Source organism: Thamnophis sirtalis, unplaced genomic scaffold, assembly GCF_051295495.1.
Source record: "Thamnophis sirtalis isolate CommonGarterSnake01/CBP01778 unplaced genomic scaffold, rThaSir2_p1.2 scaffold_3, whole genome shotgun sequence".
Lineage (NCBI taxonomy): Eukaryota > Metazoa > Chordata > Lepidosauria > Squamata > Natricidae > Thamnophis > Thamnophis sirtalis.
Window position 1 is genome coordinate 92,748,774 of NW_028261383.1, and position 288,358 is coordinate 93,037,131.

At 37.4% G+C, this 288,358-nt stretch overlaps 3 protein-coding genes across 3 annotated transcripts in view; 2 read left to right on the forward strand and 1 right to left on the reverse strand.

Moving 5' to 3' along the window:
• The first annotated feature begins 43,026 nt into the window (after positions 1–43,026).
• Positions 43,027–182,025, forward strand: TRPC7 (transient receptor potential cation channel subfamily C member 7). The gene is made up of 12 exons (XM_087709513.1): positions 43,027–43,779; positions 99,206–99,388; positions 121,750–121,914; positions 128,382–128,598; positions 132,234–132,467; positions 148,432–148,696; positions 163,138–163,333; positions 164,210–164,431; positions 170,983–171,060; positions 177,380–177,436; positions 180,734–180,809; positions 181,569–182,025. Exons 1-12 carry the CDS (start codon positions 43,027–43,029, stop codon positions 181,709–181,711), a joined length of 2,589 nt encoding a protein of 862 aa, XP_087565639.1. The 3' UTR covers positions 181,712–182,025.
• Positions 182,026–265,018: 82,993 nt separating this feature from the next.
• Positions 265,019–266,716, forward strand: SMIM32 (small integral membrane protein 32). Its single transcript, XM_087707826.1, has one exon. The coding sequence runs from the start codon at positions 266,076–266,078 to the stop codon at positions 266,454–266,456; it is 381 nt and encodes a 126-aa protein (XP_087563952.1). The 5' UTR covers positions 265,019–266,075; the 3' UTR covers positions 266,457–266,716.
• Positions 266,717–281,225: 14,509 nt separating this feature from the next.
• SMAD5 (SMAD family member 5) overlaps positions 281,226–288,358 on the reverse strand; it is a 13,764-nt gene continuing 6,631 nt past the window's right edge. The window contains exons 7-8 of the mRNA XM_014063253.2: positions 287,590–287,846; positions 281,226–286,899 (exon numbers count right to left, since the gene is read on the reverse strand). Of these exons, the coding sequence (XP_013918728.1) occupies positions 286,756–286,899; positions 287,590–287,846 (401 nt within the window). The 3' untranslated portion in view covers positions 281,226–286,755. The remainder of the gene's footprint in view (positions 286,900–287,589; positions 287,847–288,358) is intronic.

Below are 288,358 nucleotides of genomic sequence, written 5' to 3' on the forward strand. Positions count from 1 at the left end.
AGAATCATATTTCCCTTTGTAAACACAATATCATCGGGTCTTGTGATAAAAGTCTGATATGGCCTTTGGGCACCTAATTTCCTCCTAGCTATTTCATCTTGTGGCAAACAACCCATAAAGCTTTCATTGCTGTAATAATGCCAGCTGCCTCATATTTCTGGGTCACATGGTGTGCTGGAATATAGCAGCATAAACTACCCAGAACCTTTCATTTTCCACTGAGTCTCTGGAACTCATCAAACGATTCATGTATGTCTTCCAGGGGAGACATGGTTTTCGAACAATTCTACTTCTGAACAGTAAAGAAGCTTTGCTATTCCTCCAGATGTTTCCCAACACTCATCCCATCAAGCCATAGCAGAAACATGAGCTCAGATGGAAAATTGGGAGTTTTTCACTTGTCCTCCTTTTGAGGTCCCATTTCAACTAATTGTGAGAAGAAAGCAATAATGTCCAGTCAAGGTGAAGCTACATTACAGTTGGGTGCTGTAAGACCTATGTAGCATAGGAAGGGATTCTGAGTTTCTTCCTTTCCTTTTTCTCTCCTTTTCTCTTTTGCTCAAGTTGACTATCAAAAGGTAAGGAAAAATTACTTTTTATTATTGTGTAAGCCACTTTGGGCTTTTTTTCTCCTGAAGTATAAATGCTATAATAAATAATTGAATAATTGGACACAAGTGCTCAGATTTACCTGAATAATTGTATTGGAGATTTTATAGTAATATACAATGTAATTTGTATTCAGGTAGACTTGTGAAACAAGAGCTTACATTTCAGCACTATTGTATTTGTGTTACATATGTTTATAAGCTGTGCTTGCTGCAAATAAGGTGAAGGGGGATTGTATTAGTGGGTGTTTTTTTAAAAAAAAAAACCTAAGTAATGGCTTATACTAAAAGATATGTTTAAAAATAACCTGCGCATTATGAATAAAATAGTTGACGAGTAGAATACCAAATAGACTGTGGAATAATATTTATTCCAAACCTTTCCATTATAATGATAGGCCAATCAGTTCTTTTTGCAATTTGAAGTCTTTGTTAGAAAACCTGGCTCTTGTATAACATAAAATGATCAGTGTTATTTGTTGCTTTCTGTTTGCACTCATTTTCATTGTATATTAGCTATTATCATCACAACCTGCAAACTACATGTTTCACTTGTTGCACTTCTTTGGAGTAATATGCAGAAACTCACATGAGTGGATGCTTTTCCATCCAAGAAATTAACATCTAGGAAAAGCATAGGGATACTCCATCTTTAAGTGGGGAATTCATTATAATAAGGTAAGGTGATGGTTAGATACTTAAATGGGGTTTTAAAAGGGATTGAAGACATTCCTGGAAAACAAGAATATCAAGAACTTTTCATCTTGAGGTTCAAATATTATCCTGAAATTTGGAAACACAAGTCTCCAAATTGCAAGATAAGCTGTTTAGAAGAGGGCCCACGTATCCGTCTACTGCCGTGCACATTCAGAGGTATCTCATTAGCCACAATGAGAAAGAAAAAGCTGGGTTGTAAACCTTGGTCTGAGCCAAGGTGACTATCTAGATTCATTGCCTCAGACCAAGCTAGTTTTCTATGGGCAGGAAATTCTCTGTGCACATGCAGCTGAAGTGATACAATTAAGATCAATGTGCTACTTAGATCTCTGCAGGCATTGCCCTGTAATATATTTAATTTAATTTATAACAGAGTTGGAAGGGACTTTGGAGGTCTTCTAGTCCAACCTCCTGCCTAGACAGGAAACCCCACACTGTTTCAGACAAATAGCTATCCAACATCTTCTTAAAGACTCCCAGTGTTGGGGCATTCACAATTTCTGGAGACAAGCTGTTCCACTGATTAATTGTTCTAACTGTCAGGAAATTTCTCCTTAGTTCTAAGTTGCTTCTCTCCAACCATTAGTTTCCACCCATTGCTTCTTGTTCTACCCTCAGGTGCATTGGAGAATAGCTTGACTCCCTCTGTTTTGTGGCAACCCCTGAGATATTGGAACACTGCTATCATGTCTCCCCTAGTCCTTCTTTTCATTAAACTAGACATACCAAGTTCCTGCAACCGTTCTTCATATGTTTTAGTCTCCAGTCCCCTAATCATCTTTGTTGCTCTCCTCTGCACTCTTTCTAGAGTTTCCACATCTTTTTTACATCATGGTGACCAAATATTAAGACACTTAGGGATTCACACAAACTCTGGGACACAATTTGAAAAGGACAGTTTTGCAGCCCTAAATACCTTCAGCGATAGTCTAACAATCTTGGAACATGACCCAGTTGCTTTCTTCAGTTAATAAACTGCATTAGTGTTACAAGTTGCTTTAGTTGAATAAATCCATTTCCCATGTATGACAATGGCTCATGTTCTTCATATACATGAACACTAGATTATAAATTAATCATGTTTAAGTAGTTTAAGGTAATCTGATATTACCCGTGAACTCCAGTTTCTCCAGAATGATTCTTTTCATAGTGCATCCAAAGAAAATGATTTGTGATAAGAAAAATTGAAAAAAAGCAAAAAATGCAATGAGGAATGATTAATAGCACTATTAGCATATGGACTTCAGTTGGTTGGTCTTGCTAATATAGTGGCAATATGAGCAATAAGAGCCATTGCATTCTGACATCATTCCAACAGAAATATATATGCTGTAAAAATTCTTCAGAATAGGTAAAGGTTCCCCTTGCACATATGTGCTAATCGTTCCCAACTGTAGGGAGCGGTGCTCATCTCCGTTTCAAAGCCTAAGAGCCAGCGCTGTCCAAAGACATCTCTGTGGTTATGTGGCTGGCATGACTAAATACCAAAGGTGCATAGAATGTGGTTACTTTCCAAAGGTGGTTCCCTATTTTTCAATTTGCATTTTTACATGGTTTCGAACGGCTACGTTGGTAGAAGCTGGAACATGTAACAGGATCTCACACCATTATGCGGCACTAGGTGTTCGAACCATTGAACTGCTGACCTTTCTGATTGAAGCTTAACGTCTTAGCCACTGACCCATTGTGTCCCCTAATTCTTCAGTATAGGGTTTCTTTAAAAAAAAATCCCTAGCACACAGAATAAAAATGTTGTTTTAAGGATTTCTCCCAGTGTTTGGGGACTGTTGGAAACATTTGGACTTTTGAAAGCATATTGTGGATACTTTCACAAAAGGCTGCCATGGGGGAGCTTCTTCACTCAGTTACAATCATAAAAGATCATTGTCTCAAAAGGCTGACTGATGAATCTGCTCAAGACTCCCCGCGTATTCTCTATCATTCCAATTTACCTTTGATCTATTTTTCCCCCTCCACAGACAGAAACACTTCTACTAAAAGCACTGAACTGCAGCGATCCAACATTGGGGTCTAGAGATATTGTTGTAAATAAAAATACTGCTTGGAGCTGGCATTGATCTACAACATTAACTTCCCATTTAATATGAATTATTATTTAGAAGGTCCCTTCCAAATAAAAACCCATCAGAAAAAGACTGGCAGACATCAAGGGAAGACAGCCTTTATTCAGTGTGGAGTGCAGGTCTCCTATTGCCTCTCCTTCCATAACAACATTACGAGAATCACCTTTCACATTCATCTTAATGTAATCAGTCCAACTTTACATTCAGTTGGGAAAAATATTTGCTAAGGCTGAAATAATGAGGTGCATATTTTAGTTATAATTTGGCATATTTTGCTTATGAACGCATTGACATTTATGTTTAAATGAATATTTGCTTCATCTTTGGATTGCTCTTTGGAATAGAATTTTTGAGTTAGTTGATTCAGAGGCCTTTCCTCCATCTCCCCACCTGCATTTATCCTTCTGTCATATCTATACACCATTTTATACATTACCATTAAAAAAACCTTTCCCAGTTTTAAAGAATTCATCAGGTCCATCCAATCGCAATTTTCTCAGGATTCACCCCTTTCAACTTACTCATTTTTCCTTTATATATTTCTTTTGCAAGTTAATCTTTATTCATTTTTCCTACATGACAAAGCATTGCAATGCACTTATTGGCACTGGTTACTCATTTTATACTCATCCACAATGATCTGCAATGATATGCAAAATTCATTCATGAATTTTGTTGTTTTACTATATACAGTTTTCAAGAACCACATTCCCACTGCATTCAGTTCATCTTTTATACATCCCCTGATGTATCCAGCGATTACTTCCACATAAATTGGACAACATAAGTCCTGTTACTATTCTATTCATATTTGTACATCTTAAAATTCTTCAACTATATTCTCAAATATACTTGACATGTACTTGTATAGAGCCGAGGTGGCACAGTGGTTAAATGCAGCACTGCAGGCTACTTCAGCTGACTGCAGTTCTGCAGTTCGGCTGTTCAAATCTCACCGGCTCAGGGTTGATTCAGCCTTCCATCGTTCCGAGGTGGGTAAAATCAGGACCGGAGTGTTGGGGGCAATATGCTGACTCTGTAAACCGCTTAGAGAGGGCTGAAAGCCCTATGAAGTGGTATATATGTCTAACTGCTATTGCTATTGCTATTTTACTGATTTGTTTTGTTTTGTTTTGTTTTTGTTTGTGCCTTTAAGTCAGAGCTAACTCCTGGAAGCCCCCTGAACAAGCCTCTGTAGTTTTCTTGGCAAGATTTCAGAAATGGTTTGCCATTGCCTGTTTTCTAGTGCTGAGAGAAAGTCAGTGGAGTCCTAGTGGACAGTCAATTAAATATGAGCCAGCGATATGTGGCAACAGCCAAAAAAGCCAATGCAATCTAGGTTGGATAAAATCAAGATCATGTGAGATACTAGTGCTGCTCTATAGAGTCTTAGTAAGGTTATACCTAGAATATTGCATCCAGTTTTGGTCACCACACCTATTAAAAAATGTTGAGACTCTAGAAAGAGTGCAGAGAAGTGCAACGAAGATGATTAGGCAACTGGAGATTGCAGGAATTGGCCATGGCTATTCTAGTGAAGAGAAGGACCAGGGATGACATGATAGCAGGGTCCCAATATTTAAAGGTCTGTCACAGACAGGAGGGGGTGGTTTCAAACTATTTTCCAAAGCACTCAAAGGACAGACAAGGAACAATGGATGGAAACTGAACAAGAAGAGATTCAACCTAGAAATAAGGAGAAATTTTGACAGTGAGAACAATTAAGCAATAAAACAGCTTGCCTTCAGAAGTTTTGTGGGTGCTTCATCACTGGAGGCTTTCAAGAAGAAACTAGATACCCCCTTGTCAGAAATGATATAGGGTCTCCTGCTTGAGCTGGGGGTTGAATTAGATGACCTACAAAGTCCCTTCCAACTCTATTCTGTTATCACTATACAGCCGGTGTAGTGCCTAACACAGAACCAGAACTCATGGTTTACCTCATTTCTAGCCGGATCTTTAACTACACTGGTTTATAGCCAACTATAAGCACCACCTGTATACAAAATTACAGAAGCTTTCCTATTCTCAACTTTCTTCATAAGCATTCCTTATACATTTAACCATAAATATGTTGAGCAACCAATGGGACACAGTAGAGCGTTATGTTGCTCCCTACTCAACATTGGACCATTCCATTCATTCATTTTGCTTTCATTCTTATCATATCTAATAGCCAATTTTCAACTACATATCTGTGCAAAATATTCCATAATTCAAGAATATTCACTTCATCATAAGCTTCTTCTAAATTGTCAAACACACCATACAATTTCTTTTTAAACATTTTTTGGATACCTCATTTAACAGTATCTCTTGTATAACATTAAATCTTTTCAACTGGGATTATGCTAATCCCTCTGTAGATTTTGCATTCATTCTTGCTATTCTTTTTGTATTAGAGAATAATGGCATTCTATTATTCTCTTATTCTGCTAATTGTCATGCACAGATCACCACAAATCAAATAAGATGCAGCCTCTGCATAATCAAGCTCCATCCACATTTGAACATTTCTACAATTGCACCATCTGCAGCTGTAGTCCTACCATTTTTCAACATTCAGCATTCACATTTATGAATTCTATCTTATTACTTGTTGGAGACACTAACCTTTAAAACATTCATTTAATTTCATACTTGGGGATTTATCTACAGTCCTATACAAAATTCTAAATAAACTTTCTAGCATTCAATCATTCATTCATTTCAATTTCAACCCAAATTATTGATTAATTTCTAATTTTTAATTGAATAAACTCTGCTAGAAGGTCTTATTTTCCCTTCTTCAATCATTCTGGAAGCCTTTAAAAACTCATCAAAATTGTTCTGTATTAATGATTCTTTTAATGACATATGCATATGTACATACCAGGGGTGAAATCGACTTACCTTTGCTACTGGTTCGGTAGCAATGTGAGCACATGCGTGCATGCGTGCATACATTCGCAGATGTGCTCACTTAACTCACATGTGCCACCTCCGTACATGTGTAGGACATTCCATGCATGCGCAAAGAATCAAAATGAAATCCGGGGGGTGGGGGTGTTGGAGCCTGCTACCGAGCACACCTGCAAAGGTACGTGAACAGTGAGGGGCAGGAATCTGCTATGCCACGTGATTTAGATTAGCTCAAAAAAAGGAAATCCTGCTTTCCAGCTAATATAAATTGTGTGGCACAGTTGATCATCCAAAACATCGGTTTGCCCGAGCCAGTATCATTTTTTTTACTAATGGTTCAGGCAAACCAGTGGTGGGTTTCAAAAAAATTTGAAACCTCTTCTGTAGGTGTGGCTTGTTTTGTAAGAGTGGTTTACCAGCCATGTGACCGGGTGGGAGTGGCTTGCCAGCCATGTGACCAGGTGGGAGTGGCTTGGCAGTCATGTGACTGGATGGGAGTGGCCAAGACGATGTCACTGAATTCTTTGCCCCAATGGATGATCTACACAAAGATATAAAAAAGGAAATTTATTATTTTGTGTACTTACTACTTAAATAAGATTAAAATAAGTACAAAAAAAATAAAAGAGCTACTTACAGAAGGAAGATGACTGTCCTTGCCAGTCTTCAATATCACTGACTCCAATGAATGGCCTGCACAAAGAAGAGACACAGAAATGAACTCTTTCGTTGCATGCACTGCATTAGGATGAAACCAGTACACAAAATAATAGAAAAGGAAGATTACTGTCCTTTTGTGTGTTGAAGTCACCCACTGACCACCTTGCTCCAATGAATCGCCTGCACGCTTTTCTCCAGAAGTGCCGAGAACCTTTCTGCCTCCGCTGGACTTTGTCTTGATGACTTTGCTGCAGCTGCCGGGCACGGAAAGATGGAGGTAGCCAGAGCTGCGCCGAGGCAGCCTGGCGGGCGAGCGAGCAAGTGAGCAAGGATCACGCAGCCTGATCCTTCCTTCCTTGCTCGCCGGGAAGCACGGAGAAGAGCGTGAAGTCCAGCAGAGGCAGGAAGGTTCTCAGCACTACCCAGTCACTTTTGCGGCTTCCCAGAGCACAGAGGAGCACGTAGGGAAGAGCACGGCACTCTGGGAATTCATGAAAGTGACTTGGTAGTGCCGAGAACCTTCCTGAGTCCGCTGAACTTCACACGCTCCTTGCGACTGCAATAGACGTCGAGAAGCAGTGGGGGCTGTCGGGCTGGAAGCCCAAACCCCATTAGCCACAAAAGCTGCTTCTGGACATCTATTGCAATCGCGAGGAGGTGACAGGGCGGGGATGCCCTGGAACGCCCCTATGCTTTGCTGGCAGCCATGCCTCCTAGACAAGTTTGGGGAGGTCCTAGGAGGCCGCACTGCACAAGCGGCAATGTAACGGGTGGGACAAGTGAGCGAGGGGTGGAGCAGGCGTTCCATGACGAACCTCTTCTAACTGGTATGGTATATTTCAGGAAGCTCTTCTGCCGAACTGGTTAGAACTGGCAGAAACCCACCCCTAAGGCAAACAGATGGCATTTTTACTACTGGTTCAGGCGAGCCGGTCTGAACCGATAGCATTTCACCCCTGTACACATATACACAGAGCACAATACTTTTCTTGTCCTGATTTTTTATAGCAGCCATTTTCATATATACATTTTTCTTCATCCAAAGCCATATTCTCTTCATCATTCTACCACACTTTCCATTAGTATAACTCCTCATACTCCCATAGTTCTCTGTCCCCAGCAGCTTCTGTATTCTCTTTGTTAATGTCTATTTCCATTTATTCTAGTTCTTTTTTCATACAGGCCATACATTTTTACTTCCTAAAACCATTCTACTTGGACTGTGGTTCCTATCATAACTTATCTTTTTTGGTCACCTCTCCCAGTTAAACCAGACATGAAATGTAACCATATGAGCTAATTCTACTTTATGGTAAGGTTACATTAACAGAATCTTGCAAGTCTAAAGGTACAAATTTCCCTGGCCCCTCACAACCATCTTATCAGTTAGGTTGGGTCTTTCTTAAATTTTTTTCTCTGACCACTATAAGCCATTCTGATCCACCAGAGTAGAGAGGTGGGCAATGCTATGGGTCCTCTCTCCAAAAGAGGTACATCTAACAGGACCAAGAAATAGGGCCTTCTCTATGGTGGTTTCCTCCCTATGGAACATGCGGAGATAAGATTGGACCCCACTTTGACATTATTTTGAAAGGACCAGACATTTGGTCAAAGGGGCTGTGAAACCCAGAATGGGATGGAGCCCGTAATGCGGTTTATTTGACAGCCTGGTAGCTGTCACCCAGGAAGTAAGGGGAATTATTGATCTTCATTGTTCTTTATATTGGGCTTTTATCTTTGTAAGCTGCCAAGAGTCATTGAAAGTGAATTGGGCGGCCATATAAATTTCCTTAAATAAATAAATCAGGGATCCTGCCTTTCTTTTCTGATCATTCCCTTAAAGGTATCTCATTCTCTTGTCCTTCAAAGTCATTTCCTTATACCATTACATTTTTTTCCTAGCCACTGCTTCCAAAGATCCACTTTTGACACAACAAAATAATAGTCTCTGTCACATTCAATTTCTTTTTTAATTGAGGGTGTTTTTTTTCTTTTAATTTCTTGTTAGCTACATGGTGTTGCAGTAGGAAAATAGGTAATTATATAAATTGTTCAAATAAATACATACATTCCAAACCTCTTACTTTTGTTTCTATCACCAATAGTCTCACAGTTTAATCTTGTGTCAAATCAATTATGCTTTTAGATTTGTATTTCCACTGACATGTGTATGCATGAATAGATGATGATTATGATGATGATAATAATGTGCCATCAAGTCAGTGTTGTTGCTTAGCAACCACATAGATAGATGTTCTCCATGATGATCTGTCTATAACTGGTCCTTTGGGTCTTCCAGCAGTGTACCCACCACAATTGTGATTGAGTACATCCACCTTGCTGTGAACATCCTCTTTTTCCTTTCACTTTCCCCGGCATTATAGTCTCTAGGTCTTTGCATAATGGTTGAAAAAATGATAATTTAAGCTTGATTACTTCTGCTTTTAATGAGAATTTTGGTTTCATTTTTTTCTATGAAATAAATGTAAATAAATTTCTTGGCTATCCATGATATTCTCAAGAGTTGTCTTTAACAGAAAGTTCAAAAGTATCAGCATTCTTTCTATGGAACTTTTGATTCCATAGAATATCACAGAGAAACTATTCCAAGCATGATTCTAACTTTTGCATGTAAAGATATGTCAAGGCATTAGCACTTAATGTCAGGGTTCCAAGTAAAACCTGCAACGAAGGAAGACTTAGATTTATATACTGCTTCATAGTGCTTTACAGCTCTCTGTAAGCACTTTACAGAGCTAGCATATTGCACCCAACAATCTGGGTCCCATTTTACCAACCTTGGAAGGATGGAAGGATGACTCAAACTTGAGTCACTCAGAATCAAACTCCTGGAATGAGCAGTGAATTAATATGCTTTCCAAGGCTTTTATTGCTACTTCATAAAGTGCTAGCCTGTGTCATGTTCCCTGTTCCATGTAGTGTTGGAGGATCGTAGTATTATGTTACTAGCATGTGAAATTATGGTTGTTCTTGTTATGGTTTTCACACAGACATTTTCTTCTTTAGTATTAATATGTATTCTGACGTCTTCCAATTTGTTGACTGGTGTGTTATTTTGCTACAATAGCTTAGTTGGAACTTTTACCAATTCCTCTTCTTAATAAGAGAATAATAACAAAATAACACAGTTGGAAGGGATCTTGGAGGTCTTTTAGTCCAACCGGCTGCTCAAACATGAGACCCTATACCATTTCAGACAAATGGCTGTCCATTATCTTTTTAAAATTGTCCTGTGTTGGACCACCAACAATCTCTGGAGGCAGAGATTGTTGGTGGTCCAACAATCTCTGTTTGGACTGATTGTTTGCCATATTTATGTAGATAGTAGATAGTTCATCAATTCCTGTAGTCGTCTGACTTGGTAATGATCTAACTTTTTCTTCTAGGATTAATATCCCAATCCAAGTACTAATGAAGCCTAACTTAGCATAATCCACAAGCGTAAGCAAAATTGATCAGGTGCTGTTACCTGAAAAAGAAATCATACTTTTAATAGAAAAATGAATACCAAATAAAATCCCCAGAGATAGTTTTGAGTTAGGATGATTTTATGAATCAAACATATAAATGAATAATATAAATAATTATCTTCCGGAGCTCCAACTGTATTTATAGCTCTCAATGATGGGCATAAATGTATTTACTTTTTCCAGGAAGATTGTGGTGAATGGAGGGTGTCAATAGATGAATTATTTTGTTACACCAAGTGAAAAAAAAATGAAAATCAAGGGTGAAAAGGAATTGCCCATCTTTGTTATCTTCGAATAAGGTTTCTTTTTGTCATGTTCATTTTATTAAAAAGTGTCATATGCCAAGCTTTTGCAAGCCAAGCTAGAAGAGAAAAAATATTATTATTTTCCATCAACACAGTATATTCCCCTGGACTCTGTAGATATTGACTTCTGCTCAGTTTTGTTATCTGTCAAATGTGGATAAAAGAACCAACAAAGAATTGGGTTAAAAATACTAATCATATTGTGCCAAAAGCATAAAAAAGGAAGGGGATTATTTTCTCCCCTTAATGGCCTGTACATTTTATATAGTCTTCATTATGTCTCTGACTTGTTTCCTATCATTATCATTAAGGACAGGAGAATATACATTGTTTTTGACAATAACATAGTGTTTTACTTTGCTTTGCTTTGCTTGTGCTTAGTAACTGCATTTACTATCAATCAAACTATCATGTTATTTGGATCCTGTCTATCTTGCTAAATAAACTTTTAAACAGAAAGTTTAGTAGCCATCTGAAAGAGTGGTTTTCCTTTAACAATTTGAGGGATATTTTTTTTCTCTAAGTGAGTTTTGGCTGCTCAGAAATGGCAGGTTCAAAGTATATAACTGAAAATATTTTTACATACAAGAGTCACAAAATAAGATACAATTGATGTTATAATACTGATGCTTAAAAGAATCTTCCCCAAACTGTTATGAACTACAGTAGTCATAATTTTCAGCCACCGAGAACTGTTTAAATACTATTCCACTTCTAACTATTATTTCAATACCATTGATTTCATTAATGTGAGAGAAAACATGCTTTAAAAGCATTCAGAATGTATGGCAATGTCAAGAAGCACTTCTCATCAGTGGTGGGATTCAATTTTTTTTACTACTGGTTCTGTGGGCGTGGCTTGGTGGGTGTGGCATGGATTGGTGGGTAAGGGAAGGATACTGTAAAATCTCCATTCCCTCCTGATCAGCTAGGACTCAGGAGGCAGAGAATAGATAGGGGTGGGTGGGCGGTGAGGCCAGTCAGAGGTGGTATTTACTGGTTCTACAAACTACTCAAAATTTCTGTTACTGGTTCTCCAGAACTGGTCAGAACCTGCTGAATACCACCTCAGCTTATCATGTTATTTGAAAGAAGAGAAGTTCAGAAAATCCATTCCCTTTTACGGAGGGAAACACCAATTACTAGATTGTATTCATTATTTTACGATTGATGGCTTATATGCTTTCCTTAAAGAAGAAATTTCCTCAAACTACATTGGCACATTAAATTTTTGAATTTACTGAAAAGGGTGTGCATAACTGGGTCTTAGTTATTATGTGGATAGTCACTGCAATTCTGTCCCCTCCCATCTTTTGTCTTAGAGCAGGGCTATAAAACTCCTGGCTGAATGTGTCACATGCAGGCCATGCCCACGCCCAGTTTAGTGAAGGGGAAAAAGTCATGTGATAACAATGCGAGTTTGACACCCCTGTCTTAGAGGCTTGGAATTTTCATGCATACAACAAGCCAAATTCAAACAAACCAAATCATGTTCAGTGTAATATGTGAAATCAACCACTTGTAGTTTATTCAGTAAAACATATTTAAGTATGTTGTATGAGCCGAGCCTCAACCTGTCTCTTTTGTTTTACAGAAAATCACTGCAGGGTCTCAACTTCCTAAATTCAGTATTACCTAGACAAGGGCTAAAAAGGCTTCAGATACTTTGCATGACATTTTCCACCAGCTCCAAATAACATGACCATTGACATTGTTACAGTTGCTGTCCAAAATACTTAGAATCTTTAACATCTGAAGAACATTGGCTTATACAGTATATTGGACAGATTTTGTCTTCTTTTTCCAGACCATTCAAGTATTCACTATCAATTCTCACTCTAGAGTAAAAAATCTTCACTTTACTCCTAGAGTAATACTTGAGCCTCTGTTGGTTTTCTTCTAAAATGTTGAGTTTGTCTTTTTCTGGGCATACATATTTCTTTTTTTATTATTTTTGTATTTTTCCTATCTTGGAAATGTAAATTATATCTGGGAATTGTATTGCCTCTAAATCCAATGAAATATCTCTCTGTGTGTCTCTCTCTCAATGTGTGTGTATGTCTATGTGTGGAGACAGAGAGAGAAAGAGAGGGAGAATTCAGAATACAGAATAATGGACTAGAGTTACAGGAAGAGAGATTTTGGTGTTTAAAAATACTTTCCAACAAGTAACAACTGTTTGTTTATCTATCAAACTCTTTTGCTGCTTGATTCCTAGTAACTCTGGACAGCTGTGAGCTTTGCAAGATAGACCAGTCTGAATATCCAGCCAAATGGGCTAAATTCTATTTCATTGTAAAGTTACAGGAATCTTGCAAATCTGAAAGCTCATTTGTTTCCCCCCCCCATTCCTTTACAGCCCAAGAAAATAAGGATAGCCTCTTCTGAGCCTTTTGCCCCATCAATATTACTACTGTGAGCTAGGTTGCCTTTCATCTGACCCTTCCCTTGGCTGTTTTATTTTTTGGCCCAGTCTCCCAAGGTCATTCTAACAATCAGCTCATCACAACAAAATCAAGAGAATTGCAATAAAACCAATTTTAAAAGACGAGAGATAAAAAGATGTTAAGAAGGAGATAAAAGATGTTAAGAATAATAGATTGAATGAAAATGAAGCAAAGGGCCTTCAAAGACCTGGGTGAACAGCTGGGCCTTCATGGCAGAACGAGTATAGAGATGACAAGCCTGAGGAGTGGTGAAATCCATCATCAATTTTGAGTCCCTTTGCATTGAGAAGGGATTTAAGTTCAGCCCACCTTGAATTCCTTACATACTGTAAATTTGCTTTGACCGTAAGTAGTTCAGATTCTTGTAGAGAGAATTAACAATAAACCTATATTCAATTGAACGGCCTGGAACTCCTGCGCTTGATGGTGTGTGTGTGTGTGTGGGGGGGGGGGTTATCTAGTTTTTATTGGGAATCTTATTCCATACAGCAGGTGCTGCTACAGAGAATGTAAAATTTTGGGGTCCTAATATGTTTAATCAAAAGAACCCAAAGTGTGCCAACACTGCAAGATTGAATCAGCCATGCTGATATTTTGGGATGCAAAAATCTCTCAAATAAACAAACTTTAGGGCATTACAAGTGGCTTTACAAGTGATAACTAGTATCTTGAACCACACCCAGAACAGAGTTTTTCAGTGGAACAGTTACAGGGAGAGGTAGCAGTTTCCCTTAATTTTCCAGAGGAGGCTAGAGAATAATGGATTATTTAATCAGGGATCCTGCATTGATCAGTATATTCAAGTCAATAGCTGCATCCAATTTTATGATTCTGCCAGTGTATATTCATGCACTGGAATAAGCCTTAGTAATAAGATCAGCCAATAGGAGCTGAAACAGCAAGGAGCCTTGGTGTGGCTTAGCTCTGTAGGTCTGAGTCTGTGCTGAGCTCTAAACTAATCTGCTGCTCTGAACTGAAACTGAAATTGATCTCATCTCTGCCTGTGTTTGCTTGTATTTACTACCACGTTGGAAAACCTGTTTTTAGTATTGTATATTTACTTCATGTGTTATATTATATATAAAGAGAAGTTATTGAATCCTGCTGAATCAGTTACCTGTTTGTGCTTTCTGGATGTAATTTCTGCAACAAACTCTAATAGATTCTAAGCAGCTTTACAGCATATTACATTAATAGAAGAAAGATGCTTCTTTCCAGCCTGACCTTGTTCCCTGTAAAAGCAAATTAGTGTCAACACAATACAGGTATAATTGTAGCTGACTTGGTGATATAGCAGGTTATAAAATATAACCACTGGGGTTGTTTGCTGTTTTACTTCTGCAGCATCCAAAGTAGATGTACCTGATTTTTAACATTGCAAGGTTATTCATTATATAAAAGAAGTTCACCTTTCATGCCATCTCACTTAATTGATAATACTGGCATCACCCTGGGAATGCATACATGAAATTACTTCTAATAAATTGATTCTTGTTAAAGATTTTTACAGTAAATTCTGCTGTGGTCACAAGAAATCTTTAGAGCCCATCACAATTATTATTATTATTACTACTACTACTACTACTACTACTACTACTAATAATAATAATAATAACAACAACAACAACAAGAACAACAATAATAATAACTATAATAACAACAATAATAATAACCCCTCCAAGGAGCTTTACCTTGTCGTGGTGGAGGGGCTTGTGAGCTCTAATGATCCTAAGAGCTATGCTGAACAGGTGCAACCATATCAGACAGGTCTCAGGTGAAGGGCCAGACAAAATTTGCTCCACAACCCATTCAAATATGGTGAATACGAAAAAAAAATGAAATTTATGCTGGTTGAACCGTCGCCTGGATTAACAAGACTTCCGTTGGATGCTGTGGCTCCTGGGCATTCTGCGCAAAATGAGCTGCTGGGCTCAGCTCCCTCTGCTAGGCAACCAGGGCATGGAGCTGACAAGCTACTGGAAGAAAAAGCAAAAAAGCAAAAAATCTGGACTAGGGAAGAAAACATCTCTATTATCAAAGCTTACTATCAGTCTGAGCCATCAAAATATGGATTTCAAAAACGAATGTATCAGATTTGGAAGGTGAACCACACAGATTGTCATATCAGTGAACAAAGGCTAATGGGCCAATGACATGTAATTCTAAGCCACAATTTTTTCACTACAGCAGAATTAATAGGAATCAAAGAGAAAACAATGAATGGTCTAAATATACCAATAAAGAAGAATAACATCAAGAATGATGTGCAAACTCAAAAGCAAACTGAGGAAGAAAGGGAGGAAGAGGATGCTGAAATGGATGAAGATAAAGAACAAGGAAACACTAAAGAACAAACACCAACAGATATTGCTCAATTAGCTGAGAAAATAAAGCATCAAATGGAAACAACACATTTGCCAAAGCTGAACAAGTGAACCGGAAAGAATTGAGAAAGGTACTAAAAAAGGTCAATGAGGCTGTGCAAACCATTCAAACCACTACATTAGCTGAAACAAACCAGCTGATGTATGCAGCAGCCTTCATAACCACCAAAGTATTGGGTTTGAAAATGCAAAAGAACCAAAGAGGCAAGAAGAGGAAGCCTAAGTGGAAAATTCGGTTGGAATTGAAGATCAAAAAATTTCATGGAGACTTGAGCATCTTGAAGAACCTAAGGCAAGGTCAGCTAAAGAACAAGCAGGTCAAAAGCAGCCTGGAAGTAAGATATGATTTGGAGAATAAGGAGATTGCAGTAATAATTGAAGAGCTGAAGCAGAGGGTTGTTGCCGTTGCTGAAAAGATTAAAAGGTATGAAAACTGAGTAACTCAGTTCAAGGAAAACTCACAGTTCAGAGGAAATCAGCACCAGTTTAATAAAAGCTTAGAAAGTGGAGATGGAGTAACAACAAATGAAAAGCCTGATAAAGAGAAAGCTCTGAAATTCTGGAAGAATTTGTGGGAAAACAACAAGAAGCACAACAGAAATGCAAAATGGATCAAACAGAGTAAGGATTCTATTAAAGTGCATAAAATGGAAGATGTGAAAATAACAAAAGAAATGGTGCAAAGACAGTCAAGAAATGTGAAGAACTGGAGTGCACCAGATGAGTTACGTGGCTTCTGGTTAAAGGCACTTACAAGTGTGCACAAAATTTTGGCAGCCCAAATGAGCCAGATCTTTAAAATACCTGAAAATGATGAATGGATGACATCTGGAAGGACATTTTTGATCCAAAAAGATAAAGAAAAAGAAAAGGACCCTGGAAAGTATAGATCAATCACCTGTTTAGCAGCAACATACAAGCTCCTTACTGGTATCATTGTAAACCAAATGTATGGATACTTGGAAAGAAATAACTTCCTTCTTGTAGAACAGAAAGGATGCTGCAAAAATTCAAGAGGAACAAAGAACCAACTGCTGATTGACAAGCTAATCCTAAAGAATTCAAAGAAAAGACAAACCAACCTGTTCATGTCTTGGATAGGCTACAAGAAAGCTTTTGATTCAGTTCCCCATAGCTGGATCAAGAAATGCCTGAAAATCTTTGGCATCAGCAGCAACATACAAAAATTCATGGAAACTTCAATGAACCTCTGGAATACGAAGCTTATAGCTAATGAAGAAGTACTGGGTGAAGTTGAAATTCAACGAGACATTTTCCATGGTGATTCCCTTTCACTCCTACTTTTTATTCTCTCAATGCTACCACTGACAATCATTTTGAAGAAAATGAACTATGGATACAAAGTTGCAAAGAAAGGACTGAAAATTTCACGCTTGGTGTACATGGATGATTTGAAGCTGTTTGGTAAAACAAAAGCTGAACTGAATTTATTAATTGAAAGCACAAAAGAATTTAGCCAAGACATTGGTATGCAGTTTGGAATTGACAAATGTCAATTGCAGGCAAGGTCATAGAAGATGATGCAATAGAACTTGAGAATGAAGAAATGATAAAGGCAGTAAAACCAGAAGAAGGCTACAAGTACTTGGGGATTTTAGAGGCCTCTGACTTAATGCATAATAAAGTCAAGGAATTAACTTCAGCCAAGTACATTCAATGAATTTGCAAGATATTAAAGTCCAAATTGAATGGAGGAAACATCATAAAAGCCATAAATACCTGGGCTATACCTGTGATTCGATACTCTGAAGGAATAATTGAATGGACCCAGATGGAATTGGACAATTTAGACAGAAAAACAAGGAAGCTTATGACAATGAATCATGCTTTGCACCCTAAAAGTGATGTTGACCAATTATACCTACCAAGAGCAAAGGGTGGTCGAGGATTCCTACAAGTAAAACAGACTGTGGAAGAAGAAAAACACAGCTTGAATGATTACATCCAGAAAAGTGAAGAACCAATGATTAAGGAAGTAAATAAAGGAGGCCTTTTAAAGACAACTAAGTCAAAAGCTGAATATAAGAAAGAAGTAATTGAGAAGCAAGCTGAAAATTAGAAAAACAAACTATGCATAGCCAATACTTGAAAAGTATTGAAGGCAAAGCTGACCAAAAGCTAACTTGGAACTGGTTAAGATCAGGAGCACTGAAAAAAGAAACAGAAGGCTTTATTTTGGCAGCTCAAGAACAAGCCTTAGCCACAAACTACACGAAAGCAAAAGTTCAACATGTTACCACCAAATGTTGCCTCTGTAAAGAGAAAGATGAGACAGTTGACAATTTGATCAATGGGTGCAGCAAAATTTCACAAACTGACTACCTACAATGCCATGACCACGTTGCTAAGATCATTCACTGGAAATTGTGCCAAAAGTTTGGATTTGAGTACAGCAAAAACAACTGGGACCATTAGGTTGAGAAGGTTTTAGAGAATGAGAAAGTCAAGATCTGTGGGATGTCAGAATCCAAACTGACAGGCACTTGACCCACAACACACCTGACATAACAATAGTTGAAAAGAAAGAAGTATAGTTCATTGACATTGCAATACCTGGAGATGCATGAATTGAAGATAAACAGCAAGAAAAAAATCACAAAGTACCGGGATTTGCAAATTGAAGTTGAGCCACTGTGGAAAAAGAAATTGTGTGTTGTCCCGATTGTAATTGGAGTCCTTGGAGCAATACCTAAAGGGCTACCTCGCTATTTGGAAATTTTAAATTTATCAGACTTGAACATTCTGATTCTACAAAAAACCACCCTACTTGGAACAGCTTATATCCTCCGATGTTACCTTAACAGTTCCTAGGTCCTTGGTTAGGACTTGAGCTGTTGAGCTACCAACCAACCCCAAAGGCTGCAAATCTCACCAAAGATTAAAATAATAATAATGGTACAGCTATGTTAAGGAATTCTTTTTTCTGTACCATTCCTTTCCTTTTTTTTCTGTCTCTTTCGTCCTTGTGTGTTTCTTTTTCCCTAACTCTTGATTTTTGCACCATTTCCTTTAAGTTGTTTGTTCTTCTATTCAGGCTTTTATGCCCTAGCATATTTTGCAGATGCTTCTACAAGAAAGAGAAAAACTAATGGATGTACACTCAGCATCCCTGACAGAAGAGAATCCAGCCTCTGGTTGAGGATTGCTCAAAATAAGAACATTTTGTGTAGTATCCTGTTCCACTGTTGCTGGCAGCTTGTAAAGTCAGAAAGTTTCTCCTGGGATTTAGTCTGAACCTCACTGGCAGCGGGCTTCCTTCTGTGGAAATAGAAAGTATATCCATTCCATCTTTGTGCAACAAACTTTCAGATATGTGAAGATGATTATAAAGGCTAGTTATTTATTTTTATAAAAACTCAAGGTGGCAAAACATATCCAATATGCAGTCATTCTCCTACTTTCCTCACAACAAACCTGTGGGGTGAGGTGAGGTGAGCTGAGAGAAAATGACTGGCCCAAAGTCACCCAGCTTCTTTCATGCCTTAGGCAGGACAAGAAATCAGGCTCCTAGTTTCTAGCCTGGCATCTTAATCACTAGAACTAGCTGGATAAGGATAATTCTTAATTATTTTTTCTGTAGACCAATCTTATCCATATCCTTTAGCCTTTCCTCATAGGGCTTGTAACCAGACGTATTACCTTTTTCTCTGAAATTGCTCCAATACTAAAAACTGTTATTTTGAGTTGTGATGCTTTGAACTGAACAGAGGATTTCAGATCGGATGTGACCAGAAGAGAGATTGTTGTTAGTTGCAAAGTTGTGTCCCACCCATCATGATCCCATGCACAATGTTCCTCTAGGCCAGTGGTTCCCAAACTTGGCAACTTTAAGACTTGTGGACTTCAACTCCCAGAATTCTCCAGCTAGCTCTTCTGGCTGGAGAACTCTGGGAGTTGAAGTCCACAAGTCTTAAAGTTGCCAAGTTTGGGAACCACTGCTCTAGGCCTTCCTGTCCTCTACCATCCTCTGGAGTCCATTTAATCTCACACCTACTGCTTCGGTGACTCCATCCAGTCACCTCATTCTCTGTTGTTCCCTTCTTATTTTGCCCTCAATCTTTCCCAGCATTAGACTCTTCTCCAGTGAGTCCTTCCTTTTCATTGGGTGGGAGATTATCTAAAATTAATTCTAATATTCTGGATTTATGTTTCTGTTAACACACCCCAATATTGCATTTGTCTTTTCAGCAGCTGCATCACTTGTCTCTGATTACAGATTGTTTCCGTATCCCTGTAATCTTTCTGAATTTCAGACCATTCTGCTAAAAAAACCTAAAAACAGATTAGAATATGACATGCTAATCAATGGGAAGCTTCCAGTTTCAGAATTCTCATTCACTTCTGGAACTCAAGCTTCATTAAAGTCAAATTTATTTTCTTTCTTTCAATTATGATTTACCAATACACTGGACAAATTATGATCCAGCTGAATACTGATGGCTCTGGAGAGCCAATGACATCAGCATTCAAGGCAGCCAATGATGCCATTGACATCGAGATGCAGTTGGTATATCTTGCTAACATAGTTTCTCATGGATTCATTCATTTTTTTATATCCATTTATTTAATATATAAATAGAAATTATATAAATTGAAGATCAGAAAATAGTGAATGTAGCCAATGCAGAGATTTGGAATTTTTCCACTTGACTCAGGGATATTTTTTTTAAATTATAAAGTTATTAATAAGACCCCATAAGGTTGACACATACATGAGATCTAAAACTAGAAGACGAACATTCTTCTGTTCCAATCAATGTTTTAATAATTCCCACTCTCTGATCTTTATTGTTTTTCAAACTACTTTCAACAACCCTGGCTCCTCTAAGCAGTTGTCTAAGCATTTGAAAATGAAGCTAATCCACTCCAACAAAGCAGGGGAAAGCTATAAAGAGATCTCTAATCACTTTCAAGTAGCAATTTTAAGGTTTCAGCTGTGAGAAACATTATTAAGAAATTATAGTTATGTAGAACAGTTGAAAGAAAAGACAGGGAAAATCCGGAGTTCCATGATAAATCTCTGCTAGAACTCTCTAAAAATTTATCAAATGGGCAAAACAGAACCCACAGATCTGCTAACGATCTGCTAAAACATTTGGTTGCTCATAGGTCTAAAGTTGCTTATAAAGTAATCATCTCCAAAGAGATGGGAACCATTTATTTGATCACATCCATAAATAAATGATGGATAGATGGAAAGAGGGAGGGGGAATAGATTTCTAGGTGGAGGGGGGAAGAGAGAGAGAGAGAGATCAGTATTTAAAGTAAGTAAAAAGAAAACTTTGCCAACCTTGAACTAAGAAGTGCTTTGGCCTGATGAAACACAAATTGATCTCAACCACACAAAAACCACTTCAAGAAAAAAAAGGTGAATTATTTGATCAATATACTATCTTGACAACTGTTAATCAGAGAAAAGATTCTATTATAATTTGGGATTATATGATAGCTAGTAGTCCAAGGATATTGGGTAAATGGAAAGAAAAACTAAATTCAATTAAATAATATATCCAGAAGGTAACATCTTCTGACTGAAACTGGAAAGAGATTATTATTTGAGCAGCAAAATATTAGGAAACATACCTTCGGAGCAAAAAAAAGTACAGGAAAGAAAGATAAAGAGCTTGGAATGGCCCTTACTTTATCCTAACTTGAATATTATCTGCGGGGAGATCTCAAAAATGCAATGCTTGCAAAGAAATAGAATATTTCTAAGCTAGAAGAGTTATGCAAAAAAAGCTAAAAGCTGATGAACTTGTATTTGACTTCTATGGGAGATATCCCAGTCACAGTGCAGAGTCGGATCCTGACATATCTGACAATGAAATCTCATGCATTTATTTCAGCAAATCAGGACTCTCTAGGACAACCAGAGAATACTGTGTTGATAAGCAAAAGAAAAAAAGAAAGCCAGTTTGGTATAATAAATAGTTCAATCATCAGGTTAAAAACCAGGAAAACTATGAATTCTGGTCTTGCCTTAAACACAAGGACATGGGTGATCTTGGGCCAGTCTCTCTCCCTAAGCCCTTGGAAGCAGGCAATGGCAAACCATTTCCAAAAATCTTCCCAAGAAAACGGCTGGGACCTGTCCAGGCACTTGTCAGGAATCAAAAAGTGAGTCAAAGGCGCAAATACAAATACAAATAAAAGCAAAGCAGAATATAATACCAAAACTAAGGTAACTACAGAAAAAGATAATCAGCTAAACTAGGCGGGCAGAACATTGTCCTGTGTATAGTCCTAGTTAGATATTCCATCTGTCGTTCCTTCTGTTAGCACCCAGTGTAAGGTAGCAACATAAGTGAGAGCAGAAGTTATCAACTATACATTTATTGATACTAATAAAGCAGCGTTCAAGTTTTTTACAATCTATGAATTAAAGGTACATGGAATGAGAACTGACAAATATACTATCTGAATTTGAAATTTGGACAAAGGTATCAAGATCCTAATGCTCACAATGGATCAATAATGGCGAAGACAAGGGAATTCCAAGAATGATGTTTGTTTTTTCTTTATTTGATTATACAATGATTTTTGTCTTTTCAGAATGCCATTTTAAACAAAAAAAACTTAAAAGATGAATGCACAGGTAGCCCCTCAACTTACAACAGTTCACTTAGCGACCATTCAAAATTATAATGGCACTGAAATAAGTGACTTATCATTTTTAAGACTTATGACCATTGCAACATCCCCATGGTCATGTAATTTACATTTAGATGCTTGACCACTGACTCATATTTATGAAGGTTGCCTGTCCCTGGCTCATGGGATCCCCTTTTGCCACCTTCTGTCAAGCAAAGTCAATAGGGAAACTGGAATCACTTAACAACTGGGTTACAATTTAACAATTGCAGTGATTCACTTAACAAATGTGGCCAGAAAAGTCACAAAATGTAGCAAAACTCAATTAACAAATTCTTCACTTAGCAATATAAATTTTGGGCTCAATTGTGATCATAAGTGGAGGACTACCTGCATTGGGGTCCCTCACTTGCCACTGAAATACAATTATTTGAAAACAGTGGTACAGAAAACGAAGCAACTATATGATTCAAAATTGGAGAAGTACACCAAGATTGCATCTTATTTATGTAATAGCACAGGGGTGTCAAACTGAGGCTATCATGCCATCATCATGTGATGTATCATGACCTTTCCTCCCCTTCGCTAAACCGGGTGTGGCTGTGGCCAGTGCATGACACATCCAGCCTATGGGCCATGAGTTTGACACCCCTGCTTTAGCAGAATGAGAAATGCTATAAAATTAAAGACTAAAATTGGAATTAAATTTGCTGAGAGAAACAACGACAGTCTTAGATATGCTGTTAATAACATTTTGACAACTGGAGGTAAAGGAGATTTAATGAATTTCTCACTGATGATGAAAGAACAAAATGCAAACTTGATCATCTGGTTAGTATGAAAAATAATCCAAAACTGATGTTAATGAGTAATGCCAGTTTAAGTGTGATTCACTTAATAACTATCTTGCTTATCAATGGAAATTCTGATTCCAGTTGTTGTCATAAGTTGAGGAATACCTGTAAGTGGAGGCAAAGCTGAAATGTATTCAAAAATTCACAAGGATGGTGTTTGTAGCCATAAAATAAGCAGACATTTACCAGTTGTTAAAGAGAATAGGCAAAATATTAAAGTGCAGAGATATCACACTGAGAACAAAGTTGTGTGTGTGTGTGTGTGTGTGTGTGTGTGTGTGTGTGTGTGTACTGGTATATATAACCTATTGTCAGCAATTTATTACTAAACCCACAATTCAGAGGGAAACATGTTTCTTTCCAGAAAATATGGCTGTGAAAGCTGAATCATCAGAAAGGCTAAATGAAGAAAAATGGATTCTTCTGAATTGTGGGTTTTGTAATAAGTTGCTGACAATCATTTGGGTCTCAGGAAGAACTTTCAATATTTGAGGAATTTTTAAAAATTGTCATAGAAAACACTAGCTAAGCAATTAAAATTGAAACACGTTGGACATGTAACGTGAAAGAAAAGGTCAATGGTGTTCTAATCAGGGGTGGGTACTACCAGTTCTCTCAGGGATGTGCTTCAGGCGTGCGTGCTTGATGTGTGCTGTGAGCACTTAATGCATGTTATGCGCGTAAGTGCAGTAGTAAAAAAATTGCTTCTGCACATGCGCAGAAGCAAAAAAAAAAAGATAGAACCAGTTTTGGGGCATGGCTGGCCGAGTTACTACTTACTCGATTGAACCTGTCTGAACCAGTAGAACCCACCTCTAGTTCTAATGATTAGAAAGATGGGTTATTGGAATTACTGCAAACAATGACTAGATACTGTCACCGTTGAGTCAAGCATGAGTTTACAATAACTCAGAAAGTAGTTGCAGGCAGACACTTCTAGCAAATGGTGTCCATGGGATCACAAAGAGTGACTGAACAATTGAACAAAACAAAACCAAAAAACCATCTGAATTTTATGGCTAAACTGAACAGTCAAAATGTGAGAAAATGTATGGGATCCATTCTAGCAATACTGAATCGAATCTTGCATTGCTCATGCTTACCGTTGCTCTGCAGTCATAGTTAACTTGTCCCCTAAATAGTAGTATGTGTATTCTAAGCATGCGCATACGCTTTTGACTATTCTGTATTTCTACCAATGTGTGAAATAACAATTGAAATTTGAGCCCCACTTTCCTTGTTTCCTAGATGTTTCATGGCTACTATTATTAGCATTAATTAAACATCTAAACTAACCCTAACCTTCAAAATCGGCTGCAGTGATTAAATTTAAAAGTAAGCATACATTGAAAATGGAAAGAATAGTTTTCCACAGTTCTAGTGCAAGAGCAATTATTCATCTGTATCCTACGTCAGAGACCATCTTTCTTTCAAGTAATTATATCTTCTACTTAAGCAGCAAAGAAGGATGTGTGTATGAGGGGTTGTTTTCGGGAGGCCTGAATGAACAGTGACTGGAACCGACTCACTTCCTTTAAACTCTGGTGAACGGGCTTCAAAGGACAAAACGAATGCATGAAAGATAAAACAGATGAGAAAGATCAGTACAAGGAATAAAACAGAGAAGAACAGCACTTCTGTAAAGGGGGTAAAACCGGGAATTCTATTTCTTAAAGGTCAAGATGCCTTCAAACTAAGTTTAACCCTTGGTAGCCCCAAGGCTTTCTTGGCAGCATTATTATTGTGTTGTGCTGGGATCACTTCCTACTTCCCGGTCTCTATTGATTATTCAAGTTTAGTTCAGCAAATATCCTCTGGTTGCTCATTGGTGGGTGAGGGCCTTGCTATTAGTTAAACCAGGCCAAACCCATCCCCTCCTGCAGAGGATGAATTTTTCATGGATAAATGTGAGAAACACCTACTTGTTCTGCTTTACTGGATTATTACCGTAACATTTGAGATGAACTTGAAGAAGAATACCTCGCGTTTATTGTTCCTTGTTTTATAAGTGCACAAAATGGCAAAAGCTTATTGCACGTGATACTAAACCAAGCTGTTTCAACCAAGTTAGCAATTTTGCATTAAGTCAGGCAGTGGGGTGTTATGACTGAAGCAAATGGAAACATATAATATAATGAATATTTTAATAAATGTTTTCAATTGATTTCACTAACCCAGCAGAGATGAATGTGTCAACACAAACCATAGCTTCGAAACTCATATACTATTATGGCAAAGCTATATACTATTATGGCAAAGCTATTCCACTATTGCAGTAAAGTAAGATGATCTAAATTTGTAAATGTGCTATATATTGTTTTAAAAAGAAAATTGGGGGGGGGGGGTTTAATATATTTGGAAGTAGTTAGAAGCGGGTAACCGGAATTCTATTTCTTAAAGGTTAGAAGTTGGAAATACAGGTAGTCCTCAACTTACAACCACAACTGAGTCCAACATTTCTGCTGCTAAGCAAAAAAATTGTTAAGTGAATTTGCCCTGTTTTATGACCATTCCTGTTATGGCTGTTAAGTGAATCATTACAGCTGTTAAGTTAGTAAAATTATTGTTAAGTGAATCTGACTTGTCCATTGACTTTCTCATCAGAAAGTTGAAAAAGGTGATCACATGATCCCGAAAACTGGTGATAAATATGACCCAGTTGCCAAGCACCTGAATTTTGATCATGGGGATGCTGCAATGGTTGTAAGTGTGAAAATTGGTGATAAGTCACTTTTTTCTGTGCCATTGTCACTTTGAATGGTCACTAAATAAATGGTTGTAAATTGAGGATTTCCTGTATTACGTAAAATCTGATGACCAAACAGCATTGGAAAAAAGGACACAGAAAGGTAATGAAAAAATGTTCAATGTTAAATTAATATAAGTATATGAACAAGAACCAGGTGGTGATATATGCAATATATCTGTTCTTTTCTTTTAGGTAGGAACTGAATAGAACAAGGAAAATGTTCCTGGTTCATAAAGAAAAAGAGGGAATGAATATTTACATAGAAATGAAAAGCCAACAAATGGCTATGAGAGCAAATAAAAGTAAACAGACTGTAATCTGATCTTAGTCAAATATTTGAAAGAGATTTGCCATTTTTATGAGTTCAAACTATGAGCTCATTTTAAATTATCAGTGGTCACAATAACAATGCAAGGGGCTGCAGGGGGAATGCATGGTAAAAGGACATCAAACTTTGGTCCTGATAATAACACTGGATCACATAAATGCATAATTATTTGGTAATACTGAGAAGTGAAATACAGATGCAATTGCTAAGTGGGTAATGCTACATTCATATGATCTTTCTTAGGCAATATGAAGATTACAATAGCCTACAATCTAGTCTGTGGTTAGTGTTGCTTATAGCTGGACAGATGTATATTAATATATCCATTTATTTCACAACAGAGACTTGCCACTTGTAATCCAACAATCGTCTTTGTAATAAATGGCAAACACAGTTATAGTTCATTGCATATAATGACCAAATGCCACATTTTCACAGTAGAGGAAAGGCCTGGTTATTGATAACTGGGACAGGACACAATGATCATATTATAACTTTTGAATTCAGTGACATACCAAGCTGAATAAATAACTGATGTCTTTCTGTGTTATCTTCCAGTTGTTTCTTCAAACAGGTGAAAGTGTAGATATATGGTTCCATTTTTAAAGTCTCAATTTTAAAGTAGTAAGGGGATTCAAAAAAAATTACTACTGGTTCTGTGGGTGTTGCATGGTGGGTGTGGTCTGGTTTGGTGGGCGTGGCTTGGTGGGCATGGCAGGGGAAGGATACTGTAAAATCTTCATTACCTCCCCACTCCAGGGGAAGGTTACTGCAAAATCCCCATTCCCTCCCCATCAGCTGGGACTTGGGAGGCAGAGAATAGATGGGGGTGAGGCTAGTCAGAGGTGATATTTACTAGTTCTCCGAACTTCTCAAAATTTCCGCTACCGGTTCTCCAGAACTGGTCAGAACCTGCTGAATACCATTTCTGCTTTAGAGATATTTTACCATTTGCAGAGTGAATTTGAAACTATTCTCTGAATAAGCCTTTCACTGTTGATTCCTTAGTCACAGAAAGGTTTTACTTGAGATTATCTCATAGCCTCTCTGCTGCTTCTATTTTCTAAGAAGATTAAACTTTTTTTTTCTTTCTCCCACCCATTCTGTATTGTTGCATTATATTTGTTTTATATTCTTGCAGCTATTTCATTGCTGCAATTAGAGTTTAAGGATTTATGATTTTATCCATTAAATACCAGTTAATTTTTAGTGTAAGTTGCCCTGAGAACTTCTGAATGCCATATAAATGTTGCTAACAAGCTTTTGTTTGTCTGTTGAATGTTCAAGTCATTTCTTATTCCCCTTAGATGCTATTTAAGAAAGTGCTGGTTTTTGTTGTATTGCATATGTTTTAATTAGGAGATTGGTTTGATTGCTTTCTTAGAACTAAAACAATGACTACCTAAGATAAGTAAATACATATAAATTTGATCTTACAGTATACTTCAAATTTTCTCCTTTCTCATTTACTTTGTTGCAAATTTTAAATATTACACATTGTGGAAAGGGAACCGGCTCCTTGCATTTGAAAGGGGCTATTTTCTACCCAAAGTCTTTCTATCCAATTCTGCTGCATTGAATAAAAAAATAGTTGCATTGACCATTAGATATGGAAGACTTTTTTCATATGTAGTACTGCTATATTTACTTTGATTGTTCTGGAGAATAGCAGCAAAACCAAAAAGTTATTCATCATAAACCAGCAGTTAGGATTATTGGTTTTTCTTTGGATATTTTGACATATAGTTATATAGACATACAGTAAGATTTCGAACTCATTTTACATCTTACATTGCTACAAAGTGTCCAGACAGTAAAAACACTACTGGGAAATACAAGATTCAATGTTACATGAACCAATTTCTTCCCTTCCTTCCAGATATCTTTGGAGGAATTTTACAGAAATATCTTAGAAATGTACTGTATAAAGAATGGAGACAGTCTTGGAGACTGACTTCCTTCCTCAGAATGAAGTTAATTGCACAAAATCATATCCCAGTTAATTTTTACCCATTTGCTTTTTTATTAACTAGTCAATTAATAAACATAAATAATGGAGTGTTTAGTAAAATGTGCCATATAAATATAATAGTTATATCAATCAGCAGTGTTTGTGAATTGAGGGCATTTTGTAATCAAATTCATTATAATAATCTGACTTTATTAGAAAGAATCTTTGGGGAGATTTCAGCTATCTTGCCTATTGCTATGCCTAGAAAGCAGGGGTGGGTTTCAAAAATTGTTCGAACCTACTCTGTGGGCATGGCCTCTTTTGTGGGAGTGGCTTGCCACCCATGTGACCAGATGGGAGTGGCTTGCCGCCCATGTGACCTGGTGGGAGTGGCCAAAATGATGTTATTACTAGATATTATTAATATTACTAGATCATTATTAATGCATAGATAACTGTGGGACATTACACACCCACCCACACACAAACTATGACAGTGCCAGGAAAACACCCAAAAATAAGAATCCCCTCCCCCCAAAAAAGACTGCCAATGAAACCAGTTTTTTTTCCTAAGCCTAAGGACAGGAAAGACAAAGTCACTGGAATAAAAACCATCAAGGCAAGGTGGAAAATTATAAAGGATAGGTGCTCACAGAACTATCAACCACCTCAGAATTACCTAAACAACGAGGGTGAAACACACTAAATCTGGCAAAGCTGCCTTGCAAGAAACCTGGCCTACCCATAGAAAAACAGCCACTTTGAGACACATAAACCTGGGCTGAACACTTAAAAGCAACATATTGCATCACAAATAAAACATTTGCAGAAAGGAATAGCATATCTTGTAATAAACATTCTATAAACAATAAATAAATAAAATTTCCCTAAACTAATTAAAAACCACCATGTTCAGAGAACACCAAAGGACCCCACAGTCCTTTCCCTCCTTATCTTTTTCTTTTTTGTCCTAACTTTCTCCTCTTTCCCCCCCAACCCCACTTCCTTCTAGCACTGATGATGTTACCTAGTTTGGTAATGAAATACCTGTAAGAAAACCACCAAGTTCAGAAAGTAGCAAGGATCCCACTATCCCCCACCTCCTCTTTCTACCTCTCTTTCTCCTGTTTGTCCTTTCTCTTTCTTCTCCCCCAGCCCCACTCCCTTCTAGCACTGATGATATTACCAAACTAGGAGTGCTGGAGAGGAGCTCCCACATGGCGAAGAGCTTCCCGCTACAGGTGCAATCTATCTGCAGCCATAAATGACTGCAAGCAGCAACTTCAGGCACCTGCTCAGAGCTGACAGTTGCATTTGGGAGCGGAGGTTGTGGCAGTGGAAGCAGGCACAGCACGAGATATCCCAGAGCCCAGGCACTTTTGGAACCTTCGCAGGGCCAGGAACAACTGGAACACCAGCCCACCGCCGCTTCCAAGTGCCACATCTTCACTCCGCAAGTGGCAGATGTGCCTGTTGCGAGGCCGTCCCATGCTCCAGCCTGGCCAGGGAAGACATGAGCCCTTCATGCCCGCCAAGTCTCCACACGACATGCCACCTCGGTCGCGCCAGGGAAACCTTCTGTCCACCCACCACCGTGCCCACTGAGTGGTGGCTGGGTGGGTGCCAGTTAGCCCCGCTGCCCTGACCACGTGGTGCTCACTGCTCACCTTGAAGGCAACATTGTGGGACTCACCACTGCTGCTGAGTGAGGACTGGCTGGGCAGCGCCCCCGTTAACCACCCTCTCCTGGACCATGCCTGCGCCCCTACCTGGCCTGCCTGTTGAGTAGAAGTGGGGGCGGGGATGCGTTGCTAGGTGGCTGGCAGGGCGGAGGTGGGTGCGGCACTGCCGCATTTGCCCTTGGGGCTTTTCTTATGGACATGTTGGCTGGCGCTGGTTCAGGGCACCCCGGGCGCCAGCTCCTCTGATTGCAGCCCATTCCCCCTCCCAAGAAGACCATTTTCTTTTAAAAAACGCCTCTGCAGATGATCTTGAAAACCTGTGAGGTTGCTTTGGGAGGGAGAATACAGGCAGCAGTCCCCCCCACCCCATCCTTGGTTGCCTGCAGCCTCAGAGCCTGCAGCAACTTGCATAGTAAAGGCAATTAAGAACTTCTCTCGCTCGTGAGATTTTCTTTATTGTGCAAAGGCTTGCTTTAAGGCTGCAGGCTCCAAGGATGCAGGAACCCAGGGAGGGGGGCAGGGGGAAATGCTGCCCATCTGTCCCCTTCCAAAGCAACCTTGCAGGTTTTCAAGATCACCCGGAGAGGCGTTTTTTTAAAAAAAGAAAATCCCGAAAAGCTCTGGAGAGACGGGCAGCCGGTCTTTTTTGAGGGGGGGAATCCCCAGAACCAGAGCGCAACCCGCATGGCTTGTTCAAAGAGCAAAAGAAAGGGACAGGAGAGGAGTTTGGCTGTTTCAAAAGCCCGGCTTGGAACTCCTCTCCTGTTCCTTCTTTTGCTGTCTGTACATGCAGTGCAGGTAGCACTCCCTTTTCTTTCATAGCCAGCTCGTTTCCAATTGGGGGAGGGGGGAAGAAATCGATTTTCTCCATCCCTCTCCATGGATCCCCACCCCAATTGGAAACGAGCTGGTTATGAAAGACAAGGGAGCACAACCTGCATGGCTTGTTCAAACAGCAAAAGTAGGGACAGGAGAGGAGTTTGGCTGTTTGAAAAGCCCTGCTTGGAACTCCTCCCCTGTTCCTTCTTTTGCTGTTTCTACATGCCGAGCGGGTCATGCTGCCTTTTCGGCAAGGGAGCTTTGCAGTGACAGGGGCCAGGAGCAGTACCGGCGTTCCCGGAAGTTAATTACTTCTGGGTTCACCGACCATCCAGTCTGTGCAAACCGGGGTGATCTGGGAGGAACCCACCCCTGATAGAAAGCCAAAGTGCTTGGCCATCCTCTAGATCTGGAAGCTACACAGGCTCAAGTGTGGTTGAAATTTGAACAGGAAGTAGTCAGATAATATCACTATGTGTCATTCTGAATGCCTAAAACAACTGGAAAGTATGGCAAACTAATTTACTATTGTTGCTAGAAAACTCACATGATTTCTCCCATGTAGTAAGCAGAAGTAGCTTACTATTTGTAAATAGTTTGTAAAGGAATATGTTTTAAGAAAAAAATTAAAAATAAACTGCTCTCTATAAATTGGTTCCCCATTTTTTTTAAAAAAAGAAAAGTATTAACTTTTTTTTAAAAAAAGCATTAGAAGTTAAAATTATAAGATTTAAACATATACTGACTAGCTGCTCAATTGGAAGGAACACATACTTTAAAAGGGGGGGCATTGTGCAAAGCCACCCCATGCCTTGAGCCTAGAGAATCAGAAACCATTTAAATTCTAAAGAGCTTTTATGCCTAAATACAAACTTAGTGTGGAACAGTCATTGGACAAGAAGACTCCTTCAATAAATCAATTTTAATGAATAATAGGCTTGCAGCTTTATTTTGCAAGTGAACTAAAAAGAGAGATTAGGAATCTCTAGTCAGTTAGTTTACTAAGAAAGAAAGGGGCACACATTCATTTATAATTATATATATATCACACTTTTTGACAATTGGACATCAACTGTTGCACATCATAACCAGTAAGCAGCAATGTGACTCCTGACTGGGACTTTGCACAAAGCATTTCTTTCTGGACACCTCTTTTGAGATTGTTTTGCTTTAGATACTTCAAGATGAATGACATGAAATGTTTTATCTCACTGATACTTTTATTACTGTATCATGAATTGTCCCATTGGTCAAAGAAGAAAAGGGGGGGGGGGAGAGACTATCACAAAAGATAATTAATGAGGGATATTTGTGCAATGCAACCTATGTGAGAGATGAACAATGAAGTTATTCCTCGTTTTGTACTCTCTAATAGATATGTTCCCAGAAATCATGTGTATATTTCAGCCCTGCCAGGAAAAATAAATCACTGAATGGGATCTTACTGAATTAGATAAAGAAGATGAAGGGGGTCTCCTCCTCCTCCTCCCTTTCCTCCTCCTCCTTCTAATATATTATAATTGAAAACAAGAAAAAAGTAGAGGGGTATTACACTGAATTCCCAAGCACACATAGAGGAAATATAAGTCAGGAGCCCAGAGTGGGAGGGAGGATGAGATACCTCATTACTAAAGCAGCAAGCAAAAGAGCAAGGCGTGAAGGAAATCACACAAGAGTCATGCATGATTTAATCCTTTAGATTCCCGAAGAATTTTTCTTTAGTCAGTGAAGGTGAGAACAATGTTGCTGTATATCCATAGCTCGGTATACTATTGCAGCAAGAGGGATAAAAGCGCTCAACCTTGTCCTTTCTGCCACTGAAAATGAAAACTGTCCAGATGCAATCACATTTTCAGCACCACGGACAGCAATTCACCAACCTGAGCGACAAGAATGGAGCTCGCCGATCCTGCAGTTAAACCTTGGATTCCAGGCATCTAGAAAGGAAGGGATTCTACATCTTTCATGATAAAAGTAAGCGAGTCTTTGATAGCCAGGCATGTTTCATAAAGAGCTGGGGGTGTCTTGTGTTTTGTTGCCTCTAAATGTAGTGTTGTATTCAAGTTGGGACTTCTGTTTTTGTTTTAAATCTCATTTGCAATTGTGCCAAGGGGCGGGGGGGAAGCACATTTTCCTTCATACAGAAGCCTTCTAAAAGAGTATGTTTTATTTCACTAGGAAACTGGTGTTTTCTTTGTCTGAAATGAAAGAAGCCATGCTAACTTTGTGTGGATGGGAAGAAACAGAATTGTGTGTTATCTATACACAGAAAATAAAGCCAAAAGTAATTTGATACTTTTTTGTGATGCCTGGAAGTTTTCATGTTTCTTCTATGTGGCTTTTTACTTTTAAAATAAAATGATGTGAGGTACATTGGCTAAAGAGAGGAAGTACAGTTATATCCATAGTCATATTTTGCCAGCATTCTTCTTATACAGTACTGATTTTTTTCTTCTCAGATAAGAAAAGATCATTGTTAGCTAGTTATAGTAGTATAACTGGTTAAAAAGGAAGAAAGAAAATGATTTATAGAACTATCTAACCTTTATTTTGAATGTTTGGACTATGTAGAGAGCCTGGTGCAATGTCAAAATTATGCTGCCATCTACTGGAGATGTTATGTGCTTAGTAGTTCTGTATATGTGTTGTGTATATGTGTGCTCTGTGTGTGTGTGTGTGTGTGTGTTTGTGTGTGTGTGTGTAGTATATACATGTGAGATATCTATAATATACCATCTAAATAGTAGATATTAAGCCAAGATGTTGATTTTTAAGGACAATATTTATGTAGATCTCAATTTGAAGAATTTCAGCTTTACTTGTATTAACATTATGGTTTAGAACTTACTTAGTTTGAAGAAGAAAGGATATTTTGTTTTTGCATTAACTTTCATGTGATATCCCACCTGAAACACCAACAACTGCACAATCCTCTAAATTTTCAACAGGATATTTACATTTAAGCTATGCTTGGAAAACAATGTATTTAGATTTTTTTTTTATTCTGTGTTTTACATAATCCTGAGAAAATGTGGAGTGAATGAAATTCAGAATGACAATGTCATTAAAATCAATTCTTCCTGTCAATCCTTTATAAAGTCTTATTTTAAAATAAAAATTAATTTAATTGTTTATTAAAACAAAAATTGGAGACAGGTTCCAGTTGACTTTATATAAAATGAATAGAAGCTTGAAAGATTTATGACAATGTATATAGGGTTAGTTTTAAAGTAATTATTCAAATATCATTTACTTACTGCTTCTGAATGGTGTGTTAATATGGAATAAAGACCTACTGCTACTTCTGTTTATTTCAGAAGGATATGAAGGATATTCTTGAAAAGTGGTGAACATTCTCAGTAAAAAAGAAAAGGAAATTATGAAAGTTTAAGAAAAGACAATTCATTCCTGGTAATACCATGACTGTAATCACTTATTACTAGTATATTAAGTACTTAGTACAGTCAGACTGCAATCCTACCCTCATTTGTCTGGAGCAGGTTACTCTGAATTCAATGGGACATATCTGAATAAGCTTTAAAATTAGAAGGATTAAGTTATAAATTATTTTGACATAAATCAGATAGAAGTGGAACATAAAAGTTATGACTAAATAGTAGTTGACAGACTCATCAGTAGATTTAAAGTTCACATGAATCCTCATATGATTTGTGAGCATTAGGTCTTTTTGGAAGACATACATCATGCAATAGTAGAGTTGGAAAAGAAAAAAGAAGATTAAAGAAGCAAAGGCTTCATAAAGCTATGAGTCCATCCTAAGTCTCTAGACTGCTACTCATTCGCACCCTCTCCACCGTCCAGGCCTTCCGCACAGCCCTTAAGAACTGGCTCTCCCGTCAGGCCTGGGGACAAGGATAGTTCCCCTCCCGAATGATGAATGTATGTTGTTTACTATTTTATTATATGTCTTATCTTAATGTTTGTATTCCCCCTCCCCGATTTTATGTGAGCCGCCCTGAGTCCCCTCAGGGAAAAGGGCGGCCTACAAATATTAATAAAATCTATAAAAAAATCTATAAAATCTATTCAAGAATCTTTCTTTCTTTCTACATATACTTGGAAGTAAAGGGACTACTTTGATGTTTAGTCTGACTCCTTGGAAAACCTTGGTTTCATGTGAAATCTAAGCAATGAATATAGTTAGCATAATGTGCAAATTGTACATTGGAAGGAATGATAGAAGACTTATGGTGTACATTTTTTGAAGCCAAATATCTCTCCAAATGTTTTGAGCTATCAATATTTTCAAAATAATGTTTGAAATCAACCAGACATGGGGCCTGGTTACTTGAGAGGCTGCCTGTTTCCCATAATATCTGTCGACCCATCCCATAGTAACTGTTCAATTGGAACTGGCAAATTGGTGTGTTCCAGGTTCCATTGATTAAAGAAACCTATTGGTTCCCTGGAAGCATGCCTTCCCTGTACCAGTTTTTCCCTCTGGAACAAGATTCCTCATGAAATTCGAACGGCTATTATATTATGAAGGCCCTTAAAGACCTGGCTCTTTGTCCATGCCTTTGGGGAGAATGTTTGATAACACTTTTCCCCTTCTGTTCCCTTCTTGGTTTATTTTCTTAGCCATTACTTTTTTTTTTTTTTTAGTTTTGAGCTCTTTTTATGGATTTTTTTTCACCTATTGTTCTTTGTTTATAACTCTTTTTTTCACCATAATAAGCTAATTGGAGATCAGATGGAACATGGCACATGTATTTCATAAATTCTTACTGTTGTTATTATTGTTGTTGTTAGTATTATTATAGTATTCAACATTTTGCACTGCTCCCATCAAAAGTAGTTTGAATTTGAAATGAGTCTTTCACTTTTTTCTTCCATTCTTTACGAAACAGCTCAAAATGAAGTTTTATTTTACTTGAACAGAGTAAATCAAGTTTGCATACTTCTATTATAGTAGGAAGAGAGGAAAGTTACTTAAAATAATATAGTTTCAGAAGGCAAAAGTATTCTGAATTAGAAATGCTTAACCAAACTTTCTAGAAGAATGGAATATAGTTCAACATTAAGAATTTATCTAAATAAGCAGGAATATTCAGATACTGAAAAGTCTATATTGCATAATTCATTGCATTGTATAATCCTATAACATAATTGGATATATGAACTACTATACTAGTTAGGAGATTGGTATCTAAACAGTAAGGATTAATATGAATACAACAACAATTATGATAACACAACATGCATAGTAATCATGCATGCAGTTTTCAAGCAAAATATGTTTAATGTCTATAAGTAACATTGGGAAAGTTTTCTTTTTGAATCTTGATTATTGTTGTAAGCATATTGTAAGCAATATTGGTAAGCTTGCTGGATTCAGTGAACAAATATTAAATTCAGTATTGATATACAATAAGTAAAATATTTTAGTACTGTGTAAGAGACAGTCCAGGCATTGGTAAGCATTAAAAAAAACCTAATGGTTTTATTCTGATGAATATATTAATGTGTGGGAGGATTATTAAAGAATTAGTAATATGTGGTTTTACAAATTACTTCACTTTCCTTTTAATCCTCATATGTATGCATTGAATTTAATTGCACTCTTCATAGTTACTGTAAATTTGGGGGAAAGAAAAAAATGTTTGGCCAACTGCAATCCTTTAATTGGTATGCTGCCTAATGGTTGTGATTGAAGCATAAATTTATTCCTTCTAATGTAATTCTTTTTTTTAAAAAAAGGCTTCAATTTCTCAAAAATACATGTGGATAAAACATATGCAGAACTAAACAATGTTCAGTTCAATGCTTATATTCTTTGTATTTATTTATTTTTCACATTTTTAAACAGAGAGGGTGGTGTATAGTCAAGTGCTAGCTTTAAATCTAAAAAAACCCAATGTATTTAACTTAATCATATTTTGGTATATTAAATCTGGAAAGGGATGGAACTATCCCAAGATAATCTGATACACATATTCTCCTCTTAATCACATAACTGAGGTAATAAAGTAAAAATGTGACTATGGGTACAACCTTTTCATTTTACTTTATTTAATCCCAATCTCTCCCACCTCCCATTTTTGTTAATGGAAATTTATGGTCTCATTTTGGATATGTATTTATTATTTTAGTCTCTGTTCAATGTTAAAAGTGCTAAAGAGGAAAGAAGTTTTATTTTTCATTCAACTATAACATGGGCCCTCAAACTCTTCTGCTCATTTACCTCTTCATGAAGTTTCTGATTGTTCATTGACTCCAAATATTTATTATATGAAAATAACTGAATAAATACTACTTTATCTAATAATGTTACAAATTATAATAACAGCAACAGCAACCATTCTGGATGGACAGACAAACATACAGATTGATAGATAATAGATGATAGATAGACAGAAGCCACACAGGCAGAGAGGAGACAGACTATCTGATTCCAAAATAAATACCATTAAAATTGTTGTACAGTATAAATAACCCAGATGGTATCTAACCAATCCATAAGCAACATATACAAAATCTCATCCATCCATCCTTACATAGTCTGTCTCTCAAACACACATATATTGTGTGTATACACAGATAAAAATAAGGTATGCTTGTATGTGATTTCTGGAAATAAGCATCCCTGCATGTTTATGAATACCAGACAAATGAAATTGGGTAATGTGATATATATTCAATGGGAAAAAATGTTCATAAAGTTACAGAATTTCAAGGCCAAGGAGATTCATGGTTTTAAACTAGATTTTTACTGTTCTAGGCTTCTTATTCTCTTGGTAGATACTGAAGTCGTTTGGGTTTGGTTTAAAGAAAGTTCACACCAAAGTCAAAACTTGATTGATGGTTATATGGACATAAGTCCATATAAGGAACAATCATGATTGATAGGTATTATATGAATACATAGGTTGGAATCCTCCAAAGTTATCTATCTCATCTGGTTCCTTTAACAACAAAAGACAACCAAAAGCAGGATTGACAAGCTAATTCTTAATCAAAATATTGTTCTCCGATGCCACCAAATGTCAACACGTTATTCCCAGAAAAGCACCCTTTCTTAAATGCTTGCCTAACGAGATTGATCACTAGCAGTCTTCATAAGATATGCAAATACAGAGTAATTGAAATGCAAAGCATCATTAAACAAAAATGTTAAGATGGGTGCAATCAAGGCTCATAATTAGACTTTAAAAAGAATGCATCACTTTCACTGTCTGCACATGGGATTAATTCCCAAAGCAAAAGAGAAGAAGAAGAAGAACTGCAATATAAGGATCTGCTGTTACTGTTTGTAATAACTATCCCTGCAGCGATAGCTAAATATTATTCTTGGAAATATTTGAAGTTGAGAAAAACATTTTCTACTGAAGATTTATTATTGTAGAGTAGGAATGAGGACACCATTCTTGGTCAAGTTAGGATATTTCTTGGTCAAGGTAAGGCCATTTAGCTGAAATTAATCTCTAAATATTCCATTTATATGACCCTTGCACTTAATTTTCCAAACAATATTCTCTTTGGTGTAATTTAATATTTAAGTATTAAACTCAATATCAAAATATTGAATTTAATAATTAAACATTTGATTTCATTTTCAATGATACATTTTTTTTACTACAGAAGTGTAAGCACTTTGGGTATATCAACCTCTAAGAATTAATATTTGCCCTTTTAATAATTTCAATATCCCAAGGCTGTGGATGACCAGAAAAAACTGGTGTCTGGCATCCCCAAATTTATAAATTCTGAGAAAATGATTCTTTTTGGATTATCTGCTTAAATCTTAGAAATGTAAGGAAACACAGTACAGAACTCAATCTATAAAAAGTGTTACATAATAAAACTGCTATGTAGACTTCTTCATAAAGTCGGTATCTACAAGTATTAAGCTGTTTTATCATGGGAATAGGGCATTTTTTCCTCTATAGCTTTACAAATTGTCATAAGAAAGTGTATTACAAAGAACAATCTTTTAAGATTTAAGGTGGCATAGAATGGTACCATAATTATCACATAAAAAAAGAACATCTGCATAGCAATTATCATTATGGAATTATATTCTGTGCCATGGTGCAAAATATATTTTTCTGAAATCCTATCTCATTCAAATGCATTGCTGATTTAATTAATTAAGTGCATTTAGTACTTGCATTTTATTTGAAACCTCAAGGCAGCATTCATTCATTCATTCATTCATTCATTCATAATTTCATTCACACAATCACCTCTCAAGAAAGTAGAGTGGGCTGAGTGAAAAGGGGTATCTACAGCACAGACACTGATTTCAAAATGGTGCCCTGCCTGATGATGAAAACTTTGCGCCTTTTAAATATTACACGTACATAATCTTAATTTTTGATTGTTAAGGATGTCCCTCTGAAAGAATAATTGATTCAAAGTTGCACAGTTAGTTCCGGTGGTTGAACCAATTTTGAACCAATATCCAAGACATTAATATTGAAGATATTAACTGGTACATCTTAGCGGCCATGCAACACCAGCTATTAGACCATTCTCTATTGTAGATTGTGCACTGTATAGAAGATTGGACTAATTGACCTTGATGACTCTTCCAAGCCTATCATGATTTTTTTTACAGGAGTTTCCATACTTCTGTTGTGATTGTTTATATCAACATTCTTATTGTATCCATTTTTCACTCAATGGAAAAGCATCATTTTATTTCTTCCATTCGAGTCCATCCAAAAAGACTACTAATATGTTTCCCTACATCTGTTGATTTGCAAGATATCTTTGTTATCAGATATCTTTAACATGAATAAATATTTGGATTTTTCATGTGCGTGTTTAATAAATCTCTTTATTTGATTTTAAAATATTGTTACAAGATAAAGGAATTGAATTAAATTAAATACAATTAAAAATTAAAAGATGTGGTTGGAATCAATTCTGAATTCTATGAAGTATACTCCCAAATCATACTCTTACATGATAAGAGATTGTGAAACTGTTGATAATTTTGGACAATTGGACAACAAGCCAATGATTTTGTTCATTCTTTTTTTGACCCCAGAGTATCAAAGGAAACAATAAGTTTGTTTCTCAGCACTGAAGGACACATAGAATTGGCAAAAGAAAACAATTGTTTATGAAGCAGCCTCTTAATCTCAATTATTATGCTTGTTATTCTGATACTGCCAAGAGATAATGTATCAGCTCTTGAGAAGCTTTGATTTTGGCAAATATCCATATTCTACAGTATTCTACAACATTTCCATGATTTTCATTAATGTTATGCATGTCTTTAATCGTGTGCTTTAAAAATAACATTAGACAAAAGAATATATATATATATATATATATATATATATATATATATATATATATATATATATATATATATATATATATATATATATATATATATACACACACATACACATATATATACATATATATATATATACACACACATACACATATATATACATATATATATATATATATATATATATATATATATATATATATATATATATATATATATATATACCTTAATTGTTCACATAAATGAAGAAGTGTGCACATATCTGTATTAATATCATTAAAGTGGTAAAATCTGAGCTTTCATTTTTCAAAGGTTTTCTTCATCTACAGAAAAAGAGTTTCTACCTTTCTGTCTTACTCGCGGGTGATTTAACTTTTGCTTGCTTGTTTGTTTTTCTGGGGATTTGTTTTAAGTTCCATTATTTAAGATTTTATTGGTTTCATTTTACAACTTTAATAGCCCTCTGCAGTCTTCATAAACTCTGGATAGAGTACAATAAAGTCCGAAGGATGTAATAAAAACATAGACATCATAGAAAAAGAACCATTTACCTAACTAAAATCTCAATGCCCATTGGGGTCTGTCTGGTTATCCACCTCCTCCTCCTCCTCCTCCTCCTCCTCCTCCTCCTCATCATCATCATCATCATCATCATCATCATATCAATCTATTATATTTTTGTTTGTCTATCTATCATCTCAACTTAAGATCCTGCACACTCCTAATGCTGGTTGCTCTAGTTAATGCTGATTTTTTTTTATTTATACATCTTTCTGACACTTTGCACTGCTATGGCTGTCCTTGCTTTTCAAAGTTAAAAGGTTCTTTTCATGGAATTTAGAGTTTAAATAAGGCATGAGATAGCAGAGGTCCCTGGAGAAATTATTTACTCTGGATGCTGTACTTCTACCATTTGTCCAACATAGTTCAGTAACTTATTCTTCCTTTGGTCAAGAAATGGAAAGCAATTTTTCTTCTGTCAGATTGAGAATTGGAAACATACTGAAGAAAATGTCACTGCTGTCATGCATGTGGATGAGCATTTGTGTGTTCAGTTGCTGAACAAGCATTTCTATTGATTAGAAGCACAGTTGTATTTGATTCCGATGGTAAATATCATAACCTCACAACTTGATCATTCAACAGCAGCAACAGCAAAAGAATGTACATTGGTAAAATGATATGAAATTTTGGAGTTCCCCTGAATTGTGAATTGTTCATCAAATATTTATATTTACATTGGCATTTTAATGTACATTTGTGTGTATGACATCTCTGTTTTTAAAAGGAAGCATGACATTTCTGCAGAGAAAATATGATCAAATTTAGGAATCCATAACTCAGATTAATGACTTCAAAGAGACAGTGTGGTTTATAAATTATTTTACATTTTTAGGTTTCCAACAATATTTTGTAAGCTTGCTGAGGATCTGGAAAAAATAATGTCATTATAAATGGTTATGTCTTGTGTTTTTCCATCAGCATTTAATTTCTGCTGAGATTATTCCAAGTGGTAGTAGTGTGCTTACTAAAACCATTCAATTTCTTGTAAGAGCTGCAACATTGTGTGTAGATTTCAAGACTTCACTCAAAATTCAAACCTGATTTGATAGCTTTGACTGTGCAGTTAGGAGTCACACAATACTAAACATAAACAATAAAGTATAATTTCTTTTGAAGATGTTATAAAATGAAAACAAAGTCTAGTGGAACAAATCATAGCAAATATCATTCAAATTATGGTATCGGTCAGAACCAGTGGTGGGTTTCAAAAATTTTTAGAACCTCTTCTGTAGGTATGGCATGCTTTGTGGGAGTGGCTTGCCAGCCATGTGACCGAGTGGGAGTGGCTTGGCAGTCATGTGACTGGGTGGGCATGGCCAACTTCTAAAATGTGGTGAAACTCACTTAACAACGCTCTTGCTTAGCAACCAAAATGTTAGCTCAGAAACTCTGGCATTGAAGTGTGCAAGTCTTAAAGCTGTCAAGTTACAAGACCTTTGCACCCCTAACTCTTAATAAAAAAAACCAAGGGTGTTCAAGCTTGACAGCTTTAAGACTTGTGGACTTCAACTCCCAGAATTCTTCCTCCAGTCATGTTGGCTCAGGAACTCTGACATTGAAGTGTGCAAGTCTTAAAGCTGTCAAGTTACAAGACCCTTGCACCCCTAACCCTTTAGAAAAAAAATCCAGGGATGTTCAAACTTGACAGCTTTAAGACTTTAAGGTTTAGATAGGACTCTTAGAGGCAGGCGGGACGATAGGTGAGCCAGCCAATCAGTGAGCGGTGGGTGGGGCAAGCGTGGTGTGGACGGGCGGTGGGAGGGAGCTGGAACCGGTTCTAAACAGCACAGTAGATTTGTGAAACCTCTTCTATAGAAGAGGTTAGAACTGGCAGGAACCCACCCCTGGTCAGAACCATTCTCTTATAGCCTTTGGCATGACTGTTCTCACCATTGTTCCATTGGTCCCTTCATCCAAAACTCAGACATACAGTCCAGTACAAAATAGGCATATTTGTCTTTATATACTCCATACAGCTTTAATAAATTATTTTGGCTTATTGTGTCTTGTCATCCTATTTTTTGCAATTTAGAAATATGCTAAACCATATTCTCCTGAGAAAGATCATATGAGCACTTGGAGGTGTGTCATCTCCTTGGATTTTATTTCTTTAAGGAAGGTTACTTATTGAACTATTAACTTAGAAATGAGAGGCCATTACACATTCAGAGAATAATTACTTACTTTGAAACTACTTGGTTTGGAACAAAACGTACAAATGTGGATCTCATAAAAAATACAGACGGGTGGGCTTTATGACTTACTAGCTTTATTTTTATTTTTAGTGGTTTTATTAAGGCTTATATTAATTAACAACATTCCATTTATTCTCAAATTTAGCTGAAAATTATAATAGGTATACTGGAATCATGCAGATTTCTATATAACATGCTCTATTTGACTATTGCTGTTTAAGAGACCTAATTTAGTCAAGCACCTATCCATTTCAATTGAACAGTAAATTCCTTCAAACGCTCTTCAACACTTTATGTGGAAAATCTGTGGATTTAATATTTGGCCGACCAAATTATTATAAACTATCTCTGTCTTACTGTGTTCTCTTATTTCCATTCAGGCTTGAACACCTCATCCCACAAACATGCATCGGCGACACACCACCCTCCGGGAGAAAGGGAGGAGGCAGGCCATCCGAGGCCCAGCCTACATGTTCAATGAGAAAGGCACCAATTTGACATCCGAAGAAGAACGTTTCTTGGACTCAGCAGAATATGGCAACATCCCAGTGGTACGGAAAATGCTAGAGGAATCCAAAACATTGAATTTCAATTGTGTTGATTACATGGGACAAAATGCCTTGCAATTGGCAGTTGGCAATGAACATCTGGAAGTCACCGAACTTCTTTTAAAGAAAGACAATTTAGCAAGGGTTGGAGATGCCCTTTTGTTAGCCATCAGTAAAGGATATGTACGAATTGTGGAAGCAATATTGAACCATCCAGCCTTTGCACAAGGGCAGCGTCTCACTCTAAGCCCACTCGAGCAAGAATTACGAGACGATGATTTTTATGCTTATGATGAAGATGGAACACGCTTTTCCCATGATATTACACCTATTATACTTGCTGCACATTGCCAAGAATATGAAATTGTTCACATATTGTTACTGAAAGGGGCACGGATAGAAAGACCTCATGACTACTTCTGTAAATGCAATGAGTGCAATGAGAAGCAAAGAAAAGACTCATTCAGTCATTCTCGATCAAGAATGAATGCCTACAAAGGATTAGCAAGTGCGGCTTATTTGTCTCTATCTAGTGAAGACCCTGTCCTTACAGCTTTAGAGTTAAGCAATGAGCTGGCAAGACTAGCCAACATTGAGACAGAATTCAAGGTAATGTAGAAAACTTCTATATTTATATCTTTATTTTGTCCAATTGCTTTTGTGCTCTCACAATACTCCTTGGTCTAGATTAGATTATATGTTGGAATATGGAAGTGAAGTCTATTGGTATGCAGTATGAACAAAGAAGTATATTAGATTTTCTTATCTGCATTCTTTAGTTGTGACCTTGACTTGAGCCAGCCATCTGAAATACATATGCAATATATTCTTCCTATAAAGGAAACATGTCTGTATAAAATAAGTCAGTAACAGGAAATCTGATTTCAATCTTGTTTTCTTCTACATCTTTATGCTGAGAAAAGAATTTCCACTTGACAGGTTGACAGAATATAATGTTTTTATATTTTCCAGTTGTAAAAAGATGCATATTTTACAGACTGTTTAAAAAAAAAACTTGCTGTAAAAAATCACTGTGGCTGTCTGTATTTTATTAAAAAGTAAAGAGTTGAAGAGAGACTGCAAGGTTCATTCTTTAAAAAAAATGTAAAGTCTTCTTTTGATGTTTAGTCACTATCAGTTTATTATCCAGTCTTAAAATGACTTAAGGCACAGGACTGTTATGAGAAAGACAATGAGAACAGAATATTACCAATTTTGCTTGAAAGATTGCAAGTATTGAAATTAAAGCATGAACACTCCTATTTATGTGACTGCTTCCTTAATTTTGGGTATTCTTTGATATTAGTGGCTTTTAGGTCCCTGATTCATTTTGTTTTGGGATTGTGAGAATTGCATCTTGCCTATTGCTTCTGTTTATTGTGTACCTTTTTTGTGTGCTATTTGGAGCCAGGTACCATTCTGATGCTAGTGAAATGTGATTCATATAACCTAGAAGCTAGAGATGTCACACTTACTTAATGTCTAAGGATAACTTTTAGCTTGGTACTTGGATGGAGAGCATAGCACGACAATGAGATGTTGTTGTTGTTGCCTTGGGATACATTTGTTCAGACTACAACCTCAGTTTATAACCATAAAGGCCTTTCATTAGTACCCAGATAGTTTAAATGTGTTCAGATGGGCTTAAAATCATGCTTTCCTAAGGTTTAACTACCCCAGGTTAAACCAGGCATGAAATGCTCTAATCTTCGCTACCAGTTCGGAACTGGGAACTCACGCGTGGCGCTTCTGTGCATGCACAGTGTGTCTGTGATGATGTCTGGGTGGGTGGGCATCACTGCCACTACTGGTTCACCCAAATCAGGGCAAACTGGCAGAATACCACCTCTAAACCCTAAAATAGAAATGAGAAGGAGATATCAATCGTATTTAAAATGAAATGAGAGAGTCAGAATTGAGTGATAGGACACAAATACTGGAATATTTTGCCTATTTTACCTTTGATGGAGAAATCACTGACACGAGAAAGTCATGGCTGTTGGCACAAAGTAATCAAGAAGCCTGATTTCTGCTAGATTAAAGAGAAAGTGAAGTAAGTTTCATGCAATGAAAATGACTTCAGGCAGGACTGTTATGAGAAAGACAATGATAAGGGTATATTGCCAATTTTATTCGAAAGATTGCATGGAAATATTGGAATTAAAGCATGAAATCAAGGAGTGCAGGTCGTCCTTGTTTATCGACTGCCCCATATAGCGACTGTTCATTACAATAATGATGAAAAAGTAACTTTGTGACCAATCCTCACATTGCAAGGTCTGTAAAGCAAAAGAAAGCCAGGGTTAAGATTGTAAACATAAGTATAGTTTCTTTTAACAACTGCTTCGCTTTAAAATCAAGTTCCTGGTCCCAATTGTAGTCAATAAATAAGGATTATCGGTAGTTTATATTTATTTAATTAAACTGGAACCCTCCTTTATTGTTTTTACATATAACTCAAGGTAGGGAACATATCCAACATGCCTTCTTCCTCCTATTTCCCCCACAATAACAATCCTGTGAGGTAGATTGGGTGAGAGAGAGTGACTAGGCCAAATTTACCTTGGCTTTCAGGCTAAGGCAGGATTTGAAGTCATGGTCTCCCTCTTACTAGTCTTGTGCCTTACCCATTACACCAAACTTACTCTCTCTGCTTTATATCCTCACATTTAAGAAAAGTAGCATGGAACGTTCCAGTTGAAAAATTGGTTTTGAACAAGTTAGTAGCATTTGCAAACTTGATCAAATTATATTAAAATTAGCTGGTCATTGACTTACAACCATTCATTTAGTGAATGTTCAAAGTTATAATGTCATTGGAAAAAGTGACCTGGCCATTTTTCACGCATGCAGATCCCCATGATCACATGATCAAAATTTGGATACTTGGCAACTGGTTCATATTTATGATGTTTGCAGTCTCCCGGGGTCATTGATCACTTTTTGTGACCTTCTGACAAGCAAAGTCAATGGAGAAGCCAGATTCACTTAACAACCATGTTACCAACTTAACAACTGCAGTGATTCACTTAACAATTATAGCAAGACAAATCCTAATATGGGGCAAAGTTCCCTGAACAACTTTCTTGCTTAGTAATGGAAATGGTGGGCTCAATTGTAGTCAGACGTCAAGGACTACTTGTATAGTATCTTTTGTAAATATTCAGAATTAGGAGTAAAACTGACTTTAAGGAGAAGAAGTGAGGTAAATGATGATACAGATAAATGCAATGATGCTGTTTAATATTACACCATTTGGATTCATATTTTTCAGGGTAATGTAAGCAAAGACTTGTAAGTCCTGTCAAATATTTTACATTTGGGCGATGTCATTTTTAAGTGTGTGTGTGTGCGCGTGTGTGCATGTGTGTGTGTATGTGTGTACTTTCAAATTTTGACTCCTGGTGACTGGTCCATGCTGTTTCCTTGTCAAGCTTGTTTGTAAGCCATTTGCCATTGCAACCATCCTAGAGCTTAAAGCCATATTGGTGAACCTATGGAACGTGTGCCAGAAGCACCATGCAGACCCATCCTGCATGGGATGCATGGCATTGCAGGCTCCTCTTCTGTGTTCCTGTGGCTACCTGTGCTCTGGCCAGTTGTCCTTCACATGCACAGGAGCGCCGAAACCCAGAAGGTCAACGTTCCATTGCGTATGCACATGCCGGCACCTGAACGTATGGGTGTCCGACATGTGCATGCGTGATGGCCAACTGTTTGTTGGATGTGCACACATGCTGGAACATGGAAGTTTAGGTGCCGACATGGACATGTGTGATGGAATGCTGCTTTTCTGGATTTCGGTGCTGCCGCGTGGCTACGTATGAGGCTACACATTCCTTGCAGTGTGGACAGTAAGGCTACCCATTCCTTGCAGGATGGTTTTGCGTGCCATTTCCGGCATGCAGATCAGCACATGGTGACCAAAAAGTTTAGCCTTCACTGGCTTAGAGAAAATGTGACTGGCCCAAGGTCACCAAACTTACTTTGTAACTAAGGCAGGATTGCTGGTTCTCCTGATTTTTAAGTACCATTAACCACTGCACCAAACTGGTACCTATAAAAATATTATAGTTTTTTAAAAACATCTTTTTTAAAGAGTCTTTTTTTTAATCTTCCTGAATTGCACCTGGGTAAGATTGGAAGGATCTGCTTTGCAATGAATTATTACAGATTATTTTTGAAGATCAGTTAAGAAGGTGCTTCTGTATTCTTGTTGATGCCATAAATGTTCCCTTGCAATGGTCTGTTGACCCAAATTCTATGTGATATGCAAGTCGTCTTTGACTTACAACCTTTTGTTGAGCCACCATTTAAATTTACAATGGCCCTGGAAAAAAGTGGCTTACAACTGGTCCTTGCATTTACTAACCATTGCAATATCCCCACAGTCACGTGATCAAAATTCAGGCACTTGGCAACCAGCAGTGCATTTACAATGGTTGCAGGATCCCAGGGCCATATGATCACCATTGGAGACCTGCCCAGCCAGTTTCTGACAAGCAGAGTCAGTGGGGAAAGCAGAATTAATTTAACAACTGCAGTAATTTGATTAACAACTACGGCCAAAAAAAATAGTTGTAAAAATCAAGTGTGACTATTGCCTACCTAGCAACAGAAATTCTGGTTCCAATTGTGATTGTAAGTAGGGCTACCTGTATAAATCACCAATGGGAAAGAAAGTTGTGAAAGTTTTTGGTATGATGGCTAAGGGTGCTAAGGATACCTAATTCTATTTCTTGTTTCCATCCAAACCTAAGGAAACTACTGAAATTTAGAATCAGTGTTTGATAATGATGCTTGATTGGGGGTGTTGGTTAAACAAATGAATCTCTATTCTATTCCCAAAGATCTAACTCGTAGATTCAGTGTAAGCAACTTTCTGCTTATTTTCAGTGTAAGCAACTTTTTGTTCAGAAAGAGTAAGCATAATAAGCCAAAGAAATTAAAAAGCATAAGATGAAAAGGGAAAGATAATAAAGATAAAAAAGAGTTTACATAAAATCATTCATTAAAATGCTCTACACCTTTTAATCCTTGAAAACCATCCAAGCTTCTACCTCATTTGTACACTAATTCATATATTCCTTTTGAGTTTTGTTTTGTTTTGAAATTTCCCCTCTTTCTTTTTCAGGCTGCCATTAATTTATCCAATCATGACTTTATTGGTCTCTCCTTTTTTTCTCTTGACCTTCATTTTTCCATTATAAACTTATTTTTTTCATTCAGTCATCATTCATTGTCTTAATATGACCAAAGCATTTATTCACATTTGCATTTAATTCATGTTCATTCAGCACTTCTCAAACTCATTTCTTCTTGCTTTACAATACCTACCTCTTAAGTAATCCCTTGACACTATATTTAATGTGCTTTTATGTTTCTCTTGACTTATTCAATTCTCATTTTCTTATAACAAAAAGGGCAGAAGAAAGCTCTTATACAATGGGTCTGGCACCAGCATTGATAGCTTCCATTTTCATGTCACTCTTCAACATATCACTGAGATAAATCTGTAAAAAAAAAAAAACTTCTTCCAGTATTCTCTGATGTCAGTTCCATCCCAAATAATTTCCTTTAAATTTCATTCACTCTCCCGATGGTTGTTTAGTTAGAACTTTTTACTGATTCTGAAAAGATTTTTTAAAAATATGTAATGTTGTTCATTTGTTTATTGGTTTTATATGCCGCCCAATCCCGAAGGACTCCGGGCGGCTCACAATAAAATGGGGGAGGAGATAAATAAGACAATACAAACAATATTAAAATACACAACAGTCACAAATGGAGCGGGGCTGGCTATTTCAACAGCCCCCAGCCTGCCGGAACAGCCAGGACTTAGTAGCTTTATGGAAGGCCGGGAGGGTAGTAAGGGTCCGGATCTCCACGGGGAGCTCGTTCCAGAGGGCCGGAGCAGAAACAGAGAAGACTCTCCCCCTCCCCCGGGGGGTCGCCAGCCGACATTGGATGGCAGATGGGACCTAGAGCCTTCTCTGGCCGAGCCTGTGTGATTGAATCAGTCTTTGGGAGATAATCGGCAGGAGGCGATCTCTCAGGTACCCAGGTCCGATGCCATGCAGGGCTTTATAAGTAACAACTAGCACCTTGAAGCGAGTCCGGAGACGGATGGGCACCCAGTGCAGCTCGCGGAGGATAGGTATAACGTGGGTGTACCTAGGTGCACCCACAATCGCTCATGCGGCTGCATTCTGGACTGCATTCTGGACTAGCTGAAGTCTTCGAACACTTTTCAAGGGCAGCCCCATGTAGAGCGATGTCAAAATACTTCTGCAGTTTCTCTGCTTGATTTTATTTGAATTGTTCTGTGATCTCTTTGATTGCATTCTTTGCAACTACAAATTTCACTATATAGAATAGAATAACAGAGTTGGAAGGGACCTTGAAGATCTTCTAGTCCAACCCCCTGCTTAGGCAGGAAACCCTACACTACTTCAAATGGTTATCCAACAACTTCTTAAAAACTTCCAATGTTGGAGCATTTATAACTTCTGGAGGCAAGTTGTTCCACTGATTAATTGTTCTAACTGTCAGGAAATTTCTCCTTAGTTCTAAGTTCCTTCTCTCCTTGATTAGTTTTTACCCAATGCTTCTTGTCCTCCCTCAGGTGCTTTGGAAATTAGCTTGACTCCCTCTTCTTTCTGGGAGCCCTGAGATTTTGGAACACTGCTATCATGTCACTCCTAGTCCTTCTTTTCATTAGACTAGACATACCCAGTTCCAGCAACCATTCTTTATATGTTTTTATATACCGATTATATGTTTCTCTCACTCTAATTTTTGGCAGTACTCATTCTGATATTATTTTGACTTCAACCCACAACCTCATTCACTCCATCATTCTGTAGAGTATTCTTTTTTGTACTTCTCATTAGCATAACTCCAGACATTTCTCTGGCACCGTGTAACATAATTATTTTCATTCTGTTCCAAACAGCTTCTACATCCTCTTTCCTAATGTCAATTTCCGATTCATTCTGTGGGAGATAATTTACCTTTGAATGCTTTTTTAATTCAAGCATACGTTCTTTTCTTGCAGATATTCTATTTTTCTTCTCATTTCTTTCACTTTATTCCTCTTCTTCAATGCCTATCTTTTCCCAAGAGCCTCTCTCACCGCTAGAAAAAAATGGTATTCTTCATTAATTCTGTCAACCTTTTATCATAAGCCACTAATCAATGGTGCACTTAGATGTATATTAATTCCTTTTCCATATATGCATGTGGATAGATTTATTCTGGATTGCATTCAATCAAAGTATTACCCAATTTTTCTCAAAACCCATCTCTAGTTTTTCCATTATCATCATTCGCTGCAGCTTGATGATGATGATGCTATCCATTCAATCATGTCTGATTGATTCTATGGAGCAGCTCTGTCCACATTTTTCAATCTTGTACAGCTCCTTTCAGTTGCTTTATGGTTTGGCTGGTGTCGGATTGGATGGTGTCTGGCCATTGTGTATTTGGTGGCCTCGTTTCCTTTTACCACTGACCATTCCAAGCAGAATTGCCTTTTCCAGTGGGTTTGATTTCATGACATGGTTGAAATAAGTAAGGTAGAATCAATCATCAATTATTTAGATGAGATGATAGATGGGGAACTCATCAAATTTGCAGATGACACCAAGCTAGCAGGAATATCCAACACTCCAGAAGATAGGTTTAAGATACTGAAGGATCTTGATAGACTTGAACATTGGGCGCTATCTAACAAAATGGAATTCAATGGTGAAAAAAGTAAGGTTCTACATTTAGGCAAGAAAAAACAAATGCATAGGTACAGTATAGGTTGTACCTCATTCAATAGTAGTAACTGTGAGAGGGATCTTGGAGTCCTAGTGGACAATCATTTAAATATGAGCCAGCAGCGTCCTACAGCTGCCAAAAAAGCCAACACAGTTCTAGGATGCATTAACAGAGGGATAGAATCAAGATCACATGAACTGTTAATGCAACCTTATAATGCTTTGATAAGACCATACTTAATCAGTGGAATAACCTGCCTCCAGAAGTTGTGAATGCTCCAACACTGGAAGTTTTTAAAAAGAGATTGGACAACCATTTGTCTGAAATGGTATAGGGTTTCCTGCCTGAGCAGGGAGTTGGACTAGAAGACCTCCAAGGTCACTTCCAATTCTGTTATTCTATTCTATTCTATTCTACTCTACTCTACTCTACTCTACTCTACTCTACTCTACTCTACTCTACTCTACTCTACTCTACTCTACTCTACTCTACTCTACTCTACTCTACTCTACTCTACTCTAGTCCATTCCAGTCCAGTCCAGTCCAGTCCAGTCCAGTCTAGAATGTTCTGATTTTGCCTTCCAGCAATATACACTCCACCCCTAGCTTGTTTGTCACCTTTGCTATACTGACGCACAACATGTAGCTAACATCAACCTATGGATTGTGTCGTGGAAAAATCCAATCAAAGAAATAGAAGACAGTAACACAAACCAATAATTCTTATTTTGAGATTCAGAGATTTATTTCACAAATAATTTGGAACATGAACAGCCATCATAACATCACTTACATAACATCATAACATCACTTACATTAATAACACACTGCAATGCGGTCCACTGACATAGCAGGTCCAGCAGGGACAGCTATAGGCCACTGGCTCTGAACTCATCTCAAGCCACACTTTTTATACTTTTCTGCACACATTTCAGAACTTACTTCCTTGTTCTTTCTTACTGACAGTCAGTTTCCACTTATACCCATGTACATCTAAAACCTTCATCTATCTGCTACTTTCAGTTCCTTATTTCTCATGATTTCATCCTTCTTATTCCAAATATACTCATGAAACTATCTACTTTGCACAAATTGCAATTGTTCAGCTGTTTACAAATATTTCTGCTACATTATGAAATCATCGTAGCTAAAGATAAATAGGCTATATTTTCATCTCCCACAGTTGCTACTTTTATATGCATTGATAACAATTTATATAATATCAGTGTATACTTTATGATGTTTATACTTTCAAATTTTAGCTCTTTATTCAAAATTATACATTCTTGTATTTAATCATCAGAATATATGTCATGGTAATGATTTAAGAGGTGAGAAGCTGCTGCAACGATGTAATGCTGGGAATGAGTCAGCAAGTTTTTTGGGCTAATATCACTTTAAGAGCCTGTAATAAGAAGAGATCCTGTTGGGGTGTATCTCTCTCTCCTGTGTGCTTTCATGCAGTAATTGCTGATTGCTGTTTGTTTGAGGTCTGACTAAAGTACATGTATGTATATATTCTTTGTAGCTAAAATCACTATTTAAATACAAACCTCTGTTTACTGTAATTACTCCTGAATTGTTTCACACAGTCACACTGTGCACACTCTGACAATATAACCCTCAAAATCTAACCATTTTAATTCAGTTCAATAACATATTTCCTTTTTCTGCTATACAGACAATACATTTTTGTACATTACTTTCCATTTGTTAATTCATTTTCTTTACCATTTATTCACACACACATGGATACACACACACACACACACACACACACACACACACACGTATATATACACACACTACTGGTATCCATTATGAATTTGGTCAATCAAGGCTTTCCCATAACGTATTTTAGTAACATTTTAGATTAGGCATTCAACTGTTTTTGTATCCACGCCACACACAACAGAACCTGTGCGTACCAGTGAGGATAGAAGCCCATAGTTTGGGGACATTATGGCCAATATGTCAGAAGTCAGTCGAAACTCCAGTTTTATCTCAAGCAAGTTCCCATTATTTAAAATAAAGAAGGCTTTGTACTCTAGAGGCATCCTGCAAGCCAACATAACTATTGCCTGTGTAGGAGGTATATACAGTTAACTGAAATACATCCAGGATGTACAGAGATAAAAGATATGGAATAAAAGATATTTAAAAAGAGCACAGCAGCAGGTAAAAGATTTTTTTAGTGAAAAAAAATAACAAGAATGGGAAGTCTGTTAAGACTGCTTTTTATTGTTCTTACTCCTCTCCCCAGGTGGGTTGTTATTTTTGAAAAAAAATACAGGTTGGTGAGGCATTTCAGCTTGGCACACTGTATTATTTTCTCTCTCTTTGCTAGGTCTAAGGAGGCCATGTGTATTATTTCATCAAAATAATTGCATGGAAAAAGAAAGCAGGTAGAAATCAAGTTCCTAGAATGTAAAAGGAGGAACAAACCAACTGATAAATTGTGAAAGAACTCAGGGACTGTTAATAGGCTCTTTATTGTGCATATGAGAAATTGTTTTTTTTTTCATCAGCAGAGTTTGCCATGCTCATTGAGATCAAGTGAAAGAGAAGATCGAGCAGTAGCAAGCAAATGAAATGTTGTTCTCTGTAGAGAATTGCTGCATGAATATTGAGAAAATATGAAGTCAAAAGATGGGAAAGAAATAGAAGAGATAGACACCAGCAGGTTTACAAAGGTGTCATATCTACTTGTCCATTCAGCTATTTGGCATGACTCAGTAGTGTTCAAATGCTACTTTTATTCTTTTTTGCAAATCAGTTTAGATTTCTTTTCATGATAGTCACTTGTGGGAAAATATACCATGCTCCTCAAAAAATAAGAAAGGATCTTATTTTCTTTTTAACCACCACCACCACCACCACCCGAAATAACTTGGCCTTATTTTTGGGGAGGTCTTATTAATTTTGAGGTCCAGGAGGTGGCGAGCGTGGTCACCTCATAGCTGCTGCTGTGTTGCAATATTTTTGGGGAGGGCTTATTTTTGGGGAAGGATATATTTTAGCACGTGTGTTCAAAAGCCCGATTGGGCTTATTATCTGGGGAGGTCTTATTTTCAGGAAAACAGGGTATATTACTTTTTAAATAATTTCTTTTTTTTAATCCCTATATTTATTTGTTGCATTAAGGTTCTACCATTCCTCCAATAGCTCAGAATGTATATATAGTACATCCCCTATCTTACCCCCACAGCATTTCAAAAATAAATAAAAGGATGATGATTGGCTCAAGGTCAGATGCTTGCCTGGGTCTAGATTACCTGACTCAAGAAGATCATCTGATTCCCCCTATCTAAGCCTGTGCTGTGTAACTATTATGCTACATGATTCACCAGTGAATTGATTATATCTTATAGTAGCTTTCAACTCCTCAGATGAATCTTTTCACTCCTTTCAATGCAGCTATTGCATTTTTTTCTCAATGAAAGTTGGAATAGCCTTTTTGGCCATCAAACATATTAAGGAACCATGGTTAATGATTCTGAGTCTCTAAAGAATTTGGTTCATTGACAGATTGAACATTGGTTAAGTGTCACTGTTTTTAATACCTGAGGAGAATAAAATGGAGTTGCCCTTATTCATATATAGACAAATACTCTATTAGATTTGGATGTCTCAGACAAAGGTCTTTATAAGTGCAATGAGAGATAATTACCTCTGAAATAGAATCAGAAAATGTATGGTTAACATCATTATTTTTTTAAATAGCCTGTGTGGAATTCCATCTCTATTTCTTTTTACTTAGCTCTAGCTTTACAAAGAATTGCCCCCAAGGAAACTAATATAAAAAGGCTATAAAGAATGCTGAGAGCCAATTTTTGTAGGGTGAACTTGGTGGCTGGATATAATTCTGAAAAATATCATGTAATAGCAATCCACCTCAAATTCAGGGATATTGATTTAATGTCCATTTTTATCCTTCTGAGGATAGATGTTAATCCTAGTCAATATTTAACTGAGGGAAAAGTATCTACTCCTAGATGAAAGCATGTCAATATGTTCAGTTAGAAAGCTGGTAACTTTCCATCAGAAAATTGAAATAATAATCATGGAAAGTTTAAAATTGTAGCAGTGAGAGAGGGTCATACATTGAGGTATCAAAGATAAATCAACAAACAGTGGAATGGGGAAACTAAAAAAGGTACCATTAAGAATAGGTAGACTAATATACAGCCAACCTATCTTATTGTATTTATTCCTCTATTGGTACTTAGACCAGTTCCCATTTATTTACTTTTTAAAAATGTTTTTCAAAGATTTCCCCTCGATTGATGTTAATTTTCCCAGATACAGGCTTTTTATCATAAATTCAACTAATGTAAGCTATCTTTGTAAATAAAACTATCCCCCTTAGAAACATACACGATTGCATATCCCATAACAAGTGTGTGTGTTGGGGGAAATGGTCATATGTGGATTTTTGATCAGATAACGACTGGACACTATGTATTATTTCAATTCCTTCATGGTATTGGACCTGGGTACTTCATGGTATTGGACCTGGGTACTTGAGAGACCGCCTGCTGCCAATTACCTCCACTAGACCAATCAGATCCCACAGATTAGGCCTCCTCCAAATTCCATCTGCCGGCCAGTGTCGACTGGTGACTACCCGGAGGAGAGCCTTCTCTGTGGCTGCTCCGACCCTCTGGAACGAACTCCCCATGGAGATTCGAACCCTCACCACCCTCCAGGCCTTCCGCAAAGCCCTTAAAACCTGGCTGTCCCGACAGGCCTGGGGCTAAAGAACTGTTGCCCCCGTCTCGAATTGGTATGACTGCTGTGTGTTTTAATTATGTATTGTTTTGTGTTGTTTTTAATTTTTTGTTTGTATCCCCCTTCCCTGGTTGAGTTGTGAGCCGCCCTGAGTCCCCTTTGGGGAAAAAGGGCGGCATATAAATAAAATCAACATTCAATTTCTATAGCTGCCTAGCCATACAAACTTATGGATTTACAAGGGTGGACTTTGGGAAAATTTATTGAAGAAGGCAGATGCAGCAACAAAGAAAGAATGTTTCTTGATCCAGTAAAATGACATTGTTTAATAGATAGGACCCAAAGCATGCCAAGCCTGTTGTATCTTCCCAGACAGGCAGAGATAATTGGAGACAGATGGTCCTGCAAACAAGAACTCTATGTCATATACTTCATAAAACTTGAGTTGCATTGTACAGATAACCAATACAAACAGACACAGGTACAGGGTGGTTCACTGATGTGGCTCAGTCAAACTATTGGTGGATCTTATAAGTTTCTTCTTTATAAACACAGAGGAAATTTCTTGTATATTCATAATTATGACTTTCTTCATAGAACCTACAGTTGGCATGAGCTTAAATAAACAATGACAACAATTTGCTGCAGGGTTTTTTTGACAGAAGGACTAAGTTTAAAGTATTTGGAGATGCTCCACTTCATGCATAAAAAAACCAACAAAAATTTGACAAACAAATAGATAGAATGAGAGTCTCCAACATATACTTTGTTAAAGGGAAATGATTGTCTAAATCTATAGGCTTTGAAGAAAAAGATAGCATCTATTTTTCACATCAATGCCCCAAATAGTTAGAAAAGCAATGTTCCTGGTGAATTGCACTGCCATTCCTAAAACATTGGCAGTTATTCACAATCACAATAGTTTGGGATAATCCTGGGATGAAATGCTACTGGTTCGTCTGAACCGGCAGCATTTTTTAACATTCTGGTGATCAGCTGTGCAACAATCAGCTGTGCCAAACAATTTATATTCAATAGAAAGCAGTAAATCCTTCTTCCTAGCAAATCTAAATCATACAGCACAGCTGTTTCCCCTTCACTGTTCTAATTACCTTTGCAGACTCAGCAAAGGCTTCTTAATCCTCCTTTTCAGCACTGTGTAGTAACATCTATGATGCGCATGCACGCATGAAGCGAACCCGTAGCAAAACGAACTGGTAACAGACTTCAGAGCATTTCACCCCTGGCATAATCTAATTAATAATCTAATTTTGCAACGTGTTTCTGAAAAAGGAAGAAGCTACATTGCATTATGTCACACCTTGGAGTTGTAGAATTTGATTTGTAAATTATGTATTTCAGTTGGTTACATTCTTTGCTTTGCAGATATAATTAATGGTTTGCAAATTGTCACATAACACATTTTATGGTGGAAGAAATAATACTTTAAAGCATTGTTTCACACGATCTAGCATGGTTACAAAATATATTAAAGTTATTCATACTGTAAATGTCCTATTGTTTGACCATGATAACCACTGTTATGAATACTTTCTATGGATTGCACAGATTTAGTATAATATCACTCAAAATACCCTGGAGAAGGGCCATGGCATCCAAAATCTTGCCCAGTTCTAATTTAAGGCTTAGCACGAGGAAACAACAACATTCATTACAATACGATAAAGTTTTCATCTGATCTGAATGCTCTTTTAGGCTTTAAAATAATAGTTTGGTGTTTATTTGATATTAGGAGGAGGACTTTTTTATATATATCAAAACCCATTTGCACTTTTTTTCAAACTCAGTGGCAAGTTGCTGTAAGATAATTATTTTATTATTATGTCATGAGGTTCCAATTGCAGCTTTACAGATTCAAGTAAACATATTTTCAAAGACACGAAGATCACATGATCCATGTCAGGCTATTCTTGCACTGAAATTAATTAAGTTCTGATTCTGAATGGGTTGAACACCCTTGACACAACACTTGGAAATAGTTAATTACTTTGACCCGCATGTCACCAAATCATTTGGTAGATTATTTCAGAGCAGCTGCTGTTAAAAACAAATCTGACTTATATAGGAACTTGTAAAGGAAACAGGAGTTTGTTCTCCAACTCAGGACACTATGTGCCCTGCTCTGTTTAATTAAAAACAGAAAAGGTTCACCTAAATGGGCCACTCACAAATGTATCTCCCAAATGCAACCCTCTTTGTCTTCATATTTATCAGGCAGTGCCACCAAAGATGTTTCTCGCATGAATAAGTCAATTACTTTTCTCTAATAGCTTGGAAGTACACCTATGAGGATTAAAAGGTACTATTTAACTCCATGCAGGAGGTTTTAAAAAACCCACCTGCATTTGAAAGAAACAGCAGTTTGCAGGTACCACCTGCAAGGAAGCAGGTGTCCCATTTCTTAAATTAGGAGGTGAAATAAAGAAGAGCAGTCAGTATAAAAATGGTTAGGTGCTCATGGTTCATTTCTTCAAGAGATCACCTTTTAGTAGAGAATTTGACAGTGTCCTTCTTCACACCCTTCTCTAAAAGTTGTACTTAAATAAAATCCTTGAAATAAACCATGGAAAGGTTGGCCAAGATTAAACCTTCATTGCTTCCTTTTCACAGGTAGACTATTCTATTCATTATCTAGTTACTATTATTCATATAACACAGCAAAAGATCTTTTTCATTCTTTAAATGGAATTCACTCCTCACATATCAATATCATTTTTAGTCCTTGAGACAGAGAGCAATACTCAGATCATTTCATGAAGTAATCTAAGCAAATTAAATTATAGCATGGCGTAGGAGGACAAGGTTTGTTTTTATCAGTCAGAAAAATCTATAAGCCTTCAAATCACACTCATTGCATACACTTGCAACTCTGCTTAAATCCAAAATTTCTTGATGTTTAAAAAGTGCTAAGGTTCCACTTTTCTTTTAAATTAGTTCACAGTCACCTGTGTACAATTGTATATTTCTAAGGGCTGAGGGAATCAATGCAAAACAAGTCTGTGTTACTGTAAACTGAACTGTACAGAATTATATCTGTTTTTTTCTTTACCACCTTTCTTAAGATGTAAAAGAGTCTAACCTCTTATGGAAATAGCCACCCAGAGTTACCCGGAGGTAAGATGGGCAGGGGTTGGTTCTGACAGGCACTGCTGCCAGTTCGCTCGTTTGCACGCTTTGTGCAGGCATGAGCTTGATGTGTGCTGCGCGTGCATGCACGGTGCAATAAAATTGTACTTGTGTATTTGTATGGGTTTTTTAATTGGAAAAAGATGGATCTCAGCAAGCCCATTCAATGCTCATGACTGCCCTGTGGTAGAGTCCACATCAGCGGATGTCACAAATCTGTTCTGACATAAATCCTTAGCACATTTTTATATCTTTAAAAACATGCTCAGGTTATACTCGCATGACCTTCTAAGCAATTCTTTTCCATAAGCAGACTGAAACAAAACAAAACAACTTGCACCGATTTGGCCAGCCATATCATTTCTATCTCAACATCCAGTGTGAAAATTTCAAACTTCTTTGTGGCACATATAATATCCTTGCCTACAAGAATTTCACCATGCTTTTCAGCAGAGGAGAAACTCAGTGAAAGAGTGCAGTTTTAAAAAGGCAAATCTGTTGAGCAAATTACACTGATGGCAGAATGATGTAATCATTTTCTTATATTTTTGGACAGTTCTATTTTCAGAGACTAAGGAAAAACAATATGATTAATTGTACAATGACATATAGGCCAATGGAAGTTATTTTCAAACAAATCTCTAAGCAGTACACTCTTACCTGCAAGTAAGTCCCCTGAAATCAATGGGGTTTAGTGGATTTAAAATAGGCATGTGTGCTAAAGTGAACAAGCAAAAAGATAAAACTTTTTTCTTTTTTTCTTTTTTTTTCTTTTGGCTTGGGGAAATCAATGTTGCAACTAGATTCCTAAAAATATTATTAAAAAGGCTTTACAAAGAGATGGACAGAAAATAATTACCCTAAATAAATCAGTCAGATGGCAATACCCAGTTAATTTTCCATATATATTCATTCTAGTTCCTGTTTTGAATAGCTTTTGATTTTTCCATTATTGCCAATCCACTTTCTCTTTCTGATACTTAACAAACTTTTTTTTTAATGCATTTTTCGGCTAAGCTGAAAAGTCAGAAGGACATAACTATTTGTCAGTTTTAGTTTATGTCCTCATTTGTTTTTTATTTTTATTCCATTTTTAAAAAGCTTTCTTTTCATTTGTTGTATGTATGGTCAGAACTGTTTCTCAGTAGAGAGATTTCCATTACACCTAATAGTAATATAATTCCGGGTCTGAAAAAAGCAAGAAAAGGAAAGGGAGGGAGGGAGAAAGTGGGGGAGAAAGGAAGGGAGGGGGAAGGAAGAAAGGAAAGAAGGGAGGAATGAATGTTGGTAAAAGAAGTCCGGGATTTAAACTGCAATAGGTAGAGGAGACTGCACTCTCCTCTTGACAATCAACTATTTATGATGGCTTTATTTTAATACAATATAAAATTCTTATCTAGATTTGCTAGGTCAAGTGTCTGGGAAGTTTCTGCTGATTTTAAAGCAGGGAGTCTGACTACTGTTATCACTGAGTTGCCTTTACAATATGCAAAGAATCTTACCATCTTTAGCAATGAATAGGAGGACATCAGAAACTCAAATGATGTCAGCCAGCTCCCTTGAATATGAGTAATAGTAAAACTTTGTCTATGTGCATATGTTCTTCTTCAAGGTTGGACAATGATAATTGCTTATGGATATAAAAAATTTAAATTTATATCATGGCTGGCGGTCATTAGCAGACCAAAGTGGGACCACTATTAGGCTAAAGGAAGCTATTTCAAGTGACAAACTGGAACAGACTTAAAGTTCCCATACTTACATTCTGTCCAGAACAATCAATACACAGAACAGAAAGAACATGGCATTATGGAACAATGTTCTGTACCAGCTGGCTACTTCAGATATGAAGATATGAAAAGCTTGTAGCATTCCCCAGTCCAGGCAGTATTCAGGAGCCTGTGGCTGCTTCACAATATGAGAAAACCAGGACCTCCTTAAAGTAATTATTAAAGGCCAGCCTGTGTCGCTTGTTGGTTAGTGATGATTGCACTGGGGTCAGAGAGAAGCATGTAAGAAGAACAAGCAGGAAGATCCTCACATACTTCAAATCATGGGTCTTTTTGGACCAATTTGATAACAGAATCTGGGGAGCAGGAAAATTGCTACTTCGAAAATGGTTCTTGACTTCAAGCCCTGCGTTACTATAGATTATTGACACTGTTATGATTTAGCTTTATGCTCCACCTTCTCTCCAGATACTTCTTTTTCAGATTCATTCCTTACATCAACAACAACAACAACAACAATAATAGATTGAATGAAAAACCAGGACATTTCAAAGTCACCCTATGATATCTCTGTTCTAATTCTCTTGTTAGCCTGGGCGATGTCATACCATTACTCAATTCTCCTAGCATCCCAGACTCTTAACTGAAATAATGAAAAGGATTGTTCACCGACTGGATTAACTGACATTTTTGCTAGATGGCTGCCAAATAAGAGTGATGAATTGTACTTGATATGGTTTTGAAAGCATCTCTGAAAAGCTGTTTATGCACCCTAGTTAGAAGTAGCATTCATCCAAATGCTTGAAATATTCAAAATGTGGAGAAAAGAGGTACATTCATTCCTGTGTTGCCTGCCTCTAGTTTCCAGGCATCTAATCAATGTAAATGTGATAAATAAATCAGGAGTATTTGCATTGGCTTGAAGACAAGCTCTATTGATGCATATCTCCCTTTCCAACCTGATAACATGAAAAAGAAACAGAATTAGGGGCAGAGCAGTGCTTATCTTTACTTTATTAATATAATATAGCACTATAATACAGGTAGAGGAATGATAGGTAGGTAGGTAGGTAGGTAGGTAGGTAGGTAGGTAGGTAGATAGATAGATAGATAGATAGATAGATAGATAGATAGATAGATAGATAGATAGATAGATAGATAGATAGGCAGGCAGGCAGGCAGGCAGGCAGGCAGGCAGGCAGGCAGGCAGGCAGGCAGGCAGGCAGGCAGGCAGGCAGGCAGGCAGAGTGAGTGGGTAGATAAGAGAGGTGAAATGGTTAAAGCATCAGGCTAGGCAACAGAAGACTTGAGCTCTTATCCTGCCTTGGGCACGAACCCTGTTGCAGGACTTTGGGCCAGTAATTCTCTATAAGCCCTAGGAAGGAGGCAATGGCAAACCACTCCTGAAAAACCTTATCAAGAAAACTGCAGTCCAAGCAGTCTCTGAGGATGAGACACTATTGAATGGAAGGAAAAAGAGAGAGAGAGATGCAGAGATAGAGAGATCAGTTGAGGCCAGCACTTGTCTTCTCTCCCTTTTGAACACTGAAAGATCAGCGTCTAGGAAATTGTTAGCCTCAGAGGTTGCCTGATCCCTATTTTAAAAAGCCATTTGGGCAGATGGACAACCTGATCTTGAAATATCCTCTAATTTTTAAATCATTAAAGACCTTAGTTCCCAGTGGGCAGAGAGTGAATCTGCATGAGTTTCTCTTTCATTTTTTTTTTAAATTCTTGGGTTCTGGTCATGACAAGAACAAAAACAACATTTGAGCAGGGCAGGTAGAGATTATGCCTTGGCCTTGAAAGCTTTATCTCTAGAAAAAAAAACTTATTCAAAACATTTTGAGTGAATTTTTTTTGAGTGGGATATTAAATAGTTGCAAATTTCTTGTGAGTATTATGTACATAATGTGTTATTAATTTTTTATTCTCTTGCTGTTAAGTGAACCTAGAAAGAAGATAAAGCTGAAGTTTAAAAACACTCCCACTCATGTCACCTTGCACTTCTGTTTCTTTTGGCTACTGACCAGGGGTGGGTTTCAAAAATTGTTCAAACCTACTCTGTGGCCGTGGCCTCCTTTGTGGGAGTGGCTTGCTGCCCATGTGACCGGATGGGAGTGGCTTGCCACCCATGCAACTGGATGGGAGTGACCTGTCACCCATGTGACCTGGTGGGAGTGGCCAAGACGATGTTATTACTAGATATTACTAATTACTAGATATTATTAATATTACTAGATCATTATTAATGCATTGATAATTGCGGGACATTACACACCCACCCACACCCACACCCACAAACTATGACAGTGCTAGGAAAACACCAAAAAAATAAAAATCCCCCCCCCCCCAAAAAAAAAGACTGCCAATGAAACCAGTTTCTTTTTCCTAAGCCTAAGAACAGGAAAGACAAAGTCACTGGAATAAAAACCATCAAGGCAATGTGGAAAATTATAAAGGACAGGCACTCACAGAACCATCAACCACCTCAGAATTACCTAAACAAGGAGGGTGAAACACACTGCCTTGCAACAAACCTGGCCTGCCCATAGAAAAGCAGCCACTTTGAGACACATAAACCTGGTCTAAACACTTAAAAGCAACATATTGCATCACAAATAAAACATTTGCAAAAAGGAATAACATTTCTTGTAATAAACATTCTATAAACAATAAATAAATAAAAATTCCCTAAACTAATTAAAAACTACCACGTTCAGAGAACACCAAAGGACCCCACAGTCCTCTCCCTCCTTATCTTTTTCTTTTTTGTCCTAACTTTCTCCTCCTCCCCCCCCCAACCCCACTCCCTTCTAGCACTGATGATGTTACCAAACTAGGAGTGCTGGAGAGGAGCTCTCACAGGGCGAAGAGCTTCCCGCTACAGGGACAATCTATCTGCAGCCGTAAATGACTGCAAGCAGCAGCTTCAGTCACCTGCTCGCAGCTGACAGTTGCGTTTGGGAGCGGAGGTGGTGGCAGCAGAAGTGGGCACAGACGGGATGTCCCTGCTTGCTGAGTAGAACGAGGCGGCGTGGATGCGTTGTTTCAGGGCGCCCCAAGCGCCGGCTCCTCTGAGTGTAGCCCATTCCCCCTCCCAAGAAGACCATTTTCTTTTTAAAAACGCCTCTGCAGACGATCTTGAAAACCTGCGAGGTTGCTTTGGAAGGAGGAAGACAGGCAACAGTCCCCCACCCCATCTCTGGTTGCCTGCAGCCTCGGAAGCTTCCGCAACTTCACAGTAAAAGCAATTAAGAACTTCTCTCGCTCGTGAGATTTTCTTTACTGTGCAAACGCTTGCTTTAAGGCTGCAGGCACCCAGGGAGGGGGGAAGGGGGAAATGCTGCCCATCTGTCCCCTTCCAAAGCAACCTTGCAGGTTTTCAAGATCATCCGGAGAGGCGTTTTTTAACGCCATTCCCCCTCCCAAGAAGACCATTTTCTTTTTAAAAACGCCTCTGCAGACGATCTTGAAAACCTGCGAGGCATTCCCCCACCCCATTCCTGGTTGCCTGTAGCCTTGGAAGCTTCCCCAGAGAAGCTTCTGCAGAGGCCTTTTTAAAAAGAAAACGGTCTTCTTGGGAGGGGGAATGGGCTGCGCTCCTGGTTCTGGGGATTCCCCCCACCAAAGACCAGTTGCCCATCTCTCCTAATCCTTTTCAGGATTTTCTTTTTAAAAAACACCTCTCTGCAGACGATCTTGAAAACCTGCAAGGCATTCCCCCACCCCATCTCTGGTTGCCTGCAGCCTCGGAAGCTTCCGCAACTTCACAGTAAAAGCAATTAAGAACTTCTCTCACTCGTGAGATTTTCTTTACTGTGCAAAGGCTTGCTTTAAAACTGCAGGCTCCCGGGGAGGGGGGCAGGGGGAAATGCTGCCCATATGTCCCCTTCCAAAGCAACCTTGCAGGTTTTCAAGATCATCCGGAGAGGCGTTTTTTAAAAAGAAAAACCCTGCAGGCACCCAGCGACAGGGGCTAGGAGCTAGGAACCTGGAAGTTAATTACTTCCGGGTTCACTGACGAACCAGTTCGTATGAACCAGTGCAAACCGGGAGGAACCCACCCCTGCTACTGACCTAATTTCATTATGGGTTAACCCTTAGAAATTCAGAATAAATGAGGAGCCCCTCAACTGAATTATGGTTATCAAAGTCATAAAATGCCTGATAGGTTTTTTTTTTACAGTCCAACAAATTTTATAAGATGCACATTTTGTGAATTACTGTGTATTTTGTCAGATGATTGGTGAGCATTATTAAAGCTAATAACTTCAGTAAATGTTGTTAGATTGAAAAAGTGCTACCAGACACTAATAAACTCTCCTCCTACCTGATCTCTTATTGTAGGAAGATTATGAAATAGTGCAACTATGGAGATTTTTTTTAAAGTCAGTACTCAGGGAAAGAAAACATAAAAGTTAAAAATGTTTCTAGGCATTTCAAGCCATTAACTTTCTGCTTGCAGTGTTAAACCTAAGTGTTAAAATCACTGAGCTATTGTAGCATTGCACAGTAAAGCTGTCTGCAAAAATATTTAAGACCAAAAAAGCAGTAGTAAAAGAATTTTTATTTTAAAGTTGGCTGTTGTGCCTTTATGTTTGTGTATTTCATGTCTTTAACTTCACATATATAAAATACCTACGTCCAGACAGAGTGATCATAGAAAAGGAGAGCATGTCTATTCTCAATTCTCCTCAACTGAGGAAGCTTCTTGGAGAGAAGTGAAATGTTTTCAAGGAAAATGCCATGAAAGTCCAGTTGCCTTTTGGAAAAACACCTTTGGGACAGAAAGGAGAATAATTAACAATTGCTTTCCTAAGATTTAAAAAAAATATAAAGGAGAACTTCTCCAGTTGGATAGATTGTTGGTCAGCTGTCTAGACTGAGTATCTTCCCAGTTGTTGCCAAATATCTAGCCCAACAGGATTTATTAAAGTAGTTTGGAACCAAATAGCAGGAACTGTTTAAGAATTTAGGTCAAATGTTAGTCTAGTCTCATGCTGTCTATGCTGATTGGACGATGCTTTCCAAAGTTAGGAGCTCTTCCCCCCCCCCCCAGGCCTGTTGCGTGAAAGCCTTTTAGCTGAAGATATCTAAGAATTATCTGGGATACATCCAATCATGTGCTTAGCTATTAGGTTATGATATGAGGATCCATTCACACCATCATCAGCTGAGATGATGAGATATTAAGTTGAAACCAAAAATAAATAAACCTTGTTTAGGGAGTTAATTCAAATTCTGATATTGCATGTTCTCGTATTGATCAGTGTCTGTAGAAACCAATTTTCTGTTTCTTCTTGGAAACCACTTTCTGCTGAATTTCTAGTTCAAAAAGAAGAATTCTTACCCTAGTATAGTTACTAATATAGTGGCTTACTTGTATCTAACATTTTCCACCAACTGGCTCTCCATCCAGGTTTGATGACCATTGGTTTGGTTGACTGGTAATGATGGAAAGTGTCCAACATCTGAGACTGGGAAATTATACTTTAGACAGTGTTCTTTCTTGAGCTTAGTGTCAGCCCCGGAGGCCATCTTTTTCTTTGGATTTTCAGGACTGCCACACTTAGTGCTGTGGGAAACTGGGAGGAAAGATTTCATTAAGTGGTAGAGATATATAGCCATGACAACATTATTTTCTCAGGAAGTCAAGGACGTTCAGCCTGCACTTGGAATGGCATGACTGGGAAGCATCTCCAGTTGGGACAGTGCTTTGATTGGACCATGTGATGGACATGTGGGTGCTGGGTAGGGGCTTGGACTTTCTTTTGGGTGGGGAAAACCTGGAAGCTTTCAGATTAGGGTTTTCCCAGATGTGCCAATATGACATCTCTAATAAAATGGAACTTTGAGGAACTTCAAGTCTCGGAGTCTTCTTTTGTTGGGGTTGTTACTTGGAACCCTGCCACTTAGTAATAAGAACAAATGAAATATATTGCTTGGAAATGATTTTTGGCAATGCTACTAAGCGGCAAAAGAATGGATTAATGATATTTCAAAACTGGAGTGATTTCTTGGCACAGCCTTTTACTCATTTCTCTAAAGATATTACTCATTGCTATGAGAAAAGTTGTCGTTTTCTTCTGGATTTAAATATATATATATATGGGGGTGTGCCGTTTGCTATGTGCATGTGAAACATTTTCCAAGACTTTTAATATTACGCTGTTAAATAAACAGCACTTTTTAAAAATAATGAAATAGGAAAATATGGTTGCAACCTTGTGTTTTATTTACCTTGTTAATTGGGAAAGGAAGATACAACTATATACTCCTGAGTCACAGAAAGAACTTGCAGTTGGGAATAGTAATTTCTGAAGAGTTTGGAAATACATTTGCATCAGAGTGTATGGTATTATCATCAGCCTGGTGAGAGGTTAAGAACTCTGAATTATACAGATACTTCCAGAAAACTCATAACAACAGCTATAGAAAGCACTTTACCATTTCTTTAATATAGCCTCCCTACCTCAGAAAAAAACAACAAGTACAAGAGGAAAGAAAATGAAAAATATCTGCAAAAACAGCAGTATAGAGGAAACAATATAGATATATAGTATTACCAATCAGCCTAGTTTTTAAACACAATAGTTTTTTTTTAATTATATTAATGGAGATGATGCTGTTAAACAGAAAGAGAATATACAATCCAGGTTGGTGAATTGGGGGTTGCACTGTTTTTACCAATATTTATTTATTTATGTATATTAGATTCATATAAGAGGTGATATTCAGCAGGTTCTGACCAGTTCTGGAGAACCGGTAGTGGAAATTATGGGTAGTTCAGAGAACCGGTAAATACCACCTCTTCCTGGCTCCAACCCCATCTATTCTCTGCCTCCCAAGTCCCAGCTGATCGGGAGGAAATGGGGATTTTGCAGTAACCTTCCCCTGGAGTGGGGTGGGAATGTAGATTTTACAGTATCCTTCCTCTGCCATGCCCACCAATCCACACCCACCAAGCCATGCCACTTTCACCAAACCACGCCCACAGAACCGGTAGTAAAAAAAATGAATCCCACCACTAATTCATATACATTTTTATCATGGCTGGATATCATGTCCATTATGGATATTATGTCCATAATTCTTCAAATAGGATTAAATTTGAAGTGTGGAGTATATAATTTAAATCCACAACCACATATTTAAACTGCATTAATCTTATGGATATTAAAACTGCCCAGAGACACTTAATGGTGAAAAGGATGGCAAACAAATTTAATCAATCAGTCAATAAAATAAATTAAGCCAAACTTTGGCCAATCTATATCATTATTTTTAAAAAAATTAAATGTATTCTTTATTTTAACAACAGCACAATATATTGTATAGGTACACATTAATGACAAAATGAAACAATCAGTAAAAAAAAGTAAAGGAAAAAATAAGAGCAAGAGAAAAAGGAAGATCAAACACAAAATCTAGCTTATATTTTTTTATTTATAAGTATTCACTGGTTTGCAAAAAATATATAATTAGATACAAAACATTATTGTAAACTATAAAATCTATGCTAAGAAAGAACATATTTCTTCATCCTTATATGCAGACAAGAACAGATAAATGACACATAAATCCTTAATATTTGAAATAATTATTACTGAATATTTATTATTTTAAGCAGCCCACATGTACAATTAAAACATAATTCCCCACAGTTAGATTCCAGAGCTTTGGTATATAATTCAAAAGCAGCAATAGATTAACAGTTTTAACATTTAAATATTTTTCTCATAAATCTACTTAAAAACATTCAAGTCCTATGCCAAAAAAGTGTCAACCTATATTATATGAGTGCCACCTCACTCATTTTACACTTCCAACATGATAGGGGTTGTTAATTAATCCTTTTTAAACATTCTCAATAAACTTTAAAAGAGTTTCTGATTGAATTAGTCTCAAATTATAAAAATCATATTTAATATTCTTTAAGATCTTAAATACACATTGCTATGAGATACTGCAACTCTGCATTCCAAAGTTCCTTCAAAAAATGTAATGATGATTTCACTATTTATATTTTTAAAAAGAACAGCAAGCTTAGAATAACCTAAAATGCATTCCAATACTGATGGTAGGAGTTTTAGGAACTGCTAATAGTTCCTAAAGGAACTATGAGGATCGCACTGACAAATCAATAGAAGTTTTTACTGAATGTGCAGCCAATTCACAATTTTACAGAATCAAATTTCTGCTCCAGTATCTCAAATGGTTCAAAACCTTGATTGCTGATAAGCTACTTCAAAGTATTAATACCTAGTTCACCACAATTAAACAAAAATAAAATGTACTATTGTTTTTAATTGGAATGATACCAAAATGTAAAATTATTATATGAATAGTAATGCATTATACTTCCATCTCAACGTCTTCCAGTTATGTCTTGTAGTCTTTAATGCAGGCAACACAATAGAATTGTGGTTAAAAATCACAATTTTAAAAATCTTTCTGCTATCTTGTTCATTTCGCTGGTACACAAATGTGTATGTGGACCCATTTGCAAATAGATACTCTCTCTCTCTCTCTCTCTCTCTCTCTCTCTCTCTCTCTCTCTCTCTCTCTCTCTCTCTCTCTCCCTCCCTCCCTCCCTCTCCCTCTCTCTCTCTATCACACACACACAAAACACACATTTGCATGTTTAAATAAATAAATAAATAAAATAAAGAAAGATAAATAAATAACATAAAGATAGAAATCTCTCCTGATCATATTCTGATTCAACTGATCACTCCCATTTCAAAATTCCAAATCCATCCTTGAAAATAGTAAATAATGCTTGATCCTGGTACTTTGTTTCACAACATATTTGTTTCATTTATGTTCTTTTAATATAAATTAAACATAATAAATGGGACAGCCCTTCTGTGCCCAGGGCATTGCACTGTGGACCAGGATTTTGAAAATGTTATTTACTGTTGCTTTGGTTTGTCTTTATATATAGTATCTTTTCTCTACTTTGTCTAGTTTTAGCTGCAGTTAGGTTTCATTCTGAAACGAGTTCTATGTTTGATGTTTAGTGTTGTTTTTCTCTCGGCATAAATTAATGCAGTTTACCTCCTTTGCTTTCCTACCTGTGAATCTCTTCTGATCCCTGATTGGCCACAAGGGAATGTGTAGAGGTGCTTAGTCTGATCCAGCAGGTTTCTTCCTAGGTGTAATTTAGCTCTTAAAGAAGACAAGGTAAAGTGTGGGAAATGAAAAGGGGAGAGTGGGTGAAAGTAAATCAAATTAAATTGAAACAGTTCCCAGGTTGTTAGGTTTTTTCATTAGAAATCACTTCACTGTGTTTTCTTTCCTAAAGTCCATGTTTATTAGAAAAGAATTCAAGGGTGTGTGTGTGTGTGTGTGTGTGTGTGTGTGTGTGTGTGTGTGTGTGTGTGTGTGTGAGAGAGAGAGAGAGAGAGAGAGAGAGAGAGAGAGAGAGAGAGAGAGAGATTGAGAGAGAGAGACTCTCTGGAAACAAATATTGTGGGGGTAAGACACCCCTAGCACTCCTCGGTGTGTGTGTTCTGTTATGATACAGCCTGTTATGCCTTCAAATGGCTTCTACTGTTCTGCCATAAAATGACTCAGTGCAGTGGAGCTGCCATGGTAAAGGCTTCACAGTACTCCACAAGGGTGCTCCCCCTGGTAAGGGGGAGAATCCAACATTAGAAATTACATTTGGTTCAGACATTTCCCCCCTATAAATAAGTACCTGGACAACGCCGGGTTATCAGTTAGTATAAGATAAGTAAGAATTCCTTCAATAATACTGCAGAACATAGAATAGGCAAGTTATAAGAAGCATTATGAAAGTTACGACATTCTTTAAACAACAATAACAACAAAACATAACAGTCTTCTAATTAACTAATTCAACTGGCAAGATTTTCATAAATTCAAAATGTTTTGGGAACATATTCCAAATTGATTCAACATTTTAATCATTGGAAAGGTTTTTAAAGATTCTCCCACATGAAAAAGAAAAGAAAATGTGCTTTTCCCCCATACAATGCCAAAGACTCATTCTCAAATAAAATGCTATCATTGAAAACCATTTGACTTTAATGGAAGGTTTTATGTTAGAAATAGCGCACTCTTAAAATAATGCTAGAGAGCTGAATATTGGCACAAATGATTTAGATGGGCCCAGCAAGTGATTGCTGGCAGCTTTACCATTTATCTTTCTGAGTTCCTAGGCAGCTGATGGGTGTCCATTTGCTCTCAATTTGTTCACCAAGTTTGAAGACCTCTTTCCACACTTCTGCTTGAATAAAACTTAATGCTGCAGCTTAATGGGACCCAATTTCATTTCATTCCAGATCCTAGCAGCTCTGAGTTGAGCTCTTATTGTCAAGTAATCATTTGCAATATAAAGCTTTACTTGAAAGTCTGGAATTAGTCTTGGGCTTCAGGGCCTTGAAAGTCTAAACTAGTTTGGGATGCTGCCTTATCTAGTAGATACAGAGCAATAATGAATGAATGGGGAGGCGGAGGTTCATTTCACTTTGATCCTACTATCACTCAGAAGCTGATTCAGGCAAGAGAAGAAATATATTTGCCAGAAGGTTCGTAAGATTTAGAATAAAGTATAGAAAAGATAGGGCTAGTTCATAATTATTTACATCAAATGATTTCTCCTAACTTGGGTTCTGTACTTAATAACTTGGATTTGGACAAGCCTTTGGACACTATAGGCAAGGCTGAACAATTTGGATTCCATTTCATCAAAGCTTAACAAGGAGCTACAGCTTGGGAGGTGGAGATGGAAATGCCCTAAGTGATACCTAAGCTGATTTATTTTATTTTATTCATATCTCTTAGATGACATTCATTATTTGTCCTTAAATCTATCTCTGAAATGCTCATGGGCTATCTTTTGATGGTGAATGTTTTTGTTGGTTGGTTGGTTTGTTCAGTTTTTATTCCTGGAAGAAGTCTGCTCAGAAAACTCTTGTTAGCATAAATAGAAAATTCTTCTTTGACCTACCTAACCTTTTTCCTTATTATGAAGTTTCAGCATGGAATGCTCTTCCTGTTCCTCATCTGATTCAGATCATGCTGTTTCAGCACTGACCCATCTATTTTTTAAAGGCCAGTGATTGTGTGGAGGTAGATGGTTTCACATAAAACTGAAATGATGATCTAAGTATAATATGGGTGCCACTTACGGGGACATCATTGTTGCCAAACATGGTCACTTCAACATAGCCAAAACCTCATATTGAGTTGAATATTAGGTAAGGAATTTGGGATTCTGTAATTGATGTCTTCTTAAACTTACCAATGGGATTTATAAAGCCTCTGGTATGAGTACATTTATTGTCCCCTCCTAAATGTAATTTGCAATGATATATCAGTGTTTAATTAAAAATGGCTTCCATGTGGATTTAGATATTTGATAAAGTCTTAGTTGGCTTTGACTGAATATGACTTGGGGACTACTATTGCCCAATCATTAAAAATGCTCTTCTTTTAAAAATAGATAAAAGCTGCATATGCTGGCAGAGGGCAAATTTTGCAAATAAACAAAAAATGTTTACAGAAAGTATGAAGGCTGTTTCAGTGTATAAAGGTCTCACTTTTGATCAAGATAGCAAATGCGTCTCAGGGATCAGAAGTGGAGAATATATATATATTCACACACATATATACATACATACATACACACATACATATACATATGTATATATGTGTGTGTGTGTGTGTATGTATGTATATACATACACACTATATATATGTGTGTGTGTGTATGTGCATATGTGCATATGTGCATATGTGCATATGTGCATATGTGCATATGTGCATATGTGCATATGTGCATATGTGCATATGTGCATATGTGCATATGTGCATATGTGCATATGTGCATATGTGCATATGTGCATATGTGCATATGTGCATATGTATATATGTATATATGTATATATGTATATATGTATATATGTATATATGTATATATGTATATATGTATATATGTATATATGTATATATGTATATATGTATATATGTATATATGTATTTAGAGACACAACCCCTGGTATGCCCAAATATGGGAGGAAGCTTACTGCTTCCTTTCTCTGTCTATCGGCTTGTCACAAGAGACCATCCAGACAGAAACCCAATATTTTTACTGTTGCCTTTGTTACATTATTTATCAGTACAAATACAACATATACAAATAGATGCAAACACAAAAGTCCATGAAGCATGTAATTCTTTGATATGCCTTCTTTAAAAAAAATCTCATAGCCCCCTTCTTACTCCCCCACCCTTCTTATTCCCTTCTTAATTTTGATAACTCTTTGCTCATTTCCAAATAGCACCCTCTGTAGTAGGGAGAGGTGTCCCATATCACAGATGTGAGGACTTGCACAGAAGGTGCTTTGGATAAAGCAATCACAACATATCCAGAAATGATTTCCAAGAAAGGGAGGGTGAAAGCCCTATAGTGAGTACAAACTTTCTTAAAAATAAATGTTTATAGGAGCATACACTGGATAACAGATATGTATGTTGTGTTCTGCCATGACACATCTATACTTGCATGGTTTATAAGCTTTATAGCCATCATGCTGAGTGTTCATTAATTCTATGTATAAAACAAGTTGTCAATTAAAACATGTGAGGAACCAGATTATCAGTGAAATATCCTTCTTGTGAATTCCATGGTGTCTCTGTACCACTCTTACCACATCATGAATATCTGAATCCAGCCTGGTACTTGCTGTACATTTGGTATTTTTTATACTAAATTTTGTGCAGGCTTTAAAAATGGTGTCAGCCAGGGTATTCAACAGGGCTTACAAAATTTGGCTGTGGGCAGTGTACAATTAGGTGAAAGTCATATGAGCTTCCTGAGTCACAAGTTGTCCAACTCCATTTTAAAGTAATACACAGCTGGAACACCAGCAGCTGAACCTGTCTGGACTCAGACATTAAGGAGGGTCAGTCCTGGTCAATACTTTAATGGAAAAATATCAGATAACACTATAGCTGTAAGTTGGACTAGAAAGCTGAAGAAAATATAGAATATATAAAAGAGCCGAGGTGGCACAGTAATTAGGGTGCAGTACTGCAGGACACTTCAGCTGACTGTTATCTGAAGTTCAGCGGTTCTAATCTCACCGACTCAAGGTTGACTCAGCTTTCCATTCTTCCGAGGTGGGTGAAATGAGGACCCAGACTGTGGGGGCGATATGCTGACTCTGTAAACCGCTTAGAGCAGGCTGAAAGCCCTATGAAGCGGTATATAAGTCTAACTGCTATTGCTATTGCTAAGAAGGGATTGGTAAATCACTTCATACTGTCCCCAAGAAAATGGATTGGATACGCCCATGAAATTTGCAGGGATTGAGGTGAACCCAAAGGAACCTTGAACATTAATCAAGATTAGAATGAATTATAGGGAGACAGCACTATCAAAGCATTATTCAAAGCATTAAACAGTTTAGCCCTGAATGGCATTCTCAATCATTCTCAATTAACATTTGCTGGATTTTAGGCAAAATTCTCATAATAAAAATGCCATGCAATTAAAGAAAACAATCTACAGTATATGGGAATCGGGGATAGGGGGTTATATAAAAACTTTTACAAAGAGCATAAGATGTACATAAAGTAATACAGAATAAAAAGGCAAAGAAGAAAGAAAGGAAAAAAGGGAAAAATACTAAAAGAAAGAAGAAGAAAAAATAGAAAGAAGTTTCCAATTTTTTGTAGCAAATATAATTACAAAATTATCTGTTACACTGTAATTACAAATAAAAAGGCTTATTTTCTTCTATTATCCAGTTGTTGTTGTTGTTGTTGTTGTTGTTTGATAATCAAAACTATATATCATAAGTGCATGTTTTTCTGTTTCATGCAAAAAGTCTATAAGGAGTTTCCAGTTAGCATAAATGTAGATTATTTTTCCCTTTGATCAAACAAGTTAATTTAGCTATCCCTGCAAGTTCCATCATCTTCACCATCCATTCTTCCAATGTGGATAGTGCAAACCCCTAACAGTGTAAGGTTTAGAATGTAAAAGTAAAGGGTTTTTTTTTTCCATTGTTGTGCATGGAAGCTTTCTTAGCAAGCAATAAAAGCAAAGCATCTTATTAAGGGTGGTATCATAAGTACTGAAAATTAATGGGTTAATTTTGAACTTCATTCCATGAGAAAGGCCATTATGTTGTGTGCAGAGTTTAATGAAAAAAAGACTTAGAAGAGCAGCTTTAATGGTGGAAACAACTTTCCTGTTTGGAAAGTTACTAGCAAAGTATCATCAATCAAGAGTGAAATACATTTTTTTTTATTCCAGTGCTGTTAAAAAGGTAGGAAATTCAAGAGTTTAATCTCTGTTTAATTGTGATATTCCAAATTCCTTCCCTGTGCCTAATCCTTCTTAATGATTTACAGTCATTCAATAAATTGTTTTCTTTTAAGATTAAAGCAATTCCCTTGATAGTTTTCCTATGCTAATTTTTCCAGGCATGATACAATATATGAAAGAAAAAGTGCACAAGGGGAAGTTTAGTTCAAGGGCTCCTGAGCATTTGCCCATGAACACCATATGGATTACTATTCAATTCTTGCCAAATCTCACCACAATCAGAACAAAAGGAAAAAAGAAAAGTATGAGAGATGGTACTTTAATTCTAAATGGATGGAAATATTTTGCTAAGATGTGGGCTTCTTCATTGTTAGGTAGGCCTCAAAAAGCAAAAATAGGCCAAATAAGAATATAGGCTACAAATGTTGCTGCTATGGGGACAGTTATTGCATTTCTAATTAAATAGTTTTGGATTTAAATTAGTAAAGTAGCAATTCCTTCTAAATGCTCACTGTATATAAATCCAATGGAATGTTGAAATAGTATGTAAATTGGCTTCTCGCTTTTGGAAATCAATTCTTGTTCTCTTAATTCCTAGACTTGACATATAGTAGTTTATGAATTCTTTGAAATGAATTATGTAATACAGGAAAATCACAAACGCTTTGTAAAATAAAAAGCCATTGATTTAATTCTTAAAGAAAACTCTAGAATTCGATCTGATACTGTACTGAATTCCCTCCACCCCTCTGTACCTTCCTATATTATCTGTCAGGCCTGGAAGCCATCTTTTGCATTGGACCTTCAGGACTGGCACATTTAATGCTGTGGGAAATTGGAAGGTGGGGGGACTATATGGAGTGGGGTAGATAGTCAAAATAACATTCTTTTTTCAGAGAGTCAAGGACATCTTGTCCTGCAGTTGTGATGGTGTGACTGGGAGGCATGTTCAGTTTTGGGTGGTGCCTGATTGGACCATGTGATGGACATGTGGGTGCAGGGCAGAGACTTGAATTTTCATTTGGGTGGGGAAAACCTGGAAACTTTCAGATTCAGGTTTTCCCATGTGTGACAATATGACATCTCTAATAAAATGGAACTTTGAGGAACCTCATGCCTCGAAGTCTTTTTTGGTTGGAACCCTGACATTATCTTTCTCAGATAACAAAAATATCTGAAACATTCCAGCATGCATACTTGTTCATTCATTATCCTGCCTTTATTATGATTGCACAAGCCTATAGATCCAAATGATGAATGGAGTACATTATACTTAATGCTTAAACTACTTTCCAGACAGAATGACTAAATACATGGCATTGCTGAATTTTGGCTCAGAGACGGTATCTTTCAGAAAAGGATGTTCAACGCAAACAACAATAAACAATTACTCTGTCTAAAATGAAGGATATCTCTTTTCTTGAAAGCCATCTTGCTTTTTTCCCCTCAGACTATTCACTAAACAATGTCAATAGGTTTAAATACAGAACTATTGATCGGTATTTTTGGAACACTTCTCCAAGGTTCAGCTTCGGAAGACTCTAAGCTTCCTTTTTTGTCAGCTCTTAAGGAATAGAGCTGGATTGCCTTCATAGCAACCAGCAGCTGCAATACTGTAAATGCCTAAGACAATACTCAGATATCTATTCTTGTTATGGTCAGGTATGCTGCTACCCATTATTGCTTTTAAGAAATTTTGTCAAAGATGTCTCCATCCAATCTCACCTGCAACATTTCCTCCTCCAAATTTCCCTTTATGTAAGAAATATATATGAGCCCTTATAAAGAAAATCCGATCCCCAAACCAGTTCTTATAGTGACACTATATGAAAGATATTTGTAAACTGAACTTCATTTATAGATAGCCATGAAATACTTGATGCCCCTGAGAGATCAGCCTCTCCATGGGTATGTTCAGCTGTTATTCAGCTTTCCAACTTTACTTTCATATGTACACCAGAAGGATTCCTCAGCTGAGCACTAATGCATAAAATGATCCCCTTTGATGATCCCTTCACTCTATGACAGAGAGAAAATCAATGTCTGTATGACTCAGCAAAATATTTTGAAGTGTTGTCTCAGTCAAAGAGACAGATGTTGGTTGAGTTCATGGCACAGCATTTAACTCAAAATATTTACTTTGCTTGGTTGAAATCTAATAAAGGCCAATAGAGAGTACTAAGTTTCCTACTGATTATTTCTCCCCCTTAGAGTTCTAGTGATGAAATTTCCATGAAAAATTCCTATACATTGTATTATTATTATTACTACGTCATGAATTTTTGTAGAGATATTACAGGTTTTACAAATGAAACATAAATATTATGGTACAGTTCTATGTATATAGATAAGGGAGGGACCTGTTGCAATGAAACTATAAAATCCAGGTGCTTTAATAAAAATTGATTTGAACAATCGTTGCTGAAAATATGCATGATTTAGAAAAACATTACAAATGCTTCCAAATGCCATGGATGTCACTTTTATCTACTCTAAGTGAAAAACCATACTGGATTTATACTGGTGGATTTATTCCAGGTTAGAAAAAATATATAATTATAGCCATGGTTTCTTTCAGAATACTGACTTTCTGGAAGAGATGAAGGTCTGAATCTAGAAATCCAAATGTCTAAATTATGGTGCTCTTAATCCTCTTTTCTCTACAACTGAAGCTCCCACATCAATTGACAGGGGTAATTTTATGAGCAGATAGTATTATTTACAAATATTTTTGGAACTGAAAAACTCATATGTGGTTGAGTTTATCCAGGACCTTAAATATGCCTTTTAGATTATTTAATTCTCATGTGTCCATGAAATACTTAGAACCAGAGCCTCAAAGACATCTTCCTCTGTATAAGACTTATATATGTCTCAAAATTAAGATTGCTGTAACTCTTTCAATACCTTTTCAAAAATTAATAATAATAAACATTAATCAGCCATGCTGAAATGTGCCTGTTTAAAATCTCTTTTAAAAATTCAAATTCACTCTCAATATTCTTTAATTTAGAACAAGCTAAGGAATTTTAAAAAATAATTGTTCAATTTATTTTAGTGTTTTTCTACTCATATGTGAAATATCTGAAGTTGTAGGGATCTTGTTAATCCTTAATTTCCAACCAAATCTCCACCCATCATATATAGCCATCACATCCCTTTAGACCTAAAAGTATAAATTAATTTTCACCTATTGGGAATTAAGCAGATTTATATATAATAAGGCAAATATGTAGTTGAGGTAATATACATACACAGGAACCACAAAACCCTATCAAATAAATTTATAGTATTTGTGCTAAACCAAATTGCTATTCAACCTTTGAGTCCAACTCAGATGTGGAGAATAGTATCTCAATTTTTGAAATTGCTAGTGTGATATGATGAAATTTATGGCAAAAGAACTAAGCTACATCCTTTTTCCTCTGATGGACAGGCAGACTGAAATTGAAGCTCTTATCACATTGTCGAAGAATCAATTATTTGTTGTATTCCGAGATCTGAAGTGACTTGACTGCCATTTTCTATTATAACTATTGGTTACTCATTTATCTCAGTGGTATATTCACTAACAGTCTATTTTCACATTGCACAATATATTTTGCTCAGAGCAATCCCACTAAACACTTCCCACCCCCACCATCAGTGTCACTCAAATGGCATTAGATTTTCTTTAGGGTTTTTTTGTTTAAGCATAAATGGCCACAGAAATAAAATCTTATGAGGTGCTCCATCGATGCAGATTTTCCCCCACATACAGCCAGACTGGATGCTGACACCATTAGATGACATTGGTGGTTGATGGCATAATGTTCTTGGGCTGAACGTTCCTCATTTATAAAACCTATAAATTGTGAATCCCCCAAATGAAGGCTCACATGTATGGATGAATATCATAATTCAGATACTACAGGCAATTTATATTCTGTACATCTTCATAAACATAAGCACTACAGCTCAGAATCATTTATGAATTATGGTGTAGAAAATGAACTCAGTGGATATACTGTATACAGTAAATCAAACCATCAGCAGTAGCTGGGATTCGTCCAAATATTTAAGTGACAAATCCTGTAATAACTAACTACAATAAAGTTGTAGCAAGTTCAACCATAAATCATGTTAAACCTGGATTAAAAAGACTCCTTAGCATTTTACCCAGCTACAAGTATATATGAAAGAAGATGAAATTGCTGAAAATTTGTTTTTGAAAAAAAATAAGTGATCTTGTTAGTAATTTTGATGAAAGGACCTCAGGAAGTTTGAGAAATAAAGGCTACACTGGAAAATCAAAAAGACATGCTGAAAACTGAATGTCAAATCATTATTTTTGGTGCCAAGAAGACTTTATCAAATTATTCAGATAGTTATTAAAAAAAATACCTGAATTTCTTTTAATATTTAATTTTATACTTTTTTCCAGTGTTTGTATGTATATCAGTGGTGGGATTCATATTTTTTTTTGCTACCGGTTGGGTGGGCATGGCTTGATGGGGATGGCATGGCTTGGTGGGGACTCGGGAGGCAGAGAATAGATGGGAGTGGGGCCAATCAGAGGTGATATTTACCAGTTCACCAAACTACTCAAAATTTCCTCTACCAGTTCTCCAGAACTGGTCAGAACCTGCTGAATACCACCTCCGGTGTGCATTAATAATTCCATTCTCACCCCTAGGAGTGGTGGTGAGTGCCTTCCTTAATCTCAGGTCCCTTACTAGAGACCTGGAAGTTTGATGGTTCTGCACATTAACCTAGCCCTTCCTAACACTGCATTTTTCTGGATGAGTGCTCTAAGCTTTTTCATGGGATCTGTTGGAGCCATTCTCCCAGCTTAAAGAGTCGCAGCCTTAAGTGTCCCTACCACCATTGGACCATTTTGGCCAGTGTTTTCTACAACCTTTATAGTTCCTTTGTCAAGCCTGCAATTATATTCCTTTTAGAATTTTGGCCTGCTACACTTTCTCTTATTTCATTATGCTGTTTCTTTAGTATAGTTGATGGGAGGGGGGGAATAGACAGGAGTGAGATTGTGGAATGTATTGTTTTCATACTTTACTAGAAGCCAAGGTCATCCTTTGTCTCCGCACCAGTACCCCTGACCAGAAGCAGCTGGGTGTGGATGCCAGCATGGAAGAAGAAGATTGGACCATGTGATGGATTGTGGGTGTGGGGACAAGATCATGATCTTTTAACTGGGTGGAATTCTGATGTCACTTCCAGTATTGGGATTAATACAGAAGTGCTAAAATATCTGATTTATTAAATTGGAACTTTAAGGATTGTTTTGGCTTTGATTCTGATTTAATTCTACATGATACTTGGAATGCTGACATCCGTTTTCAGACCCTGATACTTCTCCAGCTTCTCATACTCCTTCTTCCTGATGTTGCTGTCACTTGGCACCACTACATCTATCATCACTGCTGTCTTCTGGCCCTTGTATACTACCATGATTGGCCATTACCTGCCTGACAGTTTTGATCTGAAAGTCCTACAGAATTTTAGCCCTGTTATTCTCCACAATGCTCTGCAGAATCTTCCATCTGAACTTCAGAGTTCTATCCTATACACTGTGCAGATTGTCCTATACACAATGCCAGCTATTAGATTGTACTATTCAGTACAATTCAGGTTGTGCAGTACCACCCCCTCCTCCCACTAAAGTGGTTCTCACATACATGTGTATGGATAGATAAATATATGGATGGAAAATGCATGAGATGATTTTCAATGAATGATCGGATTTGCATTTAGCTCTAGTATTGCATTCCTCTATTGAAAGACCCATTTATCTACCAGGAAGAGGTGCTTTATTTTAATTCTACATATATGCTTAGAGATATCAGTCAGGAAGAAAAACATTTTAATTAACCTGAGAATCAAAGCATTGTGGGTTAGTTGTGATGGGAAGTTGAAAGCCAGTTGAGATCAGAATGGTGTGAAATACTGGAGCCATCAAGAAGCAAATTTTCCTGGTAAAATTGCTTCATAAAACTTTAAATTGAGATGGAGGCCATTTAATATATTTTAAAAAACAGGGGAAGTTTACTACATGGAAGTCTCTCACAGAATTAATAAGCTTTAGTGTTTATTTTTGCTTTATATATGATTATTTCCAGCATGTGCTAAAATGAACAAAACAAACTCCTTCGTTTTATTTTATCTAATACATTGTTTACCTGAAATCTGCACAAGAAAAGTTCTCCGGATAATGAGAACTTGTATGTATGCAAGGATGCTTCTATACTTAATACCTCCAAGATTCTGATAATTCAGAATCTTGGAGCTGTTATAATTTAGAATCTTGGAGCTGTTAAGTATAGAAGCATTCTTTCCTTTTCTCTATAAATGCCAATGAACAGGTATACCTGAAGCAACTTCATTCACATCCCAGCAGGAATAACCTGTTAAGAGAAGGATGAAACCTAAGCTCAGAATGGGCACCACCGCATTCTACCTCTTTTTCAAACTCCACATTTTTCTTTCTTTTTCTAGCATTTTGCTTCTTTTTCTTTCATTCAGGCATCTCCTTCTGATACTCTGCTCTCTTTTCTATTAACACATCTAACCACCAGTAAAAACCAGAGTGGAATTTTTTTCCCAGTGGTCAGATCTCCATTCTTTCAAAGTACTTCTGAAGTTACAATGAGGACCATACAAAATTTGGACAGGAGCTTCTTGTGATTCAAGGGTCATAGACTACCCACTTCTGGTTTACAAAGCTCTGTTCAGGCAAATCACCTTTGCCGGAAATATTATAGCTGCATTCATATATCTCAGTTAGAAGTGATCTGCTGAAGAAAGTAGAAACAGAGACATTCTCCTTTTAAACTTTTATATTTCTATGTTGTTCATCACTGGAGAGACAGAGAGAGAGAGAGAAGAGAGATATTTTGAATTTCAAATGTTCTTAAGTATTGCCTGCAATATTGAGGAATATTATTAAAATGCAAATGAAGGATAGAGTGGGAAAAAGGAAAACGTTAAATTTGCTTTTTCAGTGACTGGTCTTTAACCTAGAAGAACCTATCTGCTTATATAGTTCAGCATTTTCTGAAGATTTTTTTTCATTTATTTGTAACATTTTTACCTCACTTTTGTTTCTTAAAAACAAAGGCAAAGAAGGAATGTTACTAAATCCAAGTGACTGCTTGACACAAATGGACACACAAACATGTTTAAGCTTGACTGTTTCTATGTATATAATTTGTTTTATTAATAGCTCATCTTTCTTTCCTTTCAGAATTTTAAAATAGTGTATAATGGTCCTCTAATTTTATCCTTATAACAACAATTCTGTGAAATGCTGGGAAATAGTCATTCAGCCTAATGTGACTGAAAATTGTCTTAAGTCTCCTTCTCCCATTCAGTTCATAACTTAATATTTATACTTACTGACTCATGTTCAACTAATTGACTAAGTATGTGTTATCAAATTAATGGCACCTCATAATAACCAGCGAGACTTTTCTCGGAACTATCTGGAGACCAAACTGGTCCTTCAGGTCTTCTAAGAGTGCAGTCATTACTACTATAATCCATCTACCTTTTGCAGGTCATGATCTTCTTCTCCACCTTTTTTCCACCTTATCTGGTAACATAGACTTCCCAAGAAACAAGTTATTTCTTTTCATAATGTGTCGAAAGTATGATAATGACTTGAGGTCATTCGTGCCTCAAGTTAGAATTTTCAATATTATCATCTGTTAGTGGGTTTCTTGGCCATGCATGGCAATCTCAGGGATCTTCTCCAAAACCAAAGATCAAAAGCATCAACACTCTTTCTATCTTACTGTTTCAAAGTACAACTCTTACTTCTACAGAGCATCATGAGGAAAATAACTACCTGCGCAATTCTGATCTTTGTAGGTACAGCTACATCACAACATCTGAATATCTCTTCCAAAGGTTTTCATACTCTAACAAGTGCTAATCAGTGTCATATTTCTTGACTGCCAATTAGTTTATCATTTGATACATGATTCTAAAAGGCAAATGGCATCATCCTAAATGCTAAGTCTGGTTGCTGTACCTGTTAATATTTACTTGGACTTCTTTATATACACTGTGGGCACAATTTTTAGGCAAGTGAGTATTTTGACCATATAATCATTTTATGCATATTTTCCACCTCCAGGCTGTATAAACTTGAATGTTTAGTGGATATACGAATGTCAGGTGTTTTTGTGTAATGAGGGAGGGTGTGACCTAAGGAGATCAACCCCCTATATCAAGGTATGCATAATTATTAGGCAGCTTCCTTTCCTCAGGCAAAATAGGTCAAAAAAGAGATTTAAGTGACTCTTAAAAGTCAAAAATTGTTTTAAAAAAGTCCCTCATAGGGATGCAGCACTTTTGAAATTGCTAAATTATTGGGGCGTGATCACAGAACCATCAAACGTTTTGTTGCAAATAGGCAACAGGGTCGCAAGAAAAGTGTTGAGAAAAAAGATGCACATTAACTGCCAAGATTTGATAAGAATCAAATGTGAAGCTACCAGGAATCCATTATCCTGCAGTGCTGTCATATTCCAGAGCTGCAACCTATCTGGAGTGTCCAGAAGTACAGGGTGTTCAGTGCTCAGAGACATGGCCAAGGTAAGGAAGGCTAAAACCTGACCATCACTGAACAAAACACATATGTTGAAATGGCAAGATTAAGCCAGGAAATATCTGAAGACAGCTTTTTCAAAGATTTTATGGACTGATGAGATGAGAGTGACTCTTGATGGACCAGATGGATGGGTTCATAGCTGGATCAGTAATGGGCACAGTGTTCCACTTTGACTCAGATGCCATCAAGGCAGAGGTGGAGTACTGATATGGGCTGATATTATGAAAGATGATCTAATTGGACCTTTTGAGGTTGAAGATGGACTCACAATCAACTCCCAAACTTACTTCCAGTTTTTAGAAAACATTTTCTTCAAGCAGTGGTACAGGAAAAAGTCTGCATCTTTCAAGACCACCATTTTTATGCAGGGCAATGTTCCACCGCATGCATCAAAGTATTCCACAGTGTGGCTAGCCAGTAAAGGCCTTAAAGATGAAAGAATAATGACATGGGCCCCTTCCTCGCCAGACCTAAACCCTATTGAGAACTTGTGGGCTCTTCTTAAATGAGAGATTTACAGTGAAGGAAAACAGTTACTGTTACTGAAAAAAAGGGTGGCTATATTGGTCACTGATTTTGAATGAAATGTCAGAGATATTTATGTGTACATTTCGAGTTATTTGTTTATTATTCTCTTTGACAGATGCAAATAAATTAGTGAGATGGGCAAATGTTCATTTTTCATTTAGTTGCATAATAATTGTGCACATTTGTAATTGCCCAATAATTGTGCACACATAGATATTCTCCTAAGAAAGCCAAAACCTCATTTTTACTTTCTTAAATATTCAGGTTTGAGGTTTATTAACATTTTGGGTTCACCGAGAGCACTGCAGCTGTTCCATAATGATATTACTCCTCCAAAATACAACTTGCTGAATAATTCTGCACACAGTGTAGTTGAACATCTTTTTTTTCACTGTGCTGTTTGACTTTCAGTATTAGAACTTGTACATTTTTTGTATTTTCAGCTATCAAAGTAGTGTCAACTGTAGCTTATTGAGCAATTCCTCAGTGGCATGTTGAGTGGCATCTGACCTGAGGATCCCATCATTTGAATGCTATAAACAGGAAATGTATATTTTAGTCAAATACATTTTGTAGGCTTCTTTAGCACTGACAAATGTTTCAACATGGATGATAGCAGTTTCTGTGAATTATGTTCCTGTCCATGCAACAATGAAGGAAAGGTTTTGTTCTATGTCTAAATCACATAATTAATAATGTAACCTATGCCTGACACCCTCCCCTTCCAGTTGTTTAATTTGGGAAGGGATTAAAGCTTTATTTAGGCATCACTCTTTGTTTATCACATTTAAGGCAGAAGTGGGGACATTGTTTTTCTCTATTCCTTGAAATATAATTAGAAGACTGAAATGCAAAGCATTGTGGGGGAGTTCTATAAGATTCAGGCTACTGAGTTCTGGGATATGTAAAATGAAACTTAGTCATTTACGTGTGAAAAAGTAAATTTCTGGCCAATTGAAAACCCTGAGAAACAGGGAAAATCTTCAGAACAAATCCTGAATGCAAGAATTGTTCTTATTATTCTTATTAGAAATATTAAGGTTATGCAGTCAGCACCAATCCAATTCAGGACACTGATATAATCTAATTTCATGATTCAAAACAATTTGGAAAAGTAAGCTAATTCAATTTTATGATAATTTAGAAAATATAGTACTGTGCATGCACAAAGGTCCCCCCAGAACTTCAAAAATTGATTCTGCTACATCCTACTTGATTGGATGATTCAGTACAACTTTTTAATTTGTTCAGAAATTTCATGTGGTGATGTATTAAATAAGCTTCTAATTGAATCTCCAAGCTGAATCTGATCATAGGCTGCAGAAACAATAAATCTAACATTGGATTACTTATGGACCATTTGCTATATATAAATAAAAAGTTATGGATGACAGAACATTGTCTTTCATTTTCTGCTTCAGATAAAATCATAATTACTATCCCATCCAAAGGATTTCATTCCAAAGTGCTTATCTAAATGTCTATGGAGATTTTCAGTCATCCAGATCAAGGTTGTCCCAAAGATGCTTTTTCCAAAGGCAGAACTGAAGAAGCTTCTTGGATGAGAAGCAAAATGTCTTCAAGGGAAAACCAAGAAAGTCCAGTTGCCTTTGAACAAAGCATCTTTGGGTCACCCAAGGCAAGTAGCCACGTTATTTTGTGAAACCCCTTCAACACAAACTCAAGAACTTTGTGGCATCTTGGAGACTAACCTTCACATAGACCTTTATGGATTCCCATCTTTCTTCATCAGATATCTGGAATAAACTCCCAAGGAAGATTTGGAATAAACTCCCAAGGAAGATTTTATCTATATCTACATCTAAGGTGGCGCAGTGGTTAAATGCAGCACTGCAGGCTACTGCTAGATCAGCAGTTCAGCAGTTCAAATCTCACCGGCTCAGGGTTGACTCAGCCTTCCATCCTTCCGAGGTGGGTAAAATGAGGACCCAGATTGTTGGGGGCAATATGCTGACTCTCTGTAAAACCGCTTAGAGAGGCCTGAAAGGCCTATGAAGCGGTATATAAGTCTACTGCTATTGCTATTGCTATCTACATCTACATCTACATCTACATCTACATCTACATCTACATCTACATCTACATCTACATCTACATCTACATCTACATCTACATCTACATCTACATCTATATCTATATCTATATCTATATCTATATCTATATCATCTATATCTATATCATAGCATTCCTCCCTCCCTCCCTCCCTCCCCCCCCCTCTCTCTCTGTGAAAAATGCATATAACAACTAATTTTTACCTTCAAGGTCCAATCTTTGGCAAGAATGTGCTCTCTCCCATAGCCTCTGATTCTTTCAAGGGGAAGAGACATTTTGTTCTTATAATAACTCCCAAACTGACACTGAGATTACCTTGCCACCCTTGGGAAGGTGTACACAGCTGCCTTGATTTTTTGATGGAAGACAGGCAAATCCCAGAGGGGGCAAAGAAAAGGGAAAAGGTTTTTTTTTGTTTAGGTGTCCAATCAAATGTTTTACTACTAGTTGCTCTTTGAAAACTGATAGAATTGAAAAGCAGAATAGAAAGTTGTGAAATGGAAACAAATAACATAACAATTTAAATGACAACACAGAGCAGATTCTCTATTGTTCTATATCTTAGGCTTACTAATGCTCAACCTGCCATGGGGCTGATCTTTACTTACTTTTCACAACGCCTTTTGAACATTTAAACAGTCTTAGACAATTACCTCTACAAGTCTAAAAAGCTGCTTAAATGCATTGCTCCCTGATGCCCTGCAAGCTGTTTGTTCACTGTTTCAATGGATGATATTTTAAAAAAATGAAAACAGCTTTGGATAATTCCGAAGAGCCACCTAATAATGTTTAAATATAAAACAAATGAATCAGTATTGCAAAATCAAACCATAATTAGAGATACCTATGTAAGAAATATTGTATTACATGTAAGACAGAGTGTACATTAATATTACAAAAAGGATCAGTGTTATTCTAATTTGACTTTCTTGGCTGATGTGTTTCTTCTCTCATGCATTTTCCACTAGGCACAGTCAGTATTTGACTGCTTTCCAAACATATGGGAGCCCGCAGAAACAATAAATAAGTAGAAGGAAATCCAATTTGGCAAAATGCATATTATGCACATTTTTCTTAGGGTTGTTTTGTAAATATTTATAAGCACTCGAGGTATTTGAAGTGTGCAGTTCTTTGAAAACTGGCACTGGAATTAAGGCACGTTTCCTCCTGCTCTGTGTCAAATCCTTTGGTTGCTTGTTTCTCACTCTCTCTTTATTGGATCTGAATTAGAAGGCTGACACCACAGTTTCACACCTTTGGAAACCCAATGGATTTTTAATGAATGAAAATGTGGGTATAAAAATTGATCTCAAGCTCAACCATTTGAATCTATGTTGATGGAGGCAGTTAGAAATACTCAAGATGGTAGCTGCAACTGTGCAATTAACCCCCCCCCCGTATCACATCTGGCATGTGCACAATTCATGCCAAAGGAGTGGGACATTGATCCCATTATCATGATTGCCAGTTTGACATTTTTGTCCGACTTGAGAATGGGCTTCTGTAAATACTGCAGAGCTTGCTATGGTATGGTATTTTTATTTGGTAATGATCTGGATCTATGTCTCTTCCCTCTCCTGATGCTAATGCCTTAGTGCAGAGATGGCTAACCTTTTACATCACCACATGCAGACTGGCATGCGGGAATTGGCACACAAAATCATCCCACCTGGACTGTGTGTCCTTCCTGGCCTTTGCGCATACAGGAGTGCCGAAACCCAGAAGAGCAGCGTTCCAGTGTGTATGTGTAAGCCAGCACCGAAACTTCTGGTTTCCGGGCAGGTGCACCCCTGACAAACAGCTGACCATCATGCATGCATGTAATGTAAATCTGGATGCATGCGCACCGGAATGATGGTCTTCCAGGTTTCAGCACTTCCGCACATGCGAAGGCCAGCTGACTGATATGCATGTGTGCACTGGAGTGCAGAAGAGGAGCCAGAGAGGATGTGCATCCTGTGTAGGAAGGCTCTGGGTGCCGCTTCTGGCATGCATGCCATAGGTTCACCACCACGGCCTTAGTGGGTCTTTGGAACAAAAGATAGACCAAGAAACAAGCAATTAGGTCTTTTATATAAAGGACAGGGAATAAATTGGGAGTTTTCTTTCTTTTGAGGCTATGATATATGTACCTGCTTTAAAGCCGTGGCACGACAAAACCGCGCTCGTCAAAATAGCGGTGATAAAATCGCGTCGCTAAAGCCGCGACATCATCACCGCACGTCATCACCGCGCGGCAACAGAAGGGCGCTTTAAAACGGCACCGCAGCAGAAAGCCGATTTCAATTAAGGTAAGGGTTAGGATTAGGTTTGGGGTTTGTTTTAGGGTTTGTTTTAGGGTTAGGTTTAGGGATAGGGTTAGGGTTAGGGTTAGGGTTAGCGTTAGGTTTAGCGTTAGGTTTAGGGTTAGGTTTAGGGTTAGGTTTAGGGTTAGGTTTAGGTTTAGGTTTAGGGTTAGGTTTAGGATTAGGTTTAGGGTACTGAGTGCTTGGGAATGCGCGGATTTGCCCTCCGCGATTATGTCATCGCGGTAGGGTCGCGTTTTTCCTTAGCGCTTTGAATGGCGCGAATTAGTCTTTGTGCTTATGTCTCCGCGGATAAGGGCTTCACGGATTTGTGGTGGAACCCTTTAAAGCATAGACCCAGCCTTGAAAACCAAAGAGAATCTATGAAGGAGATTTTCTGGGTGGGGCCAAAGAAACATCTCAGACATCTCCTAAACTACAAGTGGAAGGGCTGGAACAAGAGAATTGGAATGCCTAAACCATAGTCCTAAACCATATTTTAAAAGCTATTGAGCTCTTAGTGTCTTTCTGATCTTGGATATTGCACTGCAAACATTTCATTATCAGGTTAAGTAATATATTCAGTGTATGGAGTAGTGAACTTTGCTGTTTGTTTACATGTGGTGGGTTGCCCTGCCAGTCTTGGTTGGGGTGTGGTTGCTTCCTGGATGGTTCCTTGGTCATGGTATTGTTTTTTTCTTCCCAAGCTGTTTTCTGCTTATCAGGAAGAAGTTATTTAAAATTAAAATTATGTTTTTAAAAAACACCAGTGTATCACCAATTAATAATTCCTACTAGCACTACACATGTGCAAGGAGCTTCTGGGTTGAGAGGATTAGCTGATGACATCACCATTGTCCATGGGACACCCGAGGGGGCTTCTTTCATGTCCCTGTTATTTTTTTCCACCAAAGTGGTACCTATTTATCTATTTGCATGCTTTCAAACTGCTAGGTTGGCAGTTGGCTAATATATTGATTGATTGATTTATATTTCATATTTCTTAACCACCCATCTCCTTTGGAGATTGCTCCTGGGTTAAGTAAACCCAAAGTAGAGGATGCATAGTTGAACAGTATAAATAATTTAAATTTATCAAGTCAACCAATTTATGATTCTCATAGAAATATCTTTGTTGTATCTCAGAAGAGAGCAGTTGTTAAGAAGAGAGGTGTCCCCCCCAAAAAAACTGTTTCTGAAAATAACTGTTCAAGCCACCAACTTGCTTAATTTTTAAGTTGTTATCCTTTTATCAATTAGTTGTAGTACCTTGATTGTTCTATTCTAACAAATATTCAGAAACATACTTCCTTTAGTTCCTTCTGAATTGAGAATATGTGTGGATTTGAACAGCTATAATGGTATTAGAGAATTCATTTAGAATATAATCAGCATATAATTACAGAGCACCCAGTTAAATTGCAATGAATGGCAAGTGCTAGTAGCTCTCTCAAACAAGCAAAAATTACACATTTTTATCTCCACGGGGACGCTAAGAAGCAGGAAAGTCAAATTTGAAAATCTTGTATTATGAATGAGTTTGAAAAATTGTCATTGTAAATTTTAGAAGGAAATGATGTTCTGATTATTTCTTCAGATGGACATCATCGGTACAACAATCAAAATACGTAATTTCTCAAACTAGTCCTAACCTGCACCTCCAGGTATCCTGCAGCATCTGAAACTAGTCCCAAAATCATGATGCTCAGACTGCTATCTAGTTCTCTAACATAGATTACCAGTGCTGTAGTTGGACAATTAAATGTCCTTTACAGGTCTTTGAGTTAATATGAGAATGTGGTAGATAGAAGGGGTCAAAATGTTGGGTTGAAATCACAGACCTATTTTCCCTTCTTGTATATTTAGGCCACGGGAATATCTACACAGAGCTACCCAAGATTCTCCCAGTTTGCATTGGTATTTCATTCATGTTTTTACATTCCTAGACTATTTCAAGGGGTTATCAGTTATTGTATTAACAGGTACTACATTTGTTTTGGCTTTGGCAATTGCTGAAACCCGGGTTTAAATGGGATGTGTCTAGGTTTTATATTATATTTTCAGACAACAACAAATTAGAGTTTGAAGCCCGACCATTATGATGCTTTTCAAATTCCAGAAATTGTCTTGAAGGAAATTTTGCATAAAGCTCTTAAAGGACAAAAAAAAATGTGCATGCCCTTGATACAGTGATACAATTCTTTACTTATACATTTGTGTACCCCTTCTGAATGCTTATACATTTGTGTACCCCTTCTGAATGCTTATACATTTGTGTACCCCTTCTGAATGTGTTAACTTAGTTCATATTGTGGGATCTTTTTGGATTGCCAAACCTGTACCTCCATATACTTATCATACTTCCGAATTGAGAAAAGCATCTGAAAAGACAATTGTTTTATTCATTGTCTTTTTTCCCTGAATAACTGATAAACTCAACATTTTGCTGCAATTTATAGTTCTAATAGTAGTATGGTAGTGGGTTTTTTTTCTTTTTATGTTGTCCTTCCCAAAAAAGAAAACCCCAGGTGAACATATTCCTTAGTTTTATATTTGTAACAGTGATTGTTATATTGATATTAATCCCAGATGGTATCCATGTAAACTTTCATCTGATTTTCTCTAACTTTTATTTTTAGTATTGCTCAATAAACTAAAGGATTGAATGACACCTACTGCCTCTTCATTTGGCTGATCTCGGGTCACAAAATAACACTTTATCCCTTGGAAGTTTTCTTTATATCCAAGGTGCCATATCTTCTCCTTTCATGATCTTTATCGTAATTCTCTACAGCAAACTCTCAGATGTAATAAACTGTGTTTGCCAATATTTACTGAGCACAGTGTCCTAAGAAATGTAGTAAAATAAGGGGCTTTGGGGCTGCAGAATATTGCAAGTAGTCAGTTGATATAAGCATGAGATTCAATATGATATTTTGGCAAAGCACTTGTGAGTTCAGAAGTACAGAAAAACTGTATTTTTTCAGTGTTTTCACACTCTGCTTTTTGCAATTGCTAATAAAGGACTAGCTCAAATTAATGCATAGAATTGGGAACAATTCCTATGCTTCAAAAACCCTACCCTTATACCAACGCACCAATCAATTCAGAATATTGTGCTGATGGAATGCTATCCATCTATCCTCTATCTATCTATATTTATCTATCTATAATTTATCTATCCATTCATCATCCATCCATCCATCTATCCATCAATCCGTATATTTGTCTAGCTCAATCTCATAGAGAATAAAGAGAATAAAGAAGGAAAGAGAGAAAGAAGAGAAATTAAAAGTGCAGAAAGGATAAAATAAATAGAAAGAAGAATCTTCCAATTTCCTTTACAGCAAATGCAAGTATAAACATATCTCTAATTCTATGATTACAAAAAAGTTATTTTTATTAACCTTTTTTTTCCCTAATCATCAAAACCACAACTTACAAATCCATTTTTTCCAATTCATGCAAAATGTCTTTCAGAAGTTTCCAATCAGTAATGAAATACTATGTATCAACACAAAACCAACCAGAATCCTGATAGGCTGCAAGAAAACTTCAGTGTTATTAAAATTCATGTTTCCCCTTCAAAAGTTAACCTCGCTGTCTCTATTACACTAGAATTTAGCTTGGGATCTCCCAATTACAGGGGTAATACTGTAGCTTCTGCCTAGCCAACAGCTAGGACATCTGCCTCCCAAAGAGTAAACCCATCTTTTCCTATGATAAAAATGAAGATACACAAACTTTGATACCACACATAGAATAAATCATTTTTTACTCCAAAAAATTCATACATAATTTGCACTCTTAGGCTGGTTAACCTGTAGCATGGCTTTCACCATGTATCACGTCACAACATTTTTATCCTCAAGTGGAAACTTGCATTAATCAAAACTTTTTTTCTAATAATATCTTGTCCAACTCCACAAAACTCATCACATCAACTCTCTTTTTGGTTATACAAAATGCTGTACTACAAACCGTACTATGGAGTCACTTGGGCCTATTTTATCTTAATCAGCCCAAATATTAGTACAATCCAGGGGTGAGTTGCTAATCCCGTTCCAACCGGTTCGGTTGGAAAGGGGCCGGCGGTGTCCTCGTGCACGCACGCAGTTCACACATGTGTCTTATCGCCTGCGCGATGCTCCAGCTGCTCGCGGAGACTCACGCAGGCGCTGTATGTGCCATCCAGCTGCTCGCGGAGAATTGCATAGGCGCTGTATGTGCCATGCGCCTGCGTGGAAGCACAGAAGCCTTCAAAGACCGGTAAGGAGTGCGGGCGGGCGGGTGGACCCTTCGCCATTCCCGGAAGTTACTTACTTCCGGGTTCGCCGACCAACCGGTTCGCGGGGACTGCCGCGAACCGGTTGAAACCCACCCCTGGTACAATCCCAAGGTGTAAGGGGTAAAAATAAGCACCTTTGTACTTGCAGAAAATTCCATGTTCAATCCATGTGATTTCTAAGCAAGGCTAGAAAAACCATTGCCAAAAAGTCCTGAAGAGTTACTGCCAGTTATTGTTGATAATGCTGGGCTAAATAAAGTAACGTAGTGATTCGTTATAAGTCAGATTTCTATATTGTTGAGCCTTTATGCAAGAGTATTGAGAAAGATTTGCCTGCTTGCAACATTCCACCTAGCTGGGATACCACACACATATTATTGTTGTATAGGATCCTACAGGATGTCATATTCCATCAAGGCTTCAGTAATGGTAGTCAGTATTAGTTTAGGATGAGAAGAGATTATGTAGCATAAAATATATCTTTGCACTGGGAATGTGATCATTTTTATAAGTATGATCAATAGGTTCGGAATTTCAAGAGGAATACTAAGGTTATTAGGTTAGGGGGTTCAATTTTCATAATTATATGTCTTCTTTCAGTACATAGATTAACCATCTATATACCAACAGCAGTGTTAAAATTATGTTCAGTTTGTATACTAGAACACTTGCATGTCTGCTCTTGTTAATAATTATTGCTCCTCAAACCAAATATTGATAAAGGAAATTCCTGTTAACTATGTCCTATTAATAACATAATTAATAGGAGATAGTTAACCAAAACTTCCTTTATCAGTGTTTATTGATTATTTATTATACCTTCCACAGAGGTTTAGGCCAATATCCTTCTGTGAGGTAAGTAAAAGACTCGAAGAAGTCAGGGGTTTTTTTTTTTATGCCTACAGGATAAGGATTTCAATCTAAGTCCCCAGTAGTATGTTTCTGTAATTAATACACGTTAGGGACAATTTTAACTGCCATTCCTCATTTATAGCAATAGCAATAGCAGTGGACTTATATACCACTTCATAGGCCTTTCAGGCCTCTCTAAGCGGTTTACAGAGAGTCAGCATATTGCCCCCAACAATCTGGGTCCTCATTTTACCCACCTCGGAAGGATGGAAGGCTGAGTCAACCCTGAGCCGGTGAGATTTGAACCGCTGACCTGCTGATCTAGCAGTAGCCTGCAGTGCTGCATTTAACCACTGCGCCACCTTGGCTCTTAACACATAACATACTAATTAAGTGCAACAAGCATTAGAAAGCAATTTATTTACTTGTGAACATTGCTATACTATATTTTAAATAGACATTGGGGTTAAATTCAGCCCAAGGAAAATTCAAAATAAAGCAGAGTAGTAAGTTTTAAAATGATGTTGGCCCATCATTTATAGAGATATCTTGAGACTGGGAGAGCTTATCCTATAACTACCATTTGTATTTATTGGTTTGGTTCCATCTATTAACTTCATATTACTTGAGTATGTAATATGCTCTTATGGAGTCCATAGAGAGCTTCTGTATGCTTAGCAGCTGGTGTCTGTAGAAGTAGGTGATACTAATGGCTAATTTCTGCCTGAGTAAGCAGACCTAGGAGAGCTGCTAATATCCAGGAATGCACTCATACTGGTATATTTGAGTAGGCACAAGTCACAAATTTATGTGACAACTACTTAGACATCTGACTGCTTTTGGTATCTTTTGTAAAATAATTTATTTGCCCAAAGAAGTAAAAATTAAATAAAAAAGAAACTAAAACTAAAGGAAAACATGGCACATGTGCATGAAATATAATTACACCAGAGAGGATTTACATTTTGAACAAACAATGCAAAGTTGACTATAAGAGGTCATACTGATCAGCCTTTCTGTTTCTTCTGTAAAGAGCCAGTTCAAATGCTGAAGATCAACATATTTTTTTCAATGTGCATTTTGGCATTTGGGGTTATAGTTTCGTTCCTTCATCACCTCCTTTCTTATGCTCCACTGCAATTCTAATAAACTGAAAGGATCTCAGAGATCAGCAAATTTGGAATCTTCAGTGAGAAGATTCAACATTACATACATATTTTAAATTTTTAATTCTGTTTTCAGTATAAATGCCTTATCTCTACTTCTATATTTACCCCTATATTTATTTGTGATTATTATTGTTGTTATTATACTTTATTCATTAAACATGAAACTCAGCCAACTGAACATTCAAAAATGTATTACAAATACCATTGACTGGTGCTAATGGTTGATACGGTTTGCTGCCAGTGTCCGAGTTATCAACCAAGTACCTTTTTAAAATATAAGATGTTCCGAGTAGCACAGTTTTTTTGCAGTTCCGCTGGTGTTATTGCAGGAAGCTGCAATTTGTTGATGTATCTTGTAAAATTCTTGGACATAGTACCAAGTGCCCCAATGATAATGGGTATCACTGTTAAATGCTTCATCCATAGCCGTGTAGTTTCAATGGCCAGGTCGTAATATTTCATTATTTTTTCCAGTTATTTTTCTTCGACTCTGGCATCTCCTGGAACAGCGATATCAATAAACTGTACACTTCGGCCCTCTACAACTGTGATATCTGACGTGTTGTGCTCCAAATAACAATCTGTTTTTATTCGAAAGTCCCACAAGATCTTCATTTTCTCATTTTCCATAACCTTTTCCATGACTTTCTGGATACAGGCAAATCATATTTTTTACATAATGACCAGTGGGTTAATTTAGCAACTCGGTCATGTCTAGCTTTGTAATCAGTTTGCGCAATTTTGCTGCATTCAAATATTAAATGTGAAACAGTTTTGACTTTGTTACTGGAAAGTCAGCAGTTTGGGTTGTCAGTGGATTTTTGTATCTTCGCTTTCATGGCATTAGTTTGTAGTGCTTGTTCTTGAGCAGCCAGTATTAAACCTTCCATTTCTTTCTTGATAGTTCACATCTTAAGCCATGTCAATGTCAAGTTGTCATCACATTTTCCTTCAATGTTTTTCAAGTGCTGTCCATCATCATCATCGTTGTTGTTGTTGTTGTTGTTATGTGGTTAATCTTTGGTGAAATTCACAGCCTTTGGGGCTGGTTAGTAGCTCAACAGTTCAAGTCCTAACCAAGGACCTAGGAACGTTAAGGTGACGTCAAAGGATGTAAGTTGTTCCAAGTTTTTTGTTAAATCAGAATTTTCAAGTCAGGTAAATTTAGAATTTCCAAATAGTGAGGTAGCCCTTTAGGTATTGCTCCAAGGGTTCCAATTACAATTGGGACAACACACGATTTCTTTTTCCACAGTGGCTCAACTTTAATTTGCAAATCCCGTTACTTTGTGATTTTTTCTTGCTGTTTATCTTCAATTCGTGCATCTCCAGGTATTGCAATGTCAATGAACCATACTTCTTTCTTTTCAACTATTGTTATGTCAGGTGTGTTGTGGGCCAAGTGCCTACATGGCACTTGTGCAAAGCATGATTCATTGTCATAAGCTTCCTTGTTTTTCTGTCCAAATTGTCCAACTCCATTATTATTATTTGCCTTCAAGTTATTATTGATTCCTGGTGAGTACCTGGAAATCTCTGCAGTTTTCTTGGCAAGATTTAAGCATCTGTGATGACATCTGGGCAGGTGGGCAGAGTCTCCTGCTACCGCCACTACCGGTTCACCTGAACTGTGGTGAACTGGCAGAATACCACCTCTGCATCACAGGATGTAAGCTGTTCCAAGTAAAACTACCTTTCGCAATTAACTGATGGTAATTTTTTCACTGCTGATAATGTTCAAATGGTGCTCCATATGTTTTGGGGTTGCACCCAAGGCACCCATAACTTTTGGCACTATCTTTGTTTACTTTTTCCAAGGTCATTCCATTTTCAGGTCTTTATATTTTTGTGATTTACCCCAGTTTTCTCTTTTTTCTGCTTTCTCCAGGTATCCCAATGTCCACTGCCCAACTTTTTTGTCTTGCTTATTAACAATTGTTAAGGCTGAGGTGTTGTGGAGAGATTATTAGTACTACAGTAATTTTGACAGCTAAAGTCAGTGATACAAATGAAATCATGGATTTGTAATGTGGCAGTGATGTGATGAAATCACTAAATAAAATGATTTTGGGAGATCTCAAGCACTGTAAACATAATGTTTGAGAACTGTGTATGATTTGGTAGACTGGCAACTTCTGTTTCTGAGCTCACAGGCAAAAAAAAGGGTTGAATCCTCATGTTTGTTTATTATTGTCCGTCCTTTGATGTAGATCAGACTCAAACATCAAAGTCAAGAAGACTGAAACTACCTTTGCAACAGTGGTGAATATCTGTAGTTTGGGTGTAGGATAAGGGTGAAGGTTCATTCTTTGACTTTGTGGGTTGGTTTCCAACTGTTTCATTGCCAGGCTATGTAACATCTCCAGTGGACTTTAAGGAATGTCAGTGTCAGTGCTTGTCTGTGGGTCTATCAAGTGAAGGTCTTGTGATGGTCAGCTTTGAGTCATCAGTGAGTCTTGTGGTGGGTCTTGTGATGGGTCTTGTGATAAGGAGAATACATCAGGTCAGGGTCATTGGGAGGTGCTAGTGGGGGTGTTGCGTAGGTTGGTCGAGGATCGGTACTGTCTCTGGTTGGCCGTGTGGTTGATTTGGATTCTGGGGGATTTGTAGACTGGCTGTAGGTCAATGTGTCTGTTGATGGAATTGCTTGTGCAGTGCCAGGCTTTGATGAACTCATGAGTGTGGCAGGTGGTAGTGTGACCAGTGATTTTTGTGTTGCTGCAATCGAACTGGTCCTGTTTGGTGCCAGCGAAGGGTAAAGATTAAGTATTTGGCTTCATGGTGTTTGATTGCCAGCCGGTGTTTCTGGATCCTGGTTTTTCATGAAGTTATAGTAACAAAATCTTGCAACTTTGATATTTTTTTTCTACATTTCTTTCTATGCAGCACTTGACCAGATTATATCCTGTTTGCCAGCTTCTCCTAACAGATTAAATTTGGTTGTGTCCTGGCCTTTTTTCAGAGAATCATCCTGGTGACAGGCAGGCAAATGGCTAGCCAGCATCTCAAATCTTTTAGATGTAGTCTAATACTGGGCTGAAAGCAATAATCTGGCATTAACCCTTTGTCTCCACTACAGTCTCCACTCCAGACCTGATCTAAATCTAGCTACATGAATCTGCTTGTATTCAAAGGAGCAAAAAAAATGGTTGATATAAAGGAAGTTTTTTACAGTACAAATAGCAGATATGAGAAAGGGTTAAACTCATTGTTCCCTACATCAAAACCTCATGCCATTAGTTTTTAAAACCCATTCAGGTATTGCATTTGATTTGGTCCTAAGATTTTGGAAGGATTTTGAGATTCATTGCACACTGCCTCGCTACTGTGATAATGAAAATTCCGCAAATATGCTTTTCCAGGTTTTTTTTGTTTTGTTTCATCTTTTCTTTTGATAAGAGTTTTTCTTCCCTTCAAAGTGCTCACTGCATTGTCCAAACGCTGATATCCCTATGTATCCATTCTTTGATTTCCATTATAGTCTCTATTCTTCTTTGAAGGATGATCCCCATAAGAATTGTGGGTTCTTCTTCTGAATAACTGAATATAGGCATCATAACTGGAAGAGCTGCTTCATTTTGCATCCTTCACCTTCTCTTACAATAAAGCGGTGACTTAAAAGCATCAAACTGTTTGTCTACTGGATATAACTTTTTTTTCTTTAATAATCCCAATACAACTGTTGGTGAGATTAAAAAAGAAAGATAAAGTCATGCAATGGTTCATGAAGGAAATCTGGCCATCAATTTGAGTAGTGACTTTAAATTTCAGGTATCGTTTACATAAATTGCAGATAAAATTCCAAGCATCCTTAGCAGGCTTTAGCACTTCCACATCATTGGATAGCAACATAGCAATTCTTAATATATTCACAACTATAGACAATAAACTTCACTGAAAATGTTAAATTTGCTATGTCCCAAAGATGATGCATTAGTTGGTATTTTCATATATATATATATATATATATATATATATATATATATATATATATATATATATATATATATATATATATATATATATATATATATATATATATATATATATATATATATATATATATATATATATATATATATATTCATGGCAGGGCAATAGCACCTTTGACAGTCACATGATCAGGAACAAGTCAAAAGATGAAATATAGGAGTGGAAAAAATTATATATAACACAGTTCTGTTTATTGTTGAAGTTTTTGTATCTCCTAGGGGGAGCGGGAAAGCATGTAGAGAAAGCATAGAGAAACATAGATATCATGAATTTTCAAAGCATGCAAACATTCGAAGATTGTATCCAATGCTCTCTGTTTATGCAGAAAAGGTTTATCATTGCCCGCTGCATTTCTCTGCAGTTTTCTATGGTTCTGGAACCCCTCCAAATGTCTTCCAGTCTGCAGTAGAAGCTTAGGGACTGCAGTGGAGGGATTTGGCTATTGCACTCGGTACAACATATGCTCACACACCAGTCTATCACAGCCTTCAAGTTTGTAGCCAGTTCCATGCTGTAATTGTTAAAACATTGTTTGTCTCTGTTTCACTAGAATGATTATAGGAAGTTATCTATGCAATGCAAAGACTTTGTGGTGGGCGTCCTGGATCTCTGCAGAGACACGGAGGAAGTGGAGGCTATTCTGAATGGTGATGCGAGTGTAGAAGTATGGCCTGAACATCCCCGTCCAAGTTTGAGCAGAATCAAGCTATCCATTAAATATGAAGTCAAAAAAGTGAGTATTCTCTTGCCTGTTTCCTTGTTGCATGTTGAAAGTCAGATTAAAAATTGGATTTCTGCATGGATTGCCTGCTCAAAGGATTGTGTGTAGGCAAAACACATAGAGCTTAAAGTCATGGCAGAGAGTAAGGGTGAAAGATGGTAGCAATCGCAAGACAGGAGGAGATTGTGGGTTGTAGTGAAAGATGGGGACGCTTAACTGTGGAACCTACTTTGAAAATAGTTCAATGACTCACGTCCTAAAGGACTGAATCAGCATGACATTTTAGGGATAGATGCATTTTGCAAAGTTTCTCTCCACTTTTCTTGAAATAAGGCTTACTTGAGTAGTTGGATAAGGCAGGAAAGGACCTATAGATAAATCTGTGAGGCATTTTTATCTAACTCCTGGTGATTCTTGTGAGTTTCTATTAAGCTCCAGTAATCCATTCAACTTAGACTGAAAAGAAAACAGTACTGAGCTGTAAAATAGAGTTTACTGTGTGGTGAAAAATCTTGATAGTATTCCAATACAGTATGACTTTACATTCACTGTGAAAAATATGTTTCCTATTTGCAATGTTAAAGACCCAAAGGAAAATAGCATATATTAAAAAGTTACTTAAATTGGAAGTAATGCTAATCAGTTGCCTACAACCTGCAATCTCCAAATATATTTGACTATTAATTTTTGAGGATAATAAAAGTGGTAATCAAACTCATTTGGAAGTTGCCAGGGTGGGTTCACATTGCCCAGACAGATTTTTTTTTTAAAGACCAACTTTGTTTATTATGGAAGTTTATGTTATACTTTCTTCTTTGATGATATTTAGGATCTGGAAGAGAAAGGATGTTTTTGGTATTTTTATATTACAGTATGTCTTTCTTTTATTTTCTGCCATCACACATCAACAAATATACCTCTATATAAAGGAAGGATGCAATCTTTGTCTATGCCATTTCATAAATAAGTCTCTGGGGCCCAGTGCAGCACAAAAGCAGTGGATCTTGATTAAAATAGGCAGGCTTAGAATAGCGCTTCAGAGACTCAAACAGAAAACTGTAACATCATCATTGAAAAAATTCATTAGAATTGTTGCACAGGAAAGCTCTAGAGTCCTCTCCCACTTCATCCACTGTAGCCAAAGAAGCAAGCAATCATTGTCTTTCTCATTGCTGATAAATTTTGGCCAAATCTATATCTCCCAGATTAATGTGCAAATGTATCTATACCAGTGTTTGCCTTTTCATTTCCAGAATATTCTGATGCCCCTTTCTTCTAAAAAATAAACAAGTAAATGATTTTTGAACTGTGGCTTTTAAGAGGAAAAAAATATTTTAAAATGTATAATTAATTGGGGATTTTACTAGTGAAGTCTTTAGAACAGTGGTTCCCAAAGTGGGCAGTACAGCCCCCTGGGGGCGGTGGGATTGCTTAGGGGGGTGCTAAGAGGCAAGGGGGTGGCAGGGGGGCACTAAGAGGCAAGGGCGGTGGCAGAGGAGTGCTAGTGGTGGCCCCCTCTAGCAAGCCATTTAGAACCAGTTCGCTCACTCACCCCCACCCATATGGAAGTTGCTCGATCGCTCCCCCCGCCCATCCGCACTATGCTAGTCTGGCCCACCACTCACTGATTGACTGGCTCACCAATCGACCTGCCCACCTCTAAGAGCCCTATCTAAACCCATTTACCTTTTTTTCTGCTTGGCTTTCTATAGATAAGGCTCTTAGAGGTGGGCAGATTGGTGAACCAGCCAATCAGTGAGCGGTGGGCAGGGCTAGTATAGTGCAGGTGGGCAGGGGGAGCAAGTGATCAAATGGAGGCCCCTTCACTTCCCTTCACTCCCACTTTGTCTTGATGAGGTCACCGCAGCTGCCAGGCGCGGAGAGACAGAGGTAGCCAAAGCAGCGGGGAAGCCCGGGCGGGTGAGCGAGCGATCTGCCTGATCCTCCATCGCTCGCCTGCCCGGGCCACTCTGGCTACCTCCGTCTGTCTGCACCTGGCAGCTGCAGCGACCTCATCAAGACAAAGTAGGAGCGAAGGGAGGCGAAGGGGCCTCAGTGCCTGCCTGATCCTCCTTCGCTTGCTTGCTATTTTGCCTACAAAGGTTTTTAAATTGGATTTTGAATAAATGTGCAATTAATTGTTACAGTTTTGAATTTTACTGTTACTATCTTCCTTCTGTTGTGCAAACCGCCCAGTCACATGACTCCCACAGCCATGCCCACCAAGCCACATCCACAGAACCGGTCATAAAAACATTGGAATTCCACCACTGGGTGGGAGGCACTGAGGATCAGTTTGTAGCACCAAGGGGGCGGTGGACTGAAAAAGTTTGGGAACCACTGCTTTAGAAGGGAAACAAATGAATGCAGAAATAATCCTAAATGGTTTTATGGCTAAATAGAAGAGAAATTCAGAGATTTACTTTGGGCTGAAAAAGCCACTTTGGTCTCTAAAAAAACCTGCTGGAGATTATGAATGGAATGGTGATGCTTATGGGAGCTAGGTGTCATCAGCTATTATAAGTCCTAATCATTAGCTTTAACGTGGCTTCTTTATGTGACAAAATTATGGACTAGGAACCAATAACAACATTCTTAACTTTTAGTCCATAAACCTTTGCTTTAGTTCATAAACTGTTGGAAATGTAAGTCATTTTCTAATTTAAGTCAAGGTCTGGCAAATAATTTCCTATGCTGGAAAACGATGATAGAAAAGGAAAATAAAGATGACAATGGTAATATTCAACAATGGTCAAACTCAATGTGGTTTTCCACATCATAGACAATTGTAATGGGACTTTAGGTTACCTATTGTGTGTAATCTATTGTGGCTCATAAACCATGGTTTGGGCTTAGGGTGATATCTAGAGCACTGTAGGTATTTTTAACAGGTTATTGTTAAAATAATTGTGACTTAGCATGATGTGTAAAACCATGAGCAATTAACAAAACAGGTTATGGCCATTTTTAAAGCAAAAACAGATGCCTTATAGTCAGAGTTAGGGATAGAGCTCAGGGGAGAATATGAGAGCCGCAGTGGCTCAGTGGTTAGAATGCAGGCTACTTCTGCTGACTGCTGGCTGACTGTAATTTGACAGTTTGAATGTCATCAGGCTCAAGGTTGATTCATCCTTCCAAGGTGGGTAAAATGAGAACCCAGATTGTTGGGGACAATATGCTGACTCTGTAAACCACTTAGAGACGGCTGTAACAGATTGTGAAGTGGTATATGTCTAAGTGCTACTGCTATTTATATTTAGTCCTTTGTTTGGCAAGAAATAGCATTTGGAAGTGACTTGAACAAGAAACCAGCTTGGAGACTAAAAACATACACTTTTCTCCTACTGTAACTACATTATGATCTCAAACCTCACAATATGGAACTTCTTTTTCTGAAAAAACAATAGGGCTACCAAAGCCAACAGAAAATTGCATTTTTATGTTGTTACAAAAGGTTACCTGGATTTATGCAACCAAAATCTGATAGTTCTAAACCAGGGGTGTCAAACCTGCGGGATCATGGCAGCATTATTTGACATATCATGCCTTTTTTTCCCTTTCGCTGAACCGGGCATGGGTATGGTTAGATCCGGCCCGCGGGCTGTGAGTTTGACAGCCCTGCTCTAAACAAAGTGCATGGTGCTGGGCATATTTCTTAAAGTTTGGTGCTTATCCAGTTAGTGATTAACTATTGTTCATGATGGGAAATCTCTGTATAAATAGAATCCTGCATTTTTCACCAGGCCAAGTATCTTCAGTGGACTGTGGAGTTGAGGGGAAGGTTGCAACTTATCCTTTACCATGCAAGGGCCTGCAACAGCTGGTAGACCTGTGGGTTCCAACAGAGCAAACTGAATCCAAGAAGGGGAGGCTGCCAATTGAAATAACTAAACAGAGGAAAATAATAAATTGATTGCTTCAAAGTAGGAAAAGCTTGTCAGAGCACTTTAAACAGTTTAATCATGGATACATGATTTGCAAATTGGTCACTTCTTTTTCTGAGCCTGTTTTCTTTCTTCTGATTAATTATTTGTACAATATACTATGATTATGGATATTGGTTTACTGGAAGCGAACTTGGAAAGTGCTCCCAATTTTATAGTCAACAGCTGTTCCCTCCTTTCCTTCTAACTCTCCCCACCTGCTTATTGCTGCCTTAGCAGCTGTGCCCAGACTTTCTCTTCCAATTAGCAAAGCAATTCATTCCAACTCTTACACTGCAAGCTCCTTCATTTTAATTATCCTTTGGAGACCCTGGATAGATCCAACGGCAATGTTTTAAAATAGGCCAGGCAGGAGAATTATATTCCTGGTTTCTAACAGTATTTATTTCACTAACATCCCAGTGTATTTTTTTTTGCAAAAAGAATTGTAGCTCAGCAATCAAGCCCCTGCTTTAAATACCAAACTTTCCTTTAGCATTTCCAATTAAAGGAACTGAAGTGAAGTATTTGTGGTCCTCCTGGGTCAGCTTCTTTTTAAAGGAAGTATGGTAGCTTGCAGTTTCAGAGCTTCTGGTGGCTCATAAATCCTTATGTTATGTCCACCAGGCTCCTTTCAGAATACTGAATGCAGAGTCAGTCCTCATGTGCTATTCCAATCTGCTACCAAAATTATGGGTTGCCTTTGACTTATGACTGCAACTGAGCCTGGAATTACAGTTATAAATCATTGTGATTGTAAATCAAGGCATCACATGACCAGATCCAATTTTTCAACATTAGTATCGGAAGTCATTAAGCAAACACTGCAGTCATTAAATGAATTAATTTTCCCCGATGGGTGTTTTTTGTTTGAAACTGGATGTGAATGCCAAAAAACAGCAAAAAGTGTTGCAAATTGCAGTTGTGTGACTGTGGGACATTGCAAATGAGGCCAAGCCTCCAAAATATAACCATGTGACCATGCAGTGTATGTGAAAATGGGTCATAATCAGGGGTAAAATTCAACAGGTTCTGAAGAACCAGTAGCAGAGATTTTGAGTAGTTCAGAGAAGTCACAAATGTCACGTCTGGCTGACCCCAGAGTGGGGAAGGAATGAATATTTTGCAATATCCTTTCGCTGCCACACCCACCAATCTACGCCCACAGAACCAGTAGTAAAAATAATAATAATGAATTTCACCACTGGTCATAAGTAGATTTTGGGTGGGTAGTCATAACTTTGAATGATTGCTAACTGACCAAGTTGTAAGTAAAGGATTTGCAGTACAATTATACAGCTTTTTCTGATGATTGTTTAGTTGGTATATTTTGTTGGCTCGGCTAAAGCTAATGCATTCAGACTAACAAAGGAATGTTAAGACAGTGCAGAGAATAAAACAGATTCAAATAGAAAATGTGAGCTATGCATACCATTTCTTATAGCTGAAAACAACTATGCAACGTTCTGAGTTGAAGGGGTGATGCAGTCTTATTTGCATATCGCTGAAGGGTGAGTTACTCTTTTTAAAACTCCCTCCCCAACATTTTTGCCTGAGTTAGCATTGCCATTTAAAAACACCAGGGATTGCTACGGTTCATTAGACATCAAAACTAGCTTCTTCAAAAGCTCATTGGCAGGCCAACATAGAAAAAAAATACAAATTAGAAGCTTAAGTATAATCTTCTGCCCATGTTATCCATGCTGTCCTCCACAGTATAACAAGATTGGAACTGTCTCCAAATATTTTTCCACACACAAAAGGAGGTTTAAACTGATGGTGGCTCAACAGGTTAAGATTCTGAGATTGATATCGCTCATTGTGGTGAACAACATGAATACGCGCACCATGGAGAAGTGTGCATTTTCTACTGAATTCATGTTTATGAAAATAGTAGGCTTGGTAAGCTTTTCAAAGAGATGAAGAATGAAGCAGAATATTGCTTTCCAGCTTCTGGCAATCTGTATATTTCTTATCAATTTCTTTCAGATAGGGGCTAGGTCAAAGGTTGTTTCTGTATAATTTGAAGACTAAGATAAAAAGTATATGTATCTAAACCACATTACCCTATCCATTTTCTACCTGTCCACATTCTAATTCATTTATACCTTTTAATGCATAGGCTTGGAAAGTGAGTGGTGAGAAATTACTTGTGAGAAATATAATGGAAGGGAAAATCTATGGATAGAATCGGGCCCTACATCTCAAAGATTTCTTAGGCTACAACAGAAATAAAAACAGTAAGATGAACAGCAAAACATAGGCTGCAACTCTGCTCTTTGTCCCATTTTTTAAAAAAAACACACTAAATGTAGATAAATTATATGTCATCCCATGAAACATTGTTTGACTTCACACATTGCACTATATCAATGTTCATGTTCTACAAACAGCAACTGCTAAGTTCCCACATGTCTTATTCTAGATTGAGTGGCAATGAGCACATTTCCAAAAGTTTTATTTTGCTGTAAATCAGATAATAATAATTGAATGGAATGGCTTTTTCTTCAGAAGTTATGGGTGCTCCATCACAGAGATGGTATTCAGCCAGTTCTGACAGGTTCTGGAGAACCGGTAGCGGAAATTTTGAGAGTGGGGATTTTGCAGTATCTTTCCCTTGCCGCGCCCACAAAGCCACGCCCACAGAACTGGTAGTAAAAAAAAATTGAATCTCACCACTGCTCCATCAATGGAGGATTTCAAAAAGAGATTGAACAACCATTTTTTCTGAAATGGTTTAGGGCCTCCTGCTTGAGCAGGGGTTGGACTAGAAGACCTCCAAGCTCTCTTCAAATGCTGTTATTCTATGTTCTGTGTTCTACATTCTAGAACATGGGTGTCAAACTCACGGCATCACATTGCCATCACATGATGTTTCACATTGTTTTTTCCCTTTGCGGAGCTGGGGTGGGCGTGGCCTGCATGCATCCAGCCCATGTGCCGCTAGTTTGACACCCCTGGTCTAGAAGAGAGGAAGTGTAAATTAGGGAGAGAAAGATCAGCAAAGAAGAATCTCTTCTCTTATTTTTGTGGCTTAAATATAGCCCAGAAGAGCAGATTGGTTGAAGTCCAAAAGCTTAGTGTCAAAAGTATCCTACAGTATTCATTCCAGAGTTTGTAAGCTGAAGATCTGAAGATAAAGAAGCCAGGAAACCAGGAATGACAGAAGCAGAGTTTGGGGGTGAGGAGGATTTAAATATAACCCACAAGATGATGGTCATGGCAGCATATCAATATTTTTTTCCTTTTATACATACATTTGTCCCTTGGATCTATCAAACTTCCAACTGATATGCGCCAACAAGCTAGTTTTCCATAATCCATTCATGTGCCCTAATCATGCAATTTTGGAATTACATTTTTTTTAAAAGCCTCCATCTATGCTGAAATAACCATTATAGCAACAAAATAATAATCTCTAAAAGGTTTTAATGGGCTAAAAAACAATGGCTGCAGATGAGCTGTTTGCAACTGTAGATGCTACTTTTACTGATTTAATCACCCTGCTTTCTTCACCTCCTGCTTGAAACTGATGAAGTGGTTTCTTGAATATGGAGCACTTTATGGATATCTCTAAATATAGAGAAAAAGGTGAATCGGACTTCATTCATCTTTTTGCAGTTTATTTGCCTCAACGGGAGTTTATCAGGATTGTCATTAAAGATGAGTTGCTAGTGGAAGTAATCCTTCAGAAAAATTGTCATCTGTACTTGTTTTGTTTTTGAGGAGCTGTTATCACTAAATGAAACTTAGAAAAGATGTTTTATTTGATGAACTCACAAGGATAACATTCATCTTCTGACAGCCATATGCCATGGCTTTAAATTGTAATACCGTGTATGTCTGGCTAGGTTTCACATGATCTAAGGGTTTCACTCAGATTGACCAAGCTCTTTTTTTTAAATGAATGATGTTATTTCATCTGCTTGGAAGTGGGAAAAGCCAATTGAATAGCTAAACTGTTCACATGGAGTCTGCTCATCTACCATCATTGCTTTGTAATGGTTCTGTGTGACTACAAGGTAATAAACTCCTATGTAACAAAGACCTGAAAGTTAGGGGCAGATCATCATGGAGAAGATCTGTCTATGTGGTCTGGGTGTGAAGAGTCAACAATGACTTCATTACATAATCAAAATAACATGCCAGTGGTTTTTTTAAATGATTTTTTAAAATAAAAAATCAAACATGCTAGTTGTACAAACAGAATAGCAAAAATATGGATCTGTATCTATACTATTATGGACCTCTAACAAGATGCCCAGCAATTTTCTCTCTGTCTGCCTCTCTGTCTGCCTGTCTGTCTGTCTCTCTTCTCTCTTTCTCTCTCTCTCTTTCTGTCTCTTTCTTTCTATTTCTATTTCTCTGTGTCTCTGTCTTTCTTCTCTCTTTCTTTCTTTCTCTCTCTCTCTCTCTCTCTCTGTCTGTCTGTCTCTCTTTCTCTTTCTCTTTCTTTTTCTCTGTCTCTCTGTCTTGTTCTCTTCTCTCTTCTCTCTTCTCTCTTTCTATTTCTCTGTCTATCTGTCTCTCTTCACTATTTCTCTCTGTCTTTCTCTGTCTGTCTGTCTCTCTCTTTCTGTTTCTCTGTCTGTCTTTCTCTCTTCTCTCTCACACACTTTCTTGCTTTCTCTTTCTCTTTCTGTCTCTCTGTCTCACTGTCTGTCTCGCTTCTCTCTTTCTTTCTTTCTCTCTCTCTCTCTCTCTTTCTGTCTCTCTGTCTGTTTCTCTGTCTCGCTCTCCCCTTTCCCACCCATGTATTTGTTTCTCTAAAATTACTTTGGGACAAGATTTTTTTCAAGCTTTTAAATCTGCAATAGTATTAAAACGAGTGGTATTTCTTGTATGTAGTCGTTTATTAGGCTCTGCAGTGTAAGCAGATCTTGCCAATAAAGAGTTTCTCGATGAGCTTTGCAGGTAGCCTTCATTATTGACTGGTTACTTAATGATTGTTCAGAATCACAGCAGTCTCAAAAAGGGAGCTTTATATAAGGCATTTCTGACCATTGTAAAATGTTGTGCTGTTCCCTCCTGTGATCACATGAGCATACTTGGGATGCTTGGCAACTGGCATGCATTTATGACTAGTTACAGCATTGCATGGGCACATGACTCTGATTTGTTGCATTTTGTGCCATTTTTCCAGGAGAAAACAACAAAAAATACCCATTGGATATGCTGAATTTGGTTAAATTCCACATGGTTTGCATAACAGCTGTGGTGACTCACTTTGCAACAAGAATAAAATTGTCATAAAATAGAGTTAGGTCACCTGGTGATATCTTCAATGACCACCCCAACTTACAACTAAAATTCCAATCTGTTTATTAGTGATTTTTTAAAAAAACTGTTTGATCTAGTTGTTTAAACTTTACTATTGTGCAATTCACACTCACAGAATTGTTGTTGACTTCAAGGTTCTACCCTATTTTTAAAAAAATTGTATTTTGTAAATTGTGCAGCTATAATTTTATCATTTTGTAATAGAATGCAGGAACCCTTTCAGTGAAAGGAAGATTCACTGTGTTAAAATAACAAATCCCATGTTAGCACTTTCTGGTCAGGTGAAAACTTCATTTCTTTTGAAAATGCAACTGTGCTCACAGATTGTAGCTAAAAGCTACCTAACCATTTTTCTAGCTGTTAGAAACCTGTCATTCTGAATTTCCATGGAAACAGACCTGTTTAATATTCTAGCCAAGTCTATATCGATTCATATCCTGTACTGTCCCATTCTTTTCAGGGTTTTCTTTGATAATTTTTCTTATGGACCTCAGAGGCTTTTCAGTTTATCAAAAAATATTAATTAAAAATACTATAAGTGTAATTTTAACCTACTCTTCTGCCTAGTTTGATGGATATAATCTCAATCCAATATAGATTAACCACACACTGAAGCCAACCTTTTAACATTATGTGAGAGTGGATTGGAACTGCATCACGTATCTTCCATGCTGGGTGAAAATGATGTAATCATTTGACTCCACCATCAATGTTGATTTTCAATATTGAGGGAAAGTAAGCTGTCTACCTCATGTTCCCATGTCTACCTAGTGATGTCTAGCACTGAACTTACTCCATTCAAAAACATCTGGAAGGGATGGTTATCATTTGGGGCCATAAAGGTATTCATAGAAAATATGCCTCCTTTCCACACAGACCAAGTCATCCGCAAGCGTTAAGAAAGTCCATGAAAACCTGGCTTTTTCAGAAAGCTTTAAATTGATAGGTGATTGAAAATTGCATGTTTCTCTGGAGTCACTTTTATGACTGAAGCAACCTCTGAGCCTGAGAAAATGATTAATAAATCTGGGAGTTGAATACCAAGTCTTTTTCTAGCTTCTTTATTACCTGTCTCTAGAGCATGATGAGCTAAGGATCAGAGAGCAAATATCATTTTAGTTCTTCTTTGTCATTATTATTTTAAAATAAATCTGTTGTATAAAGCTCCTTAAAGTCTCTTTTATTGGTGATTTACAATTCACAGGTATGCTTCTATAACACCTTTAAACTCTTAGAAATGGTCCACACCAGGGATTTGTGTACTCCCTTCCAGGCCCCATGTTGGGCCTTTGTGTTGGGGAATAAGATATAGTTGTCCTCAAAAAAAGGGGCAACATCTGTTGCTTGTCTTACTGGTTAAGACCTATCTTCAGCAGCCCTCTTAATTCTTTTTGACAACTCTTCTTTATGATGGAAGACAAAAAAATTGGCTAGCTGACATTTCTGAAGCTACCCCACCCAGTTTCTGTTGTCTTTAGGTTTAGAGAAACCAGAGCAGAATTCTACCAATGTATTATGATGTAGTATGGCAGATGGATCTGGAGATTGTTAGTGAGTCTCAGGGATGGTTTTAGAAAAAAAACACTTGTTCCTACTAATCCTAATCTCAGCTCTGTCGTGCTGTGCAATGTTTGTTTGTTTTTTTGCTTTGGTCCATGTTGACATCTTTCCTGCAGTGATATTGGAGGGTAGATACCAGAAAAGCACTTTTTTAAAGAGAGTCTGTCCTTGGGATTCAGTAAGCCTGAACCTCTTGTCCATATGTTCGTTTTTGTCTCTCCCAAAACACCATATGTTCTATCTTCTAAAATTTCTTGTTAGTAAAAGTCAGTACCATTGTAAGGTAAAGATGTATGCCTTCTCTTGCAGAATCACAAGCAATTTGTTACAGTGTGCCTTAAGTTCTTGTTGGTTGCTCTCTCAACCAGAATGAAAAGACTGGTTTCACCTAGATGCTGTTGATAACTTGGTACCAGTTTCTTCTTCTTCCTCCTCCTCCTCCTCCTCCTCTTCCTCCTCTTCTTCTTCTTCTTCTTCTTCTCCTCCTCCTCCTTCTCCTTCTCCTTCTCCTTCTCCTTGTTTGTTTAGAATGTTTAGAATGTTTATTATAATTTATAGGCCGCCCTTTTCCCTGAGGGGACTCAGGGCGGCTTACAAAACACAGGGAAGGGGGTAAAAAGACAAAAGACATGAGACAATACATAATATTAAAAATAGAGCACAACATTCATTCATCATTCAGGAGGGGACAAACTAACATTTTTCATCCCCAGGCCTGACGGGATAGCCAGATCTTAAGGGCCGTGCGGAAGGCCTGGGCGGTGGTGAGGGTGCGGATCTCCACGGGGAGATTGTTCCATAGCGTCGGAGCTGCAACTGAGAAGGCTCTCCTCCGCGTAGTCGCCAGTCGGCACTGACTGGCGGATGGAATTCGGAGGAGGCCTACCCTGTGCGATCTGATGGGACGCAGGGAGGTAATTGGCAGAAGGCGGTCTCTCTCCTCCTCCTCCTCCTCCTCCTCCTCCTCCTCCTCCTCCTCCTCCTCCTCCTCCTTCTTCTTCTCCTCCTCCTCCTTCTCCTTCTTCTTCTTCTTTTGCATTATACTTCATGGTATTTTACTTTTGTTGTTGTTGTTTTCCTGTGGGGTAATTGGCCATATTTTCCAATTTTTTAAAAAGAAGTATCTACTTCATGCATTAATGCTTTTTGCCTTGTATTAATGATTCTGGTAAAAGAAAAGGAGTAGGGTGTGTTAGTAGCAAATCTATTTACACAGAGGAAGATTAGTCAGTGAACATATAGATGAAGTAGCATTCATCCAGTGGACATCAAATTTCATTTCCTACCAGAAACCATTAAGGAGAAAGAATAATAGAGACTGAGTAAGCAGCTAACCATTTCTTTCCCAGATTTCAGTACAGCTTTCCCAATCAGAATGAATAATTTGTGTCTATAATAACTGCTGACATTTGGAATTCTAATTTGAATGGCTCATACTAAATTTCTTTTTGCTATTATGCTTCTCATATGCATAATGAGTTTGTTTTATTAGTCCCTCTGAGGACCTGTGCATACAAAACTACTGCCTGCGAGATGACCTTTCCTCCAAGAATGTGTGATTGATTCGGCAGGCCCACTTCAAATTATTTACTAAGACAATCACCTTCAAACTTTTCTTGACCTAAGGACCTATGTCCAAACTTTCAATGACCTTTTCGACAGGGAAAGAGTGATTGTATAGTTGCTTACTTTTCACACATTGGTTTTTCCACCCTAATCTAGTGTCATATGATCTCTATGGTCAGAATATAACTATTACACTTCAGGAGCCTGACCAAAAAAACCATGACCTGTTGAATAACAGTGTCCCTTCAAGTCAGCAGGAGCTTCAATGAGTGGAGTTTCTTCTTCTTTCTGCAACCTCCCTTGGCTCCCTGAAAATTTATTTCAAAAGATTAGAGAACAGTGTCTCAAGCAGCGTGGAGAATGGGGGAATTGACACAGTCACTACCCAACCATTTTTAGTCACAGAAGATTCACCAGATCAAAGACTTTCCACTTTGCTTTATTCCGATAAAGACTCTAGCTTTTGGGGGGGGGGGGGTAACAAGGGCTGGTTCTGAAAGGAAACCCTGCCAAGAAAGGTCTTTAAGTACATGGGAATGTTAGTTACTAATTGAATTAATAAGAGAATTATAAGAAGTTCTTACATTCTCTCCTCTTTGGGACTCAGTACAATTTGGAACAGCTAGGTTTCATTTTCAAGGGAGTCCCTGTAACCACTTGCACTCAAAAGCTGCATGCTGGGCAGAAGAAATGGTAGTGGATGATCAAAAACCTACTCAGCATGATGCTCTAGAATGAATTAAGGCAGGAGTTGGGAAGGAAAACTGCTGTTTTTAATGCACTTATATATTAAATTATGATAGATACAGAGGTGTATCTTCCCATCTACTTGAAGTCACTCATCCATCTGTCCAGATAAAATAAAAGCATAGCAACAGTGGCCATGAAATCAGTGAAAGTTAACTGAGCTTGTCATGAAGCTAAAAGTATGTATAAGAAAATGTTTATGGGAACTTGAAGGATAGCACCAGATCCAGTACATAATTCATGCTGTGTGCCAAAGCTGAAAGTCACCTGCTTAATTTGGAAGGCAGAGACACGCTGTTATGTTCTGGATTCAGGCAGCCTTGGATGATTCTCTAATAGTTGAGTCCTATGTAGAGTTTTACAAGCAACAACCTACATCTTGTTGTATGATTGAAATCCCATGATGAATGTTTTCTCAAATAGGTTAGAGTGGTAGTCATCGTCATTTACCCAACTAAAATAGCTTGAAGTTTTGGTTAAGGATCTGAATGTTAGATGCATTAGTAATGACAGGAACATCCAGCAGTTTAAAGAAGTCCTTCCAGAAACTGAGCATATTGTCTGGCTATGTTAATTTTCTATTGTCATAAAACATAAAGATAAAAGCTATTTTGGAGAAGAGGAGGACATTTTGGTGACCAGTATGGGATAGTGACAAAAATGTTTGACTCTGAAAACCAAAGTTCAAGGACAACCTCAGCTATAGTTCACTAATAACTTTGGGCCAATCACTATGTCTCAGCTTAAATTACTTCACAGACTTGTGATGGGGATAAAATTGCAGGTGGGGTACTATATTTAACATAAATGTAACAACTACAAAGACACTGGAGAAAGCAAGCATTCTAGACAACCTGAGAAACTCAACTCCCCCACAAAAAGCATTTCAGGCCTTAAGACAGCCATAGAACAAAATGAATTGAAGGCTGCAGGGCATTGTTATCTCCTAGAGCATAGTTTGTCAACTTTCACTCAATCAAATCCGAAATGAGCATGATTGCTGGTGATCATTATGCACATCGCAACTTGATGCCACCAAGTTGGCACAGATAATTGCTCACTGCTCCACACCTGCTCCACCTCCATGGCCCAAAGGGAGCTCACCAACAAATGAATAAAAGTGGAAAAGTAGTTGTCACTGTCTTCCCATTCATACTTCATCTTGGGTAGATGGTATGGATGGATTTGGAGCCAGGAGGAAAATAGCTAATTGACAGAAAGGTATGTATCACTGCAGTCACCTTGACTGAGTCAAGCCTGCCTTCTCCAAACCTAAAAGCAACAAATAAGACATAAACATGCTCAACTATATTTAGATGGTGTCCTTGATTTTATTTTGAGAAATGTATGACATGTAAGTTGCAACTGAGTGATAAATGGAATGGATTTTTCTTTCTCTGTTTTAGTTTGAAGCCAGTAGATTCCCAATGGCAGCGTCCATTCATCACCTCCACCTCCACTATAGATGTCAAGTGCATCTTTTTCTATGCTAACTAATTGGCGCTCTCAAGAGTCTGACTCCAGCTTTCTCCAGCTGGCCATATAGTTCTTAATTCATCATAAAAGACAGCACTTCCCTGAGTCACAGATCTCAGTTTAATTAATAGCAAAGGTGTAAATTTGGTTTAAGATGAAAAAAATTGATAACTTTTCTATATATTTCAGTACACAGTTAGTCCAGAAACACCTCCCTCCCCCTTCCCCCATTCTCATGATTCCAAAGCGGTTCCAAACAGATTTATGTCTGCCCCATTAAATTGAAAATTTCACTACATTGGTCATGGAGTGATAATGATTGTAAGAACTACCAGAAAGCTTTCACCCTCTTCCCTTGTCTTCCTAATCCCCTGAAGATTGCCCCATTTATTAGAATAGGTTTGTTTATCCTTATTTTCATGAAAGAATGACAGGAGCAGGTAGCTCAAAAGTGGAAGAAATGACAAGCATACTGAAGTAATGCAGCTCACCATTCTGTACCTTTATGGTACAGAAGCGCCATAACGCTGACCAGATAGTAATATGTGCTTTTTTAAAAAAAGTCAATGTGTTGTTCAAATATAATTCAAGAATATTATTTATATACTGAAAACATACATACATAAATACTAATGATAATGGTATAAAAGATGAATGTGGGAAAAAGAGGTCACTCCATCTATTTTGTTCAAGCACAAGAGATCTGGTCTGCAATCAGAGTTCTGTACCATAAAGTTATGTTCCTTCACATTTGCTTTTTTTTTTACAGCAGAACAAATAGCAATGTTGTTAAAAAAAAAAACCAAACCCCGAACACCCATATTCAATCAGAAGCTCTATCTCTTTATCTCAGCATTGATTCTCCTTGTAGAATGTAGAGCTGTCTCGAACCACGAGATGGGTGGAAATAAATTTAATAATAATAAAAAATAAAAATAGAAAAATTGCATAAAAGAAGATTTTACAATCCTTCTAGTACAGCCACCCATTAAGTGGAAAGAAATCACCAGCTACTAAAAGGTGTGGAGTAAAAAAGAGACTAGTCCTTGAAGAACTGGTTCCTCTGAATTTGTAGTTTAGAATATTATTGGAAACCTAAAAAAAAAAGTCAATGTCCAAAAGTTGATCCTCATGTTCATGGCATGGATGAATGCTTGGCCCAAGCTCATTTTAGATTTAGCTCTTTCTTTCTTTCCAATGTTTTTAAGCACAATTTATAGAGCTTAAAAACATATTCTGTGCCATTGTCACATTGTAAAAGTAGAAGTGTCAAGGAGACTTCTAATGTAACCTTCCTTCAGAGTTAATGTATACAAGAGAATACACAGTCACTTTGGTATTCAATTTAAAGTATGCTTTTTAGACAAATATTTAGTATGACGAATAGTGTTGGGACAGGGTTATAATCAATAATACAATAATAAAATGGCAGAGTTGGAAGGGACCTTGGAGGTCTTCTAGTCCAACCCCCTGCCTAGGCAGGAAACCTTATACCATTTCAGACAAATGGCAATCCAACATCTTCTTAAAGACTTCCTGTGTTGCGGCATTCGCAACTTCTGGGGGCAAGCAGTTCCACTGATTAATTGTTCTAACTGTCAGGAAATTTCTCCTCAGTTCTAAGTTGCTTCTCTCCTTGATTAGTTTCCACTCATTGCTTCTTGTTCAACCCTCAGGTGCCTTGGAAAATAGTTTGACTCCCTCTTCTTTGTGGCAACCCCTGAGATATTGGAACACTGCTATCATGTCTCCCCTAGTCCTTCTTTCTATTAAACTAGACATCCCCAGTTCCTGCAACTGCTCTTCATATGTTTTAGTCTCCAGTCCCCTAATCATCTTTGTTGCTCTTCTCTGCACTCTTTCTAGAGTCTCCACATCTTTTCTACACTGTGGCAACCAAAACTGAATGCAGTATTCCAAGTGTGGCCTTACCAAGGCATTATAAAGTGGTATTAACACTTCACGTGATCTTGATTCTATCCCTCTGTTTATGCAGCCTAGAAGTGTGTTGCTTTTTGGCAGCTGCTGCACACTGCTGGCTCAGATTTAAATGGTTGTCCACTAGGACTCCAAGATCCCTTTCACAGTTACTACTATTGAGCAAGGTACCACCTATACTGTACCTGTGTATTTCGTTTTTGTTGCCTAAATGTAGAACCTTACTCTTTTCACCATTGAATTTCATTTTATTAGATAGTGCCCAATGTTCAAGTTTGTCAAGATCCTTCTGTATCTTGAGCCTATCTTCTGGAGTGTTGGCTATTCCTGCCAGCTTGGTGTCAAATTTGATGAGTTCCCCATTTATTCCCTCATCCAAATTATTGATGAAGATGTTGAAGAGTACTGGGCCTAAAACAGAGCCTTGGGGTACTCCACTGCATACTTCACTCCATGAAGATGCAGTTCCATTGAGGATTACACATTGAGTGCGGTTGGTCAGCCAGTTACAAATCCATCTGGTGGTGATGCTGTCTAACCTACATTCTTCTACTTTATCTAGTAATAGGTTATGGTCTACCTTATCAAATGCCTTACTGAAGTCCAAGTAAACTATATTGACGGCATTCCTCTGGTCCACTAATTCTGTCACATTATCAAAGAATGCAATAAGATTAGTCTGGCATGATCTGTTTTGACAAACCCATGTTGACTTTTGGCTATTACTTTGTTTGCTTCTAGGTATTCGCTAATTCGTTGCTTGATTATCTTTTCCAGAATCTTTCAGGCTGATAGGTCAGTAGTTTCCTGGATCTGTTTTTTTCCCTTTTTTGAAGATGGGAACCACATCAGCTCTTTTCCAGTTCTCTGGTAGTTCCCCGGTGCTCCAGGATCTCTGAAATATATAGTTCAGTGGTTCTGAGATTTTGTCTGCCAGTTCCTTCAGAACCCTGGGGTGTAATCCATCCGGTCCTGGTGATTTAAACTCGTCTAGGGTAGACAGGTGCTCACTTACCATTTTCTTCCCTATTTCAATTTGTGTTCCTAATCTGATTTTTGTGGTGCTGTTTTTGATAGGTTGGACTGTTTTATCCCTTTGTGTAAAGACAGATGCAAAACATGAGTTAAATAGTTCTGCTTTCTCCCTGTTGCTTGTCACCTTCTTGCCACTTTCTCCCAGCAATGGACCAATTGTTTCCTTAACTTTTTTCTTGTTTTTAACATGATGGAAGAAGCTTTTTTTGTTATTTTTTACTTTTGTGGCAAGCCTTTCTTCATTGTGAGCCTTAGCTTTCCTCACTTCATCTTTACATGCTCAGGCTATTAGTAGCACAGCGTTATAGTTCAGAGCTATTCAAGTCACAATCCTTATATAGCAAAGAAGGTGGCACCTCTACAGCTAACACAAGATATCAGATATCAATATCATCTGATATCAATATCAGAGGCAACTCAGAACTACCCATCCTAGATATCCTCAGAGCACAGGATAATATATGTGCATGGCAAGAGGAAAGAAGCCTCTTCAGATATAACATCCTCTTGGCACTGTCTTTCCACTAAGTCAAGGGTGGGTTCTGGCAGGCACTACTGCTAGTTCGCTCATATGAATGCCACGCATGCGCAGAACCAAAAAACAAGATGGTGGTGCCTATGGTGCTGCTGGGAGAACAGGTTTAGGGGCATGGCAGGCCTGGGTTGCTGCCGGTTCCAGTGACCCAGGCCACCAAACCACTACCGGTTCGGCTGAACCAGTCCGAACCTATAGGAACCCACCACTGCACTAAGCCATATATCATTACAACTGCACATACCTTCTTAGCATATCTGATGCTAAATTTCATGGCGAAGGAACATGCTGACTTTTATGGTCCATCTTAAGTCGTAGATTGAGGGGGAGAATGATCAGAAGGATCAAATACTAGGGATTGAAAGTAAACGCTGTCAGCGACTTGATATTTCTTAAAATACTGTATTGCCTTGGACTCTAAAGTCAGTGTCATAAATCTGTCAGGCAAAAATACTGTTGTAAATAATGTTTGAGTTCAGATGAAATAAAATTCTTACTGGTAATTTATAGAGCAGAACAATGTTTGATATCACAATTTAGCAAGGTCTCAGGTTTGGGGGAAAACTTCATAGCAAAGACTTAATATGAAGTGCTTACATTTTAGGTCAAAGGCCAAGGCTTGCAATATTGGAAGGTTAACCCTGTCCAAAAATGCATTTCTTGGGGCCATAAATATTGGAAGTTGTCAACCTCAGCCAAATACAATTATCACCAATCAGTCCAACTTTCCAGTACAATGTTGTTATTTAAATAGACCTGGTTATGCCAGGTGTTTCTCACATATGAGTGTGGAGGTGGCATTACTGATGTCTGTGTTTGTGTGTGTATGTGTGTGCATGTCTGTCTATCTGTCTTGTCTGTTTCAAAAGTGCTTTCTCAAGAGGCGACTGGAATTTCTGGTTTTTCTTTTGAAGACGTTTTGCTTCTCATCCAAGAAGCTGAAGAAGAAGAACCATGGCCTGGATGACTGAGACATAGTCATCTGTCTGTCTGACTGTCTGTCTATAATACATCTTTTATTCAATATTTTGTTTCTGGTCTCAGGGCTGTAATAAAATTTGATCTGAATTTCATCTAATCTGTGTAACAGAAACATTTCTACTCACAGTCCTATCCTAGGCTGTCTGGTTCTCTACCTGGGTAATGGTGGTCTTTGTGCAGAATGGGTGGACATTCTCCAATTTAAAGTCTGAGTCACAATGTCTAAGGTCAAGATTGGTGGACTTTGATTACCTCTCCATTGTTTTTTGGACCAGGGCTCTTTGGGATTCCTATAGTGACATACTTTGATGATCATCCTTGCCTGAGGATGAGTTCTCAGCCAGAAGTATCTCTTCACATTTTAAGCTTAGAGTTAAACACAGTCAGCTGTGGGAAAAGCCACTATCTACCCTTTTGCTGTGCAATTATAATTATACCTACTTCTAAGATAACTTATCATTGTGACTTTGAGATCAATATCCAAAACTCCCTTGGTGGTCAAGCAGTGAAAAAAATACATAAATATTATTGTTTTATTATTAACAATGGATTTACTATAAACACCCCTGCAATCAATTCAAAGCACCAAACTGCTTTTCTCCTGAATATCCTGAATCCTTTATATCATTTATATGGTGGTGTATCATACCACCCCAGGGGCTTTTGTCTCTAGACATTTTCCTTTCAACTTTTCTTTTTATTTTATTTTCTCTTGAAGAGCCTTAATCTCTTTTCTTTTCCCACACATACAATACACTATGATAATAACACTTCCTTTATCTCTACTTTTCATTATCTTTATCTTTAATCATGTTGAAAGATGATTAACAATCAGATGAACATTATATGCTGTGTTGGGAAGCAGACACTTCATGGGAAATCATGCAAAGAGAGATGCTTTTATCTTAGGGAATAAAATTCCTTTGTGAAGCTGCTGTAATTTTATCATTAGGAAGCCATAGGTCGATACCAAGCAATTAAGAATGTGAGAACACAAGCAGATCAAACCGAAAGCCTTTCTGTTCTAGCATTCCATTCTCAAATTGGCCAGCCATATGTCTTGTGTCAGTGAAAGCTCAAGTGCAGGACATAAATTAACTAGCACTTCTGAATCCCTTTCTCTAAAATTACTGTTGGCAGGCAGATATTACCGAACATTGTGTGACAGGTGAGAACCTGTCTTTGCTTATTCCTGCCTACTTAGCAGTTCAAAACCACACAAATGCAAGTAGATAAATAGGTACCACTACAGTGGGGAGGAAACAACACTCCCGCATGCTGGTCTCATGACCATGGAAATATCTTTGGACAGTGCTGCTTCATGGCCTCGAAATGGAGATGAGTGCCACCCCCTATAATCAGTAATGACTAGTAGAGTAAAATCCACAGGGACTCATTCACCAAAATTACTATTGGCAGACAGATATTACACACACTACATAATCCAGAAATCATTGGCTTTGTCAGACTTCAGCTGGGAATGTCACAAATGGCAATCACATGACCCCAGGATGCTGCAAACATCATAAATATATGCCAGTCACCAAGAGCCCGAATCCTGATCACATGTCTGTAAAGATATTGCAATGGTTGTAAGTATAAAAACCAGTTGTAAATCACTTTTTTAAATGCTGTTGTAACTTTGAATGGTCACTAAGTGAATGGTTGTAAGTCAAGGTTTAACTACAGGTGTTTTTCTTTAAAAATGCTAAATATCTCTTCTATATGTTTTACTGTCTGATCTTTTTGTGGGGCATCAGATTTCTCTGATGGTCTGTTTACACTTGACAATTAACTGCGCAATCCAAAACACTGCTATCTCTATCTCGTAAGGATAATTCAATCAACAAGTAGCTCCCACCTATTATTTGTCAATATGTATTTGTTTTTGTATTAATTTAACACATTTGAAGGCCACCCACTTGGAATGACTGCAGATGGTGTACAGATTCAAAACATAAAAATTCGATCAAAATCAAAAACATATGGATATTGAACCCATAACTTCTCTTAACCCAACTACTAGGCAAAAAGGGTTCAGCTAAAATGAAGAGTGGTAAAGACTGCTCATATCTCTGGGAAGATGCTATTCCAGTAGCAGGTAATACAATGTATCAGATGACATTGCTTGATAGATGTGATCTGAACCATGCTGACTCTACCTATCACAGGATGGCCGGAGATCATAGGAGCAAGATAGTCCTACAGATAACAGACCTTTATGCCATAGAAGTCTTTAGAGGTGACAAGCAGCATCTTGAATTATAATTAGAAGCCTTATGGTACACACTGTGAAGCAGCGATGGTACATGAACACATAGTGGCATGCCCATAATGGTTCAAACAATCACATTCTGGACCACATAAAACTGCTAAAGGGTCTTCATAGGCAGCCTCCATGTTACTAAGACATATCGGCACTAGAGCAATGCCATTTTTAATTCTTTCAAGCATTTAAAAAAAAATTCAGTGCTTTACCTATGTTGCACTATATTTTCTTATTATGGTTATTATCACTAATATTGCTTATTTTACATTTACATCACCATTTTTCTCTATTGTACTCTTTTGACTTTGTTGTTGTTGCTGGTGTGTGTGTGTGTGTGTGTGTGTATTTGGCAGTATTTATCTAAATCTAAAAGTTTGAATCAAGAATAGGCAGCAAAGCTGCATTTGGGAATAGAATCTATAGAAAATCCTACTCTACTTAATATTTTAGATGGGAACATGGTAAGAGATGGCAATTTAAAATGCTCAGGTTATTGATACATAACTGTATGAAGCTGAAGAAGTAACTCTCCTATGACAGCAGGATTGGAAGATTAGAATTATTGCTTCCTTCCTGTATATGGAGATTTTCAGTCATCAAAGTTCTGGTTGTCCCAAAGGTGTTTTTTCAGAAGGCAACTGGACTTTCTTGTTTTTTCTTTGAAGACATTTCACTTCTTATCCCTACCATCCAGTCAGAGCTGAAGAAGCTTATTGGATGAGAAGTAAAATGCCTTCAAAGAAAAGACAAGAATGTCCAGTTGCCTCCTGAAAAAACACCATGGGTATTCCTTCCTTCCTTCCTTCCTTCCTTCCTTCCTTCCTTCCTTCCTTCCTTCCTTCCTATCTTCCTTCTCCCCAAAGATTGCTAAGCTTACATATCAGTTTTGTTTACTCACTTTGGAGACTCTTAATGTTTTTCATGAAGTCTGTTTCTTCATCTGTCATTTTGTCATCAACCATTTGTCTTATCTCTATTCCAGAGGCTGTGGGAGAGGGGCACTGCTTACTTTCACAATTATTCTCCTTTTCAAGCAATTCTTACCTTTATTTTCCTCTTGCAGTTTGTTGCCCATCCCAACTGTCAGCAACAATTACTCACCATGTGGTATGAGAACCTCTCAGGCTTACGCCAGCAGTCAATTGCTGTGAAATTCTTGGCTGTCTTCGGAGTTTCCATAGGCCTTCCATTCCTCGCCATAGCGTACTGGATAGCTCCCTGCAGTAAGGTACAGATTGGTTAAGGTGCATGTTTGTTTATCATTATTTATCTATATCCCTGGCTTGATGCAAATGACAAGATCTTCAGTTCAATCAAAAATAAACGTTGTTGTATTAAGGTGCAACAGGCTTTTCAGTGGGTGAGCACAGTTTAGGCACAAATTAAGGAACCGCAAAATAGTTTTTAAAAGATAGGTAGAAAGACAAAAATAGAAAAAGTAAAGGGGGGTGCTATTTCTAGTTTTATTATTTATTAAGCATCATATGTGTAAGCAAATGTCTTTACAGGATTGAGAAGTATTAACTGGGAAACCTTTAATTTAGTTCAATTCAGTTGAAAGTTTTAAACAGGATTTGAAGATTGAGAATTTCTCATTTAATTTCTGATTGTTTTCAGAGGGACTACAGTCAAATTTGTAAAGAAGCCAAATCTTACAGTCAGAGCTTACTGTGTCAAATAGCTTGAACAATTGTTATGAAGTGGGAAGAGCTGATTGAAACAACTAGTATAGTAGAACCTCCAGTCATGGCCATAATTTATTCCATAACTTTGGTCGCAAACCGATTTGGTCATGACCCGAACCTAATTTTGGAAACTTGGCGCTTATAAAAAAAATGGTGCAAAAGGGGAAATTGGCTGCAGGGAAAAAAATATGAATTTTTTGGTCAGAACATGATTTGGTCATGGTCAGAAGTGTTCATGACCAGAGGTTCTACTGCATTACAGTAAAATTACTGGCTTTAATTTTCTATTTCGGCCACTAACCAAAAGTAAAGATGTGTCATAAAATAGGTGTTTTTTTTTAAAAAAAAAAACTCCTTTTACATAAATAATGAACTTCTCTGATCTTGCATGGTCAGTCTGCATATTGCAAATATGAGACAAAGCTTTGTGGAGGCCTTTGAACTAGAGGCATGGGTTCCATCTTGTGTAGGTTTAAATAAATATCCCAATTGCCTCATTTTAACTTGGATTTCTGATTCATTCTAATGCAGTTCTCAGTCCTATTTTAAATGTACCATGAATAACAACTTAATGTTATCAAGGCTCCCCTATTTTGGTGTGTATCTGTGTGAGTCTTTGAGTTGTTGTTAACTCCACATGACTGCTTGGACTAGCAATTTTCCTTCCATTTTCAAGAATACAAAAGTGGTTTGCCATTGCCTGATTTCAGGACTTAGAGAGAGTTGCTGGCACCTCTTAGGTCACCCAGCTGACATTATGCCTATGGCAGAACTAGAACTCACATTTTCTAGCCTGGTGCCATAATCATTATACCAAATTGGTGTACACACTCTTTTCCTCTTTTTTTAACCCATTTCTAGGCTATAAAAATCTCCCTATGAGCACTACATTGCCATAGGCAAGTACCTTCTTGACTTCCAGGAGAGAAAACAGAATAATAGAGCAATAATTCCTAGCCTAGAAAAATATCAGCCCTGATTCTAACGATCCCGGAGATTTCAGAGTCAAAAAGAACAAGGTACAATTTAGGCTTGCATGCCAAGATCTGAGACAACCAAAATTCAAGTTGAGATTCTTCAAGATTCAATTAAAAAACATTCTTCCATAGGTTATTTTGGATAAGGAACAAAATATCTATACAAACTGTTCTATTTGGGGGTAGAATTGGATGAAATTAACCAGGAAGGTAAACTCTTTAGAGCAGGGGTGTCAAACTCAATTTCACTGAGGGCTACATCAGGGTTGTGTTTGAACTCGGGGATGGGGGGGCAGGGGCGTGGCCAGGGTGGGTGTGGTCAGCTCGATGTCACTCACTCCATTTTTGGCTGTGACGGCCTCCTGCAGCCCTCTGCCAGCTAAAAAGAAGCCAGGGAAGCATCAATGGCCTTCTCAGGCTCCGTTTTCACTGGCAGAGGCACTGCAGGGTGGTCCTTCATTGATTCCAGGGCAGCCCACAAGTCGTGAGTTTGACTCCACTGCTTTAGAGGGACTTAACATTGCTCAATTCCAGCAGGCTCCTTTCAATGGTTTGACTGTAATTTTTAAAATGATATTCCTTTTAAGACAGAGGTAGCAGGGATGTGATCTGGGTGGTATAGCAACCTCCATATTGTCTGCTAAAGAGCCTAGATTGTCTGAAATGAATTCACAATTATCTTAATCTGTTTACATTAATGTTTACAGTGGTTTACAAACTCAGATTTGAGCCACGAAATTTGCAAAATGCTTAGAAAGGCTGCAGAATTCTTTGAAAGTCGCCAAGTTGCTTTCCTTACTTTGAAGTACGAATCTGTTTCAAAGGAGTGATTTCACCAAAGCTTCATCAAATTGTAGCACTCCTTCAAAGCTGGGGCTGGTTAAGGGGAGCTGTGACCTTTGAACACATTAAAAAGCCATCCTCACAGACACCATCAGGCTTTTGAACTGACACTGAACGACATTTAACTCTTTTGAAAGTTGCTCCTAAACAGCTGGTATTTCTGAAAGTAACTAAAATAATTGGTTTCTGTCATTTTCTTTCTTTTGGATAGGGGAAATTCCACCACCAGAAAGACACATCTTCTTTTTAGCATTCATTAAGACTTTTTCTTCCCAAAGCCTAACTTCTAAAATCTAACTCGAAGAATACAGGGTCTATCAGTAAATAACCTACACGCAATATCATATAAATTTTAAATTTTAACCTTACTTTAATCCAGGCGGTAGAGATATTTCCAAAAGCTCTTCCTGCGTGGCTTAGCTCTGGCTTTGGATACTAGTAATCCTGATTTTAAAAGGTAATAATTTTGCCAAATGTCCCTACTGTTATATAAACTAAGGCCAGCACAGCTACCTGTGCCTTTCTTGATGTTGAAGCACTTTCCACTAGAACACCGGTGTCAAACTTGCTGTGTCACATAGATGTCACATGATGTTTTGCAATGTTTTCCCATTCATGGAGCTTGGGTGGGCCTGCACATGATGCATCTGGCTCACAGGCCATCAGTTAGACACCCCTGCAGTAGAAAATGACTTTCCTTCGCTTTCCGCCATACTCAGTTCACAACCATTCTTTCCACACTATCAGATGAGATCTGGATTACTTCTTTACTATTACTTTTTAAGAATTGGGATGGCTCAGCAATTAAAGATATTGAGCTTGTCAGCTGGCAAGCTGGCAGCCCAGGTTTGAGACCCAAGGGCTGCATGACAGGGTGAGCTCCAGAGGTGGTATTTAGCTGGTTCTGACCAGTTCTGACAAACCTGTAGCGGAAATTTTGAATAGTTCAGAAAATTGGCAAATACCATCTCTGGCTGGTCCTGCCCCTATACTCTGCCTCCCGAGTCCCAGCTGATAGGTTGGGTCTTCTTTTGTTGCCCTGCACAGGAGAACAGAGCTGGAAAGCAAGTTAATGGGGTGGGAAGGGAATGGGGATTTTGCAGTAACCTTCCCCCAGGAGTGGGGATTTTTGCAGTATCCTTCCCCTGCCATGCCCACCCAGCCACACCCACAGAATTGATAGTAATTTTTATTAATCCCACCACTGGTGAGCTCCTGTTACTTGCCCCAGTTCCTGCCGATCTAGCATGCAAATGTCCCTGGATGAATAGGTACCATTTTGGTGGGAAGATAACAGCGTTCTGTGTGCCTTGGATGTATAATCATGCTGGCCACATGGCCATGGAAGTGTCTTCAGACAATGCTGGCTCCCTCAGCTAAGAAACATAGATGAGCATGCCCCCCCCCCCTAGAGTTAGATATGACTGGACAGGGAAAACCTTTATCTTTATTACTTTTTACGATTGCATCATGCATTATATTTAAAAGAGCACTTATATCTGAAGGGATCAGTGATGGTGGATTTATAAAATACTAGAGTATATTTTCCCAACTATTTTGCCTTCCTAGAATTTTACCTCTGTCATCAATTTCTGTATCTGACAACAATACTAATCAAATACACAGATGATGTGCATCTCCAATCCCACTCACAGTTTAAAAACCAGGACCTTAGAAATAGCAACCTTCCTATTTTAGGAGAGGATGTTGAAAAAGTTTCAGCTGAAGCATTAACATCTTCACGTTAATCCTTCTTTCACAGCATCTTCTTCTCTCAACTTGATTCAAAAATTCTGAGAATCTGCATTATTTATAGCTATCAATGACATTTTGAAATGAAACTTTGAAAGCTATCATTCCAAGAAATGCTTGGAAATAAAATATTGATGCAATGTTGACTGAATATGAAATTTTGACATGGGGCAGAGAAAGGAAATTTTATTAAAAAGAATTCATTTGCTTTTATGTTCACTCAAGATTTTTTTTTTTATTCCCGTAACATTGAATCTCTCTGCTGAGGGCAGGTTGAGTTTCTATTAATTTAGTAGCCCAATCCATAGACGTTTCATTTCCAAGGTAGGCACTTAGACAACTTTTATCAATATTAGAAAAAAATATGAAAGCAAACATTGTATTCCATTCCTACACTGTTTGCAGAAAATAATGTTACTTTAAAATAAAAAGTCTTTACTTTTTATTGGTGAGGGAGCATTTTTGCATTCTTATATACTGTAGCTGCAAATATCAAGTAGGAAGATGGAGTCAATTGCTCTTACTAGATCCCTGTCTGCTTCTTCTCAGGATCAAGAATTACCTCCTGCCCTCCCTACCTCCCTGAGTCCCATTAGCCAACTGAGACTCTATGGGAATTTTTTAGACATCCAAGTATCAGTTTTGGGGTCCTCTGATTCTTTTCCTTTTAAAGTAGCTCACTCCTTGCTGGGTTAGATGTGAATGTTCCTGTTTTAGCTAGCTTTTGGTAAGAGTTGGCAGGTAACACAAGTATCCAGTTGGACAATTATTAATGGTTAATTGGATAATAACTTATTAAACATACTGAGGTAACCTATCTATGGATCGGAGAATAATTTACCCAAATTTAGTCTCATTTACAGCTGGGTTAAGAGATCAAAAAGTCTAGGAAGATGCTTTATCCCCAATATGCTTTAATCCACTGAATGCTGATGGGTAGGACAAATAGGAATCACTTAATTTATGATCTTGCCAGACAAACTATGAAATGTCAGGATGTTAGTTTTGTATGTCACAGTAGTTTTGCCCACTTGAAAGAAAATGGTCTTGGAAAATTCCAACAAATCAGTAGGAATTAGACATATCAGTTAAGTTTCAGAATGCACAAAAATTGAAATATTCATTTCAATTCTTTTTTAAAAAATTATTTTAAAAAACCCCACACTGCCTGAATGTTATGAAAAAATATGGCTGTATATCTTCTATCATCAGATTACCATCATTATAAATAACATCCAGGTTTCTTCTTTTAATTATTATAGGGGTTTTATTTTTATTTTACAAAGCTTTGCTGAACCAACACATCTAGTGGGGTAAGGGGAGATCAGGTGTGAGATTTTACCCATTGTAGAGTGACGAAGAATATTTGAAAAATATGTTATGCATTTCTTTGAATGGACAATTGTCCACCCTAACCCTAATCTTATCAAATTCAAATGATCTGCACATAATGCCCATGTTTTCTACACTTTTCTTAACATCTTTCTATAAATAGTCTGAGCATATCCAAACATATATTTTCCTGTTGTATGAAGATGCAAAGTGTTATTCTGACACTTTGTGAACTTGCTAAGCAAGCATTATACAAATTGAATTTCAGACTTAACTAATGTATTTTTTCTATTTAGCATTAAAAAGAACTAAGGACTTCAAAGTTGTTCTGTGTATATATGATTAAAGTGAGTACAGAGACATTAAAATAATTAGGACAAAAATGTTGTTTCTTTAAATATAAGAACACTCTATACTTTTAATGTCACCCAGGTTATTGAAAACTCTCCCCAGAGCTAACAAACAGTTTTTTAAAAAACTCTTTGTGAGCAATGGTAGTTCCTTATTGTATCATTCAAGAAGGTTTTTTTCTCCCAAATGAACATTTCCCAAAGTTCCTTCTCTTGATATGAAACATTGGGCAAGAACATAAGGCCAAAATGAAGCTATAGTGAACTCTCTTATATATAACACAAGGAATACAATCAGATTTAACAATGAAAAAGATACAGATACATACAAATATACAGAGAAGCATCATTTTCAGGCCATCAGAGAAATTTTGAGTTGTATGTAGTTTTATCAAAAAGTATCATAAGAGAGCCATGAAAGAGGCCTTTATTTCATTTCTCAGCTACTCGCTTGGAATTTAATTGGATGAAAATAATAGAAATGCTTTTATTCTTGGGAACCTTAAAGTTACCTTATTCTTTAGCCTATCGACATTTTTCCACATTAGAAACACTTTACAATTCTTAACCATATTGATTTAAATTTTAAACCCTCTGACATATGTCTTGAGTATTTAAGATAAAATGGCTTGTAAGTGAAATGCCTAAGCCAAGTGAAAGCTTGGTTTTGACTTTTAAATAAATAAAAGCTAGAAACTTTGAAAAAGAGAAAAGGACAGGGGGAAATAAAGAACTTATGGTTATTTTTGCTTTCAGCTGGGACGTACACTCCGGAGCCCCTTTATGAAGTTTGTGGCACATGCTGTTTCTTTTACAATTTTTCTTGGACTGCTAGTAGTGAATGCATCCGACAGATTTGAAGGTGTAAAGCTGCTTCCCAATGAAACTGCCATGGATCACCCCAAGCAAATATTTAGAGTGAAAACAACACAATTTTCATGGACAGAAATGCTAATCATGAAATGGGTTTTAGGTAAGTGGAATTGAAATTGTTTCCTTTTACTATGGTATACGAGCTATCCACAGATCTACTGAAGAGCTGCAAATTTATTTGACTATAATAACTTGTGGATCCAGCTTTTCTCCCTCCCTCTCCCATAGGCACTGTTTGGAGGAGCCAAAAATACCCATCTACCTTAATTAGGGGGAAAAGGCTATATTGCTATGGTTGTGATATGTCTTATAGTGCTTCATTCTGTGCACGAATCCTGCCAAATTTTATGGTAAAAACTTGATGGTAAAACTTATGATTAAAAAATCTATATTGTAATATTAGATAGAAAACCTGAGCTGAAGGCTCAATGAAGCTGAACTGACTTACTCAGAAATCCCCTTTTGGTTGCTGCTACTTTTGCTATTTTATTATTCCGAACTAAGAGAGTCGCAAGAAAAATAATCCTCTACATGGGTTTGCCTACTGCAGCCACCTGTCATGAAGAACATTCAGACCAGATGTTTCCTTTCAAATACTGTGATGTATTTTTGAATGCTATTAGCTAGGTTGGAATAAGCTCCAACTGGTTATGTCACTGTGATGGTCTCCTGATCTGAACTGTTCACACGAAGTAGCATTAAGAAATTATCTCATACATTTCAACAGGGAGGAGGAACAAGTAGCTTCCAGATGTGATGAATTACAATTCCCAGCAGCCCCATCCAGCATAGCCAATTGCTATGAGATGTAACTCAACATCTGGAAGTCCACATGCTACCCTCTGCTGCTCTAAATTGAGGATTATTTTTCAAGGACTAACACTAACCTTGCTCCAACTATTAGATACACAAACAGAAAACTAAAGAAAATAATACATTTGTGAAGCTACCAGTTAAACAGAAGTGAGATATTATATTTTAACAGAATGAAGAATTGACAAGCCTTAAAAATGTGAATAGCAATGCAGATTATTTATAATTTTAAAAAATCAAATTAAAATGTCTTCAGGAAATATATTATTTAGAGAAAACTCTTTTATTGGCTGTAACCACAATATACAGAATATATTATTTTTTGTCTCTAAGTCAAATTATATTCCTCTTCTTTACAGAGGATATAAGCAGTATATTCTTGCTGTATTTTTTTATTATACTGAAATGAATTAAAAGTGATTTTCTGAAGCAATTTTTTCAGAACCGAACAGAATGAAATAAACTTGAATGAGAAATGCATTTTTGGTGTGTAACGTCTCTTTTGATCATAAAACATTTCAGCACTGTAAAGTTTGCAGGGAGCGAACAGTAAATAACTACAAGGAAGTGTGCCCAATCTGAACTAGAGTCTTAATCCAAAAATTTAGAAATGGCTCAAAAAGTGATCCAGGTAATTCCAGAGATAATGCAATCCCATCATTTAGCCAAATCAGAGCAAGGTTTAGAAAACAGAACTCTATTATTTCATAATCTTCAATGGAAGGAAACATAATTGACTGTAAATTTTGGTAGAATTTATAAGCAAGCTTAATTGTTATGAAAGATAATGTGTATCTGGAGTTTTAAGCAGCCATTTGGGACACTGAAGTTATTGATTTTGCCATGAACCTTATTCTTATAAATACTAAATTTGAGACATTGTATTGAGCAATGTGTGTGCACAAGGATGCTAATTCCCAATTGTGAGGAAGCTACCTGAGGCAGAAATATAAAACATTAATTTATTGGATCTTTTCCATAAAAGAAACTAATAAAGTTTAAGTCAGCTAAGTAATAGTCCTTCCAAAATATCAAACAGTTGCTAAGAATAAGACACTGGTCAACGATGAATAAATTCAAAGATCTTTCTCAGACAACACTCCAGAGAGTTGTTCTACCATAATCCTTCAAACGGTGGGAGTGGTGACTTTTTCAAAATGACCGTTCTTATTTTTTCTTTGGACATGGTTGGCAGAGCTCTGGGACAAAAAAAAAGCTTATTAGTGGCTCAGTACCAGATGGGAGAAAATTCAGACTTGAACAAATGTTTGTTCTGAATTATCTACTGCAGCTCATCAGCTGATCTTGAAAGAACTTCTTGTATGTTCCAAATAATTCCACTGCTAGGAAGAATCAGGGAATAATTTGAAGGTAGCATAGTGGAAAGAGGCCGAGCTACAAATCCCTGCCATGGCTGCATCAAGTAAATATGAGTTAACCACTCTCAACCTCAGTCCCCAGAATGCACTAAAGTATGGGAAATAATGATGACTTGAGGGGTCCTTAGTGCTCTCTGAGCTTGCAGATGTTTTATTACGCAAACGTGGTAACATCATCAGTTCTAGTTGAACATCATTAGCACTGGTGATGTTAATTCATTTGGGTAATGAAACATCTGCAAGGACACAACCAAGATCAGTGAGTACCCAAGACCCCTCATTTCAATCTTGAGTTACTAATATTTCCCTTTATTGATAATACTGACTTATTTTACAGTAGATGTGATGGCCCTTCCTAAAGAATTAAAGCCTGTCTGCAATGACCTTCATTTGACAGGAGAGGATAGATACATTTTTGGAGAAAACTTTCAAAATTTAAATAAAGCCCTCCAAAGTTGAAATGATGTCTCTCTTTCTAAACCACAATTTCTTTCAATTGTGAAACACCAGTAGAGCCTAGAGCATTCAACTGGAGATACTGTGGCTTCTTGTCACCATTGTAATAAAAGATAACAGACCAGAGTTTGAAAATAAATAACATGGGAGCAGTTGGAGATATATAGAGAAACAATAACAATGGCTATTATTTAAACACAAAACTGCTGATTATGTATGATAACTACATAAAATAGAACAGGTGACAAAATAATAAGCAGGATAATGAGATTAGTGATATGATACAAATGGCAATGCTTATTATAATGCAGAAAATAGTATTATCTGCCCTATTTGCACCTTAGCCGCCCCATTATTGACATACATATGCCTGGTTTTTATGACAATTGTCAATCTTGAATGCAACCCCAATATATCTTACTGCATTCATGATACTGAATATCCTTTTCAGGATTTTCAGAGTTTTGTAACAGCTTCTGGGACATAATATAGATTGCTCTTGCTGCTATATTTTGCATTCTAAGAAGATCCATGTTGAAGTGAGGCAGTGGTGGATTTCCAATTTTTTTACTACCAGTTCGCTCACTCATGCACATGCACACACTCGCGCGCAATGCTTCTGGACATGCATCCGGGCGGGTGGGCGAAGTCTCCCGCCATCACCACTACCGGTTCATCCAATCCAGAACGAACTGAGAGTAACCCACCTCTGAAGTGAGGATCCAAGGAATGTTATTTTTATTACTGGGTTGATCTGGGAAGAAAAGCAAGTAGAAAGTCAATGTAGTGTAATAGAGTGATTAGAAGAACAAAGAGGTATTCAAATCCCAACTCAATCCTGAAGCTTATTGGGTGATTTAAAGTGTCTATAATTCTAACTTTTGCATAAGTTTGTTAGGTCAAAATAAAAAGAATCATATCTGCTGTTGGAAAAGAGACTGAAAGTACAAAAGGAATAAAATGTGTGTGTGTGTATTTAATGCCACATTTAATATTGATATATACAACGTATGGTGGAAAAGCTGAAGGAAGAAATTATCTGAGATATTACTCATTGTGTGCTGATTGTGTTTGTGTACCACTGTAGGAATGATATGGTCTGAATGCAAAGAAATTTGGGAAGAAGGCCCCCGTGAATATGTCATGCATCTTTGGAACTTGTTGGATTTTGGGATGCTGTCTATTTTTGTAGCTTCCTTTACTGCCAGATTCATGGCTTTTCTCAAAGCCACCGAAGCACAACAATATGTGGATCTCTTTGTCCCAGACAATGACCTCATTAATGTCACCCTTCCTCCTCAGGTTGCCTACTTCACATACGGTAAGAAAGTGTTCCTTCTTAATTATTTTCAAACTATGGTTAACATGGCAAAATGATGATGATGATGATGATTAAAATTATGATGATCTTCATGCAGCCAGCCAGATGTTTAGACTGGATTTAGTATTTTTATCCACCTATTGTCTGTTTCTTCAATTCAACTGCTCTGAGCCGTTGCCAGGTGGTCTGGTTATTGTATCTGCTTTGCCTTGTGTGGTTTTGTGTGTTTGTGTGTGTGTGTGTGTGTGTGTGTGTGTATTCATGTACACATATATGCGCGTACATGTACTAGCCATGTAATGCTTTGCCTTGCCATGTCTTTTTTCTACTCATCATTTGATCTTTCTTGTAGGCCACTTGGTCTCATCAGCATTCAGTAAGCCTCCAGGGTGTACCAGCTGCAGTGTACCTTCTTCACTGTCCTTCAGATATTCTTCCAATGCCCTTTTTTTATTTTTCAGCCATCTAATATACTTGCAACATTCCACACCCAACAATGCTCCTTAATAAGTTGTCAGTGTTGTTATATGGGGGAAGGGCATGTTTCATTCTCATCATTCTTCTGGTCTTCCTCTCTAGGGCTTCTAATATGCTTGAATCCAATCCACTATTCCAACAGTGTACCCTATGACTGCAATTACCCAGTTATTAACTGCCTTGATGATATTTCCTCCACTGAGTTTGAATTTTAAAGTCTTCTTCACTCTCATGATGTATTCGCTTCGAACCTTCTTCTTGACTTCAGTGTGCTTGATATTGTCAGCTTGAAAGATGCCCATGTATTTGTAGTGATTGTCTTCATCCTGACTCTTGATGTTATTTCTATAGGACATATGGATTCCTTCAGTTTTCACTACCCTTTTCTCTAAAGATTGTAAGAGTGGCACATTTGTCCAGTCCAAACTTCATTGCAACATCTTGGCTCTGTATATGAGGCTGTGTTGAATAGTGATTCTATTTCAGATGGTATCTTTCCATACAGCTCCAGATTGTCCATGTAGAGGAGGTGAGAGATAGCCTGGAATATGTTTTTGATGTTTGAGAGCCATGGCCTGGTTTGTTTGGTATTATTGACACAGAAATTAATGCAATGCAAACCAGTCAGGCTAATAGTGAGTCTCATTGAAAGATTCCTCTTAGGATATTAACCTCTCCCAATTTATTGCCGTTGGCCAGTAGCTGTGTCTTTTACCATTGTGCCATTGATCTTTGCACAAAGCTTCTGATGTTTCTACTGACTCTTGTTATTTTTAGGCACTTAATTATTGAACCACATGGCAGGGAGTTGATTGCTTTCAACTCCCTTGGATTGCTATCCAATCCAAATTACATTAAAGTTGGTCTTCCTTCTCTTGCAGTTTTCCAAAATCATCTTGACAATTAGAAGTTGATCTTTTGTTGCTCTGCTATTTGGACAATTTCTTTTTTTTGCTCAGATGGAAAAAGCTTATTTTCTGTTGGACTGCATCATCTACCACACTTGTTAGCAATTTTAAATTTTTTGGTAAGCAGGTAATTATCCTGTAGTTGCCTGATGCTGCCCCTTTTTCTGGCTCTTTCATTATCAGGTAGATCTTGCTAGATGTTAGCCAATCTTCAATTTCACTTCAAATCCAGTATGTTGTTAAGCTGTTTGGCAATGAAGTTGCTGGTTAGAAGTTTCAACCAAATCCATGCAGTTCATCTTCACCTGGTGCTGACCAAAGTTTGAACTTCTTTGCCCTTTTCTCCACAATTTCTGCTGTTACTACAAGTTCTCTCATTTCATCTTCTTCTTTTATTCTCATCCATCTCCTTTATTCAAACTGCATTCTTATTATATTTCTTTTAGTTGTCTCATAGCTGCACCCAGTACTGTACTGTTTCTTTTGTTAACTAGTTCCTTGCAATCTCTTCATTGACAGATTGGTAGAAATGTTTCTGATCTTACTGAAATAGGAGATTTTTGCCTATACTGTGCAATTTAATCTTTATATCTGCTGCTTTTCTTGGCTATGGCAATTATTTGCTGCTTTATTAATTCCAGTGCCTTCTTGATCTTCTTTGTTTCTAGATGATATTTCTTCATTAGGTGTTTTTTTTTTTTTTGGTCTTCTTGTTGTACAGCTTCTTTTCCTTCCTCTGTTCTAGCTTGCTTGCATCTGATCTTAGCATGCCGATCATGTTTTCCAACCTGATTCCATTTTTTGGCTTTTAAAAAAATGTGTTTATTGACTTTGCATCCAAGGTATTCAGTTATAATTTCAGGCATACTGTACATTAGTTGGTTGGTTTCTTGCAGTGGTGCTTATTTTTGATATTACAGTATTGGCATCTTTTAGTACTTGTGCTAGTTGTTCCTTTTGAACAATGTAAGCAATCTTATTCTGTTATTTTTGTAATGTTATAATACTCAAGGGGGAGGATTTCAGTTCCTTTTGCTTTTTAGTTAGGAGGCTTTATGCTTTCTGGGGAAAAGGGAGAGGAAAGAGAACTTGATTTGGGAATGAAAACAGTTCAATAGATGTACTAGCTTCCTCTACTGCTGACTTTGCCTCTACAGTCTGAATTATTTGTGGCAAGGCTTCAATTTCTTTGTTCTGAGGAGACTTTTTTAGTTCTTCCAGTTTTACTTCTCTGAATACTTTATTTCATATTATACACCTGTGATGATTCACTAGCCTTTTTCCTGTTAACTCTGATATAGATTTGTGGACTTGATATGAAATAGCAGATCATTATTTCTTTGTTTTCAATCTTTGTATATTTGTAAAAGGTAAACACCTTTTCTTCCAGCTACTGGCCCTGGTTGCTCAGCCAACAGTCTGGAGTTCTAATGTTCTTGGACTATGATTATGATCTTTTTTGACCTGGGAGACAATCAATATGGTATAGGTTTCTCTATATTATGTCTCACCATATTGTTTACACTTTTTCATCTGACTTCTATGATGACACTTGGTCAGTATGGATGAATCTCTAGTATAGCTTTCATCCTGCTCAGAGTACACAAGCCCCACAACCACATCAAGTTATTGCCTCACTGATAAAATATTCCTGAAAAGTACAACATAAAGAGTAACAATTAAATGATATATTTATGTTCATATAGTTTTCATATATATATATATATATATATATATATATATATATATATATATATATATATATATATATATATATATATATATATATATATATATATATATATATATATATATATATATATATATATATATATAACTAGAGACAATTTGATATAGTGGTTATAGTGGTATATGAGTTCTAATCCTGTATTCGTAACCTTCTTTCAGACCTAGGAAAATGGCAATAGAAAACTATTTCTTTTGTTAAGAAAACTTCAGGAATTTGTGCAAGCAGTTGGCAGAAATCAGGAATGACCTCAAAGGCACACATATACATACCGAAAAAAGTATTACGTATGGATACACATCTAGAAGTCATAACTATGATTTAACTGGAAAAACCCTACTAGTCACCATTGTGGGAAAACCTGAATAACTTCAAGGTTCCTTTGAAGTTTTCCCTGCTTCAGATTCAATATCTTTAAATTGGCTGTTCAAATAGAGAACATTTTCAAATTATTATTTGCAGATTAGAATATATAGTTCAATTTTTGGACAGGTTTTATTCTCTCTGGAATATTAAGGACCCAAATGCAAACTCCATCCAGTTGCATAAAAGTAGAAGATCCTCAATAAAGAGTTGAGGACAAATTTCTTAAACTTGGCTAGTGTTGAAATTTGTAAGTAACTTAAAGATGAAGACATCTAACTTGCTTTCTGAAAATAAGAAAGACCTGGAGGTATTCCTAGTTGAGTGTTATGTACATTTCACAGGTCACAGCACATGAATCACTTTTGGAGCAATGCCTCCTAGGCTGCTAATGGCAGGAAATGAAACATTCAGCTGATTGTAGCATGAACAGCAAACTCACAGTGAGTAGGGATGTGACTATATTTGAACCCAAAAATAATAGCTTTGTATTTGCCTTGAATTGCGGCCAGGTGCCATTTCCAATTCATCTCCTTGGGAAAGAACATAAGATTGTGAATGTTAAAATCCCAAATGAAACCCAAATTCATATTAGGAGCTTACAATACAAAGGACACGTTTGTATGAAGACAATATAAAAATTACACTTGATCCAGACAAGAGTTTTGGGCACAACATGGTTTGCCACTAATATACCAACAGCCACACGATTCGAGAGGGAAGGGAACTCATCAACCCCAGGCCTGCCGACAGAGCCAGGTTTTAACAGCTTTTTGGAAGGCCTGGGGAGAGGTGAGGGTCCGAATCTCTGCGGGGAGTTCGTTCCAAAGGGCCGGAGCTGCCACAGAGAAGGCCCTACCCCGGGTAGTAGCCAGATGGCATTGGCTGGTAGACGGGACCTGGAGGAGGCCTGCCCTGTGTGATCTAATGGGTCTTTGGGAGGTGATTGGCAGCAGGCAGTCTCTCAAGTACCCAGGTTCAATACCATGAAGGGCTTTATAAGTGATGACTAGCACCTTGAAGCATATCCGGAGACCAATCGGTAACCAGTGCAGCTCACGGAGGATAGGTGTAACGTGGGTGTACCGAGGTGCACCCACGATCGCTCACACGGCTGCATTCTGGATGAGCTGAAGTCCCCGAATGCTCTTCAAGGGCTGCCCCATGTAGAGCGCATTGCAGTAGTCCAGTCTTGAGGTCACAAGGGCATGAGTGACTGTTGCGAGTGCCTCCCGGTTCAGGTAGGGACGCAGTTGGTGCACCAGGCGAACCTGGGCAAATGCCCCCCTGGTCACAGCTGACAAATGATGTTCTAAGGTCAGCTGTGGGTCCAAGAGGACTCCCAAATTGCGAACCCTGTCTGAGGGGCGTAAAATTTCACCCCCCAGCCTGAGTGATGGAATACTAACCAAATTTTTGGGAGGGAAATACAACAGCCACTCGGTCTTGTCTGGATTGAGCGCAAGCTTGTTAACCCCCATCCAGACCCTGACAGCCTCCAGGCACTGGCACATCGTGTCAACCACTTCCACTTTTTATCTGAGAGCAATTAAAGATGCTGGTTATCACTTTTAAAGCTCTAAATTGCACAAGGCCAGGTTATTGTCAGGACTGCTGCTTCCTGAAGATATCTGCTTTTTCCACTAGATCAGATAGGATGAATGGGCTCCATACATATTTCGTTGTATTTAAGTACAATGACAATAAAGATTATACTTATAGTCCTTCCCTTAGATGTTATCATCTAGCAGAACCTAGAAAGCATGGTTTTTTCTGAGTTGCCCAAGCTTGTGATTTATACTATAGGAAACTATGAAAGCTGAGTAAATAAATCCCTCACATTAAAGCCAAACCTAACTCACTTAATTTGTTTAAGTAATTGATGTGGACACCCATCTTAAATAACCAACTCCAATAATAATAATACTTAAAGCAAGATTAAAAGGTAAAAGTTCCCCTCACACATATGTGCTAGTCGTTCCCGACTCTAGGGAACGGTGCTCATCTCCATTTCAAAGCCGAAGAGCCAGCACTGTCCGAAGACATCTCCATGGTCATGTGGCCGGCATGACTAAATGTTGAAAGCACATGGAACACTGTTACCATCCCACCAAAGGCAGTTCCTATTTTTCTACTTGCATTTTTACATGCTTTCAAACTGCTAGGTTGGCAGAAGCTGGGACAAGTAACAGGAGCTCTCTCCATTACACAGCGCTAGGGATTCAAACAGCCAAACTGCCGACCTTTCTGATTGACAAGCTCAGCGTCTTAGCCATTGAACCACCATGTCCCTTTAAAGCAAGATTTAAAAAAACAATAAAATAAAATTATAAATACCATATATAGCAGCTAAGAAAGAAAACTATCCAACCACAACAATTAACTTAACCATGATACAGGATCAACCATACAGTGGAAACACAGTACTTTTGGGATGCTGGTTATTTAGATATGTGATATGTACGTGTGGGTTTGTCCTCCCAGCAGTCTATCCCACTTAATACATAACATTTATATGCAGAATTACCACTGCAAAGAATAGGAACTGGGGAGAAAGGAAGAAGGTAAAAATTAATTGATGGAGGTTTACAATATATTCCTCATGTTAAGCTTTGCAAATTGGATGCAGGAATGAGAGAAGGCAGTTATGGTTCCCGCACTGTGGATTAAAAATCAAGCATGGGTGTATCTCATTCAGCCTTCTCAGTAGCAGCTCCGACCCTTTGGAACGATCTCCCCGTGGAGATTCGCACCCTCACCACCGTCCAGACCTTCCGCACAGCCCTTAAGATCTGGCTATCCCGTCAGGCCTGGGGATAAAAATTCTAATCCGCCCCACCCGAATGTTGAATGAAAGTTGCGTTTTATTGTTTTAATTTTTTTTACTCACGTATTGTCTTATGTTTTGTCTTGCACTCCCCCTCCCGTGAATTGTAAGCCGCCCTGAGTCCCCTCAGGGAAAAGGGCGGCCTATAAATAATAAATAAAATCTAAAAAAAAAATCTAAATACTAAATCTTAATTCATGTACGCCATTCCTTGGCATGGAGAAAGAATGCAATGGATTTGAGAAGCATTTATGTTCCTTCAGGAAGGAAGGTGAAGCCAATACGCTAAGTTCTTGGAAGCTATGGATATTTTACTTCCTTACCTTCTCTTTTCTAAGACAGATAGTTCTCAGCTTGCAACCACAATTGGGGCTAGAACTTCTGTCAATAAGTAACAAGATTGTTAAATGAGCCATGCCCGATTTTATGACATTTTTTTGCAGTGGTTGTTCAGCTAATCACATGGCTTTTAAGCAAATACAGCTTCTTCCATAGACTTTGCTTGTTAGAAACTCCCTGGGAAAGTTGTAATAATGTGGCAATAATGTGACTCTGGGATGCTGCAATTATTGTAAATACGTGGTGTTACCCAGCATCCAGATTTTGATCATGTGACTGCAGGGACACAGTAATGGTTATATGTGGGAGGACTGATCATAAGCCACGCTTTTCAGCACTGTCATAACTTTGAATGGCCTTTAACTGAATGATTGTAAGTCAAAAATTACCTGTATGAATGGTCTGGTGATTACAAATACATAGCTTGAAATAAAGCTGTGTTAATAGGATGTTGGTCATAGACACACAGATACAAAATTTAAATCACCAGTCTGTTTTATTTTTTAAATGCTCAACTGACCTGAAAATGTTATGGTACTCCTCTCTCTCTCTCTCTCTCCCTATCCTTCCCTCCCTCTCTCTTTGAAAAGATAATAGAAAAGATTGTTAACATAAATTTCTTCCTCTTTTGCATAATGCTTGAGTAGGACAATATTGTTACAGTGAGCTGCAAAAATACAGATCAGGAAGGGAGCATAATTGTTAAAATCCAATGCAATTGGAGCAGTGTTGATTTATATGTCACTCAGATACTACTCAGAAGTAGGCATTTTTAAATAAGACTTTTCAGCAAAACTTTAGAAATGCAGTTAGCAAAACAGTTTTCAAACAAATAGGACATGCTAATCCATTATACCTGCCTCCTTTAAAAAAAAAAAAACCTGAAACTAAATTTTTATACAAATTGTGCTGTGGTACTCATCTCCCTCTTGTGACACAATTGTGTAATTACAGCTGTTGTATTCTAGAAATATAAGACTGAATTAAACTTTGTTCCAAGATTTAAGAAATCAAACAATATTTTATCATGAAACTATACCTTTAGTTAATGTTCTTCCAATGTGACAGGCATTTGTGCTTTTTTTTTAACTTTCTCCATTATTTTTAACATTTCATTTCCATTTCTAAACCAAGGTACTTTACCACCACTGTGATCCTGTCTCTGAAATCTGGGTATTCTTTCCTCTTTTTTTCGGCTTCCATTGAACTTTTCTATGTCATCAATTCAGTTAAGGCGTCTCAAAGTTCTTGAAGCTTTTTCAGGAGAATCTGAATCTGAAATGCTTCTCTGTCATAAATACTTCATGCCTTTTCAAATGCTGCTTGTTTATGAAGATCATTCTGGCAGTTCACCTGTCAGAATCAGCAGCGGTAAAATTGTCTCTGTGTTAAGGCAATCAAGGGAAGATGAGAAAAGGGAAGTACAAACATACAGGTGACAGATGCAAATAGCTTCATCCACATAATAGTCAATATTCTGTATTCACACTTACAATCACAAATATGCATCCTTGGCAACTTCTTTCTTTCTTTCTTTATTTCAAAGGAAGACTAAGGCAAAGAGTTTCTACAAAAGATGAATGCTGAGAGAGACTTCAAAGGAAGTAAGAGGTACATGCTATGCATGGGGACCAAGAACATAGGGCAAGGTACTGAAATGAACAGAGAAAGGTTTTTTTAATGAAGTCAAAATGCTAGGCTAGAATAGAGTTTAATAAGTGGAAGAAAGATGAAAGCCAGCAGCATGCTATCCATCTCAATAACCTTCATTTTTCTTTCTTCAGAACAGCCAACCAACATATTTATTTTATTATTATTATTATTATTTGTAAAATAGCACACAGGTTAATGAATAAGAGGCGGGTGTTTATTTTCTTGAAACTTTAATATAATAATATCCCTGTTGACTTACTCTAGTTTTATCAACACAACCTGCTGCTTGTGATGTGTGACCAGCAATTTTATTCAATTCTATTGCTTTCTAGTATCAATTAGTATCAAATAATACCTCAACTGGCCAAGAGTGTGTGGTTTGCCTAAAGAATAACCAACCTGTATAAAATTCATGTCTTGTTGGGAGATATTTATGCTTAGGGAAGAAATTATTACGTGGACATTTCTCTTTATATTTGGTGTTAATTTGATTGCGTTTGTGCTATAAAGTCAGTCTTCATTCATAGCAACCACAAAGATAGAATTTATCAAGGATTTTCTGGCTGCAACCTGGCTCATTATAACTTTCAACGGTGTACCACTCACTGTAATTGTGTTCGTCCGTCTTGCTCTTCTCTTTCCTTTTAATTTTCCTAGTCTTATAGACTTCTCAAGAAAGTAGGTTTTTGCATCATAGGATGCAAAATAGGATACTTTGAGCCTATTTATTTCAAGTGTCTCAAGTGAGAGCTCTAGATTGATTTATTTTATGGTTCTATCTATCCATGGTATTCTCAAGAGTCTTCTTTGAGACCAGCATTCAAAACCATTTATATTCTTTTTGTCTTCTCAATAGTCAGTCCTAGAGATCAAAATCTTTAATCTCCACCATTTCGATTTTATTTTCATTGTCAATTCTAAGGTGGATTACTTTCATCATTTATTTAATTTTTTTAAAATATTTGGTCTCACTCTTGTTTCTTCAATGTAGCCCTAAACTATTGTCACGAGGATTTGCAGCTAATTTGCCTTTTCAACTATCAAAGAAATGTCATCAACATGGTGCACAGTGCAGGGTTTTGATCCTTTTTTTCTCTACGCTCATTTTTTTTTTCAAACTAGCCTCCTTCAACATATATTTAGCATATAAATTGAGCAAATAAAAGGGGAATGTAAAATATTTTCTCCCTCTTCAGCCAATTTGTTTTGCCATGTTCCTTGCAGTCTTTGACTTCTGGTTCTATGTATCACACCTTTTTTATCATGTTCCTCAGACACTGTCATTTTCTTATATTCAAGAACTAGATTTCTCTTTCCTAAAACTATATGGCATAATACTGACCTAGGCTTGCCAAGAGCATGAAGTAAACTACTGGTCCCAACAAAAAAAAAGGTTCCACCACAAATGCGCGAATGACAAAAGCGCGCCTCACTAAACCGCAGTGACAAAACCACACCGACAAAACCGCGCGATGAAGGAGCGACGAATCAGCCCTGAAGCGCGCCGACAACAGGGCGCCGACAGAAGCACGCTGTAACCTAACCCTAAACCTAACCCTAAACCTAACCCTAAACCTAACCCTAAACCTAACCCTAACCCTAACCCTAAACCTAAACCTAAACCTAAACCTAAACCTAACCCTAAACCTAACCCTAACCCTAACCCTAACCCTAACCCTAACCCTAACCCTAACCCTAACCCTAAACCTAAACCTAAACCTAACCCTAAACCTTACCTTACCTTAAACCGTGCTTCTGTTGGCGCGCTGTTGTCGGCGCGCTTTTGACATCGTGGTTTTAGCGCCGCGGTTTTGTCAGCGCGCTTATGACGTTCGCGCTTTTGTCGGGCCACGCAAAAAAAAACCTTTATTAATTTACTGTGAATTCTTCTCATTCACACACAGCAAAATCTTTCCAGGGAGGATTTACGGTCACAGACCTTATCTGGCATAGGGAGCTGCCAGGCCAATATCTACAAAACTTGGCAAGGAGTCTTGGAGAGTCATGAACCAATTAATCAAACTAACTGTCTCCTGCAAACTCCACTCCCCTTTTGCTCCTTTTATTTTCTCTGGGAGGGGCCATTCAACATCCACTTGGGACCTTACTCCCAAATTGACCCCTGTTCTTTAGCTGTTTCCTTCATCTATCTGACAACTCTGCATATGCACACACTGAGAACAGGCTCCAGTTGTTCATCTGCCTCACTGATGTCGAACTGTGAAGGCAGCTGATAACTGGCATACAGCTCTGGCCTCCTATCTGCCTCCGACACAGAGCCCTTATCAGACTCCAGGATTGGCTCATGTTCCTCCCCAACCTCCTCACTGTCTGAACCTGCAGCCAGCTCCTCTGACTGCTGGTGGACCACAACAGGCATCTATATTACTCCTGGCTTGTTAACTTCTTACTGCTATATATTGTATCTGCATATTTTTTTCTCTAAGCCTGGCACACAGTTTCAATTGACTTTCATGTATGTGAGCATGCTCTTCTATCAGCCTAATGGCCATCAGATATATTTGGATGGCATCCCTAAGATGTCCTGGGCACAGTGATCAGTCTTAGTTCAGCAACATTATTTACTGCCCACAAAGACTTGCATCAGTGATCCTATCCCCTTGTTGCATGCAAAATAAAGAATTCACTTTAGAGAAAAAGATGCTGTGGGCTTTGAAGGGATAAAATGTGAGAAAGAATTACTGTTGGTGACATCTTTAAGAGCTATGATGGTGCAGTGGTTAGAATGAAGCATTGCTGGCTGACTCCAACCAAGAGTTTGATCCTGACCCACTCAAGGTTGACTCAGCCTTCCATAAGAGCCGAGGTGGCACAGTGGTTAAATGCAGCACTGTAGGCTACTTCAGCTGACTGCAGTTCTGCAGTTCGGCTGTTCAAATCTCACCGGCTCAGGGTTGACTCAGCCTTCCATCCTTCTGAGGTGGGTAAAATGAGGACCCGGATTGTTGGGGGCAATATGCTGACTCTGTAAACCGCTTAGAGAGGGCTGAAAGCCCTATGAAGCAGTATATAAGTCTAACTGCTATTGCTATTGCTATTCCATCCTTCTGAGCTTGGTAACATGAGGACCCAGATTGCTGGGGCAACATGCTAACATTTGTAAACTGCCCAGAGAGAACTGTAAAGCATTATGGAGTGTATATATGTCTAAGTGCTATTGCTATCTTTATCAGATATGAAGCCAATTTTGCTTTCACTGGCTCCTATTTATGTAACAGGAACTTGTCTATGATAGTTCCTGGCAAACAATGCTTTCCTGTAAAACCATTATTCATGGAACATAACAAGCTGCTGTGTTCAATCAGACCCTCATTCCACTTAGTTTTCTAAGGTGCTATGTAGTGGAGAGTCTGTAGTTTCTGCTCTGCCACAAAAAAAAATATGGTGATTTTCAATCAACTTTGAGTCCTGTGGATAAGATGGACCCATCATTAAAACAATGCAGTGATTTGCCATCACTTTCTTTGTGATATTTTCCTCAACTTCTCAAACTAGCCTACAACCCTCCGGCCTGTCGCCCTTGTGCCTTGATGCTCCTACTGCTTCATGTATGAAGGAAGTGACATTTATGTTTTATTTTTATTTTATTTTAATGCTACTCTTAGTGCCAAAGGAGGCCAGAGATTGTGTACAAAACAACCCTCTTCTAGTTAGACCTTCTTCTAAATTTATATTTAATTCTAAAGAAACTGTAAATAAATAAATCAACACTAAAATTACCAATCCTGGAATCAGACAGTAACATTGCAATAATTGAGACACACTTCATTTTTACTAGCACATTTTTACTACCCTTCATTTGGGTAATGAAATGCTTTCTGCAAGAAAGCAACCAAGCTTAGAGACTACCAAGCATCCTTCACTTTATTTTTTTTAAAATGTAATAGTTTGGTACTGGAATAGTTTTTATCTTACAAATGCTAGGGTAAATAGATGGGTCTTGAGTTGTCTATAATAAAATATGCACATCAAGAGGGCCCTATGCCTAGCCATCCAAAGGTGAGCTAAACCTATTAGTGAGTTTACAAGCAGAATCCCAGCTGATCTGAGTGGGTAGTATTGCAGAGACTGTTATTTTCAGCCCTTTGATCATAAGCATTTTAGACATTGATATGGCTACTGCCAAATTCTAATTTGGAAAACAATTAGATCAGGCAGGATGCTAAAAGCTTCATTATGGTGGCTAGTCTCTATGGCATGAAACGAATGCCATTCACTATGTTATGAAACTAATTCTTCTGGAAATGAAATTGGGCTTTCATAGCAGCATGAAAATTAACCTCAAAATCCTTGATTCAAAATGTGTATTTTTCAGACACAGAAAAGAAAACAGCAGCATGAAAATTAGCCTCAAAATCCTGGATTCGAAATATGTATTTTTCAAACATAGAAAAAAGGGCAAGGTATTACAGACTAATTAATATGCACTAGCTGCATTTCAAAAGCCTTGTACCCAGAGAATTTGTATTGAAAATCTTGCAGCCAAGAAATCTTCAAGATTAAAAAAAAATGAACTAGGTAATTTGCATTGATAAAAAAAAGTTATCAGGCGATTTATGCTATGACTTACAAACATTATGAAATGTTGCAAATATAAGCAGTTACACCATTTCTGTAACATTTATGTAAAAAAATTAGAAAGTAGAAAACTCAGTAGGAAAATTGCCCTTCAACTAGAGATTAGAAAGCAGATCAGGCTTTTAGCAATTTAAATTCCTTAACACTGTCACTTTCTTCCATCTGTTTGCACTAGATAGAACTGCTGTGGATACCACCCAACCACTTTGTGACCTGAGTCTCAAAATGTTGGATTTTCAGGCCAATATTCATACAAGTGCACCTTGTGCCTCACAGTCAATTATACTATCTTCTGATGCTATACATACATAAATTAAAAGGGCAGAGGTTGGAGCTGAGGAAATTGAATTTTCTTGTGAACATAGACATGCAAGAATATTATACAGCTATCACATTTTTCAGGGGACTGGCATGTAATTGCACAGATTAATTTGTTGATAAAGAGTGGTGATTTCATGAGAGAAGAATGTGCATGTGGTCAGTGATTTAGCAACATATCCTAAATGTTGATTAAATTGTCCTTTACAAGATGTCCCCAAACACTTTTGAGTATACTAGTAGAGCAGGATTCTGGATACAGATCTTCACAACATCTTTAACCTTAGAGAGTAACAGAGCTGGAAGGGACCTTGGAGTCCAACCCTCTTCTTAAGCAGGAAACCCTTTACCAGGGATTCTCAACCTTTTCTTCACACAGACCCACTTTAAATACCTTTTGTGGCCACAGACCATGGCCACAGGCCACTGAGACTTAACTCAAGATTTAAATCACAACATTTCTTCAAGCCTTTGCTGACCCCCTGTAATAATATTACACGCACACACACCAGGGATCTACAGCCCACAGGTTGAGAACCACTGCCCTATACCATTTTAGACAAATGATTGTCCAATCTCTTCTTTGAAATATTCAGTATTGGAGCACTGGAGGAACGTCATTCCGCTAATTAACTGTTCTGTCAGGAAATTTCTCCTTAGTTCTTGCTTGCTTCTCTCCTTTCCATCCATTGCTTCTTATCCTTTCTTCAGGTGCTTTGGAAAATAGGTTAACACCCCCCCCTTCTTTGTGGCAGCCCCTTAGATACTGGAAAACTGCTGTCACATCAACCCTAATCTTTCTTTTCATTAGACATACCCAATTCCTGCAACCATTCTTCAGTCCTCTGATTATCTTTGTTGCTCTTTTCTTCACTTTTTCTAGAGCCTCAACACCTTTTTAATATTGCAGCAATATTCCAAGTGTAGTCCTACCAAAGCATTATAGAGTAGTATTCACATGATCTTGATTCTGCCCCACTTTTACTGGCTGGCTCATATTTACATGATTGTCTGCTAGGAATTCAAGATCCCTCTCATATTTACTACTATTGAGCCAAATACTATCTATTCTATACCTGTACATTTGATTTTTCTTGCCTAAATGTAGAGCATTATTTTTCTCACCATTGAATTTCATTTTGTTATATAGAGCCCAGTGTTCAAGCCTGTCAAGATCCTTCTCTGTCTTGAACCTTTCTTCTAAAGTGTTAGCTATTCTCGCCAGCTTGCTGTCATCTGCAAATTTGATAAGTTTATCTTCTATCCCTCATCTAAACCATTTTTGAATATATTGAAGAATTCTGGGCCTAGGAAAGATCCTTGTGGTACTCCATTGCATATGTCCCTCCATTTAGATAAAATTCCATTAAGGACTACACATTGAATGGAATTGGTCAGTCAGTTATGAATCCATCTGGTGGTGATGCTATCTAACCTACATTTTTTTAAATCTTATCAAGTAGTAGGTTGTGATCTACTTTCTCAAATGCCTTACTGAAGTCTAAGTAAATGATATCCACAGCATTTTGCTAGTCCACTAATTTTGTCACATTGTCAAAAAATGCAACAAGGTTTATCTCACGTGATCTTTTTTTTGACAAATCCATGTTGGTTTCTGGTTATGACTTTATTAGATATTCACAGATACATCGCTTGATTATATTTTCCAGAATCTTCCCAGGTATTGATGTCAGGCTAATATGCCTGTAGTTTCATGGTTCAATTTTCCCCCCTTTTTTGAAGATGAGTATTACATTAGCTCTTTTCTAGTCATCTGGTAGTTGTCTGGTGCTCCAGGATCTTTGAGATATTGTTCATGGTCTTTCTTCATGGGCATTCATTTAGAGAAATCTATTTTGCAAAAAATAATCTTTGTTGACACAGCTGAATATGTAGATGTTGCATGTGTAAGAACGAAGCATTTTCTAAATGCCTTGTTTAATGGGTAGCCTGAGCAGAAAGTTTTCCTTTGCTGAGCTTCACACAGTGTCCTTAAGAACCCGGAGGAGGAAGTGTCTGATGTCATTAATGTCAAGATTAAGGTGATTCAACACAACTACCCTAACTACCCTTTGAGTATTTAGGAACTCAAAGGAAGCTGGTGGTTGTTTCTGAAATTAAGAAGACAATCACTGATAGTGCTTTAATCAAACAATCAGAATAATGATCAAACAAGGATTATAATCCCAAATCTTGGAAACCAGTTTGGATATTATTCCTCAGATGGATTGGCAACCAGAATTCTGGATTCATAGAGATGCATTAACATGTTTTTGTTTATTTTGCTTCCTTGTTTGTTTAAAATATAAAAAGTTTCAGGCAACTTTAATTCAAGCCATACAGGCAACTTTCACATGAGGCTGTATCAATATAGTAATTAGTAACAATCACTAAATAAATTAGGAAAAAAATTCAGCAAGATATTGCACAGCAGGTACATCAAAGCTTTCTGCTCTTTAATCTACATTGGATGAAGCCCTTTATGTTCCCTGGGAATCTTACAGTTATGTCTTTGTAAGAGGGGAAGAAGGAAGAGAAAGAATTAAACCCAAATATACCGAAACAGAGGGCAAGGTTGAAACTCGAGACTCACCAATATCATCTAAGAACTTCATCAGTAAAAAGATATAGAGTCTTTCTTCTTCAGTCTTCCTCTCAGAATCTCCCTCCTCCCACTTTTGATTTCGATCCTCATTATTAATTATATATATTGCCTATTGTGTTTTCTTTTAGCCAGGAGCAAATGGCTTCCCTCAGATCCCCAGATCATATCAGAAGGACTATATGCAATAGCGGTGGTACTCAGTTTCTCAAGGATTGCTTACATTCTCCCAGCCAATGAAAGCTTTGGTCCTCTCCAGATTTCTTTGGGAAGAACTGTGAAAGACATCTTCAAGTTCATGGTCATCTTTATCATGGTGTTTCTCGCCTTCATGATTGGAATGTTCAACCTTTACTCATACTACCTAGGTGCAAAATATAACCCAGCGTTTACAACGTGAGTATCTACAGCATGGGTTTTGATTCCCCAGACTGCTGTTATGTGTATTCTATAGAATTACAGACTAAATGTATTCCTGCCTTGTTGGAACATTATTGTGGGAAATATCCAGTTTATTTTGCTCTCAACACATTCTCAGTCAACCCTTCTATCCAGATCACACCAATACCTGACACTGTTTATATATTAAACATCAGTAAACATCAAAACAGTTTAATTGATAAAATGAGATCAAAGGAACACAAAAACAAGGAGACATGAATAGTACCAAGAATTATGTCTGTCTGACTGTCTGTCTGTCTGTCTGTCTGTCTGTCAATCTATCATCTATCATCTATCAATCATCTATCATCTCTCTCTCAAAAGGCAAAGAAACACTTTTGTAGGAAATTATCATGGCCAATCCTAAAGGAAGATAGCAGCAATAGCATAGAGATGTAAGATATCTCCTGCAACATTAAAGAAACAATTTGGTGGATGGAGATGATATATCAAATTTGCATATCATTTTCATATATCAAACATTATACTGTTTTACTGTTAACCAGATATTCTATAAAGCACTTAAAGGAAATCTATAACATTTTGAGAATGAGGGAATTATTTACCTCAGAGCTTGAGAAATAACATATAATGTAATGCAATGCAATGCAATGTAATAACATAACAACGTAATATAATATAATGTAAAATAATACAATGCAATGTAAATATATTCTGTTCTATTCTATTAATACATTACATAAACCATAACATAATAGTTATAGCACAGCAAAAATCATGTTGCAATGAAGGTGGTTATCAAAAGCTGCATGCCATTACTGATAGATGTATAACTTTCTCCAAACCATTATTCCACCTGTTCTAGAATAATAAGCAGTGCCCATCAATCTATATGACAGGCCAGTTTTCTAACAGGCTGGTGTTTTTTTAACTTATAGGTTCAGCAACATGGCCTTTAGAGGGAACTTAGATCCAACCTCATCATTAAAAAGATTAAAAATAGAAAATGCTCGCAAAGCCCTGAAACCTTACAAAATCTCTGTGATCTTGCAAAAACGCAGTGTGAGCATTCAACATGATATGCTTTAGATTGTTCAGCACTGATTATAGAATATTTTGGGGTCAAATCTTTTATAAAATTTTAAAAGTCACAAACTCTGAAGAGTGTGGTGACTCCACTCCTGCACAAGACTTTGCTGTAATGAACTTACTAGATCATAATCACATACTTTAAAATTTCAATTGAAGGGAAGGAGGGAAAAAGGAGGTGGGAGGGAAGAGAGCTATTTGGAATTGACCTTGCATCTATTTATATCTTGACTAGGCCACCCCATGTTTTGTACTATAGTAATGCATCTGCCAGTGTATGCCTAAATATAAAGCAAGGGTTTCCACTACAGTGCCATGCATTCAAAAGGCAGCATCAGACTTTCAGCAGCCAATATGCTCTTAATTTATTCTCTAGTGTGCACATATTCTTTATGACAGCTGTTGCAAGTGGAAAATAGTATCTAATTCTGTAATTAAAGACTGCTCCCTAAAGAAGATGCATAAGAGAGCAGATTTGCAGTTACAACTGTCATTTTATGATGGCGGGGAGGAAACTTCTTATTGCTGCAGTTCATCATTCTGAAAATGGTTTGGGGAATTCCACTTTGTACGTATGGCAAGCTTATTTCTGCTCGTTAAGTAATTAAGTATAAAACAACAAATGTAGTCTGTATGTGAGGACTTCTTTGTTTTCTTTTATGTTCAAGAAGTATCATATCAAGAACTTTGTTCCTGGAATTTGCATATAGAGCTTTATATTCTGGATGGCAAATAGCATAGAGACATGTTTTCTGAAACATAAAGGTCTGTGTATAAATTACATCATCTCCAAAGAGAAAGATAAACATTAGATTAGATTTTGCACAATTTACTAGAACTTTCAAAAACTTCATTTTTATTACTTGGCTTTTTTGTCATTCTGATATCTTCTCCACACCCAATTAGAAAACACCAGCATGCATATTTTTTTAAAAAATAAATAAATATATCTTTAAATTTTTAAATATTGTGGGAAGCCTCCCCCCTTAGAAGAATGAAATATTTTGGGGGATATTAAAAAGGCAGGATAAAATATTTCCCCTAAAGGAGAAATAGACAAAAATCTTAAGAGAGGCAGAAGTTACCAACCCCAGTTTCCCTGCCCCAAGCAGAAACTGAGGAGGCCAGCTTTTAAAAATGCAGATTTGGCAATCCATTCAGGCAGACTGGGTCAGGCAGAGACTTCAGATAAGCAACACAATAAGCCAAGGTTGACAAAATTAGTTCAGACAAACACCTAGGATTTGTAGTTCCCCTTTTGCCTATAGAGCCAGCCATGACCCCTACATGATCCCATACCATAATGATTTTCTCTTTCCTTCGCTACTGGTTCAGAACATGCAGCATTTCTGCACATGCGCATAGCATCCATTATGACATGTGGGTGGGTGGGTGGAGCTTCTGCCATTGCTGCTACCTGCAGAATACCACCTTTGTCCCATATGAATCCAGAAGGTATAGAAACCCACCCACTCTATGCTCCATTTTTTCAGCTGTCCCAGAACCACAAACCCTGGTGATTCTGTTCATCGATAAATGGAACTTCTTTCTAATCAGCCTCCAGCCTCCATTTTATTTTCAGCGTCTTTCTCCCAGCTTGGAACTGAATCAGATGGATTTTCCTTCCAACAATATATTTCCATCTATTTCTGATATTTGCTGTGATTCAGGATCCCATTTCCTTACATCAGATAATGTGGAACAAATGAACAACAGTTGCATCATTATGGATGAGAAATGTCCATGATTTAGATACAGTGTACAAGGATTTAATCCTAAATAAAAACAGAACCATGGCTGATATATTAGAATTTGGGAATTAGTTGTTAGGCAAAAAAAAAAAAACATTAAAAACTCTGAAATAGGATTAAGCTGTCTGAAATCCGTGGAAATGTATAGGCTTGTGTGTATCTTATTTGGTATGAAATGGATACTAATGTAGTATATGCTAAGCTAAGAAAGAATAGCAAGTATAAACATGATCAGCAAGCATTTAGGATAAGATAGCACAGCTCAGAGATATTTCTGAAAAATAATTTACTTGTAGTGTCTTCTCAGCATCCAGAAGTCTATCTTATGATCCTCAAATGACCATAAAGATTAGCCAGCAGAGGGTTGTATCCCAAATTATAATTGACTATTGAGGTTATTGACCTGTTTATAGTTTTACAACTTACATAATGGACTTAAAATAAAAGTATAGTTCCTATATAGTGACGATAAATAAAGGTATATACAGTAATAGTATATACTATTAAATCTACTATATAGTAGATATAATAGTATATGCTATTCTAATGTATACTATAAGAAAATAAGAATTTAGTTAAAAAAATAGAAGCTAAAATGCTCATTGTCGTCAAATACAATAAAGTACCTTTTTCCTCCCTTCTGTTCAATTAAGTCTGATTTTCGCACACCAACAGTTTTCTTGTCAAGGTTTTTCAGAAGTGGTTTGCCATTGCCTCCTTCCTATGACTGAAAAAAAGTAACTGGCCCGGGGTCACCCAGCTGGCTTTGTGCCCAAAATGAGACTGGAACTCACTGTTTCCCAGTTTCTAGCCTGACGCCTTAACTATTACACCAAACCGGCCAGTGGTGGGTTTCAAATTTTTTTGCCACTGGTTCAGTGGGCATGCCAGGTGGGGGGCATGTGACTGAGTGGGCATGCCAACTTGACATGCACACACATTCACATGACCCCTCCACCAAACCACACCCACCGAACCGATGTTGAAAATTTTTGGGACTTTTTGACACTTTTTGGGGGGGACCCAGACGGCCTGACTCAGTGCACCATCTGTCAGAGGCAAGAAGGGGCACTCCATGGCCATTGCAGAAGCTGCTTGGGTGAGTCTCTCCCCGCCTCCCCAGGCCAGGCCCTCAGATTGTGCCAGACTGAGGCCACCGCCACCACCCACTCCCTTTGTCTGCCTGGCTGGCAGGAGCAGCAGCAGCATTGATCATGCCGCAGGCTCTCAAAGAGGTGTCTGAGAGGATTTTTTCCACCCAGCCATTGGCCACAGGGCACTGAAAACTCCTCCGGTCCCTGCCGGTGACTTCTGCGATGGGCATGTGAGAGCGCAGCCAGCAGCTGGTTTTTAAGTGAGCAGCTTTCAATGAGGTGACTGGGAGGCTTCTTTGCCAACCAGCCACTTCCCAGCTCCAGTCAGCTTCCCGTCTGACAGACTCTGGACCAGCCACCATGGAAGGTAAGTAGCGTGCCCTAAAGAAAGAGGTGGTGGTTCAGAAGTGGGACTAGAACCAGGTCCATAGGAAAGGTGAGATGGCAAGAGGGCAGTGCCTCCAGGAGAAGGCCGGAGCTGGGAAATGGCGCATTCCCTGACCCAGCTGAGGTGAGCCACAAGAGGGTGGTGGAGAGAGGGCAAGGCCGGAGCCAGGGAATGGTGCATTTCCCGACCTGGCCAAGGCAGGTGGTGAGAGGTTGGCGGTACGAATGGCACTTCCTTGGGGCCCCAGCCCCAATCCAGGGCAAGTGAGTGGCATGCTTTCTTACATTTGGTGAGCAGAGCAGAGCAAGGTGCGGAGGCGACTGGCAAGGTGCGTAGCTAGGTGCAGGGCTTTGTAGCAAAGGGATATATGGGGCTCAGATGGATGGGGTGAGCATCAAGCGAGCAAGTGAGCGTCAGGCAGGCAAGCGAGTGGCATGTGGAGCAAGCAAGCATTGGGCAGGCAGGCGGTGCATGCGAGCGGCAACCGGTGGACCATTTGGGGGCATGGCTAGCCTGCTGTCCTTACAGGTTCAGCGACCCAGGCCCAATTACCACTACCGGTTCGCCCATACCAGTGCAAAGTGGTAGGAACCCACTTCTGAAACCAGCTTTCGATATGCCTATAAATCGCCTTAATTAATAGAATCCCTAAACACTAAAGTATGGTTTTAATATACACTTTTAAAACACCACTACATTTTAAAAACTTGAAACACTTACATATTTAAAATTAAAGCCCATTGATTGATAAGGTATTTTATTAAATTCTTTTTTAAGGTTACAGGTCAGCCCCATAAATTTAGTATTCTTACAGAGTAAAATTGCACAATGTTCAGTGAAATTTGAAGCCTCTTAAGCATCCTGATCTTCATATTCAGCAGGCTGTTTTAACATAATTTTGCTCCTTGCCAGATGATTTTCAGATCCTTACCTTCAAGTAGACATTGTATATATAGATCATTTGCAGCATTCAGAAGGATTGGCACCGTAGAGGCTAGCGAAGTTCTATGAATATGTGCAGCTAACAGTATAGAAGAAAACAGGCAATCACAATTTCTCAAGACCTGTCCCCACAAGGGGAAAGTCTTTCCTTACATGGGATGATCTTAGATGAGCCCTCAAGGATTGCTGATGGGGAAGTTCAAAGCAAGCAACTCTGCAATATTGGGGTTAACTCAAAAAACAACGATGAATTGTCATTTTCTAAACAACCATCCATCTTAAATCTATGAATGAGTCAGAACAGATTGCAGGAGCTAGCCATATAATCTAAGGTACTCATAATCCTATCTGCCCAATATGTACTATATACATATTATTCCCCTGGATAGTATTCTCTTACAGCCACATTCAGTAGATTCTAAGCTAATGAATACCTTGGCAATATTCAGACCTTTATAATTACTTCTATAGTCTTCAAAATAACCCTCTAGCAAGGAAAAGACTTGCTCTTAATTGGGAGTTGGGGGATCATTAATAGAATGATATGTGGCCCATAGGCAGCTAATTTAAAGCTTAGTATTAAAGAGAGAGCAGATGTATACATTAGCTATCAATAAACTGCATCAATTAAATTTAATTAATATGGCAAGTGCATACTTTCTGGCTAGTGATAGCACAACTTAACACTTGTGCACAAAACTTGGTAGAAGTAAGTCCCAACTACTGCCTTATCTACATTCACAGATGCTAACATGGAGACTGAATAATATCCATCTCAATTTAACTCTTCCTGCACCAGATCCCTTGCAGGAAATGAACACTAAAATTTGTCTTTGTGCTATAAATTGCACCCTGCTATATTCCAGGGAATCATTTCAAAGAAGTGATTGAGCCATTGAGGTTCAGTGGGTTTCTTCTAACTCTTTGGAGCTTGGTGGATTTACACGGATTTCTTCAAAAATTCCAGCAATGAGGTCTCTGCCTGGTTCCTGGGTGGGCATGGCCATGGTGAGCAGAATTTCCAGGAAGCCCATTTCCCCCCCCCCCATGAGCTTCTTCATGGGCTCTGCAGTTACCTCGCATCCAAAAGGCCATGTGGAGACTCCTTGGGGGGACAGGCAGGGAGGGGGTGGGAGGAGCCAGCCAGGGGTAGTATTTGGAGGTTCTCCGAACTGGCCATAATGTTAGCTACAGGTTCTTCCAAACCTAGGTGAACCTGTAGCAGCCCACCTCTGGATTTCTCCATCCAGGAGAAACCATTGTCTCGTGTGATAGACAACTGGTAAGGCTCCTTGTTACAGTCTAAGGGAAAGGTCTCTTCTGTACCTTCTTGTTTCTTTGGAGTCTTACTATAACTGTCCCTTCAGGCTTGTCCTTGTCTCTGTCCTGTATAGTTTCTGTTGGGGCCTCAGCGTCGTCATTTCATTACTACAGCTTTCTGTTACCGTGCCCTGCATTTGATAATTGTCAAGCCAAATTACCTGAAAAAATTTCCCTGAAGGAGCGGTTAGTTAGTTAGTTAGTTTATTAAACTTGTATGCTGCCCTATTCCCAGAGGGACTCGGGGGGGGGGGGCTAACAGGGGTGTCTTCTATTGTGTCATTCTGCATCTCTGTTCCTTTTATTCTCTCTACCAACAACAACACTTTGAATAGCCAGACAAATCAGATCCATTAAGCTGAAGACTTTTTAAAATGTCATATAACCATGTTGATAAATCAATAAGCCCTACTTAATGTTCCTCGTCTGTAAAAATCTGGGTTTTACTCATCTTCTCTATTCTCTGGAAGAATGGCTCATTTTAATTTCATTATTATTATATCTTCTTTTTTAATTAGCTGGCACCCTGAGATTTGTTCTGACAATATTTTATTATATTGGTTTTTTTAATAAAAAATTTATTTTCAGACAAGCACAGACACACAACACATATAACATAAAAGCCTCTTCAATTACACACAGTATGTCGATTGGTTACAAAGTCTTTCTGTGTCCTTTCCGTAATCCTCACTTGAATTTTATTGGCAATCAAGATATCTTTGTATACATTGTTATTATGCTTCCTCCTATTCTAAGTCATTCAATCATTTTAGCATTGATAACATTCTCTAATAGTTTCCAATTCCATGTTTTTCCCCATTATTAGTATCATCAATCTAATATACATGTATACAAATTGTTATAATTATTTAACATTCATTAAGCCCAGATATTATTACATCCTTTCAACATAAGGCATATTAAATTTGAAGAAAATTTATATAACATTTTATTACATTATCCTGAAATCATCCAATGATATTAAGTCCTTCTAATCTAGTCTATATAGAAATGTTTATCTTTTATAAAAAGGTTTTTCAACATCATCTCCATGATCCTCACTTACAGTTTGTATAAGATTTCATATTATCAATCTAGTATATATAAATGCTTTGTTATCATTATTAATCATTTATTTGACTGTGACATCATTCTATTATTTTAGCATTGATAACATTCTCTAATAATTTTCAATTCCATATTTCCCCCATTATTAGTATCATCAATCTAATATACTTATATACAACTTGATATAAGTATTAAACATCCATTAAGCCTAGCTATTATTACATCCTTTCAACATAAAGCTTATTAAATTTAAAGTAAATTTATATTATGACATTTTATTACATCATCCTGAAATCATCCAATGATATTACATCTTTATATTCTATTCTATATAAAATTGTTTAACTTTTATAAAAAGGCTTTTCAACATCATCTCCATATCCTCACTTACAGTATTGTATAAAATTTCATATTATCAATCTAATATATATAAATGCTTTGTTATAATTATTAATCATTTACTTGACTATAGCTATTATTAAATTTAACTACATTTAACTAAAATTTATTGTGACATTTCATATCATCATCCTGTATCCTTCCAGAGATAGTGTAGTCCAATATCTCTTGTGATTTGTAATGTCTGTATTCTAAATATTTTCTTGATAAGTTTTATGTGAACTTCTCTTAAGAACTTATTTTTCATTGCATATCTTCTAAGAATTTGAAACCCTTTATCTGCTCTTTTTGTCAGCTTCACTTTTGTTATCATTAGTGCTTTTGCCAAGATTACTCTCATTATTTCTGCCAAATTTTCTCTCCTTTCTTCATCTATTTTCTGACATCTGAAATGAAGATCTGGTTCATCAATTTCTCCTTTCCATATTTCACACTTGTCATTTCCCTCCACTCTCAGTTTCCTGTCAGTGTCAACAATTTTTCTATCACTTTCATATCTCTGTTATTTTTTCAGTTCTTTCCTCAAACTTCATCGCTGTCCCCATATATTTTCTGTATTTTGCTCTATAATTTCAAGTCTCTTTTCAATTCTCTCGGTAATTATTAAAACTTTTTGAATTTATAAATATTTTATTATATTGTTAATTGACATCTTTGATATAAGTTTGGAATGTGTATTGTTAATAGATTTGATTTCTTTGAAGTGATTCTGTTCCAGAGATGACTATTATTAAGGTACATTTTAGTGCGCCTGCTCTGTGCTGGATTTCATTTTGCCCTACCTCTGGAAGAATTTTAACTGACAAAATTAAACTTATTTATTCTTCTTCTTCTATTCCTCTATCTTGTTCATCTTATTCTTCTCTTCCCTCCTTACGTAAGAAATATTTAACCTTCCCATTTTGGCTAAGATCAAATGTATCTTGTTTACTATTTGAACATGAAAAGATATGCACTTGAAAGTAAAAATAAATAAAATAGTACTAAATGGATTGATCCGTTGTTCAGAAACAGTCTGCCCATCTCAAAAAAGCTGCTATTACAGCTGTCTCCTTGCAAGGCTGGGATGGGTTATATTTTGCAATAATCTAAAGATGAAAGACAGAGACTGTTTATTAGAATATAATGGAATGGAATGGAATGGAATGGAATAGAATAGAATAGAATAGAATAGAACAGAGTAGAGTAGCGTAGAGTAGCGTAGTGTAGTATAGTGTAGTGTAGCATAGGTGGACACACAAGGGATTTATCTTTGGTGCATATGCTCTCAATGTACATAAAAGAAAAGATACATTCATCACAAATCTTAAGGTACAACACTTAATGATAGTCGTTGGGTACAAATAAGCAATCAAATCATTCTAGAAAACAAACAGTGTAAATTGTAAGGATTTTATTGAATATATAAAACAGACAATTACTTGAATATTAGTACAACATGCTAAATTCAGATGCTTTTGTGAACCACAGGTCACTTCAGCTGATAATAAAGAAATTGTTGAATTAGCTGAGGTAGTTACCCATCTGGACATGCTACTGCCATTGATTACTCAACCACGGTGACATCTGGGAATGAAGTCCCAGGAGGGCTACAGCTAATGCATATTGAAATTTGATCTCTAATGGAAGGCTTTGCAAATAGTAGTTAAATTACAAGTCCTTTGCACAATTTCCACTTTCTGTATATAATGGAACCTTGTGGGCATTTGGTGTTTTGTACTGAATGAGAAAAAAGAGCCTTAGAGATTCACGATACGGCTGTTGTTTATCACTATGGTTGAACTGAGATAAATAAAAAAACATGAGCTGAGCTGTTTTCCACACAAAGTCATAGAGATTGCTTCCAAGCTAGAAAACACTCTTTTCCAAATTCCCTTTCATTCTCTTTTTGTGTTTCAAAGATTTTAAAAAGAACCCTTTTTACAATCATGCCTTTCATGTCAAAGGCTTTTACAGTGGTGGGATTAAAATAATTTAACAACCAGTTCTTTGCCCTAATGATTTCTTCCAACAACCAGTTCACCAAACTCAAAGTTAACAACCGGTTCTCCTGAAGTGGTGCTAACTGGCTGAATCCTACCACTGGCTTGTTATATAGATCTTTCATTCTCTACAATAGCACTGATCAACCCAGTCCTATAAGGTACAAAATCTCATTAAAGATACCTAAGAATCATTCTTCTTCCTTTATCTCTTTTAATTTGACAATGTTTAAAAACTCTGGTCAACCAACAGGAGCTGCAAACATTATATGTTAATGACTCATATGTTAACAAGTTTCCAAATTTAAAAGGCAGAAGACTTCTTTTACCCAGCAAGTTTGGGTTATTATAATGTTATTTGTCTTTGGGGGTGAGTTCAGTTTTATTAAATTCAAAAGGCAGCTCTTAAAAAGCACAGTTAATATTTTACTGAATTCCTTGCCGCTAGGTGGATCAATGGTATTAATTCTTGCTTAGAAAGAAAAGTCGCTATAACTGAAATGTTATTGTTACCTAACATTACTTTTGCCAAAATATGCATGGCTTTTAATGTCTGATAAATTGGGTAACACACCTTTTCAGAAGAATTGAGAAAAGGATTGAATAATGCTCAAAAGCTGGTAAAAATGGAACATGATGTAAAGGATGTTAGAAACTGGGTTAAACTAAAAGATGCTTATTTCAATATCACGGACATGTTTTGTTGTAGGTCCATTCAGCAGTCTAAAATTTTCATATTCTACCAAGGCCTTGCTTGATTTTTTTTTTTTTTTTAGTATATGAATCAGGCCTACAATTCTTTTTTTTTCTAACAGATTTGGCTCAATATTTTCTTTTTTTAGTGAAGACATTAAGCAGGAGAGAATAAGGGAATAAGGCTAATGCTTATTGATATACATCAACAAGCAGCTTCTTTACCCATTATATTTTCAAGCCTCCCTCCCTCCTTTCCTCCCTCCCTTCTTTCTTTCTTTCTTTCTTTCTTTCTTTCTTTCTTTCTTTCTTTCTTTCCTTCCTTCTTTAAAAAATTGCTTTCCAAATTCAAAGCATAAATATTTGAACCTGGTGCTTTCTTTTCAGAAAGCTAATACAATCTTTGATCTGAAAAGTCAACTGAGACTTCCTTCCTGTGGAAAAGTCAGAGATCAAAATTGCAGATTCAGCATTCCTTTCAATACTCCTACAAACAGCCATTTTTTAACTCATTAGAAATGCCATGCCTGAACAGAGTTAGAAGGAACAAAATCCTTGCCTATGGCCATGACTGAAGATGAATGATGAACAAATGGAAGTAACTATCAAGGAACAGCCACTCCAAGGCTTTTTCTCAGGGAAGAAGTGGTTAATTTGGGCTTGGCCAGGGAGAGGGCAGACGTTTTGATGTTGCTTCATATTGTGGTCCACATGGTAAAACAGATGTGAATGAAAAATATTAGGGATGAAAATTATTGACCCTGATCTCTGAGTTCCATATATCCATTAATGAGTGTTTAGGTGTATAAAACCTTTGCACACAAACAAAATGCTTGCTTGTACATTAGAAAAGCCATATTTGATACATGGATTAGGGATATGCAACAATGTTGATGCACCTTTAAATGAAACATCCTGTTCAAGAATATTGTGAAGCAAAGACCCCTTCTCTGTTCCACAGCAGTAGAGCAATGTAGCTTAACCATTCTAGTAAATATTTTTTTAAAGGCTACTATATATGCCAAATGTAGCCTACTCTATATCCCAAGAATTCTTATATGGTTCTCTGTCCAAGCACTAAACTTATTGCTACCAAGTTTAGCCTAGGAAAATCAAGGAGCCACTAGAGGGCAGCAAAGATTTTTCTGTGTCTCTGGTCCCATTCAGAGGCCATCTGGATTTTAACAGCCAAGTTCTGGCAGGTCTAGCTAAATAGGGCTGACTGCTGCCAGCAAGAAGTTCAAACACTTTTAGCTCAACCTGGTTGCTAGGCAACATTAATGTAGATCTGCTAATTCAGGAAATGCAGTCAAATTCATGCAACTGTTAAAATTGTAAATAGGAAAATAATAATAAAATACAATCTTCCAAATTAAAACAAAGTGAGATAATATCATGCTATAGGGATCAAAGTTAAATGTAATATTTCATAGAAAAAAGTGACCTTGTTCTTTTCTTTAATCACTTGTTTCTATGAAGACATTTACTTGTCTTGATGGTATAATGAAGAACAAAAAAGAAAATCCATGCCACAGCTCTCTGAACTGCGTCATGTTAAGAATGGATATTAAAAATTCAATATCAGTCAGTGCTATGTGGTATTTAACATCTTCCTATCTGAGGCAATATGAAAAAGAGTACATTTTATATCTCAAAAGTGAAATAAAACTGTGCACCAAATGATTGAATGGCAGGTATCAGGCAAGTAAGAAAAATACAGTGGAGTCCAATGCATCTGAATCAGCCCATACCTCAAATTAAATTTCATCTCCTAAAATCTAGTGAGGGGAATATAGAATGTGTTTATTACCAAAGCAAGAGAGAGGTTATTGTTGAGCCTTACCCATGCCAGCTGTGGCAGTTATTGTTTCCATGCCCATTTAAGGTGCAGTTAGCCAGGTAGCAGCTTTGCATCTGTACATTGGAAAGCCCATCCTTTGCTTCTGCCAATTGCTTCCCTTTGGCCAACGGAAAGTACTAATCTGAGATCACCTTAGCAATAGTGAACTAGTTAGTAATAACTGCAAATCACCTTATTTGCAGTTATTACTAACTAGTTCACTATTGTTTTTCATGTACTTTTGAAAGAAAAAAATAAATTGAAAAAAATAAATCAGGGAAGACATCTAGAACCCATAACATGCTGGAAGTACTAGTTCAAAACATCTCTCTCTCCAAAATTATCGCAGATAATATGAAATTGTAGATTAAATAATCAAGTCTTGTTATCTTATCAGTAGACTAAATAGCTTCTTGGGTGATTTTGTGCCAATCACTATCTCTTAGCCCAAACCACCTCACGTAGTGGTGGTTGTGGGGGAAATAGGAAGAGGATGAAGGGGTTTTTGGTATGTTTGGCACCCTGAGTTATTTATAAAAAAATAATAAAGGTGAATAATAAAAGTGAGATAATAAATATAATTCCCAGTTGATAATGAAGATTTCTCTTAAGAAGGATTTAAGGCCCATTTTCAAACTGGAGTGATCAATGAATGTTTTCAAGTATAAGTCAATTATCATATCATAAGATAGGTATACTTATCTATAATGGATAATTCACTTTTTATCCAGATTTACAGCCTTGATTTCTCTGCCTTTCCTAAATTAAATCTGCCTATTTGGTGCTATGTAGTAGAGAGGTATTTTGCTGATAGCCCAAAATGTGAGGCAATGCTTTCTACAAAGACTCCATGGTAGGATCTTCTGAGTCCTGTCCCTCCATGCCTGGAGCAGCCTTTCCCTTGATTGTATACTCTTCCCTCCCCCATGCAAAATTTTCAAGAGAAACATTGAAACTTTCTATTGCTTGGTTGATGAATCTCCAAACCTTGTTGTGTTACTGATTGCTTATACTTTAACTTTATTTTGTTATTTGTAAGCTACTCAAAATCTCAGAAATGGAGTAGTATGTAAGCCATATGTATTTGTTTTCTTATATTCTTGTTTATAACACTAATAACCATCCCTATCACATTCAGCTGAGGCTAAAGCTCTCTAGAAGCAGTTTTTAGTGTTTATAGAAAGCTAAGAGAGATGAGGCTGCACCTGCTTCTGGACAAATAATGTTCCAAAAAGTGGGGATTACCACAGAGACCGTCTGGCACTTAGTCTACCCCCCTGGGTATTTTTTCATGGGGGAGCGGCATTCTTGTCTAGATGACCAGACTGAACAGACAGATTCAATTCTGGGAAGAAGTCTAATATATCCAAGTGCTGAGGGATAACAGTTTGCTAATCAGCACTTTAGATTGGGGAATGATTTGGCTCTTCATAAAATAGGACAAAGGCAAGCTCACTATTGATATGGTATTACCTCATAGTGTATGTCTGGATGGTCTACATTTTTTTCAATTCAATTCATTTCAGCAGTCCATTCAACGAAAGGTGGTAGCTTTGCGGAGTTCACATATTATAATGTATAATATAATGTATAATGTATAAAGTGTTGGTTTCTAGATGCTGAAATAAGACTAAATAAGCATAAACTGTAAAATAGAAACCATTTGTTCAGGTTCACAAAACACACAAAATGGCTTTACCAAAATTTGCTGGCAACATCAAGTTCGGAGGTGTCTTTTGTTTAAATTGTCAGGATTATTTTTTTTAAAGTTGGTTTATTAGCACTTCCTCAGCTTGAAACAATGATTGGTTGATGATGTATTCCCAGCTCAGACCCAAATTGCTAATTAAGATTTCATTTTATCTTTAGGGTAGAAGAAAGCTTTAAAACTTTATTCTGGTCGATATTTGGCTTGTCTGAGGTAATATCAGTGGTGCTGAAATATGATCACAAATTTATTGAGAATATTGGATATGTGCTCTATGGGGTTTATAACGTCACCATGGTGGTTGTCCTCCTCAACATGTTAATAGCCATGATCAACAATTCTTATCAGGAAATTGAGGTAAGAGTGATCTATCACTTTAATATATCAATATATTGTGTAAAAAGCAGAACATTAATTAATGGATAGAAACACCTTGAATCCTTCTTCTGGTTTTGAAAAGCTTGATAGTAATGTCAATTAACCTTTGAATTTGAATATGCAATTGTTTAAGGATTGGTTACTTATTACATAAATAATGATTGCCATCCTGAAAATTTAATTCAAAATTTTATTCAAAAACAAAACACCAATTAGGAATCTCTTGCAGAGACTTAATTTTTAGTTCTGATTGTTTTCCAAGTCTATCAGACAATGGAGCTTTTCTGGTTTATGGTCTTTTATATCAGAAGCCTAGGAACTTAATTAACTTGGCTTCAATTCATTTCAGGGATACTCAGTGGAAAAAGTAATTTGAAAATAGGGAAACAGAAGAAAAATGCTATTTAAATTAATATAGGAATCATTTTTGTATATTCTTATTCAGTGTAGTTCATGGTCCTTGACTCCTTCAATAATATTTTAACTGAAAAATTAATTTGTTTGTACATTGTTAGATCCAAGGCCATTAAAGTTAGACTTAAATTTTAATCATAAAGGACATTTTGAAAATTTAGATCTTTTTTTCCAGTGACCCTAGTTAAGTAGTGCAACTACAAGTTGCGATTCTATACAGGATCATATAGTGATAAAGGAAAAGTATTGAATTTTTCTGGGTGGCTTATTTCAAAGGAAAATTAGAATAATGATCTTACAAAGGATGACTTTGGGACAAAACATTTTAATACCTTGAAAAACTAAATGCAGCTCTTGAAATCTATAACAATGACAATGAGGCTTGCACCTTCTCAAAAACTAATCTTTTTACTTAAATCACTTCTTCTATTCCTTTTGCAGGAAGATGCAGATGTGGAGTGGAAATTTGCACGTGCTAAACTCTGGCTTTCCTATTTTGATGAGGGAAGAACTCTACCTGCTCCTTTTAATCTAGTGCCAAGCCCTAAGTCATTTTATTATCTCATAATGAGAATAAAAATGTGCCTCATAAAACTCTGCAAATCTAAGGCCAAAAACTGTGAAAATGATCTTGAGATGGGAATGCTGAATTCCAAGCTACGAGTAAGTCAGCCATTTTTATTTCTCAACATAAGTATTTATTTCTTGAAATGGCCTGTTGAAGGCACACAGTTTCAACCCTATGTGGTAATTCTGGCTGCTAGTCACTGAGATGGGAAATTTTCTTACAATTAAAATCGCCACTATAAAAAGGACATTTTGGCCTTAAAAGCTGCAGGAAACAAGACTGGTAAGATGCCTGTGCTGGAGGTGGCAAAACCAATATTTTTAGTCTTTGCTGACAGAATCCTTAATATGTTTAAGGACTGCCATTTCTCCTTAAATCTTGACACACAGACACACACACCTTAAATAGAAAAATCAGTTCAATTTTGTGCATCCACATTGAAAGTTTAAGAACTGAAATGCATGCAAGTCTTAAAGTATTCATTTCAAACCTTTAAACCATTACCTAGATCCTCCAAAAACACCAAAATGTTTAAATTGAATCTTTCTAATCCAAAAGTGACCTGGAAACTCCCAAAAGATGTTGAAAACTTCATGTTGTCCAAATTAATATGACAAAAACAAACCATAAAGGGTTACAATTAGAACTAGGGTTAGGGTTAGGGTTAGAGTTAACATTATGGCAAGTATGCAACAATCCAAGAGACTAAATAGCATATACATACTGTTACCTAACAGATGTTATAGAAGCTACATGCAATATCACAAGATATTGTGCTACATGCAATATCACAAGATATTGTCTGTGGTCTTCCAAAATTCAGGGGAAGCACATATATGATAATTTGTGTATTATTCCAATATATTCATTACCTAGGAATGTTTTATCAAGGAAATAGTGAATCAGAAACAGAAGGAATCATGGAGGTCAATTGATCCAATCTCTTTTACAGTGAAGGTTTTAAGATGCATCTGCGTGAACCAGTTTTTATATACTTGAAACACCTCAAGTGCTATTTTCAATCAGAAAATCAGATGCATAGCAACAAGTACACGTTTTGCAACATTTATTGTTCAGTTTCTGAACATAGAGCTTTGCCCATTCACAAAATCTGAAAGGCATGTATACATCTATTTGAGTCAAAGTCTATTTAGCTGGTTTGGTTTGAGTTCTTGAAGCAATGAAACAGGACACCCACTTTGTATGCTACCTTATACCATGTGTTCCATCTTTATACCTTCCAACAAGGCTTGATGAGCCCAGCAAAGTTTGATTAGACCCATCTTGGCATCTGTTACATTTCCACAAGGAAAAATGCTCTTTCCTCTTCAGGTGCATAAACCCACATTTTTGAATGAGCAATAGCAATATAGCAATAGCAGTAGACTTATATACCGCTTCATAGGCCTTTCAGGCCTCTCTAAGCGGTTTACAGAGAGTCAGCATATTGCCCCCAACAATCTGGGTCCTCATTTTACCCACCTCGGAAGGATGGAAGGCTGAGTCAACCCTGAGCCGGTGAGATTTGAACCGCTGACCTGCTGATCTAGCAGTAGCCTGCAGTGCTGCTTTTTTAACCACTGCGCCACCTTGGCTCTAGGTTCTTATCCTTCACAAGCTGCATAAGCTGAAATCTTTCTGAACAACACTTTCTGTCTTTTTCCCTTTTGTCTGCTTTGAGTAAAGCTTTCACATACCACAATTCATACACATTTGTGGAACTCTCTTCTCCTTGTGGTCTGTGCAGCACCCTCCCTCCTGGCATTTTGGAAAACTACTAAGCCACATTTATTCCACAGTGCTTTTAATCATGGATGATAGTTTCAGGCACACATCTGTTGAGGTTGCATTTGGCCTAGGTGATTGTTTTATGTTGCTTCATATTTATCCCTAGAGCCTTCCATCCAGAATCTTCAGTTACAAATACTGCAGACCAGGAGACAAATCCATTTATACAATTACATGGCATAAAGTTACTGCTAAAGCTTCAATTGGCATTATATGCTTGTGACAATATGCGGGTTTTGATATACCAATGCATGGTTCATTATATTCCATTCATAGGAGTGAGGGGGCTGGGTTGTTTTGCAAATCCGCTCCAAAGTGGTATATCACTTGAGAGTTTATCAAAGAAAACTGCACCGTCCTGGTAGGTAACTTCTATTTGTCTGGCTATCAACATATAGTAAGGTTTCTCCCACACAGGATTCCATTTGTGCATTCCTGGATTTTGAAAAATTGCCTGAAGCTTGTTATGGAAACTGTTTTACTAAAACCAGCAAATTATAACCTGTGAGGAAACAGCTGTGTTTAAAATGTTACAAATATTTGCCTGCATTCATTCTGCTTCAGGCAACAACAAAACTCCACAACTGCAATAAAGATATGTAAATAAATCAAAGAAGGCTACAAGAAGCTGCTATAGCTTCCAGTCTTAGTTTAATAATGGAAGGGATGGGAAAGTGTATTATAAATGGTCTTAGAACTACAGCAGAGTTTTTTTTTTAAAAAAAAACAAAACCCGAGGGATCTTGTTGAAAGTAAATCTAGGCGTTTCCCTGACAGGTTTTATGATGGGGTTAAATGTGGCTATTTTTAATCTTTTTCTGGATGAATGGGACTGGGGTTGGCTTTGTAAACTTACTAAATGTGAAGCATATCCAAGCAAACCCATTTATCTTTTTTCAATCTTTCAAAAAATTGACAAATTAGCAGCCATTGCAAGCTCTTTTGAAGGACTCACTCTTGATGCTGTATAAACTTCCTAGAACAAATGGAGTGTCAAAGAGCCGAGGTGGCGCAGTGGTTAGGGTGCAGTACTGGAGCCACTTCAGCTGACTGCTAGTTCTGCAGTTCGGCGGTTCAAATCTCACTGGCTCAGGGTTGACTCAGCCTTCCATCCTTCCGAGGTGGGTAAAATGAGGACCCAGATTGTGGGGGCAATATGCCGACTCTGTAAACTGCTTAGAGAGGGCTGAAAGCCCTATGAAGCGGTATATAAATCTAACTGCTATTGCTATTGCTAAATTCATGGCATCACGTTGTCGGCACATGCTATATCATGACTTTCCCCCCCCCCCTTCACTAAACCAGGAGTGGGCATGGCCAGTGCGTGACCAGTCCACAGGCCATGACTTTGACACCCTGTTCTAGGAGATGCAATGTCTTTCGGTGACATCACAATCCTGGTGTTGGATACATAAATTTTTCTGAGAGCCAAAGGCAGTACTATATAAATATATATATGGTGGCTTTTTATTTTTAAGTAAAGTAAAGACATGTAAATGAATGTCAACTACCTGTTACCCTATTTGTTTTATAGAGCAAATACAATCTGTGTTTGTCCTTAAATTCAATCTGATTTTTTTAAAAAAAAAAAAGTAGCTAAAGTAAATAGTTAAGAAGTTTGAGGGACTGGAAATATGTGCTCAAAAGCAGACAGTTAAATGGAACAGCCCTATTGATGACTATAACACTGAACACAGTTATGGATAGTAGGAGCAATTAATCAGTGGAAGGGCTTGCCTTCAGAATTTGTAGTTTCTAATTTCTAATACTAAAAGTTTTTAAGAAGAGATTGGACAGCCATTTGTCTGGAATGGAATATGATCTTCTGCTTTCTGGCAGTTGGACTAGAAGACCTCCAAGGTCCCTTCTGACTTTTATTCTGTATTGAAAATGGAAGTGTTTTCTTCAAGGTTTTCTGCTGCTCTTTGTTATTAATTCAACATAAACAAATATCATAAAATGTTTACTGGGTCTGTCTCTTTATGGGGAGTTGAAGGGGGAGGGTACACAACATTTGCTTCTGATTTTACCCTACCCAGAAAGTGCAATAGCAGCTAAACAGATCTTTAAAAAGTTGAGAATGCTTGATTCAGATCAAAAACACGGATTACTCTTTTTCTTTATTTTTATATATGTATGTAGTCAGTATTTTCCTCCAATAACATTTACTGACTTTTCACTATCTCCTTGTATTTATGTGAAAACAAGTATAAACATTTCATTCATTCAATAATCATAGAAGCCTAGACTTCATGTAATTAATTAACAGGACAATTTTGATGTGGGGGGGGGAGTTGTATCTAAAGAACTACCCAATAGGTTTTTGGGTTGTAATACATAATTTGTTCTCAATGGGTATTTCTTGTGGCCAGAAATATCACTAGATCACTCTGGGACACATTGATGAGAGGACATAATCAAACCCCATTGCCCAGTTCTAAAAAGAATTTGCATCATTCAACAGAAATTGTGGTATAAATAACAAGAATGTGACTATTTCCAAAGTGGTTAAAAAACAGAAAAGCTTATTCTAAAGCATACATCCTCCAGTGAAATCATGATCCATTATTATACATACATACATGCATACATACATACATACATACATACATACATACATACATACATACATACAAGATGCAAAGCCATAAAGTCACAAAGACATTTTTTGCTCTTTTCCATTTCCAATTCATCCTATTATTTATGACAGAAGGAAACAAAAAAGTAATTAGAAATATGCTGTGTAAAAGATCAGCTAATCCATTCTGTATATCATGGGCGATCATTCATTTTAATAGAAGAAAAATCCAATAAAACCTTATGATATATACTTACAATAATAGCTGAATTGTTATTTCCAGAGGAAATTGTCTTGGCATGTTCTTTATTTCAAAATGAAATCAGAGATAAACTTGTTTCTTAGTCTGAAAATACTGCTAGTTCAAAAAAGAGCATATAATACTCTAAGATTAACTTTTAATTTATTTAGCACTAGCTGATAACCCTGCGCTGCCTGGGTATTTATTTATCCCAACCCTCCTTCCCTGAAATTGGCGCAATTTCATATGTTGGATTTTCCCTCTTACCACCCTTGTGGAGTACTATGATGCCATTACCATGGCAACTCCACAGCACTGTACAGTAAAAGCCATTTTATGGCAGTATGGTAGAAGCCATTTTAAAGCACAACAGGCTGTATCCTAACAGAACACCCCCCCTCAGGACTGTTAGGGGTGTCTTACCCCACAGTATTTGTTTCCAGTGAGTAAGTAATCTGTGTACCAAATTTGGTTGAAATTGCTCGAGGCATTCCAGAATTATGCTGGAACATACACACACACACAAAGCTTGGAAGTTTTTCAAGAGCAAAGAAATAAAGCCAGTAACTCTATCTTAAAAAGTACATCCATAAAGCTATCTAATGCCCTTTTTTCTTCAAAAGAAAAAAAATCTATTGGCCTCATTGTGTCCATCAGTTTCCAATTTGCCAGTTAATGGCCAAGTTCTTAAAAGCAAAATAATAGACACAATATAGAGAGTTGCATTAGATCACACACCCAGTGACACAGTCATTTCCTTTATCAGTACCCCAGTATGTCATGTTTGAATTCTTAGTCTTTGAATAGGACCTTACCTTTGTTCTGTAGTGTCTCAGATAGAAGATCTTACCAGAGATAATGTATATTGCCAAAGAGGGAAAGTTTTGCCCTCGGATTTTGAAAGAAAGATTCTATTAAAGGCACAAAGACAGGTTTCATTTGACTGGACTTTATTTTTTTTAATGGTCAGCTACCAACTCTATCTGTTTTAATATATATGATACAAGTAATGAACTGATCAGTTACCCTTTTGGGGGTAACCGTCACTTGGGTGAGTTCTTCAGTTATGGATATCTATATCTAATGAGCCACTGTGGTGTAGTGCTTAGAGTGCAGTACTGCAGCTATTTTGGCTGACTGCCAGCTGACTGCAATTGGCAGTTCAAATCTCACCGGCTCAAGGTTGACTCAGCCTTCCATCCTTCCAAGGTGGGTAAAATGAGGACCCAAATTGTTGGGGGCAATATGCTGACTCTGTAAACTGCTTAGAGATGGCTGTAAAGCAGTGTGAAGTGGTAAATAAGTCTAAATGCTATTGTTGGTATTGCTATATAGATCTGACATAGCACATCTTCAAATGTCCAGAGAAGCATGCATAGAAAGTTGCAGCCATTGATCACATGGTTTTTCAGCTGCTGCCCTGATACCTGTAGGTTATATATGATATGGGTCTACATTTGGGGAAAGTCACATGCATTGAACCTTTACTATCACCATTATGGCTTGTACAGAAAGCTTAATTCCATAAGCTTTGCAGATGTTCAAATGGGGTTATTGATGGTGGACCAAATTAGGCTATGTCTTTGAGACAGGGTTAATAAGATGTCTTTATCTATACAATATCCTCGACTGGAATTCACAAGTGAAATAGATAAGTGTATAAACATAATTCTAAATATCAAATGGTTGTATAAATCCTAAATCCTAAAATGAAGGTATCCTTCCAATATTTGTCTTGGGTGTTCAGAATAACTAAAGGAATTTATGTCTCAACTCTGGAAGAACGTTCAGTTTTTCCAGGCTGCAGAGGACTTCACAATGTCTCTTTTACACAGGATGAATTACCAGCCAGCTAGGAAGAATATTAGCCATTTAAATACAAAACAAAATTACAGAATGTTTTAATCAAATCGTATAAGGATTTTCTTTCCTACATAATGCAGTTCTCCATGGGCATTGGGCAACTCATATTTGTGGATATTTTCTTTGAATTAGTTCGATAATGTTATGATGAAATGCCCTATTTTTATATATTTCAGAAAGTTCATTTCGAATCAAGTACTCCAAAGTCAGACATTATCCTGAAGAATGCCTACAATAATCCCACCAGATACCAGGTAATGGAAACTCAAGAGAAAGATATCAGAAAAATCATCATGAGGAAAGCAATTAGTAGCCACTTTCATACCTTTGATTTACAGTTTGTTCATGTATGTCTATGTAGTTTTAAATCATACTGTAGGAGGAATTGCTTTCTCATTATTTTTAAAAGTACAAATGTAGTTTACAAGAATATATTGAAGTTGTACTAGATCATGCCAAATTACATCCAACTCCAGCATTTCATTTCATGGTGGCCTTCATATGTCTTTGGTGAGCTCACAAGTAGAAGAGAGTGACACACACTTCTCCCATCATTGTTCTGTTGCCACTGGGATTTGGAGGCATGCTGCTCATGGAGCTTATGCTAAAGCCCCAATATCATTAGCCCTTAATAAGCACATTCTTTATTAACTGATGCCATTCCTCTTTAGTGAAATCCAAGATGGAGTCCATTAACCCCACAGTTATGCATTCCTATGTTTAAATATTTTGTTTTGCCTCTACTAAATCTCCTTTCAAACAGTTGCAACAACTCTAGTGTTTTGAAAAACAGGAGAACAAATTCTCCTTGCCTTTTTTCTCCATGCCATATTTGACTTTATGAAGTTTGATCATATTTTCCCACAAGTGATTTTTTTTTTCTACGTTAAACAGTTCCAAACATCTTCCCTTTGTACAAAAGCTGTTGTACACTTTCACTCATTTTGCTTGCTGTCTTCTATATTTTTTCCCAGTTGTATTTTTTAAAAAAATCTGGTAGCAAGAAATAAACAATATATTTTGTGATTAACATATGCATATATGTATATACTATGTATGTATGTATACATATGTAAAGTATATGTGTTCATATATATGTATGGTATATGTATACGTGTGTGTGTGCATGCACATGTGTGTGTGTGTGTGTGTGTGTGTGTGTGTTCAGTGTTTCAGAGCGGGTATCAGAATTTAATTTTAATGTGTGCCATTGTGTATGCAGAAAAGTGACATTAAAGGTTATTTTATCTTGTAAACGTACATGTGAACATTACCCTAGTGGCAGTTTTGTTTTGAGTTGGCATTTTCACTGAACTGCCACTTTGACTACATTTTCATTTTTCTGGTTACTTTATAAATGCCTCAGATCCATTCAATTATATGTGAATCCTCCCTCCCCAAGCGTACATCAGTTCACATGTATTTAACTCCATGTGAATTATATTATCTCATTATTACCAAGCTTATTCAGGCTTTGATGAGGAACTATGGATGCTGGAATATGAACAAAGCCACTTCCTTCCAAGTGCCTATTGACATTCTCAAGGAATGTTGATGAGATTTATCTTAAGAGAATCCTTCGTTATTTTCTTCATCAAAGCTTATCTCTGTATACTTAGGTTTTTTTCCCTTTCTTTCATTAACATTTCCGTTTCAATTTAATGAAAACACATTGAAATTCACTATCATACTTTCATAGTTTTCTCTGGGTCCTTGTCAAAAATGATTCATTGGCTACTTCCAGGTTCTCTGGCAGTAAATCTCATTTGTGGGATTTTAGTCAAACTATTGAAATATTTCTTAGACACTATATATATACACTATGTGTACACACACACACACACACACACACACACACACACACACACACACACACACACACACACACACACACACACATATATATATATATATATATATATATATAGAGAGAGAGAGAGAGAGAGAGAGAGAGAGAGAGAGAGAGAGAGAGAGAGAGAGAGAGAGAGTATCTCAGTGAGAAAAAACCTCCAAAAATAATCAGCAGCCACTTAGGAGACCTCAATTCCTTCAAACATGGTGCACCATGATGTAGTAGAAGGGACTCTTGTGCTTCCCACAGATGTTTATCTATTTGTTAATGTATTTGCCACCTCTCTTGCCATGGGGCTACCCTAGGCAGCACCCAGCAATAAAAAGGAAGAAATGAAAAGAGTATAGAGACGTAAGATAATAGAACATTAAAATAAATAATGTTTTCACAATGAACACAATGAAAATGCATCAATATGATAGCCAAAAAAGATGGATGGATGGAAGAACAAGGTGGGAGGGGGAGGTAGATTCTGCCACCAATTCGGCAGCCACCTCCTGCTGGAGGTTTCATGCAACTCCCACTGCCATAACTGTTGGATTTGATAGGAATTAATTTGATTGGACCAAAGGATACTGTCAGGGTTCCAAATAGAACATCATTGTATAGGGCCTTAAGCCAGACAGATACCTGGTTGCGATAATGGAGGTAATTTGCAACCATGTGAAAGAAACACTGCAGGAAGCTTGTCTCAGCCAGTAATTCCAAATATGTTCAGTTCTTACAATTCCCAACCAGCAACCACAATGTTGTCATCTCTCACACCAAAAGGTTCCTTGGTTGGGTCCCTGTTCTAGAATACTGATTTAAATTGCTTTTGTACAGTATAAAGTCATTTTTAACAGCCCATATTAGGATCCACAGTTAGTGATAAAATAAAGTTGTTTTTTCATGTCCTATTGACTAAAATACTAGAAATATGATAACATTTAAGTCCCATTCATTTCACTGAATCTTCTATCAGTTTGGCAAGTCCATATGTGAACCATTACATATTTTGAATACTTTACACTGTGTGTAAACATGCATGGATTCCCGTGGCTTTTAAAATATTTATATACTTCTGTTAATGCCATCATGGACAGATTTTAAATACTCCCCAAAGTTTAAAATAACATCTATCTGAAACCCACTAATACCACCATGGCCATATTACCCTGTATAAATTCATATTAAACGGAATTAAAATGCAGAAGTTATACTTTATGAATAAAAATAATTATAGTACTTAATTTATTAGAACCCACCTAAACAATGGTAGAGCAAGAAACTACAATTAAAAAATCAGTAACTTTGCAAAGAAACATTTGAAGTAGGCCTTTTTTTCTGTTTCTTGTTGTTCTTAGCAAGCTCTGTTCCAAAACTATATATTATTAAAAATGTTAAATTTTTCCCATCAGGAAAAAAATAATAAAGTGGTAATAACAGAATGCATAATTAGACAAAAGAGGGAACAAGCAGCAGAAAACGGTCATTTTGGACTGCCTAATAATTATTTTCACCCAGAAAAAGAAAGCATAAACCAGTTATTAGTAGGACTTTGTTCAAGTTTATATCTAGTTACAGTATCAAAGAGATGCATCTCTGCCTTGTGAGAGTTCATGAAAATGAAAATTCTGAAAAATAAAGCACTCTGAAATCCAGGTGAGAACAATAAGAAGAGAGCACAATCTTGCTGTACTATAATTACTGTTAGGTAATAACAATCTGCAAGGGATCATATATGGCCATAGAAAGAAACAAAAAGGGACTTCATTGTTTCTTAATTTTAATATGGCTTTGTGTGAACATTAAAGTAATCTTTCTTTTTCCCAAGGATGTATAGTGGGTTTTAGAGTAAATATGAAAAACATAATTAGATATGAGACACAAGTGCATACAGTGTATTTTCTCCAGATATTAAGTTCTCTATTTTCTTTGCCCAGATTTGCCAGTGTGATTCCTGTTTAACACAAGGGATATTGAATATTCTTCCCAGAAATCATCAGCTTATCACAGAGTAGTGTGAATTTCATTGCACCCATGGATAAATTATAAACTCTGCCCCATTGTGGATTATTAGTATTAATAACAGAAACACTGATCCACCATGCACTTCTCCTTTCTATCCCCCACAGAAAACAGTGGGAGACATATCAAAGTACCAATAGCAATAGCAGCAATAGCACTTAGACTTATACCACTTCACAGTGCTTTTACAGACCTCTAAGCGGTTTACAGAGTCAGCCTATTGCCCCCAACAATCTGGGTCCTCATTTTACCCACCTTGGAAGGATGAAAGGCTGAGTTAACCTTGAGCCTGGTGAGATTTGAATTGCCAAATCACAGGCAGCTGGCAATCAATAGAAGTAGTCTGCAGTACTGCACTCTAACCACTGCACCACAGCGGCTCATATTATTTATTACTTAGGGGCAACATTATGGCTCAACAACACAAAGGCAAAACAGGTTAGGGGTACCATATTTGTGCTCAAGAATCCATAGAATCAATAGTTAACTGCAAAGACAGGTTTCTGTCTTTCTTTTTTACAAATTAATGGGCATAGGATTTTTTTCAGCCCATATACAATACCCACAAATGGATTATACAATCATTCCTTTCACATTCATACTTATTATTATACTAGACCCTTTTACAAGTTCCAAAAGGAATAATACATTATAAGCAAAAAGAATTAAATATACAAGATAAGGAGAGGAAAATGTTTAGTTTACACCAACAGTATGCAATCATTCATCCCTGTAAAATGCAGCTACCTTGGCTTTTAATACATTAGTGGGCCAAGGAAGGATATCTTTCATATATATATAGTATTTGTCTCACTCATTGTTCACTGTAGAACCATTAATTAAGGATTCCATTTGCAACCAAACTTCAACTCAAAATTTTCACAAATTATTCATAATTCAAATCTTTCTCCAAATAAACAAGCATATAATACATACTTTCTTATAGTTATACATTTCTCAGAAACTTACTGGGAAAAGCAAAAATGTGGCATTCTCATTCTCTTTTCCTCAGAAAACTGCAGTTAATAATTTTGTTCCTAGTCACCACTTATGCCTTTTTGACCATAATTCTGTCAAATATTTTTCCTGGAACACTTAAATTAATCTCCTTATATTTACATCCCTCTTGGTAACTCACCTTTGCTAAGAGGAATAATAAAAGCATTCTAACAATCGTGAGCGTCGGATGCAGTCTTTCCACAAACATTAAACAAGTCACACAGCCATCTCATAAGCAAACATCTGTCATATATTTTAATATTTCTTCAGCTGCATCAGCTGTAATTTGAGCCTGACTATTTCCCAAATTCTCAAGCTTCCTTTTCATCATTTTTTTTCTTGGACAGAAACATTTATTGCCTTCCTTTCAGTTCTACTCTTCAGTTCAGTTCTACTGTTTGATTTAATCAGGGATTATATCAAACCGCATTCCCATATGGACCCCTAAGAAAATTCCTTTCAGAATTCTATCCATTTCATCTCAAATTTATCTCATCACTTTTTTTTATCCCATTAACTCTGTTGAAAGCTTCTTGTTCTGCTCTCTGCATTCATTTCCAAAATTTAATTGTTATGAAAATTAATCTGCATTTTCTCTGCCTTTTATAAGCTTAACTGTTTCTCGCTCTCTTTGGCTACATTCTGTCAAACAATATTTCTTTCTTTCTTTCTTTCTTTCTTTCTCTATCTATCTATCTATCTATCTATCTATCTATCTATCTATCTCTATCTCTATCTCTATCTCTATCATCTCTATCTATATCTCTATCTATATCTCTATCTATATCTATATCTATCTATCTATATCTATCTATATCTATATCATCTCTATCTCTATCTCTATCTCTATCTCTATCTCTATCTCTATCTCTATCTCTATCTCTATCTCTATCTCTATCTCTATCTCTATCTCTATCTCTATCTCTATCTATCTATCTATCTATCTATCTATCTATCTATCTATCTATCTATCTATCTATATATATATATATATATATATATATATATATATATACACACACACACACACACACACACACACACACACAAACATTATTTTTCTTTTATTCTGAAGCAGTTGGAATGGGGTTTTCAAGAAACTTGTAAGATTAAACAAGGCAAGACAAGGGCACAGTTATTGAATGAATGTGGTTTGAATATAAAAAAGAATGACCACCTTGAAAGAAATACATTAAAATTATTCAGTCATATAGAAAGAATCAGTGAAGTTCAAATCACAAAATGTGAACAAAACTATACAAATGAGTGGGGCAGACTGAGGAGATCCAGACAATCACTTGCGGAAAGTATTGGTGAGATCCTTACAGAGGTGGAAGCCTAAATCACACAAAGCAGTAGATAATGTGGATTGGGGATATGGTAGAAATAGTTGAAGAAGTAAATAGTAAAGAATATTGGTGTAAATTAAAGTTATCACACACAGACGAATATAGATGGGCATGAATAAAACCACACAGAGACTTTTGTGAGTTGGATAGTGCACAGATTCAGACAGACAGACAGACAGACAGACAGACGGATGGACGGATGGATGGGCGGAATGGTAGACTGATAGACAGAGCACACTAGGTAGTAGCATTTTGGCTTTTTGGCATGCTCATTCCTTCCTTTTCTTTTTCTTCTACTTCATAATTAGTATCCTCTATTTCCCTGCTTTCCTAAAATATGTTCCTCCATTTATGTTTTCTCAGGTGGCAACACTACTTCCCAATGGATTATACCACCACCATAGCCATCTTCAGCATATAGTATGTGCACTATACCTCATGAATGCTTTGGGAATTAAATGCAAATATGTCTTGTAAATGCAAATATGCCTTGTTGCATATATCACATACATACATACATACATACATACATACATACATACATACATACATACATACATACCAGGGGTGGGTTTCTTGCCCCGTTCCAACCGGTTCGGTTGGAACGGGGCTGGCGGCGTCCTTGTGCACGCGTGCAGCGCACGCATGCGTACTAGCGTCTGTGCGATGCTCCAGCTGCTCCTGGAGGATCGCGCAGGGCAGGCGCTGTATGCGTCCTGCGCATGCGTGGAAGCGCAGAACTCGTCAAAACCGGGTAAGGAGCGCGGGCGGGCGGGTGCGCCCTTCGCTGTTCCCGGAAGTTACTTACTTCCGGGTTCGCCGACCAACCGGTTCGCAGGGACCGCCGCGAACCGGTTGAAACCCACCCCTGATACATACATACATACATACATACATACATACATACATACATACATACATACATACATACATATGAACCCAGACTCACACACACACTCATAGTGAAACCACTAATGTGTTATATTGCATTATATATCCAACTCTTGTTTGTCTTATTAACTCCTGTCAGTATCATAGTTGTTAGTTATATCTATGTATCTTTGCCTAAACTAGTATTGTTTTCTTCGTAGAATGGATTCCCTTGTTATTCTAATTTCCTCCGAGGAGAAACACTGATTAAAACTAATACATTATAATGCAAAACCAATGTTGCGGAAAAGGTCCATGAGCAGAATGGGAAAGACCTTGCTTAATTTCTACCATTGATCTTGGGAAAGGGGGAGAGGGAGTAAAAAAAAGCTAGGACAAAATTGCATTCACTAATTTTTTTCCCCAACCTTTTCTTCACTGATGGAAAAAAAAATACAGCAAAATCATATCAGAATCATGAAATGCAAGAGCAGGCTTTGATAATATTAATTAGAAAGGAAATAAGTAGCTTAACTTGGCACTGTTTGGAACACTCAATTAGATCATTTTCTCATAGGGGAGCAGAATTGATCCAGAGTACAGGTGTCTGGTACCATCTTCATATGACTCCTTCCTTTGCTTCATTTGAAGCACGTAGTAGAATGGTAGATTTTGGAGCTTGGGAGGAGACAGCAATCCAACCTCTTTCCTTGTGCTAGAATTTTCTCAACAGGGCCACTTTTGGCAAATGGCTGTCTTGAAGGAGGAACCGCATTCTAGCACTTTCACCCATTTCCCAATAATCTAGCATTTATTTCTACCTAATGGCAATTGTTTGCAAATTGTTGAATGTTTGGGCTTTTATCAAGATTCTATAGTCCAGGATTAAACAAGTTGGGGAACCAACTCCATCCTATAGACTAGAGATTCCTTCTGGAAGAAATGGGCCTTTCTCCTCACATTACATGGTCGCTTTAATCTACTAAATTCTTAAATCATGTGTTCGGTTTTTAGAATTGTATATCCTATTAATTTTGGCACTCTTTATAATATTAAATGTATCATACGCAGCCAAGAGTCTAGTGCAGAATAGTGCAGAATTCTTTGGCCATTTAGAGATTCAGCATGTATGAATAGTATATAGTATATCCAAAAGTAATAGACAGAACTTTTATTCTTTGAATAAAAAGCATAAGCTCTTACAGTGACATACAGAACAGTATAAAGAATAAATAAATAGATCTCTGCAATTGATTTCCAGAGTCATTTTTATTCAGTATGAGAAAAGTATGACTTTTCTCTTAATTGTTTCTGACTTTTTTTCCCCTTTGCAATTGTTCATACTTTTAATAATCTAAAAAGTCAGAATAATTAAATTGTTCAAGAGGATGTCATCATTTGGGAGACGCCAACATTCTCATTCTTCCTCTTTTGATAAACTCATACTAAAAATCTATAGTCCAAGGATAAACTTTCTGTGATTTCCAATACAGGATCTCACCCCCTTCTTTGTATTGTTTAATCCATATCCAAGGCTATTCGGTGAAAGAATGCACCAAGACTCCATCGTCTTACTCAAGTCAGAGAGGTCAGATTAGGTCATTAAAATAAATGAAAGTCGTAAACATAAGTCTTCAAGAAAACATCATAGATTTTCTAGATCATGCTCATTTTCTGTCAGTTATCCTGATGGATTTGCATGTAGTTCCCATACTTACAATGATTCATTCATTCAAAATTACAATGGCATTAAAATGAAGTGACTTCTGACTATTTTTTACACTTACCACCACTGCAGCATCCATGGACACATGATCAAAATTCAGATGCTTGGCAACTGGTGTGTATTTATGAAGGTTGCAATGACCTGGGGTCGTGTGATTACTTTTTGCAATCTTCTGACAAACAAAATCAGTGGGAAAGCCAGATTCATTTAACAACCCTGTTACTAATTTAACAACTGAAGTGATTCACTTAACACCTATGGCAAGAAAGGTGATAAAATGGGCAAAACTCACTTAACAGTTTAGCAGTCAAAATTTTGGGCTCAATTATGGTTGTGAGGATTATCTGTACAATGATTATGCTATGGGATTATTTGTTTATTTGTTTAGATGTGCACATAGCAAAGTCCTGAATATATGTTACATGGAAATATATAGTTTTCTGACATCTGTAAAGAAATTCCCAATTATTCCCAAATGTTTCTAATCCTGTGGTTAATAGTTAATGACAGAGAAGCTACTTGGTGGCAATGCTAAAATAATCCATAGCCAGGAGCTTCCAAATATAGCAAAATAAGAAGCTACTTTATATGTAGTTCAGTACTGTGATTAGTAAGAGTGTTATTCAATGTTCCAAGATTTCATAGAGCTGACTTTTCTAGGGCTAAAGTATTATTGTTGCTCATTACATATATTACATTATCTGAATCAATTTTAAAATTTCTAAAACAATAGCCCCTAGAGATTTTAGGGAGTGAACGTAGTAATATTTGCCTAGAAAGTACCTTCTCTACTATTGAATTAGCATTCTCGTAGACAAAAAATACAGACATTACTTGAGTAATTGTATAATAGCAACTGGGGAAAACTAGCACTTATTCAGGGGGCAGGAGGACTGCATGTAATGCTTTCAGTGGTTTACATAAAACAATGTGGACATATTTTATCAAATACATATGCAATTGCATCATTGGGCCACAGTTCAGTACAAGTGAACTTGTGTAAGACCACTGAAGTCTACAACAAATCAAAAAAATTAATTGTCTAACAATGTGGTCCTAGTATGCTATAGAAATAATCAGGTAACATAACTCCAATAAACCCATTATAATTCCATTTTCAGAAAATAATGAAGAGACTAATTAAGCGATATGTTCTGAAAGCTCAAGTGGATCGAGAGAACGATGAAGTCAATGAAGGCAAGTGCTTTTAAATTTAACAGCACTGTAATGAATCTTGTTACAGTCATGGATTTTTAAATGAACCTTTCTATTTGGTTGTCAGTCAAATGGTCAATATGGCATGAGGCGTTTTTTGTTGGGGAGGGCTGCCACCTATTCACAAGGATAGTAAAGTTTAGAGATACAATATGCTAATATTTAAAATTTTGCATATCACTGAATTATCATAAGTATCTCAAGTGTATCTTTCTCCCTACCACCCCACCCACACCCACCCAATGGAAGTTACAACTTACAGTGGAAGTTGTACTGTAAGTTCCACAATCAATTGTTTTGCTACAGCCTCAATGGCTAGCAAATAACAATATGGGAATTTAATAGATATGCTTTTTGAACCCAACATATTAGCTCCAAGTTAGAAGGAAGGTCAGTCAATGATATTTAGAAGTGTTTCTGGGTTTCAGAGTTCAGAAGCATTGAAGCAGCAATAGATTGCAATAAGTAACATTTTAATAAATGCTTAGAAGCTGAATAATAGTTTAATGTAGCCAAATGATCATTTGTTCCTTTTGAAGCAGCCATTAAGGCATGGCTATCCTCTGAGAACTTTATTCATTTCTGCCCTCATATCATGGTGTTCACTAATCCCATAAGCACATCATCTTACTAAACCTAAGGCGTAAGTAGGTGAAATAAAGATAGGAAGAGTAACTGAAATGAGCTGATTTGCATTCAAGGTAATTAAATATCGTTTTATTTAATTTTTTTCCACAATAGGAGAACTTAAGGAGATTAAGCAAGACATTTCGAGTCTCCGTTATGAGCTTCTTGAAGAGAAATCCCAAGCAACAGGAGAATTGGCAAAATTAATTCAGCAACTAAGTGATAAGTTTGGAAAGAATTTAAATAAGGACATTTGAGAATGGACAAAGAAGAAGAAAAAATATGTTATTCTTTTAACCAGCATTCTTTAAGAGCAAAAATTGTTCAGGAAGGAGAATCATTGAAAGCTGAAATTTTGCTGATTAGCCATTCTTTTCTGGGGACTGTGCATTAGTTTGGTGTATTGATTGAAGCCGATGATCAATTAATTCATTTATGATGTAAAGGTAAGGTGACATTTTCATATTAAAATCAAGCTTTTTTTGACATCACAAATGGTTACAGAGGATCAGAAGCATAAGACTTATGAAAAAGGAGTGAGGTTGTAGAGGGAAAAAGGAAAGATATGCAGAAACATATTTTACAAGCATTAATTCAAACCATGCAACGTCTTTATTATGTTTACGTGCACACACTACTGATACTGCAAAGTGCGATGGAAGGTCTTCATTTCAAACAGAATTATATAGCATCCCGTTTCCTAAGGTTAATTGATTACAGGCTGGAAAGGTTAGTTGGTGCTTCAATTTTTGACCACTAATTCTCTCTGATTAGTGAGATTTGGTTTAAAATGTCTAAAACAGGTTCAAATTAAATTTGAGTCTATGAGAAGAAAGCTGCATGAAACTGAATTTGCAGATGAGAGGGAGGAAATAGGTTAAGCATCATTGTCCCATAGTGCTGGATCCTTCCAATTTTGTGGCTTTTTACATTTCCCAGTTATTACTCTTCTGCTTTAAAATGACATTGAGTTTCAGTTAAATTTACATTTCAGTTAAAGCTTTTAGAGTATAATAGCATTATTTGGAATCATAACACTAAGGGTTGTATAGGTAGTTCCTTATATGGTAATTTTACTTTACAGTAGTTAGAAAAACAAGTTTCCTAACATTTTAAAAAATTAAAAAGTCACTGTTTCATGCATAGAATCTTTTTTTTCTAGCAGTAAAGTATTTAGAGCTAATTTGATGAAGATGACCTGTCTAGAAATGCAATCAATCAATCAATCAATCAATCAATCAATAAATAAATAAATGTTTTTTATTTATTTATATTTATTTATTTATGATAGGGTTAAGTCATCCTGATTAGAAAGGCAGATTTTTTTAAAAAAGAGCTTTAAAACTGGTTTTAAAATTCCTTTTTCATTTCAACGCAGATTTGATAGTGTTGTAACACTGCACGTGTCAAAAAGTCTCCCTATGAAATGCAACTACATTTACAAAAACGTAAGCCTTTCTAACCTAAAAAGTGCATAGAAACACAGAAAAATAACATTTGAATAGCCAATGTCCTACAGAATCCCCTTCAAAACAAGTGAACAAAATGCAAGCACCATTCTGATCAAAGGACATCATCTCAAATAAGATTATTACCATTTACTCCTCTAACACAAAGCAGGAGTTAAAGACATGCCCTGCCAGAGGGTCAATGTTGGCAAATGAAATGTTATGGTTTTGTGGAGTTAATTTCTAGTTGAAGAAATTTTTTGATAGCAAACAAAAAGAAACTGGTATTTACTCAGGGCGATAGAAGAAGGGTCCCTAATACAGTGGCTGTGGACTCCATTATGCTTTGAATATCTCCCTTGGCACTTGGTAGACTCCTTATCCTACCTGACTAATGTTTCCTTATATACATGTAATATAGGGGAACTAAGTTGGTATATTACAGCTTTTTCTTTTTTTGTTATTGTAATTTTTTTCCTCCACACTCCTTCCTCTTTCAATGTCAGCTGAGTGTGGATACTGGAAGCCATCACAGAAAGTAAAAAGGTAATCCCTTTCTACTGACAGCTGACAAATTAGTTTAGTGGAACCTTCTGAAACCAAGTAGCAAAATGAAGGAAGCAAGGCTTCCAAGCTGCCTCACTGCTTTGGCCAGGGAAAAAAAACCAAAATCTTCCTATTCCCATTGCTAATGTTGTCCACCACCATCAACATTAAGTTGACCTGATATGTAAGAGGCCTGGGTCAGATGCAAACTTGAAATCAAGCTATAGCTGTTTGATTGGCTTAAAGGAGAATGCCTAGAAATACAAGGACTCATTTGAACCTTAAAGCATTCTGCAGTATCTTTAGCGTATGCTTTCTTCTCATGGTGGCTTTTAGTAGTCGCCATGAAACTAGAAGTTACCCAAGTGCAGTTTCAACGTGAATAACTAAAATGTAAGAGGTCAGAGCCCTTCTAGATGATGTAGCATACTGCATGGATTGGTAATCTTGGGAACATATTTAATATATTGGACTAATTGATATATGTAGGAATTCAGTCAGAGCAGCTGGATTGTACTCTTAATAGCTGTGGAAACTGTCTCCCAATAGTTGCACTATGAATCATTCTAAATCAATATTTTCAGAAAACACTGGCTTTCAAGAATTCTCATCCATTTTCATAAGAAGCATTTCTGAAATTTATTTTATCAATCACATTAATATAAATTTTAATCACTGTCAGAAGAAAATGTGTACTTCATCCAAGAAGATGTGTCAAATATGGTTTTAAAATGCTCCATGAATCAAAGAGAAAAAAAATGGCTATGATTGTAAATAACACTGATATGGGGGTAAAGCGATAGTAAAGTCTGTGGGATCTATTTCAAATGGAACCTGTCTCGGGTCGACCCAACGATATGGAATGAGTAACTGGAAACTTATGATTTACACACACAAAAAAGGCAATTTAAGTCTGAATTGTCACTGTCAGATAGAAAGCCATAGAATCAATTCATGCTGGTGATAAGAATTGTGAATCAGGAACAGTTTTAATCTTGAACCGTTTAGGACATCCTAACAAAATGTGAAACTCTGTAACAAAATGCTTGTTGCAATTTGTCCACACCTAATGAATTTTTGTTGCTGTTGTCCTGACTTAACTGTTTACAGACCTCGGTTGTATGGCACCTTCATACTGCTCTCTTCCAGATGGATCAAACCATGTTATTGGACTGAAAAATCAAAAGCATTTTTTTAAAAATTGGCAGAAATATGGTTTTAGTGGATCAAAGCACACCTTTCTGTTGTGATACCACAAAGCTGTACTGTTTGTTTACAAAATGCACCTATACAGCAGAATTATATACATATATATCAGTTATTAATAATGTTTAATAATCAGCAGAACCAGAAGGTGACCCCGAGACCTGTTCTTAAGTGCCAGACGAGAACACAGATAGCCTAATAGATTAATAGTTATATTTGTTTAAAAAAATGAAAAATTAAAAAAAAATGGTGTGCTGTATGTATAATTGTTTAGAAGGGAAATCAAACAATGTATTTTTACCTTTAATAATTTTATCTTGAATATTGTAATATTTTTATCTAAAACAATAACAACAGAAATAAAATTACCTCAGAATATTTGTTATTTTGAATGAAATTTCTTAGTTTTGTCAAACAATAACATTCAGACACACTTGGGACGCATTCACGTTGAGTTCTAATGCTTTTGTGAAACAAGGAAAATAAACAATACCTATCAGCGAGAGAGAGAGAGAGAGAAATATTCCCAGATTTCAAAGTTCAGTCCCTATATTAAATTGCAAAAAAAGTCTTAGCAACAGATAAGATAGGTTCCCCCCCTTTTTTTTTCCCTCTTCACCGGAGACTAAATATGGGACTTCTAGTTTTTGTGGAATGATGCATTGTGGAATATCAAGGAATTCCATTTCCTGAGGAATGGAAAGGAAAATATGTACCACTGGTATTCCACTTGGAAACTTTTGAATCAGAAACTTCTGCCACTATGAACCAAACATACTTTCCTGCTTTCTCATGGCTTCCTTTCCCACCTTCTCACAGCTTGCGTATTTCTCTCACATCCATTTGGCTACAGAACAATATAGTAGGATGCTTAGCTTTGTGTGATGTTAGGTGATTGCAAATATCTGCAATGAAGAGCCACAGTGATAATGGGGAAGGAGCAACCCAAAGAAGTGCCATCCATCACAATGTTGTTGAATGGGGACATATTGAAGAGAGTGGAGGGTAAGTAGATGGCAAACATGGCCTGCTCCTTAGGCATAAATTCTTCCAGAATCGGAACAATCATTAAGAACAAAGACAAGAACCCTAAGCATAAATTCCTCTCAGAATGTAAACTGCTCATAAATAATGTCTGAATTGACGACTGAAAACTAAACGCAAAACTATTCTAAAATTCACACTTTTAAAAATCTCAGAAGTACTTCTTAAAATCCGATTTATAAAAATACAATCTGAATCATATTGCTTCCTGACTTTGTTTAGCAAACAGATGGGAAAACACACATTGGAAATTGACAACTGTGGGGAAAAAATTGAAGTACTGGCCATCTGTCCTGCTTGCCAGTGTGAAACTTAAAAGAATGAAAGAAAGATGAGATGGTTATAATGGTAGTCCTCAATTTACAAACATTCATTTAACAAATGTCCAGAATTATGATGGCCACAAAATGGGTGGTGCTTTAGAAATCTAGGTATTTGGCAACCAGTTCACCCTTACCAATGGTTGCCAAGAGTCCTGTGTGCATAGGATTGCCATTTGCAGTCTTCTCTGCTGGTTTCCCCGAAAATCAATGGGGAAACCTCTGGGAAAGATGCAAGTTTTTACCACTTGGGATTGAAATTCCCCCCAACTGGCAACAGTTTGAGAAAACTGAATGCCTGCCAGAAGGAAATCTAAAATGGGAGGAAACATCAGCTCAGGGTAGATTTGAGTCTCCCATCACAGACAGACAGACAGACAGACAGACAGACAGACAGACAGACAGACACAAAGAGTACTCTTCAAGATTGAAATAGCAATAGCAATAGCAGTAGACTTATATACCGCTTCATAGGGCTTTCAGCCCTCTCTAAGCGGTTTACAGAGAGTCAGCATATTGCCCCCAACAATCTGGGTCCTCATTTTACCCACCTCGGAAGGATGGAAGGCTGAGTCAACCCTGAGCCGGTGAGATTTGAACCGCTGAACTGCTGATCTAGCAGTAGCCTGCAGTGCTGCATTTAACCACTGCGCCACCTTGGCTCTGTCTGCTCTGGGGATGGGAATGTCTTGGAGACACTGCAGAAATGGAAGTCATCTCCCAAAGATCTGGGAGCTGACTCCCGGTTCCATATCTGCTGTCTTTGGAGAACTTTCTTTCTGTGTACAGAGGGGATGGGATGGAAATCTGACTTGTTTTATTACATATTGATCTTATTTTGTTTCTACTATTGTAGTTCCTTTAAATAAACTTTAATACAGTCTTGACCAGCAATATTTTAATGAATTGTTGTTCTAAGACTAAGTGGTACTGTGTACAACAAATTAACTAATATGGAATCAATAATAAAGCAGCATTATATTCCTGCAAGCATTTTAAAAAGCCAAATTGAATAAATCTATCTTAACTCTTTGGGTTTTTTTTAATATACTCATAGGGGTCATTTGTGTTAGCAATCAGCAACTCAGCCTTTAGGTCTTCTAGAAGATTGTAGGAGGCTATTAGGTAAAACATGACATCACCTGAAGGAGAAGGGTTGAAATTTTGGGGTTTCTTTTGACAATTTTACATGGCAAGACTATTAACGTTGGGGAAAAGAGTGAGAATCTTCTGCAACCTATCTTTTTAGTTCTTAAAATTCTCAAAATATGAAAAAATGAGTCTAAATCATGTTTCCAAAATTCTACCATTTTGCTGTAAAATGTCAATGGTCAAGCTCGCAGGGCTGGAGAAAAAGAAACAGAAGGGCTGAGATATGCAGATCGCTTACCATTGGCATTAGGGATGAAACACATGCCTGATCATGCAGGATTCCACATCACCAAGGTTCTGCACTGATGAAGTTTCCCTAGATCAGTGATGGCTAACTTTTTTGCCATCACATGCCAAAAGCGAGGGGAGCACAGGGGGGGGTCATGCATACATGTGTCCACACCCATAATTCTATGTGCCTGCCCCCCCCATGCATGCGTGCACTCCCCATTCCGTGCTTCCCCGCTTTTGGCACATGATGGCATGGTGGATCTGTTTTTCACTCTCCCCAGGCTCCCCTTTCTATGAGCCTTGGGAGAGCAAAGTCCGCCCCCCCCCCCCGAGGCCCACCAGAGGCCAAAAACAGCCTGTTTCCTGGCTTCTGGTGGGCCCAGAAGGCTCGAAAATCAGCTGTCTGCTGCGTGCATGAGAGCTGGAACTGAGCTTGCATGCCCACCGATATGGCTCCGCGTGTCACCTGTGGCAGCGGCATGCGTGCCATAGGTTCATCATCACAAGTGGCCCTGCCTTTCCCATTGCATAGAAAAGAAAGCTCAAATCAGGCATACAAATTATAGCAATAGCAATAGCAGTTAGACTTATATACCGCTTCATAGGGCTTTCAGCCCTCTCTAAGCAGTTTACAGAGTCAGCATATTGCCCCCAACAACAATCTGGGTCCTCATTTTACCCACCTCGGAAGGATGGAAGGCTGAGTCAACCCTGAGCCAGTGAGATTTGAACAGCTAAACTGCAGAACTGCAGTCAGCTGAAGTAGCCTGCAGTGCTGCATTTAACCACTGCACCACCTCGGCTCTTATGAAGCAGTTACAGGAAGAAGTAGCCAAGGATGTAGTTAAATATGCTGGTTTAAAATTTTAATAAAATTAAATTTAATTACATTGTATTCTGGAGTTTTTAACATGTAATAAAAGTCATTTTAACATACAGATAGAAATAACAATTCTAAAAAATAACTCTGCAGAAAGATTGTAGTGTAAGAAGCATTGCAATAAAAGTAAAGAAAGAAACCCTAGAATAACATGGTGTGTAAAAATAATGCATCGTGCCATGATTAAAGCTGGCTGTCACTTAGACTCCAAAGACTGTAGCTGTGTTTTTCATTTGTGCAAATGGTGAACATCCTTTCGTGTGCCAGATATATTGCCCTGATTAAAGAACAAAGAAAGGGCATCATGCTTTGCTACAGGAAGAATAAATCCCAGTTTATTAACATCAGCCAGAAGAGAGAGAGTGGCAGGCATCATGTAAAGGTTTAAGGATTTGCAAATGGAGTTTAAAATAGCTGGCAGATTTCTAAAGAAAGTTTCTATTTCAAAAAACATATAATAGTAATCAGTATACAAAACAAATGTTGCTTAGGATTGGCATCTTATGGTTGCCTGAGGCAGCAGATTCTCAAAGCAACAAAACCCCATATATCCTAAGATAATATTACCTGAAATTAATCTTCTTCTTCTTACTTCTAGCATTTTCTCACAGGTAAAGGTTCCACTTTTCAGATCAACAAACGGCATATCAGATGATCAAACCACCAACCATGTTTAACTAGATTATTTTTATGTCTATGTTAATTATATCCTGCCATCTTTACTCTGGTCCTCTGTGCAGGCATTTGTCATTGCAGTGATTGGCAGTGCAGACAATGATGGGGAATTCTCCTTATAGAATGTGGCCATATCTGTAGGCATTTTTCCTGCATCCTCTTTTATTGATGCAAAACCCATTGCTGCTGGTCTATTGATGCTGATGAGGACAAGGAGGGAGACACCTAATGAAATTACAGTCTTTCTACTACTTCTCAAATTACTATATTGCAGTAGAAAATTGCTTTAAGACAAGGGTTGGCAACCTTAAACACTCAAAGAACCACAAAAGCCCTAACCGGAAGTCCCCCATTCAATTGTGAAGCCAACTGGAAGTCCGGTCCCCCCACCACAGAGTCCCCTCCTAGCACGGCATCCTTTTTCCTCTAATGTCCTAACTAAGTGCTATCAATTGTGGAGCTGGTCCATGACAGGGAGCCGCAGCAGAGGGATGAAAGAGCCACATGCGGCTCCAGAGCCACAGTTTGCTGACTCCTGCTTTAAGCTATGTTCAAATCCAGTCCCAAAAAATTCTCTATGCAAAATCATCATTCTGATACTTAGTCCAGGATTAAAATGTCTCCTATTATCTCTGGCACCTGCTTAATACAAACAGAATATCCTACATGAACTTGCTTAGAAGTAGATAATCGTGTTCAATGTTAGATACTTATACCTTCTTTTTTTATATAGAAATGTATTTCTGTTTAAATGTGAGATGGCTGTCAAGCAAAAATCTACATTAAAAACTTCAATAAGCTATGAAATGTCAAGAAAAGGTCAGGTATTCCTTGAACTTAGCCATGCTCCATTATATATAATAAAAGAAATCAAAAGGGATTGATTTTTTTACTTGTCATTTCTTGTTCAGAAAATTGATGGCTAGAAACCCCTTTTGAAACCATTGTTTGGGGAATTAAATTGAACTCTGGTGAAGTAAGTCAGTTTTGTAAGTAGAAGATGAAGATAAAGTGCCTTCAAATTGAGCTTTGTCCCCAGAAATTTAATCAGCTTTCTTGGTGGTGATACCAAAAGGAATTACTTTTGCTATCTGGGATGTTTGACTTCCTAATTTATCTGTAAAAGAAGTTCTATCTAAAGGTTCCTAAACAGATCTAATTTATTCAGGAAATTTCTTTTGTAAAACCATATAGATTATTGCTATTACATCATATAATTCTCACAATTTAGGCAAAAAAGTGTGTGTGTGTATGTGTGTGTGTGTGTGTGTGTGTGTTGTGCCACAGTTGTTAAGTGAATCACTGCAGTTGTTAAGTGAATAATATGGTTGTTAAGTGAAACTAACTATCTTCTCCATTGACTTTGCTTGTAAGAAGGTCGCAAAAAATGATCACATGACCCTGGGACACTGTAACTGTCATAAATATGACTCAGTTGCCAAGCATCTGAATTTTGAGATGGGGATACTGCAATGGTCAAAAGTGTGAAAAATGGTCGTAATTCACTTTTTTTCAGGGCTGTTGTAATTTTGAATGGTCACTAAATGAACTGATGTAAGTCAAGGACTACCTATACAGCAGGGGTTGGTTCCGGCTTCTGTTACTGCCGGTTCACTCAGGTATACGCTTAGGGTGCGCCCGCACTTTGTCCACGCGCACATGCGCAGTAGTGAAAAATTGCTTCTGCGCATGCGCAGAAGGAAAAAACAAAATGGTGGTGCCTATGGTGCTGCCAATAGAACCAGTTCGGGGGCGTGTCCAGCCGAGTTACTACCTACTCAGCTGAACCAGGCTGAACTGGTAGGAATCCAACTCTGCTGTAAAGCATTCACCATAGAGAGAGAGACTAGTAACACTAATTCAATATGTGTCACAATAAAATCTTTTTCTATTCTTGCCATAATGTCCATAATATTATATACTGTAGTCATGCCACACCTATAAACATGTTCCCACGATTATTATAAATATACTTTAAAATTGTGGTTTCCTACTCCAGCATATTTACCTATTTCTGAAAGTCAACAGGCCTTTTTTTTTTTCTTTGCATCTCCATTCTAAGCCTTTTGGGTTTGTGATCTTCATTCTCTTTCAAAATACCCAAAATTATCTGAAAGTGATATAGTTTTGGCTCCCAAAGTTACAGGATCATATTTAAACATCACTTTTAGAGTTTGTAGTTCTGCCAGGGAAGATAGAAAAACAAATAGTACAAAAATATCATCACATTTGAATTTGATCACCTCTGGAAAAACCAACATGCTGATTAAATGCCAGTGGAAATTCCGTGGATATCCTGCACTTGATTTTTTACTTATATATAAGTTCAAGAGAAAGATTGTTTGCTTTTTATCACCTTGATCTTAATTCCTGTTCTCCCAAAAGGCGGAAGACTTTCTAGGGATAAGCAAAAGAAATGCTGTGAATGCTGCATTACACTAATGTCTTAAAGTAGGCAGCTCTGTTGAATATCTCAAATATTTGCTGAAATGCCACTGCCTGAATACATTTCTAGCACCTTCCATTGGCGGAGTTTTCTATTTATTAATGTATCAGAGAGTATTGCTGTGGGCATATGTCAATGTTCTCAGAGCAGTCAAGGTGCATCTTTGAGAGATGACACTTTAACATGAAATTGTTTGGGCAAAAAGCCAATTTCCCTGAGTGCAGAATCCATGTGGGTGGGTACAATCCTGTCTGTGCAACACTTCTTTAGAATAGCTGACATTCAAAATCTTCCTTTCAGCCACAGATAAATAAGAACTTATATCAAGTATATGATACTTCCTTAAGAAGAATGCTGACAATAATAAAGTAAGAAATGCCAGCTTTTTGCTCTTTCATAATTATTCAACTTGGAGAAACTCATGGCTCGTTCTAAGAAAGGGTGCAGTGGCACAAGGAAACAACAATCAACAACTTAATAACCAGCCATAACTAGCAATAACTAACAACTAAAAACTACATACAACCAGGCACCATATAAATACAACACATAGAACAGCCCAGTGCACACATTGTGGTGAGAATCCCAAAGGTGCTTTTTCAAGAGGCAATTGGACTTTCTGGTTTTCCTTTGAAGACATTTCACTTTTCATTCTAGAAGCTTCTTCAGCACAGAGCTGAAGAAACTTCTTGGATGAGAAGTGAAATGCCTTCAAAGGAAAACCAGAAAGTCCAGTTGCCTCTTGAAAAAGTTTCTTTGGGACAACCATGACCTGGATGATTGAGAATATCCCATAGACATTGTGGTGAGAAAGACGTTCTCTGAGGAGGGGCTCCAACACAAGCCTGAAAGTTTGGGAGAATAAACCTTTGATCCTGGTAACAGACTCATATGGGATCCTGCAATATTATTCTCGGACACATATAGGTATTTGCCTTAATTCACAATGAATACAAAGTTTACCATTCCTACAAAGATGCAGTGGAAGAATGTTAAACATGTCACCTCAAGACCTACAAAATATGCCATCGAGACTTGGTTAAAGTAAGTTCCTTCCGCACAGTTTTAGAGACTGCATAGTCATTGCTTAGAGAACTATGGAAAAGGAACCTGTGCTAATGCACAATCTATAAATCTAATGCACGCTCTAAATTGTTTAGGGTTTATAGAAATGAAGGTAAGTTCTTTTTAGCACTCTGTAGGTATCTCTTACCAGAAAGGACGCAGACAGTGGTATGTTGAGTTAGATAGCCTAGCTCCTAATGTGATGTAGAATAGTGTAAGCACATTCATAGTAAAACTAAGATTGGGCTGTATGTGTAGCACTCTGGTCAAAATCTGTCAAAACTGAAGGTATTATGGCTCTAATGTTACTGTACAAGAATATGTTGCATGTGACATAGATATATTAAGTCTATTCTTCCTTTGTCTTACTAAAATATTATTTTATTATGTGACATGAATATATAGGTGGGACACTAATAAAAAGTAACTAAACCACTTGGAATCACAGGAATGAATGAAAATAGTGGATCTTAGGTGAGTATCTGCTAAGAAAATGTCTGTTTTAAATAGCTGATTTAAACATAAATCTCCTCGTGTATGCAAATGGCAAAAAAATGAAGAAAAGGTGTATTTGTTATGATGAAAGTCCAAGAATTAGTAAAAGATACAAGGATAATAAGAGGTGCTGTGTACTCAGAGAATAATTAATGAGTGCAGAGAAAATGGGTAACCTGAACATACTGACATTGGTGGGTTAGACATACAGAGAGAATGAAGATTAAATTGGAAAACCAATGTGTGAAAGAATTACTAGACGGGAGAGGCTGGGAAGCTGAGAAAAATATGGTTGGATGGAGCTGCTGAGTTCATCAAAAGGAGAAGCTGAAAGTATAAAAGACAAGGATTTGATACATGGATTAAGTAAAAGTAAAAATGCTTTTCCAGGACAGAAAACTGTGGAAAGATATTGTGGATGGAATGATAATATTTCAGATGAGTTTTCTGAACTTTTGTCTCCTATCTTCCTTCCTTCCTTCCTTCCTTCCTTCATTCCTTCCCTCTTTCTTTTTTTAACTGCCTTTTGCATAAACTTTGCATAAAATTACTTATCCTAAAAAAGGATACCATAATGTAGCACTAGCAATAGCACTTAAACTTATATACAGCTTCACAATGCTTTACAGCCCTCTCTAAGCTGTTTAAAGAGTGAGTATCTTGTCCCCAACAATTTGGGTCCTCATGTTACTGACCTCAGAAGGATGGAAGGATGAGTCAACCTTGGACCACTGAGAATTCAACTTCTGAAGTTAGCAGTGAGTTATCCTGCAGCACTGTCCTGCAGTACTGCATTCTAACCATGGCATCAGCACATCTTTCTATGTGTACATGTAAAAAAATCATGAAAGTTTTTATTTTTATTTTTAAATCGATTTCTTATAGCCACTCATCTCACCAGAGGTGACTCTGGGTGGTAGTATAGTCATCACATCATCATATTATAATTTTTTTTAAAAAAATCTCTTTTTTAATTAACATCTTCCTAGTTTATAAGTGTGAATTTGGGATGTTACAAACTGCTTAACCAGACTACTGGATATTCATTTTGAGTGGTGTAGGCATTGCTTATGTTACTTAATGCTTTGGAGAATATATATATACATGGAAATTATCAGTCATCCACATCATGGTTGTCCCAAAGGTGCTTTTTCAAGAGGCAATTGGACTTTCTGGTTTTTCTTTGAAAACATTTCACTTCTCATCCAAGAAGCTTCTTCAGCTCTGACTGGATAGTGGAGAATGGAAACAATCCATTTTGTACCCTCCAGCTAGAGCTGAAGAAGCTTCTTGGGTGAGAAGCAAAATATCTTTTAAAAAAGAGAGGAAGTCCAGTTGTTTCTTGAAAAAAGCACCTTTGAAACTTTGGATAAATGTTACACTATTCAAATATTGCAAAACTTCTTGTTCAGCAACATATTAAATTGGATTATTTTTGAAACAGAAAAGATATTAATGACATCAGCCATTGCTGGAACAGTATATAACCACCTTTCAATCTTTTGCTTTTTACATTTTTTATTGGCACTGGGTTTTCAACAACACAGCTCTGATCCTGTGATTCTTATATTGTTTCCGTTTTGAAGTGTAGGCAAATAATGATGTACCAACTCCATAATAAATGTCCTAATAGACTAAGATATTGCAGCACAATCCATCAGAAAGTTGCCCTTTTCAAGCTCCACTGAACTGAATGTCTGATTGTGCTCTTTTGCATTTATAGTTATTTTACCTGAATGTGAACAAGAAAACATTGTGGCCTTTTTTGTTCTCGGATGTATTTTGTCACTGAGGTGGAAAAAGAATTGGGAAAGGTTGGAGCTCAATGGCAGATGAACATGTTTTACATGCAAAAGTATGATGCTTGGTATCGCTGGGTAAATTTGGACAAAATTCTGTTTGAACCTGGAAAACTACTGCAAATCAGAAATAGGTATAGCAAGGGATCAAAAGAATGATCCCACTAATTTACACAAGCTCAAAATCTGAGAGAAAATTTTTACAAGATGTTCTATAGATGGCATTTAGATCCTAAAAAGTTGGCTTCTATGTATCCGAATGTACAGCCTAAATGTTGGAGATGTGGTTCTCTCGATGCTACATATTATCATATATGGTGGACCTGCCAAAAGGTTAAAGCATTTTGGATAAAAATATGGTGGGTCATGCAAAATGTTTTTAAAAGAAGGATAAAGTTTAGTCCTCAGTTATTTTTACTAGGTATATGTACTGACTTTACAGTGGTAGAGACCAATTTGACTCTGCACCTGATAACTGCAGCAAGACTGTTGGTGGCGCAATATTGGAAGAAGGAAGACTTGCCTACAATCCAAGAATGGACATTGAAAGTAACAAACTTAGCTGAAATGGCTAAAATATCGGCATATCTCAAAGATCATTCAAATGAGAGATATAAACGAGACTGGAAAAAATGGATTGACTATATACAAAATAAATACGGGACTAAGAAATTCCAGTTAGCCTATGCTTAAGATCAGAAATGATTTAAATTGTTTAAAGTTAGTTCAGTAAGAAGAAGCTAAGGTCAATCTAGAATGTCATTAATTTCTTTATTTCTTTTTTCTCAATAGATTTTAGACTGTGTTAGTTAAAATTCTATACCGTGTACGGGTTCTGGGAAGTCGGGGGGGGGGGAAGGAGGAGGGGGGTGGGGGGGTGGAGGGAGGGAGGGGTACACACAAAAAAAAATGTACTTCAATGTTTTAATGATCGACAAATGATGACATATTTGTGTTTTTTTTTTTTAAAGAAAAATAAAAAAGTTCTGAAAAAAAAAAAAAAAAAAGAATGATCCCACTATAGATGCTATTAATTTTTCTGATCAGTAACACATGTAAAATGGAACAAGATCCCTGAAATTATTAGAGTTGGGAAGGGGATAATATTTAAGTCTTCATGATGATGATCTATGGGCCAGGTCTCTTCACACCATCCAATTTTGCACTGGTTCTTTAAGTTTTTCTGTGCTCTGGCTGGTATCAACTTTGTTGATGTCCAATCACTATATCCTTTGACAGCCTGGTTTCCTTTTACTGCTAACTCTCCCAAACATAATTGTTTTGTGAATTTCCCATCATGACACAGGCATAGTAAATGAGACACAGTTCTGTGATTTTGCCTTCTAGTGACATGTCTGATGTTATACATTCCAGTATTTTGTTAGTGACTTTTGCATCCAAGAAATTTCAATCTTACAGTAATGGCAATTTATGAATGCACCGAAGATGATCTTTTCTGTGACAGAAGGTAGTTGCTGTTAAGAACTTAAGAAACATCAAAGCAATACATGAATCACACAAGAAAGATGAACACATTTAAACTCTGCAAAGCACACCCAGATGGACTCTTATAGAGAGTCAAGCATGTACATCTACATCAGTGTTTCTCAACCTTGATGACTTTAAGTCCTGTGGACTTCAACTCCCAGAATCCCATAGCCAGCTCTGGGAGTTGAAGTCCACAAGATTTAAAATTGCCACGGTTGAGAAACACTGATCTACACACTGGTTACAAAATGAGACAACTGCTTTCGCTAGCAAATCTGTTGCCTGCCAGAGAACAGTCTGGTTTTTTTTTTTCCCTCTTCACCCCAAATAATTATGTTGAAATGAAACACTTTTTATATAGTGATTTTATTAAAGATTATAAATACAACAATAAAAACTAATAATAACAGAAAGGGATAGAATAAAATAAAAGACTAAAAAATGCAAGAAACAAAGGAGAAAAAGAAGAAAGGAGAAAATGGAAGACCAGCTTTTTTGGTTTCCGGCACTGCTGCATGCACAAAGGCCAGCTGTTCTTTGTGTGCGCATGCGCGCCAGAAACCCAGAAAAGGAACAGGCGACATCGCATGTTCCAGGCATGCCTGAAGTGAATCCATGTGCCACTTTGGGCCTGTGTGCCATAGGTTTGCCTTCATGGCTCTAGAGACTTTTCATCCTTTAATCCTTTCTGGTGTTCTTCTACTTATAGTAGTGCATCTACTTATTCTTCTTTCTTGGTGGTCTTATTCTGGTGCCATAGTATTTAATACCTGTGTTCATTATACAGGCAGAAATAGTAAAAAGCTGTAGCAGCAACAGGAACAGAGTAAACAGACTGCTTTTTACACCACCCTAGAGATCCTTTATATATCTGTATCTTGAAACCAATGGCTCATCTACATCTAGATTTTTGCATTAAATGTACAAGGCTATGAGGGATTTCATTCAATTCCTAAATATCTTTATGATTTTAAACCTCAAACCTCAAACCTGATCACTAATAAAAATACAGTTTAAGAGAGGAATCAGCATAATTACTATTTGTCCTATCATAAAACTTATTTAATTGTCTAGCTCATTGGACAAGATGTAGTGAACATCCCTTTTGGAGTAGACATGGGGTCATGCCTATAAATTATTTTCTGCATTACTGCTTTTGTACGTTTTACATACTATGTATTCAGGCAAGTCAGTGTGAATTGTAGCATAAAGGAACTGCAACTGAGATTCTTCAGATGACACACTCTCTCTACCTCCCTCCTTCTCCCGTGTGTGTCTCATGTGTTTCCTTTGGCCGAAACCATTTCCAGTTATGCTCCTGCCAATTATTATGGCATTATAGTGGCCATATGAATTTGTATGTGATTATATTGGTGTCTTATATAGCCAGATGTAACGTAAATCATTAGTCAATGAAGACTGGAAGTTTATTTTACTTTCATACTGAGGGCTACATAACATGGACTTTGTAATTTTGTTATACTTGTTAACTAACATTACTTTGTATTTTAATTTGACTTATTTTTCTCCATTTTAAAATGGTGACAAAGGCTTATCCAACCTTATAGACTGGATTGTAGCAGTGGTGGGGTTCAAATAATTTAACAACCGGTTCTCTGACCTAATGATTTCTTCCAACAACCAGTTCACCAAACTGCTCAGAAAGTTAACAACCGGTTCTCCCGAAGTGGTGCAAACTGGCTGAATCTCCCCATTGAATGTAGGGAAACTTTTTATCTTATTGCTATATGGGTTGATTGATTTAATGATATCTTCTAACATTTCTAAACTGAAAAGATAAGTTATAGGAGGGAAATGTCTGGATATTGGACAATGTCTTCTGATAAGAGAAAGATAATTGGTGTCTGGTCTGTCCTTTCAGGAACTTCAAACAACATTTTTTTTCTGCATTAACATCTTAAAATCTACGTCCCTTCTGTCATCAGACTTCATTTTAATGAACAAGTGGTTCTATGGGATGCAAATATGTAACATGTTTGACTACATGTAAACTTATTTCCTATGCAAAGGGGAAGATACTTTTGTCCTGTCCAATCCCCTTTTCTTGGATGTCCTACCTGTAAAAGGGGATGTAAGATGTGTCTCAAAGTTCCCTCTTTGAATGACAGGAATCCCCTTTATCAGAATGTTCTGAATAAATGGTTAATTAAATTATCTTTCTTCCTGTCATCATGAGACCCACACCCTGAATAACAAAGCTGTAAGAAGCCTTAATGGTAGTTTAAGTATTTGCTGACTCTCTCATCTGTCCAAATTGCTTTTTCTCCATAGTACAGTTAAAGAAAGAAAACACACTCTATTAAATTGCCCATTCCAACTGTCACGACACAAATCTATAATACATGCTGAAGATGCAGAAATTAGTTTCACTCTTCCACACGATGAATTCCCTGAGCCTTATACAAGAACCTAGGCTCACTTATCCACTAAGTGAGCTAAATGGCCTTCTTGGCTACAACCATTATTTGCTGCTCCCTGATGTCTTTTATTTTAAGTAACCCAGGTCTCTTTTACCATCCAATTATATTTCCTAAGGAAATTGCAGAGTTGAGAATGGTACAATTAAGTGGCTAAGAGTAATTCACTTATCAAGCAAAGTTGTAACATTTGGATTAAGGATTATTGTTCCACATTTTGCAGAAAGTATTGATAGGTGATATTGAGAGGGAGTGATGTAGTTTGCTTAGACCAGGGCAGTGGTGAGTTCCTACCAGTTCAGCCCAGTTCTGCCGAACTGGTAGTGGAATGCTGGCCTGGGTCACAGAACCGGCAGCGACCTAGGCTGGCCACACCCTCGGACCAGTTCCCCGGTCGCCACTGTCACCACATGTGCATAACTAACATATGTGTGTATGTGTGTGTGTGTGTTCAAATGGAATTAAGAAATAAACAATAATGTGAAATACAAAGAGAAAAAAGTAGTTTTTAAAGACTTTATTCCCAGTTTCTATTCTATAAAAGATTACAGAAGATTTGGTATCCAGGCAAGAGGAAAATTAAGACAATGGCAACAGTTGATGGATTTTATTAGCCAAGATGGGATTTTTCCTTCAAGATTGCAGGATATTTATTTATTTATTTATTTATTTATTTATTTATTTATTTATTTATTTATTTATTTATTTATTTATTTATTTATTTATTTCTGCTAGAAAAACAAAGAAAAGTAGCCTGGCCACACAGTGGTTAGTATGCAGTATTGCATACTAACTCTGCCCACAGCTTAGAGTTCAATCCTGACAGGGCTTGAATTTGACTCAGCTGTCTATCCTTCCAAGTTCAATAAAATGAGAACCCAGATTGTTGGGGGCAATATGCAATTGTAAACTACTTAGAGAGTACTGTAAAGCACTATGGAGCAGTATAGGATAGGATAACACAACTGGAGGAGATCTTGGAGGTCTTCCAGTCCAAGCCCCTGCACAAACAAGAAACTCTATACCATTTGTACAAATGGCTGTCCAATGTCTTCTCAAAAATTTCTGGTGTTGGAACACTGCTATCATGTTACCAGTAGTCCTTGTTTTTATTAAACTAGTCACACCCAATTATTGCAACTGTTCTTCCCAATTCTTGGAGTTCCCTAATCATTTTTGTTGCTGTTGTCTGCACTATTTCTAGAATCTCAACATCTTTTTTACATCATGGTGAACTAGATGCAATATTCCAAATGTGGTCTTACCAAATCTAAGTGCTATTGCTATTATGATTTCTGCTAGAAAAACAAAGAAAAGTAGTCTGGACCAGTGGTGAAATTCAACAGGTTCTGACAGATTCTGGAGAACTGGTAGTGGAAATTTTGAATAGTTCAAAGCACTGGCAAATGCCACCTCTGGCTGGCCCCAGAGTGCAGTGGGAATGGAGATTTTGCAATATCCTTCCCCCAGAAGTGGGGAGGGAATGGGGATTTTGCAGTATCCTTCCCGTGGAGTGGGATGGAAATAGAGATTTTGCAGTATCCTTCCCCTGCCACACCCATCAAGCCACGCCCACAGAACCAGTAGTAAAAAAATTGAATTTAAACACTGGTCTGAACATTCAACATTCTTAGCTTGAAATAGAAGTCTGTAAGATGGTAAACTGATATCTTCTCAACATTTCCACCAAATATACTCAAGACAAAGGGTATTGGTATCATCTCCAAGGGTACCTGAGGTCTGAGTATCATGTAAACATGAAGGTAAATATAAAGAACATATATCACCTTGAGGAATTTCATAGTTTTTCTGGATTTCTTTGTCAACCCAGAGTACCAATTTGACAGAATTACACAATGAAGGATGAAAATAGCAAGAAGCTAATTTCATCCTGGTATCTGCTCAAGACTATGCAACCCTAAAATACCTAGTTAGTAAAATGTGCAAATTGTTCTCAGGTTTATACTTCTTCTGGAAGAGCTGTTTAGCATTTCTTTGGGAATCAGATGATATTGTTAGACTGTTTAACAATGCACATGCAATATCTTACTTTGAGCCTGAGCTAATTAACATTTGGCTGCCTTCTTCTACAGACAAGCTAAAGAAAACACTGTTGAAGTCTCAATCTGTTCTGATCCAATATTTTGGCATACAAATGAAAAGGAAAAGAACATATTCCCAAAATGGTACTGTACAATAGCTATGCTCCCTCTGTATGGTTTCTTTTTTTTCTAATTTGTACATTTAGAATCACAATTGTTGATGCCATCCTACAAAATGAAGTGTCTTTCTGCAATTTAGCAAAGTCAGTCTCCTGTTACTTATGCTTCTAGGCAGCAATACTCTGTGGTTTAAAACAATGACCTTTCATATAAAGTGTTAATACCACTTTTATAATACCTTGGTAAAGCCACACTTGGAATACTGCATTCAGTTTTGGTTGCCACAATATAAAAAAGACGTTGAGACTCTAGAAAGAGTGCAGAGAAGAGCAACAAAGATTATTAGGGGACTGGAGGCTAAAACATATGAAGAACGGTTGCAGAAACTTGGCATGCCTAGTTTAAGGAAAAGAAGAATTAGAGGAGACATGATAGCAATGTCCCAATATCTCATGGGCTGCCACAAAGAAGAGGGAGTCAAATTATTCTCTAAAGCACTCAAGATAGGACAGGAAGCAATGGGTGGAAAGTAATCAAGGAGAGAAGCAACTTAGAACTAAGAAGAAATTTTCTAGAACAATTAATCAGTGAACAACTTGCCTCCAGAAGTTGTGAATGCTCCAACACTGAAAGTCTTTAAGAAGATGTTGGATAGTCATTTGTCTGAAATGGTATAGGGTTCCTTCCTAGGTAGGGGGTTGGACTAGAAGACCTCCAATGTCCCTTCCAACTCTGTTATTCTATTCTATATTATCTGCTTTCTGATATTTTGAACCAAAACCATTGGAGATTGGAAAACTGAGTTCTTCAGCTTTCATGACTTGTTTGTAGCAATTGTGAGATGGATTTTTCCTCTAAAAATATTCTAAAGGAAGAATGGATAGCAAGATTGAAGAAATGATTGGAATCAAGCATAACGTCACCAAAATGTAACAAATTTAAATCTGTGGAACCACAAGTCCCCCAAAACAGTTTTTAAGATTATAGAAGAGACCCCAGAATTGTTTTCTATGTCAGAAAAGTGGGTTTAGTATTTTATTTTGTTGTGTGACCAAATTGAAAGAATAAGGCACAATCTTAGCAAGTTAACTTGCGAGTGATGGACATAGATACAAGGTCTTTATCAAATTAAAATGTTTTATGGTGGATTCTTTGGTGAGAAGAAAGAAATGTTTTCAAGATACAGAATTGTGGTCTGAAGAGATAGCAGAAACGAGTGAAGCTGAAGAAATGTCTTTCATCCCAAAGAAAGACAGTAATGGAAAAATACGCCTAATAGAGACTGGGTGACTATCACAAAAGCAAAAATCTGCCCCAAACTGTCAGAAGCTAGTCACTATCATCAAGAAGATACTGCAACCTTCCATTTAACTACAAGGTTAAAGAAGAAACACTGATTAAAAAAAACCCAAGAGGCACTGTCATGCAAGAAGGTATACCTTGTAAGGAGCAAAAATAAAATGATGGAAAAAGTACATCCTCCTTAAATCATTACTGGACTATCTGTGTCGTGCTATTACTTGCTTACTGCTTGAGCAGTAAGAGCCAAGGTGGCGCAGTGGTTAAATGCAGCACTGCAGGCTACTGCTAGATCAGCAGGTCAGCGGTTCAAATCTCACCGGCTCAGGGTTGACTCAGCCTTCCATCCTTCCGAGGTGGGTAAAATGAGGACCCAGATTGTTGGGGGCAATATGCTGACTCTCTGTAAACCGCTTAGAGAGGCCTGAAAGGCCTATGAAGCGGTATATAAGTCTACTGCTATTGAAAGAGTCAAGATGTCCAGTGAACAGACCAAAAATGTAAGCTTTCGGTAATTAAGGATTCACTCATGATGTCAAGTATGTACTTAGATGAGAAGTTTCATCAAGGACATGGAAGATAAAAATTGTGGCTTTGTGGGGAATGCATGACTTTTTCTTCTCTTTTTTTCCTTTTTTTCTTCTCCTTTCCTTTCTATTCTTTTCTTTTACTTTACTTTCTTTTATTTTTTATTTTTTCCTTCCTTGCTCTCTCTTTCCCTCCTTTCTCATTGTACCTTCCTTCCTTCCCTTCCCTTCCATTGTTAGTCTATTCATCCAGCAATCTGTTTGTAACTATTTCAACACCCTTTTTCATTCTTCTCAGCCTCTAACAATATTGTTAAAAAAAACCTACCTGTTATTTTTGTCTGTCTTGACTTATTCTGAGTGAGTTTTCATCTCTGACCAAATGAGTCTGAGGTAGTATCCTTGCAGTTACACCAGTGTAATTGTGTGCATTTGAGTTCAGGGTTGGGTTGCTACTCGCATAACTGCCAGTTTGCAACCCATGTGCAACGTGCATGCATGTGCAGAAACAATTTACAGTGAACTGCGCACATGCAGTCACTAAAGTCCAAAATGGCGGTGGCCAAGTGGCAGCAAGGGAATCAGTTCAGGGGGCATGGCAGGTCTGGGTCACTGCCGGTTCTGCAACCCAGGCCTGAATTCTACTACCGGTTTCGCCGAACCAGGCCGAACTGGGCCGAACCGGCAGCAGCTCACCTCTGATACACATACTTTTCTCTGATGTGCATTTGTTGTGAGAGGGCTATCATACTAAACAGGTTCTCCAAGTAAAACAAAAATCCTGTTCTAATTTTTTGAAAAATAAAATCATTGTTTCCTCTTTGAATACCAAGACTGGCAGGTATATTCAGTAAATAAACCCAGTAGGGTTATATAGCAAAAGCATCCTTGGAAACAGCCTTTTGGCAAAGGGTAGAAATTTTACAACCGGTTCGCCAAGGGTCAGGTTCGCCATCGTGGGAGGCTCGTCCTGTATGTGTGGTGGAGTTGGAGGACGGGCAACAGCCAACCTGACCCTAGGCAAACCAGTTGTTAAATTATTTGAATCCCATCACTGGTTATATTCAATTCACAATCACTTAATACCCATTCTTTCTTGACTCTGTCTCTTCTTGTTTTACTACGTATACTTTTCAAGCAAATTATTTATACTGTATATCAGAATTCTAGGAGCTGAAGTCTACATATCTTAAAGTTGCCAAAGTTGAGAAACATTGCTCTATAAAACTGACTTTTATCTTTTCCTTTATATACCCAATTCTCACTTCCACATAACAAAGTGAGCTCCAAATGCTCCAAAAGAAATAAATAGCAATAGCATTTAGGTTTATATACTGCCCCATAGTGCTTCACAACAGAATAGATGGGGGCGAGGTGGTATTTACCAGTTCTCCAAACTACTCAAAATTTCCACTACTGGTTCTCCAGAACTGGTCAATACCTGCTGAACACCACCTCTGGTTTATAATGTGGAAGCATTATTTACATATTTTCCCCAACAATCTGGGTTCTCATTTTAGTGACCTTGGAAGAATGGAAGGTTGAGTAAACTTAATCCAGTCAGGATCTAATTCTAGGCTGTGAGCAGAGTCTGCCTGCAATACTGCATCACCAGGGCTCTGAACCAGGTGTTACAGATGATGAAACATGTGTAGCAATACAAATTCCACCCCCTAAGTACAGTATTCGCAAGTAGCATCTCAATCCAAATACAAAAAGAAAGCACACCCTCTGTCATTTTTATTTTTAGACCACCTCAGCTGAATGCCTCTGCGTGGCTAATAATACTATACAGATAATATAAAGAGTAAAAAATTAAAGAGAAAGAGTGCAATGGGATATCATCTAAATATATGAGACCTCCATATATTTTGGGACTCTCAACTATCTTGGCATCCACTTTGTATAGATGCCTGTGATATTTTCTGCATGTATGGGTAGATCTTAAATTTTCTCCATTCACTTTATTATCTTTAGCAGACATTCTATCAAGGTACACTAATTCATCCTTTGCATCTAGGTTTGTTTGTTTTTTTGTTTGTTGCCATTTCTGTATGCCTTGTAATCATTCACTCCTTTTCCTTGTCAAGCAAGATGACAGTAAGCCATTGATTTCACAGACTAAGAAGAATATAGAGGTGCTGACCCTTATCTAGTCATCAAGACAAGATTAAATTTTCACATCCATCTTAAATAAGTCATACAGCCACATTAGAAGAAAATCACTTCCATATTTTAACACCTCTCCAATCTCTCTTTTCTCTATATCTATAGATTCCCATTTTCTCACAGCATGTCTTGCTTCCTCTTATCCATTTTTTTCCTGGACCAAAACATTTATAACATTTATTTCCAATTTATAAGGGAAAACAAGTGAATATCAAATCTTGGCAAGACAGAGTGAGTTTGGGAATTCACTTGGAATGTGAATTTTAGTCAGATCTTTGAGTATTCCTTCAAAGATCTTCATAGCCCTAATAAGTATGCCTGCATCTGTAATTTTTTTTTACATTTTAGTATCCTACTCCTTCCTTCTCTCTTTTCCTCCATCACCCTCTGAGCCATGGCACATAAACTAACTTGGGGAAAGCCAGGTTTTCTTGATATATTATTCATTTCATTCTTGGAAGATGTCCTAAAAGCTAGAGGTAAATGCTTTTTTAAATTAGTGGAGTCAGCATTAAAATAATTGAGTTGCTTTCAGCCAAATAATTTCCTAATCAAGATCTGCTTTCTTATCGTCTAAAAAAGACAATAGATCATCAAACATATGTGAAATACAGTAATTGAATTGCAATGTTGCTAAAGCTTTCTCAGTTTTCTTTGGAGCATTTTAGGAGCAATTTCTTATATTACTGTTCCCAGAGATGAAGTCTGAAGAGAGAAGTTGAAGATTCTGGAATTGTGATCTAGCTACATGACAATTTTGCTGTCATCCAAAGGACATGTGCATGACAGTAAGATTCATTAAACTCAACAGGGCCAACTTCTGAGTAAATAAGTACTTAGTCACATTTGTTCCTGTGTTTAAACTTAAGAGAAATTTAAATGTGTGGTTTATACAGTAGGCAGGATAAGCAGTCATTACTTTAAAAGGTTATCTGGTCTACTTGCCCTCCCCTGGATCATAGGCATTATGGGATGGTTTCTCTCGTTGAACCTACCATCATCTTTACTTCTGAGCTTCCAGTGGTCTCTTAAGACCTGGTTATGTCAGCAAGCTTGGCCCCCCCACAAAATGACTGAGGGGGAGATGAGAAGGAGAAGAGAGGAGGAGGTGGAGGAGGAGGGAGAAAAGAAGAGGAGGGAAGGAAGCAGAGGTGGGTTCCTACCGGTTTGCACCAGTTCGGTAGAACCGGTTCGTCAAATCTACCGAACCGGTTCGAAGAGGTTCCACCAGTGGACCCGGAAAGCAGGCCACACCTACAGAAGAGGTTCCAAAAAATTTTGAAGCCCACCACTGGTAGGAAAGAAGGAAGGAAGGAGGAGAGAGATAGAGAGAAAGAAAAAAGAAAAGAAAGAAAGAAAGAAAGAAAGAAAGAAAGAGAAAGAAAGAAAGAAAGAAAGAAAGAAAGAAAGAAAGAAAGAAAGAAAGAAAGAAAGAAAGAAAAAGTTATAGATCCATGGCCCTTTTTTCTTTTTCCATTTTGACCCTAGGACAATCATGCATCTATCTCTAAACTACAGTACAGATTTCCTCCACCACAGTATGCAGTACACAGTATCTCACATACTGCCAGATGCCAGCTGTCTTCTTTGATAAATTTTCATTAATAATTACAACTCTTCCTGGCTTGTATTTTTATGTGTGAAAGATAAGCTTTGGCTTTTAAATGCACATTGTTTCTTGTGATTGTCATGTCTTAAGAAATGGAACATTTCTTCCTGTTACATTCTTTTAAATTCAAACACTGAATATCAGTTTGCCATTTGAAAAAAAAAATCCAGTAGCACCCTATGTCTTTTTTCAAAAAATCACCCCTAGTCCATGGAGGGGAGGCATGGCTATATGAATATTACTAAAACAAAGAATGATAATGATCAGGGTATTGCTTTTAAGACATCACAAAGTCTTGCTTGGAATGTACTGAGGTCCAATGTCTAATCAATCACAGCACTGAGTAATTAAAAATAATTAACACAATGGCAATTGCACTTCATCAGTGACATCAAGCATCCAGTCAGTGCTTTTGAAATCAGTTGGTGCAAGACTGCCACCATTCCACCCTAAAAAAAGAAAAGAAAAATAAGAGAACATCATTCCACCATGCTTTAACATGACAGAATTTATGAGGAAAACACTTGTAAATCTTTCCCCTTTCCCAATAACCAAGTGTAACATTTCACATCAGACATCCGCAAGGCACAGCCATCACCTCAGTAAAGGCTACCTACTTAATAAAAAATCCACACAAATTATTGCCACAAAAAGAATACCGATGACAGCTCATCTGGAAAGTAATACGTATTGTGGCTGAACAGGCCACTGCATCTGACAGCTGTAATCTTTCTTTGACTTTCCCTCAGGGGGTTTCACCCAGTAAGTGCAGAAGAATGCATGAAAGGGAAAAGGAACCGTCTTGTAGTTATTCTGGTTAAAATGCATGTATTTATAGAAGAGATGTATGAGATGTATTTCTCTGAAAGTCAATTCAAATTATTTAAGAACAAGGGAAGGGAAACTATCCTGGATTTTTCATGCAGATTTCTTAGAGCATTTCCATAATCAAAAATTCCAGAGTTTTTGTCTTCCCTCAAAAAAGAAGGTCATGCAAATGCAAAAAAAGAGTTGCTTCCCTTGGTGGATTAAGTACCCCTTCAAATAAATGTCAAAGATTCTAAGGTCCTGTTTCATCATGCAAATAATCCCTTCATGTCCCAGTAGGGCATTATCTCAGATGACTTGATTAGTAACCAGCAGACATGGTTTTAGCAATCATGGATAATTCCAGGAGACTCTCACAATGTATAGAGAGGTTTGCTTCTAATGGGTATTCCCCCTCCCCAATTCCATGGTAGTGTGGATCAGGAATAGCACTAATATGGACTGGTTTGGTCATATTTTAAAAAGTACATTTTTTTTGTCAGTGTGACAGGTTAAGGAGAAGTAAATCCAAACAACCACTAAATGATAGCTGTGTCTTTATAAGGGCTCTTTAGATATTGAATGCCAGGGTTTCAAGCAACACCCCCCCCCAAACAAAAGAAGATTCCGAGGATTGCATTTCCTCAAAGTTCCATTTTATTAGAGATGTCATATTGGCACATCTGGGAAAACCCGAATCTGAAAGTTTCCAAGTTTTCCCCGCCCAAGTGAAAATTCAAGTCCCTGTCCAGCATCCACATGCCCATCACATGATCCAATCAGGCACCATTCCAACTGGAGATGCCTGCCAGTCATACCCCTAAGGGTGTAGGGCAAGATAACCTTGATTCTCTGAGAAAGGAACTTTGTTTAGAGCAGTGACGTACGGTGAGCTTCATGGCCAGTGAGGCAAGCGCGAAAGCCCTGCTGAAGCCCCGGCGCAGCGTCCGCAATAGACCGGGACCGGGACCCGCTCTATGGCAGACAGTGCTGGAACTTTAAAGCCCTGCCGCCGGGGCCGTGCTGCGGCGGCAGGGCTTTAAAGTGGCGGCAGGGCCCCAGCGGCAGGACTTTAAAGTCCTGGCAACATCTGCCATAGAGCGGGACCAGGTTCCGCTCTATTGTGGATGTGGCGCCAGGGCTTCAGCGGGCTTTCGTGCTTGCCTCACTGGCCATGAAGCTCACTGTACGTCACTGCTCTAAATAAAGTACCCGGGACGCAGCGGCAGGGCTTTAAAGTCCCGCCGCTGTCCAGCCATGGCAGCGCTTTCCACTTGCCGGACTCCTCCTGCTCTTCCTCCTCGCAGCAGCCTCACTCTCTGGCCCTCTACTACTCCAGCTCCATGCTGCCAGTGCAGAGAGTGAGCTCGCCCTTGTCCATGCAGCAGGTGGGTTCACCTACCAAGCTCCAACAGGCGGGCTCCACCTCCGAGAGCGGCGAAGGCAGCTAAGGCACTATGCAATGGGTTTCCTCTCCCAAGCAGTCACCCAGCCGCCTGGCCAAGTCCGGGGCCCTGCCGCCACTTTAAAGCCCTGCCGCTGCATCAGGGCCCCGGCGGCAGGACTTTAAAGTCCCAGCACCATCTGCCATAGAGTGGGACCGGGTCCTGCTCTATGGCGGATGGTGCCGGGACTTTAAAGCCCTGCCGCCGGGGCCCTGCCACCACTTTAAAGCCCTGCTGCCGGGGTCTGAGTGGCCATGATTCCCTGCTCCCCGGCCAGCGAGCCCACCTAGCCCATTCCTCCCCCAGTGCAGCGAGCTCCAGTGGGCTGGAGGCGGGTGCGAGGAGCCTGGCAAAAGAAAGCAAGCGCCAGCCCGCCACCATTGTGTCCAACAGGCCAGGTATCTCGTGTTTATGGAGGACATAAACGCGAGATGCCTGGCCTGTTGGGACACAGCGGCGAGAATGTCCCTGCCGCTGCCGCGCTCCGCTGCCTCTCCCCCCCCCCGTCTCCTCTGACCCCACAATTAAATTACAATAATTTTGAACACCCCCCCTCCTTCCATCTGATCCACATATCTTTTCCAGCGGTGGATTTCAACTCTCCTCTTGTCCGCCCGCCATGATGAAAATGTAAAAAATTCAATAAAAAAGTAACTTACTTAGGCAAGGCATGATTGGCTGCTCCCAGATCAGGAGGCGGGAGAATCACGTGCCTCTTTGCATAAGGAATTTGCTTAACTCTGAACAAGGGTTAAAAGGCGAAAAATTCCTTATGCAAAGGAGGCCCATAGTTCTCTCGCCTCCCCCTACAGTTAGCACTAAGCAGACTCAGAGTCACTGTGACTCTTGAGTCTGGCAGCAACTACCTTAGCCTTTTTAATTATTTTAAAAATTCTTTTCTTTTCTCATGACACTGGCGAGGCCCCGCCTCCCCTGCCTCCCCTGACTGCACGTCCCTGATTTAGAGTACCTATCTCCCATACTCCATATAATCTCACCTCCCATTTCCTTACTGTAGAAAATGTGGCAGGCCTGGAGGCCCAATGTAAAAGATGGTCCACACACAACATAGATTAGTTTAGCTCCAAAGATGACTCATCTCCCCATTACACTCATCAGATGGTTTCACTGCCAATTTGAAATAACAAAGGGAATTGGGCAGAGATATTGTCAATGGCAAAAGCCGACAAATTAATAAAACACAAAATGGTGTGCATGTAATAGAACAATGTTGTTGAAAGAAGAGAAGGGAGAAGAGATCGTAAAACTGTTCTCAATTCCCTGGAGGACACTATTCCAAATGTAGATGCAGACAACAGAAAAAGACATTCTGCCAATATGCACACAGGTCAGGTGGCTTAAAATCAGGTTTAAAAGTATTCTGGAACCAAGCCTGGTAGCACTTTAAAGATCATTCAGATGGACTGTATCACATCCAAAGCTGAGACTTCTCTTTACATTTCTCCTTGCCTGATTAAATGTAAAAATGTAAGGACAGATTAAATAGACACTCCTATTAACTGCTTATTCTGATTGATGATATCTGTTATGTTGGCTGCCACTGCTAATTATTGTTCACTGGTTTTATTTTAATAAGGGCTTTTAATCGTTCTATTGATATCACCTTTATAGACAGTACCAATCTAATGTTATTTTAAACGTTCTTATTCAATTTTACATGGCTTCAATAACTCTTCTCCATTTCTATTCCTTTTTGGTTCCCCCCCCCCTCTTTTTTTCTTGGTTGCATTTTTAAATATTTAATAAAATGAAATAAAACACCAGTCAGAAACTTATGTATTGATCCCAGAGCACCAATATTCTCATCTCAGCATGTGCCCTCCAATAGTATATTCTGGGCCAATTGAAGCTTTTTATTAAAAAGACCCAAAAAAATTCAGAGGAAACTATGTGGAAATGCTTCACATGGATGTCTTTTAATATTCCACGAGTAAATAGAATAATTTCGTCCATCAAAATATTACCTCCTTCTCTTGGCACCCCAGAAAGGCAACTTTTTGGACTTTGCAGACTTGTTGAAATTGCATGTATCGCAACAGTCCCCAATCAGTTTGAAGAACCAAACCATCAGATCCATAGGCTTAGTTTTGTGGCCCGCCAGTGAAGCTGGCAGCAGATTCGGACAGCAAGGAGGTTGGGGAGGAACATGGGCCAGTCCTGGAGTCTGGGGAAGGCTCTGATGAGGGCTCTGTGTCGGAGGCAGAGTGGGGGCCAGAGCCATATGCCAGTTATAAGCTGCCTTCAAAATCAGACATCAGTGAGGCAGATGAACAGCTGGAGCCTCTTCCCAGTGTGTGCATGCACAGAGTTGCCAGATGAAGGAAACAGCTAAAGAACAGGGGTCAACTTGGAAGTAAGGCCACAGGTGGACGATGAATGGCCCCTCCCAGAGGAAATAAAAGAGAAGCGAAAGGGGAGTGGAGTTTGCAGGAGACAATTAGTTCGCTTAATTGGTTTGTGACTCTCCAAGACTCCTTGCCAATTTTTGCAGATATCAGCCTGGCAGCTCTCCAAGTAAATCCTCCCTTGAAAGATTTTGCTGTATGTGAATGAGCAGAATTCACAGTAACTTAATAAAAAGGTTTTTTTGTCACGATAAGGAATTGCTTCATGGTTTGGGGAAGCCGAGGTCAGAACACTTAGAGACTTATGAATGCATTCATGCTTTATCTTTTTGTGAGAAGTGTTTTAAAACTTTATCCACAAAGTATCCTTGAGCTGAATCTTATTTTTATGCAAAGAATTCTAGCTGCAGCAACTTAGCTGGTGATATATTTTGGAAACAAATAATTAATATGATCCCGTATCACATACCTGCTAGGTAATGTGCTTTCCCTTTCATGCTAAATTTAACGTTTAAAAATCATTCCCAATAGCTGATGTGGTCGGCCTTTTCTGACACAGTTTCTAATCTTCTGAATAGAAATTAATACCCACGGAGATACAAACCATGTACTATTTCCATGACTAGGCATTATTTTTGCATTTTATGATGTTCATGAAAACATAATGCCTGATCTATTGATTACAACCGTGTTATTTTTATCTCATAGTTTAAGCAGACCTGAAGCCTCCTTATTTAAAAGAATCTTCAAGCGCCACCTACTGGTTCATCTGGAACAAGCCAGGCCCTTGTCTACTGAGATCAACTTCTCTAGTTTCTCCCCTAACTCTTGTTTTTATATCTTTCTGACATGCAAAGGAAAACCTGATAATTGCTAGTCAGTGGTTTTCTCAAGTCCCTGGGAGTATGTAGCATATTTTATGGGGCATTAATGGAAAACATCAAGATGAGACAATCAAGGGGAAATGATACTCTTTTTTTCCTTCCTTTTTTATTTCTACCTCTCTCTTTTTTCCCCCTCATATTTTTTTTATGGATCAGGCAGTCTTCCCCCATTCTTGGCCTGATCAAGCCAACAGAAAAGATTTACATGAATGCTTTATAAGACAAGGTGACAGGGATGTCTCTAAACAATAAGAACAGTGAGAGAAACATCAGAGACCAGCCGGGAGAGGGTGGGGGGGATGAACTCTGTTTTCATCCCTGAAGAGAATCCAAACTACACCTGATGCGAGTTCAATCTTGCTTTCTTATTGGATGAAAAAAATGACAACTTGAGGACAGAATTGCTGTAACCAAAATACATCAAGCAACAGGTGGGTTGTGGGTACTGAATGAGATAGTGAAGGTGACTTCTGTATCACTCAGTGATTTCTGAGATCTTCTGGAGAACTGGCGAGGTTTCAGAAGATTAGAGGAGAGTAAATCTGCATCTTCAAAAAAAAAGGAGAAGGAGGAGGACCCAAGAAATTACAGACCTGTCAGCCTGGGATCTCTGCCGGGCAAAGTCCTTGATGTTTGTGAGCAAATGGAGACACATGCTACAATTAACGGGAGCCAGTTTGAGTTTTTCATCAACACATTTTGCCAGGTACCACAATTTTTTAAAAAAAGACTGATAAACTGGGACAATTGCTGGGAATTACTAAGATTACTAAGGGGCCTGGAAGCAAGTATTATGAGAAAGACTTTTATGATTAAAGAATCTGGGTATGTTTATATTTACAGAAAAGATGACTGAGGAGTGATATGACAGCAGTCTTAAAATGGATGAAGGATTGTCACACAGAAGGAAGAGTGGGTGTGTTGACTTGGACATCAGAACTAGAACCAATGGGTTAGATTTACAAGGAAGAAGGTTCAGGCTAGATTTCATGAGAACGTATCTGACTGAATGAACTCTAAGTCTGTGGAATAAGCTGCGGCAAGAAGTTGTGAGTTCTTCTTCACTAAAGGCCTTCAAATAGAGCCTAGACGGTCATCTGTTTCTGATGCTTTAAAAGATACTGCACTGAGCAGAGATGGGAATAAAAGACTTATTAGGTCTTTTTCAGCTCTAAAATGTATTGAAACCAAAGTCCTATAAAACTCCAAAGAGCTAACTTCTACAAAATATTACTAACAAAATGCATAGGATGTTTTCATGTACCTTCATTGAATACTGTTACCAAATAAAATGAAAACTCAACAAAATATATTGTCATTTTTCATTTCTGTGCTGAGAGATCCTTAACACTATATGTATTTCCACCACAGAAATATTGGAGTTACAAAAGTCTACAAACTTTCAAGACAGGTTTTTGCCAATTCAGTCTAACTGTTCTTTTCATTTAAATTTTGTACTTATTTCTACCCCTTCGTTGTCTTAGCCATCTTTCTGTGGTTCAGTTTGCATCTGCTTCATCATTTTTAGATTCAGAATTCCCAATGTCAAATTCATGATGGCAATTTCACAAATCTACTTGTTTGCTAATATTTCAGTTAATCATCTTTATTTGCCATCTATTTCTGTTCAGTCAATTTAGTGCATGCTGCTCATATCCCCCAATATGTGGACATTCAAAACAGTTGATCAAATTCTGACATTTTCTGCCCTACTGAACATTTTCCACAAATATTGGACAATCCCTATGGAGAATGTTGAGAGTTAATCAGAAACTCAGCTATATGTTTTATAATCCTCCAATCAGCCACAAGACTTGCGCCTTTTAAATGGTTTTCAGCCAGAAAAGCTATCTGCAGTAGCATTGAATACTGCCCACCAGACTTCTAAAAATACTCAACATTTGTATTTTTGGCAGTATATCATTCAATGCTTTGTAAGACTTCAGTTCCCATTTCTGCAACGACTCTTTTATTTCTGAAATTTCATCTTCAGTTTATTTCATTTCATTTCATTTCATTTATTATATTATATTTATATGCCGCCCTTTTCCCCCCGAAGGGGACTCAGGGCGGCTAACAAATCAAATCAGGGAAGGGGGGGGTACAGACAAAAAATAAAAAATAAACGATACATAACAATACATGATTTAAAAACACACAACAGTCATACCATTCAAGACGGGGGCAACAACTCTTTAGCCCCAGGCCTGTTGGAACAGCCAGGTTTTAACGGCTTTGCGGAAGGCCTGGAGGGTGGTGAGGGTTCGAATCTCCACGGGAAGTTAGTTCCAAAGGGTCGGAGCAGCCACAGAGAAGGCTCTCCTCCGGGTAGTCGCCAGTCGACACTGGCCGGCGGATGGAATTCGGAGGAGGCCTAATCTGTGGGATCTATAATGTTGGTCTATAGTTACTTTCTTCTGGAAACAGTGTTTCAAACTGAAATAATTGGAAACTTTGCTCTGCTCCATAAATAAGAGAATGCTACATCCATGTCATAATACCTACAATGAAATATGCAGCTTTCTCTTAATATTTCTTGTGTATTTATCTCAATATAGTCTGATTTGGACTTTTCTAATGATAGAAGATTTTTTTTAAAAAGACCTTTCTGATACTCTAAGCATTGTCCAAGACTATGTAACTATAGAAGGTTTTGAGATCAACATTTCTCAAGTGATTTATGGAAAGGGTACATTTATAACTGAAAATGCAAAGACTAATTAAAAGAACTTTACTACTGCCAATGTTTTGCTTAAAGAAATAAGCAATTTTAATGTGATTCTTGGCATCTACTCTGAATACTGATCTGACAGTGGAAATCTACCCTTAATCTGGACCTTCTTCTGCAATTCATTTCATAATGAATGTAGAATGTAGCAATGTGCAAAACTTTAAAGGGATGCTTTGATTCAGCAAAGCTTCAAGTGAGCCAAGCCTTCTAGGCAAACTACAAGCTGAAGGGGCAACCTGCTTCAGAGCAGTGAATTGAATCAGATGACTTCAAAGCACTTCTTGGATTCAAGACAATATAAAGCAGAGTTTTTCAAACCTGGATAAATTATCCAAAATTGGGTAAAAATGACTTTCCTTTCAGATCATGACACACGAACCCATTAATCAAACACAACGGGAACATTTAAATAGGGAAATTCAAATAAGGGTTTTTGGATCATGAAAGGAAAAGTTTCATATGTCATGATATAGTGTTTCAAATTAAGTTCTATATATGAACTAATGGAATTTCTGGGTAGGCAACAGTCATGCACAGCAAGAGGTGGAAAATTTTTATGGAATGTTTTTTAACTGCAACATTCCAGCCCCCTGCCCTAAATCCCATTTCCTGGTCATCGGACTTTCAAATATTATGGCTTTCTTTCTTTTCTTTAATTAATTTTTACAAAAGAAGGTTTTTTTCAGATAAAAATAATATATATATATATATATAAAGTATAGTCATAAGCAAAAATATAAATGAGAAAACAGAAAGAAAAAAACATAAAGAAGTTATTTTTATTGCAATTATAAATACATTTATATTTTATTATCTCTGTTGAGATTGCATCCCTTATTTCCATATTCTACCTTTTCTAATCAACAAACTCATAAATCCCAGCTTCATTTTTTCCCCATTTTCATCAAAAAGTACATAAAGGGTTTTCAGTCACCAACAAATGTACTTACTAAGTAGCTTTTCCCTAATCAAACAAATCAATTTGCCATCTTTGCAAATTATGTTACCCTCACCAACCATTCCTCCACTTTAAGTATTACAGAGTCTTTCCATCTTTGTAAAGGCCCTTCCTTTCAGATTCTGCTTCTGAATGTCAATCTCTAATAAGACTTCCCTTACCTGTGACCTGATCAATATGAATGAGTGGTGACCTGGCATATATTGGAATGAGCTGCCCCCGGAGCTTCGTATAATCCCCGACCTCCGGTCCTTCCGATGTGCCCTAAACAGTTGGCTTTTCAAACAAGCCGGCCTGGCCTGAACAAAATAAAATAAATTATTGATTATTGTTAATTTTAATCGATTTTTAAAAAAATGTTATTGTTAAACTTAATTGGGTTTGTTTTTTGGATATTCTATCTATTTTTTGTAACTTTTGTAATATGTGTTTTTTTTTAATGTTGTGAGTCCTTGGGAGAAGAGCAGCATATAAATCCAATAAACCAGCCAAACCAACCAACCAATTATCAATACCTGATTGGGCCTGGGCAAGGGATAGGGACTTCCCTTCTGAAAGATGTGTCCATTCAGGTTTGGGGTGTAGCATCAAATGTGGAGTGCAATACAATAATCCATCCAGTAGATGACTAAGGCATGAATAACTGAGCAAAATTCCTGAGCCAGGAAAAGGCACAATTCACAAGTAATGTGTAATTATAGAAAAGCACTCTTGGGTTCCCATTACACCATACTGGGCCTATCAGTCAGCTGCCTTAGATGCAGCACCAGAAAATTCCAGGGCCAACAGAGAATGATCTGACCATAATAGCCAAGGTGATGCAGTGGTTAGAGTGCAGTACTGCAGGATATTTCAGCTGACCGCTAGCTGCAGTTTGGCAGTTCAAATCTCACCAGCTCAAGATTCACTCAGCTTCCATCCTTCCGAGGTGAGTAAAATGGGGACCCAGATTGTTGGGGGCAATAGGCTGACTCTGTAAACCACTTAGAGAAGGCTGTAAAAGCACTATGAAGCAGTATATAAGTCTAAGTGCTTTTGCTATTGCTATAGTGGAATAATAGAAGCCTTTCCAAACTTTAGATCACACTGCCACTGCTCTGACAAGAAAATTAGACTAGTACTATCATTGTCATGTTTCAGATCCTCAGAGATTTGAGTAAAGTTCATCGTGTTATGAACTCTTGACACACTTCTGCTCCAGAAAAAACAGGAACTCTTCTACCAAATTGGCCATGAAGGCTAGTACAATAGCAACAATCCCAACAGATTCCTAGAGACTTAGTAAACAAGGTGTCACAGCTAGCTGTCTGTGGAGCATTATCTCTGGATGCCAGAAAAGTATCTTCTGCCCTTTGTTAGCTCGACCAGTTAAACCAGATCTGGAAATCAATTCCACAGTAATTTTATTGAGATAGGCTATGACAACAGAATCTTGCAAATCCGATTGTACTCTGCCTCCTCCATCTTCTTTTATTCAGCTAGATTAAGGAGATTGTCTATCTGTGTCGCATCTGCATAGTCTTTGTTTGTTTTGGATTTAAGATATGGTATTTCCCATTGTTTTGGTAATAGAGCTTGCCTATCTTCATAAAAGTCATCTTCCTTCCTCCTGATAATTGGAGTGTCTGTTGTGAATTAATATTATTGAAAATTTTGAATTGCATTTGTATTGATATTTAGATTGTTTTTGTTTTAATCTCATGCGCCAATTAACTATTTTTATCAGGTTTTTTGGCTGATTTTATATTGTTAAAATACATCACAAAATAACACTTATTTAAGATGGATGACAATGTAAATTGAATGAATAAATAAGTAAAATGCTCAGATGAGAGATAGATGATACAAAGGATTCTCTGTTATTGACACAAGCAACTAGTTAATTACTTTAATGCCTACATAAATTCTCTAATAGATCTCTTTGGGAGAGAAAATGCTAAGAATCCCTAATATTCCTAATCCCTAATAATCTCCCTATAAATTTCTTTCATTATACAGAGCCCTCCATTCTGGAACAAAATAAAATCTTGACTTCTTCTACACCTCTACCCAATTGTCTCTTTTTAAGTTGAAACAGTCCCAGATCCTTCAAACTGTTTCTAGAGCTCCAGTCATCTTTACTAACCTTCTTTGAACCTGTTCCAGTTTCTCTCTTTCAGAACAATTGTGTACTTACAACTGGATATGGAATCTGACTGAAAGAGAATAATGTGGAACTATTATTTGGAAGTTACAATTCTGTTGATGCAGTCAAAAGATTTCATTGTCCTTTTTAAAAACTCAACTTACAATATTGGCTTACGTTCAGCTTCTAATCAACTATTATTCCAAGATCTTTTTCATATTACTATTATCAACCTATTCTTTATTCATGAATCTCATTTTTTACTTTTGAAGCAAGTCTTTTTATTTGTTTCAGTTTCAATTTCATTTTGTTATTTTCACCTATTGGGAGAAATGTCCATCTGGGCTCAGTTCCAAGTAGGGAGAAAGACTCTGGAAACATGGAGTGTTAGATAACCTTTTCTTTACCCGATCTAACATGAAGACTGCTTGAAAAGATGGTGGGCAGGACCACATGGATGGAGATCCTGGGCAAAAAGGCACATGGGTGAGAGAAAGAGAAAGATTTATACCCTCTGTTGAGCTTTGAATTTTAGTTTGCATTCTGACTAGTTGTCAGACTCCTATAGGTCCATGCAGGGGTAACTTTGTAGGTTGTTGATTGAGTCCCAAGCTTGATTGAATCTTGCTGGGTGATATAATCTCACCAGGTGCCATGTGGTAAGTTCTGTTGCTAGATGGGTAGAGGGCTAATCCTACCTTTGTTGGATCTTGGGAAAGGGCATTTGCTTATAAATAAACCTAGCTATCTTTCTATCTCTTAAGTGCTGACATCTGCTGTGAGCTATTGAGGAGAGTGGGGGCTATTAAGAGTGAATCTGCTTCCTGCCTGAAAACATGTTTCTCCATTTCTCATTCAGGGAAATATAACATTCTGCCTTTTTAATATTTCCTAGAATATTTCATTCTTTTAGGAGAGGGGTGGGTGCTAACTTCCTACACACCATATTCATCATATTTGTTCTTTTCACCATAACCTAATTAATTTCTGTTTTCAGAGATATTGGCTATGCTTATCAATTTTATATATCAGAACACTATTTTCTCTGGCACTTCACTCAAAGAAAATAGTGAAGAGAAGAGGTCTTAATGTTGAACTTCATGGCACCACATTCTCCCTGATCCAGTGCTCTTTGAATATAGTTTTCAAGACAATTCTGTATCCATTTAATTTATATGCCACCCATCTACTTCATCGGTTTTTTTCTTTTTTAAAGCATATTTTAATTGATAAAATAATGAAATATCAAATGAAAAAAGTTTACAGGTGAAACTCGAAAAATTAGAATATCCTGCAAAAGTTCATTTATTTCAGTAATGCAACTTAAAAGGTGAAACTCATTACATGCAAATCAAGATAGTTCAAGCCGTGATTTGTCATAATTGTGATGATTATGGCATACAGTTCATGAAAACCCCAAATCCACCATCTCAGAAAATTAGAATATTACATGCAATCAATAAAACAAGGATTGTACATAGAACAATATCGGACCTCTGAAAAGTATAAGCATACTTGGTTTGGGCCCCTTTTGCAGCAATTACTGCCTCAGTGCGGCGTGGCATGGAAGCTATCAGCCTGTGGCACTGCTGAAGTGTTATGGAAGGCCAGGATGCTTCAATAGCAGCCTTCAGCTCTTCTGCATTGTTCGGTCTCATGTCTCTCATCTTTCTCTTGGCAATGCCCCATAGATTCTCTATGGGGTTCAGGTCACATGAGTTTACTGGCCAATCAAGCACAGTAATCCCACAGTCATTGAACCAGGTTTTGGTGCTTTTGACAGTGTGGGCAGCTGGAAAATGAAGTCAGCATCTCCATGAAGCTCGTCTGCAGAAAGAAGCATGAAGTGCTCCAAAATCTCCTGGTAGATGGCTGCGTTGATCCTGGCCTTAATGAAGCCCAGTGGTCCAAAGTCCTGTTGCTCAGTGGTCCAAAGTCCTCTTTTCGATGAGAGCAACTTTTGCATCTCATTTGGAAACCAAGGACCCAGCGTATGGAGGAAGAATCAAGCAAAGTAATCCCACAATCATTGAACCAGTTTTTGGTGCTTTTAGCAAACGTTGCTCTCATTTAGCAACTGTTAAAAATGGTGATGAAAAAGCAACTTCCTAATCAGTTCTTGCATTTATGACATTTGCATGTTTTAAAGCAAAGGAAAGCTGGACTAAGATCATAAGCAGGGTCATGGTTTCACATAGCAACTGCTTCGCTTAAAGGCTAAATTGCTGGTCCCAATTGTGATTGCTAAACAAGGACTATTTATTCATTTTTCATTCATTTTTATTGCCATAAATATATTGAAGGTAAGTCAAAGTCAAAATATGGCTCTTTAAAACAATTACTGCAGACCAACTGATTTAGAGTATTAATACCTTAATAAGGCCAAGCACTCCTATAAAACATCTTTCCCACTTTCCAAGTTTGATTTATATTAAACCTTCAAGTCGTCATAAGATTCAGAAAAAAATCATAAGCTCATATATTATACCAAATATGCCTATGAACTTTCAAAGTAGGAAAGAATAATCCCGGTCCAATACTTCTAGACTCTTCATCTGTCTATTTCTAAAGAGAAGCCCATCAGAAGAGAAAATAGTCATAGTAATTGCCATTCCAGAAAAATAAGGAAGTTGGGATCAAAGGCCTATGATATCATTAAACATCTGTAAGTTAATTATATTAATTATAATACAATATAAATATAAAAGTTAGATAAAAGCTGTTATTCTCATATGATATCTGCAATTTGGCCAAAGGTATTCCAGGAGCTTTAGCATGCTATAATTGTTTTTCTTATTAATTTATCAGCATAAAATATTTAATCTGAATTAATGTTGGACTCCTTCTTAAAATACATATTAATCTCAATGTAATTTCCTCCCAGAGATTTAATAGGAGTGCTGAACATCAATTTGCATCCATTAAATATATATAGATAGATTTATACATATTTAATTCAAAATACTGATATAAACCTCAGGAGAGATTTAAACCCAAGTATTTTATACAATCTGTAAAAATTGTAAATCCTAATTGCCTGCAATAATCAATAGATCCAGTACAATTAATAGTATAGCTAGCATATAAACCCATAATGACGAACCTATGACACATGTGTCAGAGGTGGCACACAGCGCCCTCTCTGATGGCATGCAAGCCATCATCCCAGTTTAGCTTTACCGCACATGCGCGTGCGCCTCCCGCCGGCTACCAAACTGGCCCAAATCAAAAGCTTTTGCAGTATCTAATAAAAGTAGAGCAACTGTTTCAATTTCCTCACAACTACATCAGTAATATCAAGTGCCACACAAATATTTTTGGTTGCTTATTTTCTCTTTAAATAATTCTTGGAAAATTTCTTTCATTTCAATATGATCCTGAAAATTAATAATTTGCTGTTTAGTTGCAAAAGTCTCTAATAAAACTGAGTATAAAAATAATGAAATCTGAAAGCTTCCTGGTTTTCCCCACCCAGTTGAAAGTTCAAGATCTTGCCCCCACACCCACAAGTCTATCACATGGTCCAATCTTCTACTGCCATGCTGGCAGTTCCACCCATCCAGTTCCGGTTAGGTGCCGAGGTACCAAGACAAAGGATGACCTTGGCCATCTAAAAGGAAATTTATTTTGGTTACATCACATCCTACTCCTTACTATCCCCCTCCCATTTCCCCACTATAGAAACAGCATAGTAGATAGAAGTGTGGCAAGCCAAAGATCCCAAAAGGAACCTGGGCTGCAGGCCTGACACTTTGATTGTGTTGATCATGACAAGCTATGGAGAGCCCTAGAAGGCCTGGGGGTACAACACACCACGTTGGTACAGTCACTGTACACAAATCAGGAAACCACTGTATAAACACTATATGGAGTCCCTGATTGGTTCAAGATAGAGAAGGGAGTGTGGCAAGGTGCATTCTTTCACCTTTCTTATTCAATGTATATGTTGAATGATTATGAGGAGGCTGGAACTTCGGTAGATCAAAAAACAGAGTAAAGATTAGAGGAAGACACATTAACAATCTTCAATATGCTGACAACACAACTCTCTTCTCAGAAACCATAGAAGATCTGAAATAACTGACCTAAATGATTAAAGAAGAAAATGAGAAAATTGACCTTTCCTGGACATCAAAAAACCAAGTTCACAATCACTGCAAGGAAAGGTAATGTCAAAATAGTTGATGGTGAATAGCAATATAGCAATAGCAGTAGACTTATATACCGCTTCATAGGGCTTTCAGCCCTCTCTAAGCGGTTTACAGAGAGTCAGCATATTGCCCCCAACAATCTGGGTCCTCATTTTACCCACCTCGGAAGGATGGAAGGCTGAGTCAACCCTGAGCTGGTGAGATTTGAACCGCTGAACTGCTGATCTAGCAGTAGCCTGCAGTGCTGCATTTAACCACTGCGCCACCTTGTTGAAATAAGTAAGGTGGACTTTTGTGATTTTTACCTTCGAGCAATATGTCTGAAGAATTTGAATGTGTGCAAGATCGCAGGTTGATCAAAATTGTGAACGCAGTCCCAAAATTAAGCATGAGATTGTACTGGGTCGCATCATTTCCCATAGCTTTGTATGGTGACAAACAAGCAAGTGCTCAAGCACTACGCTAGAGCATCTAAAACCAGACATATTGCTCGAAGGTAAAAATCACAAAAGTCCACCTTACTTATTTCAACGATGCAATCCAGCATGGATGAAAAAGCAGTTGTGTTTGGAATGGTCAGCAGTAAGAGGAAATGAGGCTGCCAAAAAAACAGATGGCTAGACACCATCAAAGCTCACACCAACTAGAACATAAAAGAACTTTTAAAAAGCTCAAAAGGTCAAAGAATTTGGAGAAAGCAGGTCCATAGAATTGCCAAGAATTAGACATGATTGAAAGGTTAACTTCATCATCATACCTAAAGCTTCCAAAACGTTCACTCTTGATTCCCAATATTTTTTGTTTTATACAGTACGTTTTAAAGACTGTTCAAATTGTTTTGAATGTAAGAAACTGTTATTTTAACTTGGCTGCTGCAAATATTTGGTATGATTCATCTGTGGGGTTTCTAGCATATGACAAAAGCAGATCTGTCAGTGCAGTAATTGTTCCAATGAATATTCTTCCTTCAGACCTCCAGAGTCTTCAAAATGCCCTAGATGAATATCTTTTCTCATCTAGAAAGGCCACTGCATTAGTATGTAGTGCAAAGTTCATTGTTGTCAAAGAAAATATATATATATCCTGCCCAATTTACACTGGTTTCCTTTGTAGGAAATTATCACCCAGTTCACTCCCAGAAAAATGAAATATCCTAGGAAATATTGAAAAGGCAGAATATTTATCTGGATGTGAAAAAGGAAGAAACATGTTTTAAAAGACAGAATAGCTGCCTGCAGCTTCCTGCCCATCCCCCTTTGTCAATGAGCCATTAAAGCCTGAGCTAGTCCACTTTACATAATGAAGAGTTTTCCCATTCAACTCCAGAGTGATGGGATTAAGGCATGATAATATTAGCCCTTTTACCCAACTCACCACATGGCATCTGAGAACTCAACCAAACCTGGATTCAAAACTCAGCCTAGAGAGTTGCCCCTGCATGGGCCCATGGGAGTCTTACAACCAATAAGAATACAAGATCAAGATCAAAAGCCAGAAAGGGCATAAAACTAGGGACTCAGCTTCTCTTCCTCCCTTGCCTTCCCTTCTCTTCTCTTCTCCACCAACATTGAAGCATGTGATCAACACCTTTTCTGTTCAGCACTCAAGCCATGTGGTCCTGTCCACCATTAAAACCATCTTTCCAAGCAGCCTCCATGTCTACAGTGTCTTTTTCCCCACTTGGAGCCAAACCCAGAAGGACATTTCTTCCAACACCTTTAAACATAAACCATCTCCCCCTGCCTCTCTACATAAACCTAAGAAAATGGATATCAGTTTTCTTTTACTGCTCAGCCTTCACCTTTGCTGATTTTCCAAGGCAGTTTGTTTGCTCAGATGAAGCATGCCCAGTGAGCTAAAGCTCTGAGCAACAAGACAGACTGAAAAATCTTCCTGGTTCCACAGAGAGGAATCAAGAATCATATGCCTCAATGCTTTGCCTTCACAAAGCATTCTGAATGTCCTCATTGGTACACAGAAGACACTTCTGCTAGATGGCTGGTGAAGCAAGGAAATGGGCATGGACTCAGGAGGTCTGTAACCTACAGCTGGCTTTCGACACCTAAGTGTAGATCCAAAGAGGTGCTTCTGTCATAAGGGAGAAGGTTTTTTTTACAAAATTATCTGTTTAGGCCTGGAATACATATAGAGTAGAATACTTGTTTGAATCTATAAATCAGTAAGAGGGTCTGAATAAGACAAAACAGGCTGAAGCTGAATCCTAGCAAGACAGAGGCACTCGTAATACTTAGAGGTGGTCTGTCAACAATAGTATTAATTCTGGAATGGAAGGCACTGCCCTGGAAAACACACCCCTGACTTCACGGTCATGTCATACTCACTGCTAGATAGATAGGAAGAGACCATGCCCAGGGCTCTGTATCAACTTTTAGCTAGTGCACCAATTGTAGTCTAAACTTGGAACAGGAGGACCTTGCAGTGGTAACTCACACTGTTGTTGCTACATACCTGGATTATTGCAATCTACCTTCTACTGAATTGCCTTTAAAAACCACTTGGAAGTGTACTAAGCACAAAAATTGGTGGCCCATCTGTTGGTGTTGACAGCCATCATAACCATATGACAGAAGCTACATTAGCTTCCAATTGTTTTCAGAGATAATTCAAAATGCCATAAAACTCAATATTGCTGGGCTTCCAGGGAACTTCAGAGCTTTCTTCTCCAACTGGAATTCTCCATCATCAGGCAGAGTCATGGTTTCCAACTTTCATGAATTAAAGGGAGGTGGAGTCTGATGGACCCATTATAACAGAACAGCCTTTCTTTGGAAGTTTGATTAGCCTTCTGGGAAACCTCGTAGAGAACAATTGTGTAATAATTGGTGTGGCACTACCTCCTTCTTTGCTGCTGTACAGTTTCATTGTACTTTTGATGTGGTTTTTCTTTTAACCATTATTATGAATGTTTTGATTTTCAAATGCTAAGTATATAGAATTTACAAGCTGGTTTTAAATAAATTTTCTTATTTTCTGGGGAGGACAATCAGTCAAGTGGTATATAAATTAAATAAATAAAATATTATATTTGCAACATCAGCTCGGTCTTTTGTGTTGGAGTTTCAAATCTAACAGCAATGACTCTTCAGCACTTCATGACCTATTGACCAGAAGGGGGCAGTAGGGATGTAGATACTGTAGAGAATTAAGAATTCAATTTGTCTAACACCGGATTTCTTTAAAAAAAATAATTTCCTCTCAGGACTTCTTCCCACTTTTAAAAATTATGCAGGACCTCCAAAGAGCTTTTGTTTGTATGGGTTATATTTACTATATTAAAAGTTAAAACAGAGACTTTTGCTACCACTATTATTTCTCAAGATTGTTTGATGGGATTTGAACATTGTATTATTTTTCAACATAGGTTGGTAAACAAATTTCATTTTGGGGACCCCAGAGAAGGTCTTAGAAGACCCTTGAGGACTTTAGGATTACTGAGGTCTAAGACATTGCTAATAATATGAGTCACTCCTGCTTGACCATAGAGTTGGACTAGAAGACCTCCAAGCTCTATGATTCTAAGAAAAACAATCCCCTTCTTCTTTAGCTGCCATTAATCAAGAGGCTGATCTGAAGAGGGAAGCTTCTGAATACTTTTGTCTTTTCTTCCCAGACACAGATACACAAAGCAGATGCTCTTTGGACTCTTCTCTTGATAGGATAGAGCTACGGTAGGTAGCCACTGAATGTTGCCTGCCTCTATAACTTATCCCCCATAAGAAGCTCTCCTGTCTTGTATAATTATAACACCTGTTTCATTATCCTTGTTCGTGTCAGATCCTCACGATTAAGAATTTTCACACTTGCATGTTTCAGCCTCCAACATGTTGGCACTCTAGGGATGCTCAACATCTTTCAGCTCCTCCAAATCTCATGGATATTTTTCACACCAAGATTATCCTTCAGCAAAAGCCCTTAAGCTAATATGGCATATTTTCAACTTACCTATTTTATAAATATAGCCGAGCAGCCGAAACTGTGCAGAAAAGATTTTCCATATTGGCAAGGTTCCAAGTATCCCAATATCATTCTCCTGCTGTTTTCCATTGGGTACAGTCTTTCGATCGCTATGTGCAACACTGAGCTTTTGAATAGGGAGCCCAATTATTCATGCACAACTAAGGCTGGCGCGCTTGGCTAAAGATAATTAATGGAATTACAACTTAGTTCCTTACAGAAGCAAACACAGCGGGCAACTAGTTTAATATTTTTTTTTCTTTGTTTGTTGTTCTTGATGGTGTGGGAGAAATGGTTTATCTTCAGCAGAATTTACATTCCTCCCCGAAGCACAGAAGAGGAACTGGAAACAGAAGTTAAAGGGAAAGCTGTGATTTAAGAAATAGAACTGCCACTAAAACAGCAATCCACTATCCGCTTTCCTTGAAGAAACCTCATTATTAACTAGACGTGCATAAAATTGTACTCCAAATGTTTTATCTTTTTTCCTCTATATATTTCTGCCCAGGATACGGAGTTTGACATTGGCTAAGTACATATCACATATTCCAGCATGGATTAGTAGAATATTCCCAGCACTATTTTCCTACCTCTTTAAATTCTATTAAAGCTGACACACATTGTTGCTCTGTCAACATTTTTCTGTCTTGATTCAAAACAAATCATTTGGCACATTGAAGAAAATGACAGAGAGCTATCATGCTGCTGATAGTAACCACGGCACTTTTTTTCACGAGCCTGAAACGACTATAAAACGTGTATTTTCTTATCTTCTTTTTGTAATTCAGGAGAAAGCAAATTTGATGCTTTCCTTTTTACCTGGACTTCTCTGCCAGACAAGAAATGCCATCTGCTACCAGTCTGTCCCCTAAAATAAATGAGTTTTTTTTTTATCATTTAGACATTTCATTATCTTCGTGGAGTAAATTCGAAGGCTATTGAACCAGTAGAAACACACTGGATGAGTTTTTGCCAGTTGTATAGGATAGAAATCAGAGCATTTAAACAAATGCAGCTGAAATGTTAAAAACAATAACAGGCTAGCATAAATTGATTTGGGATAAAGAAAAGAAAACATAGCCAGCTTAAACCTTATCTGAGTCATATTGTCTGTTTTCTAACCTTGTCACTATTAATGTATCTGTTTCCTAATGACAGTTTATTTGGTATAAATACCTACTCATCCATACTGTTATTCTTGGTGGTTGATGACAGGGACAATGTTAATTTTTATGCCAATTTTTAGGTGTGTGTGTGGAAGAATCATATTTCTTTTTAGTCTCTGGTTGTTAGCACCTGAGAGCACAAATAAACCCCATGTGGCCTCAAGAGGAGTGCAAATGTAATGACCAGATGACTACAAAGAAATATGATCCTTCCAACTCCTTCCCCATTCCGTCAAAATGAATCCTTCCATTGACTCCACCATCTCGCCAGAACTGATGAAGCTTCTTAGATGAGAAGCAAAACTACTTCTTCAAGGGAAAAACAGTCCAGTTTTTTTTAAAGCACCTTTGAGACAACTATCACTTGGATGATTGAGGAGCTCCACATAAACTAATCATTATGCAATAAACTAATACATATAGAAGAAAACTTACTTATATCTTTTCATAGAGCCGTAGCCAGTCAGCATCTTTCTATTTTGCCCATGCACAGATAGAAACCATACTGAGATTTATATTTTACCTAATTTCTCCAGTCTCTCTCTCTCTCACACACACACATGCACATACACCAAGTACCCAAACACTCAGAGGGGACTTCTCTTTCCCAATAACCAGTTATAGCTTGCTAACCCCAACAGTGTTGTATATTTTCTTGCACTGCTAGAAAAACCTGACAGATGTGTATTGCACCTGAGTGGGATTAATGTTGAAGAGCTCAAACAGCTACCAAACCCTACATAGGCAAATAACCTGCACTGAACTCTGTGATTTGCAGAGCTTTCCATCTGCAGAGAAAAATGTGGTCTGGAACCTAAAAGGGATATCTGAATTGATAAATATGGTTTAAACCAATATATTCTCACATGTACATACATTTGGACATCCTAGAATAGTTTAAAGGCTTCCCACATGTCTGTCACATGGTGTTCGAAGTAGAACAATATTAAGGTTTTTATTCAAAGCACTGCTCTAAAATTACAAAAGATAAGTACCACCTTTCAGCATGAATAAACTTAAATATATACTAAAAATAATTCAGCATTAATCTGTGCAGCTTCAGGCTTCAGCAGTGAGTAAAAAAGGTAGAGTTTTCAATTACAGGCTTTGCAAAATCAAATGTCAAAGAACTCAATAAAAGAAAGAATGCTTGCCGTAAGAGTGAATTAGCAGCATTTGGGACAGTAATATTTGAACAGTAATTCTCAGACCATATTTTGAGCCTCTAAATGCACTTCACTGGCATCAAAGAAATTTAATCTTTAGAAAGGGCAGATAGGAATTTGTATCTCACAAAAAGAAAATGAAATATTGTTCTGGGCTTTGTATGTATTTACCTGCAAACTAGCTCAAAAACCACTGTATCAAACACACATGTACATATTAAGGATGTAGTTATTCTTCCACTCTAGGAAGAGGATAGCTGGAATTTTGGATTAGTTTTCTGTACAGGGCGGGGCATAACCTTTTCCTAGGGGGTCACAGCAACACTTGTAATAACAACACAAATAATTCATACACCATTCGAAAGCCCATCAAAAACTGAGTTTATTGACACGATTTAATAGTCAGTATGACCACCATTAGCCCTTCGAACAGCATTCAAACGAGGTGGATAAGAACACAACAAATCTTCAAACAGTCATTATTTTGCAATTCTAGGGCGGGGCATAACCTTTTCCTAGGGGGTCACAGCAAGATCGACAGCAGTTTACAACTTCCACAACACCTCACTTTAAAGCCCATAAAAAACTGAATTGAATGAGCTATTAAATGTTAAATTTGCTTTAAGAATGGCTGGAAAATTCGATTCGGAAGAACAAAGGATCATTGACAGAATAAAATGCATTGCCTTTCGAGAGGCACCTCGTTTGAATGCTGTTCGAAGGGCTAATGGTGGTCATACTGACTATTAAATCGTGTCAATAAACTCAGTTTTTGATGGGCTTTCGAATGGTGTATGAATTATTTGTGTTGTTATTACAAGTGTTGCTGTGACCCCCTAGGAAAAGGTTATGCCCCGCCCTGTATAAAGACATCTCACCTCCAAAACAGATACTTCTGACTCAGGACATTTGTGCTATATTGAATGTTGCTTCCTATATCTTCCCTTTGGCATCCTAATACTGGGAAGCCTGATGCAAAATACAAGCAAATAACATGTGAAATACTTTATTGTTATTACAAAAATAGGAGTCAGGATTGTAACTAATTGAGATAAATGGTTCCAGAATGGAGTGGTACAATTCTGTAAAAGTTTCTAATATCACAAATTCTGGCAATATATAAAAATATATTCTCCTCCTCCTCCTCCTCCTCCTCCTCCTCCTTCTCCTCCTCCTCCTCCTGCACCTCCATCTCCTCCTCCTCCCAAATGAATATATTAGCTATATTGTATGTCACCAGTTTTAATCATCAGTAGATACAATATCCTTAAATAATTCAATTTGATAAATCCAGTCACACGCTAGCCACCTGTACTCCAAATCTGTAACTTTACAATTGGCTTATATGGGAGAGTTCAAAATGGGGATGATTCAAATCAGGTTTGTACAGTGAGATTTGAGATTTGGTGTTGAGTTTGTATTTGGGAATAAAAATCAATATGTTATAATGGAGAAGCAGCAAAGTCCCTGCACATGCATCAGTTTCGACCAACATAAGATAAAAATAAACTGACTGGAGAATAGTAACTTTTCAAGTTTCAGACAGATATTATCTGCAATTCATTTTGAAAAATTTGCCCTGCCATTCTTTTAAGTTTGAATTACCGGTAGTAGGGATAAGGAAAGGATATCACAGCAAATTACAAAGAGTATAAGATGTATAAGACTTGACTGAAAATATTCTAGTGAAACTTGAGAATAAAAACAAACAAAACCCCATAATAGCTAAGACTAATTTTAACACGTTTTCTGGAGTTCGATGCTGAATGCTAGATGCTGAACAATAACAATGGACTTGCTCATATGGCTTCCTATAGTTTTGATGACACTGATAACTGAATAGCATGGGCTACCAGCAAGATAGCATTGCTGGTTGAGAAGCTAACCCCCTTCTCAGCTCTGTCTCTGCTGAAATACCAGGCTGAGTAGGGTATATTGGAAAGCCTCCTTCTGGACTGGACTTAGCTGTGTTAAGCTTGTGGTATTGTAGGAATATCTAGGTCAATTAGCAGAAGTAGACTAGAGCAATAACATGCAATGCTAGAGTCCCCTGTGCTGCCCCCAAAAAGGTTGGCACAGAGAAAGTGTAATTTGTAACCTTTCTACTCTTCTGTTCTTCAAAACAGTAAATGTTTGCACCAGCATCTGTGTTAGGCAGGCATCCATTCACTTGCTGTTAAGAATTAAGCCTTTCATTGTCATTCAAAATTTAAAAGTGACATTTGATCCAACAGCACATACTACACTGGATAGCTTTGGTTCAGACCATATGGAGAATTGGAGAATTGAGTCAAGCTTCCAATTGTCCTGAAGAATCGGGTCTGAAGTCTATATTGTTATCATCAGAGCAAACTTAAGGCTAGGGATAACCACATTAAAGAAGCCAAGAGCTCAGAAGATGAATGAAGCTGAAAAGCAGAGAGTTTTATTAATAATAAAACTAATTGGCTGCTCATGTGCATGTTAGAGCACACCATAACTCTCAACGTTCCACAGTGTCCTCCATTAAATGGAAGTGGGGATAGAATATTGTCAATTGTCTGTAACAGCAAATATTGTCAGAAGCAGCAAAAAAGTGATTGAATCCATGAAGCAGTTCCAAAGTTATGAAGCTGTTTGCTACCTCTGGTTCAGTTCAAGGGTTCATTTGATTGAAGGGGTTCAATCAAAGCTTCATTAAATAAATCTTTGAAGATTTATATGTATCCTAACATGTATCCTACAATACAGTTGTAATAATAGCAATAGTACTTAGACTTATATACTGCTTCACAGTGCCTTCTAAGCGGTTTACAGAGTCAGCATATTATCCCCAATAATCTGGGTCCTCATTTTACTGACCTTGGAAGGATGGAAGACTGAGTCAACCTTGAGCTTGGTGAGATTCAATCTGTCAAATTGCAGGCAGCCAGCAATCAGCAGAAGTAACTTGTAATACTGTATTCTAACCATTGTGCCACCAAGGCTCTTAAACACTAGGAAGGAAATTGTTAATGTAAAAAAATAGATGTTTTTGAATCTGCAGTCCCAAAGTGGTGCTTTTTAAATGTATTAATACAACTCAAGATTGACACCATCAAGGAATGGGATGGGATGGGAAGGGAAGGGAAGGAAGAGGAAAGAAAGAAAAAAAGAAAAAAAGAAAGAAAGAAAGAAAGAAGGAAGGAAGGAAGGAAGGAAGGAAAGAAAGAAAGAAAGAAAAAAGGAAGGAAGGAAGGAAGGAAGGTAGATAGATGAGGTGTTTTAAAAAGGGAGGAGAGAAAGAACATAGAAAACAATGAAAAATGCTAAATAATTTTCAGTGTCCTGGGTCTACGAAAATTACAGGAGGGGAAGGGATAGTTATGAACATCCAAATATTTATATTTCTAAGTACTGTGCCATGTGTTTTGCTTTATACAATCCAGCTTGTCATCTGTTTGAAAGTTTTAAAAAAATGTACATAATATAAACTTTTCTTTGCCAGCTCCTGGTACATTTGCAAAAAAAATTATTCAAGGAGTTCTAATAGGCTTAACATTTAGGGTACATCTTCCTTGATTCAGTATTTAAATCAACTTTTGCTTTTCCCTTTTCAAAAATGACATCTTGTTTTTTTCTTTTTTCTGCTTTCCTCAAAGGAGAGAAGAAAATAGTATGAAGCATGTGGTTTTCATTGTCTATTGCATCAGGATAACCAATTTTCCATCTTTCTAATCCAAGGACTCAGAAGCCCTTCATCCCTGACAAAAGAGAGATTTGGCAAATCCAACTAAGATTTACAAGTCAGAAATCCTTCCTTCCCTTCATCCTGGAATCAAGGCATATGCTTTAGCAAAAAGAACCCTTCTTCTGCCTTTGTTATGGTAATGTCAATAAACTTCAAGCAGATCCTGGCCATGTAGGAATAAGGAAAAGAATGGGAATATTACTAAGCATAGGTCAAGTTTCGATAAAGCTAAGTAATCATTCCTAGCACAATTCCTATAGGACAGAAGATTAAGCAATGATGAGCCATATTTCATTAATCCCATGGCATACAAAAAGATGGAGAAGAGCAGATAAATTTTCTATTTTCATATTAGTCAGCAATGGACACATTGCAGAGAGCATGGATCTTGCTGGAAAGGGAAAAATTGATCTTGCTATGATATAGCAGGAATCTCTCCAGTAGAACCCCTTTCTCTATGGTAAAAAAAAATCTTGCCTTTCGTGTTCGTGGTGTTATCAGGTGGGGGAAGCATTTGCTTGTCTCCTGAGTTATGCCCTTCCTCTCTCCTCTGGCTGCCCTTTCCATGTACTCAGATGTTGGAGACCAATGGTTATCCCTGAAGGCTATGAAGAAGCTTGCACTCACCTTCAAAAAAAAGAGATTCTGCTCAGCATACTATAGTCATCTTCCAGTACGTGAAGGGTTCTCAAGAGAAGGGAAGAGAGAGTCAATTTATTCTCCAAAGCACCTGAGGGCAGGGCAAGAAGTGATGAATGGAAGTTCTCAGAGGAACACCAACTTGGAAATTAGGAGGGATTTCCTGACAGAGAGAATAATTAGTCAATGGAACAGCTTGCCTCCAGAAATTGTGGGAGCTCCTTCACTAGAAATTTTCAAGAAAAGATTGGACAATTACTTGTGCAGGATGACATGAAGACTTCTGCCTTGGGGTGGAAGTTGAACTAAAGACCCTTAAGGTCCCTTCCAGCCTGATGATTCTATGTTTCTATATTATAAATTCTGGTTTATTATATAGAAATTGTAGCAAGGAATCATTATATAGCTATACAGATTGATAGCAGATGATGGTTACATAGCCATACAGATCAAAATAAATTGAACAGTGTATTGTTATGGCTCAGGATTGGCGCGCAAGCAACACGTGTTAGGCGGAAGCTTGACAACTTTTATTCAATCACCATCCCCCAAAATCCTCACAATCCAGCAATTCCCAGTCGGTTCTCCAAAGTCTCTTCCCACAGATTACCCCTACAGTCCAAGAGCAAGGCTCTGCACACACTTCAGGCAATTTCCTGGCAGTGAAAGTCCACAGGAGCAGCATCATTCCAGGGGCAAGACAGGATCTCAAAGTTCATGATGAATGTCAAAGCAAAGGATCATACCTCAATCCACACCAGCAAGGATTCTGAAGCAAAGTTCTTCTTGGAGCCATGGAACATGTTGCCGCAAAATACAAGACTTGTTCCTGACAAAATCCCTCCCCACAGGTGATCCTGTGGAGCGCTGCCCTGTTGGGTCACCCTGCCCTGACTCTGCCTCCTCTCCATTCTCTGCACTTGGGGATCAGGTGGGGGAAGCATTTCCTTGTCTCTGGAGTTATGCCCCTCCTCTCTCCTCTGGCTGCCCTTTCCATCTCCTCCCTCCTTCCTTGGTCAGCCTACACCCTCTCTTCCTCCCTGCCTATTCTTCCAAAGCATGAGGGGCCCGGGACTGCCTCATCTTCAACCCCAGGTCATTCCTTATCAGCCATAGGGACTGCATCCTTCCCCTCCATCAGCCCTGGCTCCATCTCCTCCTTGGACATGGGCTCTAATGGAGCCATGACAGTATACCGTCACCATGAGCCTAACTGCTTAACGGTTTCAACTGCCACAGGAAACTCCTCAGATCATAAAGAACCATAGATTATAAGCATAGATGCAATCTAAACGCTGCCATCTACTGGCTGAATAATTCTGTAGATGTTGCAATAGAAATTACATTCTAGCATGTATTCCAATATTCTAGGATAAGATGCTAGTTGTTCATGATGATCCAAGAGAGACAAATGAGGCATTACTCTTTATAAAAGAACATGCTGACTTGATTAAAATGAGGGACTTCTCTGAAGTGATACTGGATGACAAGAGGATGAAATATGAGGTCACATACTTGATGACAAGAGCTCTGGATTCAATTGATGGAAATAAATCCCTCTGCATGATAAATGGCTCACCAATCTGGAAATTGTGAAACACTGAAGAACTTTTCAATTCTTCTTACAATATTTTTTTAAAATGTGTCAACATAGAAAATGCAGGACATTTAAATTCTGTTAGTCAGGAACAGTCTAGCAGAGAAGAGATTGTATTATCCAGAGTGTTCACTTGTCAGGCTAACATTTATTTTTGTCCATCAATAGTTTGTATATGTTTTATAAAACAGAAAGTGGGTTTATTTTATTTTTTAATTAAAAAAAAGGTAAAGTTTTCCCCTCTCCAGTCATGTTCAACTCTTGGAGGCAGTGCTCATCTTTATTTCTTAGCCAAGGGAGCCAGCATTGTCCAAAGATGCTTTCATGGTCATGTGGCCAGCACAACTATATGCCAAGATGCACAGATTACTGTTATCTTCCTACCGAAGTGGTGTGTGTGTGTGTGTGTGTGTGTGTGTGTGTGTGTGTGTTTATTTATTTAATCTACCTATTTAGCTACTCACATTTGCATGCTTTTGAATTGCTAGGTTGGCAGGAGCTGAGGCGAGTAATAGGAACTCACTCCATCATGTGGTGCTTGGGTCTCAAACCCAAGCTGTTAACTTTCCAGTTGACAATCAGCATCCTTAAAGCTGAGCCATCACACTCCCCTTTTTAAATGTAATTTTATTTTTCGAAAAATTAAAAGGCATGTAAAAACAAATGCAAAGTAATATACTATAAAGAGAAAGAAATAAATAAAAAAGAAAGCTAAATATACAACAAAGGAAAAAAAGAAACTAGAAAAGAAAAAAGAAACTAGAAAATAAAAAAGATATAAAGAAGTGACTTCTAACCTTTATAGCTGTTGTAAGTATGTAACTATGTTCACAACATAATTCTCTTTTTTTCTATAATCTACCCTGTCTAATCATCGAAACCACACAAGTTTTTTTTATATTTTACGCAAAAATCCAGGGGTTTCCAGTCAGCTGTGAACATAGATATCGTCAATGTAGTCATATTGGCAAATTCTATCATCTTCACCAACCACTCCTCCAATGTAAGTGTTGCTGAATCTTTACATCTTTGTGCACACAACAATCTCACTGCAATTATCACATGCATAAACAAAGCTCTTAGTAAACCAATTTCCCGAGTGACTTGATATATATAAAATATATAAAAGTGGGTATACATGCCTGCACGGGTGCAATTAATGAAATAAGTAAGCAGATGAAAACACATTCACTCACATCTATAAAAAAATTCTTAATGGTGAATGCAGTTGTTACAATCTAAATTTCTGTGGATTACAAACAACTTCATCCTGCCTTGTCGCACAGCATCCCTTTGGAGATCCAGATGGCTCAAAAGCTATTAGCCTTTTGTTAGCTTTTTGTAAAAACCTGGCCATTTCCCAGACATTGGGACAGGGAAGTTAAGTAACCTTGGCTGTCCAATCTTCTTATTGTAAACTAGAACAGGTTGTTGTTGTTTTTTTGCTATCTCAAACATTTATTTGGATTATTCTTCCCATTGCTTTGGTTTTAATTATTGTATACCACCTGAATCTTACTGTGAGATTGGTGGGGGGGGGGGAGAGTCATGAAAATATATACATACCAGAAATAAATCCTTCTCATGCATCCAACATCTGTAGATGGTGGAGCAGAAGGAGTAAGACGATGAACAGCAGGGTGAAAGGGAACAGAAATACAGAGGGTGCAGACAGTGATAACTCATTAACAGCTCTAAAGCTGCAATAAAATGCCTGAGGCCTATTCACAAACCAGTTCATGACAGCTATATGCCATGTGCAGCTGCTGTAAACAAAGCAAATTTTATGCTTGGAATCACAAGAAAGGGAACTGAAAATAAAATTGACAATACAATAAAACTCTGCAGTGCACTGCTCTAGTTACCCCATCTTAAAATTATTGGCATTATTGGGCCAGAATAGGTACAGAAAATTGCAACCCAGATGATATTGAGTTAAAAGGATTACCTTGGATTGAAGGAAAATAAAGGTAAATGCAAGGGAGGCATACTATATATTGAGAAGAGAATTGATAAATTCATGAAGAATTTGCAAATCAGTAGGAAAGAGGGAGATGACTATAAGAAAGTAAACGATGCCTATATCTTTAAAGAGGGACAAAGAAACTTCAGGAAACCCTCATATCAGTTCATTTTAGAATAGAATAACAGTTGAAAGGGACCTTGTAGGTCACCTAGTCCAATCCCCCGCAGAGGCAGGAGACCCCATACCATTTTTTTTCCGAATATAAATTTTTATTTTATACACATAAACACATCAACAGAAACAGACATATAACTTAAAATAACATAGGAACAATAAGTTCCATCATATATCATACAGCTGTTCCGTATCGGTTTCTTTGCAGTTAATGTTTTCCCTTCTATGCATTTCTATCTTGCATTCATAATCTCCTTATTCGTTATCCATTTTTATATACAATTCTATATTTATTTATACTTAGCTATTTATAACCAAATATTATTTACTTATATTGTGCTTTATATTTTTACTGTCATTTATTCTCTTACATACAATTATAGGTATACATTCACATAATTATTCTTTTTCTTTGCCATTCTTATACTATTGTTATTCCATTTAAAAAGTTATAAGGTATAGTTTGGATTGCTTTGTTTACCATCCCTAGCACCTGCTGTATCACCACCTTATTTTCTCTTTCTTTTCTTTTCTCCCTCCCTTCCTTCTCTACTTCCTTCCTTCCTCTTCTACTTCCCCCTTCTTCCTTCCCTTACCTCTCCCCTACTCCTACCCTCTTTCTTCTCCTTCCTACCCTCTCTCCTTCCCATTTCTGACAGTCCAGTCTCTTCTTAAAAGCTTTCAATGATAAAATTCCCACAACTTTTGAAGGCACACTGTTCCACTGATTGATTAGTCTTACTATCATAAAAAATTTCCTTATTTCTAGATTGAATCTCTCCTTGATCAGTTTCCATCCATTGTTCCTTGTCTGGCCTCTAGGTGCTTGGAAAATAGATTGGCCCCCTCCTCTCGGTGACAACCCCTCAAATATTGGATTACTGCTATCAAGTCTCCCCTTCTCTTCACTAGACTAGCCATGCCCAGTTCTTTTGAGATGAATTTGAGATGAATGCCTCAGGGAATTATCAAGCCAATCCTGAGAATTTGATCTAGAAGTTCTTGTAATTAAAAAAATCAGCATTGACATGTTTTACCTGAGAAATGTAATCTTATTTCAAAATTTCAAATAATTTAATACATCACAGAACTTCTATGGACATAATATAATTTTATTTTAGCAAATAAAATAGCATTTGAAGTACATCATAAGGGTTTTTTTTATTAGCAACCTAGTAAAATGTGAGCAGGATGCCATGAGAATTAAGAGGCTGCATTACTGACCAACTCACATTTTAAAAATGTTCATCAATAATTATTCAATAAATGGAAAGAGGTATTAAGTATCAAACCACAAAGTTTGACTTTAGTTGTAATGCTTTTATTAATAATTTATAAGGAATAGAGGGGATGGTTATCAAATTTGCAGATGACACAAAATTGAATGGAATACCTAATACCTAAGATGACAAATACAAATATCAAAATTTTGTCAACAGGATATTACTTTGGGGTACAAATAATTGAATAAAATACATAAGTCTTTCCATAGGAAACAAAAAACAGGTGCATAACTAAAGAATAGGGGTTGGTAATAGAATTTATGAAAAAGATTTGAAACAGTAATTTATGGGAAACTAAATTTGAGCCAGCAGTGTGAAGTGACTATTATAAAAGACAATGTAATATCTGGCTGTATAAACAGAAATGTAATTTCCAAATCATGGGAAGTAATACTTTCACTTTATTCTGATTCAGTTTTGAATACTGTGTCCAGATATAGGCATTATACTTTTGAAAATTTCAGAGAACAAGTAGCAAAGATGATCAAGGATCTCAAAACAATTTAACAGAATACAAAATAATAGAGTTGGAAGGGATCTTGGAGGTCTTCTAGTCCTACCCTCTGCTCAAGCAGTAAATCCTATACCATTTCAGACAAGGGCTGTCCATTATCTTCTTAAAAACCTCCACTGTTGGGGCACCCACAATTTCTGGAGGCAAGTTATTCCAGATCAGTTTTGCCTTGAGGAGAAATGTTGGAGTCAGTATTGCGGTAAGGAATATGATGTTACTTTCCAATCTATTGAAAACATTTGAAGCATATCTTGGAAGAAGCCTCTTCTCTAAGGTTTCAAAAGGCAGGACACAAAATCATGGATTTCAGCTTTAGGAAGGCTAACTGAATATTTTTTTAAAAAAGCACTTCCTAATAGAGAACAGCAACGGTAAACACTATTGAATCATGGAGATGGGAGATTTTTCTTCCTTTCAGGCAATCATCTTTCTGGGATGCTTTGATTTTCATTTCTACATTGAGCAGGGAGTTGGACTTGTTAATTCTAAACAATCCTCCTAACTCTAGTAATTCTTCAATAATTCTACTCCTGGTCCTTGATCATGATCATCTAAATCACAGGCAGCAAAACTTCAATTTGGTATACTAGGGAGCAATAGTAGATCCTCACCTAGTATTCATGCTTGTGAGCTTTCTCAGCACATCCAGTTCACTATTGTCTGACCCAGAATGCTGAGCTAGATGGATCCTGCAGGAGTCTTTTTGTATTCTTAAGAGGTGTGTGTCTGTGTGTGGGTACATACACACACACATACACACACACACCTGTGGTTTGCTGGCAAGCCTTTGTCTTTCTTATTGAAGCCACAGAATATAACAGCCGAGCCAGTTCAATCAATTTCTTCATCATTTCAGAATTGTTTATCCACAAACTGCTTCCACACTGCTAGGAAATGTTTAAATGATCCATAAACATTGCCTTGGAGTATAGGTAGGGTATAAATGCCATTTTAAGAATAATAAATGACATGGCACAGTAGTTTTTCTCCCAGAGCATCAGTGGGAAAAAAAGCTATTAATTTAATAGAAAAGGCCCCAAGGCTTGGCAGTGCACATTCTGTCACACAGTGAGACAGCACATGTTGCATGAGTGGGTCACCCAATAGAGACAAAATTGCCATTACTTGGGAGATATCCAAATGGCATATTGGGGATGGGAAAAATGCAAATGTGATGTGTTTATCTCCACAAGTTAATGTTCTTTCTTTTTTAAAATGCTCTTAAGCATTCAGAAAGTTGCTGAATGTTGGCGAGAGCCAAAGTATTTCCTTAAACTAAGTAAAAAAGATAATGGGCTTTACATTCCTACTGATAGCACATATTACTTTTAATGCAGCGCTGATTTCTACAAATCCAACTTAAAGAAAGCAAAAGACAAAGCTAATGATAGACAAATGCACTGTTATACACAAAACGCAAATGGGATTCCATGCTTTAAGAGCGAGAAAACAAAACAAAAAAATGCTGCATAAATAAAACTCTATAAAATCTGGTTTTATAATAAAGACAACATAAAATTGATCCATTACATGCAAACATTCTAAGATTAAAAGCTGCAGGAAGCAAATGAATCAGATGTTCTCTCTGTGTGTGTCTCATTCTCTCCCGTCTTGGTTTTCCATACTGTGGATTCTAAAAAAGAAATGGCTCCTTCTAGATGATGATGAGTTACATGAAGATATGACTATGGAATCCATCCCTGTCAATCTCTAATCCATTGGACACCATCTGCCATTTTTTTCTAATCCCTCCCCCCACACACAGACACAAACAAACACACCATGATTGTGCAATTAATACTAAACAGACTGCCAAAAGTCTGAGCATACCTGGTACAAGGATTCAAATATATAATGTCTATTTTGACTGTTGCCTTTGTAATTGTTTAATACTGTATCTATTCCGCTTAGATCTTGTCTTTCTATTCAAAAGTTTTGGTGCTCACTAAACAGTTGGCATCAGTGTGAAACATATATGTGCTTGCTATACTATGCACCCATTAGAACCTAGCCACTTGTGGATTAAAAGAGCCACAGTGATGTCGTATTGCAGGCTAACTTTGAATTCCACTGCCAGGAGTTCGATCCTGACAGGCTAAAGGTTGATTCAGCCTTCCATCCATCCGAAGTGGGTAAAATGAGGACCCAGATTGTTGGGGGCAATATGCTGATTCTGTAAACCACTTAGAGAGAACTGTAAAGCACTGTGAAGCAGTATATAAGTATAAGTGCTACTGCTATTGCTGGCTATTGCAATTTCAAACACATTTTAAGGGTGAGTTCATGTAATACAGACACTGCTATAATCAAAGTAGGATATAACCAAGAAGGGCAAATCTGCTCCTCCCCACAGGTCTCACCTGCAAATCCAGTGACAGCTGAGGATCAAGAAGAAAGAGACTGAAACATTAGCGAGGATAAAGGAGACAATTCCACAAGGAACAGCAGGTAAGCCCACAGGCTTGAGAGTTAATGACCTCAAAGCTCTGTTCACTTCTGCCCTCCTTTCTTATGGTCTTTATAGGTCCTCTTGCCACCACTTATCTTCTTGATGATGCCTTACGCAAAGAATTCCAGAAATCTGTTTCTGGAAGAGATAAATTTCTTTTTTGTCCCAAATTTTTCATTGGTTTATTAAAATGTAAAATACAAAGAAAAATGAAAATAGTGGGTAAGTAGGGAAGCAAAAAGGGAAGAGTAAAATATGTAGGGGAAAAGAAATAAAAGATTGACTGCATATCAGACATTAATACAATTGAGCAAGTCCAGAGATATTTCACGAGAAGAGTCCTCCTCTCCTCTGCTCGTAACAGAACACCTTATGCCACCAAACATGAAATTTTGGGCTTAGACAACTCAGAACTATGCTGCCTTCAGTCTGTACTAAGGGTAGTACATAAAATCATCTCCTACAATGTCCTACCTGTCAATGACTACTTCAGTTTCAACCACAATACACGAGCACAAAATAGATACAAACTCAAGGTTTGTAAACTCGATTGCAGAAAACTCAATTGCAGAAAACTCGATTGCAGAAAATATGACTTCAGCAACAGAGTGGTCAATGCCTGGAATGCACTACCTGACTCTGTGGTGTCTTCCCCAACCCCCCCCCCCCAAAAAAAAACTTTAACCTTATACTGTTGACCTCACCCCATTCCTATGAGATCTCTAAGGGACATGCATAAGTGCATCAGCATGCCTACTGTCCCTGTCCTAATGTTTCTTTTTTATTTATATCCATTTCATGTATCCAAAATCATATTCATACTTGTATATGTTATCTAATATATGTGTGACAAAATAAATAAAATAAATAAATAAAAACTCTTTTAAGCATAGTAGAACAGGATAATAACATACAGCCTCAACTTTTTACTTTTACATAACATATGCTAGCCATTTTTAACAACAAACCTATCTAAATCCAAATTCAAAGTTTAATTTTTTCCCACCTCAACACAGACTCCAAAAGTGGTTTTCAAGTGAAATAAAAGAGGTAAATTTCCTAAAGTGTCTGTAGTTTTACTGTTCATTAAAAAAAAATAGCAATAGCAGTTAGACTTATATACCGCTTCATAGGGCTTTCAGCCCTCTCTAAGCAGTTTACAGAGTCAGCATATTGCCCCCAACAATCCGGGTCCTCATTTTACCCACCTCAGAAGGATGGAAGGCTGAGTTAACCTTGAGCCGGTGAGATTTGAACAGCCGAACTGCAGAACTGCAGTCAGCTAAAGTAGTCTGCAGTGCTGCATTTAACCACTGCGCCACCTCGCACGAGCAGGAAAGAAATGAATTTATTTCCACAACGCAGCTCCTGGCCTTTTAGTATGAAGACATATGACAAGATGTTTGAGTTCTTCTGTGGGATACAGCCAAATCACACTTCATATAACAAAATCAAACTAGCTGCAGAACCAGACTTGGGATGACCTGCTAAAGCTCCCAATCCCTAGATTGCGGCGCAGAACACAAAGCAACTTGTGAAAGATTGGATAGAGCTAAAGAATAAAACAATATTGACCTTAGAAGGCCATGATTTGCAAGCAGGCTCGCATACATTCCTATGAGAAGATAAAAATAAAACGCACAAATACTTTCAAAATCATTTAATCAGAAGAGCATTATTGCAAAAATGGCTCAAAATAAAAAATAAAAAATCCACTATGTGAAAATCCTGAATTGGCTATCATCGACAGAAAGGACAAAATGCTAAGATACAGAGACTTAATTAATAGACAGGGAAATTTAAAAACAATTGAAGAATTGGCAGATCAGAACATGAAAGTTGACTGGCTAACTTACCTCCAAATCAAAACTAAATACAATAAAGATACTAAATTATATGACATTGAAACAGAACCACACAAATTGGATAAAATTATTCAAAGCTCAGATAGAAAGATGATAGGGAGAATATATAAATTCCTCCTGAAGTATAAAATGGAAGAGGAAATTGTGAAAGAACAAATGATAAAATGGGCATAGAACTTTGGCTATAATATTGAACTAGACAAATTGGAAAAATTTTGGGGAACAAACTTAAAAATGACACTATCAGTTGCATACAAGGAAAAGCAGTACAAAATGTTTTACAGATGGCACCTGGCACCAACAAGGTTGCTAAAATCTTGACAAATACCACCCCAAAATGTTGGAAATGCGAATCAATACACGGAACATATTACCATTTATGGCGGACCTATGAGGAGGCTAAATTTTTTTGGAAAAGGATCAAAAATTGGCTGGAGGCAATAACGGGTTAAAATAGAATGGAAACCTGAAGTTTTTTTATTAGGAATAATGTCTGTGAAATACAAAAAATAAATCCAGTATTTAATACTACATATAATTACGGTGGCAAGAATTGCCTTTGCCCAGAAATGGAAAAACAAATTAACTCCAAGCGAAGATGAAATAAAAAGAAAGGTTATGGATTGTGCTGAAATGGACAAACTAACTAAAGAAATCCAGGGAAAAGAAGAATCAGGATTCTACCAGATATGGGATAAATGGTATAGGTGGATGGAGAAAAGAAACAAGAATCAATGAAGGAATATAACAAAACTCAAAAAATAATAGTTATGAATAAAATAAATGGGTTAAGAATGGTGAAACCCAAATGAAATACAATAGAAGGGGAAATAATATTAGGTGAGTGGTTGATAATTGCTATTAGAAAGAACAGGAAGCTCCTGTTCATAATGTATTGTGTAAATGTGGTGTATGTCTAGGTTTTGTGTCTGTGTATTTTACATGTTTGTTAATAAAAAAATAAAATTAAAAAAAAGACACAAGGCAACTTGTTGCAGCAAACTTCATAGGATTGCTTTCCTTGGCACTAATATTGTTCAGATAAATATATTCCAACATTTACCCAGGAAACAATAATAACACTCACTCCTAAGAAAGCCAGCAATTTCCAAATGGCTTGCTAAATAGTTGTGGCAATTGCACAGGTTTTGAGGAGACACTTTCACAGCTTCAGGAGAATTTTTGCAGAGGGGGTCAGAGAGTTTTTCTAGTCCCGTGGTTCAAGTGCCAGCAACAATCTGAAAACCATAACAAGCCCCAACTCCGATAATTATTTCATTTGCATCAGTGGAGGAAGATAGCCTTTCTGCGAAAGGGTTGTAAAGAATTGTAGTTTAGAATAATTTTCATGGGATCGGTGAATAAACTTGAAATAATCTAGGTCTAAACTCTGTTCCCACAAAAGCTCCCCAGACTGACACCACTGGCCTCCACAGAAGTGGAAATAGTTCAAGCTGCAACCTTGAGTGCCCAAACCATGTTTTGCCTGGCCTAATAAACCTGGAAGTCTTGGATAGTGTCAATCCATATAGCCTTTTATTTGTACATAATATGAAGCCCACATGAGCTATAAAAACAGCCTCTCTATATTGCCCTTCTCACTGCCCACATGGAGATGAATTTCAGACCTCTCTATGTGCTTTAGAATGGTTTTGAAGCTCTAGGGAGCTTACAAACATATAGGAATCAGTTTAACAAAACTTGTGTGAACATAGCCACTGTAGTATAAATACAAGAACTGTGTTCTGCAAATCGTCCAGTAAACCATGGTTTGAGATGAAATGCAAGCCATATCATTCATCGGGAATTCTACCATATCTTTCAAAAGAACACTCTTCAAAAGAGTGAAGAAATGGCAGTTGTTTCAAATATATAAACCTGGGACAATTTTCCAAGTTTTTAAAACTTAAAGTTATCTTTCCCAGCCTGCCATCCTTATCCTGATGTGTAGACTATATCTCTCATTGAGTTCAGTCAATGTCACTCATTGGTTGGAGTAAATATCAAAATTTATAAGAGTCACAGACCCACACAACTCTAAGGCAACAGGTCAGGGGACACTCACTGCCTTTGGGTCAATCACATGCAAGACTGAGTTAGAAACCATTCCTCCTTTTGGAATTGGTTTTTAGAGTTTGGCAAAGTGAAGGTCATCATTTTAAATGGTTCTAATAAGTAAAATTAAAAGTTAAATATGGTTAAAAAGAAAATCAGAATTGAAAAATACATATTTGACTTTGAATTATGTATGTACAAAGGATGAACATGCAATCACAAACATGTATAAAAATTGGTAAGATTTGAAAGAGAAAGATTGCATGACAAATGGGCTACTAATTTTGGATACAACACGGAGATTGTGAGTAACTGACCTTCAATTTAAACTGGGTCATAATTTAAGAGAAAATATTTATAAAATGATGTATCTTTGGTATATGGCATCAGAAATGTACAAGTATGTGAAGTCAGGGTTGAAAATGTGATACGCATGAGGGGACAGTTTGTATGTATGGTGGAGTTGTGTAAAAGCTAAGAAACATTGGATATAAATTCACACAATGATGCAAAGGAAGCTAAAGATTAATATTTCAAAAAACAAGAATTCTTTTTATTGGAACTTATGAATAATGAATTAGAAAAGACTTAGGATAAACTGTTATAGCTATATAACTGCAGAAAATGACAATGATGGAAGACTAATGAAATCCCTTCAGTGGGATTGTGAAAATATCAGAATTCACAGAAATGACAAAACAAGAACTTTTTTGAAAGATTGGAAAGCTTATGTAAACATTTGTTGAAATAGGGAATAAATAAAATGATTTATGAAAGCTTAACAAAGATGTGACTTAAATGATGGACTGAAGGGATTTGCATAACATCTAAGAGGACAATGGAACAATATGTTTGCAATTATCTGTTTAAAAAAAGGTCAGAAATACCATATATCTCTTAATTTTAATTTCTGTTTTGTTCTTTTGCATTTTCTTGTTTTTTTATTCAGCTTTTATTTGCATATGTATGTGTATATCCATTTACTTCTTGACTAATAAGTACCTATGTAGGGGATTGGGCTAAATTAACTCTGAACTCCCATTTCTATGATTCTCTGGGGAATACACATGCACACAGATGCAGATGTACAATGTAAGCATGGAATACATGACCTGAATTTGAAGGCTCATGCAGTGAGGAATAACCTTCTCCTCAACAGTACATTTTTTTCCGGTGAAAATAACTCCAGCTGCTTATATTTATCTTTCCATGTTATCTTTTCTCCCATAAGGAAAGAGCATGTGCTCTAGGGGACATATTTCAGCAGAGATGAAAGCATTGGCAATGAACGTTTTGCTCTCAAGAAAGGTGGGGAGAAAGAAAGACTGCATATAACTTAGCATCACATGCGGTTTGTTCTTAATACTGTAACACTAACATGGATCATAAATCCTTCAAAAGCTTGAACATTCAAACCAAACACCCTGGCTCACCCAGCTAAATCTGTTTGCTGAACCGTAAGGAAGAACCACATGTTGGGATAATGTGCTAGAAGTTTTGTTTTGTTTTTTGTTTATTTATCTATCTGCAGATGTATAATAGAATACTTCTGAATTTCTTTTAAGTTAGTTGTCAATGAGAGAAGAGAGGACCATAGAACATCTTACAAAAGGCAGCAGATGCAATTATTTAATTACTTGGTTTTTTATGCTTGGAGAGGATGCTAAAGAGATGCTAAAAGGTGGGAATGCATCAAGATAGCATAGTTTTGATATCTATAATCCTATGTGGACCATCTTTCCCAAACTTACTGACGTTTAGATGGTTTGGACCAAAAGGTCTATTATCTCACTAGTGTTACAGGTAAAAAGACTACATGAAGGGCAACAGATTGAAGAAAATCAATGCATTTATTTTATTTATTTATTTATTTATTTATTTAGTTAGTTAGTTAGTTAGTTAGTTTGTTTGTTTGTTTGTTTGTTTGTCACTCATGTACAAGATAATAGGAATAATAATAAACATGAATGAACACAGGAAATGGGTAGAAATAAATGGAGACAGTAGGACAGAGACGTTAGGCATATTGGTATGCTTATGCACACCCCCTACTGACCTCTTAGGAATGGCGAGAGGTCAACAGTAGACAGTTTAAGGCTAAAGTTATGGGGGTTTGAGGATGTAACAATAGAGTCAGGTACTGCATTCCAGGCATTGACCACTCTGTTGCTGAAGTATTTTCTGCAATTGAGTTTGGAGCGGCTTACCTTGAGTTTGTATCTATTGTGTGCTCGTGTATTATTGCAGTTGAAGCTGAAGTAGTCATTGACAGGTACGATGTTGTAGCAGATAATTTTGTGTACTATGCTTAGGTCAGACTGTAGGCAGCATAGTTCTTAGATTGTCCAAGGCCAAAATTTCATGTCTGGCACCAGGTACTCTATTACAAGCAGAGGAGTGGAGTTCACTCTTCTCGTGAAATACTCTGGACCCGCACAATTGTGTTAATGTCCAATAAACAGTGTAGATTCCAGATAGACGAGCATTGTAAATAACATTGTAGATGAGCATTGCAGATTAATCAATGATGCACTTGTATCAATGATGCAACTGTAGTTCTCCAAAAGTTGCTAAACTAGACTAAAATTTCCAACATTTTTCTCCATTCACCATGAAGACTGAGACTGTTGGAAGATTTAGTTCGGCAACATCTGAATGGCCACAAATTCCCCATCTGTGGAGATTAAAGAAAGGTTATCATTGCAAATAGTTGGATGAAACAGTAGAAGTTAACAACAGAAAAGCAAACAGCTAAGACATTCAGTTCATTTAAACAGAAGTCTGGTTATTTAGGTTAGCGTTATTTGCTCTGTCAACTTAAAGTTGGAATGAGGCAGGAGAGATCAAACATCTTATTGTTTATGTGGGGTGGGGTGATATATAGCAGCAATTTGGCATGGATTGTGAGATTTCTCCCTGAATAGAATAATGTAAGACATTATGATTACTCTAGCCCAGTGGTTCCCAACCTTTAGCCATGTCCCACCTAAGCATCTCTAAAGTCCTGATCCCCACCCCCACCCCTGTGACATATAATTCTTACTTTACTCAAAAAGTAACTCCTACTCACGCAGAGGAAGCCCAAAAGGCCATTAACGGTTTAAACAAGGATCAAATTTCCCCATTAAAAATCAAATTGCCCCCCTGTGGGGTGTGGGCCCCACGTTGCCTGCTAAAAACTATGTCAGCAACAGGATGCAATTAGTGGACCTGAATTCAAGTTTTGTTTCTCTTCCCATGGCTGCAAACCATGGCCCTTCCAACCTTATGCAGGGTTCCTTCTTAGGTCAACCACTATTGATCCTCTCCTAGTCCATAAGACACAACCCACAATGCATATTCCAATGATTAGCTGTTTTGGGTAGCCTATTATCGTCATTACTGTAATAGCTGTTTTGGCCCCTGCTGGAAAATATTTGTCCAACTGGCAAAGATTCAGATGACTGTGTAACTTCTGATAGTGCCCTGCAGCAAGGCACTATCCAGAAAGTTATACCCAATCTGAATGCCATCCACTGATTTAAGCTTGAACTCCCAATAATTTCCCAATAATCATAGGAATTGCTAAACAGCCTAGAAATTTAAATCAAAATATCTGGAGTCGGTCTAGATTAGGGAAGCCTGAGCTAGGAACTAGATAATGAAAATGATGTCTAACCATTTAGTATCCATATGAATATTACTGCTGTAGGTATCACCATTATTGGGAGAGTACAGATATAGGACAAGACAATTTGGGGATATGCATTTTACTAAAATCTGTCTTGAACCAGGCCTGGTGCTAGTATCAAAAGAAAAAAAAAGATACTCAAATATTAAACATTCTATACAAGTAGTTCTCGATTATAACCATTCATTTAGTGGCAAAATTACAATGACACTTTAAAAAGTTACTTATAACCATTTTTCACCTTTACAATAATTGCAGCAGCCCCATGCCCTCATGATCAAAATTCAGAAGCTTGGCAACTGACTCATGACAATTACAGTATCCTGGGGTCATGCCATCACCTTTTGTGATCTTTTGACAATGGGTAAACCAGATTCACTTAACAACCATAGAATAGAATAGAATAGAATAGAATAGAATAGAATAGAATAGAATAGAATAGAATAGAATAGAATAGAATAGAATAGAATAGAATAACAGTTGGAAGGGACCGTGGAGGTCTTCTAGTCCAACCCCCTACCTAGGCAGGAAACCCTACACCACTTCAGACAAATGATTATCTAACATCTTCCTAAAAACTTCCAGTGTTGGAGCATTCACAACTTCAGGAGGCAAGTTATTCCACCAATTAATTGTTTTAACTGTCAGGAAATTTCTCCTTAGTTCTAAGTTTCTTTTCTCCTTGATCAGTTTCTACCCATTGTTTCTTGTTCTACCCTCAGGTGTTTTACAGAATAGTTTGACTCCCTCTTCTTTGTGGCAGCCCCTGAGATATTGGAGCACTGCTATCATGTCTCACCTAGTCCTTCTTTTCATTAAACTAGACATATCCAGTTCCTGCAACCGCTCTTCATATGTTTTAGCCTCCAATCTCCCAAGCATCTTTGTTGCTCTTCTCTGTACTTTGATGTTCTCCATGTTGCTAACTTAACAACTACAGTTATTCACTTAATGACTGTGGAAAGAAATGACCATTAAAAAGTCACTTAAGTACTATCTTGCTTAGCAACTGAAGCAAATTGAACTCAATTGTGATGATCATAAGTCAAGGACATGAGAAAGTGCTTTGTAGAAGTTTCTAAGTAAGAAATGTTGCTTACTACTGAGTTCAAGAACTCTACTAGGCTATCTATGTCCTTGGACTATCACTTTCCATTTATCTTATGATGATGTAAGAAGTTTATTGATGTGGCTAATATACATTTCCCCCCATAGGTTGTTTTCAAAATGCTCCTTCATGCATGGGTAGAGAAAGCTCAACAATCACTCCAAGAGTTGCATATTAACATGACTGTAACATTCCAGCTCCAAACTCTATTAGACATGAATGCTGCAATCATCTTTGCAAGCAAGAAGCAGGTTGAGTTTAGCAAGAATGTACTTCAGAATCTAATTGACAGAAATAATTGGCAATGCCAGGTAGGCAGTTATTGCCACAATAAAGCAGACAGAGCTTAGAGACAAAAGGGAACAAGAGATAGAGAATGGCCCAGGAAGAAAAAAAAATTGCCTGTAAAAAATATTGCTTCTTTGCAGCAAATGTTAAGCAGTCCCTGAGAATGTGTCCAAACTTCATTCAAATGTTATCCCTTTGAATAATCATTTGCATTTTTTTTATTTTAAAAATGCACGCTTTAATCAAAGTATCCGTTAACCTTCACAAAGGATGTAAATTTGAAGGGCTTCTAAACATATGTAAGATTAAATCCTATTTTTAGATGCAAGGTGAATGGAGGATAGCCACTATACAGTATAATTAAAAGTCAGCATGTATATGGGCAGAATAAAGAAACAATCTACTTCACAAAACATTGTGACTGTGATGTATTACGGTATTCATTTACATCTCTATATAAACTAGATATCAAATAATAAGCAAGAACATCAATAATCAACTTGGTTTCTCTGGACATCCATATGTTTATAAACTCCATCCATTTGATCTCCATTAACAACAACCCAGATTCCTTGCCATACCAGACTGTATTGATATATTTGTTTGTCTGTTTATTCTCTTAGCTTAAATAAATCTAAATGCCTTGGGATTCCATTGGAAGGACAACTTTTCTAATTTGCCTTCTAGGAAATTAATGTTCTACAACTCATTATGCCTACCATGGCAACCATTTTGTAAGAACACAATTTTGATGGCCCTCTGGATTGCAGATGTGCCCATTAGTATAAGCACTTTGTTTTCTCATCCTGCACAATATTAGCAACATCTAAATTTCAGTTCCCATTAAATTTATGTGGGGGAATCTTAATATCGCTGAAAGCAGAATCAGTTTTCTCTCTCTTCCGGTCTCTAGTTTGAACTACACACATAGTTCTTTCTCACGTCTTCCTTTCATTTGTGATCCCTAGTGTGCCATAGGTGCAAAACAAAGAATGAGCCCAACTGAGCATGGGGAACTGCCTCTTTTAGGGATAACTTCATGTCTATAATGGCAGTAAAGTTTAATTATTTTCCCATCTTTCTCCTATCTATAAAGAGCCAGATGGCAGCTCTATCTACACAATTTCTCAGTTTTGGCAACTTATAGATTTATGGACTTCAACTTCTACTAGTTATAGTACAGAATTCTGAGAATTGAAATCCATATTTTTTCACGCTGGCAAAGTTGAGAAACAGTGATCTAAGGTGTTCAATTCCCTTCCAAATAAGGAGGGACTACAGAAAAAGTTACAGGGCCACTATGAAAACTATTCTATGCATCTGTCAGATGAAGTCCTTCAGCTTGTTTGGAACTGAATTCAAACTATACAAATCCCACAGAGTTGCCTCAGAGATTCACAGTTCATGCTTGAACAGCAGGTAGCAGCCAAGGTTAGGTGCGTTTTGCAAAGATTTATCTCAAGCCCCAATTGTGTTCATTTCTTGACTGGAGCGCCTTTTCACAGTATTTCATGCTTCGGTCAACTCCCTTTGATTACTGCCCTATGTGGGTCTGTCCTTGAAGCTTATCCAGAATGAAGTAGTGTGGGCATAAGAGAAAAAATGTTGAACATTTTTTTAAGACTGAAAGCCTTATTTGAACTTTTTGTTAAAGAAAAAAAGACTGAACTGATAATTTTAGATTTATAAAGAGATAAAGAGTAAAATAAAAATTACAGTACTTAATAGAAAGGAAGGATATATATGTGTGTGTCTGTGTGTGTGTGTGTTGTATTTGTGCTGATAAATAAATAAAGGGAGACTAGTATAGATCTATTTCAAGCTATTTAGCTCTCATCAGCTAGCCATACCCTTACTGGGATTTGAACCAGTAATTTATTTATCAGCACAAATACAACACAAATGTAACAAAGGCAACAGTAAAAATATTGGGTTTCTGTCATGATGGTCTCTTGTGACGAGCCGATATATGCTTCCTCCCATATTTGGGCATACCAGGAGTTGTGACACTATCTATCTATATCTATCTATCTATCTATCTATCTATCTATCTATCTATCTATCTATCTATCTATCTATCTCTATCTATCTATCTATCTATCTATCTATCTATCTATCTATATACACACACACGTACACGTACACATACACGTACACATACACGTACACATACACATACACATACACATACACATACATACACACACATATACATACATACATACATACACACATACACACACATATACATATACATATTTAGTGTCATATATATATAAAGACGGCAGCTCCGACCACGCTTTAAGCCGAAAACATCAGCCGGAAGATGGTGAGGGAGACCTCACCGAAACGGTGCCAAGACAATCTCAATCTTACATGGAAAAAGACCTGAATACAACAAGACCAGCATACACACACACACACACACACACACAATCTCTTCTTATTTCTCTTTTTTTCTTTTTCTGTTTATTCTTTGTGTTTTATTGTGAAATTCTAATAAAACATTAAATAAAAAACAGAATTAAGTGGTTCAGACAATCTTGGGTATTTCACAAATATGTCATGTAGCACGGTTTGGTGAGTTACAATAATTCTTACTTCTGAGCTCTTCTTGGTGAAGCATCCTGCCTCTCTTATGGCCTCTTCTTATGTCTTGAATTCAAAGTCTAGGCATTTTTCAAGTCACATCTTTAATGCATGACATCAGAACAGAGGTTGGGTGAGCAAAGTGTATTTCTGCATGAGTCCAATATAAATATTGTAGTATAAAGTACAATGTCCTGTAAAGACATTGGAAAGATTGGATCAAATTCCTGATAGAACAGACACTATTCCTGATAGTGTCCTGAAAGTAAGAAAGCTCACAGAGCTAAGGAGAGGTCTAAGAATACCTAGATAAGTTCTCTATCACAGCTTTAGTCAACTAATCTCTTAATTACCTTTGTACAGTACCTTAAATGCTTTGTACAGTACCTTAAATGCCAGTCCGGGAAATAATTCATTAACTAATATTAGGCAATACACTTTTGCTTGGTTTTATACAGCCATCATTTGTCCACAGTAGCCCATGCTGGGCTACCCAACCAACACGGTCTTTGTGGATGGCTTGAATGTTCAGAGGACTTAATGGATATGATGATTATTACACAAGAATTAGATCTCCAAATACATCTGAATGGAGGGAATTGCCACATTGCCAATTCAAAGAAACTGGGCTAAGTAAGGTCGTGTGTATATGTGCAGTATGTTTGCGAGTTCTTCCTTCAGAGAAAATCATGTAGCCATTTAGAAAAGAGATTACTCAATCTTGCTACAGCCATCCTTCCCAAAATAAGAGATAAAGAAATAATTAGTAGACCATTCAATTAAAAACGCTTTCTGCATCTTTCAAAATTAATGTTCATTCGTAGTTAGCAGACCACTTTATTTAGCCCACGGGGGAGAGCAATTTAAAACAAAGCAGGAACATTAGCACAAACTGTTTAGGAGATAGCCACTGATCAGTAATTTCACTTTAAATGGCTCCATGGTTGTCATTCACAGCAATGTTGGTTCAGTCTTTAATAATATATACAATAAAATATTAATAGTGGCAAGGCTTTGCCCTTTGCAGCAGTGGTGGGTTTCAATTTTTTTTTTAGAATCCCTTCTGTGGGTGTGGCCTGCTTTGTGAGAGTGGCTTGCTGACCATGTGACCTGGTGGGAGTGGCTTGCCAGCCATGTGACTGGGTGGATGGGTCAACCTGTAAAATGTGGTGAAACTCACTTAACAACGCTCTTGCTTAGCAATCAAAATGTTGGCTCAGAAACTCTGCCATTTGAAGCACGCAAGTCTTAAAGCTGCCAAGTTACAAGACCCTTGCACCCTAACCGTTTAGAAAAAAAAACTCCAGGGGTATTCAAACTTGACAACTTTAAGACTTGTGGACTTCAACTCCCAGAATTCCACCTCTCGCTCTTCATCTTGATGTGCGGATGGGCAGTGGGGGGGAGCTGGAACCAGTTCTAAATGGCATGGTAGATTTGTGGAACCTCTTCTATAGAAGAGGTTAGAATTGGCAGGAACCCCTCCCTGCTTTGCAGCAGAAAAAGGGGCTTTCTCTTTCTCGTCACAAAGAGTGAAGCTGTTCTTTAAAATCAGAAAAAATATTTCCTTTCATGAAACACATTGTGCATTATACTTATCTATTTTGTCTGTTGCTATCAATGTTTAATTGTCTCTTGAAATCCAGATGCATTGAAAGATGATTCTGAAATCATTCCTAGCCAGAAATGCTAATGGTGAAATTGACTGTAAATTGTCTAGAAGATAACAGGTTGAAGGAGGACTGCATCGGTTATTTCTTAAGTTGTGTATACACGTCAGAGCTTTCTGAGTACAATATAAATCCGAATAAATATTTGAATAAAAACATCATTCATAAGAATTCACACTTACCAAAGACTTTCTCGTGATTAAACTCCATGCAGAATCGCAGATCAAGAACATTTAGCTTTTTTTTTTTACCTCCAACCATAGAATGGACTACTTGTATAATCTACTTATTTGTTACTGTACGTCTTACTTTTTGTGAGAACTACATTACTTCTCATTTAAGGATCCAAATCAGAATGATCTCCCTCAATCTAAATGCAGTCCTTTAAAACCATGGAAGTACACAATTGAATTGAATTGAATTTATTATATTTCTATGCCGCCCTTTTCCCAGAAGGGACTCAGGGCGGCTCACAACCCAAGTCAGGGGGGTGGGGGTAGGGGATACAAATAGGAAAAAAAGACATGGACAAAACAATACCATAATTTAAAAACAATCAACAGCCACACCATTCGAGCGGGGACAGGAACTCATCAGCCCCAGGCCTGTCGGAACAGCCAGGTTTTAAGGGCTTTGCGGAAAGCCTGGAGGGTGGTGAGGGTCTGAATCTCCACGGGGAGCTCGTTCCAGAGGGCCAGAGCAGCCACAGAGAAGGCCCTCCTCCGGGTGGTCGCCAGTCGGCATTGGCCAGTGGATGGAATTCGGAGGAGGCCTAATCTGTGGGATCTAATCAGTCTGTTGGAGGTAATTGGCAGCAGGCGATCTCTCAAGTACCCAGGTCCAATACCATGAAGGGCTTTATAAGTGACGACTAGCGCCTTGAAGCGTATCCAAAGACCAATAGGCAGCCAGTGCAGCTCGCGGAGGATAGGTGTAATGTGGGTGTACCGAGGTGCACCTACGATCGCTCGCGCGGCTGCATTCTGGACAAGCTGAAGTCTCCGAATGCTCTTCAAGGGCTGCCCCATGTAGAGCACATTGCAGTAGTCCAGTCTTGAGGTCACAAGGGCACGAGTGACTGTTGCGAGGGCCTCCCGGTTCAGATAGGGACGCAATTGGTGCACCAGGTGAACCTAGGCAAATGCCCCCCTGGTCACAGCCGACAAATGGTATTCAAAAGTCAGCTGTGGGTCCAGGAGGACTCCCAAATTGCGAACCCTGTCTGAGGGGCGTACTGTTTGACCCCCCAGCCTGAGAGATGGAAAACTTGGCCAATTAGTGGGAGGGAAACACACAAGCTGTTATCTAATCATTTGCTGCCTTTCTCTCTTTCATATTGCCTTTCCTAAAGCAACTCTAAAACACAACATACTCATACTGCTACAACAATAACATTTAAACGTAACAAATCTGAAGCATAGCTGATTGAAAGAGTCCTAAATCCTTCAAAAGGTGACTGGAATGAAACACAAATTTAAAAATGCTTTATCTGCTGAGGAAGAAAATTCCACTACTGCTTGGTACCAACACTTTCCGTTGGTCTTGAAATGGATAGGGATAGGAAATGAATGTGCTTAATTTAGAAGGGATTGAAACTAAAAAAAGACATGCATGTGGTGAAAGTATAAAGGTAGTCCATGACTTACAACCATAATGGAGCCTACCCATTATGGTCATAAGTCATGACATTCATAAAGCAGATTATCCACGTGGCCAACCCAATTTTATGATCTTCTCTGTGGCGGTCGCTAAATGAACACTGCAGTCATAAAATCACCGCTGTAGTCATTAAGCAAATGCCACTATGATTAAATGAACCAACTGTTTACTATGGGTCGACTTGGCCAAAAACCAAAACTAAATACTGGGTTTGGGCAATCATGAGACATAGGATGCTTCAAACGGCCATAAATATTGACCTTTGAGTACACAAAATGTGGCCACAAGATGATGGAAGGGCATCTGTCAAAATTTTGGAACCAGGTCATAAATACCCTGAGGAGATCTGTCATAACTTCAAACAGTTGCTGACTGTTCATAAGTCAAGGACTACCTGTATTCTCTTCATTTCTTAACTCCTGAATAATTTCTGATCTATACCTCCCACTGCTAGTGCAGAATATTAGCAAAAGTATTTTTTTTCACCCTGGTTTCAATTTTTACCACCCAGAAATTCTCTAATAATGCAATTCTCAAGAGTTAGGTCATGTTTGAATTGACATGGCAGCCTCTTGTAATGTTAATTGGATACCAAGGGTACTAAATGGACTGTACTCTAAGGATGCAAATGACAGATAAATGGATAGATAAGTTTTTGAACTTTTTTTATGGTTGGGCATAACAATCCATTAAGAAACAGTGGCAACACAAATGGCCACTTCTGCCTGCGGTTTATGATAAAGCCATTTCAGATAAACCACTTGCAGGCACATTCCAGTTTTTACAACAGATTTTCTTGCAGGAAAACATAGACCGTCACTCAGCTTATTAGCCATACCATCAAGGTGGAGATAGGTCCATAAAACGGCAAGAAAATAGAAAGAAGCTTACAGAAGCATCCTCCTTTCTTTCCTTTCCCCTCCAAAAGACATTACTTGCATTGACAACCATAACAAATTCATTGTGATAAGCAGGGGGGTGTTTTTTTTTCTTTTCTTTTTAATTTTTTAAAATTCAAATAGAGAACCACTGAAGCAATCCATTTAATATTTATTTTTCATTGCTTATTTCACTGGTGAAAATTGTTAACTTGCCCAAACTTAGCATAAACACATTTTTCTCTCAAAGGCAAAAAATATATATCTAAAAACAACATCTCTCTCACTTTCATACACATTACACACAGTAATTAACCCTACGAAGTGAAGCACAAAACAATAATTTATTTGATTGACTGAGTGTTAAATATAAAGGCTGCCTGATTCTGTCACAACTCTGAGCAACATGAAACAATACAAAACAATATAATAAGAAAAATAAATGAGTAAAAGAGTAGCATCTACTTGAACAAACACAGTATCCTACAAGGAGTTTACCACCCATTCTGGCCAACCTGGAGGAACAACCAAGTTTCAAGGACTCATTTGAACAAGATTGTGAACAGCATGGTGGCCTAGGGTAAAAACCTTCACTTCCACTCGGAAGGGTGAGAGTTCAATCTTAGGTAGTGGGAGACGTTTCTCTCTTGGGGTGCAAAGAAAAAATATTTGCTGCAAACTCCAAGTTGGCATCTGGAAGGGCATGCGTCCAGTAAATGCTCAATATGTCAACCTTGTTGATTCATATATGGTGGGAAGAAACTACAGAATACAAGGCTTCCAATAACCACCCCTATGATACAAACAGCTTTAATAAGTGATAACTAGTACCTTAAATTTTCCTTGCTCACGGTTTTAAGATGAAAGCTGTGTCACTAAAGGTTTTATCTCCCTTTACCATAATGTGCCATTGAATTGAAAATAACTTTTCAATGACTTCAGTTGAATTAAATGCATATGTTAGAAAGGATAGATAAGTGCATTTTTATTAATTATCATTACCCACCTTTCATTTAAATCCATTATAATCCTGACCATCTCAAGGGGGCATAGGAAATAAAATTAAAAACTATCGGAGTCTTGAAAACCAACATCAAAACGTCTTAAAATTGCAAAAGGCAGGTAGGCAGGCACCAGGTTAAAACCAGGACAGTAAAAACAACAGTGAAATGTTCAGCAAACTAGAGTCAATTAAATATTAAAAACGTTTTCAGCCAGTGCTGTATATTATGTTGTGTTTTCTATTTTCCTGAGCAGTAGGGATTCTAGAGCAGCTGTGCTGATTATTTGTATGTGTATGAGGAGAGAAGAAGCTCGGGGTCTATATAGAGAAGAGGTACCACATTTTGTGGCATCGTAAGTACCTTCCTTCTTAAGTTAGGGGTTAAAATAGTGTAAACAGAGTTTCCATGTTCCCAGACATTATATTAAAATATGGCCTCAACCTTGCTGATTCCAGTAGACTTTTGTGGAATTCCTGCAACATGGTAATAATTGCTTTTATAATGTTATTGTGTTCAAGCTGCATCCAATAGTAAATGACTGCCACACCTCTCTTCACCTTCACTTATTCGGGCAGTTCCCTGAATACCTCTCCAAATCTGGAGTGGCTGTGTTATTTGGCTGCAGATATAAAGAATACCCATCTACTAAATATTTCAGGAAAGCTTTCCAAGAGCTGGTTATTTATGGCTCCTCTTTCTATCCAGGCAGCCTTCCAGGGTTAACTAACTAACTTACTACTAGACTACGCATTTCTGCCCAGAAGTGAATCTCATTGTATTCAACAGGATTCACTGCTGTGAATTGGAATGGGGCCTAAATGAATAAATGATTAATTGAGTATTCTCTGCTGGTCCCATGTGCTTATGAAATTTATGGTTCTTTCCCATCTGCTACGTCCAGAAACTTCATTCAATTGAGCAAATACTTAAGATTACTTACTTATTTATTTATTTATCAAGTTTATATGGCTGCCCATCTTACAAGAAGTGATGCTGGGCTGCGTAGAACAATCAAGGAAAACAACAAATCTATAGAAACAATCATTATCAAAATTAAAAATTAAAAAAATACAAACCGCAAAGCGCACAGTGACAGTGAATTGATTAACCACAATAGTGGAGCCAACTTAGAATGTCACTGGTTCCCTGGCATTCCCAGGCCTAATGACTTAGTCAGGTCCTGAGGGACTACCAGAACATTAGCAGGGATGCAGCTAATCTGACTTGCAGGCATGGGAGGAGAATCTACCAGAAGGCAGACATCACAGCACATGAGGCTCACCTCCTGAGACTCATCAAATGTAAGCCCCTAGCAGATGGTACCTGCAGCATGCTTTCTCTGCCAGATGTAATGGGAAAGGCTGATGTGTTTGGGGAGAGGCAGTCTCTCAGATTATCCAGACCCATGCTATGAAGGACGTTCAAGGTACAACCATGAAGTCTTGATGGGAAGCAAACTGGCAGCCAGTGCAACTCATGGAGCACAGTGTATATGTGCTGTTCTGAGAAAACACAAAACTGTCCATGCCACTGCATTCTGTACCATTTGAAGCTTCCAGAAGTTTCAAGGGCAGTCCTATGTAGAGTGCATTAAAGTAGTCCAATCTCATGAGTGATTTTTGAGCAGAGCCTCCCAATCCAGGAGCAGGCATAATTGGCACACAAGACAAAGCTATGCAAAGCCCTCTCCCAAGGCATATCTGCCACCTGTTCTTAAAGAAAGAGTTGTGAGTCTAGGAGGAAACACCCCCTCCATATTACAACCATGTTTGCTGAGGCAGTGCAACCCCATCTAGCACCAAAAATGGCATAGTCCTAAAATCAGCAGATCCCAAAGCCATTAAATCAACTGAAGCCTGTTGTTCTCCTGGAAAGTATAAGTGCCAACACATGATAACTGTCCCTAGTGAAAAGATTACAATCTTATATTTTTGCTTTGCTTTATCTTGAACCTTACATCTGGCTTGGAGGCCAGAATACTTCAAATATATATTTCTCATCTGAAGTGTGCCTGCAAGTAACTGTTGTATTTCAATTACTCAAGCAAAAAGACTGATGGCCCAAGTTGAAGAGGTACTCCCATCAAAGCTCAAAATCTGCTTCTCATCTTGGAACTGACAAATAGCCACTAAGATTAGAATCTCCTTCTAAAGCCACTTGAAATGCTGTATCATATGGGACAAAATTCTGCAGGTTTTAGAATGAGTCTTTTGTATACAGCCGGAGACAACACTTGGATCAATATTAGCTAAGAAATGGACTCCTTAAAAACAACAGGGCCTAGTAGGCTCAAAACCTAAGCACAATTTTAACTCATATCCAATATTCTGCTAAATTAATAAAAAGACAACGAAAGACGGGCTTTCAAAAATAAAACTATTTCTCAAATTAAGGCAAGATTTATTGATTTTGGTCCAAATTATGCCTGAAAACATGAATACTTCTTATCAGTTTTTATATTATCACAAATAGCTGTTTGTTGAGGATTAATACATCTATAATAGTATATCATACAGGCGGGATATTTGTAATTTAATGCTGTTTTTATCCCCAAACAAGATTTAGTAGCTGAAGCACAACAATTAGCAGTTCCTGCTCTAAACTGATTGTGTCTAAATTGTTATAGCTACAGGGCAAGTGAAACACATGGGATCAGAAAGCAGAAAGCTGGGCCAGCAAATGGCAGAATTAGTGGCTGGTTATAATAATATGAGGAGGGAAACATTCTTTTTTCTTCCCAGTTTTTTTTTTATTCTCTTACATGCCATTTTAAGTATACATTCGTATATGTTACTCTTCTTTTCATTTAATAGGCTATAATGTACAGTTTGGGTTGCTGTATTTACCATTCCTTCCGCCTGTTGTAACACCACCTTGTTTCCCCATTCTTGTCTCCTTCGCTTCTCTACTTTCTTCCTTCCTCCTCTCCTTCCACTTCCTTCTTCCCTTACCTTTCTCCTACTCCTACTCTTCCTCTTCCCCTTCCTACCATCTATCCTTCTTCTCTCCCTTCCATTCTCCTCTCCTTACCTCTTTCTTCTTTCCCCCGTCTTCCTCTCATTCTCTCCTCCTCTCTCCCTTTCTTTTTCTATTGTTGTAGGTGTCTTTTTCACATCTCAGTTTACGTTAGGAAGGAAACATTCTTGAATGTGCATGCTTACTATTATTTCAACATTACATTGTTTTATTGGGGAGGGAGATACAATGAAAGAAAGTCTTCCAAAAGCTAGGGGGCAGCAGCTGACCAACATTTTCCTTATAGAACTACAATGGTCAGGGGTTTTTTTCCTTCCTATTCTTAGGGAACAACCCACAAACGTTTAACTCAGAAGAGTTACACAACATGGCATGGCATCATAGTACAGTTCAGAGACATCCATAGAGGGATGTCGAAAAAGAGAAAATGCTGCCCACAAAACTAAATCTCACCTCTTTGTCATTTGCTTTAACTCATAGTCATATCTTGTTGTCTTGACTTTTTTGACACCTTCCCCTCTCATAACCCCTCCCATGAATGTCGCTTTAAGTTTATATCTGTAGTAGTTATCCATATAGAGTCAAAGAGAGACAGAGAGAGACATGCAGAAAGAGACAGAAATTATATGTGCGTGCGTGTGTGTGTGTGTGTGTGTGTGTGTGTGTGTGTGTGTGTGTGTGTGTGTATTTGTGCTGATAAATAAATAAAGGGAGACTAGTATAGATCTATTTCAAGCTATTTAGCTCTCATCAGCTAGCCATACCCTTACTGGGATTCGAACCTGTGCTGTATTGCATCTTAGGCAGATGTGTTAACCACTAAGCCACAGAGTTCGACTCCTTATCAGCTGAGCCGGGGTGAAAGGTATCTATTTAGAGTTACAACCCCTGGTATGCCCAAATATGGGAGGAAGATCACTATTTCCATTCTCTGTCCATTGGCTCCTTACAAGAGATCATCCAGACAGAAACCCAATATTTTACTGTTGCCTTTGTTACATCTGTGTATTTGTGCTGATAAATAAATAAAGGGAGACTAGTATAGATCTATTTCAAGCTATTTAGCTCTCATATATATATATTGTATGTATGTGTGTACATAGATATAGAGATATAGAGATATAGAGATATAGAGATATAGAGATATAGAGATATAGAGATATAGAGATATAGAGATATAGAGATATAGAGATATATAGATAGATAGATAGATAGATAGATAGATAGATAGATAGATAGATAGATAGATAGATAGAGATATAGATGATATAGATATAGATATAGATATAGATATAGATATAGATATAGATATAGATATAGATATAGATATAGATATAGATATAGATATAGTTATAGATATAGATATAGATATAGATATAGATATAGATATAGATATAGATATAGATATAGATATAGATATAGATATAGATATAGATATAGATATAGATATAGATATAGATATAGATAGATATAGATATAGATATAGATATAGATATAGATATAGATATAGATAGATATAGATACAATATTTTAACTAAGATAACTAATTCATTTTGAGCAATGTGTCCTTTGTCCTTTTCTGTATCCACTTTTTGGTGGTTGGGATATGAAAACCTCATCACCTATTAAAAACCCTGGTGTTCTCAATCAAAGTGCAGCTGACAGGAAATCCTGATAAAACCATTCCTATACTAATTCAGTCAGTGATCTGCAAATCTTGGGGGAAGGGTGTTCAAAAATTCACAAATATTTTATTCTTTATTTCTTTATTTGTTTGTTTATTTATCCATTTATTTTACCCATTTATTTATTTGTTCATCTATACACATTTATATATCTACATCTAACTATCTATCAATCTATTCATCCATCCATCCGAGGAGGAGGAGGAGGAATTACTACCACTACTACTACTACTACTACCCCTCATGGCAAAGAGGCTCAAATACATTGCATTTTAAAGCTATGTACAATAGGTCTGCCCATGATCAGGACATTGGAAGCATGTAATGTGATTTCCTATTCTTTTGTACCTTCCCATGTTCCTACACCAACTAAACCTGTTCCATTGAGAACAGATTAAATAATTCGGATCATTGTGTGGCACAATTGCACCCATTCCTGGATCAGGAGCCTTCACAGTCACTCTTGCCTTAGCCACCTCTAGATTGGACTACCATAGTGTGCTGTATAGGAGGCTGCCCTTGAAAAGTATGTGGATGCTTCCACTGTTGCACAATCGATGTGCCGCTAGAACAGAAAATGTTATACCTCGTTCCTCAAGCTGCATTGGCAGCCAGTTTGCTTCCATGTCCAATTCAAGGTGCTGCTTTTAAACTTTAAAGACCTTCATGGCATGGGACTGGATTACCTGAGGGATTCCCTGATTACATCAATCCACCCCTTCAGACGTGGCAGAGAATATATGCTGTGGATCCTATCTGTGAGGAAACTGACAAGAAATGAGCCTTCTCTGCTGTGATACTGCCTTATGGAACATTTTTCCCATCCCAAGTGAGATTAGTTCCATCCCTGTTAATGTTCTGGAAGTCCGTCAAGATCTGGCTATGGCTTTGGGTATGGTGTGGTGGAATGTAGTCAGGATTCTCAGGAGGGAGGATCTGTATTAAAGAGAAGCAAGAAACAGTGAAGTTTTGTTTCGTTTGGAGGAAGATGGTTAAGATGCCTCTTTCCCAGAAGTTCTCAGAATATGTTTTTAATGATGTGAGTAGTGTGCTTTAGTTTGGCAAGATTTCTGACTATCAGCAAGGAACAATAAAGGAAACTGTTTTGAAGTATCTCAGAGTGTCTCTCTTGATCGTTGGAGCCTGACATCTGGAGTCAAAGGGAACCAGAGGCATTCTTAAACAGCTCCGCTATTGTAGTTGATATGTTCAGTTTCCCTATGTACCTTGCGGTTTGCATATTTTAATTGTTAACAATATTTTAATTTTTAATAATGATCTGTATATATTTTTAAAATTATTTTTACACATTTGTTATTTTAGTTCATTGTTGTACACTGCCCTGAATCGTTTGTTGTGAGATAGGTAGCCATATAAATGTAATATCAATAAAATTGGACTTGCTTTAAATTGACTTCCTTCCCTCTTCACAAGGCTCTGAATTTACTTGTTTCTTCCTTCTATTCAACCTTGATGCCTCTGGTACTGAGTCTTTTAATTTGGAAGCCTGACAACAGGGCCTCTTCATTTATAAACTCTGCTCCGTGAACTGCTTGTGCTGGAGAGCAGGATATATTAAGCTTAAATAAATAAAGGCCAGTGTTATTCAATGAAGAAATCCCTTGGAAATATTCAAAGTGCTATATGTCTCTTGTATGTTATATTCTTCGTAACAATGTTGTGTGGTTGAATAATATGAAGTGGAGTTGAAGCATGGACTGTAATGGACCTAAAGATACAACGTAGTGAATTTTTGGCAAACACTCAAATATGATTAATCATTTCTGCTAGGAGAGTGCAAAATAAGTAAAAGGGGAACAGAATAGAAGAAAAGGCAATGTGGTGTGTAATGTGATGTTAGTGGTCTATCATACATAAGGATATAAGAACGCATATTGATTCCTCTTACCTATTACCACTGATGAGTCAGGAATCAGTCAAGATTCAAATTGAGAATTTCTACATTCAGTCATCTAACCTCTCTCTGCTATCCCAGCTTTCCATTCATCTTTCCTTTATTTTCTCCACCTTATTTAATTCACATTTCTTCTAATGTGAGTCAGAAAGCCATGGCTGAAATCTCAGCTCTGCTCTGGATGCCTTCCAGAACCTTAAGAAAGGCATTATTTCACATGGACAATCCTGTTGTCCTGCCCTGGAGGGTTCTCATTAAGATCACTGAGTCAAAGTGGGCAAAGAAACACAAGATGTTTAGTAGAATTAGTTATTATTTGAGATTTATCAATTCATGAGTCAAGGTGGAACTCCTTCCTTCCTTCCTTCCTTCCTTCCTGCCTTCCTTCCTTCCTTCCTTCCTTCTCCTCCTTTGACTTCCCTTTTCTTCTTAGAGATAAATTATTTGGTCCAGGGGTATAAAATAGGCAGCTTCTTTCAGAGTAAGCTGGGAGAATAATTGGGGTGGGGGAGAAACTGAGAAATTTTATTTGCCTTTGACAAGAGTTGCTGGATTTTACGAGTTGCTGGATTTTACGAGGTCAAAGACATCCTTTCCCGTTTACAGATTCATTTCTTCCCTTTGGAATCTTGAAACTCTTCCCAAGCACGCACATCTGATGCAACACCAAGTCCTTTGCGGCCCTTGATCTAAGAGGAGCTACTTCCTTCTTGTTGTCCACTGTCCACCAGTTAACCCAGCTCCGCAGCACCAAGTTTTAGTTCCATAGTGTGAAACTTCCTTGGTCTGGTTTTTCCGAAGGGTTCCATTTCAGCATCCGGGGGATGGGGGGGGGGGACACCGCTGGGGAAGGCTACCATCGTGAGAAGGGGGTGGTGAAGGGCTTTGCTCTCCCCTCCGCACCCCACCAAGGAAAGGCATTTTTCCCGGGGTTCTTGTCTTCCTGCAATCTACTGCTTTCATTTGTCTGGACTTTCGCTGCAGTGTTTAACACAACCTAATGACACTGAGAGGGAGGGTGGGAGGGAGAGGGATTTAGCTCCTCCAGGCTGCAAAGAGCGCTGGGATCCGTGGGAAAGAGAGAAAGAGGGTTTGCCCTCTTTGCCCTCAGGGGGCCCCGTGCCCATAAGCCACGTCTAAAGAGGAGAGGCGAAGTCTCCGACGCAGTTTGCCTGTGTCTGGGACGCAAGGGCTGGTTGCTTTCTTCTTCCCGCTCCGCTCTAGAAGCCACAGCCCTCGGGGATCGATCTCGCCCATCGCTGCCTCTCGCCGCCGCGTCCTGCAAGATGTCACGAGCGACAGAAAGAGGCGACGCTGCCACCTGCAACCCTTCTCTGCTGAGCCACACAAGGGGGTGAAGTCTCGCTCGCTGCAGCTTCGGCTTCTGCTGAGGAGGGAGGGGGGAGAAAAAGGGGGTGTCACACTAGAACCTTGGGGAGGCGGATTCCCTCCTTCCACGAGAAGAAGAACCCCTCCTTCTCTCTCTCTCTCTCGACCTCCTCTTGCCTTGTCCAGCCATCGGAGGAGAAAGCAGCACTTGAGCGCGGGGCTTCTTTCGAGCAGAGCCACCAGAAAGCAGGAATCCACTAATGCGACGCAGAGGCGGTCAGTTCAGAAGAAAAACGGGGCTCGCCTCCGGAGAGTCAGCCAAACGCCAAGAAAGACCTTGGGGTGCCTTTTGGTGGACGTGAATTCCCCCAGCTTTGGAGACAGGGGCGCCTCTCCTTCCAAAAGCCTCTCGGATTCTGAGGTGGTTTGGTTTCCCTGCCAAACAAGTGAGTGACCGCCTGCCAACCTCTTTCTCTCTTTGCTTCCTTTGCTTTTTTTTGTGGGGATCTTATCCTTCAGAAGGGGAATCGGGGGTTCCTTTTCCAGAGCAAACCGAATTGCTGGGCTAAAGTTCCCAACTTTTAGGACCCTTCTGCTTCTCCATGCAGCCAGAAAATCCGAGCAAAACAAAGAGGCATCAGCGAAGGGCCAGGACAGAAACTCCATAGTTCTTCTGGGCTGAAAAACATCCCTAATTGGCTGATGCCGTTCCTGAATAACACTTTTTAAGGGAAGGAAGGACCCAATCTTCTTTTTAATTCTGAATGCAACTCTCACTGACCTAGCAGAACCTTTTCTTTGCCATATAATAGACCTGCATGCATACATGCACAAATCCAAAGCCTTTTTCCTGGATAAACCACAAGGGAAATATTTAAAGAGGAAAATGTATGGAGAACTTCTCAATTCAACCACTGCATCCGATCCCCACCTGATCGCCCAGACAAACACTCCCTATCCAGGGAGCACCCACCGACCTATCAGCTCTTCAGGTTTTTACATGTCCACAGCCAGAGTGTTAAAAGAAGGTGAAATCAATAAGCCAGACCTGGTGACCTATGTTGTCCTGTTCTTCCTCCTGTTCTTGGGTGTCACGATCATTGTACTTTTTATTAACTGCCAGCTGAAACATTCTTTTTTTGCTACACTTCCTTATGACCGATCCCTGCGAGAAGCTAGGAGCCCCTGGAAAACACAGGCTGTCTAATATTCGGCAGTAAGAAGGCAGTGGGGAAAAGTCTAAGCTAAGCTTTGTTATGACCAGGAGGATCTCGTGAACTCTCTTATGCAATTTGCCACGGGGGGGATATAAAGCCAGCTCTGTACAAGTGAAGATTTTTCTATTCCAACAACTCACTTCAATGCTAAACGTGGTCTGAAAGAGACCCGTTTCACATCCACGTGCAAATTTTTCCTGCATGTGCAAGATGATTGCAAAAAGATGTAAATAAAAAGAATGTGTATGGATTTCCACGAGTCAGTTATTATCAACATCCATGTATGGATCAGGGTGCGTATGGTCAATCATTTCAGACTGCGTATTAAGAGTATGGGGATACATTTCAGCAGTTCAACTCACTATACAGCAAGGCTTGCATTGATAAAAAAAAAATATGCGGTCAAACTCTGATCTGTTCTGGCCAGCCTTTGCATGGTTTATTTTCTAGTTTGTGTTCATATTAAAACAATGCCATTAAGCACTCTGTGCTGATGAACCTGGGATCTGCCCACCCTTCCCAAATTTTTTGCCTTTCATTTTAAGATATGCATATTGTAATTTAGTGGAATATGTTTTTAAAAAAGGAAGAGAGGTTCTAAAATCCAAGGCTTAGTGTCTGCTTTGATTCTTATTAAGAAGTACTATTAAAACTTGTTTTATAATTGGATTCTTTTGAGATAATTATATTGTTACTACTGTTGTCTGCCTATGATGCCCAAGGATAGTGATTGCTTGCACTCAAGAAACAGAACTGCTGAAATAATGACATTTACGCATTGTAAACCTACTATAAAGTCCCATAAACCCCAGAAGCATCCTCTAATCTCTGAACACAATTTTACAATACTCTGTAGCTTAATATCTTTCTCCACTGCTGGACTGGAATGTTATCTGCCCTCCTTGAATCAGCAGAAAACTAATTGGCATCAACATTTCTATCAATTGCTAATCCTTCCTCTGCCTCTAAATTTTTTCCATCATATTGGATGATAAAATCTGAGAAATTTTTACCTTGATTGGGATCACAATAAGTGGGAAAATTCTATTTTAACAGTAGAACAACTAAAGATAACTTAAAGGCTACTAACCTATATAGAGTAGGAACAAGTTCAACAAAGCAATAGAAACAAAATAGGGACTATGCATGATTATGGGGTCCTTGGTGCTTCTGAACTTGATGGTTTTCTTGCAGATGTTTCATTACTAAACTGGATAACATCACCAGTGCACAAATTTCTTGCATTAATCTGCAAGAAAACCACTAAGCTCAGAGAGCACCAAGGACCCCATCGTTTAACCCTGAGCTACAAATATTCTTTTATCGCTACCATGCGTGGAGTACAGCAGAAAACTGTATTGTCCAAGTACATCTTGAAGAAAGGCCATTAATCAGAATTATTGTCTATTTCAGTGGGTGCCTAACAGGCTAACTGAATTATAAAATGAAATAAAGAATGAAATAAACCAGTAGCTCAATTGTATTAAAGAGTTTACACTGGAAGAATATATAGTACTCTCTAATCTGAGCACTTGTATACAGATCTATTTACTCAGAACTTGAATTCAGTGGTCTGTACACATTAGAAGGTGGACATAGGTTAATTAATGCAAAATGTGAATTAATTGGGGGGGATTGCAACAAGCTAAAGAATACATTATATATATGGAGAGGTGGAAATATCTTAAGTTGAGACTTAAAAATCAGAAATATATAAAAATATAAATCTTGCTGTTTTATTCAGCTACAGTGTTTTAAACTTTCAAAATTAAAACCTGTGTTTATTAATTGTATTATCTACTTTTAATCAATTATGGTTTGCCTGCAACTACTGAGAATGATGTTGCTTAATTGCTGTTGCCAATTGTGTGCTTTTATTCCTTTCCTTTAATAAGGTCCATTCTTCCTTTTAAAATTGTCATTTGAATATTCAATTTTTCTAATGGCAATTTCAGGAATTTAAGAACAGTTCTGCATTTGAGTGTCTCATTACATTTCTTTGGCAAGACACAGTTATGGTGGGGCCTATCTCAGAACATCAGCACAGCTTTCACTGGTGTCAATTCAGCTATTGCAGTGTGTATAAAACTAATGTGAAGTGCGTGCCACTGAGCAATAACAAACATAAAATAATTTTGGATTGTTGATTCCTTAGAATATACTTATAAGTATATTATGGCAACCAGAATTATGAAGGCTAGGGTTAACCTAAATAACAGACCACACAGGTGGGGCATTCAGACATATAACTAATACTTCTAAGGTACTCATGGACAATGATCCATCAATTTAGAAAATAAGGTAGAAATCAGTTGAATATAGCTTCTTGCCAAGTCCATGCTTCTATGGTTATTACCTTCAGTTTCTATGTAACATTTGATTGGAAATGTCATACACTTTGGTATTGATCAAACGGAAGGCAGAGTTCTGTAGAACTGTTTATATCTATAAAGGATTCATTTTGCTATTGCCCTAAGCAGAAATTCTAGGAGATATCAATAAGTTGAACATTCTGGAAAGTTGCCTTGAAGATCTATTATTAAAGAATTAGACAAATACTTGATTGCGCACAACTGAATCATATGTGGAGTGAAGAGAAGACTCCATTCAGGAAATGTAAAAATGTTTTTTATTCCCATAGATTAATGTTGGGGCTACATAAATATTGATTGTTGCAAAATCTGGCCAAATATTGGAAAGGGACAGAGGAAAGGACGGCTACTCTCATCAATTTAATATAGGTTCACCTCCCAATGTATTTGTCTCCAGAGAAAGTCAATTAAATCATTAATCAAGAATCTCATGCTGCTAAACTTGGACCAAACACGCCAGTTAATATGTCTGACCTCTAAATTGGTTTATACTGGTGCCATTATGAATCTCAGTTTAATATTTTTCGGTAATAGTAGTGTTTTTAAAGTCAAATTAATAATCTGTATTGCTATAGACAGCTATGCTAAAAAAAAATTATTTTAAGATCTGGACAGCTTGTTACCATGCCTTTATAAAATAACATAGTTCCCTTGCCCACCTGTTCAGCTTTCTCTACCCTTGTGGGCTCTTCCCCCCTTTCCTTCTTGTGCTGTGAACCATTCCAGAGAATTTTGACAGCATCTTTGAAGTTTCCCTTCATCCTTGAAACCACCAAGGTAGTAAAAGGAGAGAATTACCATTTTCATATCTTGCCTGCAGACCTCTCCAACACATCTGGGAAATCAGTACATAAATGATAGCCTTTTTCCCCTCCCCAATAGGCAAGTTGTATATATTGTATATATTTTTGCAATAGCCAAATTCAGATACATGCAATGTATATAGTGTGAAAGAAATGAAGGATGCGCAAGTGTGATAAATAGACAGAACAGAATGTACATGTGAGAACCTCAATGAGAACTTGTCTTGATAATTGTTTCTCACATGGAATATAATGATTGAGATTTTGGACTTGGTTCTAGGAAAATGAACGTTCAGGTTCACTGAATGTTAAGACTTTGCAGTAGTCAGTTTCTTACCCTAGTTTTTCTCACAGAGTGTTGTGGGGGCAAAATTAGGGAAACTCCCGTATATACAGAACCTTGAACTGTAAAAACGGTGGGAATTTTTTTAAAAAACCAACCCTGTAACATTAATGCTGAAATTTATCTATCTATCTATCTATCTATCTATCTATCTATCTATCTATCTATCTATCTATCTATCTATCTATCTATCTATCTATCTAGTATTTCATATTTATAAACTGCCCATCTCCCTCAAAGAAAGTCTCTTTGGAATGGAAATCCATTTAAAAGGCGATGTGCTAGATGACAGTTTGTAGAAATCTGCATTGCTGTTGCCCAAAACCATTTTTGTTACATCGCCCCCTTATCGTGTACAAGAAATATTACTATTTTTAAAATGCATTTTAACATTTTTCATCCTGGGAAAGCTACTCTGAATGAAATAAAGATAATAATAATAATCCAGGGAAGCTGAGAATGCAGCAGAATGCTCCACAATCCAAAAGACATAACGATTTCTTGCAAAGGAAATGTTTATCCAAGAATTGAGCATTAAGAATATGCACTTGCAGCATTTAGAAAAGCTATATGAGTTTTCTGGGGTGGGGGTGGATAGACAGTTTGTGGATGGCAGGAAAATGCAAACACATACCCAGTCCTCACAAAAGCCAAGTATTTAGGAATATTGAATGAATGAATCATGAACAGTAAAAGCACCTTTCACTGCTCTGCAGAGATGGATGCCACAGAATTATATATCCAATTTTTCTCAAATTGGCAGCATCTAGTTATACGTCTAAATCCAGAGTTTGCAATCAGTCCCACCTAAAGCTGGAATAATGCCTTTGGCAATTTTAATGTAACTTAATTATGATTGTTTAACAAAACCTTTTCATATGTATGTCTTTTCCCATTAGCTATAGCTAGGGTAATGTCACTCACACAATACTGCAGGCGGTGACATTGTCTCACTGTTAATTCAGTAGTCTAAGACTAAATTATCTAATCATTCATCCTCCTCCCGATTCTTTGATTTATGAAAACAGTATAATAAACATACTTTTGCTTAAGTTTACAATAGCCTTAGGTCATACCCAATTTTGCTGTTGCTTCTCATGCAAGTACTGTATTTCCTGCTATGCAAAAGAACACTCTTAAAATGCCAGTGACTGCGGGTAAAAATGGAGATAAATTAATCCTTTTCTCTGTATAGTAACCCTTGGTTTTCCAAAGTAGATCACCAATTTATCTATGAAAACCCTGTTTTAATAGTTCTTTTTCTACAAAACTTCAAAAGGAGAAAATATTAAGAATTGAAAAACCCTCTTTCTAACTGAAGATGAGCCACATCAAGCTACCATGCCATAAAATAATTATTATTGCAGGAATCTGTATTGAATTATTGAAATTAACAACATAAATCAGAACAAGTTGCTGCAGGGCTATAACGTTTGATGGGATCAGTAGAAATGCAGATGGAGTAAGTTCAAAAGTAGAGTTGGCCTCTGTATTCTGTGTTGTGCCAGGCAATGGCAAAGCACTTCTGAAACCTTGCCAAGAAAATTGCAGCCTTGTCCAAGTAGTTACCAGCAATCCATGGCATGGCATGGCATGGCATGGCAGGGCAGGGCAGGGCAGGGCAGGGCAGGGCAGGGCAGGGCATGACAGGAGTTGAAGGTGATGGTAATATCAGGAATGCAGCATATCATTTTCCTGATTTAAGAGATAGAATTTATAGTCTTCCATACTAGTCGCCATCAGAGCTGCAGATTTTCACAGCTTTTCAAATCTAGGAGGTGGTTATGTTACTTTTAGATTCAATTATATAATTTTATTTTTTATACTGTAATTGCACAATAATGGGATACAATCACAAACAATTGTAGATTAGTAGGTATATCACATTCCTCAGTCATCTGCTGTGCAATTATTGGGACCCCAAACTAATACATCCTCTCTGCTTTGTCTTATCTATTAATCAGCTATGATAGCAAGACTAGAAAAGACACTTCCCTTTGAATGAGGTGCTGATTAAAGCAGATATACTAGATGTCCCAATTTGGTGCCTTCTAGTTGGTTTGGGATTATAATTGCGTTCTCTGCCATTGGCGATGCTAATTGAAGAAGTTCAGAAATAGTTATCCAGTTATCTGGAGGTCATCAATTTCAGAAGATTGTTCTTACCAGATCCAATGAACAATTTTATCCAGTCATTAATGTAGGAATTATTGGATGCTGGCAACTATAATGCTATCTTATACAAGGAAAACCATGGGTACCTCATAATATGTTTGATATATAAATTTTTATCTTTCCATCAAATGCCCATTCAAGAAAAGAAAAAGATTTTAGAAAAAATAATTCTGTAAATATCGCAATGAATGTTTAAATACAAATTGTCAAAAAAACAAACAAGCAAACAAAACCCACAAACAAATGGGAGATGTTTCTAAGCCTTCAAAATTCTTCAGAAACAAATTCCATCACTAACAGCTGGAGAGATTGAACCAGATGCAAAGTTCCGCTTTCCTGCAGAGATATATTGTACAGTGGGACGTGATATTTATATAGGAGTGGGCGGCCCCACTGAAACGTAGGGGGAGTTTAGATATTCTCCATTACAGCACCCAGCATTGCTCAGTTGGATGCTGTTTTTTGATGAAGGACTTCCTTTTAATTATCCTTTTAAAAGTGAGTCTATTTAGATACCCAGTTATTTGTGCTTTGAAACCTCAAAGACGTCAGCCTTTAATGAGGAAGAAAAACATTGGTAACATATTTAAGGTTCATTCTTGAAGCTAAGGCAAAGTTCTGTCATTTTGAAATCGAAATCTAAGGCAGAACCCTTGATACATGATGTTCAGATGATGTTCAAATTGAAATTGGTCTGTTCCAAGTTACCAATTCTGCATCTTGCACTTCAGATGAATTCCATGTATCATGTCATGATCTAAGTGCTGAAGTACAATTTGCTTCCAACTGTGAGCTTCTTCAAAGTTTGTGATATATTATTCACAACAACACAAGCTGTTACCCTACACTGATGAACTTTGCATATATGGAGAGTGGAGAAGTTAATGCTTGTAAAATGAATAAGATGGAAATACTGATTAACATAAATAGGGGAAGAAATAAATAACTTAGGGAAGAGGTGCACAAGTGATGTTCAAAAGTCAGCATGTAGTTTTAAACAGTCCATTCGACAAACTGCCATTAAATTTAGCAAGAAGAAGAAAAAATCCATGAGAAGTAATAAGTTGCTTTGGCATTCTTGAGTATTAATTATGATGTTTGTACCCAGCCAATAGAAGACAATATTCAAAGGCAATTCTAACTGTATTTCTAAAAAACAGTCTTAGAGACAAGAACTGCTGCTTATTTTCAGATCTCATACCCACAAATATGCTGAAGGCGCAACTGACAGAAGGTCCCTGCTTGAGCAAGGGGCTGGACTAGAAGACCTCCAAGATCCCTTCAAGCTCTATTCTAATTGATTGACATAACTAAAGCCTGGATAAATAGGATTCCAAATAAGGGTATGCCCACGGTATTCAGAAGATAGTTTGATAAGCCTGGGAGTTATATCAAGAACCTGTGGTTTGGCATAACCGTCTTCATGGAACTCAATCATTGTCTGCTTTTCTTGTTTGGCAAAACTAGAATGAATCTAGCATTCTCTTCAAAAAGAACCAGCTTGCCAAATGTCAAGCAAATATGAAGACATTACCTTTTGACTTTTTAAAGGGATTTTTCTGCTAACTTTTTTGATATAGCTGGCTGAAATCTGCAGGCTAACTTTGAAAAGGCCAAGGTCAGACTTTTTGTGTAAGGCAGTATATGTAAGCTGCATATATAATTAGAAACAGTGATCAAAATTATCCTTGTTTCTGTGAGCAATTGACATATAACATAAAGGCAAGAGAACTATAAAATTTCAGAAGCATTGATGCAAGGGAAGGAAGAGAGGGAGGGAAAGATTGGACAACCATTTGTCTGAAATGGTATATGGTTTCCTGCCTCAGCAGTGGGTCGAATTAGAAGTCCTCCAAGGTCCTTTCCAATTCTGCTATTCTTATGAAAGGGGGAAGGAAGGATTCAAATTTGAGAGATGGAAGGATTTGCTTGGTCTCTCCCACTTCTCATATTCTGTATTTTCTTTTTGTCAAATTATATTGAATTTGCACTAAATATAGACATGTCCTTAGGCAAGAAACCTTCACCAATTCAGAAGATTATGTGCAAGAATTAGGCAGTTAAGATTAAATGAAAAATAGCAAAAGATAATTTTATGTTCTGCTCCACTGACCCCAAGGACACAGAAAGTACAATAGGATATGGACAGGTAAGGACTGTGAAGTGTGCTACGACAGAAGCAGGGGTTGCACAAACATTTTACAAAAAATGAGCCAAGGCTACATGCTCAAAGCTGCAAAGCCTCTATAAAAACCTCTAGGGAGATTCTTGCTTCTCGGAGAAAGAACTAGTAAATGTCCAGGTCAATGGTTTAAACAGACTAGAGCCATGATGGGGAACCTATGGCGTGCATGCTATAAGTGGCACATGTAGCAATATTGAGAGTTGGCACCGCGGCTCTCAACTCTGGCACACATGCATGGGCCGGCCAACTGATTTTCAGCATTCCGGAGAGTTGGGAGAGGGCATTTTCGCCCTTCCTATGCTTTAGGAAAGCCTACAGAGCCTAGAGAGGGCAAAAAATAGGCCCAAAGGGCCAACCGGAAGTTCGTTTCCGAACTTCTGGTTGGGCCGTTGGGCCAGTTTTTTATTCTCCCCAGGCTCTGAAGGCTTTCCTGAAGCCTAGAGAGAGTGAAAACGGCTTTCCCCTCCTGGGAGGCCTCCGGAGGGTCGGATGAGGCTGTTTTTGCCCTCCCCAGGCTTCAGGAAAGCCTCCATAGCCTGGGGAGGGCAAAATCCCCCCTCCGTGTGTGTGGGCATTGCTTGCACATGCGCAGGTGGGAGATCATGCGCGTATGCACAGGTGGGTGGGTACGCATACAAGAGCAATCACACAGTGTTAGCACACCTTTAGAAAAAGGTTAGCCATCACTGGACTCGACTCTGTTAGTCAAAGAAAAGTACTCACCCCAATGCCTTTTCTCTGCTTTCCTTGAGAGTTTCCTGATGTGGAAACCTCTGGAGAAATACATCCACTTCTGCGGATAAATATGCTCCTTTGAATCAATATATCAGTAACAAAGCACCAGAAAGTTAGACCGGCACACTTCAGACAAGCCCACTTTTTTAAAAAGCGGGGCCCAAGTGTGTGCACAGCTCCCCTCCATTTTCTCTGACAAGAGATACCACAGTCTGGTCCTTCGCTGTTTCCAGGGCAAGATCTAAGCAGCCCTCAGACCGGATTTGGCCCAAGGGCTGTGAGTTTGACAGCCCTGGCCTAGAGATATCACGAAGGATGAAATTGACAAATAGTTTGTTCCTTTCCCAGTGTGCAAAGTGCTGTCTCTCTATACTTTCTTTACTCTTCTAGTAGTGTGTGTGTGGGGGATTTTTATTGCTGCAATATCTGCAGAAATTTGAAATAGCCACCTCTTGGTTCTTAGCCTTGGCATTAGTGGAAGCAATCACAAATCACCTTCAAACTGTTTTCAAGGATTTGGGGAGTGAAAATATGTCCTGATTGCTTTTTTTCATTATCTCTCTGAACTCTGTGTTCTTCAGCCATATCTGATTGAGGCATGTGATCTTCATACGGTTTGAATGTCCTCTCATTCTCACTTAAAACTATTGTTTATTCCTGTCCTATTTTTCTTACATTCCCTATTATTTTGGATACTTATTTTTCTGTTTTCTCAGTATTTTAAGCCATGAATGAGCAAAGTCAGACTTTAGCTACATTGGCTGGATTTAAGAGAGTCAAGGTCCAACATATCTAAATATCACAAGATTGGGAAATATATTTAGAAGAAATGAAATCCTTTTGATTACTTACACCATGATTTTTAGTATCCTTTTTATTTCTCACAAACAGGCATAATTTTACTGTCTTGCACAACACATATCTGAAAAAAAAAACAAGCAATTCTGCTTAGACAGCATAGGGCTATGTTTTTCAGGACCACTGCAATTATAATCCATGTAAATATAAAAAATGATCTTGCCAGTGGAAGTTTAGTATTAATAGCTACCATCAGTTGCAATTTGTGTTCAATTAATAATCCTTATTAAGCTAAATTACACTTTCAATACAATTCCATTACAATTCTCAATTACATCTGTAAATTTCAAATTTATGATTATGATGAATAATTTGCAATTAGATTCACAGTCTAAGACTGGTAAAAACTGAATTAAGCTTAAGAGTTATAAAATATAACCTAAGAGTTATAAAATAGTGCCAAAGGATGCAGGCAATTCAGTCACTCAGTTGAGTTGGGCAGCTGGAGAAATTGAACAACTTAGCAATAGCACTTAGACTTATACACTGCTTCCCAGTGCTTTATAGCCTTCTTTAAGCAGTTTACAGAGTCAGCATATTTCCCCCAGCAATTTAGGTCCTCATTTTACCAACCTTGGAAAGATGGGAGGCTGAGTCAACCCTGAGCCAGTCAGAATCCAACTGCTGACAGTTGGTAGAATTAGCCTGCAATGCTGTATTCTAACCATGGCTCTTAAATAAAATAATAAATAAATAAAACAAAATAAATTTCCAGCAAGGAGGATTTTAATTTTGGGCATGGGTCCTATGTCCCTTCATTCAGTAATGTTTGAATTTTGCATGGTTGCTGAAAGGGTGTGAGCCGAAGACTTCCTGCAGTCAGTTTGTGGAATTTTACTGTCGCCACTGATCAAATGGTCCGTTTTTCATCCTTTGCTCTACACAAAGATAACATTTGCTGTTGTTTGTTACATGCTGAAATTATCATTATCTTCACAATATTGTAAAATCACAGACCCCAGTTCCTTAGTTGATGTCATAATGTATTAGCATATTATTCTTATTGCCTTCAGCATTGATTCCTGTTAACTACCTGGACATGTCCCTTCAGTTTTCTTGGCATGATTTCAGAAGTAGTTTACTATTGCCTGCTTCCCACACTGAAAGAGAATGACAAGCCCAAGATCATCTAACAGCCTTTCTGACTAAGGTTAGAACTAGAACTCCAGGCTTATAACCCAGTGGTTCTCCTAAGACCATCGGAAAACACATATTTTTGATGGTCTTAGGAACCGAGACACCGCTCCTCTATGGTTGGGGGTCACCACAAGAGGAACTGTATTAAAGGGTGGCGGCATTGAGAAGGTTGAGAACCACTGCTTTAACCACTACACCAAACTGGTTTTCATTGTGAACTTGCAGGTATATAAATTCTTCTTGATCATTAAACTTATCTGCTGACCAAGTCTTTCATTTACTGCCATAGAACCACAGAAAGTTTTTTTTAAATAATCTCATTTTATTATCTTATTCCTATTTATCATTAATACACTATCAGAGAACTTTTTAAACTTTTGGATTTAATTAAAAAGGACCACCAGACATGGGCTGTAAAACTCCAGAACACCCCTCAATTCATCTTTTATGCAACCTTTAAAAAAACAAAGCCTCTCTTACAATAGTCTCTTTCTTGTTACAGCACAGGAAAAGTATTAGTGATGAAGCATGATCATCTCATTCTTTATCTCATTTTTTTTACACCACCACATTGATATATATTTCTTTGAATGCAAAGCTTGAAATACTTCAAACTAAAACATATGTGCTACTTTTCATTAGGGATACCATATCCAGGCTCCAAACATCAAGATACGGATCATTTTCCCAACATACAACTAAGGTAGCCCTAGTGTAATTCTAATCCTACCTTCTTCAGCATGGAATCAGAGTTGGAAGAAGCCTATAAGTCATCAAACCCAATTACCTGCTCCATGCAGGATTCCAGATTAAAGAATGAACAACACATTTCTATCCAGCTTCTGCTTAAATACACCTATGGGAAGAGTCATAGCATCACCATTTCTATAAGTAATTTGTTCTAGAGTCAAATTGGTCTCATGGTTAATATCCCAATTTTTTTATCATCTGCAAATGTGATAATTCCTTCCACCTCTTTTATCTACTTTAATAAAAAAAATGATTGAACTTTATGGGTTTGAGTAGGATTTTTCAGCCCAGCCAGGCATCCATTTATATCATGCCATCCTACCCACACCTAATCAGATTGCTTATCAGAGCATCATGGTGTTTCATTAAAATTAATGTATGTTTTTAATATACCCACAATTTGTGAAGGAAATTACTGAATAAAAACTGATTGAGGCTTTTTTTCATTTTCTATTTAATTGTGTCCAACTTTTGGAGATTGCCTGGACATGTTCCTGCAGTTTTTGGCAAGTTTTTTCCCCCAGCAACAGTATGCTATTGGCTCCTTCCTAAAGCTGAGAGAAAATGACTGGCCTAGATCACCCAGGTGGCTTTGTGCCAAAGGCAGGACTGGAAGTCATGGTCTCCCAGTTTCTAGCACGATACCATAACCAATACAGGCAGTTCTCGACTTATGACAATTGGGACTGGAATATCAGTCACTGAGTAAAATGGTCATTAAACAAGATACCCACATTACTGATTTGTTCACTGACTACAAACCCAGCACTCCCAGTTGTGATCATTAAACAATGTTAAGTGGAACACAGGGGTGCCTCAGAGGGTGAGAGCAGCACAGAACAGATCGCATGAGATTTCCTCCTGCTAAGGAATTTAAAATCCTCCCTGCCAAGCAGGAGTTCCAGCCTCCGAGAAGAGATGTTCATGCAGCTGAACTGTCAAAGGATCATAAATTAAGGCCCACCTGTTTATCAAACTGGTTCAGAACAAGGTGATTTACTTTTAGATTACATAAAACATGTGTACTTCAGAACTCCAACTGTCGGTCCTCAATGGATCCAGATTTTTTTAAAAGGGATGGACAAGATTAGATTTTCTACCCCCAAGAAAATCTGCTCTGAAGGAAATGACACATTATATTGTAAATTTTTGTTTTATATCTGGCTGATTACTCATTTTGTAGGTATGTCAAAATATGCACTTACATAATATATAACATTCACTCATATTAGCACTGAAATGCCAATTTAAACAGTCTGAAGATTTTTAGGGTTCTATTTTTGCAATGAACAAATACAGCACCTTATTTAGCATTGAAAAAAATATTTTTTTATTTCTTCCTTAAGCAATACAGTGCTATAAGTAGAGCACTGCTTGATCATTACTCATTCAAGCAGTTTCTGAAGAGCATATGCCAACATATTTGTTCTACAGATAAGCATGCTATTTTTAAAACTAAAAATATTCTGATTTTCATACAAGCTGATTAGCTAAAGAATCTTCCCAAGAACTAAAATGAAATCAGCATATTTTCTTGAAATAAAATATTGATGAACACAATGGGAAACAATGACTGACATGTAGGAATTAATTTACAAATAAAAGTGTTAAATGTCTGACCTTTTATTCCTCTCCCATCCCCATCCCTTAAGTCTTATTTAAAGCTGGCATATTGAAATAGGAATTTTTCTTTTTTTGTTTCTTAAACACATAACTATTGATTCTGGAATCTCTTCTAAATTCTTGAACTAATTTTTAGTTGCTTTAACATAAACTAGGATCACATGCACATCTTTCTTTCAAGAGACCTGTCTTCATTTATAAAATGTTTTAGTAAGCATATGTATGGGTGAAGAAATGAAGTGGTAGAAGAATCAACAATATTACTTGAAAGATAAATGAGACAGGAGAAAGCAATTGTACTGAATTTTACTTTCTGGAAGCTAAAACAATTGAAGCATAACAGGAAGAAACTTTCTTTCTTTTTTTCATTTTGTTAAGTATGGAGAAATTTGAAAGGGGCATTCCTTTTGTATCCTGAAAGGGTACAATGCTGATTATGTTCAGGCCAAATCACTAGCTCTCTACCTGTATCTCTATAAGATCTTAAATCATTTCTGTCCAGAATCATTAAGAGGAAGAAGACTTATGTAAATGCTGACAAATTCAATTTTGATGCACTGCTCTACAGAGACATGGAGAGCTTTAGATCCCTAACCCTCCCCACTTCATACTTCAAAAAAGCATTGCAAAACAGAAGTTAAAATTTCCTTTCTGGTAAGTTTTGCTCCTTGAAGGCTAGAGATCTTTTTAGAACTAAATAACTCACAGACTGCATGGGGTCCAAAATACAATAAATAATACATAAATTATCGTAGGCATATAACATGCGTTACATCATACATTGGGTACAATTCTGGGTATAATGCAGAGTTGATCTTAAGTTACATATCCATATAAAATTTGGCATTGAGGTATTTACGGTACACAAATGTATCATAAACATGGAAGCAACCAATCAATCCAATCACACACACTTTCAGAAACTCCTGGTGATCCCCCAAATTTTAAAGGAAAAGAGGTAACAGCTGTAACCATTATTTCTCTATTGAAGTTAACATAGCCTCCTGATTACAGTTAAATTGACTCATTGAGTACTGGCCCTCCTGAAGCAATTAAAGACTGAACTCTTCTGGAGTATTTTGAGAATGAGAATGGTTACAATTGTACTTAAAAGTACAAGAAGTAAATAAATGAAATCAAAACATGTTATAAGTATGACTTCAAATCATCTTAATCGTTTCTCAAAAACAAATTCTTTTTGCACCAAAGTGGAAAAATTGTGAGCAGTCCCATTGACTAAATTTGAATTTTTTTTCCTAAGATAATTTGTTTCAAGAACTTTTTTTTTGTTTTTACTGTTGGGGAGCAGTTTGCCAGCCACCTATTAGGAATGCAATTATAGGAAGATTATTCTGAACAACTTTCTGTTAAAGATAAGACACAGTTTTGCTCTTTCCTGTTTACTAACACTTATTACTAAAACCAATACTTTGAAGCCAATAGATTGGCTTTAATCGATTGGTGCACCAATCAATTCTTAATTCCTACCTTTGCCTGTTTTCCACTATGTCTCATAGTCTCAGTACAAACTTTAATATATGTATGCTCTCAAATATACCCAAGTATTGATTAATAAAGAGTTGAATTCTTTGTAGAAGAGAAGAAACAGATTTTTTTAAAAAAAAATATGAAGAATAACTTTCAGAAAGATACTTAAGCCTACACCTGAGACAGCTCCAAAATTTTACTTACACAAAATTGGAAATATCTTTCAAAAGGACATAGCTCCATTTATAATAACCATATTAACAAGGTCAAACACAGAAATACTCAAAGAATGAAGGTAAAATGTATTGTTGGAATAACATATCTTACCAAGTAAACAGTACAGAAGTTGTATCCATAATATACACTGATATACTGTACATTAGAATAGTATTAATTAAATAGCAGAGGGACATTTAAAGAATATAAACTACCCTATGAATCCAGACTACACTTTCTCAAAAATATTAACAAAAATGCAGGAAGTTACATTAGTTATTAATGCAATAGTTTGAAATATTTTATTAAATATATTGTTACAAAGTAACAATTCAGGCAACAAACACCTTTTCTTATTCCATAACATAGCTTCAGCAAGCTAGACTTTGAAAAAACATTTTTCCAGTTATAAAGCCTACAAAAGGCAAGAAGTAATCATCAGTAACATTTTATTATAGTTAAATAAATCAAGTGACAACTAGTTACATAGTTTTGCCAACCATTATTCTATGCAGATTATTAGACTGAGCTTTAAAAAAAAGGTGATTGAATACTAAAAAAAAAGTACTCTGAGACAAAAGTAATTAAATTACAATTCCTGATTCAGCTTTGCTTATTGTGGAACTTACAATGTTTTAGGGAAATGAAATAAAAGTATTTAAGGTATGTTCTAATTTTCACAGTACACTTTGGTCTTTTAAGCAGGCTGTAATTCAATCAGATGCAGCAATATTGTTGCATGTGATTGAATTAACCAAATTGATCTACAATTTAGTTAATTCAATTGTTTAGCAAACTAAACTAATATCTAGAGAGGAAGTGCCTAATACACTTTTGATAACCATGAAATAAATTAAATAAAAACTTTTCAGCATAGGTGCAATTGCGTGGATAATTGCCTCAGCTCTGATAAAGATGGCTAAGAGAGATTCTATTGCACAGTACAAAAAGGAATGAAAGTATCCATTTTACTCAAAGCAAATAGTAACTTAAACAGTGTGATTTGGATTAAATCTGAACATATATTCAGTTGTATTCTTATATATGTCTACTGTATATGTATGGCTTGTTGTATGGCTATAGTATTACTATTATTCCTCTTATCTTCTTTATTACCCCTCTTATTGGTATGATTATTATGATTATTATTATCCTGTTGCTTTGCAGTTACAGAGAGCTTCTGCACTGGAGACAAATGCTTTGTGCATCTAATCACACTTGGCCAAATAAAGTATTCTATTCTATTCTGTATTATCATGGAAAGACAATAATTACTGGTTTATTGTAAAGCAACTTACTTTCACATTTATAGGCCTAAATTTAACATTGATTACAGCTACACAAAGTTTAAACAAAAGCTACCATACCAATGAAAAGACAAAGAGTGAAAAAACCAAATTGTGTATACAAAGCCCCAAATTGCCAGAAGGGACGTCTAAAATATAACAGAGAAGACAAGAGTGTTGCAATAGCATTTAATACATTTGTCTCAGCAGAGAAATAAGGGAAAATCAGATATTAACTTATTGCTGTAATACAATCCAAAACTATACATTTGCTACAAGAATACCACATATATTCTGATGGCAATAATTGTTGAAATTGCATGCAACGTCACATAATAATTTCTGCTGCCCACAATTCAAAATACATGAGAAAAATGTTTTTTTTCCGGCACCTAATGATATATAAATGGCTTGAGCAGTTAAAAAAAAGGGGGAGGCTTCTTAACAAGATTCCAAACATTTTAGAAAAACTGCAAATGAGTTCTTATCACTCTACTAGAAGGTATTATTACTACCTAGATTACTGATTTATAATCAACTGCAATCCAAAAAATGTAGGATGTCTCTGTTGTTGTCTCATACATATACTGTTGCAACAAAATTCTAGTTAGAAGCTGTGAGGTTGGGAAAAGTTGAGTAACTAGCTCTCTTTATAGTTCCCATCCATTTAACTAGGAAGAAACTGCTCAGAGCTCCTAGGAAATTCTGACCTTAATTGGATATTCAATAAAAGCAGCTTTTTAAAATAAGAGTCAGCAAAATAATATCTCTACTTCTCCTGTTCAAAGCAAGTAAACCTGGTGTAAACTGTTGCTTTTTAGAACTTCAACAGAAACTAGTAACACTTATATAATGCAGCTTTATGAGGTGAATTTTCAAATTTTAGCTTGTTTTCAAAAACATCTTTTCTCACAACATGTACACAATTTGATTCTTTATCCTTGAAGAAACTTCATCATTTACTTCTCTCTCAACATATCTGAATCAAAGGCCAAATATGAAAGGTACGGTTTTTCACCCCACCCACCCCCCCAGTTACCATGGAACACACTACCATGATCAATTAACACCCTCTTATCCAGCAATTTAAATGGCTTTAAAAAGGATCAGACAAAATGATTACACACAAGATTAACAGTTACTAACCATGTTACCAAAGCACAGCTCTAAATGATTAGACAATAGGGAATATAGCAAAAGGCAATTGTTCTATCCTGCTTACAGACTGATACAATCATCTAATTGGTTCCTATAGAACAGGGTGTCAAACTGGCGTCCCAGGAGCCAGATAAGTCACACACACACACCAGCTCTACAAAGGCAAAAAAATTGTGATACGTCACGATGCATCACGTAATCGAGTTTTGACACCCGTGCTATAGAATGATGGGCAAGTTAGGCCTTAAACTTTACAGTGCTCTTTTCTTACATTCTTAAGATAATACCATCATGCATTACAAATTGCACCTTCTCTGGTCAGGAGTCACAAGTTTAAAACTGTTAACTGTAACGTTAAAATTATTTTTAAAAATTCCAGAATTTAGAACTATTCAAAGGCATTACCATAGAATACACAAGGAAGTAGTATTTCAAATACCAGCGTAAAGCAGGATTATTGAAATGCAAAAATTATCAACCAAGATTACAAGTATTTAAATGGGAACAGTACTAATCTCCTTGCCACATGATCAAACTTTCTTTTACATTGCAAACAAGCCAACTTTAATTTCGTATCTTCTGTTTTCCCATATTAATTACTAATTTCTCAAAAACTGATGAACTTGTATTCAATTCAAGGACTCAAAACACACACTCATGTAACTTAGGAAGTGCCTTGAAATAATTACCGCATCATGTAAATTGGGAATAATTAACTTTTGGGATTGAAATGGATATGTCAAATAAAAAAGGACAACTACTTTGAAAAAGCAAATTCCATGCTGGACATATTACAAAATGAATTAAATTGCCAATGTTAATATTGCCAAATTTTGTCTAGCACTTCTGATTACTGTACCAAATCTTTTCTTAATATGAGGTCATGAACTGAAGTTGAATCAGAAAAAAAATCAAGTATAACAAAGAAGGCAGAAAAAATTATGACATTCACAACTATAAATAGTTGGGACTTTAGACAAATTCTAAAAGGTTCTAAATTCTAAATGGCACTAATTCTGCCTTTTAATGTTGAATTGTTTAAAATAAAAACAGGAGAGGCCTTCAATTTGACCCAGGATGGGTCTTCCCAATCTACTTTCTTCTCCTCCATTTTATACAAAGTTACTTTTGTAAGACATTCTCCTCCATATAGAATTTTAGGATTACCAAAGTTAACTAAACATCATATTAAGATAATGTAAGAACTCTCAATCAAAATTGGGTAAGGTATCTGCCTTGTGCCAACATGTACTATGGATCTGCATATGTTCTTGATTATTCTATACATGGGATGCTAAACATCAAGACTGAAGGATACAACCACCTATAGAGTGTAGAAGGCTCTCCTTGCAGTCACACTGGCTGGGATTCTCTTTTTGAGCTAAGACAGCTTGGATAGAATCCATGAAATATTTCATACTTTGTTGTGAGAAGTTCCCTTTTAATTGCTAGCACTGAAGGAGAAAAACATCCAAGAGCTACTCCTGATACAGATTGCCTTACATGTCCAAGGAAGAAAATTAAAACTGTGTATTTTTTTGGGTGGTGGTGGTGAAAGCATTCAACAATTTACCACTGAAAAAAGAAATTTCAAGGAAAGATTATATATTTAAAGCCTCAAGGAAAGATTATATATTTAAAGCCTCAACCAATTACTGATTGAATAGCTGAGCATCAGACAAATAGATTTAGGGAAATTTCATCTCCATTTAAATTTAAATTAAACTTTACTTTAACTTGTAATGGTTGTTAATTCTACTATATTGTTTCTTTAGTCCAAAGAATCAAAATATTCCTGAATGGAGACAAATAACGTTTAATAAACACCTGTATTCCCATGACAAACCATTCATCAGTAATTTGTTATGCCTTTCCATTGCTTTAATCAGAACAATTCTAAATATGATCCAGATGTAAGTTTGCCAGTTTTTGTTAAATTATACAAGAGATCTTGCATGTTATGAATGATCAAGGTTCATGAACACTATACCAAAGATATACATCCTGATTTTTAAAATGTGCTTCATGTATTTGATATAAGCCTTTAGCAGGAATTATTAGCCCATTGGCAAAGAGAAGGTAGGGAAGAAAGGAAAGATAAAGATGTTAAATGTCAAACACCAATCAGTGTATATAGCCTCCATGAGTTTACTCCTGAAAGAATGTAGCCCTTGCCAATAAAAAAAGTTTATTTTACATCATACAACTTTTAGTCACCCACATGACAATATTCTCATAAATCATTATTATGAGAATGAGCTTCCCCAGCAATAAAAAAGCAAGTGTTTTACAACACTTGTTAGGTAAAATTTAAATCTCCCAAAACAGAAGTAATATTTAAAGGAAAATAATATTGAAAATTAGCAAATGTAATTTTTTAGGAAGCCTCCAAGCTATTTTCTAAAAAATGCAAAATAAAATATAAAACAATGCACATTCTTGCAATGTGATACACAGCACTTTAGTGTTTTGCATTCAAATAAATGTAGACTGCCTCAAACGGTGCATACCCTGGATAAAACATCTGTTAAGCACCAATCCTACACACATTCATCTGAATCTCCCTGGACTTTGATCCGAGTACAGGACTAAATTATGAAGGCAACACTGAACTGTGATGAAAGTAACTTTGTTACTGATTAAAGAAACAGCCTGCTCTAATGCATTATGTTATCACTATCTGTAACAGGTGCTTGTCAACATGTACATATTGAGGTCATATTTAAGCTAAAGGCAATCTTAGGTATAATAAAGCTGGCTCTTTGTGGATTTAGATCATCCACACAACCATATAGTAATATTAAAACCTTATGGTAAATTGGAACTATATCGATTTAGCAAATGAGATAGTGTTGTTATTCATTGTGTAAAGTCATTCAAGAACGTGTCCTCAGAAAACATGTTAAAATACTTCCAGTGGAATCAAACGTTGTTCAAATATGTATAGCTCAGGTAAAACAGTTTCTGCATTTTTCAGTTTTCCTCCAAATTGAACAGTCTTAAAATGAAATGAAAGGGAAAATGATGATAAAACAATGGAATTGGTCATTTGTAGAAGAAAGCTAACTTATGATGTATTCCTACAGAATCCACACTGGAAGCTTCTGGAAAATTAGAAAATGGTCACTAAAATTGTAGTTGCTGAAGAAAGACTTTGGCACTATGAAACAGAAGAAATAGGATTAAGTGGGGAGCCCATTTGGGTAAGTACTTTATCCAGCCACTGAAGAGGCCCATGAAGATGGATTTCTATCCAACACGGGGTGCTTGTAACATCTTGTCGATGGTATTCTGCTCCCCATCCCTATAAAGAATGACATGCATTTAACTAGATTAGGATTAGACACTGAAACAACTGATAATACAACAATTTCTATTTTTAAAAAAATAGGATTTGGTTTGAAGAATGTTAGCTTCATGCTTATCTCCATTCCATTCAACAAAAACATGTTATTTAAACCATCAATCCCTAATAGTTTTGTTGGATCACAATTTATAATATTTTTACTTATGATGTACACATGATAATGATGCAAAACTACAACTTGGCAGAAACCCCAGTCAACCCAGACCACTCATAAATTGTACTGGAATTGTGATTAATCATCCCCTAAATAGGTATAGATTCCCACCCCATTTTTCTTGTGGGGAGAAGAAATACTACTATTCATTAGGTCAATAGAAAGAAGTGGGTCATCTTCATCCTTATTTTGTCCTGCAAATGAATAAAGCGGAAAGACATCTATGCAAGTACCCATACATTCTTATGTATACTTTATGGCATTTATTCGTCTATCTATACATCCTTTTAAGTTATTCACAACAACAAAGAATAATAAATCTGAAATGCTGGATTTACTCAGACAATTTGCTAATTAAATATAGCAAAAATTCCAAAACCTGTTATATGCTAAAATTGCAGTCACACGTAATACATTCCAGATATATTTCAAACAGATACAATATCGTAAATAACAAATATGCCACGCCTTACCTTTACAAAACTCATTCGAATTGTGCACATTTTGGTGAGCTCATATACTGCCTCAAATCCATGATTGACTGACTGAGCTAGAAGCTGAGCAAATTCCTGATTGTTAAAAATTTTAAGACTACAGCCACTGGGAATCTTGCATACAGTTGTAGGGTGAAATCCGTGATGATAATTACAATTCCTACTTTGTACGAATATGCTGCTGTCACTCAGGCATTCTGCATAGACTTCCCCACCAACATAATACAGATGAACGCCTAGGGGAAGGAGAAAAATCCCAAATATTTAACACAGTTAAATTGCAAAAATGATTATAGCCTTTTCCTTTCAGCTGTTAGGAACTCTAGCCAAATTTCTATTTGAAGGATTCCAACTGTTTCCAGTTGTTTAAATATGTCAAGTGTATCATTTCAAACACAAAATATCTTAACCACTAGATGTCCTCATCTTTCTTTACTCAGTACATGATAGATAGAATTATTCAATAAATAAATGATAAACTATTTTTTTCTTGCCTCATCAATTGGGCCTAGTGTGCAGGCAAAACTGGTACGGGAGATGGACTTTAGGATTTTAAGTCATCACCAATAGTTTGAATTGTATCCAGAAATAACTTGCATGCCTTGTAGAACAAGTCTTTATAGAGTACTGCCAGTTAGCATCCATTATTGCTCACTGCTACCCAATGCTGTTTTGAAAACGCATTGTAATAAAATCTAATCTAAAATAAATCTATATTGCATATCTCACTATGGCAAGTCTGTGCTCT

Coding starts and splice junctions, on each gene's coding strand:
- TRPC7 (XM_087709513.1), top strand. CDS start 43,027: ATGCATCGGCGACACACCACCCTCCGGGAGAAAGGGAGGAGGCAGGCC. Junction 132,468..148,431: donor GGTTGCCTACTTCACATACG/GTAAGAAAGTGT, acceptor GTTTTCTTTTAG/CCAGGAGCAAATGGCTTCCC. Junction 148,697..163,137: donor TATAACCCAGCGTTTACAAC/GTGAGTATCTAC, acceptor TTTTATCTTTAG/GGTAGAAGAAAGCTTTAAAA.
- SMIM32 (XM_087707826.1), top strand. CDS start 266,076: ATGCACAAATCCAAAGCCTTTTTCCTGGATAAACCACAAGGGAAATAT.